This window comes from Mastigoproctus giganteus, chromosome 5 (genome assembly GCF_048544385.1).
Source record: "Mastigoproctus giganteus isolate SK-2022 chromosome 5, ASM4854438v1, whole genome shotgun sequence".
Lineage (NCBI taxonomy): Eukaryota > Metazoa > Arthropoda > Arachnida > Uropygi > Thelyphonidae > Mastigoproctus > Mastigoproctus giganteus.
This window is the reverse complement of record NC_143579.1, coordinates 15715960-16004317: the sequence shown is the minus strand read 5'-3', so window position 1 is coordinate 16004317 and position 288358 is coordinate 15715960. Positions and strand designations below refer to the sequence as shown.

At 37.8% G+C, this 288358-nt stretch overlaps 1 protein-coding gene across 2 annotated transcripts; it reads right to left on the bottom strand.

Moving 5' to 3' along the window:
• Positions 1 to 53889: 53889 nt before the first annotated feature.
• Drep2 (DNA fragmentation factor-related protein 2) lies at positions 53890 to 282019 on the bottom strand. Of its 2 annotated transcripts, XM_090373086.1 has the most exons (4): positions 281874 to 282019; positions 218235 to 218328; positions 183580 to 183753; positions 53890 to 55036 (listed from the first exon to the last, which is right to left on the bottom strand). In XM_090373086.1, the coding sequence occupies exons 1-4, from the start codon at positions 281883 to 281885 to the stop codon at positions 54105 to 54107; spliced, it is 1212 nt and encodes a 403-aa protein (XP_090229212.1). In that variant the 5' UTR covers positions 281886 to 282019; the 3' UTR covers positions 53890 to 54104. The 2 variants fall into 2 exon arrangements, with proteins under 2 accessions (XP_090229212.1, XP_090229213.1); XM_090373087.1 differs by lacking the exons at positions 218235 to 218328; positions 281874 to 282019 and having other exon boundaries at positions 53890 to 55167; positions 183580 to 183713.
• Positions 282020 to 288358: the final 6339 nt, after the last annotated feature.

The window sequence follows — 288358 nt, the reverse complement described above, 5'->3', positions numbered from 1 at the left end:
TGTACATTTCCTTCTTACGTGCATATTTTAATGGGCTTAAATTAATTTCATGTTTAATTTTTAAATTTAAATTTAACCATGACTTCAGTAATGATTTAGTACAAGTAAGTCTCTCACTATTATTAACTATGTGTCTTCTATAACTCATCACATCCAAGCGGATATTCATCAAGAGGTGAGTGCTGGAAATTAAGCGGTGCTACTTTAATATACTTAGTAGTAATAACTTAATATTTTTAACTTTATTTTTATAATAGTAGTAACTTAGATGCTACTAATAACCGAACAAACTGTGGTCACAAAGGAAGTAAATGTCAAAAATAATTTTGATATCATATACTTGGATTTCAGGAAAGCTTTTGATACTGTTGCCAATGGAAGATTACTGTACAAATTGGAGAGGTATGGCATTAAGGGTAATTTGCTACAATGTATAAAGGGATGGTTGATTGGGAGATGACAGAGAGTGGTAATCAATGGACAAATGTTATTAGTGGAGTTCCCCAGGGTTCGGTGCTGGGCCCATTGTTGTTTTGTGTATTCATCAATGATATTGATGAAGGTATATCAGGATTAATGTCCAAGTTTGCAGATGATACAAAGGTTGGCAGGGTTGTGAACAATAGTAAACACAGTATGCTACTCCAACTGGATCTAGACAAATTGGGAAAATGGGCTGAGAAGAGGCAACTGAAGTTTAACATTGACAAATGCAAAGTACTGCATATGGGTAGCAATAACCCAAGAGAAATGTACAAACTGTGTTGTACTACACTCAAGGAAGTGAAAAGTGAAAAAGACCTGGGGGTAATTGTGCAGTCCAATATGAAGTTTTCTGAGCAGTGCAGATGGGTTGCCAGGGAAAGTCATGGAGCGTTGTCAATGATATATAGGAATTTTGCTAGCAGGGACAGGGAGGTGATTATCCCATTGTGCAAGGCAATGGTCAGTCCACACCTGGAGTACTGTGTACAGGTCTGGAGGCCTCATTTTAGGAAGGATGTAGAGTTGCTAGAACAAGTACAAAGAAGGGCAACAAGATTGGTGAGGGGAACAAAGGGGTGCTCTTACCAAGAAAGGTTTAAGTTCTGCAAACTGCAGCACCTGTAGGCTTGAATGGGTTGAGCAAGTTGAATGCTGATGGGATTCTTCCTCTTGCTCAAATTAAGAACCTGAGAGGGCATAGATTCAAATTGAGAAAAGACAGTTGTAGAATAGATGTGCGGAAATTTGCCTTTAGCCAGCATGGTTGATTGGTGGAACAGACTTCTGTCTTTTGTCGTGGAAGTTGATAGCCTAAATAAATTTAAGGATGAGCTGGACAGGCATTTGGAACGAATGGAGGGGTGAAATGGGAGAGGTTTTTTTTTTTTTTTTTCTTTTGGCTGATGCTACATAAGCTTGCTTTCTTGCATCATATATCTCTACTAATGCTAATGCTACCTTACAAACTGTGATACTTATATGTGATAATGTACGTTCATTTAATTTCCTTCCTCTTCACTGCTAAGAACAATGTTCTGCAGCATCTAGATTTCGTGTACCTTCTGCACTCTTTAAAAGTCACAAACTGCACTCTTCAAAGTCACAATTATTTTTTATGGTCTTAAACAAGCACAAGTTCAATAGCACAGAACCTAACCCAGGGATCTCAGAACAAAATACAGTGGACCAGTGCTCTAATTGATACGTGAAAATCTGAAGAATATTTTCCAGTTAGGAAAAGAAAAATAAATTTATGCTTACATAAACAGCTTAATTAATATGTACTGTAATATGTACATACTAATTGATATTTCTGTTCACTGACTTTTTTTTTTGGTTGTAAAATTTAAAACAGTAAAAACGATAAGCAATTAATAACAAAGAACATGGTGCGCACAAGTTACAACAAACACGATAGAGTAATGAGTTTCTGAAAATTTATTAGTTTTTTAGATGCAAAATATTTCATGGAAGGGGAAACACATTTCACCATACTAACATGAAAACCCACAGAATTCCAGCTATTGGTACTATAGCAAATGCAATAAGATCAGTTTTACTACCCATTTACAAATGATTACACTAATTGGACCAATAAACCAGAAAGTGCAAATTGTTTTTATTGTTTTAAGGTAGTGACCTCCAGAAATGCTCTTTAGAGATTTCCAGCAATTCTCAAATTTGGTGTTAGAGCGAAACCTTGTTGTAGAAGTACTGTGTTGTGCGAGGATTGCCACAATTTATCAATCATGTTAGAGCAAAACTGTGTTGTAGAAGTCCTGTGTTATACGGGGGTTGTCTGTATATAAAATTACTGAATAGAACAGGTGGGCTGCTAGGACAGCTCACAGGCTTTTGTGAATGATATTCAGTAATTTTACCAGTAGGGATGAGGTGGTAATCATTCCATAGTATAATGCAACTCTAAGGCCACATCTTGAGTATTACATACAAGTCTGGAAGTCTCTCATTTTAAGAGGGATGTAGATCTGTTGGAATGGGTTCAGGGAAGGGCAATGAGATTAGAGAGTGGAACAAAAGGATACCTTAACAACAAACGTTCCAGTTTTGCAAATTGTAGTATATAGAAACTAGGCACTTGCGAGATGATCTGATAGAGGTGTTTAATGCTCTGAATAGATTGAGTACACTAAATAATGTTGATGGAATCCTTATTCTAGATCAGTTAACACACATAACTGGGCAGAAACTGCTTTAACCCAGAAGGTAGTTGATCCATCTGATGTTGTGGAAGTGGACAGCTTGAATAAATTTAAGGAAATATTAGGCAAATTATTAGAGGGGGATGGATAGCTAATGTGGGAAGTTGTTTTTTGGCTAATGCTATATAAGCTTGCTTTCTTGAATAATCTGCCAATACTAATATCAACTGGAGGGAACTACGCCCAAGGTGTTGAACAAAAAAGACCCATAGGTAACTGAACAGTCTGAGATGAAGTTTTCTGAGCAATATGTACAGGCTGCTAGACATATGACAATTCTACCAGAAAAGTCAAGGAGGTGATAATTCCATTGTATAAGGCAATGGTTAGACTACATTTTTAACATTGTACACAGAAAGGCAAAATCTGAAGCCTTGTATTAGGAAGAATTCAGATCTGTTAGAAAAGGTATAGAGAAGAACAACAAGACTGGTGAAGGCAACCTTTACTCTTTCTCGAACAACTATACACATGAGGGGGCATAAACTTAAACTGGAAAAGGATGGCTGCACGATAGATGTGCAGAAACTTACTTCCAGGTAGAGAATAACTGATTGCTGGAACAAGCTTAATAATCTGGTGTTGTGGAAGTGGACTGGATATATTTATCAAAGCATTAAACAAATTATAAGGTGTGATAACAAATAAAGTGGGTAATTTTTTTTTTTTTTTTGGCTGATGTTTGCTTTTTTGCATCCTTTTCACTACTAATACTAATTACAAATCATAAATATAAAAATTTGAAATAAACCTCTATAAGGAAAACATAATGCAGCTGTTCAAAGTGACTTCCATTTTTGTTCAATTCAACATGTCAGATCCAAAATTTGGCATTTCTTATCATTTCAGGATTACTTTCAATTAAAAAATGTAATTTTCAACTTCACCTTGCACAGTGATACATGTAAACCAAACAATGGATTTCATGAGAACCCATACAAAGTAATCTAAGGGCAGGAGGTCAAGTAACTGTTGTGACATTTGTACATGTCCATTCAGACCAATCTAATGGTTATTGTACTCTGCATTTAAAAAGGCAAAAACACCATTGGGAAAAGTGGACTAGAGCACACTCATGTAACATTATCTACTGATTTTCAAGGGATATGTCTTTCAATAGTTTTCACAAACTGTTCCACATAAAATATAGGTATGCCATTCCTGTAAATCTTGCTGGCAAAAAATAAGGTCCATTAAGAATGTCCTCTACACACCACACAAAAACAATACAGAAAATAGTGTGTAATAATGTGTATACTGACAATTGTATGTGGGTTTTCTCTTCTGTCTAGGTAAGTGTGTTTTTGAGTGTTGAGAATTCCATTTCCTGTAAAACATGATTTATAATATACTTTTGATACTGTTGTGCATGGAAGACTACTGTACAAATTGGAGCAGTATAGTATTAAGGGCAAGTTGCTACAATGGATGTAGCACCTAAAAGGGTGGTTGAGTGGGAGAAGACAGAGTGGTAATCAATGGACAAATGCTGCTCTTTGCAGACTACTGTTATTAGTGGAGCCCTCAGGGTTCAGTGTTGGGCCCACTGTTGTTTTGTATTGATGATATACCTTCATCAATATCATTGATGAAGGTATACCAGGCAAAATGTCCAAGTTTGCAGATGATACAAAGGTTGGCAAGAAAAGTCTAGAAAAGTTGGGCAGATGTTCTGAGAAGTGGCAACCCGAGTTTAACATCGACAAATGCAAAGTACTGTATATGGGTAGAAGTAACCCCAGAGAAATGTACCAACTGTGTGGTACTACATTTAGGGTGGTAGAAAATGAAAAAGACCTGGGATTAATTGTGTAGTCAGTTATGAAGTTTTCTGAGCAGTGCAGACAGGTGTCAGAGCAGGTCATGGAGTCTTGTTAATGATATATAGGAATTTTTCTAGCAGAGATAAGGAGGTTATTTCTCTCTTTGTATAAGGCAATGGTCAGGCCACACCTTGAGTACTGCGTACAGGTCTGGAGGCCTCATTTTAAGAAGGACGTAGAGTTGGTTGAGCGAGTACGGAGAAGGGCAACAAGAGTGAGGGGAATGAAGTGATCCTCTTACCAGGAAAGGCTTAAGTTTTGCAAATTGCAGTGTCTCGAGACTAGTTACCTGCGAGGTGATCTGACTGAGGTGTATAGGGCCTTGAATGGGTTGAGCAGGTTCAATTCTGATGGAATTCTTCCTCTTGCTCAGATTACGAACCTGAGAGTACATAAATTCAAACTGAGGAAAGACAGTTGTAGAACAGATGTGTGGCAATTTGCCTTTAGCCAGCAGGTAGTTGATTGCTGGAACAAACTCCCATCTGTGGTTGTGCAAGTTGATAGTTTAAATAAATTCAAGGAGGAACTGGGCAAACATTTAGAAGGAATGGATATGTGAAATGTTTTTTTTTTTCATTGATGCAACATAAGCTTGCTTTCTTGCATCACATACCTCTACTACTACTACTACTATCTCTAACCAGAACACAGCTGAGAAATTGAGGACCATGTGTGATTACAAAATTAGCCACTGACGAAAGCTTTGTATGCCAACAATTCTTGTAGAGGTGTACCATGAAATGGATACAAATGCAATTCATGTTATGTTGTCCTTATGCTTGCAGATAAAACATTTCCATGAGCTGACAATCTTTTGATACTTGTGGCAGGATATATTTATAGAGTAAGAAGTATTTTCTTTTCAACATTTGCAGTTTGCCAGTATCTCCCACTATTAGTGTTTACACGTAATGATTTCAGTATACCTGTTTTACAGAGTTGTCTCTCTGCAGCTGCAAACAGTTTTTCTGATTTGGTATTTATTGAGTTGGAAATTTTTCTGCTTATCTATGAACAGCATCTATAGAATTCTTATAAAATCCACCATAAATTAAAATAAGATCACTCAGCAAAAATAAACAGATTTGTAGTGTCTTCCAAAATATCAGTTTAACAAATGACATTCTACAAACAATGGTTGTCATCATGAAATCTGAAACTCAAGTAACAGACACACTGACATTGCTAGTATGCACTGTGCCACACTGTTTACTCTAAACTGAGCAATTAGCATGATTCATAAAACAATACTATTCATGTCAGTGTTGGTATGTATGTTTTGCACTGTTAAAATCTCATTTTTACAGTTCATATTTTTACAGCATAAATTTGAATATAAAATTGTTTTTACATGTTTTGTAATAATGATTAATGTTTAATATCTTAGAAATAGAGACATTAGCATTGGCATATGATGCAAGAAAGCAAGCTTATACAGCATCAGCCAAAAAAAATCCACTACGCTTTCACCTCTCCATCCACTCCAAAAGTTTGTCCAGTTCTTCCTTGAATTTATTTAAGCTATCTACTTCCACAATGACAAATGGAAGTTTGTTTCGGCAATCAACCACTCACTGTCTAAAGGCAAATTTCAGCACATCATCTATTCTGCACCTGTCTTTCCTTAATTTGAATTTATGTCCCCTCAATTTCGTAATCTGAGACTTTTGAGGTGTATGTTTATAGGAACTTTTTTTTTGTATTTTTTGTACATAGAATACTCCTACTTTCATTCCATGCAATTCTAAAACACCATGCGCACACACACACACATGCACTGCAGATGTATTTATTTATATTATTTTTTGGAGGGAGGAAACACCTGTGGAGGTGTTGTTCAACAACCAAACAGAAAATACCTGTGAAACCATAAAATTTCACTTCAAAAACTGGTCAAGTAAAGGTGTCTATATTTCAGAAGGTAGCAAAAGTTTCAATAATTAACCTTAAACCTAAAATTTTTTTGTTACATTTGTCAGACGTTGCATGACTGCCGTCAGGTTGAAAAAATAAATATCTTTCATATGCAAGTATAAATAACTGGGATGACAACCTCAAGAAGAAGGGGTTAAATTTGATTCTGAAGATGATCCAGTCAGAAAGGTAAATTTTGGTCACTAGTCCAAAAGAAAATTGACCAATTTCACAGAAATCAACCAAAAAGACAGGAGACTTTGTTAATATCTGAGAACACATTCTGAAAAGAATTCATGAATACCTAGGTATGAAAAAATTGTCAGCAAAATGAGTTCCTAAATCCTACCATTTAATCATATTTTTATCCAAATTACTATCCCTAATGTCACATTTCTCCAATTAATATAACAATTTTTCCCATAGAATGGTGTCAAAAGCTTTGCTGAAATCAAAGTATATGACATTCAAAATAATTCTTCACATGTTGTGACTTTGTGATGATCCACAGTAGCAATTCAACAAGTACAGGTCACTGTTGAACAAAAGCCGAGAATTAGGGTTGAATTTGAAAGTGTCTGCAATTCTGCCCAGACACGATAGGAGGGAGTATATGATGAGAGCCTTGTCGATCAATTCGGCCCTGGAAAGATTGTGCAAGGCTCAAGGGGTAGAATTTTTTTCAGCCCGGACTGTACTTGTTAACAGGAGAGATTGCTTCTACAGGGATGGGATACACTTAAATAGAAAGGGTGCAAGAATATTTGCTGATGCTATCGAGGCAGTGTTAGGTGGGTCGGAAAACTGCTAGCTTGGGGGGAGACAAAGACCAATAGATTGACAGTAGGCACTGGCAGAGGTGAAAGAGATTCTTGCACTGCTTCTATTAGAATGAGCAGAAGCCTGAAAAACAAGATGCTTGATATTTCAGAGACTGCTGGGAGTCATTGGAGAGGGCGCTGAATCTCTTTAAAAGTTACAGCTATCAGTTACAGGCTCCGCAAAAACGATAAGTGTTTGCCTTTTATTTACATGATTGTTATTTTATATTGTACTTAATACGTAGTCATATAGTTATAGTTACGCTGGTTATTTTTTATTTTTAATTTAGATAAAGAGTTTTTGTGGATTTTACTTACGATAGGTAAAACCGTTATTTCGTTCCATTTTTCTAGCCATTGTTTTTGGATATAGTGGTAGGGAATTCAAATTTTTTAATTGAGGTAGCTAGGTAGCTCTAACGCATAATTATATAGTAATACGCTTCACTGTTTCTATTTAATAGTTTCTATTCAAATACTACTGATATTTAATTTATTGATTTTATTAATTTAAACTACCATGCCCCAGACTAGAGCAGGAAAGCAACGGGCACAAAGTGGCAGGAGTGCTGTGAATCGGGGGAGAACTGAGGGGGGCAATTCTCCAGCGCATCACAGCCTAAAAAAATGTGCAACTTGTGAAATGTTTGCCGAACTCTCTGGAACGGAACATGATATTGCCATGGGGGGTGTCTTTGTGTGTGCGCGATGTAAGGAGTGTAAGGAAATCAGGCGACAACTCAGCGTTGTTATGGGCCTATATGAGAGTTTGAAGGACAGGGTGGATGCCCTCGAAAGATCTAAATTGAGGGGCCCATCAGGCTCTCAGCTGCCCACATCAACGCCAGAGCTTGCACCTGGTCATCACGCAACACAGCGGCAACCCCTAAGGCAGAATGCGCTGGTACCACAGGAAATAGTAGTTGTTGGTGACTCTATTGTTAGGGAAACGGGGAACATCCTTTGTAAAAAGGATAGGCGGAACAGGACCAGGGTATGTCTGCCAGGGGCAAAGATTGATGACGTTGTAGAGCGGATATCATCTTTCAAGGGCACAAAAGGTGATATAGTTGTACACGTTGGCACTAATGATATTAAGAGTAGGAGACCGGCGGAATTACTCAACAAGTACAGGTCACTGTTGAAAAAAAGCCGTGAAATAGGGTTGAATTTGAAAGTGTCTGCAATTCTGCCCAGACACGATAGGAGGGAGTACATGATGAGAGCCTTGTCGATCAATTCGGCCCTGGAAAGATTGTGCAAGGCTCAAGGGGTAGAATTTTTTTCAGCCTGGACTGTACTTGTTAACAGGAGAGATTGCTTCTACAGGGATGGGATACACTTAAATAGAAATGGTGCAAGAATATTTGCTGATGCTATCGAGGCAGTGTTAGGTGGGTCGGAAAACTGCTAGTTTGGGGGGATACAAAGACTAATAGTTTAACAGTAACCGCAGGCAGAGGTGAAGGTGATTCTTGCACAACTTCTATTAGAATAAGAAGCGACCTGGAGCGAGGGGTGTTGGGGGTTTCAGGGACGGATGGCAGTCATCATAGAATAGTTGGGTATATGGGATGTGTTAGGGTAACAAGGAATAGGCATAGGAGCATGTATGCTTGCATGTATACCAATGCTAGAAGTATAGTAAATAAATTTGATGAATTTGAAGTGTTGGTCAAGACATCAAAGGCGGATATTGCTGGGATAGCAGAGACGTGGTGTCACAAAGATATAAGGAATGCAGAACTGGAATTTGGGGAGTACAATGTGTACAGAAAGGATAGACAGGACAGAAAGGGAGGGGGTGTTATGCTGTTAATTAAAAAAAAACATAAAATCAAAGGAAGTGCACCCAGTTAATATAGATGAACAGTGCTCTGTTGAGTCAGTTTGGTGTGAGATAAGCACTGCGAAAGGAAAAATAAGAGTAGGAGTGTGTTATAGGCCTAATGACTTGAATGAGTACAATGAACAATTGTACAGAGAAATAGAGTGGGCCAGTAAATCAGAATGTCTTATAATGGGGGATTTTAACTTCCCAGATATTGACTGGAACTTGTGGGTTGGTCACTCACACACTAGTCAGAATTTTGTGGATTTATTGGATGATTGTTTTCTGCAGCAGCATGTTCGAGAGGCAACCAGAGAAAGTAAACTCTTGATCTGGTTATCAGCAGTGATCATTCGTGTATTAAGAATTTGCAGATAAAGGAACCACTAGGTGGCAGTGATCACAGTGTGCTGAAGTGGGATTTACTCAAAGAGATAACTACCGTCAGAGGTAAAGGAAAGGGTTTTTGCTTCCGTAAAGGGGAGTACAGTGGTCTCAGGCAGTTTTTCAATTCTGTACAGTGGGATCAACTGACGATGTTACAAATAGTAAATTCTAAGTGGGAAGCATTCAAAGAATTAATCGTGGAAGCTACTAGACTTTATATACCGATTAAGAAATATCGTTCAAGGTTTAGGCCTAAATGGTTATCAAATGAACTAATGAGACTTGTGACAGAGAAGAAAAATGCATGGGATGCATATAAATTATCAGGTGACGCAGAAGCCTGTGGCAGATATAAGCTAGTCTGTAATCAGGTCACAAAGGAGGTTCGGCAGGCGAAGGGGGATTACGAGAAATCTTTGGCAAAAGATGCTAAGAAAAACAGCAAGGATTTCTTTACTTATATAAACTCTAAAAGGAAGGGGATGAATATGATTGGTCCACTTGACATCGATGGTTCGACTGTTGATGATCCTGCTCAGATAGCAAACAAACTGAATGAGTATTTTGCATCTACATTCACACGTGAGGAATTATTACAATTTGAAAATGAAAGAAGGTTATCAAATTGTAGCAGTGTGCTTAATGATTTTGTAATAACTGAGAGCAAAGTGGAGGAGAAATTGTTGAAGTTAAACATAAGAAAGGCACCTGGGGTGGATGGGATCTATCCAGTTATTTTAAAGGAGGCGGCAAAGCAACTAAGCAAACCCTTAGCCATAATTATGAGAGCATCCGTGGATTCAGGGGAGGTTCCCACGGACTGGAGATGTGCAAATGTGTCCCCAATTCACAAAGGTGGATCGAAGGGTGACACGAGTAATTACAGACCAGTTAGTTTAACTTCTGTTCCGGGTAAAATAATGGAGTCGCTGGTTAAAGATGCATTGCAGGATCATCTAGACAAGACTGCAACAATAATTCAAACACAGCATGGGTTTGTTAAGGGAAAGTCTTGTCTGACAAATTTGATTGGTTATTATGATGTGGTCACAAAGGAACTGGATGCAAAAAATAATTTTGATATCATATACTTGGATTTCAGGAAAGCTTTTGACACTGTTGCGCATGGAAGACTACTGTACAAATTGGAGCAGAATGGTATTAAGGGTAAGTTGCTACAATGGATAAAAGGATGGTTAAGTGGGAGAAGACAGAGGGTGGTAATCAATGGGTGCTGCTCTTCGTGGAATAATGTTATTAGTGGAGTCCCACAGGGTTCGGTGTTGGGTCCACTGTTGTTTTGTGTATTTATCAATGATATTGATGAAGGTATATCAGGCTTAATGTCGAAGTTTGCAGATGACACAAAGGTTGGCAGGGTTGTTAATGACAGTAATCGCAGTGTGCTACTGCAACAGGATCTAGATAATTTGGGCAGATGGGCTAAGAAGTGGCAACTGAAGTTCAACCTTGACAAATGCAAAGTACTGCATATGGGTAGAAGTAACCCCAGAGAAACGTACCAACTGTGTGGTACTACACTTAAGGTGGTAGAAAATGAAAAAGACCTGGGAGTAATTGTGCAGTCAGATATGAAGTTTTCTGAGCAGTGCAGACAGGCTGCTAGGGCGGGTCATGGGGTTTTGTCAATGATATATAGGAATTTTGCTAGCAGGGAAAAGGAGGTGATTGTCCCTCTGTATAAGGCAATGGTCAGGCCACGCCTTGAGTACTGCGTACAGGTCTGGAGGCCTCATTTTAGGAAGGATGTAGATTTGCTTGAGCGTGTACAGAGAAGAGCAACACGATTGGTGAGGGGAATGAAGGGATTCTCTTACCAAGAGAGGCTTAAGTTCTGCAAATTGCAGTGGCTGGAGACTAGGCACCTGCGCGGTGATCTGATTGAGGTCTATAAGGCCTTGAATGGGTTGAGCACGCTGAATTCTGATGGGATCCTTCCACTTGTTCAGATTACCAACCTACGGGGACATAAGTTCAAATTAAGAAAGGACAGATGTAGAATAGATGTGCGGAAATTTGCCTTTAGCCAGCGGGTGGTTAATTGCTGGAACAAACTTCGATCTGTCGTTGTGGAAGTTGATAGGTTAAATAAATTTAAGGAGGAACTGGACAGGCATTTGGAGGGAATGGTGTGATTTTTTTTTTTTTTTTTTTTTGGCTGATGCTGCATAAGCTCCTACACTTGCTTTCTTGCATCATGTGCCACTACTACTACTACTACTATTGCGGTACAAGTAAACACATGGGTTGTGTTAGGGTAGCTAAGAATAGAAACAGGTGCAGGTATACTTGCGTGTACACCAATGCTAGGAGTTTAGTAAACAAATTTGATGAATTTGAGGTATTACTCAAAACATCAAAGGCAGATATTGTTGGGATGTCAGAGACGTGGTGTCACACAGATAGAAGAGATGCAGAACTGGAATTTGGGGAGTACAACGTCTACAGAAAGGATAGACAGGATAGGAAGGGGGGAGGGGTTATGCTATTAGTTAAACACATAAAAACCAAGGAAGTGAAGCCAGTCGACATCACTGTACAGTGCAGTGTTGAGTCAGTGTGGTGCGAAATAAGCATTGGGAGATCAAAATTGAGAGTAGGAGTGTGCTATAGGCCTAATGACTCTGATGAGTATAATAAGAAACTGTACAGGGAAATAGAGTGGGATAGTAAATCAGAGAGTCTTATAATGGGAGATTTTAATTTCCCAGATATTGACTGGAATTTGGGGGCTGGTCACTCACACACTAGCAGGGCTTTTGTGGATTTATTGGATGATTGTTTCCTGCATCAGCATGTTCGGGAGGCAATTAGAGGGAGTAATACTCTTGATTTGATTATCAGCAGTGATTCTTCATGCATTAAGAATCTGCAGATAAATGAACCACTAGGTGGCAGTGATCACAGTGTGCTGAAGTGGGATTTACTCAAAGAGGTAACTACCATTAGGGGTAAAGGGAAGGGTTATTGCTTCCGTAAAGGCGACTACGATGGACTGAGACAGTATTTAAATTCTATACAGTGGGACCAACTGATGATGTTACCAACAGCAAATTCAAAATGGGAAGCATTCAAAGAACTTATCTTGGAAGCTACTAGGCTTTACATACCAACTAAGAAATATTGTTCAAGGTTTAGGCCAAAATGGATGTCAGATGAACTAATGAGACATATGGCAGAGAAGAAAAATGCATGGGATACTTACAAATTAACACACGACACAGAAGCCTATGATAGATACAAGTTGATATGCAACCAAGTTACAAAGGAGGTTAGGCAGGCAAAGGCAGATTACAAGAAATCCTTGGCAAGGGATGCAAAGAAAAACAGCAAAGAGTTCTTTACTTATGTAAACTCTAGAAGGAAGGGGATGAATCAGATTGGTCCACTTGATATTGATGGGTCAACTGTTGATGATCCTGCTCAGGTAGCTAACAAACTAAATGAATATTTTGCATCGACATTCACACATGAGGAGTTATTCAGTGAGGGGAATGCCAGAGGTGTATTCAACTCTAGTAGTAAGCTACAGAATCTTGAAATAACTGGGAGTAAAGTGGAGGAGAAATTGTTGAAGATAAACACAAGAAAGGCACCCGGGGTGGATGGGATCTATCCAGTTATATTAAAGAAGGCAGCATAGGAAGTAAGCAAACCCTTAGCCATAATTATGAGAGCTTCCTTGGACTCAGGGGAGGTACCCACAGACTGGAAATGTGCAAATGTGACCCCAATTCACAAAGGAGGATCAAAGGCTGACACAAGTAATTATAGACCTGTGAGCTTAACTTCTGTTCCAGGAAAATTAATGGAGGCACTGGTTAAAGAAGCACTGCAGGATCATTTAGCCAAGATTTCAGATATAGCTCGGACACAGCATGGTTTTGTTAAGGGGAAGTCTTGCCTGACCAATTTGATTGGATACTATGATGCAGTCACAAAAGAACTGGATGCAGGGAATAGCTTTGATATTATATACTTGGATCTTAGAAAGGCTTTTGATACTGTTGCACATGGAAGACTGCTACACAAATTTGAGCAGTGTGACATTGGAGGCAAATTGCTGCTATGGATAAAGGGGTGGTTGAGGGGGAGAAGACAGAGAGTGGTAATCAATGGACACTGCTGATCGTGGACTAATGTTATTAGTGGAGTCCCTCAGGGCTCAGTGTTGGGTCTATTATTGTTTTCTGTATTTATAAATGATATTGTTGATGGTATATCAAGCTTAATGTCCAAGTTTGCAGACGATACAAAGGTTGGCAGGGTTGTCAAGGACACTACTGACACTATGCTGCTGCAACAGGATCTGGAAAGGTTGAGCAGATGGGCTTCGAGGTGGCAAATGAAGTTTAACATTAACAAATGTAAAGTACTACACATGGGAAACAGCAACCCCAGAGCAACGTATCAACTCTGTGGTACTACACTGACACTGGTAGAGAATGAAAGGGACTTGGGGGTGGTTATGCAGGCGGATATGAAGTTCTCTGAGCAGTGCAGACGGGAGGCCTCATTTCAAGAAGGATGTAGAGCTGCTGGAACGAGTACAGAGGAGGGCAACAAGATTAGTGAATGGAACAAAGGGGTGCTCTTACGAAGAAAGGCTTAAGTTTTGCAAATTACAGTGTCTGGAGACTAGGCACCAGCGAGGTGATCTGATAGAGGTGTATAAAGCCTTGAATGGTTTGAGCATGCTCAATGCTGATGGGATTCTTCCTCTAGCTCAGAATAATCACCTAAGAGGGCATAAATTCAAATTGAGGAAAGACAGATGTAGGATAGACGTGCGGAAATTTGCCTTTAGCCAGCGGGTGGTTGGTTGGTGGAACAGACTTCCGTTCCTTGTCGTGGAGGTTGATAGCCTAAATAAGTTTAAGGCTCAGCTGGACAGGTATTTTGAACGACCAGAGGGGTGAAGTGGAAGTGGTTTTTTTTTTTTTTTTTTTGGCTGATGCTGCATAAGCTTGCTTTCTTGCATCAAATGCCTGTACTAATGCTAGTCAGACATCATCTTCCCCCACCCATTAACAAATCCATGCTGTGATTGCATTATAGTTCCATTCTTACTGATATTATCTTGTATTACCTCTTAACTATTAACTCCATTTTCCAGACACAGAAGTCAAACTTATAGGTATGAACACTCTCTCTCTGAACTGGTTTTGTGAATGGAGGCGATTATATGATAGGCTAAAATCTTTTAAACTCGACTCTCTCTCTCCATAGTAATGATCCTTGTATGACAGTTACAAGGATATGATGATAAGGGCGAATCCACTTGGCAAGGGCTATCAAAGTCAAACAAAACTCACTCTTTTTTACTTTTTAAGAAAATGACAAATTATATATAAGAAACAAAATTGGTTGGTATCTGGTCAACTTCTCATTATTGATAATGATAATAAAAAAAGAAAAAGAAAAAAAGTGCACAAATGGTAAAGTTAGTATCAACTCTGTATGGATGGCATAAAATGCACTAGTTAGAAATAGCTGAATTAGTAATTCTTGATAAAATGTTGTTGTTAGTAGTAAACTGGCTGCATGACCTGATGGTGCTTCCGATACACAAAGAAAAACATTTCTTATAGGATTTTCATTGAAGCCAATAACACACTTAAAGAAAAAAAAATCGGCATTTGTAAAACTGCTGTGTCAGAATTTAAAAAAAACAAAAGCATAACATTCACCTTCTTGAAAAGTGTTATCAATCTGTTTATGTATAGGCCTTGATATTTTTAAAGCCTAAATATAACAACAACTTTTTTTTTTTTTATGAGAACCCCAAACACGAGAGGTATTAGAACCTATAGTACTTAGTACCGTGCTTGGGTTGGAGGTTGAGAAGACAAAAGAAGATGTTTGTTGATATTGGACTTGAACTTCTGTAGATTGTAATTTTCAGGAAATACGTATGAAGGAAGGTTGTGCCAGAAAATGGCAGTTGAATGAATAAATGAGGAAGATGAAAAGTTGGTTCTGTGGGTTTGAAGTTGGACAGTAAATGGATGTTGGCTGGTGGCGGCACGTGTTCGGACTGTTTTGAAAGAGAGAGCGGGAATTATAGAAGCCAATTCAGAAGAACAGTGCCCATGGAAGTATCTGTAGAAGAGGCATGCAGCAGAAACAGTGCGTCTATGAGAAAGCGAGTGAAGAGACTCTGTTAGAGATGAATCATTAATTAACCTAACTGCCCTCTTCTGAATGGAATCAAGAAGCCTGAGAGAGGTTTTGGGGGCAGCACCCCAGATGTGGGAACAATATTCCATGGCAGGGCGGATTTGTGATTTATACAAAGTGAGCAGCTGTTTGGAAGAAAAGTAACGCCGAGAACGAAAGAGAAAACCAAGTTTTTTAGATGCAGAGGAAGCAATCTTTGTAATGTGCTTGTGCCAAGAGACATTAGAAGTCAGGGTAATCCCCAAAAGATATATATCATTTTGCCTAGAAATCAGGGTATCACTAAAGATAAGCATATGAGCAGAAGAATCCTTTTTGCGAGATATAAAACAAGACTGAGTTTTAGAAGGGGTAAAATCAACTAAGTTGTCTTTGCCCCACTGGAGAATTACCTGAAGATCGGTATTTAAGGAATTGGTAACAGATTTTCGAGAAGCTGATTGAGCAGGACAAGGTTTCTCAAAATGGAAAGTGGAATGCAATGTGCTATCATCGGCAAAACTATGGATAGGATTTCAAGTCAATGGAAGAAGGTCATTAATATAGAAGAGGAAAAGAGTGGGGGAAAGAACTGAAACTTGGGGGACACCGGCATTAGTGGAGAAGTTAGAAGACAGAGAGCCATCTACCATCACCCTCAGTGAGCGATCAGAGAGAAAACTGGATAACCAATTACTAAAAACAGTTGCCAAACCATAAGATGGAAGCTTGTTTAGAAGACCTTTATGCCAAACACGATCAAAAGCCTTTGAGATGTGAAGAGCAACTACTTGTGTTTCACCGAACCTTTCCATTGAATTAGTCCATAAATGGGTAACATAAGCCAGAATATCACCAGTGGATCGACACTGACGGAATCCATACTGGCGATTGTTGATCAGACGGAAGGTTTCTAGGTAGTTTAAGAGTTGGCGGTTAATTGATTTCTCCATTACTTTAGAAAGAGTAGAAGTAATTGCAATGGGTCGATAATTGGATGGGAGGGATTTGTCACCCTTTTTAGGAACTGGCTGGATATGAGCAAATTTCCAAGCAGAAAGAAAAACACCTTTGGAATAAGAAAGTGAAAAAAGGCGGCAAAGAATAGGAGTAAGTTCAGGAGCACAGGTTTTGAGAACAAGTGGAGAAATACCATCAGGACCTGAAGCTTTCTTAGCATCAAGATTCATCAAAATCCTTTTGATATCCTTTTGACGGAAGACCACAGGAGGCATTGAATGGAGCGTGTTAGGAATGGTGGGAGGTGTTTTACCAAGATCATTAATACATGAGCTCGAAGAAAAATGGGATGCTAGCAGGTCAGCTTTATCCTTGGCTGAAGTGACAACAGAACCATCTGGTTTGGACAGAGGTGGGAGCAGAGATGGGCAAAAGTTGCGGCCAATAGCTTTGGCAAGAGACCAGAATGCTCGGCTACCATTAGGGCAAGAAGCAAGTTTTCTACTCTTAGCCTGTTCAAACTACTTGGGGATATTATTTCCAACAAGGTTTTTTTTTATTTGTATTTAATTTTTTTGAACCTATTTTAACAAAAAAAAGGTTAAAAAAACTTGAGCTATGAGCAGGGGTCTAGTCTTTGAAGTGCCGATCTTCCTAGGTAAAAATGTTTGTTCACAAATACATATAAGTGCAAGCAGTGTGGTCATTTTAATTGTATGTTCTTTCATCTGACGTAAATCATTAGGAGGAAGAGCATAAAAATCCAACAGCTTACCTTCATAGTCCTGTACTTGTCTATGAGATGCACTTTGATTTGGAGTTTGGTCACTTCAAGTTTCAAGGCAAGATCAGATTTTTCTCGAAGAGCCACAAATGGATTCGCAAAAGTCTAATGTCCTCTTCATGAGATCTTATATCAACAAATTGATGTAAATTCATGCAAAGTAATTCAATAAGAGAACGACAATGATTTTTTGGAAGTGGTCTTTTTTTGTAACTGAGTATACTATTCAAAATGAATCAGAATACTTTTTTCAAATCTGATTCTTACTCAAAATATTCTGATTTTTTAGATGAAATGTTCTGATATTTCTCAAAATGCACTAAGAAATAGCAGGAGCCATACAAAATATGTATCGAAGTTAACATCAGCATGCAAACAAGTGTCTATGCTAACTTTCTGAAGTAAACTATAAAATTTAAATTGTAAAAAAAAAAAAAAAAAATTAAAACTGTAAAAATATTTCTATGCACCAAAAATCATATATAACTTAAAAAAACTCATCTTTTCTGTAGAAAGTCTTCTTTTGCCAGTGATACTAATTTGCTATTCAAATTCATAATAATAATAATAATAAAAAGAGATGAATTTATGAATAGTTCTTGTGAAACTTAGGTGAGAAGAAATTTCAATTCTTTTTTGCCATGCCATTGCAAAGGGCAGTGAAATAAAGTGTAAATATTAAATTTATTAAGGATTAAAGACTAATTTCCAACTTCTATCTCCACCTGCTCTGTAAAGCACTCTAACAATGATATTAATTCATAAGAAATGATTTTACGTTTGACAAGGTAAGAATTTTGCATGCTATTCACCTTTGAGAAGTGAATATATTTTTAAAGGTAATTTCAAGTACATCTCAAATGATGTGTTCATTTACTTAAGAACTGCCTTGAAATTTTTCCAGTATGTTCTGAATATCTTATTTGTGTTTCCAACTAATGGTAGACACAGTTTTAATAGATAGTGGCATGAAAATCAGAAGAGGAGGAGGAGGCCAATCACACCTGTCAGCCATTCTTGTCCAGTTTTAGCTTACAGAAGCTGAAATTTAAATCCAGAAGTTGATGAAATCGAATTGATGCATAAATAGATGTGGAAGATATTACTACTTCAAAAGAAAGTAATGACAAGTTTTTCACAATAAAAAAAAAAAAATACTAACTTTTTCAGGGTTTTTTTTTTTTTTTTTTTTTTTTTTTTTAATTCTGGTTTCATTTTTGGCAGTAATTTTACTTTAATGATAACAAGTCAACATATGTTAATATAAGAAAGTAATATTTAAAAACATTTATACATGTTTTCATTTTTAGGAAACTTCAAAATTTAATAAACTGAAGCCACAAGCCCATTCCTATTAATTAAAAACTCTTTGTAGGAAGCCCACACATGTGGGGAAATGGATGTAGGTTTTTTTTTTAATTCTCTCATTTGTGAAAGGGTTAAAAAAGATAGAAAGACTATTAGAGTTTCATGACTTGCACACCATTTGAGTAAATAAATAAATCAAAATTAAATCATAAAAATCATTTTTTTCTTTATTTATAGAGATCCAAATGTAAACCAGTTTATTAATATTTATAGAGATCCAAAGTAAACCAGTAGAAAGTAGCAATAGTTGGTGACTCAACTGTCAGGGAAATGGGAAATATATCTGCAAAATTACCAGGTGGAATAAGACCAGGATGTCTGCCAGGAGCTAAAATAGATTACTTTGTAAAGCAGCCATCATTATCATCTTTTAAGGGCACAGAGATGGCACTGTTGTACACAATGGCACTAATGATATTAAGAGTAGATCTGAGGATTTAACTAACAAGTACAGAGAAATGTTGAGAAAAAGTCATCAGTTTGGATTAAAATTGAAAGTATCTGCAAGTCCTGCCGAAAATGATAGGAAACAGTACACGATGACAGCCTTATCAATCAATTCAAGCCCTGGAGATATGGTACAAGGCTCACAGGGTAGAATTTTTCTCAGTATGGACCGCTTGTTAATAGGGAGCCTGTTCCGACAGTAATGGGATACACTTAAATAGAAGGGGTGCAAGAATAATTGCTGATGTTATTGAGGCAGTGTTAAGGTGGTTTCGGCAGGATGGTGGGGATGTACAGATTAACAGATTAACAGCAGCCACAGCGAAGGGTGAGAGTGATCCTTCCACTTCCATCAGAACATGCAGCAGCCTGGAAAGCAAGGATTCAGTGATTTCAAGACCTGCTCTGGATCTCATGAAACAAACAAATGCATAAGCTCTGTAAGGTTACTAAGAGTCAGAACAATGGTAGGTATACTTGTATGCTAATGCTAGAAGCACAGTAAATAAATTTGATGAATTTGAAGTACTGATCATCATCAAATGCACACACTGTGGAAAAATCAGAGATAGGGTGTCATTCATATATTGGTTAAGAAGCACATAAAATCTAATGCAGTGCATCCAGTGGACATGGGATGGCCAGTGCGATGTTGAGTATGTTTGATGTGACATAAAAAAAAAAGAGGGTAGGAATGTCTTATATGCCTAACAATTGTGTTAAGTATAACAAACAACTGTATAGACATACAGTGGGCCAGTAAATCAAATGTCTTATAATGGAGGATAATAATTTTCCAGATATTGATGGATCTTGTAGGTTTCTCACTCACACAGTAGAAAGATTTTTATGGATTAATTGAATGATTGTTTTGTACACTAGCCCATTTAGAGAAGCAACAAGAGAAAGCAATACTCCTGATCTGATTATCAGCAGCACATTAAGAATTTGTATATAAAAGACCCACTGGTGGCAGTGATCACAATGTATTGATGTGTGATTTATAATTAAAGATGTAACTACTGTCAAAGGAAAGGGAAAGAACTTTTTGCTTTTATAAAGGAGACTACAATGGTCTTAGACAGTTTTTAAATTCCATGCAGTGATACCAACTGATAAAGTTACTAACAGCAAATTCTAAATGGGAAGTATTTGGGATGTTACTGCAGCAGCTATTAAGCTTTTCATATCAACTGAGAGATACAGTTAAAGGCATAGGCCTAAATAGATATCAGATAAACTGACAAGACTCGTGGAAATGAAGAAAAATGCATAAAAATTATGAGGCAATACAGAAGCCTACAGTAGATATAAACTAGTCTACGGTCAAGTCAGAAAGGAGGTTGGGCAAGCTAACGCAAATTACAAGTCTCTGGCAAAGAAAAGCAGCAAGGACTTCTTTACTTACATAAACAATAGAAGGAAGAGTTTGCATCACATTGGTCCAGATATGGATGGATTAACTGTTGATCCTGCTCATGTTGCAGACAAACTGAATGGTTATTCTGCATCTACATTCACACAAGAGGAACTTTTTGGGGATGGGAATGCCAGAAGTGAGTCAAATTCTGGCAGGGAGCCGAATGATTTTGTGATAACTGAGAGGAAAGTGGATGACAAACTGTTGAAGCTGAAAGTAAAAAATACACCTGGGTTAGAGGGGATCTATCCAGTTATATTGGGCGCCTCCGTAGCCAGGTGGGAATGAGCAACAGTGCGTAGCACAAGCTTCTTGATTAGACCAGGGTTTGAGCCCATCACCACCAAATACGGAGGATGCGAAAAGGTCAGGGAATGACCACCGCATATCCCGGAGCAATATGGCCTTAGTTGCTAATGCTCCTAAAAAAAGCCAAATAACAATAAATAATAATAACCAGTTATATTAAAGGAGGCAGCACAATTGATTAGCAAATATTTAGCCATGATTATGAGATCATCCCTGGATTCAGAGAGTGGGGATATGGACTAGAGATATATATATGCAAATGTATCTCCAATTTACAAAAAGGATCAATGGGAGATATGAGTAATTACAGACCTGTTAGCTTGACTTCTGTTCCAATAAAAATAATGGAGTCACTGGTTAGAGAAGTAATGCAGGATCTAGACATGAAAACAATTATGTTGCAGTCAGGGCATGGATTTGTTAAGAAGCAGTCTTGTCTCACCAATCTGATTGGATGTTTAAAGAAGCAAAGGAACTGGATGAGAAAAAATAATTTTGACATCATATATTTAGATTTCAGAAAATATTTTGATACTATTGCACATAAAAGACTGCTAAACAAATTGGTGCGGTGTGGATTTAAGGGCAAGCCACTGCTCTGGATTAAGGTATTTGGGTGTGAGAAGACAGAGTAGTTATTAATAAGCACTGCCCCTTATGGACTAATGTTATTAGTGGAATATCCAGGGTTCAGCATTGGGTCCATTGTGTTTTCTATATTTATTAATGATACTGATGAAGGTATATCAGGCTAAATATCTAAGTTTGCAGATGATAGGAAAGTTGGTGGGTAGTTAATCATAGTAATCAGTAGTCTTGTTGCTAATGCAACACAATCTAGACATATTAAGTAGATGGGCTGAGAAGTGACAAATGAAGTTTAATATTTACTAATGCAAGGTACTACATAGAGGGTGGGGGGGACAGTAATCCCGATTAATGTACCAACTGAGCGGTACCACACTCAGGTCTTCTTCTTCGTTCTCCACTGCTCAGTCATACAGGCTGCCAAGACAGTTCACAAGGTTTTGTGAATGATATAAGAGAATTTTGCCAGCAGGGATGGGGGTTATCTCATTGTATAAGGGAATGATAAGGCCACATCTTGAGAACTGCATACAGATCTGGAAGCCTCGTTGCAAAGCCACTGATCTGTTGGAAATGGTACAAGAAGAGCAACAAAGTGGTGAGGGTCAGCAAATATTGCTCTTACCAGGAAAGGGCTTCAGTTTTGTACACTTCAGCATCTGGAGGCTAGGCACCTGTGAGAAGATCTGATTGGGGTGTTTAAGGCCTTGAATGGATTGAGTAAGCTCAATGCTGATGTCAGACTACATGGGGGGGGGCATAAATTCATACTGAGGAAGGATGGTTGCATAGGAATTTTCCTTCAGCCAGAGGATGGTTAATTGTTTGAACAACCTCTCATTTGCTGTTGTAGAAGAGGGTAGTTTGAATAAATTGAAGAAAGACTAGATAAATTGTCAGAGGGGATGGACAGGTGAAAAGGGAACTTTTTTTTGTATAAGCTAACTTTCTTGCATCATTTGCCTATTCTAAATATTCTAAACACTGTTCTAAACTATTCTAAACACTGGCAGTGTAATGGCAGTGTGCTACTGCAACAGGATCTAGAAAATTTGGGAAGATGGGCTGAGAAGTGGCAACTGAAGTTTAACATTGACAAATGCAAAGTACTGCATATGGGTAGAAGTAATCCCAGAGGAACGTACCAACTGTGTGGTACTACACTTAGGGTGGTAGAAAATGAAAAAGACCTCGGAGTAATTGTGCAGTCAGATATGAAGTTTTCTAAACAATGCAGACAGGCTGCAAGAGCAGGTCATGGGGTTTTGTCAATGATATAAAGGAATTTTGCTAGCAGGAAAAAGGAGGTGATTTTCCCTCTGTATAAGGCAATGGTCAGGCCATGACTTGAGTACTACATACAGGTCTGGAGGTCTGATTTTAGGAAGGATGTAGATTTGCTTGAGCATGTACAGAGAAGGGCAACAAGATTGGTGAGGGGAATGAAGGGATCCCGTTACCAAGAGACTTATGTTCTGCAAATTGCAGTGGCTGGAGACTAGGCACCTGCAAGGTGATCTGATTTAGGTGTATAAGGCCTTAAATAGGTTGAGCACGCTGAATTCTGATGGGGCATAAATTCAAATTGAGGGCAGACAGTTGTAGAATAGAAGTGCGGAAATTTGCCTTTAGCCAATGGTGCTTAACTGCTGGAACAAACTTCCATCTGTCGTGGAAGCTGATAGGTTAAATAAATTTAATTAGGAACTGGACAAAAATTTAGAGGGAATGGTTTTGTAGATTTTTATTATTTTTTTTTTTTTTTGGCTGATGCTACATAAGCTCATAACGCTTGCTTTCTTGCATCACATGCTACTATTACTATTACTGGATAAACAAAATAAACAATATTTAGACTGCCACCACTACTTTCATTGATTTAAAGTTGTACACTTAGAAACTGTAGACACTCTGATATAACTTATGGCAGTGATTCTCAATCTATGATCTTCAAACCCCTTGGAATTCATTGGGTATTACTTTAAAGGTGAGGGAGGGATATCTGTGATGTTACCTGGGAATTATGGAGCAGGATCAACAAATACAGTTGGTTGCTGAAAGACAAAAGACTAAGTCACAGAAAAAAAAGAAAAGAAAAGAAATAAATGTTATTTGCCTTGATTAACATTTATTATCTTTCTTCAAACGTCCTGGTCATCTATCTATTGTTTACAGATTTAAAATTCTTTTCGCACTTTATGTAGTGTCTAAGATTAAAATAATTCAGCATATATTCATTTTGATGTGCCCATAATTTTTCTCTGCATTCAAGTGACCTATTAAATAGCATCAATTAGCCAAACGGATTATTTTGAGTTTTTAATTTTTAACTTTTAGAAGTTTTTTTTTTTTTTTTTTTTTTTTTGTTTAAATATGAATAACAAAAATGTATACAGCAGTACCTCAAAATTCTAAAACTTTTCAAGTTATTACTTTGGCAGTACTCAACCATACAAAGGCAGTGGGAAAATAGGCTGGCTGGATTTTAAAAAAGCATTCAAGTGCCAAATTTATACATTATGTTCCATTAATAATTTCCAAACAACAATATCTTTCAGTTTTACATATTTTCTAGACTGTAAGTCATTTTTACTATGTATTTGCAACAAATAAAATCATTCATTTTGCAAGACATTTAATACCAGTCACAGTAGGGTACTTAATAGTACAGTAGTATATATTTAGCTTTTAGGCGATTCAATTACTGAAATCATACTGCATTTTATTTATACCTCATATTAAAAAATCGTGGACAATTGCGACACCCAATACTGGAGGCAGTATGGGTGTCACAATTTATTTCTTAGGAAAGCACATTACCCAAGGGACTAACCCAGCAGTATGGGCTAACATTTCTGCTTAATGCTGGTGATTTTCACTCAATAGATTATGGGGATCAGAGCTATTGTATTATCTAATAAAAATAATGAATTACCCTTGAATACTTAGATTATATGCATAATCTTCAAAAAACTTGAAATGTCAAAAATCCAGATTGCACTATGTCCCTCAAGATGTTGTATATGAGTGTACACAGAGTGATACATAAAGTTGTAGTATGAGTCAACCTTGAGGGACATAGTACACTATGTCCCTCAAGATTTTTATGAAACTAATGTAATATTTAAATTTCTGTATTTATATTACTATCTGTTGAACTAAGCTATGTTAAGGGTTCTTTAAACTTCTGTAAATGTTAAAGAGACTTGTGAGCCAAAAATGTTGAGAAGTGCTGACTTCAAGAATGAAATACATATGAGGATCAACACTGAAAGTTAATATAATTTCATGCCTGGTACATGTATTTCATTAGTACTTGGAAATTACCTATGATAAAATGGCTCATAACAATATTCTGCTTTGATGACAGACAATGATTAAATTATTCATGAAAGTGAACAGTTCAGTGGTAGACATCCACAAGGGACTTCATTCTGGACAAACAGAAATTGTTGCACTGGTGTCAGACATTACTAGGCAGCTAAAACACTTTAAAGATAGAAACACAGTTAACTCTGATTGGCCAAGAATTGTCAATTAAATGTAACATTTATATGATCATCAAAGGAAGACCAGAAGGTGACTGGGAAATTGCAGTGCAGCCTGGTCCAGGCCAGGATATGACAACGATATCAGAGAGTTTGCTACAGAGTTCCTCACTTGCATATTAGTATTTGTAGTAGCAAATGAGCAAGCTTATATAGCATCAGGCCATAAAAAAAAAAAAAAACACTACCCACCTTACGTATCCATCCTCCTTTAATAAATTGTGTAATGATTCCTTAAATTTATTCAAACTACCTCCATTCACCACACAACAGGGTAGATTGTTCCAACAATTGATCATTCTCTGTCTGAGTGAATTTTGGACATCTTTCTTACAACCATCCTTTTTCAATTCAATTCAAGCTGCAGCATCTTTAGGATGCTGCAACTTGGACAACAAACATGCACATTGGGATGCCATTTACATTTAATTTACTAAATCCATTTAAGGCCGTAAACACTTTAATCAGGTGTTTCTCCTGGTGCTTAATTTCAAAATGCTAAAATTAACAGAACTGAAGACTTTTATGATAAGAGTACCCTTTTTGCAACCTTGACTAATCTTGTTGCTTTTTCTGCACTTGTTCCAACAGATCCATGTCCCTCCTAAAATGAGGACTCCAGACCTGTATGCAGTACTCTAGATGTGGCCTAACCATTGCTTTATACAGTAAGATAATCATCTCCTTATCTCTGCTGGAAAAATTCTTGTATACCATTGACAAAGTACTATCAGCTGTCCTGGCAGCTTTTCTGCACTACTCAGAGAACTTCATATCTGACTGCACAATTACCCCCAGGTCTTTTTTTCATTTTCCACTGTCCTGAGTGTGGTACTACACAGGTGGTATATTCATCTGGGATTACTGCTCCCCACTGAAGTACAGTCAATCCTCGAATAACATGGTAGTTTTGTTCAAAGAAACCCTTGTGCAATGCAAAATCATGCAATATAAATAACAGATCTTATGGGAAAAACTGCATTAGGTGCTGACCACCCAAGGTTGAACACACATTTATAACCAAAACATTATCAAATGCAATAAATAAACGTAATAAAATACATAAATATTTTATTACAATTTTTACATAATAAAATATTGCTAATGCTTTTGCTTTTATCATAAACAAATTTGTTCCTGATCTCTTCTTTGTTTGATTTTCTATCCAAAGAGATAATAGATGTTTCACCTCTCCCAATTCTTTGTGTCTTGATCTAATGTCTTTGGTTTAGGGTTGAATTTGAAAGTGTTTGCAATTGTTATTTGGTTTTTAGGAGCATTAGCAACTAAGGCTATATTGCTCCAGGGATATGCGGTGGTCATTCCCTGACCTTTCTGCATCCTCCATATTTGGTGGGCACGGCTCAAATCAGGGTCTAATCAAGAAGCATGTGGTGTCTGCAATTCTGCCCAGACACGATTGGAGGGAGTATATGATGACAGCCTTGTCGATCAATTCGGCCCTGGAGAGATTGTGCAAGGTTCAAGGTGTAGAAGTCTGTGCTTGTTAACAGGAGAGACTGCTTCTACAGAGATGGGATACACTTAAATAGAAAGGGTGAGAGAATATTTTCTGATGCTATCGAGGCAGTGTTAGATGGGTCGGAAAATTGCTAGCTTGGGAGGATACATGGACTAAGAGATTAACAGTAGCCACTGGCAGAGGTGAAAGTGATTCTTGCACTGCTTCTATTGGAATGAGCAGCAGCCTGGAAAACAAGATGCAGGGGATTTCAGAGACTGCTGGGAATCATTGCGGTACAAGTAAACACATTGTTGTATTAGGGTAGCTAAGAATATGTTGTTGTTATTTGGTTTTTAGGAGCATTAGCAACTAAGGCCATATTGCTCCGGGATATGCGGTGGTCATTCCCTGAATGACCTTTCCGCATCCTCCGTATTTGGTGGTGACGGGCTCGAACCCCGGTCTAATCAAGAAGCGTGTGCTACGCACTGCTGCTCCTTCCCACCTGGCTACGGAGGCGCCAGCTAAGAATAGGAACAGGTGCATGTATATTTGCATGTACACCAATGCTAGGAGTTTGGTAAATAAATTTGATGAATTTGAGGTACTGCTCAAAACAGCAAAGGCAGATATTGTTGGGATATCAGAGATGTGGAGTCACATAGATATAAGGAATGCAGAACTGGAATTTGGGGGGTACAATGTGTACAGAAAGGATAGGAAGGGAGGAGGGGGTTATGATATTAGTTAAGAAACATATAAAATTCAAGGAAGTGCAGCCATTCGACACCGCTGGACAGTGCAGTGTTGAGTCAGTTTGGTGTGACATAAGCACTGAGAGATCAAAATTGAGAGTAGGAGTGTGTTATAGGCCTAATGACTCTGATGAGTATAATAAGAAACTGTACAGGGAAATAAGAATGGGCCAGTAAATCAGAGTGTTATAATGGGGAATTTTAATTTCCCGGATATTGACTCGAATTTGTGGGTTGATCATTCACACACAAGCAAGGCTTTTGTGGATTTATTGGATGATTGCTTTCTATGTCAGCATGGTCGGGAGTCAACTAGAGGGAATAATACTCTTGATCTGATTATCAGTAGTGATTCTTCATGCATTAAGAATCTGCAGATAAAGGAACCACTAGGTGGCAATGCCACAGTGTGCTCAAGTGGGGTTTACTCAAAGAAGTAACTACCATCGGGGTAAAGGGAAGGGTTTTGCTTTCGTAAAGGAGACTACGGAGGTCTGAGACAGTATTTAAATTCTGTACAGTGAGACCAATCAATGATGTTACCAACAGCAAATTCAAAATGGAAAGCATTCAAAGAATTTATCTTGGAAGCTACTAGGCTTTACATACAAACTAAGACATATTGTTCAAGGTTTAGGCCTAAATGGATGTCAGATGAACTAATGAGACATGTGGCATAGAAGAAAAATGTATGGAATACATATAAATTAATGGGTGACATGGAAGCCTATAATAGATATAAGATGCTCTGTAACCAAGTCACAAAGGAGGTTAGGCAGGCAAAGGCAGATTATGAGAAATCTTTGGTAAAGGATGCAAAGAAAAACAGCAAAAGGTTCTTTACCTATGTAAACTCTAGAAGGAAAGGGATGAATCAGATTGTCCCACTGGATATCGATGGTTCAACTGTTGATGATCCTCCTCAGGTGGCTAACAAACTAAATGAGTATTTTGCATCTACATTCACACATGAGGAGTTATTCAGGGAGGGGGAATGGCAGAGGTTAATTAAACTCTGGCAGTAAGCTAGATGATTTTGTAATAACTTAGAGGAAAGTGGAGGAGAAATTGTTGAAGATAAACATGAGAAAGGCACCCGGGGTGTATGGGATCTATCCAGTTATATTAAAGGAGGCAGCAAAGGAAGTAAGCAAACCTTTAGCCATAATTATGAGAGATTCCTTGGACTCATGGGAGGTACCCATGTACTGGAGATGTGCAAATGTGACCCCAATCCACAAAGGAGGATCAAAGGGCAACACAAGTATTTATAGACCTGTTAGTTTAACTTCTGTTCCAGGGAAATTAATGGAGGCACTGGTTGAAGCATTGCAGGATCATCTAGACAAGACTTCAGTCATAGCTCGGATACAGCATGGTTTGGTTAAGGGGAAGTCTAGTCTGACCAATCTGATTCGATACTATGATGTGGTCACAAAGGAACTGGATGCAGGTAATAACTTTGATATCATATATTTGGATCTTAGAAAGGCTTTTGATACTGTTGCTCATGGAAGACTACTACATTAATTGAAGCAGTGTGGCATTGGAAGCAAATTGCTGCTATGGATAAAGGGATGGTTGAGTAGGAGAAGATAGAGAGTGGTAATCAATGGAAACTGCTCTTCGTGTACTGATTTTATTAGTGGAGACCCTCAGTGTTCAGTGTTGTTTTCTGTATTTATAAATGATACTGATGATGGTATATCAGGCTTAATGTCCAAATCTGCAGATGATATGAAGGTTGTCAGGTTTGATAATGATAGTACGCTGCTGTAACAGAATCTAGAAAAGTTGAGCGGATGGCCTGAGAGGTGGCAAAAAGTTTAACATTGACAAATGTAAAGTACTACATATGGGAAGTAGCAACCCCATATGTAGTATGGGGTACAGAGTAATGTATCAATGTATCAATACAGAGTAATGTATCAACTATGTGGTACTACACTGACAGTGATAGAGAATGAAAAGGACCTAGGGATAACTGTGCAGGCAGATATGAAGTTTTCTGAGCAGTGCAGACGGTCTACAAGAGTATCTCATGGTGTCTTGTCAATGATACACAGGAATTTTTCTAGTAAGGATAAGGAGGTGATTATCCCATTGTGCAAGAAAATGGTCAGTCCACACCTAGAATACTGTGTACAGGTCTGGAGGCCTCATTTTAGGAAGGATGTAGAGTTGCTAAAACAAGTACAAAGAAGGGCAACAAGATTGGTGAGGGAACAAAGGGGTGCTCTTACCAAGAAAGACTTAATTTTGCAAATTACAGTGTCTGGAGACTTGGAACCTGTTAGGTGATCTGATTGAGGTGTATAAAGCTTAAATGGTTTGAACATGCTGAATGCTGATGGGATTCTTCCTCTTGCTCAGAATAATCACTTGAGAGGGCATAAATTCAAATTGAGGAAAGACAGATGTAGGATAGAAGTTTTCCTTTATCCAGTGTAGATGATTGGTGGAACAAACTTCCATCTTTTGTTGTGGAAGTTGATAGCCTAAATAAATTTAAGGATGAGCTGGACAGATATTTGGAACGAACAGAGGGGTGAAATGGGAGCTTTTTTTTTTTTTTTTTCTGGCTGATGCTGCGTAAGCTTGCTTTCTTTCATCGTATGCCTCTACTAATGCTAATGCTAATGTTACACTTTGAGGTGTTTCTGCTATAAAAGTTGCTTTTATTTTCTCTGCACTCTTCCTAATTGATCTCAGCAGTTAGGTTGTGTTATTTCCTAACCTAACCTTAAGCGTTAACTTAGGAAATAAGGTTTCTTAACTTCATCTGTCATGCCGACATGTGAATCAATATATTGTTCTCGAGTTCTACTGCCACTACCGATAATATGCACCGTCTGTTTGCCAAGAAAGCAGGGAGAAACTGCAGTAGCAGCAAACTAGTTTGTCCAGGAATTGTTCCATAGTTTGTTGCAGTTCTCGCATTTGCTTTGTTTACCTTAGCTGCTTTTTTCTCCCTAAACCTGCAGTATCTTCACCATCATACTTAATTTTCACACCATTTTCAAGTATTTTACTCGTTTTTAGGGAATAAAGCACAATTACAGTATGAAAAGAACAAAAATGAGGAGTCACGTTTGATACACACAAACAAAGCAGCAAGTATTGTGTTCGGCTGTTGTAATTCTGCTCCGTTCAACTACCATTTCTTGTAAATGCAAAGCCAAATCGTGCATAAGCAAATTTGGTTCATGTTATATGTGACATCGTTCCCCTATTTATAAGTCATACATGATCGAATTCGTGTAGCATAAATGCATGTTATAAGAGGACTGCCTATACCTTGCTTTTTCAATATTAAACCTCAGTTGTCACTTCTCAACCCATCTGCCCAATTTATCAAGGTCTTATTGAGGTGATATTCCATGATTACTGTGATTAACTACCATGTCAATCTTTGTATCATCTGCAAACTTGAACATTAAGCCTGATATGCCTTGATCAATATTATTAATAAATATTGACAACAATGGTCTCAGCACTGAACCTTGGGGAACTTCACTAATAATATTGTTCTAAGGAGAGCAGTGTACATTAATAACCACTCTCTGCCTTCTTCCACTGAACCATCCCTTCATCCATATCTCACAGTTATTTGGTTTTTAGGAGCATTAGCATTAGTAGAGGCATATGATGCAAGAAAGCAAGCTTATTCAGCATCAGCCAAAAAAAAAAAAAAAAACAACCACTACTCCCATTTCACCCCTCCGTTCGTTCGAAATACCTGTCCAGCTGAGCCTTAAATTTGTTTAGGCTATCAACTTCAACAACAAGCGATGGGAGTCTATTCCACAAACCAACTGCCCGCTGGCTAAAGGCAAATTTCCGCACATCTATCCGACATCCGTCCTTCCTCAATTTGAATTTATGCCCTCTCAGGTGATTATTCTGAGCAAGAGGAAGAATCCCATCAGCATTGAGCATGCTCAAGCCATTCAAAGCCTTATACACCTCTATCAGATCACCTCGCCGATGCCTAGTCTCCAGGCTCTGTAATTTGCAAAACTTAAGCCTTTCTTCGTAAGAGCAACCCTTTGTTCCATTCACTAATCTTGTTGCCCTTCTCTGTACTTGTTCCAGCAGCTCTACATCCTTCTTGAAATGAGGCCTCCAGACCTGTATACAGTACTCAAGGCGTGGCCTGACCAATGCCTTATACAAGGGAATAATCACATCCCTGTCCCTGCTAGAAAAATTCCTGTATATCATTGACAAGACACCATGAGCTACTCTTGCAGCTCGTCTGCATTGCTCAGAGAGCAGAGCAACTAAGGCCATATTGCTCCGGGGATATGCAGTGGTCATTCCTTGACCTTTCCTCATCCTCTGTATTTGGTGGTCACGTGCTCGAACCCTGGTCTAATCAAGAAGCATGTGCTATGCACTGCTGCTCCTGCCCACCTGGCTACGGAGGCACCATCCATATCAGTAAAAAAAAAATCCATATCAGTAACTTGCCTTTAATGCCACTCTGCTCCAATTTGTATAGTAGTCTTTCAAGTAGAACATCATCAAAAACTTTGCCAAAATCTAAATTTATGATGTAAAAATTATTTTGTGTATCCAGTTTCTTTGTTACTATGTCATGGTATTTAATCATGTTGGTCACAGAAGATCTTCCATTAACAAATTTGTGCTGTGACAGCCATATAATGGCATTCCAGTTGTGAAGTCCTGCATTACTTTTTCAACCAGTTACTCCATTATTTTCCCTAGAACAGAAGTCAAGCTAACAGTTCTGTAATTATTCGCTTTACCCTTTGATTCCCATTAGTACAGTGGGGAGATATTTGCACTTTCAATCCATAGGGGCTTTCCCCAGAAATAAGGATGCTTTCATAATTATGGTTAAAGGTTCACTTCCTCTCTTTTGCTGCTACTTCTTTTAATTTAATTGGATAGATTCCATATGGGTCAGTGTTCAGATGCTTAAGAATCTGCAGCGTGTATACTTAGTGAAAAATTTATGAATAAAAAATAGATAATTTTTCAACAAAACAACACATGGCCTCCCACTGTGCATCTGACATCAGAGACAATCTAAGTACAGCTTTGCCTACACCCTCTTAAAACTAGAGCTCCCTTTCCCCAGCATCATCTTTTCACACTCTTGAAATAATACACAACAGCTACCACTATATGAATAATGAGGCAATCCAAGAAATCATGTGAGTGGTTGCAAGAGGCTAGAGGAGACTTAGATTTTTCACTCGTGCAGTTCTGGAAGAAATTTTTGGATCATTTTGGGAAATTTGCAGAAAAGTGAAGGGACATGTCAAGTTACTCTTGACTGTTTTCATATACATCTCTTTTTTTTTTTTTTTTTTTTTTAACTATACAATAAATATGGTTTTTTAATATAATCCACATGCTTTTTCCCAGCTACCACTGTCTTTATCCATATAAAACTACTTAAATAGTTTTATACTGATGAAGACAGTAGTATAGATTTTATATTTTATTCTTTAAAATAACACTGGTCTGCATACAAGAAAAGAAAATTTCACTGATGTTTTACTGCTGACAAGAAATTTGAAGCAGATTTTTAATGAAAATTTAGAAAGTTACTTGAAAGTTGCTCTTCACATCTGAATTTTTCACAAATAAAAAAAATTAAAATATTGGTGGAGGCGTTTCTGGTTTATTTTTTAATTTTACAGATTTTATAAATAGGTTATTTTTATATAAAAATACTGGTAAAAATATGTAAAGACAAAAATATCAAAGGCTACATCCTCCTGTCACATATAGATGGCTGCAACCTGGATTTCTTATACACTAGAATGGATTAAACTTGCAAGAAGCTAGAAGTGACTTCTAGATTTTTAGCTAGCAGTACTTGCCCATTACACTGACTTTATTTTTAATATCCTGATAGAATCTCTCCCTCTGTCTTCACTTAAACTATCTAAAATTTCGGGGAAATAATTGAGTGATGAGTGCAAGAAGTATACCTTAAAACTAATAATGCAGCCTAGTTTTTTGAACTCCAGCATGTCAATCACAATCATCTCATAATATGGGTGTTTATTGTTTCCCAAAAATTTACTCATTACATTTTAGCCAGTGCATCTCTTTCAGTTTTTGGTACATGGATTTTTCAAATACAGAATCTATTGGCAGCTTGCTGATTTGAAGTCCAACAAAAAAGTCCCACTGATTTTTTCATTTGTAGGAAAGAAATGGGAATTTAGTGCAATATACCTGAAGCAATTTCCTTCTTTTAATGTGGCTCACTATGTTTAATGAAACAAACTGTTTCATTAAACATGGTGAGATGAGATATGAGCAATGCAGACAGGCTTCCAGGACAGCTCATTGTGTTTTGTCATTGATATACAAGAACTTTGATAGCAGGAACAAAAAAGTGATTATCCTATTGTATAAGGCAATGATTAGGACACATCTTGAGTACTGCATACAGATCTGGAGGCCTCATTTTAGGAAGGATGTAGAGCTGCTGGAACAGTTGCAGAGAAAGGCAATGAGATTGGTGAAGGGAATGAACGGGTGGTCTTACCAGGTTGAGAAATGATGTTGTTATTTGGTTTTTAGGAGCATTAGCAACTAAGGCCATATTTCTCCAGGGAAATGCGGTGGTCATTCCCTGACCTTTCCACATCCTCCGTATTTGGTAGTCACGGGCTCAAACCCCGGTCTAATCAAGAAGCGTGTGCTACGCACTGCTGCTCATGCCCACCCGGCTATGGGGGCACCTTGAGAAATGATGGTTGCAGGATAGATGTGAGACAGTTTGCCTTCAACCAGTGGGTGATTGACTGTTAGAACAAACTTCCATCTGGTGTTGTGGAAGTGGGCAGGTTGAATAAAATCAAGGACAAACTAGACAAATTATTGGAGAGGGTGGACAACAGAAGTGAGAGTTTTTTGGTTTTATTTTGGCCGATTGTTTATAATCTCCCTTCCTTGCATCATATGCCACTAATAATAACAATAATAATATATGAAAAATCGTGCATATATATTTTGAAATGTTTTGTCCTATTTCTTTGTGGTCTTACTTAAGGACATAATTAATTAGCTTTTCTGCACTGCATGCATAATATATATATATATATATATATATATAAAATACAATAAATGCTACATGTGTTTACACAAGAATTTTTAAAAAATTCTGAATATAACAGTGAAGCTACAGCTTTAATATTTGTGAAAAAAATGGAGATAAATATTGTTTCGTTGGTGTGACAGAGAAAGGGTCAAAACAAGAGAAAAAGGTGAAGTTTCCACCATAAATCTGGAGAGCTGGCAGGTGGGTAGTGATGATCTTGTAAATAACCCTAATGATTTCATGTGCTCACTTGCTACTTTGTTCAGCTTAACTGGTTATATGTTACCAGCCCTTAACCTGCTTGCAGTTTTAGTAACTTCTCTCACAGTCCTTCTCAATGAACACAGATCAAATATTTCACAACAGTCTATATCACTGCCACTAGTTCCTACTCTCCTAAATACTTCTTATTGTAAGGAACAATGTGAGTTACCTGTTCAGCTAATCTGCCACATCAACTATGCTATCTGTTGTTCTTATGTTTTCATTTTTTGCAAAATGTAAAATGTCTTCTTGTAAAAGTGAAGAACAAAGTGGATTTAGGTTAGGTCGCTCTTGTGTGGACAATCTGTTTGCTGTACAACAGCTGGTGGAGAAAAGAAAAGCAAAGAATAAAGATACCTTCTTTGCCTTCATCGATTTAGAAAAGGCTTATGAATCCATTCCAAGAAAAGAATTATGGAAAGTCCTTCAAAATATGTCAGTTGATTCAGAGCTTGTGGGACTGATTAGGGAATTGTACGATAACAATGTGGCATATATTAAAGTTGGAAATACTTTATCTAACCCAATCTATCCAACAAAGGGCTGAGACAAGGATGTAGCCTATCCAACAAAGGGGCTGAGACAAGGATGTAGCCTATCACCTTTATTGTTTAATGTTTTCTTGGAATGTGCTTTACAAGAATGGAAAAGAAGCTGTTATGGAACGGGAGTACCAATTAATGACAGATATCTTTGAAGTATAGAATTTGCCAATAATCAGGTTATCATTGCACAAGAAGCTTATGATTTAGAATACATGTTGAGAAAATTGCACCTTACATATGACAATGGGGCCTTGATATCAATTTTCAAAGACAGAATATCTAAGCACAGCAGAACATCCTGATGAATTGAAAGTTACACAGTCTATACATATAAAACCTGTTGACGTTTTCAAATATCTTGGATGTAGATTAACTAAAGAAGGATTGGGGAAAGAGAAAGTTTACACAAGAATTCATCAAAGTAGGAAGATTCTTAGTGCCCTAAACTCTACATAGTAGGACAACAATATCTCTTGTAGAACTAAAAAACATATCGGACTGTCATTAGTGGAATCGGTACTTTGCTATGGATGTGAGGTGTTGATACTGAAAAAGGGTGACAAAAAGAAGTTTAGAGCTCTAGAGATGGACTACCTATGTCGGAGTGCTAGGGTTTCTAGGCTAGAGAGGATAATGAATAAGGAAATAAGAAGACGTATGCACACAGATGAAGATATTATAGAATGAATAGAAAATAGGAGGTTGAGATGGTTTGGGCATCTGCTGCGCATGAACAAAGTGAGATGGGCTAAAATTATATATGAGTGGATACCACAAGGGAAGAGAAGGCAAGGATGCCCTAGAAAAACATGGAAGGAAGGTGTACTATCAGCCATGAGAAAGAGAAATTTGAAATCTGAAGATGCCCACTTCCAGCAACTTTGGAAAATGGGAATGACAAGGCAACGATCTGACGTATTAAGTCGAACACAGATAGATAGATAGATAGAAAATATCTTCTTTGTATTTATGTATTGCACAGAACTTCTTATCTCCTTTCTTAGCTCTCTTCATTAAGGACTTATCTTTCAGCTGTCTAATCCTGTCCCTTCCCCATAATTTTGTTACTGATTGACTTGTAAATGTTATATGAATTGGTGTTTTCCAACAATCTGCAGTTGCTCCAAGCTTCCTTCCTTCCTTCTTCTGGTCCATCAAATTCATTAGTTTTATCCTCATTCATTTTGCCATCTTCAGTATTTCTGTGCAGTATTTCTCTAACGAAATAAATGTTTGTCATTTGTAACTTCCAGGATCAATCTGGGAAAATTTCCCACATTTCATTTGTCAATTATAAATACAGTCAGTCCTCGTATAACACGTGTTTACATTACACGAATTCGATCATACACGATTTATAAATAGGGGAACGATATCTTATATAACACGAACCGAATTCGCTTATGCACGATTCGCCTTTGTGTTTACAAGAAATGTCAGTTGAACGCAACACGATAGGAATGAAGAGAAGATTTTGAAAATATATTTATGTTTTTTATATCAGTGAAGGTGAAACACATTTCACCATATGCAATTAGATCGAGTTTACTACCAGTTTATAACAGATTCCACTAGCAGGAACGCAACTGGAAATTGTTTTTATTGTTTTATGGTAGTAACCCCTAGAAATGTGCTTTAGTAAAATGTGAGGTGTTAATAGCGTATATCTGCCTTTTTTTTTTTTTTTTTTTCAGTTGCTACACACGCGCAGCTTTGTTTATGTGTATCAAGCGTGCCTCCTCGTTTTGTAATTGTGCTTTATTCCCTAAAAATGAGTAAAATACTTAAAAGGTGTGAAAAGGAAGCGTCCTTGTGAAGACACTGCAGATTCAGAGAGAAAAAGAAAAGCAATATCGATAAACAGAGGCGGACTGGATCAAAAATTCTTACCCGGGAAAATCTGTAGTGGCCTCATGCTATGGCTTATGGCCAAAATCACACCAGCCTCCGGCCCGCCGGGGTTTTCCCGGTAAGGCTTATGGCCAGTCCGCCTCTGTCGATAGAAAAAATATGAAATTGTGAAACGCTTTGAGTGAAATGAAAGACCACGTGATATTGCACGTGCTACAGACCTAAATGAGGCAACGCCGAGAATTACAAAGAATACAGAGAAAATAAAAACAACTTTCATAGCGGGAACAACTCAAAGTGTAATTAAAATCCATTAGATTAAGACACAAAGAATTGGAAGAGATGCAACGGCTGTCAACTGTTTGGATAGAAAATCAAACAAAAAACAAGTTTGCCTACGATATAAGTAAAAGCATTAGCAATATTTTATTACGTAATAGTTGTAATTAATACGTAAGTATTTTATTACGATTATTTATTGTGTTTGGTAATGTTTTGGTTACAAATTTGTGTTCAATCTTGGGTGGTCGGCACCTAACCTCATTTTTCCCATAGGGCCTGTTGTTTATATTGCACTATTTTGCATTGCATGAGGGTTTCTAGGAACACAACTATCGTGCTATACGAGGACTGACTGTATGTATTTCTCCAATGGATAGGACTCAAAAAGGGACTTCAGTTTGCTGAAATCTCCCCCAAAGAAGTTGAATCTGTAGTCTTTTACCTCAACTCTCAAGATCTCCTTGGACAGAACACATTTCATGATACTATGGTCACTTCCTGCTAATTGATCCTGCACTGTCATATTATTAGTGCCATTTGATCCTTGGTGAGAACCTAGTCAAGGATATTTGGTACCCTTATTGATACACTAAAATAAATAAGTCATCTTATCAGTGCTCAGGATGAGTAGTCTCTGGGTGGGTGAGTGGAAGACCCGCAAATTCCAATCCATTAGTGGACAGTTAAAGTCTCTCACAAAACACTCAAGTCGTTTATAAAGAGAATATTACATTTCCTGCAGTCATTTTTCCTGTCATACTACCACCCTCATGTTTTCTATACTATTAACTATCTTACATCACACACACACTCAATGCTCCTTGTTCAATATCTGAGAATGATCTTAACACACTGAAGTTACTTTGATAAAAAGTGTGACCTCCCCCCATAATCTTTCAATGCCAGAAAATCTTACATGCCAGAATGAAATTCAGCATCCTCTATTATGAGGGTGGCATGTCTTCTTAATTTCCATTATTGTTATTATTATTGCTGCTCTTATATTATTTCTTCCTGATTGGGGGTTCCGCCTCGTGACAGGTACTGCTACCAAGTACACAGGGTGGTTGTTGTTACGTCTGATGTTATTGTTGGTCGAGGAAATCTCTGACAATCCTACAAGTGTTCAGGATTGTGACTTTCTGGAGTTCCTTGTAAGTGTTCACTGGGAGACCTATTGCTGCTAGGCTGTTATGTAGGGTCTTTGGCACCATACCTGTGGTTGGCACGATGATCAGGATGGTCGTTACGTGTTGCATATGCCACATCTCTTTGATTTCCTGTCTTAGGTTTGTGTACTTCCTGATTTTTTCCCCATGGGTTTTCTGCAGATTACCAGTGTTGGGTACCTACCACTATGTCAATCAGATAGGTAGTCTTTTCCTTCTTGTCGACAAGGGTTATGTCCGGTCTGTTGTGTGGGATTGTCCTATCCGTTATTATGGCATGGTCCCAGTACAGCTTGTGGGTTGGGGTCTCTAGTACTGCCTGGGGTTCGTACATGTGGTACAGCACACTTTCTTCGTTCAACTGGTATTTCCTTTTTAGCTTCTGATGTATTATCCTGGCTACCTGATCGCATCTATGAGTGTACTCAGTCTGGGTGATCACCTTGCATCAAGCGGTGATGTGTTGGATCGTTTCTGAGGCCAGGTGGCATCGTCGGCATGTGTCATCTAACACTCCGGGCTCCTTGGCAATGTATTTTCTATAGTTCCTGGTGTTGATTACCTGGTCTTGGATGGCGAGCATGAATCCTTCAGTCTTGGGGAAGAGCATCCCGCTCTAGAGCCATGCATTGGAAGCAATATTATCTATGTGACCCTGATGGAGATCACTGTAGTGTCTGCCATGGAGCATCTTCTCTGCCCATCTTTCTAGCTTCGTTTGTACCTCCTGGTTGGGGGGGGGAACTCCTCGCTTAATTTCAGTGGGGTATACCACTTGTCTATCTTCCTTATGGCCTGGTGGAGTGCTGCTATGTGTTTCTGGAAGTAATCCTTCAGGTTAACTATCGCTGTCTTCTGTTGCTCAATGAGGTCTATCAGGCCCCTTCCTCCTTCTTCCTGGGCAATTGCCAGTCTCTCCATGGCAGCTCTTGGTCATCATTGTCTTTGTCTTTCTCATGATATCCTCCAGCTCGGTGTTAGTCCAATCTATGACCCCGAAGGGGTATGTTAGCACTGGGACTGCACAGGTGTTAATGGCTTTAACTGTGTTCCCTCCATTCAGCTTTGCTTTCAACAGGCTTCTGAGTCTCTGATGGTATTTTTCGGTCAGGCAGGCCATAATTTCCTTGTGCTGTAATTGCTGAGCCTGCATCATCCCCAAGTATTTGTAGGCTTCTCCCACTGCCATGGCTTCGATCTCTTTACCACTCTGCAGCTGGTAGTTTTGGTTGACTAATTTTCCGTGATGAAATCCGTGGGTTTGCATTTGTCTAGCCAAATTCCATCCTAATATCCTTGCTGAATTCTTTGGTGATCTGGAGTAGTTGCTGAAGGTGCTTCTCAGTTCCTGCATAGAGCTTGATGTCATCCATATACATCAGGTGGGTGAGGGTGTACAGGTTCTTCCTTCCTCCTTTGAGGTTATATCTGTACTTGCTACTGTTGAGCATGGTAGATAGTGGGTTAAGTGCTAGACAGAACCACAATGGGCTCAGGGCATCTCCCTGAAAGATTCCTCTCCTGATGGGGATTGGCCTGGTTGTGATGTTTTCGACCTTAATGGTAGTACTCCATTTCGCCATTGTTGTCCTAGGAAGTTTATCACTATCGGATTGACTTTGTAGATGTTTAGCACCTCTATTAGCCAGCTGTGAGGCACGGAGTCCAAGGCCTTGCGGTAATTGATGTAGGCTGTATACATGTTGCGGCACTTCTTATATGCTTGCTCCATAACCGCAGCATCTATGGTTAATTGCTCCTTACATCCTTTGCTCAGCCGCTTGCATCCTTTCTGCTGTTCGGCCATTATGATCTGGCTCTCCAAGTGGTCTGTTATCTTCCTGGTTATGCAGCTGGTCAGGATCTTGTACGTTGTTGGGAGGCTGGTGATTGGCCTATAATTCGCCTGGTTTCTTGTATCTTCATCTTTAGGCTTCAGATAAGTGATTCCTTGAGTGAGAAACTTCGGGATTGTCTCTGGATGTCTTATCATTTGGGTGAACTGCTCTGCCAGGTGCTTGTGTGTGCAAGTGAGCTTCTTGTACCAGTAGTTGTGGACGTTATCTATTCCTGGAGTTCGCCAGTTCTGAGAGTTCTTGACTGTCTGTTTTACTTCTTCTTCCCAAATCTCCCATCCTCTCATTTCTTGTACGTCCACAATCAACCACCAGTCTGCCAGTTAAAGGCAAACTTCTGCACATCTATCTATCCTGAACCACACTTCCTCAATTTTAATTAAAGCCCCCCATGTGTGTTTATATGTTTGTGTTATGTTTGTGTGCATGTGTAGTCTGAGAAAGAGGAAGAATGCCAACAGCATTGAGCTTGCTCAATCCATTCAAAGCCTTAAGCACATCAATCATATCACCTTACAGGTGCCTAGTACCAGATGCTGCAATTTGAGGCACTGAAGTTTATCTTCGTACAATGACTCTTTTGTCCCTCTCATCAAACTCACTAACCTCCTCTACACCTAAATCCATCAGATTTAAAATGAGGCCTCCAGACTTGTATGTAATACACAACGTGCAGCCTAACCATTACCTTGTAAATGGATAAATCATCTTATTACCTTATGCTAGCAAAGTTCCTGTATATCACTCACAAAAACTCATAAGCTGTCCTGGCAGCTTGTCTTCACTGCTCAGAAACCTTCATGTCTGACTGCACAATTACCCTCAGTTCTTTTTCATTTTCCACTATTCTCAGCATAGTACCACAAAGTTGGTATATATTAATCTGAGATTACTGCCACAAATATTAATATTAGTAGTGGCAAATGATGCAAGAAAGCAAGCTTATAAAGTATCACCCAAAAAAAAAAAAAAAAACCTACACAACCATACTCTAAGAATTTGTCTAGTTCTTGCTTGAATTTATTCAAATCACCCACTTCCAAAACAGCAGTTTGAAGTTTGTTCAAACAATCAACTACTGCTGACTGAAGGCAAACTTCCACATATCTATCCTGTAACCATCTTTTCTCAACTTACAGACAATATGCAGTATCTTGCATTTGTCACTGTTAAACTTCAACTGCCATTTCCCAATCCATCTGCCTAATTTTACTATGTCATTAACCACCCATTGTATCAGCTGAAAACTTAGACAATGGGCCTAGCACTGAAACCTGGGGATTCCACTAATGAAATTAGTCCAGGAATGGCAGCATCATTAATAACCACTCTCTGTCTTCACACACTCAACCATTTTATCCATAGCAGTATGGATAAAATGGGACACTGCTCCAATTTGTGCCTTAATGCCACACTTCTCCAATTTGTGCAGCAAACTTTTATGTGCAGCAGTATCAAAAGCTTTTCTGAAATCCAAGTATATGACATCAGAATTATTTTTTGCATCCAGTTCCTTTGTTACTGTATCATAGTATCCAATCAGACTGGTCAGACATGATCATTCCTTAACAAATCCAATCCATGCAGTGACTGTACTGCATTCCTGTATAGATGAGATGGTCCTACATTATTTCTTTAACCAGTGACTCCATTATTTTCCTTGCATCAGAAGTTAAGAGAACAGATCAGTGAGTCCTCATGTCACCTTTTGACTCCCTTTTCTGAACTGTAGATACATTTGCAAATCCATATGTCCATATGGCCCTTCCCTAAATCCAAAGATGCTGGCAAAATTATGGTCAAGGGTTTCCTTACCTCCTTTGCTGCAATCCTTAATATAATTGAATAGATCCCATCCATCCTGGGTGCCTTTTTTATGTTTATCTTCAACAATCTCTCTTCTACTTTTCTCTCACTTATCACAAAATCATTTAGCTCTCCATGTTAGATTTTGATGAACTTCTGGCATTCCCCTCGCTAAACGACTTCTGATGCATAAATGTAGATGCAAAATACCTATTCATTTTGCCAGCGACCTGAGTATGATTATCAACAGTTAAACCATCAACATCAAGTGGAGCAATGCGATTCAACCCCTTCTTTCTACTGTTAATATAAGTAAAGCCGTCTGTTCGTTTTCTTTGCTAGAAACTTGTTATAATCTGCCACAGCTTGCCTAACCTCCTTTGTGACTTGATTGCAGACTAGTTTATATTTACTATAGGCTTCTGTTTTACTTGATAATTTAAATGCATCCCTTTCATTTCTTCCTTGCCATAAGTTTCATTAGTTCATCTGATATCCATCTGATATCCACATATCCCTCCTGTTGTTTGGCATTACAAGAATGCAAAATGGGATGACCTGCGAGACTTCTTTTCTTCTTTTCCTTGGTCAGATTACTGTTTCAAAATTTCTGATGTCAACATTTGCTCAGATCTTGTCAGTGAAATTATTCTTGCAGGAATGGAATCCTTTATCCCACACTCCACTTTAAAACCTTGTCCTTTATCTAAACCTTGGTTTTCCAATAAATGTGCTAAGGCTGTTCAAGAGAACAATGTTGCATATCGTAATTGGCTTGTTTCTAATTCTTCAGTTTCACTTTCTGCCTATACCAAAGCTCGCAACAATTGTAAAGCAGTTATTAATCAGTCCAAACTAGAGTTTGAACAGGCTAAGAGTAGAAAACTTGCCTCTTGCCCAAATGGTAGCCGAGCATTCTGGTCTCTTGCCAAAGCTATTGGCCGCAACTTTTGCCCATCTCTGCTCCCACCTCTGTCCAAACCAGACGGTTCTGTTGTCACTTCAGTCATGGATAAAGCTGACCTGCTAGCATCCCATTTTTCTTCCAGCTCATGTATTAATGATCTTGGCAAAACACCTCCCACCATTCCCAACACGCTCCATTCAATGCCTCCTGTGGTCTTCCGTCAAAAGGATATCAGAAGGATTTTGATGAATCTTGATGCTAAGAAAGCTTCAGGTCCTGATGGTATTTCTCCACTTGTTCTCAAAACCTGTGCTCCCGAACTTACTCCTATCCTTTGCCGCCTTTTTTCACTTTCTTATTCCAAAGGTGTTTTTCCTGCTGCTTGGAAATTTGCTCATATCCAGCCAGTTCCTAAAAATGGTGACAAATCCCTCCCATGCAATTATCATCACATTGCAATTACTTCTACTCTTTCTAAAGTAATGGAGAAATCAATTAACCACCAACTCTTAAACTACCTAGAAACCTTCCGTCTGATCAACGATCGCCACTATGGATTCCGTCAGTGTCGATCTACTGGTGATATTCTGGCTTCTGTTACCCATTTATGGACTAATTCAATGGAAAGGTTCGGTGAAACACAAGTAGTTGCTCTTGACATCTCAAAGGCTTTTGATCGTGTTGGCATAAAGGTCTTCTAAACAAGCTTCCATCTTATGGTTTGCCAACTGTTTTTAGTAATTGGTTATCCAGTTTTCTCTCTGATCGCCCACTGAGAGTGATGACAGATGGCTGTCTGTCTTCTAACTTCTCCACTAATGCCGGTGTCCCCCCCAAGTTTCAGTTCTTTCCCCCACTCTTTTCCTCTTCTATATTAATGACCTTCTTCCATTGACTTGAAATCCTATCCATAGTTTTGCCGATGATAGCACATTGCATTCCACTTTCCATTTTGAGAAACCTTGTCCTGCTCAATCAGCTTCTCGAAAATCTGTTACCAATTCCTTAAATACCGATCTTCAGGTAATTCTCCAGTGGGGCAAAGACAACTTAGTTGATTTTAACCCTTCTAAAACTCAGTCTTGTCTTATATCTCGCAAAAAGGATTCTTCTGCTCATATGCTTATCTTTAGTGATACTCTGATTTCTAGGCAAAATGATATATCTCTTTTGGGGATTACCCTGACTTCTAATGTCTCTTGGCACAAGCACATTACAAAGATTGCTTCCTCTGCATCTAAAAAACTTGGTTTTCTCTTTCACTCTCGGCGTTACTTTACTTCCAAACAGCTGCTCACTCTGTATAAATCGCAAATCCGCCCTGCCATGGAATATTGTTCCCACATCTGGGGTGCTGCCCCCAAAACCTCTCTCAGGCTTCTTGATTCCATTCAGAAGAGGGCAGTTAGGTTAATTAATGATTCATCTCTAACAGAGTCTCTCCACTTGCTTTCTCATAGACGTACTGTTTCTGCTGCATGCCTCTTCTACAGATACTTCCATGGGCACTGTTCTTCTGAATTGGCTTCTATAATTCCCGCTCTCTCTTTCAAAACAGTCCGAACACATGCCGCCACCAGTCAACATCCATTTACTGTCCAACTTCAAACAGAACCAACTTTTCATCTTCCTCGTTTATTCATTCAACTGCCGTTTTCTGGAACAACATCCTTCATATGTATTTCCTGAAAATTACAGGCTACAGAAGTTTAAGTCCAATGTCAACAAATATCTTCTTTCGTCTTCTCAACCTCCAACCCAAGCACAGTACTAAGTACTATAGGTTCTAATACCTCTCGTGTTTGGGGTTCACATAAAAAAAAATAATTTACATCCAGAGGACTGGGTCAAGAATTTTTACCATGGGAAACTTGTAGCAGCCTCATACTAGTGTTTATGGCCAAAATCACACTGGCCTCTAGCCTCCAGTCCACTGGGGTTTCCCTGGTAAGTCTCATGGCCAATCCACCTGTGTTTACATATAAGTCTTGAACAATATTTCTTAGTCAGTATGAAAAGCTTATAGCTTCTATGATTACTTCCCTGAATGCTTCCTATTTAGAATTTGCTGTTGGTAACTTCAATTTGCTCCACCACACAGAATTTAAAAACTGTCTAAGAGCACTGTGGTCAACCCTTACAAAAGCAAAAGTCCTTCCCTTTACCCTTGAAGATAACTGTCTTTAATAAATCTCACATGAGTGAATATGAAGAATCACTGCTAATAATCAGATCAAGAGTATTGCTTCCACTTATTGACTCTACAACATACTGCTGTAGAAAACAGTCATCCAGCAAATCCACAAGTCTTGCTAGTGTGTGAGTTATATACATTCTGATTTACTGGCCCACTCTATTTCTCTGTATTTATCATTAGCATTAGTAGAGGCATATGATGCATGAAAGCAAGCTTATGCAGCATTATCCAAAAAAAAAAAAACCACTCCCATTTCACCCCTACATTCGTTCAAAATACCTGTCCAACTGAGCCTTAAATTTATTTAGGCTATTAACTTCCACAACAGGGGATGGAAGTCTGTTCCACCAACCAACTACCAGGCTAAAGGCAAATTTCTGCACATCTATCCTACAACTGTCTTTCCTCAATTTGAATTTATGCCCTCTCAGGTGATTATTCTGAGCAAGAGGAAGAATCCCATCAGTTTTGAGCATGCTCAAACCATTCAAGGCTTTATACACCTCTATCAGATCACCTCGCCGGTGTCTAGTCTCCAGACACTGTAATTTGCAAAACTTAATGCTTTTCTTCGTAAGAGCAACCCTTTGTTCCATTCACTAATCTTGTTGCCCTTCTCTGTACTCATTCTAGCAGCTCTACATCCTTCTTGAAATGAGGCCTCCAGACCTGTATACAGTACTCAAGGTGTGGCCTGACCATTGCCTTATACAAGGGAATAATCACCTCCTTATCCCTGCTAGAAAAATTCCTGTATATTATTGACAAGACACCATGAGCTACTCTTACAGCCTATCTGCACTGCTCAGAAAACTTCATATCTGCCTGTACAATTAGCCCCAGGTCCTTTTCATTCTCTACCACTGTCAGTGTAGTACCACAGAGTTGATGCATTGCTCTGGGGTTACTGCTTCCCATATGTAGTACTTTACATTTGGCAATGTTAAACTTCATTTGCCACCTCTCAGCCCATCTGCTCAAACTTTCCAGATCCTGTTACAGCAGCATACTGTCAGTAGTGTCCTTAACAACCCTGCCAACCTTTGTATCGTCTGTAAACTTGGACATTAAGCTTGATATACCATCATCAATATCATTTATAAATACAGAAAACAACAATGGACCCAACACTGAACCCTGAGGGACTCCACTAATAACATTAGTTCACAATGAGCAGTGTCCACTGATTACCACTCTGTCTTCTCCCCCCTCAACCATCCTTTTATCCATAGCAGCAATTTGCCTCCAATGTCATACTGCTCCAATTTGTGCAGCAGTCTTCCATGTGCAACAGTATCAAAAGCCTTTCTAAGATCCAAATATATAATATCAAAGTTATTCCCTGCATCCAGTTCTTTTGTGACTGCATCATAGTATCCAATTAAGTTGGTCAGGCAAGACTTTCCCTTAACAAAACCATACTATATCAAGCTATAACTGAAGTCTTGTCTAGATGATGCTGCAGTGCTTCTTTAACCAGTGCCCCCGTTAATTTTCCTGGAACAGAAGTTAAACTCACAGGTCTATAATTACTTGTGTCAACCTTTGATCCTCCTTTGTGAATTGGGGTCACATTTGCACATCTCCAGTCTATGGGTACCTCCCCCTAAGTCCAAAGAAGCTCTCATAATTATGGCTAAGGGTTTGTATAAGTGGATAGATCCCATCCAGCCCAGGTGCCTTTTTTATGTTTATCCTCAACAATTTCTCCTCCACTTTCCTCTCAGTTATTATAAAATCATCTAGCTCACTGCCAGAGTTTACTTCAACTCTGGCATTCCCCTTCCTGAATAACTCCTCATGTGTGAAGTTGTATAGATGTTATTCTCCAACCATTTCATCAGAATGTAACACACTCCTACTCCAATTTTCGTTTTCTCTAAGCTTATATCACACCAAACTGATTTAACATTGCAATAGTCATCAATGTTGACTGACTTGATGACCTGCCTCAGATTTAATGCTTCTTAACCAAAAACACAACCTCTCTTCTCTTCTCTTCCTGTCTGTCCTTTCTGTACACATTGTACTACCCATATTCAAATTCTGCAACCTTTATGTCTGAGTGATACCACCTCTCCGATATCCCCTACAATGTCTGCATTTGATGATTTAATCAGTACTTCAAATAATTTTCCTTACATGTAACTGTATATTGTTGTCTCCCTCTACACAGTTCTCCCAAGTTTCCTCACACAATGAATTTCTAGATTATTCACAAGAACCCTTGAGGAGCATTCAACCTTTATCTTTTGCACTGACTATTTATGATCTTTTTATCCCCCACCCCATACAGCAGTTTTCTCAAGCCCTGAACTCACTTTAATGGACTCACTCAGGAAACATCCTCACATCTCCTTTGTTCAAGTGAATTCCATTCCATTCTTACTAAATAAATATCAACTAAACTAATGCAGGCCAGCATGCTAATAAAAAAATCCCATGATTTTTATCATAAGGCTCTCATCATATACTTCCCAATAGCCTAAGTTACAACATTTTTTCAAGTCAATCAAGAAATATATATTTCTTAATTGACTTCAGTGTTTCTGTGTTCAGTATTGTTAGTATCCTCCCCTTTCCCACCATAAATAACCACACATCTTTTGATCTCCCTAAGAATTGACAACTGGTTGTTAATGTCATCCATTTTAACACCAGGCAGACATTTATTGGTAAAGCAGCAAACAGAAGTTTTTTGCTTATGTGAAAAAATGAATCTTTTCATAGGGCATACCAAACAAAAGTGTCTTATAGTGTGAGAAAAGAGTTGCAGTCACAAAAAGTTTACTTGGTACTTATTGACACTTAATGAGTGTAGTATTGACAATTGAGGGATAATTTTACTCACAGTTAAGTGATACGACAGTGTAAATAGCAAACTGACTATAATGAGCTAATAAAAGCTTTGTTTGTCTATTATGAACGTAATAAAAAAATTAACAGGCCATCATCCTTTTTCATCAAACTGTAAGGCAACAAATGTCAGAAAAAATTAAAATCAGTTCTTGTTACATTGATCTCTCAAACTGTGAAGGAATTTCCATATGTAACAAGGTAACTTTTGACAGCCACTCACAATAAAAGAGATCAACGATGTATGAAAAAAACTTAAATTTTCTCACAAATAGAAGTCAGTGAGAAAAAGGTGTGCAAGTTCTGGGACTTTATGGCAGAATTCGAAACAAGCATGCAAAGGGCTTTTATTAGCTCACTGTACTAATGCACCTGGTCTCCACTAACAAGGTACAAATGAGTATTGAAACAGACAACTGAGGTGAGGGGACCACATAAGCATTATACTTTTACTTTTAAGGAAGTGCTACTTATTTTCAGTATGCTACTGAGATCACTAGCAGTGACAGCCCAATTCTTTTCTCACACTAGCAAACTTTTCTGTTTGTTGCTTTACCAATAAAAAGAAAAGGACATTTCTTTTTTTATTGGCAGGCAACAGCACTTTTATTAGCTCACTGTAATAAACAGAGTTTGAATGCTCATTTCAATATTAATGCTTCCTTAACAAAGTCATGCAATCACCATGTGATTGTCTATGTGCTGAGTTAATTTGGTCTTAAAAATGGTATTGAGATTCAGCCTTATGAGCCCACTGAATGATATCTTCTTATAGTCTCAATTTTCTCAAACCAAAAAAGCATAGCTACAGAATGTTGCAAATCTCTCCTTTCATTATTGCTTATGACAAATTTAGCATACCAAAGTCTTTTTAATCTGAGCTTAAATTATTATGCTTGACATGTCACTAAGAAAAATAGTATATATATTCATAAGATTACCTAACAAACTTGGCCTTTTATTTCTAAATTTCCAGCTATATTTCATGGAATTTATATATGCAGTTAAGTTTCATTAGTCTATTTGCTTGAGACAAAAGAATGGGAGATACATATGTGAATTTATAGAGATGTATATTTAAATAATATATGTTCCTAACCCTCTAAAATACTTTTGTGTTGTCTAAAAAATTAACAGTACTGTACATTATATATACATAGTAATGAGCACATATATTAGTAACCATTACCTTTTGCACCATTCATCATTTTAATTTTGTGGTGGACACCTCCAAGTTTTTTTACCACTTCTTTTTGCCTCCATTATTAAACTACCTGATGCAAACAATGAATGCTTTGTTAATTCTTCATATATGCTTCATTCCAATTTCTTTTCCAAATGCTTTACATTCTCTTAACAAAGGCTTTTTTAATACATTTCACTTGATGGTATGCCAAATACAGCTTGGACATATCAGAAAATGTTAAACCCCTGGTTATTTTATTTTATTTTATTTTTTAATACTTTTTTGTCCTTTCCTCTTTTGATATTCCACTTCTGATGATAAGGAATTCCGCAAAAACTGTGTATGAAATTAATAAAAAAACATAATTTTTAAAATGATATTACAAAAATATACTTTCAACACAGTGGTGAACTTAAGAAAAAAAATTCAGTAAATATCGTAAACACAACTAAAAAGAAATGTGACTGTATACTTTGATATTCAAATTCACATATATATGAAATAATGAAAGCATAAATCCTGACATGAGAAACAATATTCTTTAATGCATCACTTTTTTTTTTTTTTTTCTAAGGCTGTTAAAAGAATGAACATGCAATCAGGCTCACTATTCCATTGTGAGCTTTGGTCTTTAGACTTTATTAGTAATTCAAAACATGGTTTGCCTCAAAGCCACTCTCTGGCAGTATAATTCCAACAAGTTAGCAGGAAAATATTTCACATTACTTAGGGCTTCATAGGGAAAGCCACCAACAAACATTACCACACTAAGGGTGTGTACAATATAGTCCTTTCCTCAATATTCCATAGCTATGGTGTTGAGAGGGCTGAGAACAAGCACCAACATTGGCACATAAATGTACTGACATGGGTTTACAGAACAAAAGCCCTTTAGCAGTGTCAGTGAAAGGATCCCTTGGTATAAACTTTTCACAATTAAAGATAAGCAAACTACCTTTAACTACCCTTTGCTGAAATTACACCAAAGGTTTCACACGAATGATCTACATGTGAAATATTCTCATACTTGAATTTACCAATCTTCTCCTACAGCAGAAGATTGAAAACCTACTATAAAATGTTACATTAGAATGACAGCTGCATGGCTAGTGATAAGCTGTTTAGTACAGGTAAGATAAATGGCAGCTTGCATGGTTTCTGACAAGTGCAAAATGAATCAACAGCAAGTAGTTAAATTACATGATGATTTTAACCTACAAATACAGTATACAGGTTAATGTATACATTTATTTAGATGTCTACTCTATTATCTCAACACTATAATACATTATTCATCATCTGGGTTGTTGAAATGAAAAAGAAAAGTAACATTTTACTTAGATTTTATATATTCACACTAACAGTTTTATTAAAACATTTATAAATTAAGTAACAGTTGAAATTTAATGAAAAATAAATATCAAATATATAAACACTTTAAGGATCAAAAACAACTGCAATAAAATTAAAGTGGAACAAACATATGGATATATAACAAAATGCAGTTAACTTTGCACACACACACATACATACACAAATCATACACATGCATAGATATGCATGTATAACAAATATATATATATATATTCTTTCTCTCTCTCTATCTATCTCTCACTCACTCCATCTCTTTCACACATATTATGCACACATATAGGCAGGCACACAAATTATAGTCTGGAGAAGGCTACTTATATTCGAGTGTAGGCCCATGATATCTAAATGTTATAAACATCCTCCCAAGAAGGCTTTTATAGTCTATTATGAAACTTATTTAAAACAAAAACACCTGTAATTGCTTTTAGTAAGTTGCAAACTTTAGACTACAAAAGGAGTATAACATTTATACCATGACATAGTTACACTCTTCCCAACATTATCACACATACAAATTAGTTTTTTTTTTCTTTTTTTTTTCACCTCCATGGCAAATCCCTTGCAGGCAGAAATATTACATCAGATATATTTATTTATATATGCAACACTGCATGTAGAGAACAGTGACCAACATTCTTTAGTATAAAGGTATGAAAAGGCTGCAAAGGACATTCCTATACATTTGTATATACGTGTGTATAATATACATATATATACATATATATATATATATATTATATTTATATATTAAAAAAGAATACAGGTAATTTTAAGTTGTTTTTTTTTTCTTCTGTATTTTTCAAACTATCAAGTTCCTAAGACTACAGCCAATTAAAGACAAATTTCATCAAGTAATTTTTTTAAATCATACAATTTCTGGAGCACTTTGCAGAACTACTATTTCACTGACTTCAGGTACCATGTTAAGAGTATATTTGAGCACCCTCTGTGACAAGAAGCTGCAAGTTAAAAGTTATCTCTCTCTCATTGAACCTGTCACAGGGAGCGATATGATAACCAGGTGAGCAAATTCAGTTGTATCCTTTAAGAGGAAAAAGAGTATTTTATATGCTTCTTTGGATGTTATATCACACTATGTCATTGGAATTTTTTTTTTCTATGTAAAGAGGACTGGCAGGTAAAGCCACACTAGCACCAAGTTTTTTGTTTGTTTGTTTTTTCCCCTTTTTCTTTCCAGGAGCATTTCTAATTTTGGAAGGACTGAGTACAAGGTATAAGCAACACAAAGCTGTCAGTATAAAATATATGCATCTATGCACAAATTTAATATAATAAAAGAATTATATTTCCATGCAGACAATTGAAATCATTTTAAAACCTGAATGGTATTTTTTTTCCCTATGTAAACAATTCACAATTTCTATATTCTATTTAAAATACATACACATACAAGAATAACTGGAAAAAGCTACAGTAATGCTGGGTGTATATATATATATATATATATATATATATAAACAACATGACAAATTTTGATCATTATCAATCTTAACATCATATTAACCAAAAATATTTTCTTAAAAAGTGAAAAAAAAAAAATAAAATAAAAAATTGTCAGAAAGGTAATAATTTATAAAGATTGAATAATAAATTGTTATTTAACATTTTTATACAACTGTTAAAATACATTGCCTGTTCTCAATGGAAACAAGTAACATAAATATTAGTGTTAAAATACATTTCCTGTGGTTTGAGACAGAGTGAATAATGTACAATAATTTATTTAATGAATTAACAATTAAATTTTCCCAATTTCAGTGGGAGCCGTAAGAGCCAGCAACAAGTTCAATGATCAGAATTGAGTTACCAATACTCCTCTTTGTCATTAAGAGACTGCGCACGCACACACACACGCACACACATATAAAGAAAAAATGCTTTACTACATGAAAAAATATATGAAAGCAAATGCCCCAGTGTAAAATCAGGGACTGCAACAATTATCTAAATGGATTAACTAACACAGAACAAGTTACTTGCAATCTGTAAACAATTACTACTATGGTAAAGACAGTTTCAAAGATACATGCTTCAGTTCAAAAACTAATTCTGAATGAACAGTATAAATACAACAGTTTTAGCCACATACAACCAATAGCAGAAGTCTAAAATTTTCAAAGTCTGACCGTATGACTCATCACAAAAATGGAGACTTAAGCTACCTGAGTTACTAATGTTCAAATAGCAACAAATACAGATACACTTATAAAACACCAAATAATAACTCTGGTCATTAAGACCATAATACATACAAATGTCACAATCAAAAGGGCTGTGGCATATTAATAATGAAGGCAAAACTCACAAGTTCAACCAAGAAATTTGATGCAATACACAGCAGCATTCTCGGCAGGTAACACAACACCTGAACCACAGCCCTGCATAGACTAAAAGCATACTGATTTGTAAGTTACAGTCATGTGCAATAAACAGGCTTTCTCTTCCCACCCACAGTTGACCAAGGCTGCAACAGATGTGGATGGAATCTTCCCACCCTGAGTGAAGGAGACTGTGCCCACCTATACTGTGTGTACAAGGCATGGGAAGACTCCACTATGGAAAGGATAAGCCTTTTAGCTGCAACAGCAGCAACAGTTACTTCAACAAGGCTCCTGAGGGTGCCTTAGCCTGTTGCAAAACAACACTAAAATCTATCTACAATGCATGATGTTAATTACTATGTACAAGTATGTACAGTCATAGAGAACATGGCAAAATTCCCTGTTCATCAAAACACAAACGTAACAATATTTCAAACTTGTGCTCTTTCACAAGGGAACAAGGCTACTAAAGTTGTTTGACTATTCATTTATTTCATCTTTCATAGTTCATCCAGCTTAAGAGCAAATACCCTCAACTCAGAACAGGGAGTAAGGGCAACTGCACCAGAAGACCAATGTCATGGCAGTGTTAAAAGTGATGATAGAGTCTGGGCCTTAAGGGCTGTCCCTGACCTCTATCCTTGTGCTATACATAACAAGGCTGACCATTCAGATAGTACCAAAATCTTGCAAAAACTTAAAGATGGTACATTGCCATAAAACCTACCTTAGGAACATTCCATCTAAAAAACCAGACAAGTAAAAACCTTAAACTTTCACTAGGATGCTACTATAATATATTGACATGGCATCCTTAACACAAACTTACAGTGGTGCCCATTAAATGTAGTTATCTATTCAAAAACCATGAATTATTTACCCTTGCTTCAACAAACTGGCAGTAACCTGTTGAGCCATTTATTATAATTAAGGTGTCTCTAACATGGGCTGTTAGCATCCTACTGCACCATCTATATAGCCTTTTTTGTATGTCAATGCTGAATATCCTGATGCAGGTCAGGGACTTGGCAAAGAATAATTTTATAAGCTATCTTTAAGGGCCACACATCAAAAATACCCTGGATGTTCCATAATACCATAATATTGTCCATTATAGATGACTCCTATTTCCCGCAACACCTCCCCCCGAATAGTGGCTTTGATTGTCCAATTGTGTACATCAGTGCTTTCTCTCTCACGCTCTAACCGATCAACATCAACAATTTTGGAACTCAAGCGTTCCAAGATAATCCCAATATCCTTGACACTAAGGTGTCGATTCTGTTCCAGAGACAACTGATCTACCAATAGCAGGTACCGCTCAGACAGCTGCTCCTCTTCATTAGCTGTGTTCTCGGTGTCCGACTCGGATTCATCTTGTGCAGGAATCTTGGCTTCATGGGTGACATCCATGAAGCGTACGTGGCCTTTGGCAGCTCCCTTCTTCTGTGTGGCAATTCCACTGGGACCAGCAACAACTGAAGTGGTGGTGGTGGCAGCAGCAGCAACAACAACGGCAGCTCCCCCTTCTGGCACTTCCTGAATGGGCGAGGTAGCAACGGACTTATTTACCTGGATTTGAGCACCTTTCTCATGTAGAGTGGAACAATGGAAGTCACAAAGGGAATGATCATGGTCAGGACTTACTTCTTTATCCTCCTGATTTTCTCCTGCAGTTTGTTGCAACATACGAGAGGGAGGCCTTGGGCCCAAGCCTTCAAGGGTTAGTTTGGCACGAGGTGCTCGGGAAACGGAGGCATCCGTTGCAGTGGCAGTGTCAGCAGTCTGGACTTCTTGGGATACTACTTCTACCCTCCATATGGCTTCTGGTCTTGAGGGGCGTCCTCTACCATCAGGTGGCCGGCGTATATCCCTCTGATCCCAGTGTAGGACTACTGTAACCCGACCTTTGTTGTCCATTATTTTCCACGAAGGCTGCTTGTCAATCAACTCCATACTGTTGATAGCATCACAAACAATGCGAGGAATGGCTGTGATGGCTGCACACAGGAAAGGAGAAGGACAAACTGCACTATGTATTATGTTGATTATCACCCCAATAAATCTTTTGTGCATCAGCATATGTTTATAGTACTGCTGACTCAGGAACCAGAACCAAAAGAAGCAGGACCTCAAATAAAGAAAAGGTGGTTTAAAAAAAATTAACAGATAATTCATGCTTGAAAGAAAATCAAATGGGTTCAAAAAAGCAGACTGCAAAAAATAAAAAAATAAAAATAAATAAAATAAAAATAAAATAAACAAAATTTAATTAAAAAATAAAATGGCATAGATTAGCAAGCTTGTGTATAATAAAACAATATATTGAATATGAGCAATATAATTTAAGCCATGCACTTTGATGCATTAGCTGGTTAAAAAAAAGTTTTTAAATTTAAAGGAAACCATAAATATATTCAACCTAGGGTGGGGGAGGGGAAGCCAAATTCATGCATTTCATCACAAATAATGATGCCATAAAATATTTCAATAATAATTGTAAAAATTTAGTTCTTGTCATATATAAATATTTTTTTAAGCCAGGGATGCAAAGATAATCAAATAATACACAATTTGGTTCATAAAAGGTTTTTTTCACAGTGCCACCAGTTATTTTTATAAAGGAATTTAGCATAATAATAGAAAATTATATCTGATTCACATTACATATCAAGTATGATAAGAGAAATGCAAACAGGCAACAAATTTTCTATATATTGAGAGTTCTAATCTAGAAAACAGCTTAAATTAACATATAAGAAATAATTTATATCATAAATGTAAAAAAAAAAAAAAAAAAACCATAAAAAAAAATCTGTGTCATTACTGCTGACTTTTGGAAAGCCAAAGATTTTCATCTTTATCTTTAAATATAATTTTTAGCAGAAAAAAATGGAAGAGGAAAACCAGGAGAGGCTAAAATAGAGAAAGCCAACACAAGAACCACAGCAAACTTCAGAAACTAACTGGGGGAAACTGGTTTGCAGCTACCAAAATTTCTTCCTGCATTCTCGGTAAACAGATGATGCGTAGTATTGGTAGCAGCAGTAGAAGTCGAGAATGATATACTGATTGACATGTAGACATGACAGATGATGTAATTAGTTTTTTCTCATTATTAAAAATAGATTGGAGTTCATAAGTATTTTCTGTATTAAAAAAAATCAATACTACTGATTTCTTTGTACTTTTTTAAGGTTAGGGTAGGTTATGAAATAATAGAAAAAGAAAGAAAGATTCTTTATATATATACGTATCATAATGTCAATGAATCACTTAATGCCATGATGTTATCGTCTGTCATGCCTATGTATCAATCAACTTATTGTTCTCAGCTTCTACTGCTGATACTGATAACACGCACCATCTGTTTACCCGAGAATGCAGGGAGATACTGCGGTAGCTGGAAACTAGTAGTTTGTCCAGCAAGTTTCCTAGTAGTTTGCTGTGGTTCTCATGTTGGCTTTCTTTACCTTCACCCCAGGAATTCTTTTTAAATGCAAGCTTTGGACTTAAAATTAAATTTTATTGATGTGCAATTTTTAGGCATCTCGCATATATGTTTGTAAAGTGCCTACTTTCTTTACCATATCTGTCTAAATTAAATAACTCTATACCCAGTAGATGAATTTTCATTAAATTTCACATTTGGCTCTTTTAGAAAGATTTGTCAAGTCATCCCAAATTTCATTAAAATCGGACCAACAGAAAACTGGCACTTATTGCTATTTTTTTTTACATACCATATTATGGCTAAGTAGGCTAATGGGGAAAACCTCGGGTCTGCCGATCAACAAATGAATACCAATTTGTGATAGCCAATCAACAAATGAATACCAATATGTGATAGCCAATCAACAAATGAATACCATATATTATACCACATATTGTAATTGAAGCACTGGATATTATGTCTGTTACCATATGCTGATTGGAGGAATTAATGGACAATACAGCAGAGAGCAGAAACAAAATGTTCAGGGTTCACACATAAAAGTTGTTCTTTTTGCTCCTTTTTTTTTTTTTTTTTTTTTTTTGATACAGGGCCCAGATGACTGGACCCTGTTATCTTCACTTTGTAATGATATATCTATCTTTGCATTTATTTGTATATCCTGCACATTGTTCTTATGTTTCTTTGTTCATAAAGATCTGATCATATTGTGCTTCCCGACACGAGAAACTGAAATGAAAACGTATTACCTTTCCCAAATTTACAATACACAGAAAATCGTGTGTGTTCTTAAAGGTTACAGACTTCTTTGGCATCTCACTTAAGGACAATGATAAATCAAGCAGCTTTTATATCACACATACATGGGGGGGGGAGTACAAAATTACAACGTACCTAACACAAATTAAGCACACTGTGATACATAATGTATCATTAGCAGAGGCACATGATGCAAGAAAACAAGCTTATACAGCATCAGCAAAAAAAAAAAAAAAACCCTTCCCATTTCACTGATCCATTCATTCCAAATGGTTGTCTAGTTCTGCCTTGAATTTATTTAACTTATCAACTTCCACAACAACATATGGAACTTTGTTCCAACAATCAACTACCCGCTAGCTAAAGGCAAACTTCCGCATATCTATTCTACAACTGTCTTTCTTCAGTTTGAATCTATGCCCCCCTCAGGTTTGTAATCTGGCACCTCCATAACCAGGTCGGCAGGAGCAGCAGTGCATAGCACACGCTTCTTGATTAGACCGGGGTTCGAGCCCGTGACCACCAAATACGGAGAATGCGGAAAGGTCAGGGAATGACCACTGCATATCCCTGGAGCAACGTGTCCTTAGTTGATAATGCTCCTAAAAACCAGATAACAAACAATCTGAGCAAGAGGAAGAATCCCCTCAGCATTAAGCCTGCTCAATCCATTCAAGGCCTTATACACCTCAATCAAATCGCCTCGCAATTGCCTAGTCTCCAGAAGCTGCAATTTGCAGAACTTAAGCTTTTCTTCATAAGAGCACCCCTTTGTTCCCTTTACCAGTCTCGTTGCCCTTCTCTGTACTCATACTGCATACAGGTCTGGATGCTTCATTTTAGGAAGGATGTAGAGTTGCTAGAACGAGTACAGAGAAGGGCGTGGGATCTTGTCAATGATATACAAGAATTTTGCCAGCAGGGATAAGGAGGTGATTATCCCCTGACCATTGCTTTATACAAGGGAATAATCACCTCCTTATCCCTGCTAGCAAAATTCCTGTATATCATTGACAAGGTCCCATGACCTACTCTGTCAGCACTGATCAGAAAACTTCATATCTGACTGCACAATTACCCCAAGGTCTCTTTCATTCTCTACTACCTTGAGTGTAACACCACATACTTGGTACATTTCTCTGAGGTTACTGCTACCCATATTCAATACTTTGCATTTGTTAATGTTAAACTTCAGTTGCCACTTCTCAGCCCATCTACCCATCATTTTGCATGTTCAATGTATTTTATACAATACAGACAAGATGGCCAATTCATTAACTAGTGCAAGAACAAAAATAAGCAGAAATTTACAGAATTTTTTCAACTTCTGATTTTAACAGCAAAGCTAACCATAGTTCTCAATTTTTTTTTTTTTTTTTTTGCAAAAAATAAAAAATAATAAAAACTATGTTAGGATAGTGAGATGGGGAAGGAGGAGGAAAAACAATGGAGCAGAATCACCATCAGAAGGTTCCTTGGCAGTTACAGTTATACTACAGTGACAAGCTTTGTTTTTTGAAAAGCAGGACATTTTGAAATTTTTACCAGGAAAAAAAAAAAAATAATAACCTGGAGGAAAAGCAGTTTTTTTTTTTTTTTTTTTTTTTTTTTAATACAGATTTCAGATTAGAAATTAAATTTCACTGAAAACACATATTTTATATTAGGACTCAAAGGATTGTTTAACAATATGGTATAGTCCACCTATGATTTTTCTGTCTGTGGATTTGCTAGACACCACCACCAACTGATGACTGCTTCAAGGAAGATATGTTGCAGACTATGTCCTCTTGAAAAATGTTGAGTCAAAGTTTTGTTTATAACAGCTGTCTAGATGTGGGTGTAAAAAGAATTCCCAAAGTTTCATTGGAAAGTGACCATCTCAAATGAATTTTTGTTTTGTTTTTTTAACCTGGCTGAATATCTTTTCACACAGTATTTCTCTGAGGAACTGTTAAAATGCCAAGCACGACTATAGATAATTTGTTATATTTTAAGTTTCCTTCTACACTTGTCAGTTCCAAAAGGATCATTGTACATAGATTCTTACTTCTTCCAAAATAGGCTCTCATACTGAAAATGACTGAATTGGTATTGCTTCAATTGCTTTTTTAATCATCAGTCACACTGAAAAGTACTAAATACTTGTTCACAAATTTCAAATTTGAGAATAACACACTTCCAACTGAAGACATCTGTGCTACCTTGTCAACTCAAAAAATTACACTCCTGAATAAAATCCTCTTCCCTTGTTTTAATAATATTAGTAGTAGCAAATGATGCAAGAAAGCAAGCTTATCATAAAAAAAAATTCACACATTACCCATGCACTTCCTCTAATAATCTGTTTAGCTCTTTAAATTTATGCAAATTATCTACTTCCACAACACCAAATGGAAGTTTCTTCCAACAATCAGCAACCCACTGCCTGAAAGCAAATTTTTACAAATCTATTCTGTAATCATCCTTTATCAATTTAAACTTATATTTAAACCCCACATGAGGTTCCTAGTTTCCAGAAACTGCAATTTACAGAAATTAAGCTTTCTTTGGTAAGAGCACCCCTTTTGTTGCCCTTATTAATTCCCATTGCCCTACCTTGCACCCATTCCAACAGCTCCACACACTTCCTAAAATGAAGTTTTCACACCCATATGCAATACTCAAGATGTGGCCTAACAATAGCCTTATAAAATGGGATAATTACCTCTTCCAGCTGCCAAAATTCCTGGATATCAATAACAAAAACTTAGGAACAAATCTAGTTCATTTTGTTCTCCACCACAATATAGATAGTGGAGAACTAAATGAACAAAATGAACCTGATGGGAACAGAGTTGGGATGTTATTCTGCAATTACTGCTACCCATAAACAGCACCTTGCACTTTAGTATTAAACTCAAATTTCCACTTCTCACATTCCCCTCTGCCTAATTTTTCTAGATCTAGTTACAGTAAGTATAGTCTGATCAAAAATAACAATGGGCTGAGCACTGAATCCGGTGGGCCGACACTGCTATCAACATTAGTAGAATAAGAGCAGTGCCCATTGATAACCACTCAAACATTTATCCATAGTAATAACTTTTCCTAATGCCACACTGCTGTAATTTGTAAAGCAATCTTTTATGTGCAACATTATCAAAAGTTTTCCTGAAATCTAAGTATATATATATATATATATAGTCAAATTTATTTGTTAATGCATCATAGTATCCAATCAGATTAATAAGACAATATCACCCCTAAAAAATCTATGCTGTAATTGTCATATAACCGCATTCCTGTGTAGATGGTCCTGTTACTTTTTTTAATCAGTGACTATTATTTTTCTTAAGCAGAAGTCAAGCTTACAGGTCTGTAATTACTAACTTCACACTTCAATCCTCTTTTGTGAACTGGGGCTACATTCACACATCTACAGTCCATAGGGAACTTCTCTGAACCCAAAGATGCTCTCATAATTATGGCTAAAGGATTGCTGACCTGCTCTGCTGCCTCTCTTACCACCACCTCAGGTGCCTTATCATTTATCTTTAACAATTTCTCTTCTACTTTCCTTTCAATTATCACTAAATCATTTAGCTCCCTCTAATATAATATACTTCTGGCATCACCATCCCTAAAAAATTCGTCATGTGTAAATGTAAATGCAAAATATCTCAGGTGGTCAGCAATAACCTGAGCAGATCATCAACAGTTACATACCATTCATATCTAGTGAAACGATGTGATTCATCCCTTTCCTTCTAATATTTGCATAAGTACAGAAGTCTCTGCTATTTTTTCTTTACATTCTTTACCAGAAACTTCTTATAATCTGCCTAAGCCTGCCCAACCCACTTTCTGACTTGACTAAAGACTAGTTTATACCAACTGCAGGTTTCTGTATTCTAATGAAAATTTACAAGCATTCCATGCATATTTTTTCTCTGCCACTAGTTCCATCAGTTCATCTGATATCCATTTTGGTCTAAAGCTTTAATCTTACCTCTTAGTTGTTACAAAAAGCTAGTAGCATCTATATCCTGTCTAGATTAGCATTGGCACACATACAAGAAAGAAAGCTTATACAGCATCAGCCAAAAAAAAAACAAAAAAAAAAAAAAACCACCCCTTTCCATTTCACTTATCCATTCATTCCAAATGTTTGTCTAGTTCTGCCTTAAATTTATTTAACCTATAAACTTCCACAACAACACATGGAAGTTTGTTCCAGCAATCTACTATCCACTGGCTAAAGGCAAACTTCTGCACATCTATTCTACAACTGTCTTTCCTCAGTTTGAATCTATGCCCCTTCAGGTTTGTAATCTGAGCAAGAGGAAGAATCCCATCAGCATTGAGCCTGCTCAATCCATTTAAGGCCTTATACACCTCAATCAGATCGCCTCTCAGGTGCCTAGTCTCCAGAAGCAATTTGCAGAACTTAAGCCTTTCTTCATAAGAGCACCCCCCCCCTTTGTTCCCTTCACAAGTCTTGTTGCCCTTCTCTGTACTTGTTCTAGCAACCCTACATCCTTCTTAAAATCAGGCTTCCAGACCTGTATGCAGTACTCGAGGAATGGCCTGACCTTTGCTTATACAAGGGGATAATCACCTCCTTATCCCTGCTCATAAAATTAATCTATATCACTGACAAGACCACACCCCATGACCTACTCTGCAAGCCTGTCTGTACTGCTCAGAAAACTTTATTTCTCAGTGCACATTACTCCCAGGTCTCTTTCATTCTCCACTACCCTGAGTGTAAGTGGAGAATGAAACCACCACATAGTGGGTACATTTCTCTCGGGTTACTACTACCCATATGCAGTACTTTGCATTTGTCGATGTTAAACTTCAGTTGCCACTTATCAGCCCATCTACCCAAATTTTCCAGAACCTTTTATAGCAGCATACTGTCATTACTGTTATTAACTACCCTGCCAACCTTTGTACCATCTGCAAACTTTGACATTAAACTTGATATACCTTCATCAATATCATTGATAAATATACAAACAACAATGGACCCAACACCGAACCCTGAGGGACATCACTAATAACATTAGTCCACATAGAGCAGTACGCACTGATTACCAGCCTCTGTCTTCTCCCACTCAACCATCCTTTTATCCATTGTAGCAACTTGCCCTTAAGGTCATACTACACCAATTTGTACAGTAGTCTTCCATGTGTAACAGTATCAAAAGCTTTCCTAAAATCCAAGTATATGATATTAAAATTATTTCTTGCATCCAGTTCTTTGTGACCACATCATAGTATCCAATCAAATTGGTCAGACAAGGCTTCCCCCTTGACAAACCCATGCTGTGTTTGAATTATTGCTGCAGTCTTGTCTAAATGATCCTGCAACGCTTCTTTAACCAGTAACTCCATCATTTTCCCGAGAACAGAAGTCAAACTAACAGGTCTGTAATTACATGTGTCACACTTTGTGAATTGGAGATACATTTGTGCCTCTCCAGTCAACAGAGACTTCCCAGGAATCCAAAGACGCTCTCATAGTTATGGCTAAAGGTTTGTTTACTTTGTTTGCTGCCTCCTTTAATATAACTGGATAGATCCCATTCACCCGAAGTGCCTTTCTTAGGTTTAACTTCAGCAATTTCTTTTCCACTTTGCTCTCGGTTATTACAAAATCATTTTACTCCCTGTTAGAGTTTGATAAACCTCTGGCCTACCCCTCCCTGAATAACTCCTCATGTGTGAATGTAGATGCAATAATACTCATTTAGTTCGGAAAGTATCTGAGAATGATCATCTACAGTCAAACCATTGATATCAAGTGGACCAATCTGATTCATCACTTCCTTTTAGAATTAATATAAGTAAAGAAGTCTTTGTATCCTTTGCCAAAGATTTTTCATAATCTGCCTTTGCTTGTCTAACTTCTTTTGTGACTTGATTACAGACTAGCTTCTATCCACCATAAGCTTCTGTGTTGCCTGACAATTTATGTACAACCCATGCATTATTCTTCACTGCCATGAGTCTCATTAGTTTATCTGACATCTATTTGTGCCTAAACCTAGAGAAGTATTACTTGGAACAAAAAGCCTAGTAGCTTCCAAAATTACTTCCTTGAATGCTTCCCATTTAGAATTTGCTGTTGGTAACTAACATCATCAGTTGGTCGCACTGTAAAAAACTCTCTGACATCTCTGTAGTCATCTTTACAAAAGCAAAAACCCTTCCCTTTACCCCTGATGGTAGTTGCATCTTTAAGTAAATTCCACTTCAGCACACTGTGATCACTGCCACCTAGTGGTTCCTTTATCTGTAAATTCTTCCTGCATGAATAATGGCTGCTGATAATCATATCAAGAGTGTTACTCCCTCTTGTTGCCTCTCTAACATGCTGCTATAGAAAACAATCATCCAATAAATCCACAAAAGCCTTGCTAGTGTGTGAGTGACCAACCCACAAGTTCCAGTCTATATCTGGGAAGTTAAAATCCCCCATTATATGACACTCTGATTTGCTGGCCCACTCTATTTCCCTGTACAGTTTCTTATTATACTCATCAGTCATTAGGCGTATACCACACTCCTACTCTCAATTTTGATCTCCCAATGCTTATGTCACACCAAACCGACTCAACATTGCACTGTCTATCTATGTCAACTGGATGCACTTCCTTAGATTTTATGTCTTTCTTAACTAACAGCATAACCCCTCCTCCCTTCCTATCCTTTATGTACACATTGTATTCCCCAAATTCCAATTCTGCATCCCTTATATCTGAGTGGCACCATGTCTCTGATATCGCAACAATATCTGCCTTGGATGTCTTAACCAGCACTTCAAATTCATCAAGTTTATTTACTATACTCCTAGCATTGGTGTACATGCAAATATACATGCACCTGTTCTTACTCTTAGTTACTCTAATACAGCCCATGTATTTACTTGTTTCATGACCCCCAGCCGTTCCTGAAATCCCCAGCAGCTGGCTTTCCACAACTGCTGCTCATTCCAATAGAAGCAGTGCAAGAATCATTTCCACCTCTGCCTGTGGCTACTGTTAATCTATTAGTCTGTGAATCCCCCCGCCCCAAAGCTAGCAGTTTTCTGACCCATCTAACATTGCCTCGATAGCATCAGCAAATATTCTTGCACCACCCCTTATATTTAAGTGTATCCCATCCCTGTAGAAGCAATCTCTCCTGTTAACAAGCACAGACTACAGATGGAATGCTTCCTATTTAGAATTTACTGTCATTAAAATCATCAGATGATTCCACTGATGGTCCCACCCCACATATAATTTAATTGTCCATGATCACTGTAGTCACCTTTATGAAAGCAAAAACCCTTCCCTTTGCCCTTGACAGAAGTTATCTTTAAGTAAAGTCTACTTTAATACATTATGATCACTGCCACCTAGTAGTTCCTTTATCTGCAATTTTTAATGCATGAAGGATCACTGCTGATAATCAAAAGAAATCAAGAGTACTGCTTTTTCTGATTGGCTCTCTAACATGTTAAGGTAGAAAGGAGTTATCTAATAAATCCAATAAAAGTTTTGCTACTGTGTGAGTGACCAACCCATAAGTTCCTCTCAATATTCAGAAAGTTATAATTCCCCATTATAAGAATATTTGTATGTATAGCTTATCAATATAAAGACCAAGGAAGTGAAGCCAGTCGACATCGATGGACAGGGCAGTGTCGAGTCAGTTTGGTGTGACATAAGCATAGGGAAATCAAAATTGAGAGTAGGAGTGTACTATAGGCCTAATGACTCTGATGAGTATAATAAGATATTGTACAGGGAAATAGGGTGGGTCAGTAAATCAGAGAGTCTTATAATGGGGGATTTTAATTTCCCAGATATTGACTGGAATTTGTGGATTGGTCACTCGCACTCTAGCAAGGCTTTTGTGGATTTATTGGATGATTGTTTTCTACATCAGCATGTTCGTGACGCAACAAGAGGGAGCAATACTCTTGATCTGATTATCAGTAGTGATTCTTCATGCATTAAGAATCTGCAGACAAATGAACCACTAGGTGGCAGTGATCACAGTGTGCTGAAGTGGGATTTACTCAAAGAGGTAACTACCATCAGAGGTAAAGGGAAGGGTTTTTGTTTTCGTAAAGGCGACTATAATGGTCTGAGACAGTATTTAAATTCTATACAGTGGGACCAACTGATGATGTTACCAACAGCAAATTCAAAATGGGAAGCATTCAAGGAACTAATCTTGGAGGCTACCAGGCTTTACATACCAACTAAGAAATATTGTTCAACGTTTAGGCCTAAAAGGACCTGGGGGGTAATTGTGCAGGCAGATATGAAGTTCTCTGAGCAGTGCAGACGAGCTGCAAGAGTAGCTCATGGTGTCTTGTCAATGATATACAGGAATTTTTCTAGCAGGGATAAGGAGGTGATTATTCCCTTGTATAAGGCAATGGTCAGGCCACACCTAGAGTACTGTATACAGGTCTGGAGGCCTCATTTCAAGAAGGATGTAGAGCTGCTAGAACGGGTACAGAGAAGGGCAACAAGATTAGTGAATGGAACAAAGGGTTGCACTTACGAAGAAAGGCTTAAGTTTTGCAAATTACAGAGTCTGGAGGCTAGGCACCGGCAAGGTGATCTGATAGAGGTGTATAAGGCTTTGAATGGTTTGAGCATGCTCAATGCCAATGGGATTCTTCATCTTGCTCAGAATAATCAGCTCAGAGGGCATAAATTCAAATTGAGGAAGGACGGATGTCGGGTAGATGTGCGGAAATTTGCCTTTGCCCAGCGGGTGGTTGGTTGGTGGAACCGACTTCCATCACTTGTTGTTGAAGTTGATAGCCTAAACAAATTTAAGGCTCAACTGGACAGGTATTTCGAGCGAACGGAGGGGTGAAATGGGAGTGGTGTGTTTTTTTTTTGGCTGATGCTGAATAAGCTTGCTTTCTTGCATCATATGCCTCTACTAATGCTAATGCTAATATTAGGTCTACAGCGTAATTCTACTCTGATTTTTGTTTTCCCATTGCTTATGTTGCCCCAAAATACCTCAACACTGTATTGGCTTGGTGTAATGCCTTAGATTTTAAGTGTTTCTTAACTAAGAGCATAACTTCTCCCCCCACCTTTCTTTCTCATCTATCCTTTCCTTATCCTGTACTCCTCATATTCAAGTTTTATATATCTTATGTCTGAGTGGCACCATGTCTCTGATATTCCTACAATGTCCATTTGATGATTTAATCAGTTTTTCAAATTTGTTAGGGTTTTTTTTTTTTTTTTTTTTTTTTTAACGAATTTTCTAGCATCAGTGTACATGCAAGTATACAGGCACTTGTTTTTGCTCTTAAAAACCTGACAAAGCCCATGTATTAGCTCTTTTCCCATGGATCCCAGAAGACCTTGTGATTTCTTACACCTTGCTTTTCAGTCTGCTGCATTCCCCAATGGAAGCACTGAAAGAATCACTTACAGCTCTGCCTGGGGTTGCTATTAATTTATTTTTCTGCATATGTCCCCAAGCTATCAATTTTTCAACTACCTAACACTGTTGTGATATCATCAGCAAATATTCTTGCAGTCCCCCTGTTTAAGTAAATCAAATCCCTGTAAAGAGTTTCTAATATTAACATGCACAGACCACACAGGGAAAAATACACCCCATTTGCATGGTTTATCTATGGCTAAAGTGATTGCTATGATTCTTATCATGTACTCCTCCTATCATTTCTGATAGGAGTTATAGGAGGAGTATCCTCTCTTTCCAGCCGAAGTACTAGGTTTTATCCATATTCTGAAGCATAACCCTGGAAAACATAAATATGAAACTCAGATCCAGATAATACACAAATTAATGTCCCTGGGTATATGGGACAGACAGCTGGATAGGTTTTACTAGTACCACAAGTTGCAGGATGGTAAACCATTTGACCAGTCAATAACTGCCTTTGATGGAACAGTCAATAACTGCCTTAATTGCCTGAAGGCCAGAGGTGCGAACAATGCATTCCCAGTTGTCTCACGTAATCCATTCGTTATATGGAAATTTTCTTCGATCTATGGAAACTATTTTAAATGTAATTACCAAGGGGAAATTCAAAAATATTGCTAAATAGAAAATTTCACTATAAAGAAATTTGTTAAACAGGTTCGACTTATATGTCAAAAAGTTTTTTGGCACACTCCTGAACTGCCACCCATAAGAGATGCTTACCTTGCCTACCCACTTGTGGCGGCCCTGCCTGTGCCGTGTGATGCATTAGTGTAGTTCCCAGCATTGTGCTTGCTTGATGGGTCCCTCTCTTTTATTTTTTCAAGGGCCCTTTTCTTTATGCCCTCATATAAGTCCATCAAAATTCTGAACTGGCACTTAATTTTCTCACATTCCCTATAACAAAAGCACATAAAGACATCATCTTTGACTGTATAATGTCTTCCTAATGATAACTCTGAAAAAAGATGGCAAGAAAGGTACTGTACATAGCTTTGATTTGCAAGAAAACTGTTATCAACTCGAGCCTAAGTATTCTTGCTGCTTTGAACTTTTTGCTTTGCTGCTCTTATTTGAGGCATGATTTTAGTCTTAATTTTACAAGTTGGACTCTCCATGGGTTGGCAGTAAAACTACCCTTGAATGTCATAAAACTGTTATTCTAACAAATTTACACATTGCATTCTTCAACATAACAAAGAGTAATTATTTCAGGAAATGGATGTGAGATACATTTCATTAAAGAACACTACATTGATTTTCAAATGTCAGCATAACATTTAAAAGGAACAGACATCCCATATCTGGGAGGATAACCTGCCTCTACACAGTCCATCTACATGAATAGGATTGCATGTAGATGGACTTCTGCTACATGCAATCCCACAGGATTGTAGCAGAAGTTCTTTTCCTTGAAGAATTCATTAATTTGTTCTTGAAGAATTCATTAAAAAAAACAAACTGACTCATATTTGAAACCATGAACTGGATTCAAATATGAGTCAGTGCCATTCACTAGTGATTGCTTGTACTTTCAATTTAACCTAGAATAATGCTCATATGGTTTTTTTCACCACTTTCAGCCTCTTCTTTAAACAGACTTGTCATAGATTGCCACTGTTCCTTCAGTCTAGTCAAACATTAACCCAAAGACATCCAACATGCTAGATACATGCTTCAAAATCCTTACTTTAGTGGGCATGTATTAATTTACACCTCCAGCAAATGGTGCACAGGCAGGAAGGCATTTTCAAAGATCTAGGTCTAGCTTCTAGCTCAGTGGCCTCCAACTGAGGTAAATGCCAAAAGGGGGACATATCGCTTCCTGAGAAATGGAGGGCTCTTGTCAGTACCTCTGAGAATGCAGTCCCCTGGGTGCTGTTATCAATAAGCTGCCAAAAGGTGATGTAGTTTACGCCAATGATAGATACTATGACAGGACTGCCAATATACATGGGATGGAATAGTCAATAACATCCTTGACTCTGTTCCCAGATAATGACCAAGCACTCGTGAAGAAACCAACATCTGCAATGAGAATGAGACCTATGTATCTCTGGATACAGACCCCCCCCCACTTCACAATAGTAGAACTGACAAATGCTTTTAATAGAACCAAGGAAAATAAATGTCCTGGCCAAGATTTAGTCTCAACATCTACTCCAACTATTTAATAACTGACTAAGGCAAAGGTACATTTCCCTACACATGAAAACTGGAAAACCTGAGATCAATCTTAAAGAATCCAGAAAAACCTCCAAATGATGCTAAATCATACAGGCAATAGCCTTGTTACCAGTTCTAGGCAAAGTATTGGAAAGGCTAAGCACAATATCTGAATGCAAACCTTTAGTCAGACAGACAGTTTGGCTTCAAACCTGGATGTTAGACTGAGGATGCAATGAACAACTAATGACTGCAGTTCAAGCCACCCATGAAACCTACATGCTGGCTATTTCGATTGATTTTACTGATGCCTTTGATACCTTATGGTGGCCCAGGATCCTCAGGAGAATACGACATGCAGGTATTCCACAGAACCTGTATAACTGTATCAATGATTATCTAATTAACAGAAAAATAGCAGTGCAAACTAGATTTCAATGTATACAGCAAAATGTTACCTGTGGATGCCCTCATGGTTCAGTGCTGGGTACCTGTTTTTGGAACCTGGTGCTGGACGAGTTGCTGGAGGCTGACACAGGCCATGTGGACAAAGTTGCCTTTGCAGATGATCCTGTTCTCCTTGTGAAGGGTAACACCAGAGGGGCTCTGGAAGATCAGGCAAATCATGTCCTGAACCTTCTACAGAACTGAGCACAAACCCATAAGATAGTAATTTCTACTACAACAACTAAATTCATCCTACTATGGGGCAAATTAAGAAGATCACCTCTGATAAAGATTTCAGGAAAAACAATAGCCTCACAACAAAACTAAAATACCTTGGAGTCATCTTTGACTCCAAACAAGGTCCATAAGGTTGTCACAGACATTCTCTCAGATATGCCAGACAAGCTATACTTGCTACCTGGGAGTCTAAAACACTGATGGAACTGATATTTGGGTGACACTCAAGTCAAGTGGATCCAATTTCGGCGAAGTCTGGATGGTCTCTGACAGCCAAATCCTCTGCTTGCACCTTCACGATGGTTGGACTGTTAGTAATCCTGGGTATAACCTCCATGCACAAGTGCATGGTGGGTGACCACCCAGGTGTGAACCAACGTAAGCAGGGGTCGAGGTGTGGCACCCACACCACAGGGAGGAATGCTGCCCCTTCTATGTTACAAGGCAGTACTAGGTGGTAGATGACTCTCATCAACCGGTGAAATACCACCACTTTGCTTATTGGAGGTTTGAAGTGGTGGAACCCATGTTTAGTCTCTAGAGCTAAGTTCCGGTCAACCCTTCCCTATCTCTTCCATCATGCAGTATGACTGATGACTTTTGAGGTTATGATGAACATTATGGCGAGATCCAATATTCCTTACATTTCGAGGGTACAGCTCTAAAACGGTGTTTGCAGGCCGGCCGCTAGTTAGTACACCGGACCGAACCTATTGGTAACTCTCCAGGAGGGTTCCGGATCAGCTAGTGTATAATCTTCCTACCTCTACTCTGCCAGATAGTGTCTGGAGAGAGTCCGAGTAGTGTGTATACAGGGAGCATCGTCGAGGTCACGTTATGTCAAGGATCTGGGTATATTCTTACCATGCGTACGTCATATCCAAAAATTTTATTACTTCATACAGCATGTCCCACACACTTTTTCTTACTATTGAATACACCATGAATTGTCAAACTAATAAAGCAAGCTTATCTGCAAAAAGATATAAACATCCCAAGCACATCCTAATTCATTTCACAAATATAGGTGGTCTCAATTCTAATCTCAACGATGTCCATTTCCACTTGCAGTCTGCCAAACCCCATGTACTTTTTCTGACAGAATCTCAGTTATCGGTTGATTCAACTACTGCCCATCTCAGATGCCCAAATTATTCGCTGTATGATTCCTTTTGCCTCAAAGGTGGTACTTGTGCATATGTCCATTCTGATATTCCCTGTCAGAGACGTGGCAATTTGGAATCTCCTCTCTTTGGTCTTCTCTAGCTTAAAATCTCTCTACCTCATTGTGTCAAATTCATCTGTTGTCTCTACCGTTCTCCAACTCCACTAATCACTTGGAGCGCTTTGACTTCCTCTCTTTGCAACTTGACTTTCTCCAGTTGAACTTTCTTAACAGTGAGGTAATTTTCCTTGGTGATTTTAATGTTCACAACTCCGGCTGGCTTCCGTTTTCTAGTCACACCGACCCAGCTGGTCGAGATGCTGTGGCTTTTGCAATTACTAATGACGTTGCACAGATTGTTCATTTACCTATAAGAATACTGGACAATACACTTGATCTTTTTCTCACAAACAACCCTTCTAAGTACACGGTCAAAGTGACAGGTCCTTTAAGCACTTCAGATCACAACTTGGTGATTGTCTCTTCTCCAACGGAACCTTTATCTCATGGCTATTCCCAACCTCGTGTTGTTTGGCATTACAAGAATGCAAAATGGGATGGCCTGCGAGACTTCTTTTCTTTGGTCGGATTACGGTTTCAAAACTTCTGATGTCAACGTTTGCTCAGATCTTGTCAGAGAAATTATTCTTGCAGGAATAGAATCCTTTATCCCACACTTCACTTTAAAATCTCACCCTTTAAATAAACCTTGGTTTTCCAATAAATGTGCTAAGGCTGTTTGAGAGAAGAATGTTTCATGTCGTAATTGCCGTGTTTCTAATTCTCCAGTTTCATTTTCTGCATACACAAAAGCTCGCATTAAGCTATTAATCAGTCCAAACTAGAGTTTGAACAGGCTAAGAGTAGAAAACTTGCCTCTTGCCCTAATGGTAGCCGAGCATTCTGGTCTCTTGCAAAAGCTATTGGCCGCAACTTTTGCCCTTATCTGCTCCCACCTCTGTCCAAACCAGATGGTTCTGTTGTCACTTCAGCCAAGGATAAAGCTGACCTGCTAGCAGCCCATTTTTCTTCCAACTCAAGCCGAGAATTAGGGTTGAATTTGAAAGTGTCTGCAATTCTGCCCAGACACGATAGGAGGGAGTATATGATGAGAGCCTTGTCGATCAATTCGGCCCTGGAAAGATTGTGCAAGGCTCAAGGGGTAGAATTTTTTTCAGCCTGGACTGTACTTGTTAACAGGAGAGATTGCTTCTACAGGGATGGGATACACTTAAATAGAAAGGGTGCAAGAATATTTGCTGATGCTATCGAGGCAGTGTTAGGTGGGTCGGAAAACTGCTAGCTTGGGGGGAGACAAAGACCAATAGATTGACAGTAGCCACTGGCAGAGGTGAAAGAGATTCTTGCACTGCTTCTATTAGAATGAGCAGAAGCCTGAAAAACAAGATGCATGGTATTTCAGAGACTGCTGGGAGCCATTGCGGTACAAGTAAACACATGGGTTGTGTTAGGGTAGCTAAGAATACAAACAGGTGCAGGTATACTTGCGTGTACACCAATGCTAGGAGTTTAGTAAATAAATTTGATGAATTTGAGGTATTGCTCAAAACATCAAAGGCAGATATTGTTGGGATATCAGAGACGTGGTGTCACACAGATATAAGGGATGCAGAACTGCAATTTGGGGACAACGTCTACAGAAAGGATAGACAGGATAGGAAGGGAGGAGGGGTTATGTTATTAGTTAAGAAACACATAAAAACCAAGAAAGTGAAGCCAGTCGACATCGCTGGACAGTGCAGTGTGGAGTCAGTTTGGTGTGACATAAACATTGGGAGATCAAAATTGAGAGTAGGAGTGTGCTATAGGCCTAATGACTCTGATGAGTATAATAAGAAACTGTACAGGGAAATAGAGTGGGCCAGTAAATCAGAGTGTCTTATAATGGGAGATTTTAATTTCCCAGATATTGACTGGAATTTGGTTGCTGGTTACTCACACATTAGCAGGACTTTTGTGGATTTATTGGATGATTGTTTTCTACATCAGCATGTTCGTGAGGCAACAAGAGGGAGCAATACTCTTGATCTGATAATCAGCAGTGATTCTTCATGCATTAAGAATCTGCAGATAAATGAACCACTAGGTGGCAGTGATCATAGTGTGCTGAAGTGGGATTTACTCAAAGAGGTTACTACCATTAGGGGTAAAGGGAAGGGTTATTGCTTCCGTAAAGGCGACTACGATGGACTGAGACAGCATTTAAATTCTATACAGTGGGACCAACTGATGATGTTACCAACAGCAAATTCAAAATGGGAAGCATTCAAAGAACTTATCTTGGAAGCTACTAGGCTTTACATACCAACTAAGAAATATTGTTCAAGGTTTAGGCCAAAATGGATGTCAGATGAACTAATGAGGCATATGGCAGAGAAGAAAAATGCATGGGATACATACAAATTAACACATGACACAGAAGCCTATGATAGATACAAGTTGATATGCAACCAAGTTACAAAGGAGGTTAGGCAGGCGAAGGCAGATTACGAGAAATCCTTGGCAAGGGATGAAAAGAAAAACAGCAAAGAGTTCTTTACTTATGTAAACTCTAGAAGGAAGGGGATGAATCAGATTGGTCCACTTGATGTTGATGGGTCAAGTGTTGATGATCCTGCTCAGATAGCTAACAAACTAAATGAATATTTTGCATCGACATTCACACATGAGGAGTTATTCAGCAAGGGGAATGCCAGAGGTGTATTCAACTCTAGCAGTAAGCTACAGAATCTTGAAATAACTGGGAGTAAAGTGGAGGAGAAACTGTTGAAGATAAACACAAGAAAGGCAACCGGGGTGGATGGGATCCCATCCACCCCGGTAGCCTATACACACATGACATATGGCCTTCTCTGAATTTGCTCAAAAAGCTTTCCAGACTGTGAGAAGCAAACATGCAGTGACAACCTAAACTGTGACACCTGCCTCTACCTTGAAAAGTTCCTCTCCCTCTGTGACAACTACTGATAATGACTAGCCTGCTAGAATATGTTTTGTGTGTGTGTGTGTGTGTGTGTGTGTGTGTGTGTGTGTGTGTGCGCGCGCGCGCGCGCGCTATGTCTGTTCAGGGTACTGTTATAAAAGGGATCAGTGTGTGTGAATGACGAGTGAATGAGAATATCCAATAGATGTTAATTGTCATACCCTGATTGTATGTATATGTAAATTTAAAAAAAATCACGATGTAATTTATGCTCATGCCCACTACTTACTCTACTGAATCAATGTTAGTTATAAATAGGATACACACACCCGCTGCTTACTGTACCAAATCAACATTTGGAAAAGGTTAGGCCAATAGCCTAATTACCCATTTGATTGTAGCCAATTATTGAACAGTATGACTGCAACAATACAAGTATTGATATTGTTACAATCATACTATCATGTTACCCTGAAATGCTTTGTCACAAATTACACATGCAGCACTAACGAGATCTGCAAGAAACGACAGTATCCACGCATAATATGCTATCGAAACTATGACTTGGCTCAGGATCTCAACGAGCACAAGAATAGGATGGTAACGCTGCACATTTCATTTCAAAACGAGGAAAGGAAACAGATATTGTGAGAGAGATGACATATGTCCAGATCAACAACGACGATCAAAAGCACATACAAAAACACCGCAAATTGTATGAATCGGACTTGGACATTCGCAAAACAATTGAAATATGTAGGACAATGTGTAAAAACAACGACGACAGTGATCCTGATGAAGGACTAACAGATTATATGACTATTAGTCCTTCCTCTGCCAGTGGCTACCAATAGTAGCCACTGGCAGAGGTGAAAGTGATTCTTGCGCTACTTCTATTGAAATGAACAGCAGCCTGGAAAACAAGATGCAGGGTATTTCAGAGACTGCTGGGAGACATTGCAGCACAAGTAGACACATAGATTGTGTTAGGATAGCTAAGAATAAGAAGAGTTGCATGTATACTTGCGAATACACCAATGCTAGGAGTTTGGTAAATAAATTTGAAGTATTGCTCAAAAAATCAAAGGCAGATATTGTTGGGATACCAGAGACATGATGTCACAAAGATATAAGGAATGCAGAACTGGAATTTGGAGAGTACAATGGGTAGAGAAAGGATAGACAGGACAGGAAGGGAGGAGGGGTTATGCTATTAGTTAAGAAACACATAAAATCCAAGGAAGCAAAGCCAGTCGATATCGCTAGACAGTGCAGTGTCGAGTCAGTCTGGTTTGACATAAGCATTGGGAGATCAAAATTGAGAGTAGGAGTGTGTTATAGGCCTAATGACTCTGATGAGTATAATAAGAAACTGTACAGGGAAATAGAGTGGGCCAGTAATTCAGAGAGTCTTATAATGGAAGATTTTAATTTCCCAGATATTGACTGGAATTTGTGGGTTGGTCACTCACACTCTAGCAAGGCTTTTGTGGATTTATTGGATAATTGTTTTCTACATCAGCATGTTTGGGAGGCAACCAGAGTGAGTAATACTCTTGATCTGATTATCAGTAGTGATTCTTCATGCATTAAGAATCTACAGATAAAGGAACCACTAGGTGGCAGTGATCACAGTGTGCTGAAGTGGGATTTACTCAAAGAGGTAACTCCCATCAAGGGTAAAGGGAAGGGTTTTTGCTTTAATAAAGGCAACTATGATGGTCTGAGACGGTATTTAAATTCTATACGGTGGGATCAACTGATGATATTACCAACAGCAAATTCAAAATGGAAAGCATTCAAAGAATTTATCTTGGAATACTACTAGACTTTACACACCAACTAAGAAATATTGTTCAAGGTTTAGGCATAAATGGATGTCAGATGAACTAATCAGACATATGGCAGAGAAGAAAAATGCATGGGATACATAAAAATTAACACGTGACACAGAAGCCTATGATAGATATAAGTTGGTCTGTAACCAAGTCACAAAGGAGATTAGGCAGGCAAAGGCAGACTATGAGAAATCCTTGTCAAAGGATGCAAAAAAACACAGAAAAGAATTCTTTACCTGTGTAAACTCTAGAAGGAAGGGGATGAATCAGATTGGTCCACTTGATATCGATGGTTCAACTGTTGATGATCCTGCTCAGGTGGCTAACAGACAATGAATATTTTTCATCTACATTCACACAAGAGGAGTTATTCAGGGAGGGGAATGCCAGAGGTGAATTAAACTCTGGCAGTGAGCTAGATGATTTTCTAATAACTGAGAGGAAAGTGGAGGAGAAACTCTTGAAGATAAACATAAAAAAGGCAACCAGGTTGGATGGGGTCTATCCAGTTATATTAAAAGAGGCAGCAAAGGAAGTAAGCAAACCTTTAGCCATAATTATGAGAGCTTCCTTGGACTCATGGGAGGTACCCATGTACTGGAGATGTGCAAATGTGATCCCAATTCACAAAGGAGGAGGAGGATCAAAGGGTGACAAGTAATTATCGACCTGTTGCACATAGAAGACTGCTGCACAAATTGGAGCAGTGTGGCACTGGAGGCAAATTGCTGCTATGGATAAAGGGATGGTTGAGTGGGAGAAGACAGAGAGTGGTAATCAATGGACACTGCTCTTTGTGGAGTAATGTTATTAGTGGAAACCCTCGGGGTTCAGTGTTGGGTCCATTGTTGTTTTCTGTATTTATAAATGATACTTATAATGGTATATCAAGCTTAATTGTCCAAGTCTGCAGATGATATGAAGGTTGGCAGGGTTGTTACGGAGACTAATGACAGTCTGCAACAGGATCTAGAAAATTTGAGCAGATGGGCTGAGAGGTGTTATTTTATTTGTTATTTATTTGTTTTTTAGGAGCATTAGCAACTACGGCCATATTGATCCGGGAGATGCAGTGGTCATTTCCTGACCTTTCCGCATCCTCCGTATTTGGTGGTGACGGGCTCAAACCCCGGTTTAATCAAGAAGCGTGTGCTACGCACTGCTGCTCCTTCCCACCTGGCTACGGAGGCGCCTGCTGAGAGGTGGCAAATGAAGTTTCACAAATGTAAAGTACTACATTGGGATGTAGTAAACCCAGAGTAAAGTATCAACTCTGTTGTACTACACTGACAGTGTTAGAGAATGAAAAGGACCTGGGGGATAATTGTGCAGGCAGACATGAAGTTTTCTGAGCAGTGCAGACAGTCTACAAGAGTGGCAGTGCAGACGGTATGCAAGAGTAGTTCATGGTGTCTTGTCAATGATATACAGGAATTTTTATAGCAGGGATAAGGAGGTGATTATCCCCTTGTATAAGGCAATAGTCAGGCCACACCTTGAGTACTGTATAGAGGTCTGGAGGCCTCATTTTAAGAAATGATGTAGAGCTGTTGGACCAAGTACAGAGAAGGGCAAGAAGATTAGTGAAAGGAACAAAGGGTTGTTCTTACGAATAAAGGCTTAAGTTTTGCAAATTACAGTGTCTGGAGACTAGGCACCTACGAGGTAATTTGATTGAGGTGTATAAAACCTTGAATGTTTTGAGCATGCTCAATGCTGATGGGATTCTTCTTCTTGCTCAGAACAATCACCTGAGAGGGTATAAATTCAAATTGAGGAAAGACAGATGTAGGATAGATGTGCGGAAGTTTTCCTTTAGCCAGCGGGTAGGTGGTTGGTGGAACAGACTTTCATCCTTTGTTGTGGAAGTTGATAGCCCAAATAAATTTAAGGCTGACCTGGACAGGTATTTGGATCGAACGGAGGGGAGAAATTGGAGCGTTATTTATATATTTTTTTTGGCTGATGCTGCATAAGCTTGCTTTCTTGCATCATATGCCTCTACTAATGCTAATGCATGTGGTGATGATCTGCATAGCCTTGTAATGCGACTGCAAGAAGAAGACCCCTTTCGAAACTTTTACAATCATTCAAACAGTGAGATGAATTTAAAGAAAAACAGAAAAGAGTTCTCTACCTATTTAAACACAAGAAGGAAGGGGATGAATCGGATTGGTCCACTGGATGTTGATGGTTCAACAGTTGAGGATCCTGCTCAGGTGGCTAACAATCTAAACGACTATTTTGCATCTACATTCACACATGAGGAGTTATTCAGGAAGGGGAATGTCGTAGGTGAAGTAAACATTGGCAGTGAGCTAGATGATTTTCTAATAACTGAGAGGAAAGTGGAGGAGAAATTGTTGAGGATAAACATAAAAAAGGCACCCGGGGTGATGGGATCTATCCAGTTATATTAAAGGAGGCAGCAAAGGAAGTAAGCAAACCCCTAGCCATAATTATGAGAGCTTCTTTGGACTCAGGGGAGGTACCCATAGACTAGAGATGTGCAAATGTAACCCCAATTCACAAAGGAAGATCAAAAAGATTGACACAAGTAATAATAGACCTGTTAGTTTAACTTCGGTTCCAGGAAAATTAATGGAGGCACTGGTTAAAGAAGCACTGCAGGATCATCTAGACAAGAATTCAGTTATAGCTCAGACACAGCATGGTTTTGTTAAGGGCAGGTCTTGTCTGACCAATTTGATTGGATACTATGATGTAGTCACAAAAGAACTGGATGCAGATATCCAGTTTTGATATATTTTTATATATTTGGATCTTAGAAAGGCTTTTGATATTGTTGCGCATGGAAGACTGCTGCACAAATTGGAGCAGTGTGGCATTGGAGGCAAATTGCTGCTATGGATAAAGGGATGGTTGAGTGGCAGAAGACAGAGAGTGGTAATCAATGGACACTGCTCAACGTGGACTAATGTTATTAGTGGAGTTCCTCAGGGTTCAGTGTTGGGTCCATCGTTGTTTTCTGTATTTATAAATGATATTGATGATGGTATATCAAGCTTAATGTCCAAGTTTGCAGACGATACAAAGGTTGGCAGGGTTGTTAAGGACACTACTGATGCTATGCTGCTGCAACAGGATCTGGAAAGGTTGAGCAGATGGGCTGAGAGGTGGCAAATGAAGTTTAACATTGAAAAATGTAAAGTACTACATATGGGAAACAGTAACCCCAGATCAACGTATCAACTCTGTGGTATTACGCTGGCAGTGTTAGAGAATGAAAAGGACCTGTGGGTAATTGTGCAGGCAGATATGAAGTTCTCTGAGCAGTGCAGACAAGCGGCAAGAGTAGCTCGTAGTGTCTTGTCAATGATATACAGGAATTTTTCTAGCAGGGATAGGGATGTGATTATTCCCTTGTATATGGCATTGGTCAGGCCACACTTTGAGTACTGTATACAGGCCTCATTTCAAGAAGGATGTAGAGCTGCTGGAACGTGTACAGAGAAGGGCAACAAGATTAGTGAATGGAACAAAGGGTTGCTCTTACGAAGAAAGGCTTAAATTTTGCAAATTACAGAGTTTGGAGACTAGGCATCGGCAAGGTGATCTGATAGAGGTGTATAAGGCTTTGAATGGCTTGAGCATGCTTAATGCCGATGGGATTCTTCCTCTTGCTCAGAATAATCACCTGAGAGGGCATAAATTCAAATTGAGGAAGGACGGATGTCGGATAGATGTGCGGAAATTTGCCTTTAGCCAGCGGGCAGTTGGTTTGTGGAATAGACTTCCATCACTTGTTGTTGAAGTTGATAGCCTAAACAAATTTAAGGCTCAGTTGGACAGGTATTTCGAATGAACGGAGGGGTGAAATGGGAGTAGTGGTTGTGTTTTTTTTTTTTTTTTTTTTTGGCTGATGCTGAATAAGCTTGCTTTCTTGCATCATATGCCTCTACTAATGCTAATGCTAATGAATGAGGATCTAAAAATCGCCACACTCAACCAACTCGGCACAATTGCAAAGAAACGTGAAAACTTGATGACCAACAAGAACCTCTGCAACTTAATGAGAATGGCCAATGACAAGCAAAAGATGCTACTCGTGCATGTAATTTGGAGTCTGTTATCTCACAATCGCGAACTGATTCAAATATTCTTGACTGGCCCAGCTGGTTGCAGAAAAATGTTTATGATTCACCTCTTGATGAAAATATACCACCACTTCAGTAATACAGATGGGTACTGTAATGCCTACATTACATGTGCTTCAACTGGTAAGGCTGACACACATCCAAGATTATTGTCATCAAGATATCCATTTCTCTGGTTACTAAAAGGTTTCTGCCACTGGTGGCAATGGTTAGCCCAAAGCTACCTAAGTGATAGGCCCCGAATCCTAAATGTTTTTCTGCAACCTGCTGGTTTATGCCAGCTCTGAGCACGTCCAAGATCATCTCCCATGATCCTTTGCCCGATCTTCTCTGCTGACTCCGTTTTTCTTCGTTACGAAATGATGTCAAATTACATCATTTCCACGTCACAAGCAGGAGCAGCAGTGCGTCACACACGCTTCTTGATTAGACCGGGGCTCAAGCCTGTGACCACCAAATATGGAGAATGCAGAAAGGTCAGGGAATGACCACCACATATCGTCGGAGCAATATGGCCTTAGTTGCTAATGCTCCTCAAAAAAAAATAAAAAATAAAAAATAACAAAATAACATCACAAAATCATGACAAAGTGATTTTACTACCATCTGAAATTTAGTAGGTGCCACCAAGATGTTTACACATCAAAAAAAAAAAAGTATCTTTTCAGGTTAAGATGTATTGGCGGCTAAGGCGCCAATAAGTGTTATCTGGTGCCACTCCCAAGAACTAATGCTACCACTGGAGTAAGCCAAAAGAGTAAGCCAAAACGAAACAGGTCCACCTGCATAGATGGATGATGTCGCAAGAGAAATGATATTTATACTGAATCGAGTGTGGCATAGGATAAAGTCACCCGCTCTCAGATCTTAGGCAGAAGGGTCGGTTCGAAAAGTCAGAGATAGTCTCCTGAGGAAGACAGTGGAGCAAGTGGCACTGTCCCCCGTATGGCTTCCACAAGAGAAGGGCAAGACCATCCAGCCCCACCAACAGGAAGTTATTTTATGTTATTTTTGTTTTTAGGAGCATTAGCAACTAAGGCCATATTGCTCCGGGAATATGTGGTGATCATTCCCTGACCTTTCCGCATCCTCCATATTTGGTGGTGACGGGCTCGAACCCCAGTCTAATCAAGAAGCGTGTGCTACGCACTGCTGCTCCTTCCCACCTGGCTACGGAGGCACCCCAACCAGAAGTGCTTCCTGCACAATTGCACTATCGATCACCCAGGTGGAAGGAAGGAAATGCCAACGCATGAAGTGGATCATCAAAATGAATACATACATCATGCGAGAATACTACGAAATAACAAAGCAAGAGACTGATGTGACAATGTACAGGTCGAGACTATATACCAAGTGGTTGGAACAATTCCCAGATATTCAAGTCACCAAAAAGAGAATTGCAGACCAGAGAAGGACAATCATCACAAAGAACCTGATGGCACCTGCAATCTTGGAAAAAATCAAACACGATATGTGCGATCAACTACAAAGAACAAAGAATATGGACAACACGGAACCAGAGGAGGAGGAGGAAGAGCAAGGAGAAATACAACCCAGAGCAGCTCAAGTGGAAAGTGGCAAGGTCATGATATCTAGAATAGAAGACAAGTGGAAGAAGGCCCTAACAGAATTTGAAAGAATGGATCCCACGAAGATCCATGTGATACCGAAGCAGCAGAAACCCAACAGAATCTTGTGGAGAGTCACAGACCACCTCAATCGGCAAATAATACCACATTACCACAACAACAATGATGCAACACTGGAGGCATTCACACAGCAGTATACTGTGCTGCCAGAGCAGCCACTAGGATTAATGGAAGAGAAATGAGAGACCAACAGCAGAAGAACCAAAAAAAGAAGAAACCACCAGCATGGGAAAGAAGACTTCAGCAGAAGACAGAAGAATTAAGAGTCAAAATAGGCTAATTGACCCAGTACCAACGGGGTAACAGGAGTAAGAAATTTATTAGCATTAGCATTAGTAGAGGCATATGATGCAAGAAAGCAAGCTTATTCAGCATCAGCCAAAAAAAAAAAAAAAAACACACCACTCCCATTTCACCCCTCCGTTCGCTCGAAATACCTGTCCAGTTGAGCCTTAAATTTGTTTAGGCTATCAATTTCAACAACAAGTGATGGAAGTCGGTTCCACCAACCAACCACCCGCTGGGCAAAGGCAAATTTCCGCACATATATCCGACATCCGTCCTTCCTCAATTTGAATTTATGCCCTCTGAGCTGATTATTCTGAGCAAGATGAAGAATCCCATTGAGCATGCTCAACCATTCAAAGCCTTATACACCTCTATCAGATCACCTTGCCGGTGCCTAGTCTCCAGACTCTGTAATTTGCAAAACTTAAGCCTTTCTTCGTGAGAGCAACCCTTTGTTCCATTCACTAATCTTGTTGCCCTTCTCTGTACCCGTTCCAGCAGCTCTACATCCTTCTTGAAATGAGGCCTGTATACAGTACTCAAAGTGTGGCCTGACCAATGCCTTATACAAGGGAATAATCACATCCCTATCCCTGCTAGAAAAATTCCTGTATATCATTGACAAGACACCACGAGCTACTCTTGCCGCTTGTCTGCACTGCTCAGAGAACTTCATATCTGCCTGCACAATTACACCCAGGTCCTTTTCATTCTCTAACACTGTCAGCGTAGTACCACAGAGTTGATACGCTGATCTGGGGTTACTGTTTCCCATATGTAGTACTTTACATTTGTCAATGTTAAACTTCATTTGCCACCTCTCAGCCCATCTGTTCAACCTTTCCAGATCCTGTTGCAGCAGCATAGCGTCAGTGGTGTCCTTAACAACCCTGCCAACCTTTTGGAAAAGTGAAGAGTATCCTCAAGATAAACAGCATTCACAGCAAACAGAAGACCAAAAATCAGAGAGTACGAGGATACCTGAACACACTGAAGCGGAATCTCCTCACACTCAGCAAGAGACTACGCTGATACAAAGAGAGTGCCCAGAGGAAAATAAACAACTGAATCTTCGATGAGAACCAAAGAGCCTTCTACAGGAGTCTCAGAGAAGACAGTAAAGATGGAAACGGGAAAACCACCCGAGCAGAAGATGATCGAGGAATTCTGGGGCAATATATGGAGCAATGAAGTAAGTTGTAACAGCCAAGCACCCTGGATAGAACTAGAACAGAAGAAAGACAAGGACATACAACTTATGAGAGAGTGGGAGATTCAGGGGGAAGTAAAACAGCCAGTCAGGAAATCCCACAACTGCCGAACTCCAGGAATAGATACGTCTGCAACTACTGGAATAGATACCTCTGCAACAATTGCACACACACAAGCACCTAGCAGAGCAGTTCATCCAAATGATAAGACACCCAGAGACAATCCCGAAGTTTCTCACTAAAGGAATCACATATCTGAAGCCTAAAGATGAAGATACCAGAAACTAGGCAAAATACAGGTCAATCACCTGCCTCCCAATGCTGTACAAGATCCTGACCAGCTGTATAAATAAGAAGATATCAGATTTGGAAAGCCAGAACATAATGGCCGAACAGCAGAAAGGATGCAAGTGGATGAGCAAAGCATGCAAGGAGCAATTAACCATAGATGCCAAAGTTACAGAGCAAGCCTACAAGAAGCGCTGCAACCTGTACATGGCTACATTGATTATTGCAAGGTCTTCGACTCCATGCCTGTAGCTGGCTTTGTAGATCTTCAGAGATGCTGAAGATCCACAAAGTCAATTCGACAGTGACAAACTTCCTAGAAGCAACAATGGAAAAATGGAGTACCACTATTAAGGCCAAGAACGTCACATCCAGAATGATCACCATCAGCAGAGGAATCTTTCAAGGAGATGCCCTGAGCCCACTGTGGTTCTGTCTAGCACTCAACCCATTGTTCACCATGCTCAAAAACATGGTGGACAATGGGTATGGACATAACTTCAAAGAAAGAAGGAAGGAAAAACCTGTACACCCTCACCCATCTGATATACATGGATGACATCAAGCTTTATGCGGAAACCGAGAAGAAACTCCAGCAACTACTCCGGATCACTGAAGAATTCAGCAATGATATCTGGATGGAATTTGGTCTAGACAAATGCAAGACCCATGGATTGTCGAATTGACTTTGTAGATCTTCAGCATCTCTGAAGATCTACAAAGCCAGCCACAGGCAAGACCCATGGATTGCATTAGGAGAAATTAGTTGGACAAAACTACCAGAAACAGACTGGTAAAGACACCAAAGCCATGACAGAGGGAGGACCTATAAATACCAGCGATGATGCAGGCTCAGCAGTTATAGTACAAGTAAATCAAGGCCTGCCTGGCCAAAAAATACCACCAGAGACTCAGAAGCCTGCTGGAAGCAAAGCTGAACAGAGGGAACACAATTAAAGACATAAACACCTATGCGGTCCCAGTGCTAACATACTCCTTCGGGGTCATAGATTAGGCCTATCAGAGAACACTTACACAGAACCCCAGAAAGCCACAATCTTGAACACCTGTAAGATATAAGACAGTTCCTAGGCGAACAGGTGCTGCCATTGCCAGGTGGGCAGGAGCAGCAGTGTGTAGCACACGCTTCTTGATTAGATCTGGGTTCGAGCCCATGACCACCAAATACAGAGGATGCGGAAAGGTCAGGGGATGACCACCGCATATCCCCGGAGCAATATGGCTTTAGTTGCTAATGCTCCTAAAAAAAAAAAAAAAAAACCTTGTATAACCTAGACCAACAATAATAACAGTAATAATAATAATAATAACCAGACAACCATCCCACTCCAAGCACTTGGTATCAGTATCTGTCATGGGGCAGAAAAAACTCATAAAGGAGTAAAACGTTTATAATAATAATATGGCTAAAAGCAAGGCTGAATGGAGGGAACACAGTTCAAATAATATCTGTGTAGTCTCAGTGTTAACATACTCCACCAGGATCATAGATTGAACAGTGAGCTGGAAGATATCATGAGATGGAGAAGGACAATGATGACCAAGAGCAAAGAACACCACCCACAGTGAGCTGCACCATAATAATTGCACAGACCAGTGGTGTCCAACCTACGGCCGGTGGGCCGGATCTGGCCCACAAATAATTTTTATAAGGCCTGCATGGAAAGCGAACTAAAACAGCATCGATTGCCACTGCGTGTACAAGCAAGCAAGCGTCCAGCTCGACTGTATAAAACATGTACATGTGGTTCAGTACAGTCATATGTACGCTAAATACAGTTATGTATTTTGAAATAGCTTGTTCATTGCATTGAATTAAAAAAAATTGGCTAAGGTAAAGAAAGCCTGCATGAGAAGCATGCAAAAGTTTGATAAAATTTACTGGTAAAAGTACTTTGCCATAACGGCATTTGTATTGTTGCTCGCTTGGGAAACAGACGGTGGGTGTTATTGGTCTGGAGTAGAAGTTAAATCCCATGGGAGCTTGAAACCATCCCAAAGTGGGGGGGGGGTAACCTGACCTTTTTTCTTTACAATCACTAATTGAATCACGAACAGTCATATTGGAAGATCTGACGCCGTAAAAAATGTTCGTAACGTAGTTTCACTGGTAAATGTTTTCGAAGTTTGCCGTGCTTCTCGCATGGGCTTCCTTTGCCTTTTTTTTTTTCTTAATAAACAATTTATCCACTAGTCCACCAGTGATTCTAAAGAAAAAAGGTCAGGTTACCCCCTCCACTTCGGAAGGGTTTAAATCTCCTATGGGATTCAATTTCTACTCCTGACTGATAACACCCACTGTATGTTTACTGAGCGAGCAACAATACAAATGCTGTTATGGCAAAGTACTTTTACCGGTAAATTTCATCAAACTTTTGCGTGCTTCTTGTGCAGGCTTTCTTTACCTTTGCTAAAAAATCATTCTTAAAAATGTTCCAAAAGGGAAAAATTGATTTGGAGTGTCGTGTTTTTGATCCAACGTGGACTGAAGACTATTTCTTCATTGATTACTATGAAAAAACAGTGTGTTTGATGTGTCAGGAGACTGTGTGAGTTTTTAAAAAAATATAATTTAAAACAACACTGATTCCGAGCATAAATTTTATGATCAACATTAGCATTAGCATTAGCATTAGTAGAGGCATTTGATGCAAGAAAGCAAGCTTATGCAGCATCAGCCAAAAAAAAAAAAAAAAAAAAGTAACATAAATAAATAAAAATAACCACTTCCACTTCACCCCTCTGTTCGTTCGAAATACCTGTCCAGCTGAGCCTTAAACTTATTTAGGCTATCAACTTCCACGACAAGGGATGGAAGTCTGTTCCACCCACCAACCACCCGCTGGCTAAAGGCAAATTTCCGCACATCTATCCTACATCTGTCTTTCCTCAATTTGAATTTATGCCCTCTCAGGTGATTTTTCTGAGCTAGAGGAAGAATCCCATCAGCATTGAGCATGCTCAAACCATTCAAGGCTTTGTACACCTCTATCAGATCACCCCGCTGGTGCCTAGTTTCCAGACACTGTAATTTGCAAAACTTAAGCCTTTCTTCGTAAGAGAACCCCTTTGTCCCATTCACCAATCTAGTTGCCCTTCTCTGTACTCGTTCCAGCAGCTCTACATCCTTCCTGAAATGAGGCCTCCAGGCCTGTATACAGTACTCTAGGTGTGGCCTGACCATTGCCTTATACAAGGGAATAATCACCTCCTTATCCCTGCTAGAAAAATTTCTATATATCATTGACAATACACCATGAGCTACTCTTGCAGCTCGTCTGCACTGCTCAGAGAACTTCATATCTGCCTGCACCACCACCCCCAGGTCCCTTTCATTCTCTACCACTGTCAGTGTAGTACCACAGAGTTGATACGTTGCTCTGGGGTTGCTGTTTCCCATATGTAGTACTTTACATTTGTCAATGTTAAACTTCATTTGCCACCTCGAAGCCCATCTGCTCAACCTTTCCAAATCCTGTTGCAGCAGCATAGTGTCAGTAGTGTCCTTGACAACCCTGCCAACCTTTGTATCGTCTGCAAACTTGGACATTAAGCCTGATATACCATCATCAATATCATTTATAAATACAGAAAACAATAAAGGCCCCAATACTGAACCCTGAGGGACTCCACTAATAACATTAGTCCACGATGAGCAGTGTCCATTGATTACCACTCTCTGTCTTCTCCCCCTCAACCACCCCTTTATCCATAGCAGCAACTTGCCTCCAATGCCACACTGCTCCAATTTGTGCAGCAGTCTTCCATGTGCAACAGTATCAAAAGCCTTTCTAAGATCCAAGTATATAATATCAAAGTTATTCCCTGCATCCAGTTCTTTTGTGACTGCATCATAGTATCCAATCAAATTGGTCAGGCAAGACTTCCCTTTAACAAAACCATGCTGTGTCCTAGCTATAACTGAAGTCTTGTCTAGATGATCCTGCAGTGCTTCTTTCACCAGTGCCTCCATTAATTTTCCGGGAACAGAAGTTAAACTCACAGGTCTATAATTACTTGTGTCAGCCTTTGATCCCCCTTTGTGAATTGGGGTCACATTTGCACATCTCCAGTCAATGGGTACCTCCCCTGAGTCCAAGGAAGCTCTCATAATTATGGCTAAGGGTTTGCTTACCTCCTTTGCTGCCTCCTTTAATATAACTGGATAGATCCCATCCACCCCAGGTGCCTTTCTTGTGTTTATCTTCAACAATTTCTCCTCCACTTTGCTCTCAGTTATTACAAGATTCTCTAGCTTACTGCTAGAGTTGAATACACCTCTGGCATTCCCCTCGCTGAATAACTCCTCATGTGTGAATGTCGATGCAAAATATTCATTTAGTTTGTTAGCTACCCGAGCAGGGTCATCAACAGTTGACCCATCGATCTCAAGTGGACCAATCTGATTCATCCCCTTCCTTCTAGAGTTTACATAAGTAAAGAACTCTTTGCTGTTTTTCTTCGCATCCCTTGCCAAGGATCTCTCGTAATCTGCCTTCGCCTGCCTAACCTCCTTTGTAACTTGGTTACAGATCAACTTGTATCTATCATAGGCAACCGTGTCACGTGTTAATTTGTATGTATCCCATGCATTTTTCTTCTCTGCCATATGCCTCATTAGTTCATCTGACAACCATTTAGGCCTAAACCTTGAACAATATTTCTTAGTTGGTATGTAAAGCCTAGTAGCTTCCACGATAAGTTCTTTGAATGCTTCCCATTTTGAATTTGCTGTTGGCAATATCATCAGTTGATCCCACTGTATAGAATTTAAATACTGTCTCAGTCCATTGTAGTCGCCTTTACGAAAGCAATACCCCTTCCCTTTACCCCTAATGGTAGTTACCTCTTTGAGTAACTCCCACTTCAGCACACTGTGATCACTGCCACCAAGTGGTTCATTTATCTGCAGATTCTGAATGCATGAAGAATCACTACTGATAATCAAATCAAGAGTATTACTCCCTCTAGTTGCCTCCCGAACATGCTGATGTAGAAAACAATCATCCAATAAATCCACAAAAGCCTTGCTACTGTGTGAGTGACCAGCCCCCAAATTCCAGTCAATATCTGGGAAATTAAAATCCCCCATTATAAGACTCTCTGATTTACTGGCCCACTCTATTTCTCCGAACAGTTTCTTATTATACTCATCAGAGTCATTAGGCCTATAGCACACTCCTACTCTCAATTTTGATCTCCCAATGCTTATGTCACACCAAACTGACTCGACACTGCACTGTCCAGCGATGTCGACTGGCTTCACTTCCTTGGATTGTATGTGTTTCTTAATTAATAGCATAACCCCTCCTCCCTTCCTATCCTGTCTATCCTTTCTGTACACATTGTACTCCCCAAATTCCAGTTCTGCATTTCTTATATCTGTGTGACACCACGTCTCTGAAATCCCCACAATATCTGCCTTTGATGTTTTGAGCAATACCTCAAATTCATCAAATTTATTTACTAAACTCCTAGCATTGGTGTACACACAAGTATACATGCACCTGTTCTTTTTCTTAGCTACCCTAACACAACCCATGTGTTTACTTGTACCCCAATGATTCCCAGCAGTCTCTGAAATATCCTGCATCTTATTTTCCAGGCTGCGGCTCATTCCAATAGAAGCAGTGCAAGAATCACTTTCACCTCTGCCAGTGGCTACTGTTAATCTATTAGTCCTTGTATCCCCCCAATCTAGCAGTTTTCCGACCCACCTAACATTGCCTCGATAGCATCAGCAAACATTCTTGCACCCTTTCTATTTAAGTGTATCCCATCCCTGTAGAAGCAGTCTCTCCTGTTAACAAGTACAGACCAGGCTGAAAAAAATTCTACCCCTTGAGCCCTGCACAATCTTTCCAGGGCCGAATTGATTGACAGGGCTCTCATCATATACTCCCTCCTATCGTGTCTGGGCAGAATTGCAGACACTTTCAATTTCAACCCTAATTCACTGCTTTTTTTCATCAGTGACCTGTACTTGTCAAGTAATTCCGCCGGTCTCCTACTCTTAATGTCATTAGTGCCAACGTGTACAACTATATCACCTTTTGTGCCCTTAAAAGATGATATCCGCTCTACAACGTCATCAACTTTTGCCCCTGGCAGACATACCCTGGTCCTATTCCACCTATCCTTTTTACAAAGCATGTTCCCCGTTTCCCTGACAATAGAGTCACCAACAACTACTAGTTCCTTTGGGACCAGCGCATTCTGCCTTGGGGGTTGCCGCTGTGTTCCGCGATGACCAAGTGCAAGCTCTGGCATTGGTGTGGGCAGCTGAGAGCTTGATGGGCCCCTCACTTGTAATCCTTCGAGGGCATCCACCCTATCCTTCAAGCTCTCATATAGGCCCATAACAACGCTGAGTTGTCGCCTTATCTCCTTACACTCCTTGCATCGCACACACACAAAGACATCCCCCATGGCAGTATCATGTCCCATACTTGACTGCTCCGCAAACATCAAGCAAATAGTGCATCTTACAAGGCTGTGATTCAGAGGACAACTGCCCCCCTCAGTTCTCCCCTGGGCCACAGCATTCCCATTAGCTTGAGCCCTTTGCTTTGCTGCTCTGGTTTGAGTCATGATTTAGATTTACTTTCAATAAAATTTCAATTTCTGTACAAAATTAAATCCTAAACTTGTATCCAAACACAGTTATAACGCTATATTTATGTTTCAGTAACGAGTGTTATCTACGGAATATTTACGTTTCAGTAACGAGTGTTATCTACGAAATATTTACGTTTCAGTAACGAGTGTTATCTGCGAAATCCCTTTATATAACTTTCGTATCAAGTTATGTATTAATTATTTGTTTTTACTAATTATTTATGTTACGTAACCTAAGTGGTTATATGTATAATTAATTATGTTAAATAAAATTAATTATATTACGTTTGTAATCTAAGTCGTTATATGTATTTATTTAAACGTACAATTTAACTGCTAACGAAGTTCAACTAACGCTATCTAGTACGGTATATCGTATCACAAAGGCGGGAAAATTACGAACGGTTAGCGGAGTTGAAACACGTGGAAACCTTTACCGATACTTTTATGCAATTACAAGGCCCAGTAAAGAATAAATACACCAAATTAATCAGAAAATCACAAAATAATGTTATACTACTAAATTTAAATCAAAAGTTTTAGAAAAACAATAATTTCAAATCAATAATTAACAAAAATCCACTTAGCGGCTTTGAAAACGACCGTCGCTAGTAGCCTCGTCAGCAGACTCGTCGACATAAAGGATTGTTGCAAAAAGAAGTGTTCAAAGTTACAAAACGAATTAAGAAAACAACAAAATACACTGAAAACGTATCGGTCAAGAAATTTATCTGCTGTAAGTGCCAGTTATCAAGTTGCACATTTGATCGATTTTGAAAGTGAATTGTTCATTGATGGTGAATTTGTTAAATGGTGTCAGTTAAAAATTGTGAAAGAAATGGTCCAGAAAGAGGAACAATGATACAAGACATTAGTTTGTTTCGACAAGCAATTATTCGAAGAGTAAAAGATATTGGAAAGAATTTGTTCCAGCAACTTTTGCAAAACATAAAAACAAATTAAATATTTTAGTGTGGCACTGGATGACAGTACTAATGTAAATGGGATATAAGACATGACTGAGTTTTAGAAGGATTGAAATCAACTAAGTTGTCTTTGCCCCACTGGAGAATTACCTGGAGATCGGCATTTAGGGAATTGGTAGCAGGTAGTTGAAGAAAGTTGAAGCTGATTGAGCAGGGCGAAGTTTCTCAAACTGGAAAGTGGAAAGCAATGTGCTGTCATCAGCAAAACTATGGATAGGATTTCTGGTCAATGGAAGAAGGTCATTAATATACAAAAGGAAAAGAATGGAGGGGCAGAACTGAACCTCAAGGGACACCAGCATTAGTAGAGAAGTTAGAAGACAGAGAGCCATCTACCATCACCCTCAGAGAGCGGTCTGAGAGAAAACTGGATAACCAATTACAAAAAACAGTTGGCAAACCATAAGGTTTTTGCAAACCATAAGGTTGGAAAACCATATCGTGTTTGCCAAAAAACAGTTGGCAAACCAAAGCTTCCATGGCAAACCATGGAAGCTTGTTTAGAAGATCTTTATGCCAAACATGATCAAAAGCCATTGAAAAGAGCAACTGCTTGTGTTTCAACAAACCTTTCCATTGAATTTGTTCATAAATTGGTAACATAAGCCAGAATATCACCTGTGAATCGACACTGATGGAATACATACTGGCAATTGTTGATCAGACGGAAGGTTTCTACATAGTTTAAGAGTTAACGGTTAATTGATTTCTCCATTACTTTAGAAAGGGTAGAAGTAATTGTAGTGGGACAATAACTGGATGGGAGGGATTTGTCGCCCTTTTTTAGGAACTGGCTGAATATGAGCAAATTTCCAAGCAGAAAGAAAAACAGGCGGAAAAGAACAGGAGTAAGTTCAGGAGCGCAGATTTTGAGAACAAGTGGAGAAATGCCATCAGGACCTGGGACTCCATCGAGAAATACCATCAGGACAATCTTCATTATGTATTAAAGAATGGCGTCACAAATTTTCAACTAAATTTTGAACGATTATCTAAAAATATACAGCCTCAATTAGGTCATTAAATGTTAAGTTTTGTTCAGTAACTGTTATTGTGTATTGTACTTAATAAAATTTTCGAATATTTCAATTTTAGGTTTATCATTATATTTATTTATTCACCTTAATATTGAAAACCAATGTTCCTTTTCGATTTTCTAAAGTGAGCATTTAAAAGCAAAAGTGAAGTAATTTTTTTAAACAAAAGTGAAGTATTTAAAACAAAAATAAAAGTAAAGTATTTAAAAAAAGTAAGTCATATTTTTATAATTTTAATAAAATCTAAAAAATAAATTACCGACATAGATTTGTTGTACATAAAAGTGCTGGGAATTTGCATTATTTTATATATAGCTTGAAAAGAAAAAATTGTAACACGAAAATAAAAACTTTCTTTTACGTGTAACAAGATATGGAAAATGTGACAATTTTTTCTCGAATCACTGTACAGCCCGCAAAACAGATCTAACTCTGGATACAGCCCCCGTAAGGGAAAAGGTTCGACACCACTGACATAGACATTAGCTTGGATAGAGGGAGGCAGTGGCCTGATAGAACTCATCAAGCAACAGAAAACAGTGACAGCTAACCTGAAAGATTACTTCCATAAAAACACAGCAGCACTCCACCAGACCATAAGTAAGACAGATAAGCGACACTCTAGGGCAGACAGTACAATGACCTCCATCAAGATTACATAGATAAAATGGCTTCCAATGCATGGCTCAGGGAGAAGGAAGGATTCATGCTTGCTGTCCAAGATCAGGTAATTAATACCAGAAACTATAGAAAATACAATGCCAAGGTCCCTGGTGTGTCAGATGACACATGTCGATGATGCCACCTGGCCTCAGAAACGATCCAACATATCACCATGGGATGCAAGGTGATCACCCGGACTGAGTACACTCGTAGACACGACCAGGTAGTCAGCATACATCAGAAGCTAGAAAGGAAATACCAGTTGATCAAAGAAAGTGTACTGTATTACAAGTACGAACTCCTAGCAATACTAGAGACCCCAACCCACAAGCGGTACTGGGACCGCACCATAATAACAGACAAGACAGTGGAAGTGGGTTTTTTTTTTTTTTTTTGGCCGATGCTGCATAAGCTTGCTTTCTTGCATCAAATGCCTCTACTAATGCTAATGCTAAAGACAATCCCACACAACAGACCCGACATAACCCTTGTCGACAAGAAGGTAAAGGCTACCTGTCTGATTTACATAGCGGTGCCCAACACTGGCAACCTCCAGAAAATGCACAAAGAAAAAAATCAGGACGTGCATGAACCTAAGACTGGAGATAAAAGAGATATGGCATACGCAATAAGTAACAACCATCCCAATCATCATGTCAACCACATGTCAAGGTATGGTGCCAAAGACCCTACATAACAGCCTAGCAGCATTAGGCCTCCCAGAGAACACCTACAAGGAACTCCAGAAAGTCGCAATCCTGAACACCTATAGGATAGTCAGAGAGTTCCTTGACCAACCATAACACCAGACATGACAACCACCCTGTGTAGTTGGTAGCAATACTCATCACAGGGTGGAAACCCCAATCAGGAAGAAATAGTATATAAGAGCAAGAATAATAATAAAAGGGTATGTGATTATGTATGTATCTGTAGGAGTGGCAGATGTGTGTAAGGTTTGAACATATAAAGTGTATGTGTAGTGTTTTGGCAGCCTCCCCCCCTACTTGGACTGCAGCACCCCTGCCTTACTGATGCCATGTATTATCCTCTCTTTCAAGGCATGGTGTAGGAACTGCTGACACAGGCTATTGCTAGTCTGGCTGGTGTGGAATTTCATGAAGAGTTGCACTATATCCACAGAGTGGACCCCCCCCACACACACACACAGAGCACTCTGACCCTATGAATTTCTTCCCCTACGTTCTCATCTCCCCTTTCATCCCAACTTTTTGCCTGGTGGATCCTACCACCACAAACCTTTTACATTTCCTTAGCAGCCCCCATGTGGGTATGGGTTCCTCCCACAGGGGCACCCCTCGATCCTTTTAACTTCTATTTCCAGGTAGACAGCATTCCACTTTAATCTTCTTCATCTGTCCCCTTCCTCTTCACTATCATCCCTTTCATGTTTTCCTCTTCTAGTGTTTTTTTTCCCCCTAGGGCCCTCCCTGGCAAGTTCAGATGCAGTCCTGGGCTTGCCCTTGTCAGAGAATTTTCTACCTGTACTACACCTGGCTGCCTCCCTGGCATGGCATCTTAATCAGAAACTGTTTTTTCTTTTTTTTTTTTTTTTCCTGTCTTTTCTTTGAATTCCAGAATCGACAATGACAGTTCTCCTCCTGTAATTCTAAATATGTACTACTCAATAAAAGAGTTACTGTTTTTTAATAAAAAGAACTCATAACAGTCCTGAAAAATCTTGATGGCAACAAATCCCCATATCTCAATGGCATTTTTCCAGTCATTCTAAGTCATTATTATATAAAACTGTTAATAAAGGACAATTTTAAAAATAAAATTACACAAACGAGTATGTTAATGTACTTTGCATACCCAACCATTATAAATCTGATTTTTTGTGCATCCAAATTTCTCAATAATTCTACAATAATTAATGATGCATATCAATAATCAAAACTATACTGAAGGAGTGCTTAAATTATTATTATTATTAGCTATATGGTGCAAGGAAGCCAGAGACTTATGCTGCACCAGCCAAAAAAAAAATTCCCAACTTACCCTGAGAGAGAGAGAGAGAGAGAGAGAGAGAGAGAGAGAGAGAGAGAGAGAGAGAGAGAAGGGAATCACCAAGAAAGAGAAGAATGATGATATCTAGCTGAGGACCCTGGGTGTGCCAAGCCCATACTCACCAGATGTGAGCCCCTGGGGTAAATCCATATGTTATCAACCTAATAGATATTTAATTATTTTTCTTTTTGGTGTGCAAATACAACCAAAGTGCCTGCCTAAAGATTAAAACCCTTGCTCCATGGTTACCTCCTACCTTTCTGCTAACTTTCTGGTTTTTTAACTAATTCCTAAGAAGAGTGTAAAATTATAATCCCACTGACCCATTAATAAAACTACAAATTCTCCCCATACTATATAACAATAGTAGATCTAGCAGTAGTTTCACTATTATATTACCGCAACCTCAATCTTTCCCAATGTAATCCTTAAATCCATTAACTACCAGCTCTTACATTATGGTTGCCAACTTTCTGACTTTCAAAAATCTGGAGATTGAGTAACTGAACAGAAGGAAAACAATACGAGATTTTTTGCAAAAAAAAAAAAAAAAGAAGGGAAGTAGGAGATTTTTTAGAAAAGCAGGAAGTTTTTAAAAGTCTAACTGCAACAGAAGTGTTTTCAACTATTTTTCAGCAGTGGAACCTTTTTGCAAACTCAAATTTTTTTTACAGACCTTAATATATTAAAAAAAAAAAAAAAAGGTCCTATTTTAGAAATTAAGTAAAGAATCAATAACAAGACTTTTGCAGAATCCTTGAGAGAACTCTGGGGAACCCAAGAGTTCCATGGAACACATGTTGAAATTTGAAAACCACTGCACTAGAAATTAAATTTCAACATACACATTTCGTATTACTAGTAAATAATTTAGGATTATTTACTATTATAGTATATTTTTAAACATCAGCTTATCTAGAATTTATCTATCTGTGGACTTCTGTTTGGATTGTCTGTTAAGCATTAAATAATTAGGATTGCTTCAGGAAAAATACTACTGCAGAGTGTACCCTCTTCAGAAACACTGAGTCAAAGTTTTGTATATAAAACAATAGCCCTGTTGTTTAAACTTGATTGTCAAGGTAATTTCCAAAGCTTTACCAAAAAGAGAAGATCTAAACTTGAGTTGTTTTTTTTCACCCTCTTCCTTACTTGGCAATGCTGTGAGGAATTGTTAAAATGCCAAGGATAATCTGTTATATTTCAAACTTCCTTGTGCACTTTGTTAGTTACCAATTACCAAAATAAGGATCACTGTACATCAATTCTTTCTTCCTTCACAACAGCACCTGGCAAGTTCTCACACTGAAATTGAGCCAGAACTGATGCTGCATAATATCTATATCTTTATTTTTTTATTTATTATTTTTTTTTGTGAAATCAATTCGATTTGGTTCAAAGAATTTGTTAATGAATAGTGCTATTGGATAATGAACTGGTTCCCTAAATAAAACTATATTTAAGTTAAAGTTAAACAATATTTAACTTAATGCTCTGAAAACTTGGTTGGAAATTTGCTGTTTGTGAATTCTGTTTGGAGCTAGCAGGATTTCAAGTACCATAAAGAACTCAAAAGTCCGCTGGCTTTAGGTTTACGGTTTTATTGGCACATTAGCAACAAAGACTATTATGCACCAAGACAAAGTTATAAAATGTCAAAAATAAGCTGGCTTCAGAAAGATGCATTGGTCTTAGGAAGTCATGAGAAAAAGGCAGTTGTCAGTTGGATGCCAAACTAAGTTTACAATTTACCAATTTACTCAGCTTCCACTAGGTGTATTAAATATTTGAAGTTGAAATACATCAATGGATTGCATCAGTAAACAAATTACCTTAACAGCACAATTTTGGTAGAATTAACACTTTTTGTGCTATATGTAACACTTATGGTAATACTCTTAATTATTGTGATCGAAAAGGAAGGTGGCCTTTACTAATTTACTGACAGGGATGACAGTGTTTTTGGCTCATATTTCTAGACTATATAGACAATGTGAGTTACAAGAGCTGCCATCCTGTACATTTATTTTCTTTGAAAATAAATCTTTAATGATATAATGAAATCACCCTTAACACCTCTCAAAAAGTAACACCTTTTGTTGTAGACATTCTGGCATGGGTTCAGCTAGAGGTATTAGGAATTACAAGTTAGATCTTTCCAGAATGGACACTCTAATTCAGACATTTGCAAAGCTTTAATAAGTGTCTTTTGGTAAATTCAACCTCCCAAGATGAGGCATTTGGATTACTCACAGAGCAGATGGCATAATATCTCATTAATAAGCTCACTACTGCTGGCAGAGAATGTTTACAAACTTATTTGGGCTGTCGGACACAGTTCAATGTTATACATCATTTAGCAAGGCAATAAAACTGTCAAACTCAGAAATGCTGTTCCAAGAATTAAAAAAGAAAAAGTGGAAAAACAAAACAATGTGACATACACATTAAATAAAAAAAAAAAAAAAAAAAACACTACTCTACCAATGGATGGAATAGATGATTTTCACTAGCAGCCAATGAGGGTTTACTGCATCTACAGAGTAATCACAAATATCATTTACAAAACTAAAACATTATTGTATGAATAGGGTACATGATAACAATCTTAAACTGCTTCCAGGTGTTGGCGCCTCCACAGCCAGGAGCAGCAGTGCGTAGCACGCACTTCTTGATTAGACCGGGGTTCGAGCCTGTGACCATCAAATACGGAGGATGCGGAAAGGTCAGGGAATGACCACCGCATATCCCCGGAGCAATATGGCCTTAGTTGCTAATGCTCCTAAAAAAAAAACCCAAAACACTTCCAGGTGATAGAGGATATCTTCAAGTTTTTATCCATAAAGTGAAGAACTGCACTTTGCAATAGATGGCGGCATAATATGGAATTTACCAAGTATGAGAAGACGCAATGTGTACTTTGGTTCAATAAGCTGCAGCTTATCAATGCTGTTATACATAACTTTTGCATATGGTGTAAAATGAAGCCAATGAGTACATCCATAGTCCTACAGTGGTACAAAAATTCATAAATGATTAGTGTTTGTTCAATCATCATGGCAGGGTTCGTTCAAGACGTTTTACACAAAGCCCAGTGAAATCCATAGATGCCAGTTATGAGCTTAACATAAAACATGTCAGAAACTAGATGAATAAAAACTTGAAGACATCCTCTGCCACATGAAAGTAGTTTCAGATTTGTATCATGTACCCTATTCACACAATAAAGTTTATTTTTGTAAGAGAGGTTTGTGGACACCTTGTACATTCAATAAAAACGCTACTTAATTCTGAAGATTGCATAACTGCTTTCGAACAATGGTGTCCAGCTTTCTGAATGAAGGATGATCAGTGTTCTCCCCAGAAAATTTTGCCAGCTGGGTGGGGAAGTGTAATACGTTGCAATATTATAAAATTTTCTGTTATTTATAAATGTCACTTAAGTGAGGCAGAACAAAAATTAATTGCATAATTTAACATTATACGCTAGGTCGCATTGACCTCGATCGCATAGTATGTTCGAATTAATATTGATCCAGATCAGTGAACAGTACTGTATGCTCCTATACGGTACTGGGAGAATCGCTTAAATTTTAGCTGGGTGATCAGTTAAATTCACCGGGCGGTGCGCCCATTCGATAGGTCCTGGGAAGAACACTGATGAAAATTTTCCTATGCCATCGCTTACCACTTTCACTTGACAGTCAGAAATGATAGTCATTTAAGTAGATACATATGAAGTTTGTTTGTGTATGCAGATTTTCCCTTGGAATAACGTCCAAAATTTTTCAAAGGCATAATACTGATCAAATGCTATTTTTTAAGAAATGGAATTTCCTACTGTTTAGCATTAGCAAAGCCACATGATGCAAAAAAGCAAGCTTATATAGCATCAGCCAAAAAAAAAAAAAAAAACACCCTTATTCCACCCATCCACTCGCTCCAAATGTTTGTCAAGTTCTGCCTTGAATCTATTTAAGCTATCAACTTCTACAACGACAGATGGAAATTTGTTCCACCAGTCAACCCGCTGGTAAACTAAAGGCAAACTTCCACACATCTATCCTACAGCCGTCTTTCCTCAATTTGAATTTATACCCTCTCAGGCGATTATTCTGAGCAAGAGGAAGAATACCATCCGCATTAAGCATGCTCAAACCATTCAAGGCTTTATACACCTCAATCAGATAACCTCGCATGTGCCTAGTCTCCAGACACTGTAATTTGCAAAATTTAAGCCTTTCTTCATAAGAGCAACCCTCTGTTCCATTCACTAATCTTGCTGCACTTCTCTGAACTCATTCCAACAGCTCTACATCCTTTGTAAAATGAGGCCTCCAGACCTGTACTCAAGGTGTGGCCTGACCATTGCCTTATACAAGGGGATAATCACCTCGTTGTCCCTGCTAGAAAAATTCCTGTATATCATTGACAAGGCACCATGAGCTACTCTTGCAGACCATCTGCACTGCTCAGAAAACTTCATATATGCCTGCACAATTACCCCCAGGTCCTTTTCATAATCTACCACTGTCAGTGTAGTACCACAGAGTTGATATGTTACTCGGGAATTACTGTTTCCCATATGTAGAACTTTACATTTGTCAAACTTCATTTTCCACCTCTCAGCCTATCTGCTCAACTTTTCTAGATCCTGTTCCAGCAATGTACTTTCATTAGTGTCATTAACAACCCTGCCAACCTTCGTATCATCTGCAAACTTGGATATGAAGCCTGATTTACCATCATCAATATCATTTATAAATACACAAAACAACAATGAACCCTGAGGGACTCCACTAAGATCATTAGTCCACAAAGAGCAGTGTCCATTATTTACCACTCTGTCTTCTCCCACTCAACCATCCCTTTATCCATAGCATCAATTTGCCTCCAATGCCAGACTGCTCCAATTTATGCAGCAGTCTTCCATGTGCAACAGTATCAAAGGCTTTTCTAAGTTCCAAATATATGATATCAAAGTTATTCTTTGCATCCAGTTCCTTTTTTGCATCCAGTGAGTACATCATAGTATCCAATCAAATTAGTCAAGCAAGACTTCCCCTTAACAAAACCATGCTGTGTCCGACCTATAACTGAAGTCTTGTCTAGATGATCCTGCAATGCTTCTTTAACCAGTGCCTCCATTAATTTTCCTGGAACAGAAGTTAAACTAACAGTCTATAATTACTTGTGTCTCCCTTTGATCTTCCTTTGTGGATTGGGGTCAGATTTGAACATTTCCAGTGCATGGGTACCTAAGTCCAAAGAAGCTCTCATAATTATGGCTAAGGTTTTGCTTACTTCCTTTGCCACCTCCTCTAATATAACTGGATAGATTCCATCCACCCCAGGTGCTTTTCTTGTGTTTATCTTCAACAATTTCTCTTCCACTTTACTCTCAGTTATTACAAAATTATCTAGCTTACTGCCAGAGTTAAATACACCTGTGGCATTCAACTCCCTGAATAACTCCTCATGTGTGAATGTCGATGCAAAATATACATTTAGTTTGTTAGCTACCTGAGCAGGATCATCAACAGTTGAACCATCGATATCAAGTGGACCAATCTGATTCATCCCTTTCTTCTAGAGTTTACATAAGTAAAGAACTCTTTGCTGTTTTTCTTTGCATCCTTTGCCAAAGATTTCTCGTAATCTGCCTTTGCCTGCCTAACCTCCTTTGTAACTTGGTTACAGACCAGCTTATATCTATAATAGGCTTCTGTATCACATGTTAATTTATATGTATCCCATGCATTTTTCTCCCATGTCACATGTCTAATTAGTTCATCTGACATCCAATTAGGCCTAAATCTTGAACAATATTTTTTTGTTGAATATTAAAAGCCTATTAGCTTCCAAGATTAATTCTTTGAATGCTTCCCATTTTGAATTTGCTGTTGGTAACATCATCGGTTGGTTCCACCGTATAGAATTTAAATACTGTCTCAGACCACCGTAGTCACCTTTACGAAAGCAAAAACCCTTCCCTTTACCCTTGATGGTAGCTACCTCTTTGCGTAAATCTCACTTCAGCACAGTGTGATCACTGCCGACCAGGCTAGCCGGGTGGGTAAAGTGCCTGCCTAGCAACCCAAAGGTCACAGGTTCGAATCCCACCTCAGGTTTGGATCAAAATACTGCAAAAAAAAAAAAAAAAAACCTTGGGAGGTGCATTATAGCCACAAAAGCTGATGCGCCAACAACTACCAAATTAAAAAAAAAAAAAAAAAAAAAAACTGTGATCACTGCCACCTAGTGGTTCCTTTATCTGCAGATACTGCTAATCAGATCAAGAGTATTACTCAGTATAGTTGCCTCCCGAACATGCTGCTGTAGAAAACAATCATCCAATAAATCCACAAAAGCCTTGCTAGGGTGTGAGTGACCGACCCACAAATTCCAGTCAATATCCGGGAAATTAAAATCCCACATTAAAAGCCATTCTAATTTACTGGCCCACTATTTCTCTGCACAATTGCTCATTATACTCATCAGATTCATTAGGCCTATAACACACACCTACTCTCATTTTTCCATTCCTAGTGCTTATGTCACGCCAAACAGACTTAACATTACATTGTCCACCCACATCAATTGGATGCACTTCCTTAGATTCTATGTGTTTCTTAACAGCATAACCCCTCTCCCTTCCTGTCCTGTCTATCCTTTCTGTACACACTGTACTCCCCAAATTCCAGTTCTGCACTGCTTGTGTCTGTGTGACACCATGTCTCTGATATTCCAACAATATCTGCCTTTGACGTCTTGACTAGCACTTCAAGCTCATCGAATTTATTAACTATACTCCTAACACTGGTGTACATGCAAGTATGCATGCACCTGTTTCTACTCCCAGCTACCCTAACACAGCCCATGTACTTATTTGTTCCACACTGACTCCCAGCAGTCCTGGAAATTCCCATTGCCTTGCTTTCCAGGCTGCTCGTCAATTGCATTTCAATAAGAAGTAGTGCAAGAATTACTTTTTCCTCTGCCAGTGGCTACTGTTAATCTATTAGTCCATGTATCCCCCAAGCTAGCAGTTTTCCAACCCACCTAACTCTGCCTCGATAGCATCAGCAAATATTCTTGCACCCTTTCTATTTAAGTGTATCCCATCCCTGCAGAAGCAGCTCTCCTGTTAACAAGCACAGACCAGTCTGAGAAAAATTCTACTTGAGCCTTGCACAATCTCTCTCCAGGGCAGAATTGATTGACAAGGCCCTCATCATACATTCCCTCCTATCGTGTCTGGGCAGAATTGCAGACACTTTCAAAGTTTCACGTTTGTGGCAGGGCTGCATACAGAAGTTTAACCAAGGAGGGTTTTAACCATTCAAGGAAAGGGGGATAACTTATTACATTAAAAAATTCTATATGAGCAAAAACAATGAATGTGGACTAAAAGTAGTAAGTGATCTAATTATTTGTAGAGCAAATGAAAAACTCTACACAAAGCGACATATTCATTTTTCCAAAAAGTTAATTATTTGAAACACATATCTACAATGATAATCAATAAACTATGAGTAAGAACCATTTACAATGAATTTCACTTTACCAAATTATTGAAACTAGCTGCACTAACCTCTGCAAAGCAGATAACTCCCTATAGTGGGCACTGCTGACCCAATTCTTTATTTCTTTCTTAACTGAGAGAGGGAATTGTCATTAGACATATTGTATGCATTGTATTGGAAATGAAAATCCGGCAGAATAAAGTTTACTTTTCTTTATGGATAACTGAACAAATATGCCAAACTATTCACGGATGTTTATTGCAGACATTTTTGTTAATAAAAATAAGAAAAAATTTGCAGAATAAGATGTCATTGCATAAAGACAGGGAAAAAAAGACCATGTTAAAATGGTGAGACAGAGAGTGATCAAATTGAGTGGATTTGATGATCTTCTGTCATAAACCCTGAGCTGTTATAGGATATTAAATAACGACTCTGCATTGTTATGGGCCTTTATAAGAGCTTGAAGAACAGGGTGGATGCCCTTGAAGGATTTAAATTGGGAGCCCATGATCAGGCAACACAGTTGCAACCTCCCAATGCAGAATTTGCTGGTTCCACAGGAGCTAGTTGTCAGTGACTCTATTTTCAGAAAAATGGGAAATACAGTGTACAAAAAGGATAGGTGGAATAGGACCAGGGTATGCCTCCCAGGAGTAAAAGTTGATGATGTTCTAGAGCAGATATCATCGTTTAAGGGCACAAAAATTGAACACATTGGAACTAATGACTTCAAGAGTAGGAGATCTGTGATCTTTTTTAACAAGTACAGGTCAATGTTGAAAAAACATTGTGAGACAGGATTAAATTTGAAAGTGTCTGCACTCTGCCCAGACGAGATAAGAGGAAGCATACAGTGAGAGCATTGCCAATCAATTGGCCCCGGGAGAGACTGTGCATGGCCCATGGGGTAGAATTTTTTCTCAGCGTAGTCTGTGCTTGTTAACAGTAGAGACTGCTTCTACAGGGATGGGATACACGTAAATAGAACGGGTGCAAGAATATTTGCTGATGCTATCAAAGCAGTGTTAGGTGGGTCGGAAAAATGCTAGCTTGGGGGGGGAGGATTCCCAGACTAATAGATTAACAGTAGCTGCAGGCACAGGTGAAAGTGATTCTTGCACTGCTTTTATTGCATTGAACACCAGCCTGGAAAGCAAGGTGCTAGGGATTTCAAGGACTGCTGGGAGTCATCATAGAACAAGTAAGTCACCCCAGGGGCTCACATCTGGTGAGTATGGGCTTGGCACACCCAGGGTCCTGAGCTGGATATCATCATTCTTCTTTTTCTTGGTGATTCCCTTCTGTTTCTCTCTCTCTCTCTCTCTCTCTCTCTCTCTCTCTCTCAGGGTAACTCGGAAATTTTTTTTAGCTGGTGCAGCATAAGCTTGAGGCTTCCTTGCACTATATGGCTAGTATTAATAATAAATAATAATAATAATAAATACATGGGCTGTGTTAGGGTAACTAAGAGTAAAACAGGTGTATGTATACTTGCATGTACACCAATGTTAGGAGCATAGTAAATAAATTTGATGAATGTTGAATGCTGGCCAAGACATCAAAGGCAGATATTGTTGGGATATCAAAGACGTGGTGTCACACAGATATAAGGAATACAGAACTGGAATATAAGTAGTACAATGCATCAATGCATACAGAAAGGACAGACAGGATAGGAAGGAATAGGGATTATGCCATTAGTTAGTTAACACACAAAATCTAAGGCAGTGCATCCAGTTGACATGGATGGCCAGTAATACTGAGTCACTTAGATGTGACATAAGCAATAGGAAAGTAAAAATGAGAGTAGAAGTGCATTATTTCGGCAGGAGCTCACATCTGGTGAGTATGGGCTTGGCAGACCCAGGGTCTTGAGCTGGATATCATCATTCTTCTCTTTCTTGGTGATTCTCTTCTACTTTTGACACACACACACTCTCTCTAGGTAACTGAGGAATTTTTTTTTGGCTGGTGCAGCATAAGCCTCAGGCTTCCTTGCCCCATGTAGCTAATAATAATAATAAAATAGGCCTAATGGCTCTGGTCATTCATTAGGAATCCAGATAAAGGAACCATTAGGTGTCAGTGCAATATACTGATGTGGATTTACTTAAAGATGTAACTGCCATCAGGGGAAAAGGGAAGGGTTTGTGCTTTCATAAAGTTGACTACAGTGGTCTTAGCCAGTTTTTAAATTGTATACAGTCTGTACAGTGGGACCAACTGATGACGTTACCAACAGCAAATTCTAAATGGGAAGCATTCAAGTAATTAATCATGGAAGCTGCCAGGCTTTTCATACTGGTCAATGAAGAAATACTGTTCAAGGCTTAAACCTAAATGGATGTTAAAAGAACTACTGAGACAAGTGGCAGAGAAGAAAAATGCATGGGATGCATATAAATTATCAGGCGACACAAAAGCCTATGGTAGATATAAACTAGTCTGAAATCACGTCACAAAAGAAGTTAGGTAAGCAAAGGCAAATTAAGAAAATTCTTTGGCAAAGAATGCAAAGAACAGCAGGAAAGAATTCTATGCTTATATTAACAGTAAAATGGGTTGAATAGCATTGGGCCACTTGATGTCAATGGTTTAACTGCTGATGAGCCTTTTCAGGTTGCTGACAAACTGAATAGGTATTTTGGATCTACATTTATACATGAGAAATTCTCTAGGGAAGTGGAGGCCAGAAGTTAATCAAACTCTAACAGGGAGCTAAATGATTTTGTAATAACTGAGAGTAAACTGGAAGAGAAATTGTTGAAGCTAAACATAAGAAAGCATCTGGGGTGTATGGGATCTATCTAGTAATATTAAGGGAGGCGGCAGAGGAAGTTAGCAAACTCTTAGCCATAATTATAAGAGAATCCTTGGATTCAGGGAAGTCCGTACGGTCTGGAGATGTGCAAATGTTTCCCCAATTCACAAATGAGATCGAAGGGTGACACGACTAATTACAGACTTGTTAGTTTAACTTCTGTTCCAGGCAAAATAAGGGAGTCACTGGTTAAAGAAGTAATGCGGGATCATCTAGCCTAGCCTGCAGCTATATTTCAAGCACAACCTGGGTTTCTTAATGGAAAATCTCTGACCAATTTAATTGAATAGTATGATATGGTCACAAAGGAACTGTATGCAAAAAATAATTCTGATATCCTACATTGTTGTTGTTGTTCTGTTTAACGACACATAGGCTGCTATGGCCATATTGTGTCTTTCTAATGGTGGATATGAAATACTAACTTTATTTTAATAACTACTAGGGGGTTCTGCCCCCTACTTGCTAACCCCCCATTCATGCTTTTCTACATAATATGTGGAGCTGTGACGACGGAGTAAGTCATATCTTTTCTACATAAAAAAACACACCTGTCGAAACGCACTGATCAATATCTAATCTAATATACAGGCATACCTCGAATAACGAATAGGATGCGTTCCACGAAATTACTTCGTTAAGCGAAACTTCGTTTTCAGAGGTAAAAATACTCATATTTTAAAAAGTGAAATCACATTTTAAAATATGAGTCTAAAGTTGATTGCTTATGCTTTTTTTCTCTTTCATTTAACAATTGCCTATACGGAGTTATTGCATTTAACACTGATCGCTTAACAATAAAACTTCTTCCTAAATCAGGATCATTTTCACTAAAAAAATTTAAAACGTTTTCAATGCATTTAAGCACCTTTTTAAATCTTTGGTTGTTAACACTTTTTCAGCAGGAACTTCTTTAACTTTGTCTTCATTATCTTTGTCTTCGTTGCTAACAAGGTTTTCTAAATCTTCCACTGAAAAACCATCATCTTCTGCATTCAATAAATTTCTAACATCCTCTTCATCGACATTTTCGAAACCTATTGACTGAGCCATCTGGATAACTTCATTTCTAATTTCTTGGATGTTATTTTCTTCTTCTAGTACAACTTCTGGCCATATTTTGCGCCAAACTCTATGTAAGCATTTCTTAGTGACTTCTTTCCAAGAACTATCAATGTTTTCAATTGCATTTTTAATGGTGTAGTTTTTCCAAAAAGTTTTAACTGTCATTTCCTCTTTATCCTCTAGTTCAGTTAAACTGCTTAATGTTCGACGCAGATAATAAGCTTTAAATGATGCTATTACTCCCTGATCCAATGGTTGAATCAGGGAAGTTGTGTTTGCTGGAAGTAACACAACTTTGACAGGAATGCATGTGTCCAACGTGTTAAGATCAGTAGGATGTCCCGGAGCATTGTCTAACAACAAAAGAGCTTTTTCTTCAAAGTTGTTTTTTTGACAATACCGTTTTACTTCAGGACAAAAGTGGTTAACAAACCAATCAGTAAATAACTCCTTGGTAACCCACGCTTTTCTATTTGCTTTCCATATTACAGGTAAATTCATTTTTATGTTACCTTTTAAAGCCCTCGGATTTTCTGAATGGTAAACTAATAACAATTTTAATTTATAATCGCCAGAGGCATTTGATCCAAAGAGTAACGTTAAACGGTCTTTGGCTGCTTTGAACCCAACAGCTGATTTTTCTTCAATAGAAATGAAGCTTTTTGTTGGTAGCCGTTTCCAGAACAAACCGCTTTCGTCAACATTGAACACCAAATTTGGTGGAAATTTTTCCCGTTCAATTATTTCCTTTAGTTTTTCTGGAAACTTCTCCTGTTAATTTTATACTATGAATCCTGGCCCGTTTTTTAAATTTCTCGAACCAACCACAAGAAGCCCCAAAGGTTTCCGTAATTTCTTCAGTTTGTTTAGATTTCAGGTGATTAAACTGGAATATTTTTTATGTTAAATGGGGCTTGAAATTGCGGACTTCGTTATATCGAAGCTTCATTATCAGAGGTAACGTTAACCGAGGTATGCCTGTATAAAAGAAAATAGAAAGTGTAAGAAAAATCTATAAAAAGTAAAATTGTGTGAACGTTGAGTGAATGAAAGTTATTATTAATTGCACGTGCTATCTTAGCCTCTTCACTGGACAGACTGATGACTATGCAGGCCCTCATGGTTATCCAAGCTGACACCGTGCTACAGCTTTTCCTAGCTGGCATGGTGTGAGATGCTGAAACTGGCCATTAGGGTAACCCCCAGGCCAGTGTGGGACAGAGCTACAAAAAAGCACACTCCACCATAGAATCTCTTCGCTTTTTTCTTTTATTCCTACCACTCGGAGAGGTTGAGTGTCCTTACCCCAACCCCTTCCCCCACCCAGGGTAGCCTCTGCCCCCTTTTGCGTGGGGGCTCACCCCTCCAACCACTTTCAACTCCCACCCTCTGGAGCACGATGGGTATCCTGTACCGGGCGGGGGGGATCCCCTCACTGTCTCCCCTTTCAAATCAGGCAAGTGCCTCAACTACTGCCCTCACCCTTCTTTAATCCTTTTATCCCACCCTCTTCCTATCTCCCCATTATCTCCATTCCAATATTTTTTTTTTTTTGGGCTCTCCTTGGATGCCTAGGCTACACCAGGGTTCACCCTGCCAGAGTTTTCTTCTCTCCTAATGGGTTCTGGCCTGCCTACCCGGGGCGGTGATGGAAACTGCAGGTGTTAGTGGCTCTCCACAGACCCCAAAGCTAAGTAGCCAGAGGAACACACAGCCCACACTAATACTTCACAAAACACACACTAACACACACACCCTGGCCTTATACAGAGTATTGTATTCTACATGGAGTAAAAACGCTTGCCAACCGGGCTAGCCGGGTGGGTAAAGTGCCTGCCCGGCAACCCAAAGGTCATGGGTTCGAATCCCGCCTCGGGCTTGGATCACAGTAAATGCAAAAACTTAAGGAGGTGCATTATGGCCACAGAAGCCGATGCGCCAACAACTAACAAAAAAAAAAAAAAAAAAAAAAACGCAGAGTTGGGCGAGACCTCCCAGTGATGCCAGACAAAAAATCCTATGTCACTATGATCAATATCTAATCAAGAAATAATCTGTGTAATTATTTACCTGTGCATTTGTAGTGCGTGGCATTTGATCACTATGTAATTATTTACCTGCATTTACATAGGTCACTTAGGAAGAGGCCTTTTGCTTCGGGTTTCATAATGCATAAGGAATATTGTTGCATCCCAAAGAGCAGGATTAAAATATTTAACTGAAATATTTACAAACTATACAAATATTTAAAATATTTACAAAATACTAAACTACTGTATTTACAAATATACAATATTCATTAATATATAAAATCGTTACAATGGAACATCGCCGACTGGGCTAGCCAGGTGAGTAAAGTGCCTGCTTGGAAACTCAAAAGTCGCAGGTTCGAATACCACCTCAGGCTTGGATATTACGATGGTGCCGTACTCTCCAGTTGGACCTCATGGCCATGATACACGAAGGAAGCAGGAAACAATTGGTTCCTTTGTGTATTGCTCCCATCATTCGATAAATTAAAAAAATGGAACATCAAATGTTAGACAGTGAAACATGAGGTTAGTGAACATAATGAAGGCAGTTGTCAATAATTAATTGCATGAGCTAGGATTGCAGGAACTAATTGTTGTCGGTGACTCTATTATCAGGGAAACGGGGAACATATTGTGCAAAAAGGATAGGTGGAACAGGACCAGGGTATATCTGCCAGTGGTAAAGGTTGATGATGTTGTAGAGCAGATATCATCTTTTAAGGACACAAAGGGTGATATTGTTGTACACATTGGCACTAATGATATTAAGAGTAGGAGACCAGCAGAATTACTTAACAAGTACAGGTCAATGTTGAAAAAAAACCCAGTTAGGGTTGAATTTGAAAGTGTCTTCAATTCTGCTCAGACACAACAGGAGGGAGTATATGATGAGAACCTTGTCAATCAATTCGGCCATGGAGCGATTGTGCAAGGCTCAAGGGGTAGAATTTTTCTCAGCCTGGTCTGTGCTTGTTAACAGGAGAGACTGCTTCGACAGGGATGGGATACACTTAAATAGAAAGGGTGCAAGAATATTTGCTGATGCTATCGAGGCAGAGTTAGGTGGGTCGGAAAACTGCAAGCTTTGGGGGATACACAGACTAATAAATTAACAGTAGGCGTTGGCAGAAGTGAAAGTGATTCTTGCACTGCTTCCATTGAAATGCAATTGAGCAGCAACCTGGAAAGCAAGGCAATGGGGATTTCCAGGACTCTGCTGGGAGTCATAGTGGAACAAGTAAATACATGGGCAGCGTTAGAGTAACTAAGAGTAAAAACAGGTTGTTGTTTTTTGGTGCAAGAGCAACTTTGGCCATATTGCACTAATCAACGTTACACATGCATAGTGACCGTTATGACATCAGTCAAAAACAGTGATATGATTTTATCAGTTTAATAAAGTGGAAAAATTCCAGCAGATTAGCATCATTGCCTATGATGTGGTAGGGTGTCAGGGGTTCTTTAAGATTGGGAAGATAGCTAAATGAGACTTGGCGGGCAGTGGTGTATAAAGCACACTCAACAAGAATAGGTTTCATCGTAAAAGGAGAGTTGCACTGTGTGTATTGTGGAGGATCATTAGCTGTGAAGAGATAAAGGTGGGTAAGTTGACTGTGGCCAATTCGCGCTCTGGTTAAGATAACTTCTTCCCTTCTGTTTATGTGGAAGCTGGAGGACCATAGCTGTTGTTCAGGTTTTATTTGGAGGAGTTTATTATGCGTTTGTGCTTGCCATTGAATTGTCCATTGCTCCCTACATATCCTTCGTATATTGCTTTTGTAGTCAAGATATGGAACATAATACTGTGATGATTCTCTGTTGGATAGATGCTTAGCGGCATAGTCTGTACATTCGTTTCCTGGTATCCCAGCATGGCCTGGGATCCAGCAGAAAATGACCACTCGCTGAATTTCTTGGATATGCATCAGTTTGGATTTTATGAATTTTATTAAAGGATTTGTTTGAGAAGAAATGTACTGTAAAGCTATAAGTGCTCTTTGAGAGTCCGTATATATCATGCTTTTATGGATGGACAGATGGAGAATATTTTTTATTGCAAGTTTGATGGCATATAATTCAGCTGCATAGCTGCTGCATTCATTGGGACGAAGGCTACGGCACGTACTCTATTGTGGAGCTGTTGTGCTGGGAAAGCACTCTCTTGACATTTACAAGAGAGTGCTTTCCCCAGTTTAGGAAATAGCTGTCATAGGATGGTTTAATATAATACCATGGGGGATCTAGACAGTTTGGATCTTGTAGAACTTTCTCAAAATCTATATTCCAAGTTTGTAATAATGCCCAAAATCTGAGAGCAGTAGGATGAACTGCTCTGGGTTTATTTCTATAGTACATTGTGAACTGGCAGTTAGAAACAGGTGCATGTATACTTGCATGTACATCAATGCTAGGAGTATAGTTAATAAATTTGATGAGCTTGAAGTGCTAGTCAAGACATCAAAGGCAGATATTGTTGGAACATCAGAGACATGGTGTCACACAGACATAAGCAGTGCAGAATTGGAATTTGGGGAGTACAATGTGTATAGAAAGGATAGACAGAACAGGAATGGAGGAGGGGGTTATGCTGTTAGTTAAGAAACACATGAAATCTAGGGAAGTGCATTGATGTTGGTGGACAATGCCATGTTGAGTCTGTTTGGTGTGACATAAGCAGTTGTTTTGTTTGTTATTTGGTTTTTAGGAGCATTAGCAACTAAGGCCATATTGCTATGCAGTGGTCATTCTCTGACCTTTCCGCATCCTCCATATTTGGTGGTCACGGGCTTGAACACCAGACTAATCAAGAAGCGTGTGCTACACACTGCTACTCCTGCCCACATGGCTATGGAGGCACCACAACATAAGCACTGGGAAAGGAAAAATGAGAGTAGTTGTGTGTTAGATGCCTAATGAATCTGATGAGTATAATGAGCAATTGTGCAGAGAAATAGAGTGGGCCAGTAAATCAGAGTATCTTATAATGGGTGATTTTCACTTCCCAGAGATTGACTGGAATTTGTGGGTTGGTCATTCGCACAGTGGCAAGGCTTTTGTGGATTTATTGGATGATTGTTTTCTATAGCAGCATGTTAGAGAGACAACAAGAGTTTGTAACACTCTTGATCTGATTATCAGCAGCAATTAATCATTCATTAAGAATTTACAGATAAAGGAACCACTAGATGGCAGTGATCACAGTGTGCTGAAGTGGGATTTACTCAAAGAGGTAACTACCATCAGGGATAAAGGGAAGGGTTTCTGCTTTCGTAAAGGTGACTACGGCGGTCTGAGACAGTATTTAAATTCTATACGGTGGGACTAACCGATGATGTTACCAACAGCAAATTCAAAATGGGAAGCATTCAAAGAAATAATCTTAAAAGCTACTAGGCTTTTCATACCAACTAAGAAATATTTATGCACCAACATCAAGCCATGATGATGAAGACGTTGAAGAAATGTACACCGAAATAGAGAGTTTTCTAGATGAGCAGAAAACCCACTACACTATTATTATGGGGGATTTCAATGCTAAGGTTGGAAAAAGACAAAACAGTGCAGAAAGGGGAACTATAGGAAATTTTGGAACTGGTGAAAGACTTGTGGAATTTGCAGAATCTCAAGGATTGTCAGTAGTGAACACTTTTTTCAAGAAAAGGGTGAACAGAAAGTGGACATGGAAGAGTCCAAATGGATTAACTACTAATGAAATCGACTTCATCCTCACTAACAGAAAATATATCGTGAATGACATTACCGTCCTGAATAAGGTAAATGTTGGAAGTGATCACAGAATGGTAAAGATGTACACTTGATATAGAGGTAGGAAAAGAAAAAAACTGATTCGAGTAAATAATACAAAGGTCTTTGAGATAACAGAAGAGGAGAAAAGGCAGTATATACTGGAACTTAAGAACACGTTTGAGCTTCTGCAGACCGCTCAGGACCAAGATATCGACAAGGAATATTACAACTTTCTGAAAGTGATAAAGCCCAAGAAATCTATAGGGAAAAAGAAATCCAAAAAATAAAAAAATAATCAAGAAACACTTGTTATGATGAACCGAAGGCAACAAATGAAGAGCAACATAAACACTGACAAGGAAAAAATTGAGTATATTGAGTTATGCAAAGCCATTAGAAAGAGACTCAGAGAGGACATAAGAAGATTTAACACAAGAAAAGTAGAACAAGCATTAAGGGAAAACAAAGGACTTAAATCAGCAGCCATGAGCAGTAATACAGAAAGACAAATGATACTGAAACTGAAAAATAGCGATGCTGTACATATAAATAGCAGAAGACTACTCTAGAGAATTATACAAGGAGCGAGGGAATGATGCCAGCAGTGGGGAAGATGGATCGCAAATTAGCAACACATACAATGTACCCGATATTCTTCCTGATGAGGTAGAACATGCATTGAAGAAAATGAAGCAGCAGAAAGCCCCGGGGGAAGATGAAGTTACTGTAGCACTGTTAAAATTGGGAGGAAGAGACATAACACAAAAACTAACAAGGCTCTTCACAAAGTGCATTAGAAAAGGTGTAATGCCTAAGCAATGGAATAATGCAATCATAGTTTTGCTGCATAAGAAAGGAGATAAATCACTAATTTTCCTTTCACTAATCTTGTTGCCCTTCTCTGTACTTGTTCCAACAGCTCTACATCCTTCTTAAAATGAGGCCTCCAGATGTGCGGAAGTTTGCCTTTAGCCAGCATTTGGTTGATTGCTGGACATTTGGAGTAAGTGGATGGGTGAAATGAGAAGGGGGTGTGTGGTTTTTTTTTTTTTTTTGGCTGATGTTATATAAACTTGCTTTCTTGCATCATGTGCCCTTGGTAATGCATTTGTAGTGACATAATTGCCTTGCTCTCTTCTCCCATTGGCTTGAATAAATATCACCAGGAGGAAAACTTTTTTAATGTATAGAGAGATATTTTATGGCATATTCGTATATGATTTAGGAAGGTAAACAGTTCTTTCTTATTTTAATCATCTCCTAATATTAGGAGATGATCCTAATAAGATGATCCTCATCATCATATATATATGATATAAAGGCGTTTGATCCGATATGTTGAAAGTGGGGATATTGCACTAATAAATGACAGTCAGTTGTACATGACATGATGTGCATTGGGAGCACTGTCATTCATTAATAGATACATCTGAGTGATGTGAGTATGCCCAATTCTTAGTCTTCATAAAATGTTTTCTTCTCGTCTACATTCCTGGAAGCTGGAGAGCCACAGCTTTGGTTCTGGTTTCATTTGTTATAGTTTATTTCCTTGATAACCTCTCCAGATTAGTAATCAGTATTTGAGATTAGTAATCCAGATTAGTAATCAGTATTGAGTATATTGAGTTATGCAAAGCCATTAGAAAGATATTGTAAAGTTTATAAAGAATGCAACTTTATAAAGATGATTTCTATTGTAACATGCTTCACGGATAACGTTTATAATCGGTATGTAGAATTTGAAAAGTCTGCAAAACAGTAGTATCTGGTTGTTTAGCTGCAAGGTCTGCTCTTTCATTTTCTGCTATCCCAGAATGTCCTGGAATATGTTTCGTTGTAAAAGGAGAGTTGCACTGTGTGCATTGCGGAGGATCATTACCTGTGAGGAGATAAAGGTGGGTAAGTTGACTGTAGCCAATTCGTGCACTGGTTAAGATTACTTCCTCCCTTCTGTTTATGTGGAAGCTGGAGGACCATAGCTGTGGTTCAGGTTTAATTTGGAGGAGTTTATTATGCATTTGTGCTTGCCACTGAATTGTCCATTGCTCCCTACATATAATTCGTATACTGCTTTTGTAGTCAAGATATGGAACATAATACTATGATGATTCTCTGTTGGATGAATGCTGTGTTAGTTGATTCTCTGTTGGTTGATTTACCTTCCAGCAGAATGTTACAGTTTGATTCAACTCATTACAATCACATAATTTAGAATGGATTTGTTTTATTACAGGGTGAAAGGAGTTGGTATTACTACTTGTAGCAGAGACAGCACTGAGTGAGTCTGCATATTAAAGCAGATGAAATTAAAAGTTCATTAATGTGATACAGAACTAAGTTTACAGCATAAAGTTCAGCAGTGAAGATACTGAATTCTACAGGTAATGAGACAGAAGTGGTGAATGACAGCAAGATAGCTGATATCTGATGGATCAAAAACTGAGACCCTACTTGGGTCTCAGTTTTTGATCCATCAGATCTTACAAGCTTGTGAGTTAGAAGCAGAGTGAGTTTCATGTAACGGTGCAATATTGGAGGGAGGCAACGTGTTCTTTCCTCACTGCTGGAAATAGTCATCACAAATTGCAGGGATATTTGTACAAGGTGGATCACGCAGTGTCACGTCCCGATATATATTGATGATTTCTATATTCCATGTTTGAGTCAGTTCTTTAAGTCTAAGTGCAGCAGGTTGGTTTTCATTTGGTTTACTATTGTAAAATGACTCCCATTCGGTATTGTACAGACATTTCCAACTAGGGTGAGAGGGAAGACTGAGGATTTTTGCGGCATACATCAAAAGTAATGTTTTCCTAAGGAGATGTAAGGGAGGTTTGTGGGCTTCAATGTTAAGACTGAACTGGGGAGGTTCTGAAAACCTCTAGAGGAAACTCTCAATTGGATAATAAAAGGTGTCAAGAAAAAGTACTTAACAGCGATTGAACACAATCAATTGTGTTCAATTGCTCTAAAGTACTTTTTCTTGCAGAGTCATACACTGGAGAGCCATAGTCCAAGCGAGACCTGATGAGAGCTTTATAAAGATGGGTCAAGGTATGTCGATCAGCACTTCTTGACATGGATGACACACACCGGAGGATATTCAATTTCTTCAAACAGATAGTTTGAAAATAGGCCACACGTGCTTCAAAGTTCAGTTTTTTATCCAGAACCAGGCCAAGAACACAGACAGTGTGAACAAGAGGAACTGAAATGTTATTGATCATTAGCTCAGGATCAGGATGCAGTGACCATAATTTGCAGACGTTACCAAGAAAGGCTTGGTAACGTCTGCAAATTATGGTCACTTGTTCAATTCTGCAAATTGCAGCTTCTGGAGACCAGGCACCTGCGAGGTGATCTAAATGACACGTATAAGGCCTTGAATGGATTAAGCAAGCTCAATGCTAATGGGATTCATCCTCTTGCTCAGATTACTAACCTGAAGGGGCATAAATTCAAATTGAGGAAAGACATTTGTAGGATAGATGTGCAGAAATTCACCTTTAGCCAGCGGGTAGTTGATAGTTGGAACAACTTCCATCTGTTGTAGTGGAGGTCAGCAACTTAAATAAGTTCAAGGCAGACTAGACAAACATTTGGAATGAATGGATGGGTGAAATGTGAAGGGTTTTTTTTTTTTGGCTGATGCTATTAAGCTTGCTTTCTTGTATCATATGCCTCTACTAATGCTAAAATGATAGTGGTGGATTTTTGCTCAGTAAGACAGTATCAATTACGTAAGGTCCATGATTCTATTCTGGCAAGAGCAATTTGTAACTGTCTTTCAACAATATTCATACTTTGTGACTGGCAGGATATGGTGAGGTCACTGCAGACATGTACACTGAGTGATCACTGAATTACGACCACCCCTATGAAAACTGAATGCAACCCATTGACCACATGAGGTACGACAGTGCGGAGTTAGTCGACCTACATAGCATAGATAAAGTGCCAGTGGTTCAGTAGGTAGCAAAATTCTGAGTGTGATGGGTAAAAGGAAGGATTTATCGGACTTTGATAAAGGACAGATTGTGGGAGCTCGATGAGCTGGTGCTTTGATTTCCCAAATGAATGAACTGGTGGAGTGTTCGAGAGCCGCCATAGTTAAAGTGTTCCAGGACTGCCGTCAAAAGGGTCCAACAACAACCCGACGGCAAAACTGCAAAGGTCAGTGAAAGGTTGATGTTAGAAGTGAGCACCGGGTGCGACGACTCGTACAGGTGAACAGGTGCAGCACTGTTGAAGAGTTGACAACCCAATACAACATGGGCCAACCCGGAACAATATTTGGTATGACCATGCATCGCACGTATGGGCTATACAGACGACCCCTATGGCATCCTCTCCTAACGAAGGTTCATCGCCGTAAAAGACTCGCCTGGTGCAAAGAGCATGCAGGTTGGACAATAGAGGACTGGAAAAAGGTGTGCTCGTCAGATGAATCACGTTATTTACTCCGCACCGTAGATGGTTGTGTACTGATTTGGTGTCAACAACGTGAGGCTCTTCATCCATCATGCACGGTATCAAAAGTGCAGGCATGTTTCACTGGCAGGAACATTGTTCCACATGCACCAGGGATTCCTGGTGCATGTGGAACAACGTATCAGTGGTCTCCACTATCATCAACAGCTTGCTGACTACGTACACCCCACTATGTTACACTTTTTCCCGAATGGCGACAGTGTCTTCCAAGATGACAATGCACTGAGCCATCCGGGCCCTTGTTGTGCAGGAATGGTTTGAGGAACACAGTTCTGACTTCCAGCATATCAACTGGCCTCCAAACTCCCCCAATATCAATCCCATTATATGCCTTTCCATAGTGGGACACTATGGAAATAATTCCTGATATGCCTTTCCATAGTGGGACACTATGGAAAGGCATATCAGGCCTCTGGATACACCAATCACCTCCATACCTGAATTGCTGACCGCATTACACACACACACATAGCTTGGTTGGCCATACCTCCCGAACGCTTCCGACATCTTGTTGAATCAATGCTACACCAGCTAATTGATGTGCTGAGTGCTAAAGAAGGACCTACAAAGTATTAGGTAGGTGGTCATAATTCAGTGATCACTCAGTGTATATTTGGATGGTTTTTGGAAGTTCTTCCAATATGTCGTTGACCCGAATCGCAAATAGGGTAGCACTCTGTATGAAACCCTATGGGACACCCCCTCTTCTTGAATGTGAGATGCTGACAGCACGTTTTGATATCAGACTTGAAAGGTGCATAACCTTGAAAAGTTCTGGATGATTTGAGGAAGGTAACCTCTCAGCCTCAACTGATGTTTGTTTGTTTGTTATTTGGTTTTTAGGAGCATTAGCAACTAAGGCCATATTGCTCCGGGATATGCTGTGGTCATTCTCTGACCTTTCCGCATCCTCCGTATTCGGTGGTGACGGGATCGAACCCTGGTCAAATCAAGAAGCGCGTGCTATGCACTGCTGCTCCTTCCCACCTGGCTACGGAGGCACCCTCAACTGATGTATATTTTTAATAATACCATGATGCCAAGTGGTATCAAATGATTTGTGAATATCTAGGTTCACCATCACTAGATATTACCTCATGACAAAAGCATTATATAATGTTGGATTCAAATTTGGCTAGTAAATCTAGGGTAGATCTGTTTTTACAGAAGCCATATTGGTGATCAGAAAGAAGGTTTCTGGAGTCTAGAACCCAGGTGAGCCTCTTATGCACTATCCTTTCAAAGATTTTGCCCAAACAGCTTGTCAATGATATTGGTCTGTAATTCTGAACTAGAGAGGGTTCTATACTGGTTTTGGAATAGCACAAACATAGTAATGACGCCATGAGAGCGGATATGTATTTTTGGAGAAGATCCCGTTATAAAAGAGTAATAATACGTAGAGATCGGCTTCACATAGATGCTTCAGCATACTGTAGTGAATGCTGTCTGGTCTTGTTGCCCTATTTGGAGATTGGCTCATTCTTTGAGCTCAGTTATAGTAAAGGGCTAGTTATACGGAATGAGAGTCTAGTTGAAAATTTCAATTTATGACATTCTTCGTCAGTTTAAATATGTTGAAAGGAGGTTACATAAGAAGAGGAGGCAGATAGGTTATAAAAAGATTCTGCTAAATCTTTTTACATTATAACCCCACAATATCAGTTGTGGAGGATAGGTCCTGCCCATCATTTCATTGAATTATCGGAGATTGCAGTGGTAGAAATTTCCCATTGAGAGCTTGTATTTTTTTCCATATAATTTGAGTGTCAATATTTTTGTTAATAGTTGATGCGAAGTTAATCCAGGAGTCATTTTTTATTATTATTAGCTACATGGTGCAAGGAAGCCTGAGGCTTATGCTGCACCAGGCAAAAAAAAAAAAAAAACCATGAGTTACCCTGAGAGAGAGAGTCAAAAGCAGAAGAAAATCTCCAAGAAAGAGAAGAATGATGATATCCAGCTCAGGACCCTGGGTGTGCCAAGCCTGGGTGGTCATTGAAATCATACTCACCAAATGTGAGCCCCTTTTCCAAACATGGTTTTCTCCTACTTTTTCTTTGGACCAATCTGCATTCCACCACTGATTTTTGTGTACAAGCTTGCACTGGTCCGATTTTGGGATGGAAATTTCTGCTGCAGATACTACATGGCTGGTAATATGATTAGTTATGTCATCAATATGTTGTTTTTGAACATACTGAGTGCTGAGTAGGCCACAAGTGGAGTATTTTTCCCAATCTACTTTATGAAAGTTCCAAGAAGTATGGCCCTTAGGACATGATACGACCGGTGTTTGAATTGAACTGATAATAGGAAAATGGTCACTGTGGAATGGATCATTTATTATTATTATTATTATTATTATTAGCCATATGGTGCAAGGAAGCCTGAGGCTTATGCTGCACCAGCCAAAAAAAAAATTTCTGAGTTACCCTGTGTGTGTGTGTGTGTGTGTGTGTGTGTGTGTGTGTGTGTGTGTGTGTGTGTGTGTGTGTGTGTGTGAGAGAGAGAGAGAGAGAGAGAGAGAGAGAGAGAGAGAGAGAGAGAGAGAGAGAGAGGGAGAGGGAGAGAAGAGAAGAGAAGAGAAGAGAAGTAGAAGGAAATCACCAAGAAAGAGAAGAATGATGATATCCAGCTGAGGACCCTGGGTGTGCCAAGCCCATACTCACCAGATGTGAGCCCCCCCATTCCATGCTTGGAAAAAGAGATGCTGAACAGATGGATAAGTTTATGGCTCAGGTAGTACCTGTAGGTAGTTGGCCATGAGTTGGAGAGCCAGAATTTAGCAGAGTCAGGTTATGGTTATCCAGGAATGTTTCGATTAATTGGCCTTTCCTATCCGGGGTGGAAGATCCCCACAGTGGATGTTGGCCATTGAAATCATTGAATAAACAGATAGGAGGCAGCAGTTGTGCAATTAGATTGTCAAGGATAATTCGGTGAGATATACATGGATGCAACGGTTAATGATATTCCCATTGCCATCTGAACTGCTACAACTTTTAAGGTGGTTTGTAGTTGGAGATATTTTGACAATATAGTAGATTTTACAAGAACAGATACCCCTCCACGAGCAGGACTGTCAGAATCTCTGTCTCGCCTAAACATGGTGTAATTTTTGAATTTGAGGAAGACTTTTGGTGATAAAAATATTTCCTGTAAATACGCACCTACTGCATTTGTTTGAATAAGTACATCACTCAGGTCATCAAAATTACTGCATAATCCTCTACAGTTCCATTGTAGGAATTTATTCATTGTTTGGGTTTGATTGAGGAAGAATGATCTGACTGTTTTTTCTGAGAAGGCTTCAGTCTGCTTTGTTTTAATTTTTCATTCCTGGAAAAGGTTGGGCATCCTGTTTCTATGGTATCATTAGCATGTAATTCTAATGCTGAGTCGTCATCCTCTGGTTGAACATCAATTTCCATTTTGCTATTGCATGGTTTCACTTTTTTCTGGTCTTCAACAATTGCTGATTTTGCTGTTTTGGGCAATGTTCAGATAGCATCAGTTGGGATACTGATCAGCGTATTGCTGGTCTCAATGACTGTAAGTTTCTTTTTGGATGTTGGCACAGTTTTGGCCCAGGTGGAAAAGGAACTGCTCGTTTCTATGGAGACATCTGTTTGTCATGCAACTGAACAAAACAAACAAATGTCTCCATAGAACCGAGCTACTTCTGGTGACCAATGCATATGATCATCTAGGCATGGTTAATAGCACTTGCTTTCTTGCTTCAGGATATGTGACTTTATGCTCCACTTTATATTTCTGCATTTTTTTTTCCTGTTTTCCAAAGGTCACACGCTTTAGAAAATGCAGGATGGCTTTCTTTACAGTTTCCTCTCCTACACAAATAGGACACACTGCATTGCCTCGGTATGCAGTCTGTGTATGGCAGTACTTCTGGCACTTAAAGCAGCGAATGGGATTCAGGATGTAAGGTCGAATCTTGCAGTTTAAGTAACCTGCTTTAACAGAAGATCGAATATTTGGAGTGCTGAAAGTCAAAATAATGGACTAGTTGGTAGAAGGTTCCCTTCTTTTTTGGTCATTATTCTCCAAGCATATGTACAAAAGCTTAGTGAACAAAAGGTCACTTTTGTTCACTAAGCTCTTGTACTATTTCTTTTTCAGAGATAGTAAGTCCCATTCACTTATTAGTATTAGTAATGGCCGCATGGTGCAAGAAAGCCTATGGCTTATGCTGCACCAGCCAAAAAAAAAAAAAAAAAAATCCGAACAAAACAATGATAAAAACAATAAATAAATAAATAAATAAATAAATAAAATAAATAATAATAATTAATAAATAAAAAAATATAATAAAAAATAAATAAAAAGGAAATTAAACCTATCATCCTATGCATTTCCCTTACCCGAAAGTACTATCCAGATGACCTTTGAATTTCCCCAAACTGTCGGCCTCTACCACCCATGAAGGCAACTCATTCCAGTAATTTATAACTCGCTGGCTAAAATAAAACTTCCTGCAGTCCAATCTAATGCCTTTAGATGTGTTCAGAGTGTTATGAGGTGTAGCTGACACTGAAATATTGTTATATGTTGTTAATTTTAACAATTTTTCTGAATGACTTGGCTTGGAAGCTTCACTTAGAAAGTCTCCAGATTGGAGATGCTTCACCATTTTAGGGGATCCAACACTGATTCTAAACATTTCTGTATCAGAAAGGCAATAGCTTGCTGACAGGTTGTGTGGACAGTGAGTGCATTATAAGAAATGCTGGCATATCTGAAATCTGTTTTTCTGTCCAAAGTCTCTTTGGACAATTCGACTCATGTTCTGAGACAGAGTTAACAACTTTGCCACCTGGGGGCTCTAGTGATGTATATTCATTGGAACCCATTGTTGCTCCTTTTAGCCCTGCAAGAGGGAATTCTTTGTCCCAGGTTACTGGCCTCACACATGGAAGCAGGAGCAGTGCCAACCGGTGACCAAGCAATTAGCAGAAGAGGAGAGCAGTACGCTGCTACCGATAGCAGTAACATTGCTAGAAGTGAAGCAGTGACATTGCTCAGTGAGGGAAGCGGTAACTTTGTGAGTGGTGAAGGGTTTATTAAAGCACTAGTACTTGCCCTAGGAAAATGCGAGAAAATCACACTAGAAAGATCACTTGGGAACTATCGCTTGGCACTTGGGGCCTCTGATATCCTATACTTGGATTTCAGAAAAGCTGTTAATACTGTTGCCCGTAAAAGACTGCTGTACAAATTAAAGCAGTGTGGCATTAAGGACACGTTGCTGCTATGGATAAAGAGATGGTTGAGTGGGAGAAGACAGAAAGTGGTAATCAATGGACGCTGCTCTTTGTAGAGTCCCCAGGGTTCGGTGTTGGGTCCATTGTTATTTTCTATATTTATCAATGACATTGATGAAGATAAATCAGGCTTAATGCCCAGGTTTTCAGATGATACAAAGGTTGGAAGGGTTGTTACAACAATTCCCACAATATTTATTTATTTCATCAACGTGTGTTAATTTTATCTCAAATATTGTGCACTTGTTTCAGAAAAGCAATAATGACTCGTTATCTACAAAAAACAACTCGCTTTAATTTCTGATTGTTGAAATAAATAATAAACTGTTAATGTGAAAAGGGAAGTGAGTACACAATTATGCAGAAAGTTGGATGGGAGAAAACACAGACATATGTGAAATATGCAATTTTAAAAAGCTAAAGGCGTGTATCACTACGGTAATTCCGTGGAGCCATTACTTGGAATGAGTGCATCGATTCCAGTCGAGCCCATTACTCTGAACTTGTGCCGTGATTCCCAAGCACCTCCATAGCCAGGTGGGCAGGAGCAGCAGTGCATAGCACACGCTTTCTTGATTGGACCGGGGTTCGAGCCCGTGACCACCAAAATACGGAGGTTGCGGAAAGGTCAGGGAATGACCACCGCATATCCCTGGAGCAATATGGCCTCAGTTGCTAATGCTCCTAAAAACCAAATAACAAACTAACAACAACAACAAGCCATGATTCCCAGTTGGTCTGCTCCCTGGAACTTGTGAAATCAGTAATTTGACATTCAAATCTCATTGCAAGAGAATCATTTTAGTATCTAATGAAGAAATATAGTAAATCTACTGATGCAAGACAAGGAACAGGATCTAGAAAAGTTAGGCAGATGTTCTGAGAAGTGGTTTCACAGTGACAAATTCAAAGAATTGCACGTGGGTAGCAGTAAACCCTAGAGTAATGTATCAACTGTGTGGTTGTACACTCAGGATAGTGAAGAATTAAAATGACCTGGGGATAATTCTGCAGTCACATATGAAGTTCTCTGTGCAGTGAAGTTGGGCTGGCTGCCAGGACAGCTCATGGGGTTTTGTCAATTATATACATGAATTTTGCTAGTAGGGATAAGGGGGTGATTATTCCTTTGTAAAAGGCAAAGGTCAGGCCACACCTTGATTACTGTGTATACAGGTCTGAAAGCCTCATTTTAGGAAGGATGTAGAGTTGCTTGAGCAAGTACAGAGGACAATGAGATTGGTGAGGGGAACAAAAGGTGCTCTTCGCAAGAAATGCTTAAGTTCTGCAAACTGCAGCATCTGGAGACTCCCAATCAGAATCATCTCGCAGATGATTCTGATTGAGCAGTTTAAGGCTTTGAATGGTTTGAGGAAGCTCAATGCTGATGGGATTCTTCCTCTTGCTCAGATTATGCACTTGAGTGGGCAAAAATTGAGGAAAGGCAGTTGCAGAATAGATGTGTGGAAATTTGCCTTTAGCTAGCAAGTGGTTGATTGTTGGAATAAACTTCTATCTGTTGTTGTGGAAGTTGATAGCTTAAATAAATTCAAAGAACTAGTCAAACGTTTGGAGAGAATGGATAAGTGAAATGTAAAGTGTGTGTGTTTTTGGCTGATGCTATATAAGATGCTTTTTTGCATCATATGGCACTACTATTGTTAGTGCTAATGCAAAGATGATAGATGCACAGGTGGCTGTGCATCCCTCATCTTTGAACAAGTTGCATTTAAAAGATGGGAGAAACCCAAGCTGTTGTGCCAGTTATAAGAAATATATTCATGTTCAGCATAACATCCCTCCAAGCCAATTCCTTTCTTATGGTTTGTCATCCAATTTTTGCAATTAAGCAGCCAGTTTCCTGTCTGACAATAGTTCTACTGTGGCTTCTGCCATTTCAAAGAATAGTAGTACCTTCAGTTTGGAGTGCCTCACAGTTCAGCTCTTTTGCCTATATATATTTTTTTTTTCTTTCCCTCTTGTATATCAATGACCTTGCATCAAGTGAAAAACACACTTGAGTTTTGCTGATGGCAGTACATTACATTTCACTTTCCAGTTTGAAAAAATTTGCTGTACAAACAACTGCAACTACTCAAATACCCGCCACCAGTTTCTTAAATACTGATCTCCATGTTTAAATTGCATACGGTTTTTTTCAATTTTTAGAGAACAGTCTACTTGTTACCACATATCTGTTCTCTAACAGGTCACTTTTATTTTTATTTAATTTTTTCACTTGTTTCTTAAGTAGGGCAAAAAAAGTTAGTTGTATTTTTCAGGATTCTCTATTATTATTCTTTGTTCTCTTATTCCATCTATGTACGTTAGTGTGATAGTAATGCTGGACTCAATTTATTTCATGAGGATTTTCAGTGCAATGTGAGTCCCAAATATAAATAAGCTAAGCAATAAAATCTTTGATTCTGTTTAGTTTTAAATTATATACAGGAATTTCTGATGTTCAAGGAATTAGATACTGTAGTTCTAGAAAGGGACATAACATACTAACATATACATAATTTACTCTGTGCCATTAGTTTTTCTTTATCCCATGATAATTTTATAAATAAAAATATAATTTTATAAATAAAATTATCATGAAACTAAAACTATAGCTATTGATTACTGTTGAAAAAAAATTTGAAACTAAGATTGTGTTTCAAACTATTCTGAAGCTTATTTAATTGATTTTGCCTTGATTATTTTTTACAATTACCTTAAATTAAAAAAATATAACATAACCTAGTGAAAAAAAAAAAAATTAAGCTGATTAGTGAGTAAAAGTTAATGTCCATCTGGGTGGCAAAAAAAAAAAAAAAAAAAAAAAAAATTAAGGCCTAGAAAGTTTGTGTTCAAAATTTCAATGCACCCCTGCTTTAAACAATGTATATTTTGTCTTCATCATTTAATGAAAACAGTACTGACACACATAAATATTGGGTATATGCTCCTCCAGAAACCTGTCTGCTATGCTCCTGAGAACTGGTAGAAATGTCTAAAATAACAAAAAATGCAGAAAATTAATTTTTTTTTCTAATGACAGGAAAAAAAAAAAAATTTTTTGATCTCTTTACTAAAAGCATTATTAAAGAATTTTTTTGTAAAACCTTACTAGACAGGTAAAGATGCTAAGCCTCTGTACTTAATTCAAAAAATGCAAGACTATTTTGACACATTTAATGGGAAACTCCCAAATATCCTTCCCATGAATATCCTGAAGAATTTGAAACTGAATATCTTCAAGAACACTGCCAAAGTTTCTTGAGGAGGATTTACCTTTAGAGATATTTCAAAAATAAAATAAATAAATAAATGCACTCTACAACAAAGTTTTCATTTTATTAAATAGAGATATAAACAATATATGGCATTTATTACTGCAAAATTCAAATTTTTCTTAAAACTGATAAATATTTATAAGGTATATGTAACAGTATAACACTGTATATTTTCTGAAAAAATAAAAAAAGTGCAGATAAATTTTTTGGTTTAAAATATCATGAATCATTTAACAGACTACATTCAGTGAATGTATCCACATATTCTTTTTATTGTTAGGAATGTACCTTTCGATTGCTTTAAATGTATAAATTTTATGAAATCATTTTAACCATTAATGTGTTAGTGAATTTAAAATTACATATTCTGATGAAGTTATCAATGCCTTCTAATAACAAAGTGCAAACTGAAAAGGCAGTCATGCTTTTCACTGAGTTTGACTGAGACTGCCAACATAAAAATTGATTAACACATTCTGATATCCTTAGCATAGCTAAATGAAGAAACAGATGCTAACAATGAAAAGTGGAAAAACAATTAAACAGTGCTATGGGGGAGCTGGAAAATAGAAAGCACATACACAGAAGGAAAGAGAAAACTAACAGATGCTATGAAGAAATAGTATAAGCTGTTGAGACATATGACCTATCTGACAAATGCAATTATCCAAATTATTTTTGTCAGGATAGTAATTTTATTAATGTAATTTCTAAATTTGCACCATTCAAAATTATTCCCTGTACATCTAATAAGTAATTTCTTTGACTTTTTCTCTCTCTACCAATTTTCATTATACTGCAATTATTTCAAGGTTGCAGGCATTAATACCATATCTGGTTCTGATGCTAATGGTTTTCTTTATTTCCCCTCCATATGGTAAAAACAACACACTATCAACTAGCATACTTAATATTTTCCTAACTGTCTAGTATTTTTCCTCTTTATGGGAAATATAGTTTTCATTTAATTAGCATTTTTGTTGTTTGTTTGTTATTTGGTTTTTAGGAGCATTAGCAACTAAGGCCATATTGCTCCGGGGATATGCGGTGGTCATTCCCTGACTTTTTCCATATCCTCTGTATTTGGTGGTCACGGGCTCAAACCCCGGTCTAATTAAGAAGCATGTGCTATGCACTGCTGCTCTTGCCCACCTGGCTACAGAAGCACCAATTAGCATTTTTAAAAACTTGGCTGTGTAATTAATAATTGAATGTCTATTTTTTTCATTCATATTTTTCTTCAAGACTCTGACAGTACCAAGTATAACACTATTTTAGATACCAACTGTTCTCTGTGCAATAAAGTGTGGCAATAGGGGTTCGGGGTTCACATAAAAAAAAAAAATATATAGAAAATTAACATTTTACATAAATTTCTTCAATGAAATTCTTTTATATACCTCTTTTTTTTTTTTTTTTTTCTTTTTTTTTTTTTCTTCTTTTTTTTTATGAAATCCCAAACAAGAGGGGATTAAAACCTCTAGTACTTAGTACAGTGCATGGGCTGAAGGTTGAGAAGATGAAAGAAGATATTTGTTCACATTAGACTTGAATTTCTGTAGACAGTAATTTCTGTAGAAGGAAGGTTGTTCCAGAAAATAGAAATTGAATGAATATATGAAGAAGAAGAAAAATGTTGGTTCTGTGAGTTTCAAGTTGGACAGTAAAAGGATGCTGACTAGTTGCAGCACATGTTCAGGCTGCTTTGGAAGAGAGAGTGGGAATTATAGACACCAATTCGGAAAAACAGTGCCCATGGAAGTATCTACAGAAAAGGCATGCAGCAGAAACAGAATGTCAATGAAGAGTAGTGAGTTAGAGATGAGTCATTAATTAAGCTAACCTCCCTCTTCAGATGGAATCTAGAAACCCGAGAGAGGTTTTCAATAAACAGAGTTTTTATATACCATACACTCCTAGTTTACTATAAAAACTACTTTGGTATTCGTTTAATTGTGTACACTAAATTAATTTTTTTTTTCATTTTCACTACTGAACTTGATTCAGACTTCTTTCCACCTTGTATTCTTAACATATTTAAGATTAACAAACCATAAAGGCTTAAGGTAATCAAGGCTATTCAGAAACTATTTTGGTGTCAAAAAAATACATTTAATACAATGCTTTGGAACAAACAACTGTATTAAATGTGAAAAAATGGAAACAAACAAACTGGGAAACAAGGTGCAGGGGATTCCAGAGTCATTGCGGAACAAGTAAATACATGTGGTATATTAGGGTAGCTAAGAATAGGAATAGGTGCATGTATACCAATGCTAGGAGTTTGTAAATAAATTTGATGAAAACTTCAAAGGTAGATATTGTTGGGATATCAGAGATGTTGTGTCACACAGATATAAGAAATGCAGAACTGGAATTTGGGGAGTACAATGTGTACAGGAAGGACAGACAGGATAGGAAGGGAGGAGGGATTATGCTATTAGTTAAGAAACACAAAATCCAAGAAAGTACAGCCAGTCGACATGGCTGGAGAGTGCAGTGTCGAGTCAGTTTGGTGTGACATAAACAGTGGGAAAGCAAAATTGAGAGTAGGAGTGTGTTATAGGCCTCATGACTCTGATCAGTATAATAAACAATTGTACAGAGAAATACAGTGGACCAGTAAATCAGAGTGTCTTATAATGAAGTATTTTAATTTCCCAGATATTGACTGGAATTTGGCTTTTTGTGGATTTACTGGATGATTGTTTTCTACAGCAGCAGCATGCTTGGGAGGCAACAAGGGAGAGTAATATTCTTGATCTGATTATCAGTAGTGATTCTTCAGGAATAAAGAATCTGCAGATAAAGGAACCATTAGGTGGCAGTGATCACAGTGTGCTGAAGTGCGATTTACTCAAAGGGGTAAAGAGAAGGGTTTTTGCTTTTGTAAAGGTGACTACAGTGATCTGTGACAGTATTTAAATTCTATACCATTGGACCAACGCATGATGGTACCATCGGCAAATACAAAATGGGACACATTCGAAGAATTAATCTTGGAAGCTACTAGGCTTTTCATACCAACTAACAAATATTGTTCAAGGTTTAGGCCTAAATAGAGGTCAGATGAACTAATGACACATGTGGCAGAGAAGAAAAATGCAAGGGATACATATAAATTAACATATGACATGGAAGACTATGATAGATATAAACTGGTCTGTAACCAAGTCACAAAGGAGGTTAGGCAGGCAAAGGCAGATTACGAGAAATTTTTGGCAAATGATGCAAAGAAAATCAGCAAAGTGTTCTTTACTTATGTAAACTCTAGAAGGAAGGGAATGAATCAGATTGGTCCACTGAATACCAATTCTTCAACTGTTGATGATCCTGCTCAGGTAGCTAACAAACTAAATGCGCGTTTTTCATATACATTCACACACGAGGAGTTATTCAGGGAGGGGAATACCAGAGGTGAATTAAAAAACTCTGGCAGTGAGCTAGATGATTTTATAATAACTGAGAGCAAAGTGGAGGAGAAATTGTTGAACTTAAACATAAGAAAGCACCTGGGGTCGATGGGATCTATCCGGTTATATTAAAGGAGGAAGTAAACAACCCCTTAGCCATAATTCTGAAAGCTTCTTTGGATTCAGGGGAGGTACCCATGGACTGGAGACGTGCAAATGTGACCCCAATTCACAAAGGAACAAAGGGTGACACACTTAATTACAGACCTGTTAGTTTAACTTCTGTTCCATGGAAATTAATGGAGGCACTGCAGGATCATCTAGACAAAGACTTCAGTTATAGCTCGCAAAGAGCATGGGTTTGTTAAGGGGAAGCCTTGTCTGACCAATTTGATTGGATACTATGATATGGTCACAAAGGAACTGGATGCAAAGAATAATTTTGATATCATATATTTGGATCTTAGAAAGGCTGTTCATACTGTTGCACACGGAAGACTGCTGCACAGATTGGAGCAGTGTGGCATTGGCGGCAAATTGCTGCTATGGATAAAGGGATGGTTGAGTGTGAGAAGACAGAGAGTAGTAATCAATGGACACTCCTCATGGACTAATGTTATTAATGGAGTTCCGCGGAGTTCAGTATTGGGTCCATTGTTGTTTTCTGTATTTATTAATGATTCTGATGATGGTATATCAGGCTTAATGTCCAAGTTTGCAGACAGTACGTAGGTCAGCAGCGTTGTTGATGACAGTACGCTGCTGCAACAGGATCTAGAAACGTTGAGCAGATGAGCCGAGAGGTGGCAACTGAAGTTTAACATTGACAAATGTAAAGTTTTGCATATGTGAAGCAGTAACCTGAGAATAACATATCAATTGTGTTGTACTACACTGAGAGTGGTAGAGAATGAAAAGGACCTGGGGGTAACTGTGCAGGAAGATATGAAGTTTTCTGAGCAGTGCAGACAGTCTGCAAGAGTATCTCATGGTGTCTTGTCAATGATATACAGGAATTTTTCTAGCAGGGATAAGGAGGTAATTATTCCCTTGTATAAGGCAATGGTCAGGCCACACCTTGAGTACTGTATACAGGTCTGGAGGCCTCATTTTAAGAAGTATGTAGAGTTGCTGGAACGAGAACAGAGAAAGGCAATAAAATTGGTGAGACGAACAAACGAGTTCACTTACGAAGAAAGGCTTAAGTTCTGCAAGTTGCAGCACTTGGAGACTAGCACTTGTGAGGTGATCTGATTGAAGTGTATAAAGCCTTGAATGGTTTGAGCATGCTCAATGCTAATGGGATTCTTTCTCTTGCTCAGAATAATCGCCTGACAGAGCATAAATTCAAATTGAGGAAAGATAGTTGTAGGATAGATGTGCAGAAGTTTGCCTTTAGCCAGTGGGTGATTGATTGCTGGAACAAACTTCCATCTGTTGTAGCAGAAGTTGATAGCTTAAAATAGATTCAAGGCAAAACTAGACAAACATTTGGATTGAGTGGAATGGGTGAAATGAGCAGGATTTTTTTTTTTTTTTTTTTTTGGCTGATGCTATATAAGCTTGCTTTCTTGCATTCTGTGCCTTTACTAATGCTAAAAAAAAAAGCAATAATTTTATTTATTGAACTAATGATAACGTGACTAGCCAAAGTCAGGACATTAGCTTGATGAAGAAATGCAACATGCAATGCTAAATTCCCAATGCCAGATTTAGGTAGTCTAGGTTGAAGGAAGGACCCACAACCTTGGGGTCCTATCCATTGCATCTTGGTAAAATCTGGCTGTGCTGTTGCCATTTAAATACCATGATACCACTCAAGGAATACCTTGACTTTGTGCAAATCACCTTTCGACAAAATCAACACCTTTTCCTATTGAGAAAAAAAAGGTGATGCTGAGTTTTCTTAGAAAGTCCTATTTGAAGTAATGTTTTGAATAAATTTAGGTATATTCTTATGAATGCCTATTTAATATAAGTAATATAAGCAATTTACTAACACATGTATATCACATTTCAATGTCCAATGCCTATTTAATATAAGTAATATAAGCAATTTACTAACACATGTATATCACATTTCAATGTCCAATGCCTATTTAATATAAGTAATATAAGCAATTTACTAACACATGTATATCACATTTCAATGTCCAATGCCTATTTAATATAAGTATAAGTAATTTACTAACACATGTATATCACATTTCAATGTCTCATTCACAAACTTTGTAAATATCGAGAATAAAAAAACTGGCAAGCATCTAAATGCTCTTCCTTGATGAAAGCCAAACACGTTCATTTATAAGTAACTGTTCATGATTTATCTGTTTCTTCTCTGATCCTCCAGATATAAAGATATACAATTATCTTTCTTTTAAATAATAATAAACAATTTCTACAAACAGCTAATGGAGGTCACAATACTGGATCTTTGAGTTTTTGGAATCTTTTCACTATTTAGATTAGAATAATATTCAATTTATGTCTCAAGGTGATGGAAAACTACATGCCCTAAAATTTGTGTTAATCCAGCAGTGATTAAACTCCAGTGTTACAAAATTGCTTGTGCAGTACCTGACAGGTGCCCAACTGTTTTTTATTTCTGGAAAAGGTTTTTGGATTTTCTCTGTAAGGGACGAATTTTAGCGCATTTTAAATTCATTGTTTTGTCGTACTTTTATCTCATTTTAATAGTATTTCTTTCGTATTTCAAATTCATGTTTATGACAAAATGTCTTCCCTCTCTAAATGTTGCATGGGAGTTTTGATATTAATGGGGTCGGGTTGGGATGCACCACTGTGATCCTGGAGTATTGGAATTCTTGTGTGTCAATAGTGAGGAACACGAGTTTTAAATTATTTTAAATTATGTAATCTGGTTTTAACGTATCATTTCGTAATTTATTCGCATAAGGAGAATTGGTAAAGAAGTCTTGCTAGCAAATTCCAATAACATCTGGAAAGTTAAAATCCTCCATTATAAGACATTCTGATTTACTGTCCCACTCTATTTCTCTGTATATCTGTTTGGTATACCACACAGATATACAGATATCATTAAGGCCTATTACTCCTACTCTCAATTTTGTTTTCCCAATGCTTATTTATTAGCATTAACAGTGGCAAATGATGCAAGAAAGCAAGCTTATAAAGCATTAGCCAAAAAAAAAAAAAAAAAAAAAAAACACTTCCCATTTCACCTATTCATGCCCTCCAATAGTTTGTCTAGTTCTTCCTTGAATTTATTTAAACTATGAACTTCCACAACAGATGGAAGCTTGCTCAGCAATCAACTACCCAGTGGCTAAAGGCAAACTTCTGTATTCTGCAACCGTCCTTCCTCAATTTGAATTTATGCACCCTCATGTGTGTTGTCCGAGAAAGAGGAAGAATCCCATCAATCCAATCAAAGTGTTAAACAATCAATCAAGTGTCGAGTCTCTAGATGCTGCATTTTGCAGAACTGAAGCCTTTCTTTGGTGAGGCATCCCTCTGTTCCACTCAGCAACCTCATTATCCTTCCCTGTACTCGTTCCAGCAGCTTCACATCCTTCCTAAAATGAGGCCTCCAGACCATTGCCTTATGCAATGGGATAATTACCCCTTTATCTCTGCTAGCAAAATTCCTGTATACCATTGACAAACCCCCATGAGCTGTCCTGGCAGCATGTCTGCATTGCTCAGAGAACTTCATATCTGACTGCACAATCACACCAAACTGACTCAATATTGCACTGGTCAGCCATGTCAACTGGATAAATTTCAGAATAAAAAAACTTAGTAATTTCATATTAAAAAATTGATGTGCACAAGAACTACCTTCAATAATCCACATGTTCTTCTCCAATTTTATCACTATAGCACCTCTCTAGTTTGTTTTTTGTTATTTTTGCAAATATTTTATAGTCACTATTAAGGAGACTAATTTTCACAGTCTTTGCAATTGTCTTTTTTATATATTGGAATGACCCTGGCTTTTTGCCAAAATTCTGGTGGGGCTTCACCATGCCATATTTGGTTCAGGCAGTTCATTTCACATTTTAAAATATCATCAGCATATCTGAACAACTCTGTGTTGATACCAGCTTCATCTGTTGATTTTTTGTTCTTAAAACTGTTAAACTTCATTTAATTCTTGTGTAGAAATTTCTTCAATTTTTTTTTTTTTTTTTTTTTTTGATTTTGGCATTTCTAATTTTTTCAAACTATGTGTCCAAAGGTTCTGGAAGTATTGCAGTCGTGTAGACTTATTTATCACATTAATTCTTATATTTTCTCTTGTTTCTTGATTTAAGACTTTATAAGTAATTAAATAACTTATTTTATACTTTATTTAAGATTTTATAAGTTATAATTAATTATATTTTATACTTTATAAGATTTTATAAGATTTTATAATTTTATAAAAACTGGGTTTAGTTTTGTTAGGTCTTTTTCTAAGTTTGAGGCAAAGTTATTCCAGCTTATTCTATTCCTTTTACTATGGCTTTTTTCCTGTTATATTCACTTTTACCATCAGCTGATTCTGTTGATAAGTATTTCTTAAAAGTGTTTTGTTTATCTTCTATATTTCTAATTTTTATCTTCTAATTTTTGATTTAGAATAATCATCGATAACCCAGCAAAAGTAGCTGATGAATTCAATGGGTACTTTACAAAGGTGATTTTGATGAAAGCCCTTTATGAGAAGGTGGGGAGGGGTAGAGATTACTAAAAAAATTCTAAGCTGAAGGTAAGTGAGAGGTCCTGAGCCAAACTGCATTACCCAGTTATTTTGAAGGAAATAGTAGGGTAGTCCATTAAATCATTCTGGTTAATTGTCAGGTTTTGGTTAGACTCAGGCGCGATTCCCTTGCATTTAAGAAAAGGTATTACCAATCCATAAAGATAGTTCAAGAACAAAGTGGGTAAACTACAGATTAGGTAATCTGACGTAAGTGGCAGGAAAAATCAAAGAGGTGACAACTGGTTGTGAAATACATGGTCATCTAGATGCATAAAAGTTTTCTCAAGAAAACACAGCATTTGACTCAGTCACAAGAGACTGCTATATAAGCTAAAAATATAGAAATCAGAGAATTTTTGAGGTTACAATCCAGATAGACAGAAATTTTCCAAGCAGTTTAGAAGTGGCAAGGTGGGTCCATGGTGATGTATTGAGGATTTATCAAACAGTTATTTTTTTTTACAGAGAAAGGGAAGTTATAATTCCTCGATTGTGAGACTGCATCTGAAATGCTGCATCTGGGTATGGAGGCAACACCTAAAAACAGAAACATTAAGCTTCTTGAAAAGGTCCAAAAGATGGGCACCCTAGGAGATTGGCAAATGGTCACCAATATAATATACAAAAGGATCTGAATATGCAGGCTATATGGCTTGGTAACTAGGTATATTAGAGCTGAATCTAATTTTGGTTCCTTTATTTTTTTTTTTTTTTTATAATGAAAACTCCAAACACAAGAGGTATCAGGATGGGTTGTAGGTTGAGAAGACTAAAGAAGATATTTGTTGACATTAGACTTGAACTTCTATAGACTAATTTTCAGGAAATACGTATGAAGGAAGGTTGTTCCAGAAAATGGCAGTAGAATGAATAAAAAGAGAAGATGAAAAGATGGTTCTGTGAGTTTGAAGATGGATAGTAAATGGATGTTTGCTGGTGGCAGCATGTGTTCGGACTGTTTTGAAGGAGTGAGCAGGAATTATAGAAGCCAATTCAGAAGAACAGTGGCCCATGGAAGTATCTGTAGAAAAAGCATAGAGCACAAACAGTATATTTATGAGACAGAGAATGGAGAGACTCTGTTAGAGATGAATCATTAATTAACCTAACTGCCTCTTCTGAATGAAATCTAGAAGTCTGAGAGAGGTTTTGGAAGCACTGCCCCTGATGTGGAAACAATATTCCATGGTAGGGCAAATTTGTGATTTTTACAGAGTGAACAACTGTTTGGAAGAAAAGTAATGCCAAGAGCGAAAGAGAAAACCAAGTTTGTTAGATGCAGGGGAAGCAATATTTTTAATGTGCTTGTGCCAAGAGAGATTAGAAGTCAGGGTAATCCCCAAAAGATATATATCATCTTGCCTAGAAATGAGAGTCACCAAAGATGAGCATAGGAGCAGAAGAATCCTTTTTGTAAGATATAAGACAGGACTGAGTTTTAGAAGGATTGACATCAACTAAGTTGTCTTTGCCCCACTGGAGAATTACCTGGAGATCGGCATTTAAGGAATTGGTGGTAGATATTCAAGAATTTGGAGCTGATTGAGCAGGGCAAAGTTCTCAAACTGAAAAGTGGAATGAAATGTGCTATCATCAACAAAACTATGGATAGGATTTGCAGTCGATGGAAGAAGGTCATTAATATACAAGAGGAAAAGAGTGGGGGAAAGAACTGAACCTTGGGGAACACCAGCATTAGTGGAGAAGTTAGAAGACAGAGCCATCTACCATCGCCCTCAGTGAGCGGTCAGAGAGAAAAGTGGATAACGAATTACAAAAAAATAATTGGCAAACCATAAGATGGAAGCTTATTTAGAAGACCTTTATGCCAAACATGATCGAAAGCCTTTATAATGTCAATAGCAACTGCTTGTGTTTCACCAAACTTTTCCATTGAATTAGTCCATAAATGGGTAACGTAAGCCGGAATATCACCAGTAGATCGACACTGATGGAATCCATACTGGCGATCGTTGATCAGATGGAAGGTTTCTAGGTACTTTAAGAGTTGGCAGTTAATTGATTTCTCCATTACTTTAGAAAGAGTAGAAGTAATTGCAATGGAGCGATAATTGGATGGGAGGGATTCGTCACCCTTTTTAGGAACTGGCTGGATTTCAGCAAATTTCCAAGAACGAAATTTGGATTTTCCTTCTTGGAAATTTTTTTTTACTTTCTAAACCTTTGGAATTTAAAAAAAAAAAAAAAAAGCAGCAAAGAACAGTCAATTCAGGAGTGCAGGTTTTGAGAACGAGTAGAGAAATACCATCAGGACCTGGAGCTTTCTTAGCATCAAGATTCGTCAAAATCCTTCTGATATCCTTTTAATGGAAGACCACAGGAGGCATTGAATGGAGCGTGTTGGCAATGGTGGGAGCTTTATCTTTGGCTGAAATGACAATAGAACCATCTGGTTTTGACAGAGGTGGGAGCAGAGATAGGCAAAAGTTGCAGCCAATAGCTTTGGAAAAAGACCAGAATGCTCAGCTAACCATTAGGGCAAGAAGCAAGTTTTCTACTTTTATCCTGTTCAAAATCTAGTTTGGACTAATTAATAACTGCTTTACAATTGTTACGAGTTTTGGTGTAAGCAGAAAATGAAATCGAAGTATTGGAAACAAGCCAATTATGATATGCAACATTCTTCTCTTGAACAGCCTTAGCACATTTATTGGAAAACCAAAGTTTACATAAAGGATAAGATTTTAAGGTGGAATGTGGAATACAGCATTCCATTCCTACAAGAATAATCTCACTGACACGATCTATGCAAATGTTGACATCAGAAGTTTTGAAACAGTAATTCGACCAAGGAAAAGAAGAAAAGAAATCTTCAGATTATCTCATGTTCATTCTTCTAATGCCAAACAACATGAAGTTGGAAATGATCAAGAAAGAAAAGCTCCGTTGAAGAAGAGACCATCATCAAGTTTTCTGAGATGCCATGAGGATTCACCTTGAATATGTACTTAGGTTTGTTTGTGAGAAAAAGATCAAGTGTGTTGGCTGTACGGTTAGGATTGTCCGGTATTCTGGTATGTAAATGAACAATCTGTGCAAGGTTATTAGTATTTACAAAAGCCTTAGCATCTCGACTAGCTGGGTCTGTGTGCCTAGAAAATTTAAGCCAGCTGGAGTTGTGAACATTAAAATCACAAAGGAAAATTACCTCACTGTAGGAAAGTTGGACTGGAGAAAGTCAAGTTGCAAAGAGAGGAAGTCAAAGAGTTCCAAGTGATTAGTGAAGTTGGGAGAACGGTAGAGACAACAGATGAATTTGACAGAATGAGATAGAGATTTTGAGCCAGAGAAGATTGAAAAGAGAAGATTCCAAATTACCAAGTCTCTGACAGGAATTATCGGAACGGACATATGGACAAGTACCACCTTTGAAGCAAAAGGAATCATATAGCAAATAATTCAGGCAACTGAGATAAGCAGTAGTTGAATAAACCGATAACTGAGATTCTGTCAGAAAATGTACATGGGGTTTGGCAGACTTTTAGTAGAAATGGACATCATTGAGATTAGAACTGAGACCATGCATATTTGTTAGATGAAGTAGGAAGTGTTTGGGAGGTTTATTTCTTTTCACAGATAAGTTTGCTCTATTAGGTTGACGATTCATGGTGTTCCATAGTAAGAAAAAGTGGGGGTGGAACATGCTGTACGAAGGTAATGAAATTTTTGGATATGGCATACCCATGGTAAGAATATACCCAAGATCCTTGACATAACGTAGCCTCGACAATGCCCCCCGCATACACACTACTCGAACTCCCTCCAGTCACTATCTGGCAGAATAGATGTAGCAAGATTATACACTAGCTGATCCGGAAGCTTCCTAGAGAGTTACAAATAGGTTTGGTCCAGTGTTTTTTTTTTTTTTTTTTTTTTTTTTTTTATGTGAACCCCAAACACGAGAGGTATTAGAACCTGTAGTACTTAGTACCGTGCTTGGGTTTGAGGTTAAGAAGACGACAGAAGATATTTGTTGACATTGGACTTGAACTTCTGTAGGCTGTAATTTTCAGGAAATAAATATGAAGGATGTTGTTCCAGAAAAAGGCAGTTGAATGAATAAATGAGGAAGATGAAAAGTTGGTTCTGTGGGTTTGAAGTTGGACAGTAAATGGATGTTGGCTAGTGGCGGCACACGTTCGGACTGTTTTGAAAGAGAGAGCAGGAATTATAGAAGCCAATTCAGAAGAACAGTGCCCATGGAAGTATCTGTAGAAGAGGCATGCAGCAGAAACAGTACGTCTATGAGAAAGTGAGTGAAGAGACTCTGTTAGAGATGAATCATTAATTAACTTAACTGCCCTCTTCTGAATGGAATCAAGAAGCCTGAGAGAGAGGTTTTGGGGGCACTACCCCAGATGTGGGAACAATATTCCATGGCAGGGTGGATTTGCGATTTATACAGAGTGAGCAGCTGTTTGGAAGTAAAGTAACGCCGAGAGCAAAAGAGAAAACCAAGTTTTTTAGATGCAGAGGAAGCAATATTTGTAATGTGCTTGTGCCAAGAGAGATTAGAAGCCAGGGTAATCCCCAAAAGAGATATATCATTTTGCCTAGAAATCGGAGTGTCACTAAAGATAAGCATAGGAGCAGAAGAATCCTTTTTGCGAGATATAAGACAAGACTGAGTTTTAGAAGGGTTGAAATCAACTAAGTTGTCTTTGCCCCACTGGAGAATTACCTGAAGATCGGCATTTAAGGAATTGGTAGCAGATTTTCGAGAAGTTGAAGCTGATTGAGCAGGACAAGGTTTCTCAAAATGGAAAGTTGAATGCAATGTGCTATCATCGGCAAAACTGTGGATAGGATTTCAAGTCAATGGAAGAAGGTCATTGATATACAAGAGGAAAAGAGTGGGGGAAAGAACTGAACCTTGGGGGACACCGGCATTAGTGGAGAAGTTAGAAGACAGAGAGCCATCTACCATCACCTTCAGTGAGCGATCAGAGAGAAAACTGGATAACCAATTACTAAAAACAGTTGGCAAACCATAAGATGGAAGCTTGTTTAGAAGACCTTTATGCCAAACACAATCAAAAGCCTTTGAGATGTCAAGAGCAACTACTTGTGTTTCACCGAACCTTTCCATTGAATTAGTCCATAAATGGGTAACATAAGCCAGAATGTCTCCAGTGGATCGACACTGACGGAATCCATACTGGTGATCGTTGATCAGACGGAAGGTTTCTAGGTAGTTTAAGTTGTTGTTGTTGTGGTGTTTTCTGGCGCAAGAGCTACTTAGGCCATATTGCGCCTCCTAAATTAATTGAGTTACTTATGATAACTGCACGGTGGGCAGTTAGAAACGGTCATACATTTTTATTTGTTTTATATACAAAAAGAATTCAGAGAGATTTGCTTCTTTACCTATTATGCTATTCAGAGAAAGAGAGATTGCTGTAGATCTGAAATGAAACTAAAAGACATTCGTCGGGCATTGCTGAACAAGTTACATTCAAGGAGTATATGTTTTACTGTAAGTGGTTGCGAGCAGTGTGCACACTGTGGAGGATCATTTCCTGTAAGCAGATAGAGATGTGTTGTGAGGTGAGTGTGATCTATACGAGTTCTGGCTAAGATTACTTCTTCTTTTCTATTTTTCCGAAGGCTAGAAGTCCATAATTGTGGTTCAGGTTTCATTTGAAATAGCTTGTTATTGGTTTGCATTTTCCACAGAAGTGTCCATTGTTCCATAGATGTTCTCCGTATGTTATGTCTATAATCAGGATATGGGACTAGGTTATTTGTTGAGGATATGATGGAAGGATACTTAGCAGCACTGTCTGCACATTCATTTCCTGGAATACCACTGTGGCCAGGGATCCATGAAAAGATAACAGTTTACTGATGCTCATGAAGATGCATCAGCTTATGTTTTATGAACTTTAATAAAGGATTTTTAGGTGGGAAAGTCCTTTTCAAAGCTAGAATAGCACTCCGTGAATCAGTATATATTATACTTTTATTTATTGACATTAGCGAGATGTTTTCCAGAGCAAGCTTAATGGCATGGAGTTCAGCAGTGTAGCTGCTGCATTCGGTTGGAAGTGAAATTGAGACAGTTGTATTAGGGAAGACGGCAGCTGCACCCACTCGACTGTCAGACTTCGAACCATCAGTATAGATCTTGGTAAAGTGTGGGTACTTTTGTGAGTGAGCAACATGCAGTTGTTGGATGTTAATATCTGATATAGAGCTTTTACCCCATTGCTCAAAGTATTCATCAGAAGAAAGGGTGAAGTTAGTCCACGGGGGATCCGGATCTTTTTTTTCTCTGATGATATTATCAAGCTGAATATTCCAGCTTTCTGTTAGATTCTGCAGTCTGATACCAGAAGGTCGAATTGTTCTAGGTTTATTTGTATAATGGGTTTTCAATTGAGGATTATGCAACAGTGGCCAAACCGGATGAGTAGGCAGACTTTTAATTTTAGCTGAGTAGTTTAGTAGCAACATCTTTCTTCTTATGCTAAGTGGAGGTTCGTGAGCCTCAACATAAAGACTTTGAACTGGTGATGTTCTGTATGCACCTAGGGCTATCCTAAGAGAAGAATGTTGGATGGGTGCAAGACGGGCCAAGGTGCTCTCTCTAGCTGAGTCATAAACAGGTGCTCCGTAGTCTAACCAAGATCTAATTAGAGATTTATATAAGTGGAGCAAGGTATAACGATCAGCGCCCCAAGATGTACTGGAGATGACCCGGAGTATATTCATTTTCTTTATGCAAGTGGTTCTTAGATACTTGATGTGTTCCTGGAAGTTTAACTTCTTATCAAAAATTAGCCCTACGAGGCGAATACTGTTCACAATTGGTAGTGGATGATCGGCCAAGTGCAACTCGGGTTCAGGATGCATTGCTCGCTTCATGCAGAAATGTATAGCTGTAGATTTGTGGCTTGACAGTTTGTATCCATTTTGCGCAATCCATAATTCAATGTTATTAATGGATATTTGTAGATGCCTCTCAATATAGTTCATATGCTGGGAATGACAGGATATGGTAAGATCATCTGCATAGAGATACGAGTCAACGGTATTTGGAATGCTGTTTGTGATGTTGTTTATTCGTATTGTAAACAGAGTGGTGCTAAGAACAGAGCCTTGTGGGACTCCTTCTTCTTGAATGTACGTTTGAGATAAAACTTGCCGGTACCTCACTTGGAAAGATCTGTGCTGAAGGAAGCTTTGAATAAAATATGGTAAATGGCCTCTCATATGAATAGAATGGAGATCTCTTAGGATACCGTAGCGCCACGTGGTATCAAAGGCCTTCTCTATATCAAGGCATATCATGACGAGATGTTGATTTCTGATGAATGCATTTCTTATGTTGGATTCAGCTTTGGTCATGAGGTCTAGGGAAGATCTATTCTTCCGAAAGCCAAACTGATTATTACTGATTATGTTTTCGGATTCAAGGTACCAGGTGAGTCGATGGTGAACCATTTTTTCCAAAGTCTTACTCAGGCAGCTGGTTAGAGAAATTGGTCTATAGTTGTTAGGAATCGAATGGTCTTTTCCAGGTTTAGGTATGGCTATTACATAAGAATGTCTCCAGGAAGTAGGGAATATATGTTCTGAGAATATTCTATTGTAAAAGTTTAGCAATGAAATTAGTGATTTCTGATTGAGGTGTTGAATCATTATATTGTAGATTCCATCAGGGCCAGGAGAGCTGTTTCTTGAGGTATATATAGCTTCTTTCAGTTCAGATATTGTAAGTGGTTGGTTATAAGTAAAAGGACATGCAGTTTTGAAGTCTAGTTTCCTTTTCTCAGCTTCAGCTTTGATTTTTTGAAAAGAGGGTTGATATGCAGTTGAGGCGGACAACTCACAGAACACCGTTCCTAGGGCATTGGCAATTTCATCAACAGATGAGATCTCCTTTCCATTCCAATTAATAATAGGAGAAGGCAACTTATGATATTTACCATTTAGTTTCTTTATTTTTTCCCAGATTATTCGGGTATCAGTATCTTTGTTGATTGAGGAGGCAAATTTTATCCACGAGTCTTTTTTCGCTTTCCGCCGGATATAACGAGCTTTGGCTCTCAGTCTCTTGAAGTTAATAAAGTTGGCAGTGGTGGGATGTTTGCGGAAGGTGTTCCATGCTTTGTTTTTTTCTCTCTTTGCTTTATTACAATCGCTATTCCACCAGTGATTGGTATGCCGATGGTTTCTTATTTGAGACTGTGGGATGGCGGCTTTTGCTGCTGTTAGTATCTGCATTGTGATATGATCGGTGACAATGTCAATAGCAGAAGACTATTGTGTCATCATCAAAAGATACATGACTGGTAAATTTCGTCCAGTTTGCTTTGAAAAATTTCCATTTTGTTTTTGTTTCAGTTTGTTTGGAATGGGTGGTTTGAATACTACAGATCAGCGGATAGTGGTCACTATTTAGAGGATTGTCGTGTACTGCCCACTCTATAGTTGGGAAGAGGATCGGAGAGCAAATTGATAGATCTATTGCACTGGTTGACCCAGTAGGAAAATGGATATATGTCGGTAAGCCGTTATTCAAGAGTGTCAAATTTTCTCTGTCAAGTAATCGGTCAAGTAAAATTTCAGTGAGTTCGCCACGTCCGTCTGAGACCAGAGATCCCCATAATGGATGATGCCCATTAAAATCTCCTAGTAAACAAACAGGAGGTGGTAATTGGGAAATTAGATTTAACAGTTGCTGAATTGTACATGTTTGATTCGGCGGAAGATAAATTGAGGCTAGTGTCAGTGTGATACCGATTACTATACGGGTAGCAACAGCTTCTAATGGTGTTTGTAATGGAATGTGCCTAGAGGGGACTCCTGATTCCACTAGTATAGCTACTCCTCCATGGGGGCTGTTAGTTTCAGATCGATCTTTTCTGAAGATAGTATAGTTTTTGACTGAAACAGATATTTTTGTTGTTAGATTTGTCTCTTGCAAGCATATGGCAGCAGGATTGTAACGGTTAATTAGTTCATAGATATCATCAATATTGCTGCGAAAACCTCTGCAATTCCATTGTAAGATTTGTTCCATTATTTGGTTTTGTGAGCAGAAGAGGAGTCTGTTTGCTTTTTGTGAGAGGCTTGTTTATATCTCTCGTGTTTTGATTTTTCTTTTCTAGAAAAATTTGGGCGTCTTGGGTCATTGCCTTCTTCCATATCATCATCTGCATGTATTTCAAGCAGATCTTCTGAGTTGGTGGTATCATCGGTGTCCATGCTTGAGGGGTGAGATTGCTTCACCTCCACTGGATCTAATTTTTCCGCTGCTTGGCAATGTGGAAGTCTCTAGGAGGGAACAGTCAGTGGCGTATTACTGCATTGATCGACTGCCTTTGATGTATTTTGGACCGAGAGGACTGATCGAGCCCAGTCTGAGATCGATGTATCTGTAGGGATGGACACTTCTGTCTGACATGCTATTGACTGGTGACTATAAGTAGCAGAGGCATAAGTGCATTTTGGATTATTTAATCTTATTTGTTTTCTTGCCTCTTGGTAGGAAACTTTATTTTCAACTTTATACTTTTGTATCTTTTTCCCCAACTTCCAGAGGTCGCAGTCTTTGGAGTATGCCGGATGACTGCCCTTGCAATTTAGACACTGTGGGGTTGGTGCTTTACATTCTGTTTGTGTGTGAGTTTTACACCCACAGTTTGCACATGTTGCATCTCCACGGCATGCTGTCTGGGAATGGCCAAATTTATGGCATTTAAAACATCTTAGGGGGTTCGGAATATATGGCCGAACGTGACAGTTTAAATATCCTGCTGCTTGACTGAAGCTGGTAGGTTTGGAGAACTGAAAGTTAATATTATACTCCGGGTAGGAACTAAATTGCCATCTTTTCGGATCATGATCCTCTTTGCCTGAATGACTTTTTGTTCTTACTAAGTTCCTGGGCTATCTCATCTTCAGGAACGTTTAATAGATCCCATTCAGTGATCACTCCCTTTGAAGAATTGAGGGTGTTATGTGGTGTAATTTAAACTGAGATTCCACTCAAAGATGTCAAACTTAATAATAGTTCAGAGTGTCGAGGATTGGTGGTCTCTACTAATAAATCTCCTGATTGGAGACGTTTCACCATTTTTGGTGAACCTGCGGCATGTTCGAGGCATCTCTGAATGATAAAGGGGGAGAGCTTGCCCACAGGTTGTGTTGACAGAGAATGTATTATCAGGAATACTGGTAATTCCTGTCTGCCAATGTCTTTCTTCATTCTCTTCGATAGAGAGAAGTCATGGTCAGTGTCATGAATGTCATTTGCTTGAGAGCTCTTTGGCTCTAAGCATGGAAAGTCACTTGTTTCCATTTCTGCTCCTTTTAGCCCTGGGGGTTGTCTTATCCCCCAGATTACCGACCCCGCCACGTGGAGGCAGGAGCGGTGCCACCAGTGACCAGGCGGTTGTTGAAGTAAATAAAGGGTTAGTAATGAATATATAGAATTAAAAAGAAAGGTAGATTTCCTCTCTCGGTTCTTACTTTTGTCCTTTAAAGTACAGAACCTCTTCAAGTAAACAAAAGAACAGGTGACGCTAGAAAAGAATCGAAACTATAACACTTTGGGAGATCACTATATATTCGCAGGAAGAAAATCGCTTGTCACTATCGCTTGGCACTCGGGGCCGAGGTAGTTTAAGAGTTGGCGGTTAATTGATTTCTCCATTACTTTAGAAAGAGTAGAAGTAATTGCAATGGGATGATAATTGCATGGAAGGGATTTGTCACCCTTTTTAGGAACTGGCTGGATATGAGCAAATTTCCAAGCAGAAGGAAAAACACCTTTGGAATAAGAAAGTGAAAAAAGGCAGCAAAGAATAGGAGTAAGTTCAGGAGCACAGGTTTTGAGAACAAGTGGAGAAATACCATCAGGACCTGGAGCTTTCTTAGCATCAAGATTCATCAAAATGCTTCTGATATCCTTTTGACGGAAGACCACAGGAGGCATTGAATGCAGCGTGTTGGGAATGGTGGGAGGTGTTTTACCAAGATCATTAATACATGAGTTGGAAGAAAAATGGGATGCTAGCAGGTCAGCTTTATCCTTGGCTGAAGTGGCAACAGAACCATCTGGTTTGGACAAAGGTGGGAGCAAAGATGGGCAAAAGTTGCAGCCAATAGTTTTGGCAAGAGACCAGAATGCTCGGCTACCATTAGGGCAAGAAGCAAGTTTTCTACTCTTAGCCTGTTCAAACTCTAGTTTGACTGATTAATAACTGCTTTACAACTGTTGCGAGCTTTGGTGTAGGCAGAAAATGAAACTAAAGAATTAGAAACAAGCCAATTACGATATACAACATTCTTCTCTTGGACAACTTTAGCACATTTATTGGAAAACCGAGGTTTAGATAAAGGACGAGATTTTAAAGTGGAGTGTGGGATAAGGGATTCCATTCCTGCAAGAATAATTTCACTGACACGATCTGAGCAAACGTTGACATCAGAAGTTTTGAAACAGTAATCCGACCAAGGAAAAGAAGACTCGCAGGTCATCCCATTTTGCATTCTTGTAATGCCAAACAACACGTGGTTGGGAATAGCCATGAGATAAAGGTTCCATTGGAGAAGAGACAATCACCAAATTGTGATCTGAAGTGCCTAAAGGACCTCTCACTTCGACCGTGTACTTAGAAGGGTTGTTTGTGAGAAAAAGATCAAGCGTATTGGCTGTATGATTAGGATTGTACGGTATTCTTGTAGGTAAATGAACAATCTGTGCTAGGTCATTAGTAATTGCAAAAGCCTCAGCATCTCGACCTGCTGGGTCAGTGTTACTAGAAAACGGAAGCCAGCTGGAGTTGGAAACATTAAAATCACCAAGGAAAATTACTTCACTGTTAGGAACGTTCGACTGGAGAAAGTCAAGTTGCAAAGAGAGGAAGTCAAAGAGCTCCAAGTGATTAGTGGAGTTGGTAGAACGGTAGAGACAACAGATGAATTTGACACAATGAGGTAGAGAGATTTTAAGCCAGAGAAGATCAAAGAGAGGAGATTCCAAATTGCCAAGTCTCTGACAGGGAATATCAGAGCGGACATATGCACAAGTACCACCTTTGAGGCGAAAGGAATCATACAGCATATAATTTGGGCATCTGAGATGAGTAGTAGATGAATCAACCGATAACTGAGATTCTGTCAGAAAAAGTACATGGGGTTTGGCAGACTGCAAGTGGAAATGGACATCGTTGAGATTAGAATTGAGACCACCTATATTTGTGAAATGAATTAGGAAGTCCTTGGGAGGTTTAGATCTTTTCGCAGATAAGCTTGCTCTATTAGTTTGACAATTCATGGTGTATTCAATAGTAAGAAAAAGTAGATGGGACATACTGTATGCAGTAATGAAATTTTTGGATATGGCGTACATGTGGTAAGAATATACCCAGATCCTTGACATAACGTGGCCTTGACAATGCTCCCCGCATACACACTACTCGGACTCCCTCCAGTCACTATCTGGCAGAGTAGAGGTAGCAAGATTATACACTAGCTGATCTGGAAGCTTCCTAGAGAGTTACCAATAGGTTCGGTCCGGTGTACTAACTAGCGGCCAGCCTGCGAACACCGTTTTAGAGCTGTACCCTCGAAATGTAAGGAATATTGGATCTCGCCACGACGTTCCTCATAACCTCAAAAGTCATCAATCATACTGCATGATGGAAGAGATAGGGAAGGATTGACCGGAACTTAGCTCTAGAGATTAAACATGTTTTCCACCACTTCAAGCCTCCAAGAGGCAAAGTGGTGTTATTTCACCGGTTGATGAGAGTCATTTACCACCTAGTACTGCCTGGTAACATAGAGGGGCGGCGTTCCTCCATGTGGTGTGGGCGCCACACCTCGACCCCTGCTTACGTTGGTTCACACCTGGGTGGTCACCCACTATGTACCTGTGCATGGAGGTTATACCCAGGATTACTAACAGCCCCACTATCATGAAGGAGCAAGCAGAGGATTTGGCACAGACCGTCCGGACTTCGCCGAAATTGGGTCCACTTGACTTGAGTGTTACCCGAATATCAGTTCCATCAGCGTTTTAGACTTCCAGGTAGCAAGTACAGCTTGTCTGGCATATCTGAGAGAATATCTGTGACAACCTCAAGGACCAAGTGTACTAACTAATGGCCAGTCTGTGAACACTGTACCCTCAAAATATAAGGAAGTTTAGATCTTTCCATGGTGTTCATCATAACCTCAAAAGACATTAATCATACTGCATGATGGAAGAGATGGGGGTTTGACTAGAACTTAGCTCAGGAGACGAAACATGGGTTCCACTATTTCAAGCTTCCAATAAGCAAAGTGGTGGTATTGCACCGGTCGATGAGCGTCATCTACTACCTAGTACTGCCTGGTAACTCGGAGGGGCGGCATTCTTCTGTGTGGTGTGGATGCCACATCTCGACCCCTGCTTATGTTGGTTCACACCTGGGTGGTCACCCACAGTGTGCTTGCACATGGAGGTTATACCCAGGATTATTAACAGTCCCACCATCGTGAAGGTGCAAGCAGAGGATCTGGCTGTCACAGACCATCCGGACTTTGCCGAAATTGGGTCACTTGACTTGAGTGTCAACTGAATATCAGTTCCATCAGTATTTTAGCTCCCAGGTAGCAAGCACAGTTTGTCTGGTATCTCTGAGAGAATGTCTGTGACAGCCTCAAGGACCAACTTATGAGGGGCTCTAGGGGAATGAATAAAGTAAAATTTTCATGGCATTAAATGACACTATGACACTAAAACTATAAATTTAGCTAAGAAGAAAAAGTTGTAGATTGAACAGTAGGAAGTTATGAATCACTGGAATAGGTTGCCTTCATTAGCATTAGAATTAGTAGAGGCATATGATGCAAGAAAGCAAGCTTATGCAGCATCAGCCAAAAAAAAAAAAAACACCACTTCCATTTCACCCCTCCGTTCATTCGAAATACCTGTCCAGCTGAGCCTTAAATTTATTTAGGCTATCAACTTCCACAATAACGGATGGAAGCCTGTTCCACCAACCAACTACCTGCTGGCTAAAGGCACATTTTTGCACAACTATCCTACATCCGTCTTTGCTCAATCTGAATTTATGCCCTCTCAGGTGATTATTGAGCAAGAGAAAGAATCCCATCGGCATTGAGCATGCTCAAATCATTCAAGGCTTTATAGACCTCTATCATCGGATCACCTCGCCGGTGCCTAGTCTCTAGACACTAATTTGCAAAACTTAAGCCTTTCTTCGTAAGAGCAATCCTTTGTTCAATTCACTAATCTTGTTGCCCTTCTCTGTACTCGTTCCAGCAGCTCTACATCCTTCTTGAAATGAGGCCTCCCGACCTGTATACAGTACTCAAGGTGTGGCCTGACCATTGCCTTATACAAGGGAATAATCACCTCCTTATCCCTGCTAGAAAAATTCCTGTATATCATTGACAAGACACCATGAGCTACTCTTGCAGCCCATCTGCACTGCTCAGAGAATTAGTATCTGAATATACTAAGAGAAAAATTAGTATCTGAAGATGATGTTGGAAAATTCAGTCAGGCTAGATTAGTAATGCAGAAGCCTGGCTTCCTTGTATCATGTGACTAACATTAATATCAAATTATGTATTTTCTTCTCTCAGATTTTAATAAAAATTAAAAATGTTGAATATATTTTGAAAGTCTTAAATGATTAATAAAAAAAAAAAAAAAAATAGCAATTTCATTATTTAAATATTTAAATTAACAAAAAGAAAAAACTCAATGTACTTTTCAAAAGAAGTCACTTTTCTATTAGATGCACAGTGTTTGAACCAAGAATTTTTCATTTCTATGCATCCACAACATTTCCAAAATTTGTTAGTTATCCGTGCAAACAGGAAAAATGCAGATAAAGTTAAGCCTATTCTCAATAATTATGTGCATCTGCTGAAAAACACAAATTTAAAATTAGGCATCTCTCATATCCAATTATACTCTTTATATTATGTTTGTTTTCTACATCAGCATGTTCGGGAGGCAACTAGAGGGAGGAATACTCTTGATTTGATTATCAGCAGTGATTCTTCATGCATTAAGAATCTGCAGATAAATGAACCACTAGGTGGTAGTGATCACAGTGTGCTGAAGTGGGATTTACTCATAGAGTTAACTACCATTAGGGGTAAAGGGAAGGGTTATTGCTTTCGTAAAGGCGACTACGATGGACTGAGACAGTATTTAAATTCTATACAGTGGGACCAACTGATGATGTTACCAACAGCAAATTCAAAATGGGAAGCATTCAAAGAACTTATCTTGGAAGCTACTAGGCTTTACATACCAACTAAGAAATATTGTTCAAGGTTTAGGCCTAAGTGGATGTCAGATGAACTAATGAGACATATGGCAGAGAAGAAAAATGCATGGGATACATACAAATTAACACATGACACAGAAGCCTATGATAGATATAAGTTGATCTGTAACCAAGTTACAAAGGAGGTTAGGCATTACGAGAAATCTTTGGCAAGGGATGCAAAGAAAAACAGAAAAAAAGAGTTCTTTACTTATGTATACTCTAGAAGGAAGGGGATGAATCAGATTGGTCCACTTGATATCGATGGGTCAACTTTTGATGATCCTGCTCAGGTAGCTAACAAACTAAATGAATATTTTGCATCGACATTCACACATGAGAAATTATTTAGTGAGGGGAAAGCCAGAGGTGTATTCAACTCTAGCAGTAAGCTAGAGAATCTTGTAATAACTGAGAGTAAAGTGGAGGCGAAATTGTTGAAGATAAACACAAGAAAGGCACCCGGGGTGGATGGAATCTATCCAGTTATATTAAAGGAGGCAGCAGAGGAAGTAAGCAAACCCTTAGCCATAATTATGAGAGCTTCCTTGGACTCAGGGGGAGGTACCCACGGACTGGAGATGTGCAAATGTGACCCCAATTCACAAAGGAGGATCAAAGGCTGACACAAGTAATTATAGACCTTGAGTTTAACTTCTGTTCCAGGAAAATTAATGGAGGCACTAGTTAAAGAAGCACTGCAGGATCATTTAGACAAGACTTCAGTTATAGCTCGGATACAGCATGGTTTTGTTAAGGGTAAGTCTTGCCTGACCAATTTGATTGGATATTATGATGCAGTCACAAAGGAACTTGATGAAGGGAATAACTTTGATATTATATACTTGGATCTTAGAAAGGCTTTTGATACTGTTGCACATGGAAGACTGCTGCACAAATTGGAGCAGTGTGACATTTGAGGCAAATTGCTGCTGTGGATAAAGGGGTGGCTGAGGGGGAGAAGACAGAGAGTGGTAATCAATGGACACTGCTCGTCGTGGACTAATGTTATTAGTGGAGTCCCTCAGGGCTCAGTGTTGGGTCCATTATTGTTTTCTGTATTCATAAATGATATTGATGATGGTATATCAAGCTTAATGTCCAAGTTTGCAGACGATACAAAGGTAGGCAGGGTTGTCAAGGACACTACTGACACTATGCTGCTGCAACAGGATCTGGAAAGTTGAGCAGATGGGCTGAGAGGTGGCAAATGAAGTTTAACATTGACAAATGTAAAGTACTACACATGGGAAACAGCAACCCCAGAGCAATGTATCAACTCTGTGGTACTACACTGACAGTGGTAGAGAATGAAAGGGACCTGGGGGTGGTTGTGCAGGCAGATATGAAGTTCTCTGAGCAGTGCAGACGGGATGCAAGAGTAGCTCATGGTGTGTTGTCAATGATATATAGGAATTTTTCTAGCAGGGATAAGGAGGTGATTATTCCCTTGTATAAGGCAATGGTCAGGCCACACCTAGAGTACTGTATACAGGTCTGGAGGCCTCATTTCAAGAAGGATGTAGAGCTGCTGGAACGAGTACAGAGAAGGACAACAAGATTAGTGAATGGAACAAAGGGGTGCTCTTATGAAGAAAGGCTTAAGTTTTGCAAATTACAGTGTCTGGAGACTAGGTACTAGCGAGGTGATCGGGGACTGCCTCGATTTTCAAACTATGGAGGGTTCTTGCACTATAACTTATCTAATTATGGCATATCTAACGTCCGATGTAATGTTCTATCTCACGATAGCATTAATCGATTCGTTCTATATTTAACATGTAATATTTTAACATTTTAAAACGCTGTAATATTACGAATCTATATATATATATATGTGTGTGTGTATACAGAGAGACAATCGGATCTAGGGGTGCCACAAAATAAAATAAATTACTTAGGGTTGCCATTATTAAAAAAAAATTTGAAAACCACTGGGCTAAGCAATGAATTCATGACTGATGTAGGAGTTAATGAAGGCTATTTCCATAATGAATCCATTTTTTCCCCATTTAATGCCATGGATGAAGTATTCAAAATGGGTTTTGTAGCAATGATTATTTACCTGTAACTGGTTGCACCAGTGTTTCTTGAGGATAACACATGCACTTGGAAAAAGTTATCCCATTTATAACCCTAAAAATTGGCAATAAATAATTCAAAATTGTTCACCTTTATTTTCAATCTGTTTTGGACACCACTGTGAAAAATCCATTTTTTATATTAAGAACATAAATTTTTAATTATTTTTTAAAAATAAAAGATCCTCTGCAGCACTTAAGACATAGGCTTTAGATTTTTTTTTTTCATCACCTCTCTTATTTGGGAGTTTTGAACATTATCTCCTTTTGTTACCTTGACTGACAGCAAAAAAAAATGTGAGCCGAAACCCTACTTGCTTCAAGAATTGTACACCAGCTACTCTTCCATGAAGCAAAACTAGAGAATGTAACAATCACATGGGATGCCATAAAATTAGCATTAGCATTAGTAGAGGCATTTGATGCAAGAAAGCAAGCTTATGCAGCATCAGCCAAAAAAAGAAAAAAAAAAAAACCACTTCCACTTCACCCCTCTGTTCATTCAAAATACCTGTCCAGCTGAGCCTTAAACTTATTTAGGCTATCAACTTCCACGACAAGGGATGGAAGTCTGTTCCACCAACCAACCACCCACTGGCTAAAGGCAAATTTCCGCACGTCTATCCTACATCTATCTTTCCTCGATTTGAATTTATGCCCTCTGAGGTGATTATTCTGAGCGAGAGGAAGAATCCCATCAGCATTGAGCATGCTCAAACCATTCAAGGCTTTATACACCTTTATACACGCTAAATTATACTATGTAATTTAGCACTAATATGAATTAGGAATTAGCCATTCCGTTTTGTACTTTCTCATTTTATTGATATCTTTCACCTGCTCTTACTACCATACCAGGATCCCTACCTTTTAGGGTCGGGAAGTTACGCCCCCGGTAATATCCAAAGTATGATTGATTATTTACTTTTCTTTCGCTTTTTACTTTTATCTATCCTCTTGCCTTTTTTCATACCTCACGAACTATTAGAGTAATTCGAGGGGGAGTGAGGTACTATATCTTTACCTATACCGCTTTCCGTTCTCCTTAAGTTAGCTAATTTAGCTTTATTCTGCAATCAATTGGTTCTCAGTTGTGCTTATGTTTTCACAGCTATCGGTCGGGCTAAATGTCATCCAGCCTGTATACTAATAAATTACCGTTTAGACAATACCCCCTTAATTGTTGGCTTGCCTAGTACTTATTTGGCTTGCTTTGTTCTTATTTGGCTTACTTAGTTCTCCTTTTAATGTTATTATCCATCATTATGGACTTTTTTGGTCTTAGTTATACAGGCAGATGACAACAGAAACTGATAGCTCAGCCTAACTAGGGTTGGATATTTTGTAGGGGTTTAGCCCTCGAAAAAGTCCCTTGCAAAATACCTTTTCCCACGTAAGGCTTATTAATATTAATTAACCTATTATATATGTTTTTTCATTTTTACCAGGAGTACGGTTGGCCGGGGACTGCCTCGATTTTCAAACTATGTAGGGTTCTTATGGTATATATATATATATATATATATATAGTAACGAATAATGGTATTAAGAAGCTAATTAATATAGGGGGGAAAGAGCCTGTACAAAAAAGATAATAATAATAGTAATATAGCTTATGGATCAGGGATACTGCATAAGCAAAACGTACCCTACAGCCATAATGTGTATATATATATATATAATATTGTATGTAGAACGCGTAAGTTAGATTTAATTGATTTAAGTCTAATGAAAGTGTGGTATACATTTGGAGCGATATATGGAATGAAAAAGAGTAAGAAATGGACTGGAGATTAAAATAAGAAGTGAAAAAACAACCAAAATGAAATAACATTGCGGTGTCTTTCACAATTTCAGTGTCATCATCAGAAGTCATCCACCGAAATTATGAAAAAAACAGCAATGTTCTTGCTTCTGTTTCCGACATGCTATGTATGCTAAGGTGCACATGTAGTTGTCACGTGCTGCGAAGGCAAATTTAGATTTGAATTTTGCAATAATAAGTATATAAAGGATGTTATTCACACAATGATGGAAACAAGACTCTGCCATTTTATTATATATTAGCAAGAAATCTTGCATATTTCTTACTGCTCCATCTTCACTCATAATTTGCTACTGCCAAAACAGCAATTAATAAGTCTTTATCTCTTCATTTGTAAGTTCTCTCTGATTTAAGTTATTCACACAATGATGGAAACAAGACTCTGCCATTTTATTATATATTAGCAAGAAATCTTTCATATTTCTTACTGTATCAATATGTATCAATAAAAGTGGTTAAAATACGTAGTGCATACAGATCATGGATGACCTTACAGAAGCAAGTGAAAACAATTTAAAAAACTGGATAAACTATAATAAGGAATATCAGTATAAGCTGGAAGAAAGGGACTTACCGTTACTTTGTAAGACTGAGCAAAAGAAAAATATGGCGGGGTGCCGGTATATTTATGTGGGGGAACGCTAGTGGCTCCTAGCATTAGGTGTGGGGGAAAAAAAAAAATTATGGTGTTTGTATAGATAGGAATGATATGAAATGAGGTAAAATTAAATATGTTTACAATATATACATGTTTAATACACTGTGTTAGGCCAATTGGTTGGTACAAGTTTTCTAGACTGTAAGACACCACAGAGGCCTAGTGTATTGTACATACACTATATACATACTTGGTGTGTATGGGTTTAGTTTAATTAAAGATTATGCTGTTTATTTTAATGTCCCATAGTTTTTTATGCTTTAAGATTTAAGATCTTTAAAGGGCTAAGGGCTTTACCTTGTCCAGGATTCTTTCTTGGCTTGCCTTTGTATGAAATGTGCTTTTGCCCTTATTATTATTAGCCATATGGTGCAAGGAAGCCTGACACTTATGCTGCACCAGCCAAAAAAAATTTCTGAGTTACCCTGAGAGAGAGAGAGGGGGGGAGGGAAACAAGAGTCGAAAGTAGAAGGGAATCACCAAGAAAGAGAAGAATGATGATGTCCAGCTCAGGACTTAACTTCTTATAATTAATGAGGTTTGCTGTGGTTGGATGTTGTCGAAATAAATTCCAGGCTATATTTTTTTCTTTCTTTGCTTTTGTGCATTGCACCAGTTATTATAATGCTTTTTTGCCTGGAGGATTTGATAATGGTATTGTGTTTTTGGCCACTTTTAAGAGATGCGATGTGATGTGATGTAAGCTGTCACATTATCAATATGCTGGAGGTGGATTTTTTGCTCATCAAAAGAGATCGAGGACTGAAATTTTGCCCAGTTTGCTTGGACAAATTTCCATTTTCTGTAGGATTTATTTGAAGGGGTCTGGGCTAATAGAAAATTGCATATGATTGGAAAATGGTCACTGCCCATGGGATCGATTATAATGCACCATTCTATGGTTGGGACCAGCCCTGGAGAACAAATTGAGAGATATATTGCTGAGGTGTGTCCATATGGAAGCTGTACGCGAGTGTGTGCACCAGTATTGAGCATTGTGAGATTTTGTGCCTCTAGAAAGCATTCAATGAGTCAACCACGTCTATCTAGTTTAGGATTGCCCCATATTGGGTGGTGTCCATTAAAATCTCCTAGTACACAGACATGTGGAGGTATCTGCTTGAAGAGATCTTCAAGATCTTTTAAAGAATAATTATGCTTTTGTGGTAAGTAGATTGACACAAGTGTTATTGACATATGAAGAGCAATGCATACAGCAACAGCTTCTAATTCAGTCTGAAACGGGATATGTTTAAGTTGGGATCTTTGAATTTATCAGTATTGCTACACCACCATGGGCAGCATCTGCTGTATTACAATCTCTTCGATAAAGGCAATAATTCTTTATCGAAGGAAAAATTTGCGAGGTTAGGTAAGTTTTCTGAAGACAAATGGCAACTGGCGAATATTGGTTAATTAGGTCTTTAATATTGTCTGTGTTGCAACGAAGGTCTCTGCAGTTCCATTGTAAAATGCTATGCATCATTTTGGTTTAGCTGAGGATGATTTATCTGACTGTTTTTTATTTGAGGAGCATTTTTTCCAGTCTTTTTTTGGAAAGGTAGGGCGTCCAATATCCATGGTGTCATTTGCGTGACATTCTAGTATGAATTCCTCATAATCTGAGTGTACATCTATTTCCATACTATTGGTGGATGATTCAGTTTTCTTGCTGTCTTTAGTTTTCAGTTTTTCTTTGTCATATGGGACTGTCGGAATGTCAGTTGGGGTGCTGATTAGAGCGTTGGTTGCTTTGCTGGTTTTAGTTTGAGGTTTGTCTTTTCCAGAGTTTGATAGTGTACTTTTAACACAGTTTGCTAGAGATATGCTGGGTGGTATTGGGCTGTTTGAGCTGCTGTTGAATGAGAGCTTTGAGTGTGAGATGCATAAGAACGACTGGGCATGGTCAACATAACTTGCCTGCATGCCTCATGATATGCGACTTTATGTTCTATTTTATATTTCTGTATTTTCTTCCCTGTTTTCCACATTTCACATGATTTAGAGAAGGCTGGATGAGTTTCTTTACAGTTAGGGCAGATGGGAGTTAAAGCTGAACAATCTTCTTGTGTATGCTCCTTGGAACCACAAATAGGACATATGGCATCACCTCTACATGCCTGCCAGGAGTGTCCATATTTCTGGCATTTAAAACAACAAATGGGATTCGGAATATAAAGCCAAATTCTGCATTTTAAATAGCCGGCTTTTACTGAGGATAGCAATTCTGTGGTGCTAAAAGTTAAGATTATGGATCGTGTCGGAACGAGATTTCCATCTTTTTTCAGTCATTATATGTTTGGTGCTGATTACTTTTTGATTGCTCAGTTCTTGAAATAATTCCTCTTCAGACAGGGTAATTAGATCCCACTCTGTGATGGAACAAGCATGGATTTGACAAATTCAATGTATTGTGGGGAGTGACAGATACTGGCAGCCCACCAAAAGTTGTTGTTTTGAGCAGCCACTCAGAATGTTTTCAGGTGGTTGTTTCAATCAGGAGGTCTCCAGATTGTAGCTGTTTAACCAGTTCTGGTGTTCAGAAATGGATTCCAAATATCTTTGAATAACAAAAGGTGATAACTTGCCTATAGACTGGTTGGAGGAAGAGCGTATCACCAAAAAGTTTGGCATCTCTTTACACTGTGCTTCTTTTCGAAGTCTTTTGGGTTGATTAGTGTCATTGACATCAGATATTTCCGATCTTGAGCTTGAAGGCTCTAATGGCAGAAAATTATTCAAATCCATGCTTGCTCCTTTTAGCCATGAGAGAGGGAGATTCTTCTCCCAGGTTATCAGCCCCCACCACGTGGCGGCAGGAGCAGTTCCAAACAGTGACCAAGCGATCAGAAGAATAGGAGAGCAGTACGATGCTAGCAATAGCAGTAATGCTGCAAGCAGGGTTAGCAGTAACGTTGCTAGCAGTGAAGCAGTGATGTTGCTCAGCTAGGGAAGCAGTAATGTTGTGAGCGGTCAGCAGTAACAATGCGAGCGGTGGAGGGCTTATTAAAGCACTAGTACTCGCCCTAGGAAAAACACTATATAATTGCACTAGAAAGATCGCTTGGCACTCAGGGGCCTAAGGCTAAAGTATTTATTCTCCTATGTTCATAGTATAGTGGAAATTAAGTTACATACATCTGTTTTTGGGCATCATCTAGGAGGCATGAATTAGTGATTTTCTTTTGCTAACCTTGGGAAAGCAGAACTTACTTTCTTAGATGAGAGACACCAAAACCACAGATGTATCTAATTTCATTTCTATGAGGTTATATGTTTCTGGTATTCTTTGAAAAAGTAGATTCTATGTTTTTAATTTTGCTGTAATATAGAAGAAGAAAGGCATTATGTTTTGAAATGCTTACCTTATCTGTTTTAATTTAGCAGTTTCAGAACAAATTCTGTCAAATGTGGAACTAGTGTATGTGTGAGTTCTTCAAAAAACACTTCATCTAAAGTTATGATGTTCTACTTTAAATTATTCATTTTTAACATCAGGATACTTTTGGTAGTCAAATGAAAATATGAAAATTTTTAAGGAATTGAAACAATTATAGAGTAATAAAAATGAATCTCTAAGATGAAGGCAAGAGAATTTTTTCAGAAAGGTTTATCAGCAAAATGGAAATAAAGCAGGCAGAGGGCCAGCAACTTGAGTTAATCAAAGAAATTACATTCTTGTTATGTTCTCAGCACACTGTATGCTGAGAACACAATGAAGGCAGGTAATTTAGTATGTTTTTTTTTGGAGTAAACAGAAAAGGCTGAACATAATAACTGAAAAGGCTGAACATAAATACTGTATTTTTTTGTAAAATCCCATAAAAAACCCAAGTACAACTTAAAATCAGAAAAACAAGTCATTTGAAGCAGAGTAAGCTAATTATTAATTTGCAGGCCAAATTAATACTTAACATACTCTGATTATTACCATTGCAGACAAAAAAAAATAAAATTTACATGATCAGCTTAACTAACAAGCTGTCTTTAATAAATAATGTATATCTTCATCATCCTTCTGATTTTGTAAACATATAGCTTATGCTTAAAATTAAACATAAGTAACACATGTTGATTAATACTTTAAGATATAAGTTATGACTATAATTTTTATGATTTTTAGAGGTTCAAACAAGAGAAATACTGGTAGAGACAAGGTAATTATACTAAAAACAACACTGAAATTTTGCAGTATTAGATGCCTCAGAATGTATACACCTCCATAAAGAAATACATATAGAATATACATTTCATTCACATCCCAAAGTGTAAAAAAAAACTTATTCTTAAAATATTTTTTAAAATTTTTATGAAATTAAATATTATAAAAATCATTTCTAAAAATGTATTTTATGCAGAATTTAGCACAAATAGCGATGAAAACAATACCAATAAATTATTTGTTAGTTATATATTTTGAAACTTATCAAAATAAAGCAGAAAATAAATCATAAAATTTGTAATGTGCAAATTTAAAGGAAACAATTTTCCTTTTATTTATAGTTTCACTACATAACACATCTTTCTAGCCTTTTAAAAATTTCTAAGCTACTTAAAAATCATAAAATAGATATATTTATTATACATACAAAATTTTTTCATCTAAGAAAAATTTATATTCTGGAACAAAACATGTAAGCTGTAAAATACAATAAAATTTAGTATATATACTTTACTAAGTCAATTTTTTTTAATGAAGAGCTTATGAAAAATTAAACAGAAATTTCAAAATATTCTTTGTCAAAAATATTCATGATTTAAAAAAATATAAAAAACATTTCAAAAACTGATGAAAAAAGTAACTTTATAAAAATATATATATAAAAAGATGCATTTTCCTCTGTGACTTCCATTGAACACAAAAAATAGAGAAAAAAATACATATACATATGTATGTCTATATATATATAAATATATAATAAATTCCAGTGAACCATATTATATCTAGAATATTATATTAGCCAAAGTACTTTCGCTATTAACAAAAAATTTACTTCTAAATTATTATACACTTATAACAGAACTAATTTCAGTAAGAACATACAAAAAGACAGTATCAAAAAATTCAGCAATGTCTATAGAATTAATCCATATTTGGAAATAATATAATGGCATATCCACAAAAGCAAAAGATGAATAATCTACTCTCATTGTTCAAAAGTTCACATAATATATATGCTTTGATAAAATTAATAATTTTTTTTTAAAATACCTTAAAGTTGTTATTACTAGTTAAAGTGAAATACTTATAGTAAGAAAGAAAAGGACAATGCAATTATTTTTTACTCTAACAAAATTTATTCCTATAATTCTGATAACAAATGATACATTAGAGTAAAAAATTACAGCATTCGTGCTTAGTCTGTTGGACTGGACTAAGCACAAATGCAATGATTTTTTTTACTGTAACAAAATTTATTCTGATAACAAATGATACATTAGAGTAAAAAAATTATAACATTTGTGCTTAGTTCACTGAAATGGTTACTAGTTTTTAGTAGATCAACTATCTCCAAGATATTTACCATGGAACCCTAATGTAGAGTGCCATATTAATTAGATGGTATGTGGAGCCAGCAGAAACTGAATTTTTGCCATAAGCCTCTACTTCCTTTTTGAACATATTCCACTTATCTTACTTTAAATAGTGTTAAAGATGATGCTTTAGTTCTCAAGCAATCATACACCTTCAGAGGATGCTTATGATGTATGCGCTTCATATGTTAAACTAGTGAACACCAATCACATGCAAAAAGCTCTGAGGGGCATCTGATAGTGAATACAAAAGGTGTGAACTTGAGAATTGATGGATAGATAAGAAAAATTATTTATAAAAAGAATACCTCAAGCAAGTTCTGATGGCAGATTACTGAATAAGAAGTTCGTCAAAATGCTGTTTTAAGTAGCAGGTACTTCAAACACTGGGGATCCATGATATAAAAAAAAAAAAAAAAAATGCACTTTTTAGAATTCTAGAAATAATAAAGTCGTAATCCATGAAACCTCTATGGTATACACTGTTAAAGTTCCATTCTTTCATATGATGCATATTATGCACCACATGAAGGGAGATAGAAACTAGAAATACATATAAATAGAAAGGTGGGAAAACTGATCTAATTTACACACTATAGAATGCACCATGGAACTATAGTTAACACACTTCGGTTGTTCCATGCAACCAAAAGTTAAGTAATGCCCAAAGGATTACATATATTGTATGATGCAATCAAATGAAAATAAATTGTAGTTACTGCCAAATGCATTCATCTAATATAATTTGAAATATGAAAACATGCCCAACTAATTATCTTGCACAACAAAAGTATCGCTAGCAGTTTACAGATTAAAGTAAGCAACATTATTTATTTTATTTATTTTTTTTTTAATGGACCACTAAATAGAAGCCTTAACTGAGTGGTTCTGATTCTTAATACCAATTCCAGATAATGAAGTTAAATGATACATCAAAATATACCTACACAAAAGAAATATTAAGAATGAAATGTGATCCAAAAGTTAGGGTATTAAGAACCTTCTATTCCCCACCCCATCCATTTTTCTTTTTTTGAATCTTGTGCAATACTTTCCAACTAAGTGAACAAAAAAAAAAATACAGCATACATAATTAAATACAAAATAAACATATAACATAGTAAATAAAACATCACAAAATGAAAAGCGGAAAAAAATTCATTAAACACTACTACAGTGGAATAATATATTAACCAAAGATCTAAAGCGTAATTTGAACTATGGACTTTTTATTTAAACTTTGGACTGTCAGGCTATTCAACAATTTGAACTCTTTAACTTATTATAAAATAACTATAAAATTTAACACAACCTTTAAAAAATTGCACAAAATGATTAGCTGGAAAAGGCCAGGTCTTATACTAATATGAAATAAGGCACAGTGGTAATTTCTGTTATGAAGTAAAATATAACACACAAGTATGTTAGCATTTATGTATCACACAGTAAACTTGGTTCATATTCAGATATCAAATAAAAATGAGAGTATATCTAATAATAATGCTAAAACTTCAGGTATATAATATAATTAGCTGCCTATGAAGTCACTCTGGTTAAGTGTTAATTTCTCAGTCATTTCTAAACTTTAATCAACACACTGACAGATTGCTGCAGTTCAGATATGTGTTGAAAGATTGCTGAAAAAAATCATTTAAAGAAAGTATTCAAAATTATATGAAAAGAATGCACAGTATATTGACAGTAACAACTCTAAGCATTAAACACAAGGACTACATCAACAGTTACAGAAAAAGAAATCAAATAAGTCAGAAATATCAATCTACAAATTGAAAAATTCACAAATCATGTAAGCAAGAGTAAACCTTTATAGGTGAATTGGGTTGTTTAAAGCAATTAAAACAAATACATGTGACTTTAAACTGCATGTACTATAGGCTGGTTTGTATAAGAGGAAAATCTTCACCAGAAATCAGGAGAAGACTTTCCCCCATCCGGGGTGGAAAATTGCCTGTGTAGAGTATTAATTAAACTCAAGAAGGACATTAAGTGGAGCACTACTATGCAAGGTTACTACTAATATTGTTACTAAGTAAGATTTAAAATAAGACACTTTTCTATGTGAAGTATTTTAATTAGTTTATTATTATACAAAGGACAATTGATAGCTGGGTCCCAAATAATCCCAGCAACTAAATAAAATTGGCTTTGGATATGTTTCGGATTTTAATATTGAAATCCATCCTCGGATTTTGGTTTTTTGGTTTGGAAGGAGTACTAAAACTTGACCATGGGAGACCAAACTGTATCACACTGAGGAACATTACCTATATACAGTTGTATCACAGAGTTAACACAGATATGATAAAGTTATATCACAGACCTCAGCTGTATTACACTGAGGAATACCACCTATTTAGTCTCCCATGGTCAAGTCCTTAATTCCACCCAAACCCCAACATTAAGACCTGAAAATAGATTTCAATACTGAAATCCAAAAAATAGCTAATTTTATTTAGTTGTTGGAATTGTCTGGGTCTTGTCCTTTACTATCAATAAACTAATTAAAATGCTTTTCATGTAAAAAATGTCTTATTTTAAATCTTATCTGTATAGAAAATTTCTCCAGTCCAGAATGAGAAGTGAGCCCTAACAATTTCCAAATAGGTAATGCGGGGTAAAGTCATTGTAGCAAAGTTACAGTGATTCTCCAGAAGAGGTCAGGCCTCACACTAATATGAAATAAGGTATGGCAGTAATTTCTGTGACAAAATAAAATATCACACGAAAATAACTGTGTGTGTGTGTGTGTGTGTGTGTGTGTGTGTGTGTGTGTGTGTGTGTGTGTGTGTGTGTGTGTGTGTGTGTGTTGTGCAGTAACTTGGCTGATATTCAGATAAAAATGACATTATATCTAATAATAACTATTACAGGTCTCCTACAGTGGCTCAAAGTGTACAGAGAGAGAAACAACATATAAAGCATCTACCAACAAATGAGATCATTAGTACAGTATGTGTATCTAAATCAGTGGTTTTCAACTGGGGTGCCGCAACAACATTCTTGGGGTGCCGTGTAATTTGGGTTTAAGTTACTTAAAGTTATTATTATTATTATTTTTTTTTAATTTGTATATTTATTTCATTATAAAAAGGTGTACGGCATCCATTGTACCATATCTTTTTAATTTTGTGGTGATCTACTGATCTCTATTTAGTGCCTCTATATAAAGAATAAAATTATGATATAGGTATATATTAAAAGGTCGAAAACCACTGTGTTAGGTTTTTCTTTTGGCCTAGGGGTACCATGAAAAAATTACTGGGACACGAAGGGCGCCATGAGCCGAGAAAGTTTGGGAACCTCAGATCTAAATATCTGACACCATACTTCAGAATCTTTTTTATAGCCAAAAAGTCACTGAAACAGTAGCCATGGTGACAAATACCAGCTGCTAAATCATGCCATCTGCTCAACAGCAGAACTTCACAAGAGAAATATGCCACTGGGCACAATGCTTCATTCATTTACTCTCTTAAAGATTTTATTTATAAAAACAATTAAAAGCTTCTAATCATGACTTTAAATGAGTCATTACCTTCATGGGTAATGATGACTCATTTAAAGTCATGATTAGATGAGCCATTACCTTCATGGGTTATTTCCATTAAGAGATAACTATAATTTAAGCCACTTTATAAAGAGGATCACATTCAAAGCCCATATCAGCCATTTGATCATAAGAGGAACTCCTATTGGTGGCCAGGATGTCCAGGAAAGGAAGATTGGTTTGGTTTGGATTTTATTGGCGCATTAGCAACTAAGGGTATAATGCGCCAAAGACCAGGAAAGGAAGAAAAGGAGAAGATATCATAAAAGAGAAGTCAATTTTTCCCCCATTCATTTTGCTTTTTCTCCCCTCCCCCTTTGTTACTTGGTGTTTAAAATCAATGTACAGCACTTAAATGGAAGAGAATTGATCTTCAGAGGGTAGAATATATTACTGCATCTCTCTCTCTGACCACAATTAGGGACCAATTGCTATCTTACAGTCATTTCCCCTCTCTTAATTGCCCAGACATCCTGACCACTGAGGAGTTGTGCACGTAATCAAGGGGGAAGCATAGGCTCCAGAACATGATGCTCTTCATAAAGGCAATTATCACAGAATAACAGTGGCTTAAACTGTAGTTCTCTTAAATTAAAAGCTCATTAAAATTACATGACTCTACCTTCACCCTCATGTACCTATCCTAATCTCTTTTTTTTCAAAGAAATGTCTATTTTTAGATAACTAACATACACTACTAAGTGTAGTCCTTAGTGTTTCATGTAGAAATGACACAAAAAAAATTACCAGGCTAGTAAATCCATCAAACAACATGACTACTGAGTAGGTAATAGCTGAAATCAGTCACTACTCTTTTGAGTGTAGCCAAATAAGGAAAACAATATCAATTCTGAAGCAGTCATTACGGAACAAGGTGAATAAAAGAGTAGTTGTTGTTTGTTATTTGGTTTTTTAGGAGCTTTAGCAACTAAGGCCATATTGCTCCGGGAGATATGTGGTGGTCATTCCTTGACCTTTCCGCATCCTCCATATTTGGTGGACATGGGCTCAAACCCCAGTCTAATCAAGAAGCGTATGCTATGCACTGCTGCTCCTGCCCATCTGGCTACGCAGGTACCAAAAAAAAAGAGTAGTATACCAGCTGAAAAGTTGTTTCACCACATTAAACAGCACAGACATTACTTGACATTTTTAGTAGGAATACTAATACCCATCTTGAACGGGAATTGCATTAGCATCTAGGTCAATGGTTTGTGAACTTTTACAGCTGACTGCACCCAAAAATTTGCATTGTGATTTATGGTTTGTTTATTTGTTGGTTTGGGGATTTATTAGGCGCATCTGTGGCCATAGTGCACCAGTGATTTATGGCACCCTTTTAAACAGGGTCAAAATTTGGGCAGAGTAGAATAGGCCCCCAAATGTACAAATGCAAATTTGGTACAATACAACCGTCTTTCAATTCAATCCTACTATAAAAGAAATTTTATTGAAATTCTTTTACATTAAAAGAAAGCATTAATTAATTAATAATTAATAACTAAATGCAAATTAAATTATAATTAAATAAGTTAAATTAAATAAGAAATTAATTTGTGTATTTATCAATGATGCCGATGAAGGTATATCAAGCTTAATGTCCAAGTTTGCAGGTGATACAAAGGTTGGCAGGATTGTCAATGACTGTTAAGACAGTACACTACTGCAACAGGATCTAGAAAAATTAGGCAGATGAGCTGAGAAGTGGCAACTGAAGTTTAACATTGATAAACGCAAAGTACTGCATACAGGTAGCAGTAAACGAAGAGAAATATACCAACTGTGTGGTACTACACTCAGGGAAGTGGAGAATGAAAAAGACCTGGGGGTAATTGTGCAGTCAGATATGAAGTTTTCTGAGCAGTGCAGACGGTCTGCAACAGTTTTCTGAGTAGTACAGACGGTCATGGTGTCTTGTCAATGATATACAGGAATTTTTCTAGCAGGAATAAGGAGGTGATTATCCCCTTGTATAAGGCAATGGTCAGGTCACACCCTGAGTACTGCATACAGGTCTGGAGACCTCATTTAAGGAAGGATGTAGAGTTGCTTGAGCAAGTACAGAGAAGGGCAACAAGATTGGTGAGGGGAATGAAGGGGTCCTCTTACCAAGAAAGGCTTAAGTTCTGCAAATTGCAGTGTCTGGAGACTAGGCACCTGCGAGGTGATCTAATTGTGGTGTATAAGGCCTTGAATGGGTAGAGCAAGCTCAATGCTGATGGGATTCTTCCTCTTGCTCAGATTACGAACCTGAGGAAATTCAAATAAATTCAAACTGAGGAAAGACAGTTGTAGAATAGATGTGCGGAAATTTGCCTTTAGCCAGCAGACAGTTGATTGCTAGATCAAACTTACATCTGTCGTTTTGCAAGTTGATACCTTAAATAAATTCAAGGAGAAACTGGACAAACTTTTAGAGAGAATGGATGTGTGAAATTGTTTTTTTTTTTTGTGGTTTTTTTTTTTTGTTTGTTTGTTTTTTTTTTTTTTGGCTAATGATGTATAAGCTTGCTTTCTTGCATCATATGCCTCAACTAATCTAACTAAAATACTGGTTAACTGAATAACCAATTATCTGAAATGAAGGATGAAACAGGTGAATTCCAAGTTTGTCTCTCAACTCATGACACAAGTAATTATAGACCTGTGAGTTTAACTTCTGTTCCAGGAAAATTAATGGAGGCACTAGTTAAAGAAGCACTGCAGGATCATTTAGACAAGACTTCAGTTATAGCTCGGACACAGCATGGTTTTGTTAACGGGAAGTCTTGCCTGACCAATTTGATTGGATACTATGATGCAGTCACAAAGGAACTGGATGCAGGGAATAACTTTGATATTATATACTTGGATCTTAGAAGGGCTTTTGATACTGTTACACATGGAATATTGCTGCACAAATTGGAGCAGTGTGACATTGGAGGCAAATTGCTGCTGGGGATAAAGGGGTGGCTGAGGGGGAGAAGACAGAGAGTGGTAATCAATGGACACTGCTCATCGTGGACTAAGGTTATTAGTGGAGTCCTTCAGGGCTCAGTGTTGGGTCCATTATTGTTTTCTGTATTCATAAATGATATTGATGATGGTATATCAAGCTTAATGTCGAAGTTTGCAGACGATAGAAAGGTAGGCAGGGTTGTCAAGGACACTACTGACACTATGCTGCTGCAACAGGATCTGGAAAGGTTGAGCAGATGGGCTGAGAAGTGGCAAATGAAGTTTAACATTGACAAATGTGTAAAGTACTACACATGGGAAACAGCAACCCCAGAGCAACGTATCAACTCTGTGGTACTACACTGACAGTGGTGGAGAATGAAAGGGACCTGGGGGTGGTTGTGCAGGCAGATATGAAGTTCTCTGAGCAGTGCAGACGGGCTTCAAGAGTAGCTCATGGTGTGTTGTCAATGATATATAGGAATTTTTCTAGCAGGGATAAGGAGGTGATTATTCCCTTGTATAAGGCAATGGTCAGGCCACACCTAGAGTACTGTATACAGGCCTGGAGGCCTCATTTCAAGAAGGATGTAGAGCTGCTGGAACGAGTAGAGAGAAGGACAACAAGATTAGTGAATGGAACAAAGGGGGTGCTCTTACGAAGAAAGGCTTAAGTTTTGCAAATTACAGTATCTGGAGACTAGGTACCAGCGAGGTGATCTGATAGAGGTGTATAAAGCCTTGAATGGTTTGAGCATGCTCAATGCTGTTGGGATTCTTCCTCTCGCTCAGAATAATCACCTGAGAGGGCATAAATTCAAATTGAGGAAAGATAGATGTAGGATAGACGTGCGGAAATTTGCCTTTAGCCAGCGGGTGATTGGTTGGTGGAACAGACTTCCATCCCTTGTCGTGGAAGTTGATAGCCTAAATAAGTTTAAGGCTCAGCTGGACAGGTATTTTGAACGAACAGAGGGGTGAAGTGGAAGAGGTTTTTGTTTTTTTGGCTGATGCTGCATAAGCTTGCTTTCTTGCATCAAATGCCTCTACTAATGCTAATGCTAACTCAGGTTTCCAAGTTTGTCTCTCAACTCAGGCTTCCAAGTTTGTCTCTTAATTGTTTTTCAGAATGGAAATTCCATTACACAGCTCTCTCTACCGATTGTTAAAATACCATAACTGCAGAGCAACTATTCACACACTACTGTAACATGTAGAAACAACCATCTTAATCCTTTCACAAATATTTATTTTTTTATGTGTATGCACATGCACAGTATATATACATATAAACAATATATTATATAAAAGGAATAGGAAAGTGAAAATGAAAAAGGAAGGGAGTTTTATGGGCAAGAGAATGAGCAATGAGTAACAGAGTGAAGAAATATCAAAAATAAGAGTAAAGAGTAAAGTTTGCATTAGAAACAGACTGTACTATCCATCTTTTCTTGCAGTTCTCGTGGCTGACTCTTGAAAACGACGCCAAGGTTGTGCATTATACAGCAATATATTTATCTATTTTAATATGTATATTTATGTATATTTTGTTTTCTTATAATTATGTTTATATATATATATAAGGTTGTTTCAATGCAGTATCACCAAATTACATCACTATATGTACAGATTGTTTTCTGGTTTGAAACCCTATGGAACATATGATCAATTGTGTTTACAAGTAATAACAGCTTTTTATATTTGGAATAGTTTCAAAAATGAAGGAGGACACAAGATTTGAAAATGTGGACTTAACCAAGCCAAAATTGAAGAAATTTTGGCATATTCTATAGAATTTGGATCAAGAAATTGAAACTGAATCAAATAATACATGTATCAATGTAGAGATTACTGCAACAAACAAAAAAGTAATGGTGAGTTTTTGTTGTTTTTTTTTTTGCAGTTTAAAACTATAAAAATTTCTTTAATTTTTTTTACAAATTTTTGATTCTGATTTTATTTTTGACAATAATCATGCTTTAATGTTCAGTTATAAAGTGAAATTAGCAAAAAATTGATACTTAAAAGTATTTACGTGCATAGTGTTCAATTTTTATAAACTTCCAAATTTCTCATATAAAGCTCACTCCAAGTGGCACTACTATCCAGAAACACACTAAAGAAAGGGCTAAACTGGGCAACCTTTCACAATTCAAATATTAAATACCTAGAAGGGAGGAAAGAAGAAGAAAAATATTCACTCAATAGTATATTCATAACTGGAATATACTATTGTACTAATGGCATCTTCCTTTGAGGACTATCAAATTTAGCACTGAAATTACAGGATGTAACGAAATATCAAAGGTAATGATAATTACTACTACCTACTGTCACTTCCATACATACACCAATGATGAAAGCTAAAAAAGCAAAAGAATAATGATTTACATTTCGAAATATGGACTAGTAATCTAGAAATATATTTCTGGAATACATTAAATAAATATAATAGAAATAGAAATATAAGAATTTTCAAGAACTATAATAATCTTAAATCAAAAGTGGGTGGGGGAAAAAAATAAAATAAAACTACCATTTTAACCCAGCAGTGGTGCCACAGTAACTGACAGGTGTCTTTCAAAAATAATGTTCCCACATTACCCTTTAATTAATAATTAAAAATCTGAAATTATTTCTAGTTTCTTAAATATAGTCATACTTTTAGTGCATTAGTTCCTATTTTTTTTCTTACAGTTTCTGTGGAATAATTAAAGAAAGATTTTATTGATTTCACCCAGAAAAGATGCAGAAATGCAACACGATTTCATTCAAGATGGACACTGCTCTATGAGAAGCAAGGTAATATGCATCACATATGTGTGCTGTGAAGCATGCTAAATATGAAATAAAATTTTGAAAAAATATGAAAATTGAAGTGTAGAATTGTATGCAATATGTGCATATAATTTTTAATTTTTCAGAAGTATTTGTACATATAATAAAGCATAAAGCATAAATATATGCATACATTTCAAATTTTGTGAGCTTAACAGTCTTTTCAATTGAAAAATAGATCAAATAATAGATATGAGTCTATATTTTTTACACTGATAGTTTTTTAATTTTCCAAAGAATTAATTTTTTTTCCGATTTTTTTGTTAAAATAAATGACAAAAAAAAAAAAAAGACTTGAAAAAATTTAACCCAAAATTTTTTTTATAGAAATTTTAAAAATTAATAATAAAAAATTGCCACCATTTGTGTTATAAAATTTGCACAGCACTGCTGGGTTAACATGGCATTCTACTTGAACCAAGAATAAATCAGAGTGAGCAATTCACATACAGAATCCATTATTAGCCTGATGATAAATGTATACACAGTACATACCTGAACAAGTCCTAAAATTTAATGATGCTTTTAACATATTTGCTGCTGGAAAGCAAACTCACATCAAAATGAACCACAATTTTTGTGCCTTAATGCAAATATGCATCCAATCAATTGCAATCAATAAATGAACACATGAAATGAAAAACCATTTGATAACGGTACACTAATTGAACCATGGGCTATTTGCATTACAGCTCAGATTTTGCTTAGCATCAATCGCACTGACTAGAGAGCACTATAAAAGCTGTATACTTGGTTAATGGTTTCAAAGATTCTTTGCTTATGTTGAAGTTATTTTTATCTAATTTAGTATTTTCCACAAGAAGAAAAGGTAAAAATTTTTTGAGGATCATGTTTGCTCAATTTTAATTCTTTATGCTGTGAAAAACAAAAAAAATCATCCTTAGTGTGTATAGTGATAAAATTTTGTGTAAAAAGTGTTTTCCTACAAAACTTTACCCTAGAAGGTTGTTAGAATGCATCCACAGCCTGGGACATCAGAAATGAAAAAGGAACAGAGATGGCCAGTATGTTGAAGCTGATGACATTGAATCAGCTGTTTATAATATGTTATCAGATACTGAAATACAATTCTATTCAGGTGAAGGGAATTCTGAATCTCATTCAAGTGCATCAGTTGATGTTAGAACACTACAAAAAACGGATGGCAGTGTTACTTGGAGTGATGATTCTTCACAGATGAAATACCTTCCATTACTAAAAAGGAGTGACTACTTGTTCCAATGTCCCAGAGAAGGGACCCTAGGCAGACATAAAGGACCCTTGCAATATAAGTGGCAGCAAATGTATTAAATAAACATACTAAACTAGGAAGAGCTAAATTTATCACATATACAACTACTTTTAATTAATTATTAGCATTAATCATCATCCTGTTAACCTTCTGGCCAAGTGGCTTGCCATGATTCATCATACAGAATTTCATTTTGTCTTCCTAATTATTAACATCCCTGACTGTTACTGGAGGATCTACCTTGGTAGTTTAGTTCTTATTCGTTCATCATTTCTGTTTTGTATTCACTCACAAAATTCAATTTCAGGTTTCCCCCTTTGCACCCCCCCAGCCATACTGTTTTTTTTCTGAGAAGCTCATTTCCGAGATTATTTTTTACTTATCTTGTTTTCTGATCCTTTACATATCATGCCACATAACAGAGTTGAACTGAAAAGAGTTCTGTACAACTTAAATCTAATACTGACATGCAACTATTAACAGTTAAAATAAAGCTGCTCTGTGTTAAACTTTAACACAGAGCAGATATGCATTTTTTTATTTACTATATATTCTGGCATATAAGTCTGTTGAATTCCCTGAAAGCAGAGAAAAAAAAAATCATCCAAAATTTTAAGGTCATCTTTATTTGCTCAGTATAAAATCCTAAGCAGAACTAAAGGCACACACACTTTGAGTTAGAAACAGATGAATTAATATTTGTAAAAAAATATTTTCTTGAAAACAATTGTAAAAAAACATATTTACAATTTATTAGATATATATTTTTACACAAAAATATACATTGTTGCTCATCTTTTAAAAATTCAAGAATGAAATGGAATTCATTACCAGTTATGATTTCTGTTTTACTTTTGAATTCTTGAAAAGTAAAGTTTCAAGACTACCAATTTCTTATAGCAAATACATGTCCACATTGAGGCACTGTTTAAAAAATCAATTTGCAGAGCCGTACTAAACATGCAATGAGAAATTGCCTAATTACATAATCAAAGCTTCCCAATATACATATAGCATTACAAATGCTATATGTGTACATGGTACTATATGTCATATTGTCACCTATGCACATAAATTTTCATCTCTCATATAAGGGAGTACTGTTTATGCTCACTGCTTTTTTAAGTTTACTATGAGGTGTGATAAAATGTTCACGATATACAATTTTAAAAGAGAGACAACATATAATTGAATTAAAAAGTAGACTGGTTCTAAATGCAGATTTTACTGAAATACCCACTATGCAAGATGCAAAAGACTGTTAAAAAATGAAATGAATTATATATAAAATATATGATTAATCACGAACTTTCACAGCAAAAAACAGAATTCAACTTACACGCCAGAGTATATGGTAAGTTTTATATATATATATCCTGCATGTTGCTATTCAAAGAGCACACTGAGATCAAAAAACTGACCTTCTAATAAGTGAAATGCTTGACAATAAAGTTCATAAGTTCATAAATAGGCACAGCTAATTATTCAGTTAAGCAATTTTTAATAAGTGTAATACAACATAAAACAACATGCATACAATTGTCGGTTCGTGCTTTAAACTCAGAGAAGCCAATGTATTTACTATAGTTTTGTAAACAGTAAGCATTTCATCCATGTGGCATAATGAATAAATATTAAATATGAATTAGTGTTATGATGAACAAGTTTCATATACTAAAGAACTTCTGTATTCTTTAAAATGGAACATTTTTGTCTATAAGACCAACATCCTGTTCTGCATTAAGTAATTTTTTAGTATTGCTTCCATAATGAATTTGTTGACAGAGCAAACAGTAAATCAATACTAAGATTGATTTAGGAATCATTTAAGTGGTTCTTAGATGAATTTTTAAAAAACAACTCCAATATTGATTTGTCATCATTCAGTTATTATTACTAAAAATAAAATATCTATTAGAAAGCTGCAGCTAGATTATATGAACCTCCCAACAACTATAACTTATCCCAAAAAAAAAAAAAAAAAAGAGAAAAAAATAAAATAAAGTTAGATATACAAATTCAAGTATGTTTAATCATCAAGTGACATATTTCAAGGAATAAATCTTTACACTATAATTAAGTATTCACCAAAAACTTCATGTGATGTTCAAGAGATGCATATCTTTTTTTTTTTTTTTTTTTTGATTTGGTAGTTGTTGGCGCATCGGCTTCTGTGGCCATATTGCACCTTCCAAGGTTTTTGCAGTACTTTGATCCAAGCCCGAGGCGGGAATCGAACCCGCGACCTTTGGGTTGCCGGGCAGATACGTTACCCACTCGGCTAGCCCGGTCGGCGATGCATATCTATGAGGTAGCATTTGTTTAAGAGTAATTCTTATGAGGAGATGTGGGTGTAGGAATTGTTTTGTTATTTGGAGCATTAGCAACTAAGGTTATATTGCTCCAGGGATATGCGGTGGTCATTCCCTGATCTTTCCGCATCCTCCGTATGCATGAAAAGTAACACGCTGCATATGTTAATAACTTGTTTCCTCTCCTGTTTTCACCATTCTTGAACAAGATTTTTCTTATCAGTACAGAATGGAGCAAATTAATATTCACTAAGTTATTATTAATAATTATGTTAATAATATAATTAAGTTATTAATAATTATGAGTTGAGGAATTAAAAAAACCCCACAATTTCAAATATCAATACAACCATTTATTATTAACCAATGTACTGTAATTCTGATATATCACCTCACCATAAATTGAGGGGGAGGGAGAGACTATTATACATATATTAAGGTACATAAATATTAATTTTTTTTAATATACAAATATCAAAATGCTACATAAAAATTGATATGTAATAATGTTAAATTAATGAAATTAACAAATAAATTTTCAATAAAAGATGTGTACAACTTAAAAAAAAAACAATAATGATTATTTTTTTTAACCTCAGACGTTCATTGTTCTATAAAGGTAAAAAATGTTTTATTTTTTAAATCATAAGGTTCTTTCCTACATAAATTAAATTTATTAAATCATTTTATTTAATAAAAAAAATTTACTTGTCAGAGGCTCATCTTATTTCATATTTTTGAAAATACTGTTTTGGTTGTCTACAGTGATTCAAACACTGACGAGTTCAATTTTCATTTTTATTGTTGGAATATCACTGATCACATTAAAAAATAGCATGTTAATTAACATACACGGTGAGTTACCTTTAACGTGTTAGATTTTTATTTATTAAATTAACCAATTTTTTTTTTATTTTCTGTGATTAAAAGAAGTAAAAATTAAATAACTAATTATCTTGTTACCAATTAATTACTAATTATCTAATATATAAAACCAATTGTTTTTCCTTCACTGTATATACCTCCCAATGTAATAATACTTTGTAATTCTCTAATGGAGAGCATGTGAAATGCAACATTTCAGGTTATGTGATTTAATAATTTAAATAATCGTAGTATGCTGTCAACAAGTAATATATTTACTTACTGCTTGGATTTTAATACAGCACATATTTAACATTTCTGCAGTAGTTATTACAGTATAATAAGCATGTGGTAATAATTCATGATTTATGTATTTAGTAAACTGGCAACAAAAAAAATGAGTGAAAAGAAAACTTTTATTAGCAAAAATATTTCATTTTTGCTAATCTGCTACATTGCCCATTCATTCGTCCAATTAGCACATGGCAACAAATATATAATAAATAGATAACTACCTGTATGATAAATATATAAAAAAAAATAAAAATAATAATAAATAACTAGGGGGCTTTGCTCACCCACCCCCAAGCACACTTTTCTAAGTAAAATGTAGAAGTATATGGAGTAAGTCAAATCTTTTCTATGTAGAAGACACCTGTCGAAATGCACTGGTCGATATCTAATCTGGAAATGACCTATGTAATTATTTACCTGTGCATTTGTTGTGTGTGGCATTCTCAATGTTGAATAAATATCACAGTAAAACTTCAGAACGGTGTGCACCCTCCAACATGGTGTCAAGCAAAACAGTGGGAAAGCAGTGATTGACAAGTTGTGACAGTGGGTGTAGGAAAACAGGAGTTAAGCTATCAACATGAAATTTGGTAGAAAGATACATAAGAATATATTTCATTTAACTTAGTATGGTTATATAACTCACACCTGTATGGCCATAATAGTCAAATATAATACAGACCAATACCTAATAATCAATATAACATGGAAATTTACATATCTGATTACCACAAATTATATGCATTATGGCCACTGTTGCTATGGCACCAAAAACTTTCTGTAATAATCAATATAAGAATAATTTAAATAAGTCTTGAAATTTTGAAGAGGATCTGGGCGGTTGTTCCACATTTATAGCAATATCTGTGTGTGTGTGTGTGTGTGTGTGTGTGTGTGTGTGTGTGTGTGTGTGTGTGTGTGTGTGTGTGTGTGTGTGTGTGTGTGTGTGTGTGTGCGCACACGCGCAGGCTGAAGATATGTAATTGGAACTGGTTCTAAAACTTCCATATGAATGAACAAAATATATGCTGATAATTTAATACATATCCAACCAAAAATCCTTTTTTTATATATATATATATATATAAATAACCACAGATTTATATGTTGGGGAGTTGAATATTTGGCTGATTTTAATGAAATTTGGGATAGCTCAGCAAACCTTTCTAAAGGATCTGAATTAAAAGTTTCATGAAAATCCATCCATGAGGAGTCAAGCTGTTACATGTAGATGGATGTAGTGAAGACTACAGGAAACTTGATGTATTTGCAAACTTGCCTAAAAATTATCAAATTTTAAAAACTGATTCCCCAGTACAGTTTCTATATATTATCCCTATTACTATTTTAAACAGCTTTCTGTGTAACTGATCTAATCCTCAAGGTTTTTATTTTTATATTAATGGTATCAATCTATTTAAAAATTATATTCATAAAAGAAATATTTTTATCAAAAAAGATTTCTGTGAAAAATAATTATTTGAGCCCTGAAAAAATAAATGGTTCTGCAAAGGTAAAGAAAGCCTGCACAAGAAGCATGCAAAAGTTTGATGAAATTTACCGGTAAAAGTACTTTGCCGTAACGGCATTTGTATTGTGGCTTGCTCGGTAAACAGACGGTGGGTGTTATTGGTCAGGAGTAGAAATTGAATCCCATGGGAGATTGAAACCCTCCAGAAATGGAGGGGGTAACCCGACCTTTTTTCTTTAGAATCACTGGTGGACTAGTGGATAAATTGTTTATTAAGAAAAAAATAAAGGCAAAGGAAGCCCACATGAGAAGTACAGCAAACTTCTGCCATTCGTTACGAACATTTTTTACAATGCCAGAACTTCCAATATGACTCTGTTCGTGATTCAATTAGTTAATTCAATTAGTGATTCTAAAGAAAAAATGTCAGGTTATCCTCTCTCCACTTTGGGAGGGTTTCAAGCTCTCCATGGGATTCAACTTCTACTCCAGACCGATAACACCCACCATCTGTTTACTGAGCGAGCAACAATATAAATGCCATTACGGCAAAGTACTTTTACCAGTAAATTTCATCAAACTTTTGCATGCTTCTCATGCAGGCTTTCTTTACCTTAGCCCAACAATTTTAGTCACCTATGAAGATAGGTCACTATGTCAAAAGGTAAACATGAAATATAATGACTGAAATCTACAAAAGAGGTATAAAAGGTAAAGTATATATAAAAATGAATGAGATCTGTAAAAGTATTCGAAATAAATCAAAACAACTTTATGGATTTTAAAAAACTGAAAACATCAAGGCAGCATTAAGTAGGTTGGAAACTGCTTGGAAATTGGGTGGAGGAGGGTGAACAGAAACTAACAAATTATTAGCAGCCACAGGCAAACGTGTAAATGATTCCTGCACTGCTTCTGTTGGAACATGCAGAAAGGCCTGGAAAGCAAGATGTTGGGGATTACAAGGCTGCTGGGAAACGTCATGGAACAAACAAATACATGGGCTGTATTAGGGTTACTAAGTGTACAAAATGAGCATATTTGCACATACACATATGCTAGGGGCATGTTAAATAAATTCAGTAAATTTTAAGTACTGGTAAATGCATCAAATGCAGAGATAAAGGAGTCATGGTGTCACTCAGACAAAAGGGATGCAGAAATGGAATAAGAGCAGTACATGTACAGAAAGACTCTGTGTGAGTGTAAGATGATCCTGCACAAGACCATAGTCAACCCTGGTGTGTGTGTGTGTGTGTGTGAGAGAGAGAGAGAGAGAGAGAGAGAGAGAGAGAGAGAGAGAGAGAGAGAGAGAGAGAGAGAGAGAAGATACCATACCCTGCAAAGATGATAAATGTAGTGGTGAATATGTTTGTGTAGTACAGTACTGGGTTGTGTTGTTTATGTTGAGTAATTGGTATCTTAGCCTAGCAGGTAGTGGAGTATAGGGGAGGAGAAAGTTATATTCTTGGTTAAGAAGCACAAAATCTAAGGCAGTGCATCCAGTTGATATTATTATTATTATTGTTGCTCTTATATTATTTCTCAGATATATTTGGATCTTAGAAAGGCTTTTGATACTGTTGCACATGGAAGACTGCTGCACAAATCGGAGCAGTGTGGCACTGGAGGCAAATTGCTGCTATGGATAAAGGGATGGACGAGTGGGAGAAGACAGAGAGTGGTAATCAATGGACACTGCTCTTTGTGGACTAATGTTAGTAATGGAGTCCCCCAGGGGACTCCATTACTAACATTGTGTTGGGTCCATTGTTATTTTCTGTATTTATTAATGATATTGAAGTAAATGAAATATCTACTGGGATACTGTTTTCTATATTGTGCACTATGCTGCTGCAACAGGATCTAGAAAATTTGAGCAGATGGGCTGAGAGGTGGCAACTGAAGTTTAACATTGACAAATGTAAAGTACTACATATGGGAAGCAGTAATCCCAGAATAATGTATCAACTGTGTGGTACTACACTAACAGTGGTAGAGAATGAAAAGGACCTGGGGGTTAACTGTGCAGGCAGATATGAAGTTTTCTGAGCAGTGCAGACAGTCTGCAAGAGTAGCTCATGGTGACTTGTCAATAATATTCTGGAATTTTTCTAGCAGGGATAAGGAGGTGATTATCCCCCTTGTATAAGGCAATGGTCAGGCCACACCTTGAGTACTGTATACAGGTATGGAGGCCTCATTTTAGAAAGGATGTGGAACTGCTGGAACGAATACAGAGAAGGGCAACAAGATTAGTGAATGGAACAAAGGATTGCTGTTACACATAAAGGCTTAAGTTTTGCAAATTACATGTGTCTGGAGACTAGGCACCTGCGAGGTGATCTGATTGAGATGTATAAAGCATTGAATGGTTTTAGCATGCTCAAGCTGATGGGATTCTTCTTCCTCTTGCTCAGAATAAGAGATTATAAATTCAAATTGAGGAAAGACAGTTGTAAGATAGATGGGCAGAAGTTTGCCTTTAGCCAGTAGGTGGTTGATTGCCGGAACAAAATTCCATCTGTCGTTGTAGAAGTTGATAGGTTAAACAGATTCAAGACAGAGCCAGACAAACATTTAGAGCGAGTGGATGGGTGAAATGAGAAGGGAGTTTTTTTTTTTTTTTTTGGCCGATGCTATATAAGCTTGCTTTCTTGAATCATGTGCCTTTACCAATGCTAATGTTTTCTGTTATAAAATTTCTCACAATTGCATGGAATAATATCACTTTTTTATGATTATTAATAATGAAACATCTATGAACATATATGTTCATAAGTTCATAAACATATATGTTTACTTTAACATATATGTAAACATAAACATATATGTTTATAAAGTTCATGTTTATTTTCAAAATAAACATGAACTTTATGTAAAGATGTTGGTACCCATATTAGTAATCTTAAATACAGGATGTAAAAGTGTAACTGTAAATGTATATTTTCTATATTTTGAACTTTTTAAAACATACTATGAACTGAAAAAAGTGTAGGCAACTATAACATTTTAATGTGACTATCACCAGTCACATGTTCCCGCAAAACAAGTCCTGCTACATTTGCTATAATAATATCAGATGTTACATGATTAGTAGCAAATTTAACCCTTCAATTCATGTAAATCTGCTGATAATTCTGATCTTTAATGAGTCCTAAAGGGAAAAAAAATTCAGTGGTGTAATGTCTGGAGGATTACAGTCAATCATGGAATGCAGACCACCTCATCTTCTGCACAATTTGGAAATTTCACATAAATTCACAGATATGAAGAAATAAATGAGAGTGTACCACCCTGTTGGTATACTGACATGAACCAACTTTCTTCTAACACAGATCATCGAAGATAATCTGTGGTAGAAGAAAGTTCTCTAACATGTCAAGATATACGATACTAGCGATGGCATTTATATAAATCAAAATGGACCATAAACCTCTATGTAACCAGAAACACAAAACATGTATATCTGAACAATCCAAGGGATTGTCACACAAAAGCTCCACATAAGCATGCAATCTCTCCATTTTCCCAGATTTTAATATAAACAGTAAATAAATTCTTTGTATTCACTAGTTCATTCAGATGAAAAATGCAATTATCACTGAAGCAGATAATAAAACCTTATTTGTTGTGAAAAAATTTTTTGATAGAAATAGCAATGTTTCCTCTTGTAGTCATCTGTAATATATAATTTGCATTTTGTACAGTTTCAGGCTCAAATGTTACTCCAAAACCCATCACATGGTAGGATTGTGTATTGCAAGTTGCCAACTAAACTTGATATGTTTCTATGACTTCAAACAGAAGCTGTACACACATTTTTTTTTTTTTTTTTTGCCACAGTTTATGAGGAGAGTAACTTTATGTTGAGCGACACTATAGCAATGCAGTTTCTATAAGCATCTAAAAGCTTTATGTTAGCTAATCCTAGCTAATAACTCTTTCATTCATCACATACAAAGTCATCCAAATATTTTTGTATGTGGCAAAGAACCTGTAAGAACACAATTCCTGTGTTAGTAGTAAATGAAATATCTACTGGGAGACTGTTTTCTGTATTGTGCAAAAACTATTTTCTATTGCAGATTTTGATTGCTTAAGGAGAAAAATTCATTTCTTTGTCAACTACCATCAAAACTCAACTATAACTACTAGTCACCAATAAAAATTTCAAGATCACAGCTTTCATTCAGTGTTGGAATGTTTTACTAAGGTCAAAATTATAGCCTTAAAAAGTTAAAGCATCATTTGAGTTGCCTTGTATATGTATGAGAAAGTTAGCATTAGTAGAGGCAGAGGCATATGATGCAAGAAAGCAAGCTTATGCGGCATCAGCCAAAAAAAAAAAAAAAAAACCACCACTCCCATTTCACACCTCCGTTCGTTCGAAATACCTGTCCAGCTGAGACTTATATTTATTTACGCTATCAACTTCCACAACAAGGGATGGAAGTCTGTTCCACCAACCAACTACCCGCTGGCTAAAGGCAAATTTCTGCACATCTATCCTACATCTGTCTTTCCTCAATTTGAATTTATGCCCTCTCAGGTGATTATTCTGAGCAAGAGGAAGAATCCCATCAGCATTGAGCATGCTCAAACCATTCAAGGCTTTATACACCTCTATCAGATCACCTCGCTGGTGCCTAGTCTCCAGACACTGTAATTTGCAAAACTTAAGCCTTTCTTCGTAAGAGCACCCCTTTGTTCCATTCACTAATCTTGTTGTCCTTCTCTGTACTCGTTCCAGCAGCTCTACATCCTTCTTGAAATGAGCCTCCAGGCCTGTATACAGTACTCTAGGTGTGGCCTGACCATTGCCTTATACAAGGGAATAATCACCTCCCTATCCCTGCTAGAAAAATTCCTGTATATCATTGACAATACTCCATGAGCTACTCTTGCAGCCCATCTTCACTGCTCAGAGAACTTCATATCTGCCTGCACAAATACCCCCAGGTCCTTTTCATTCTCTACCACTGTCAGCGTAGTACCACAGAGTTGATACGTTGCTCTGGGGTTGCTGTTTCCCATATGCACTTCTTTACATTTATCAATGTTAAACTTCATTTGCCACCTTTCAGCCCATCTGCTCAACCTTTCCAGATCCTGTTGCTGCTGCAGCAGCAGCGTCAGTAGCGTCCTTAACAACCCTGCCAACCTTTGTATTGTCTGCAAACTTGGACATTAACCTTGATATACCATCATCAATATTATTTATAAATATAGAAAACAACAATGGACCAACTGAACCCTGAGGGACTCCACTAATAACATTAGTCCACGATGAGCAGTGTCCATTAATTATCACTCTCTGTCTTCTGCCACTCAACCATCCCTTTATCCATAGCAACAATTTGCTACCAATGCCACACTGCTCCAATTTGTGCAGCAGTCTTCCATGTGCAACAGTATCAAAAGCCTTTCTAAGATCCAAATATATAATATCAAAGTTATTCCCTGCATCCAATTCTTTTGTGACTACATCATAGTATCCAATCAAATTAGTCAGGCAAAGTTGCTGTCAATCACCTATCATTAAAATGGGTAGTCTTTACCAGAAGTATGCTTTGATATATTTTGGTATATATTTTAAAGGACTTTACATCTATTTGTAGGATTTAATTACAAGTATTTACAATACTTGTAATTAAATCCTACAAATGAATGTTAAATCCACTAAAATATATGAATTTACAATCCCATTACAGTCAATGTAATTACAATAAAAAAAAAGTGAAGATATGCTATTTCGTTATTCGGTTTTTTTTTTTAGGAGCATTAGCAAATAAGGCCATATTGCTCCAGGATATGCGGTGGTCATTCCATTCCCCGACCTTTCCGCATCCTCCGTATTTGGTGGTGACGGGCTCGAACCCCGGTCTAATCAAAAAGCGTGTGCTACATACTGCTGCTCCTTCCCACCTGGCTATGGAGGCGCCTGTGAAAATATGCAATCAGCTATGAAAGAAGATTATTTGCATTTAGAGAATATCAAAAAAAAACTCAAGCCAAAGAACTCAATAATGTAGTTGCTTTTTCATTACAGATAATAAATATGGTAAAAAAGCACTGTGATCACATATCATTTCGTTGTGAAATTAATTCCACTTTCTCTTTATTTTAACAAACAAAACATTAGTGCAAAATACATATAAAAATTGGTGCATACCATGTTTTTATTCAGTTTTGGTGGAAGAGTATATACATTTCAACCTAGAAGTTTAACTATAATATCTAATGCAATATCTAAATATAGTAACCAGTACAACTAAAAAATTAAAAAATATAAAGCAAAAAAACCGAACGAGTAATTGTAAGCATCAGTTAAGCTAACTAGAGAAACAATTAAAGAGGTTATTGTTGTTGTTGTTTGGTTTTTAGGAGCATTAGCAACTAAGGCCATATTGCTCCGGGATATGCGGTGATCATTCCCTGACCTTTCCACATCCTCCGTATTTGGTGGTGACAGGCTCGAACCCCGGTCTAATCAAGAAGCGTGTGCTACGGCATTGCTGCTCCTTCCCACCTGGCTACAGAGGCGCCATTAAAAAGGCAACGTTATGTTTACAAAACTATTATGGACCTTGCATGCGTAAGTAGCCTTTCAGCTATCTACGACTTGCAATAGAACTAACTGTGTAACTGTGAATGGTCATAAGAAACGAGAGAAAAAAATAATAATAAAAATCAGTTGCTAAACAAACTTTATATGTATTCATCATAATTTACTTTTCATGGATAACTTGATATACATTATTTCTGAAGTATAGAATTTTTCAAACAATTCTAGAAATGGAAGACTGCTTTTCTGTTGTAATATCATATACAGTGGATTCCGGTTATTTGGGCCACCGGTTAATCGGGGCAGCCGTTTATTTGGGGCAAATCTTAAAAACCAGAACCCAATTGAGAAAATAGCCAGGGTTTACTTCGCTTAATTGGGACAACATGCCGTTTAATCGGGGCAGGAGATCGCAGCACTGGAGATTATCTTACGATTGTCTCCGACCGTACCACCACATGGTTCGGTCGGATTTCTGGAGGTCACAACCATAAAACAATTAGCAGTCACCTGTTTATTGGGCTTTTCTGTTAGCGCAATCGATCATAAACGGACAGTAAATTCGATCTTATTGAATTTGCGATAATACCAACAGCTGGAATTCTGTGGGTTATTACGGTGAAATGTGTTTACACTTCCATGGAATCTCCAATCATATAAAAAAATTAATTTTCAGAATCTTCTCTTCATTCCTATTTTTAAAGCTTCGTAACTTGTTAGTCCGTTCTCACTTGCGCATATCGTGTTACTTGCAATTTGCGTGTGCCGTGTTCTTTGTTATTGATTGCTTATCTTTTTATTGTTTTAAATTTTAACCCCCACCCATGAATGTCAACTAGTTAGTACGTACATATTACAGTACATATTAATTATTCTGATTCAATATCACGTATATTCTTCCAATTTTCACTTATCATTTAATTTTTTAATTGGTAAGGTAATAAAAGGCAAATTTGTACTTAATATATCTTTACTTTTATAGCCTGCGGATAATATTCCTCCTATTTTCGCTAATTAGAATCGCTGTTTAATAGAATTAAAATTCGATTCACAAACGTGATCACAATGACCGGCACTTACTACACATCGTATAGTGAACGGTACTTTACTAGAGTGAGTCCATCGTAACATGATTTGACTGTACAGTGAACCAATTGTAAAGAGGGGGTTCACTGTATTTTTAACTATTTATTTGAAACTTCGAATAACTGGGGTAGCCACTTAATTGGGTCAAAATGCACTGGTCCCGAGGTGTCCCAAATAACCGAAATCGACTGTATTAGATTTTTTAAAGCATCCTTTGTATTTTATAATTCTATATGCATATTGCACCACAATATGCATACAGAATTTTGCACATGCCCATAGGATTAACATCAGAGAACAATGGGAGGTGCAATTAAAAATAAATATCCTTAATAGAATTTGTGTTTGCTAATTGTGCACTTCATCTTCACTTACACTTATATACAGATAGACAACTAATGATAAAGTATGTGTTTCCAACTATATATTTCACTGGCCATTACATATAACAATAGTACAAATACAATCAAGGAAACTGAACAAAATCTCACCAATCTATTGAATCAAAATGTAAGCTTTTTTTTTTTACTATACTATATTTGTATTATGTATTTGCCACACTATATATATATATATATATATATAGGCAGGACTGAAATGTCTGTGAACAAAACAATTTTATAAGAAACTTATCATCATATTGGTTGTCATGAACAATAAATGTGGTTTTCCAGAATGGCTAGAAATCCCACACTTTATTTTAGAGAAGAAACAGAACGCTGATCAAATGTGCACCTTTCATGGCTGATAATTGCAAGTTCTTTGTTTATATGAAGTCTCAAGTTCATACCTCAAAACTACACACAGTGGTTAGGAAGCTTGTCAAAATGGTCAAGGATAGATTTTTAGATAAATTAGATTTTTAGTAATTACATTTAGCAGTACAGTTTTTCATAAATGACCAGCTGACAATGTTTTTTTTTTTTTTTTTGCTAGTATTCCTTTGTACTTACAAAAAAACATACAAATATGTGCTATCTTTGCAATTTGAATAGTGTAACTACTGCAAAGACCTGGCCTTTCAGGTAGTATGCGATTATGACCATTCCAGCTTCATTATGATAGTAACTATAATAAAAATATCAAAGTATACAGCATACTATTTTTGAAATTCAAGCATGAGGCCTTCCCACTTTTGATTTTTCCTCATATGATGTAATTGATTATACTTTCAAATATTAAATTCTCATTATTTTTTAATTCTGATTAATCCTTGCATTTAGTTACCATTACAATCTATTTTATTGCCAAATTTAATCCTTGGATTTAGTTACCATTACAATCTATTTTATTGCCAAATTTTTATTAATATTGTCAGTAATAAATACATCTTGTTTATCTTATATTTCACTCCCATCTAGTCATTTTTTTAAATGATATTTAATCTCTGAATAATTTCATTAAACTCAGTATGGCAGGGGCCATCAACCTACAGCATAAGATCACAAAAACTGAATTCATTCAATTATTTCAATAAGTTATTGTTATGAAAGCCATAATAAAGAAGTTTTCTGTTTTAATTTAAAGCCAGGCTCTTAAATGCATTTTAAAAATTATAAAAACAACAACAGTAGATTTTTTTATATACAGTTTTTTTAAATTAATGAAGTAAATAAACAGGATACTATTTCAATGCAGGAACTGAAATAGTTTATGATGGGATATCAAGTTTAATGTCTACGTTTGCAGATGATACAAAGGTAAGAGAGGGGAAAAAAAAAACATGGTGTAAGCATTATTTCTTAAACCTAGACCTTTTGAACTTTAAAATTAATTACTGGGATGCAAAACTCTCCATTAGAGTGAATTTGGCACACCACTTTTAAGAAGTGTCAAACCCTGTAGTAGGGTTTATTAAAATAGAGAAAATAAGGATAACTCTTCTTATATGAATCAAAGTAGCTTACTTATTAAGTGGAAAATTACTTATTAATTGCTAAAAAATATTTTAGCATGTTAATTTAATTGAGAATTTAAAATATATCAATTAATATAATTTAAATTCAAAAATTAACATGCTAAAAGATTTTTTAAAATATTATACTTAATGCCTAATAATCCTATACTTTACAATACGATGTGTTCTGACACAAATTATGTGAAAAGACAATCCACATCAAAAAAGGTGTTTTACTTATTATCCTACCTGCTCTGAGTGCCTCTACCCCAGGAGGAAGCCATATATCAGTAGGACGGAGGAGGAGGAAGATGGTATCCTTGTCTACTGTTTGAAAATAGATATCATCTTCCACCTCAGTACCATCACTCTCTAACAAAATCCTCAGGTCCGAGGAACTAGTATATCCTAGCCTCTCTGAACCTGAAAAGTAAACAAAAATATACATTTCAGAAGAAAATAAACTGAACCTGGGCAATAGCATATTTCTGAAAATTTTCTTGTAGTTAAATCTATAGAATATGAAATACAACTTTCATGAATCCTGTGGCCATAAAAGTTTTGCTATGCATGTAACTGCTGTCTAACTTAGTCATAAAGATCTGATATATTCAAAACACAATATTTATTAACAAGCATGAAAAAAAAGGATGAAACATTTTTCAATTTCCACTTCTGTGATGTTTCATTTTAAGAATACATACATTTTGTTCCAAGAAATGTCTAACTGTGATGGTGGCAGTCCAGAAAACAAATACATTGCCTTCTCAACACTTAATTAGGACCATGAACCAATATCATGTTGGAATGCATTAACTCAAATCACTGCTCCAACGTGATGTTGCATAGAGTCAACAAAGTGTTGAAAAGTGGCATAAGGAATATATATATTAGCGTAATGAAGTAGTTAAAAAATAAATAAAAAATAGTACAAAATATAAAAAGAAAATTAAGAAAATAAATATAAAGCTATCATTAGAGGCAGCAAAATGCACATTCCTCCACATGATGCCCAATGTATAACTGATATTAAATCAAAATTAATGCCAGTAGCATGGCAAAACTGTTGAGCGAAAAATAATAAATTAAACATAATAATCAACAGGGAAGGAAAATAAAAGGTAAGCCTAAAAATTGTAGCAGAAAATCTCCAAATAAATTTAGAAAATCCAATTCAAAATAATAAATCAATTTTAAAATTTAGAGCCAATTACATAAGAATTTGCGGCACCCTCCCCCCCCCCTCATAAGCTGCCAGTTTCGAATTACGTGAAATATCACAAATAGAGACTAAACTAACGACAAAATAAGATAAAACCAAAATAACAAAAATAGACTGACAATTATGCCCCATATCAACAGAGGACCACAAGGCCAATAATGGTCAGGGAATCGCTGCATTTCAATTGCTAGACAAATCGTCGCAAAGGCAAACCGACCGAAGAACCAAACGCCACCCTACACCCAATCGAACCGCCAATGCAGAGGATTTGAATAACGGTGGTCCTTATGCAGAAAAAAATAAAAATATAAAACAGACAGACTAGCACTCCAACACAAAGCCACACCACTGACAATGTAAGCTTAACCAGCTTATATAGACAAATAAATAAAATACTATAGATGGCAGTACAGGCACAGCATTAGCACATCAAACCCACTACTACCATTTTATTTACATATATTAGCATAATGAAGTAGTATTTTTTAACTACTTCATTATGCTAATATATGTAAATAAAATGGTAGTAGTGGGTTTGATGTGCTAATGTTGCGCCTGTACCACCATTGCAATAAGCAGGGTCTCTGTTTCTGTTATGATGTATACGTTTCGTACGTATACATCATAAGAGAAACAGAGACCCTGCTTACTGCAGTGACTCCTACAGTTTTGGCTGCCGACCCTTTGAAGAAGTTGATTGATTGATTGATTTTGATTTTTTGTGGCGCAAAAACAGCAAGGTTATAGTGCGCTATGGAAATTTTGAAGAAGTAGTTAAAGTCCTAGGACCCACTGCATTAGGTACTATTTTTGTTGTTTAGGCGCCTCCGTAGCCAGGTGGGCAGAAGCAGCAGTGCATAGCACACACTTCTTGATCAGACCGGGGTTCGAGACCGTGACTACCAAATACTGAGGATGCGGAAAGGTCAGGGAATGACCACTACATATCCCCGGAGCAATATGGTCTTAGTTGCTAATGCTCCTAAAAACCAAATAACAAACAAACAAACAAACCATTTTTGTTATCATGTTAATCTTAATTTCATTAATTTCAGGTAATCTGCTTTTACCTTGCAGGCATACTCAATTTTTTCCATTATAATTACACTTGACAGGTCAGCACCCCTACCCAATACATTGATAAAATACATTTGTCTATATATATAAATATTATAGAGCATATATATATATATGATGTATAATATATATATATATATATATATATATATATATATAATGGTGATTTATATTTATATAATAATATAAATATATATAAATTTTCCATTATATATATACAACTTATATATATAATGGAAAAAAGTAAGTTGTATAATATATTGAATTAAGTATGCATAAATGGATATGAAAGTTATACAAAGTGCCAGTAACTAGAAGAGTGAGGAAAGTAGAAAAAGAAGTGAAGTAGATTTGTGAAAGGTGAAAGAATATTAATATCCTAGAGGTTACGATGAATTAAGAAAATTATGGGCTGAATTGCCAAGCCAATATAAAGTGGGGGAACTGTAAAGTAAAATTAGTATATCAAAATACTAATAAAATGCAAATAAAATTAAAATGGTATAGCTGTCATCAGATATGGGGAGAAACATTTTTAGTAAATGGTCTAATATCGGTAATGCAAAAATGCTTGATCTGATGTCAGCTGAAATAAATATTGATACATGATCAGGTATTTCATCAGGGGACTACACCTTACTACACCTTACCATGTATCAGGAATTGTATTTCTATACTTGTCCATTGTAGTACAAGAAAAGTGAAAGGCCAAAAAAGGAAAGAAAATGAAATTAGCACTTTCTAATACAGTATGGACAAGGTAGTCCCTAAACTTGATCCTATACTCCCCAAATTGTACTCCCCAAATTCCAGTTCTGCATTCCTTATATCTGTGACACCACATCTCTGATATCCCAACAATATCTGCCTTTGATGTTTTGACCAGCACCTCAAATTCATCAAATTTATTTACCAAACTCCTAGCATTGGTGTATATGCAACTACACATGCACCTGTTCCTATTCTTAGCTACCCTAACACAACCCATGTGTTTACTTGTACCACAGTGACTCCCAGCAGTCTCTGAAATACCCTCCATCTTGTTTTCCAGACTGCTGCTCATTCCAATAGAAGCAGTGCAAGAATCACTTTCATCTCTGCCAGTGGCTACTGTTAATCTATTAGTCCGTGTATTCCACCAAGCTAGCAGTTTTCCGACCCATCCAACACTGCCTTGATAGCCTCAACAAATATTCTTGCACCCTTTCTATTTAAGTGTATCCCATTCCTGTAGAAGCAGTCTCTCCTGTTAACCTTTAAGGGGTTACACTGAATACCCATTTATATATATATATATATATATATATAGCATATATAAAAGATAAGAAATGCAAGAAAGAGAAAAGGAAACAAGGAAAACAGAAAGAGAGGGGGGGAAGGAAACAAGGAAAACGGAAAGAGAGAGGAGAAAAGAAAAGAAGAAAACAAGAAGATAAGAAAGTGCAATACAAGGGCGATTCGGACATTCATTCTTTTCTTATTCTCGCTATCTTCGCCTCTCTTTTTTTACTACATTTTCCCTCCCCTATCCTGTATTACTTCCCATTTCTATGCTGCTGCCTGTTACACATTTTTTTTTTTTTTTTTTTCACCTTAACTTAATTCAACAGTTTTACTGAAATATACACACTGCATTGGGGCTACCTTACTCGTGTTTCTGGAGGTTTTATTTTTAATATTAATATCCTGGGTTTTTTTTTTCCCCCACAATATTATTATTCTTTAATGCTACCTCCATCAACATGGGTTTGTATAGAAACAGTGTTTTGGTACATGATCAGGTGTAGTCAAAATTAAGATAAAATAAAATTAAATTAAAATTAAAATAGCAAGCAACACATTTTTTCCATTTCTTTGTGCACACAATTATTTACAAATTTTATACAAAACTTACAAAGAAGATATACATATACAATTTTATATACATTAACATTCTCATTAAATATATATAAGATACAATGTAATAAGATACAAAGATACAATCACACACATCAAAAATTCTGTTAAAAATCATAAAAATACGAATAAAAGGTAAAATCGAACAGTATTTAGAGGACACACAATTCGCATTTATAAAGAACATATCTACAAGAAAAGCAATAGGAACTTTCATATTTGAAAGAATGATAAACAATGTATGTGTGCTTTATTGACTATGAAAAAGCATTTGACATAGTAATTTGGAATGAGCTTTTTCCTCTACTAGAAACAGGGGATGTTCAGAAAAATTAATTGACTAATATCTGGCTCATTAGCATTAGTAGAGGCATATGATGCAAGAAAGCAAGGTAATGCAGCATCAGCCCAAAAAAAAAAAAAAAAAACACTCCCATTTTACATCTCCGTTCGTTCGAAATACCTGTCCAGCTGAGCCTTAAATTTATTTAGGCTATCAACTTCCACAACAAGGGATGGAAGTCTGTTCCACCAACCAACTACCCGCTGGCTAAAGGCAAATTTCCGCACATCTATCCTACATCTGTCTTTCCTCAATTTGAATTTATGCCTTCTCAGGTGATTATTCTGAGCAAAAGGAAGAATCCCATCAGCATTGAGCATGCTCAAACCATTCAAGGCTTTATACACCTCTATCAGATCACTTCGCTGTTGTCTAGTCTCCAGACGCTGTAATTTGCAAAACTTATGCCTTTCTTCGTAACAGCAACCTTTTGTTCCATTCACTAATCTTGTTGCCCTTCTCTGTATTCGTTCCAGCAGCTCTACATCTTTCTTCAAATGAGACCACCAGACCTGTATACAGTACTCGAGGTGTGGCCTGACCATTGCTTTATAACAAGGAAATAATCACCTCCTTATCCCTGCTAGAAAAATTCCTGTATATCATTGACAAGACACCATGAGCTACTCTTGAAGCATGTCTGCACTGCTCAGAAAACTTCATGTGTGCTTGCACAATTACCCCAGGTCCTTTTCATTCTCTAACACTGTCAGTGTAGTACCACAGAGTTGATATGTTGCTCTGGGGTTACTTTTTCCCATATGTAGTACTTTACATTTGTCAATGTTAAACTTCATTTGCCACCTCTCAACCAATCTGTTCAACCTTTCCAGATCCTGTTGCAGCAGCATACTATCAGTATTGTCCTTAACAACCGTGCCAACCTTTGTATCGTCTGCAAACATGGACATTAAGCTTGATATACCATCATCAATATCATTTATAAATACAGAAAACAATAATGGACCCGATACTGAACCCTGAGGGACTCCACTAATAACATTAGTCCACGATAAGCAGTGTCCATTGATTACCACTCTCTGTCTTCTCCCCCTCAACCATCCCTTTATCCATAGCAGATTTTTGCCTCCAGTGCCACACTGCTCCAATTTGTGCAGCAGTCTTCCATGTGCAACAGTATCAAAATCATTTCAAAGATCCAAATATATATTATAAAAGTTATTCCCTGCATCCAGTTCTTTTGTGACTGCATCATAGTATCCAATCAAGTTGGTCAGGCAAAACTTTCCCTTAACAAAACCATGCTGTGTCCGAGCTATAACTGAAGTCTTGTCTAGATGATCCTGCGGTGCTTCTTTAACCAGTGCATTTCCATTAATTTTCCTGGAACAGTAGTTAAACTCACAGGTCTATAATTACTTGTGTCAGCCTTTGATCCTCCTTTGTGAATTGGGATCACATTTGCACATCTCCAATCTATGGATACCTCCCCTGAGTAAAAAAAATAGATAATTGTGGCTAAGGGTTTGCTTACTTCCTTTGCTGCCTCCTTTAATATAACTGGATAGATCCCATCCACCTCGGGTGCCTTTTTTATGTTTATCCTCAACAATTTTCCTCCACTTTCCTCTCAGTTATTACAAAATCATCTAGTTCACTGCCAGAGTTTACTTCACCTCTGGTCTTCTCCTTCCTGGATAACTTCTCATGTGTGAATGTAGATGCAAAATACTCATTTAGTTTGTTAGCTACCTGAGCAGGATCATCAACAGTTGACCCATCAATATCAAGTGGACCAATCTGATTCATCCCCTTCCTTCTAGAGTTTACATAAGTAAAGAACTCTTTGCTGTTTTTCTTTGCATCCCTTGCCAAGGATTTCTCGTAATCTGCCTTTGCCTGCCTAACCTCCTTTGTAACTTGGTTGCATATCAACTTGTATCTATCATAAGCTTCTGTGTCATGTGTTAATTTGTAAGTATCCCATGCATTTTTCTTCTCTGCCATATGCCTCATTAGTTCATCTGACATCCATTTTGGTCTAAACCTTGAACAATATTTCTTAGTTGGTATGTAAAGCCTAGTAGCTTCCAAGATAAGTTCTTTGAATGCTTCCCATTTTGAATTTGCTGTTGGTAACATCATCAGTTTGTCCCACTGTATAGAATTTAAATACTGTCTCAGTCCATCGTAGTCGCCTTTACGAAAGCAATAACCCTTCCCTTTACCCCTAATGGTAGTTACCTCTTTGAGTAAATCCCACTTCAGCACACTGTGATCACTGCCACCTAGTGGTTCCTTTATCTGCAGATTTTTAATGCATGAAGAATCACTACTGATAATCAGATCAAGAGTATTACTCCCTCTAGTTGCCTCCCAAACATGCTGACGTAGAAAGCAATCATCCAATAAATCCACAAAAGCCTTGCTAGTGTGTGTGTGAGTGACCTACCCACAAATTCCAGTCAATATCCGGGAAATTAAAATCCCCCATTATAAGACACTCTGATTTACTGGCCCACTCTATTTCCCTGTACAGTTTCTTATTATACTCATCAGAGTCATTAGCCCTATAACACACTCCTACTCTTAATTTTGATCTCCCAATGCTTATGTCACACAGAACTGATTTGACACTGCACTGTCCAGCGATGTCAACTGGCTTCACTACCTCGGATTTTATGTTTCTTAACTAATAGCATAACCCCTCCTCCTTTCCTATCCTGTCTATCGCCTCTGTACACAATGTACTCCCCAAATTCCAGTTCTGCATTCCTTATATCTGTGTGACACCACATCTCTTATATCCCAACAATATCTGCCTTTGATGTTTTGAGCAATACCTCAAATCCATCAAATATATTTACCAAACTCGTAGCATTGGTGATGGCCTTTTGTCTTATATAAAAGACAAAAGGCCATCATCAGGTTCAACAGAGAATTGACAGCAACAACAAAAATAAGAAGAGGAGAGAGGCAAGGATGTTTGCTTTCCCCAGGTTTATTTAATACATTTGCCGAGTTAATAGCTAAAGAAGCATTTGATGGTAAAAAATTAGGTATAAAGATAGGAGGAAGAATGCTTAGCACAATTAAGTTTGCAGATGATCAGGTAATCCTTACAGGTAGCCCAAGAATGTTATCCAATATACTAAAACAGTTGACTATGAAAGTGAAGATATATGGGATGAAGATTAGACTAATAAAATAAAGATTATGATGATAAGTAAAAATCCAAAACGTTTTCAAACTGAAATTAATGGTGAAAAAAAGAACAAGTTACAAAATTGAAATATCTGAGACAGATTATAATGGCACCTCCGTAGCCATGTGGGCAGGAGGAGCCGTGCGTAGCACACGCTTGTTGATTAGACAGGGGTTCAAGCCCGTGACCACCAAATACGGAGGATGCGGAAAGGTCAGGGAATGACCACCAGATATCCCCGGAGCAATATAGCCTTAGTTGCTAATGCTCCTAAAAACCAAATAACATAACATAACATATTGTTGCTGTTATTTGGTTTTTAGGGGCATTAGCAACTAAGGCCACATTGCTCCGGGGATATGCGGTAGTCATTCCCTGACCTTTCCGCATCCTCCGTATTTGGTGGTCACGGACTCGAACCCTAGTCTAATCAAGAAGCGTGTGCCACGCACTGCTGCTCCTGCCCACCTGGCTATGGAGGCACCACAGCAACAATAACAACAGATTATAACACAAGATGCATCTTGCTACAGTGAAATAGATTCAAGTATTGCAATGCCAAAACAAGTATTTAGAGGTAAAATCTCTTTTCTAAGCCAAAGAAATGTCACTAGATCTAAGAAAAAGAATTATGAAAACATAAATTTGCATTGCATTATATTCAGCAGAGACATGGACTTTAAACAAAACCAATTTGAAAAAAACTAGAGAGGCGTTTGAAATGTGGTACAAGTGGAGAATGGAAAAGTTTAGCTGGACAGAAAAAATGATTACAATGTGTAGGAGAAGAAAGAGAATTGCTAAGAATCAGAAGACAATGGCTACAATAGTTCGGACACACCGAGGCAGAGACAGAGAGAGAGATGTTACTGGATGTGCTGGAAGGCAAAATACCAGGAAAAAGAAAACAAGGAAGACAAAAAAACATCATCATAAATACAATTCTAAAGGAAACCGGGCTTCACAGCTATGCAGAAGAGAAACACCTAGCACAAGACAGTTACAAACGGAGACAACTCGTCAAAAGGTGTAAACCAGGCGAAAGATCATACACTGAAGAAGAAAGTGTATACAAAAATTAATACTATATAGCAGCCTTTCCCAAACTGTGTTCCGTGAAAAATCGTAATTAATAATTAAAAAAATAATAATAAAATAAATAAATTTTTGCATATTTGTAGTTTACACCACTTTTGCATCATTATAATTTTTAACATTTTTTTTTTTTTTTTTTTTTTTGGTTATTAATATATTGGCATAGCCTAATAATCAAATAGACCGCGGAACACTTTATTCTGGCAGGCTTTAGCATAGAGAAGTATGCCTAGAGGTAATGACATCTATGAAAAAAATAGCAATGTACTGATCTAATATGCCATTCGAATGTGATTTAGCCTGGAGTACATGGGCTGAGGGAGAGGGGGAAACAAATCGATATCATAACTAAACTCACTTTCTTATATAATTTTTTTTTGATAATTATCAGTATTTCGAAATATTAGTATTAAAATAAGTGAATATGGATTTGTAGTTGAAAAAAGAAACTTTAAAACGAGAAGCAACTACTTCTAGTACTGAAAATGCAGTAAATGAAAACGAACACAATATTGTCACACCACTTCAAAAGGAGGATGAACAATCGCAGCCTTTTGTTCCCAAAAATTCAAAGTGAAAAAAGAGGAAGCAACTAATAGTAGTAGTAGTAGTGGCATGTGATGCAAGAAAGAAAGCTTATGCAGCATCAGCCAAAAAAAAAAAAAAAAAATCACACCATTCCCTCCAAATTCCCTCCAGTTCCTCCTTAAATTTATTTGACCTATCAACTTCCATGACAGATGTAAATTTATTCCAGCAATTAACCTCCCGCTGGCTAAAGGTAAATTTTCGCACATCTATTGTATATCTGTCTTTTCTTAATCTGAATTTATGTCCCCTTAAGATTGTAATCTGAACAAGTGGAAGGATCCCATCAGAATTCAGCATGCTCAACCCATTCAAGGCTTTATATACCTCAATCAGATCACCATGCAGGTGCCTAGACTCCAGCCACTGCAATTTGCAGAACTTCAGCCTCTCTTAAGAGGATTCCTTTATTCCCCTCACCAATCTTGTTGCCCTTCTCTGTACACGTTAAAGCAAATCTACATCCTTTCTAAAATGAGGCCTCCAGACCTGTACGCAGTACTCAAGGCATGGCTTGACTATTGCCTTATACAGAGGGATAATCACCTCCTTTTCCATGCTAGAAAAATTCCTATATATCATTGACAAAACCACATGACCTGCCCTGGCAGGCTGTCTGCATTGCTCAGAAAACTTCATATCTGACTGCACAATTACACCCAGGTATTTTTCAGTTTCTACCACTTTAAGTGTAGTACCACACAGTTGGTACATTTCTCTGGAGTTACTTCTACCCATATGCAGTACTTTGCATTTGTCAAGGTTAAACTTCAGTTGCCACTTCTTAGCCCATCTGCCCAAATTTTCTAGATCTTGCAGTAGCCATTACTTTCATTAACACTGCCATTACTGTCATTAACAACCCTGCCAACCTTTGTATCATCTGCAAACTTCGACACTAAGCCTGACATAACTTCATCAATATCATTGATAAATATACAAAACAACAAGGTGCCTCTGTAGCCAGGTGGGAAGGAGCAGCAGTGCGTAGCACACGCTTCTTGATTAGACCGGGTTTCGAGCCCGTCACCACCAAATACGGAGGATGTGGAAAGGTCAGGGAATGACCACCGCATATCCCGGAGCAATATGGGCTTAGTTGCTAATGCTCCTAAAACCCAAAATAACTAACTAACTAACAAAACAACAGTGGACCCAACACCGAACCACGGGGGACTCCACTAATAACATTAGTCCACGAAGAGCAACAACAATTGATTACCACCCTCTGTCTTCTCCCACTCAACCATACTTTTATCCATTGTAGCAACTTACCCTTAATACCATTCTGCTCCAATTTGTACAATAGTCTTCCATGCACAACAGTGTCAAAAGCTTTCCTGAAATCCAAATATATGATATCAAAATTATTTTTTGCATCCAAGTTCCTTTGTGACCACATTGTAGTATCCAATCAAATTTGTCAGACAAGACTTTCCCTTAACAAACCCATGCTGTGTCTGAATTATTGCTGCAGTCTTGTCTACATGATCCTGCAATGCATCTTTAACCAGTGACTCCATTATTTTACCCGGAAAATAACTTAAACTAACTGGTCTGTAATTACTCGTGTCATCTTTCGATCCCCCTTTATGAACTGGGGATACATTTGCACATCTCCAGTCCGTGGGGACCTCCCCTGAGTCCAAGGATGCTCTCATTATTATGGCTAAGGGTTTGCTTAGTTGCTTTGCCGCCTCCTTTAATATAACTGGATAGATCCCATCCACCCAGGGCCTTCCTTATGTTTAACTTCAACAATTTCTCCTCCAGTTTGCTCTCAGTTATTACAAAATCATTAAGCACCCTGCTACAATTTGATTACCTTCTGCCATTTTCGAACCTTAATAACTCCTCATGCGTGAATGTAGATGCAAAATACTCATTCAGTTTGTTTGCTATCTGAGCAGGATCATCAACAATCGAACCATCGATATCAAGTGGACCAATCAGATTCATCCCCTTCTTTTAGAGTTTATATAAGTAAAGAAATCCTTGCTGTTTTTCTTAGCATCCTTTGCCAAAGATTTCTCGTAATCTGCCTTCGCCTACCTAACCTCCTTTGTGACCTGATTACAGACTAGCTTATATCTGCCATAAGCTTCTGAGTCGCTTGATAATTTATATGCATCCCATGCATTTTTCTTCTCTGTCACGAGTCTCATTAGTTCATTTGATAACCATTTAGGCCTAAACCCTGAACAATATTTCTTAATAGGTATAAAACTTTTAGTAGCCTCCACGATTAATTCCTTGAATGCTTCCCACTTAGAATTTATTTTTGGTAACATCGTCAGTTGATCACACTGTACAGAATTTAAAAATTGTCTGAGACCACTGTACTCACCTTTACGAAAGAAAAACCCTTTCCTTTACCCCTGATGGTAATTATATCTTTAAGTAAATCCCACATCAGTACACTGTGATCACTGCCACCTAGTGGTTCTTTTATCTGCAAATTCCTAATACATGAATGATCACTGCTGATAATTAGATCAAGAGTATTACCCTCTCTGGTTGCCTCTCAAACATGCTGCTGCAGAAAACTATCATCCAATAAATCCACAAAAGTCTTATTAGTGTGTGAGTGACCAATCCACAAGTTCCAGTCAATATCTGGGAAGTTAAAATCCTCCGTTATAAGACATTCTGATTTACTAGCCCACTCTATTTCTCTGTACAATTGTTAATTGTACTCAAGTCATTAGGCCAGTGGTTTTCAACCCGGTGTGCCACAACAACATTCCAGGGGTGCCACGTAATTTCAGTTTAAGTTTCTTAAACTTGTTATTATTTTTTAATTGATATGTTTATTTCATTATAAAAAGGTGTACAGTATCTTTTTAATTTTGTGGTGATCTATAATTAATGTTTACTTAATACCTCTATATAAAGAATAAAATTATATTCTGTATATATATAATTTGTATTATGAAATGTAATTTTTATAATTATATTATTGTAATAAATATCATATAACATTTATATTTTTAATATTAATATATATTGAGAAAATTGAGTAGGGGTGCTGCAAAATAAAATAAATTACTTAGGGGTTCCGTTGTTAAAAAAAGGTTGAAAACCACCACTGCATTATGTCTATAACACACTCCTACTCTTATTTTTGCTTTCGCAGTGCTTATGTCACACCAAACTGACTCAACAGTGCACTGTTCATCTATATCATCTGGATGCACTTCTTTTGATTTTATGTTTTTCTTAATTAACAGTATGACACCTCCTCCCTTCCTATCCTGTCTATCCTTTCTGTACACATTGTACTCCCCAAATTCCAATTCTGCATTCCTAATATCAGTGTGACACCACATATCTGATATCCCAACAATATCTGCCTTTGATGTCTTGACCAACACTTCAAATTCATCAAATTTATTTACTATACTTCTAGCATTGGTATACATGCACCTATTCCAATTCCTAGTTACCCTGACACATCCCATATACTCACCTGTTTCACGATGACTGCCATCAGTCCCTGATACTCCCACCATCCCTCGCTCCAGATCGCTACTTATTCTAACAGAAGTTGTGCAAGAATCACCTTCACCTCTGCCTGAGACTACTTTTAACCTTTTAGTCTGTGAATCCCCCCAAGCTAGCAGTTTTCCAACTCACCTAACACTGCCTCGATAGCATCAGCAAATATAATAAAAGACCAAAATAAAATGAAAGTATGATGACAGTTATTTGAATTTCGACTTTACATGTGCTGGAAATAAAGATGCTCCTGATGCACAGTATGTCATATGTAATAAAATATTAGCAAACAGGTCTTTCGATGCCACTGAACTTGTGTTTAAGTGTTCCATAAACATATATAAGTGTTCTATAAATATATTGTGAGATGAAAAGTGTTCCATGTCTAAAAAAGTTGGGAAACGCTGCTATATAGTAAAAGGATGAGAGGAAAAAAAAACACATATTGATGTATGCATTATTTCTAATCTCCTATTCCTTTCTCATTATACAGCATTATTTTAACTATTCTTTATACTGTCTATTGTGTTTATTTTAAGTTTGATATACTTTCCCATATAAAAGCATCAAAGAATTATCTCTTATTGTATTTTGTGCTGCACTATTTATTGGAACCTACTTTGTTGCCATCCAGGAGCAGCAGCTGCTCGACGATAAACAATTATCTTCATGTAGATATGTTTTCTACTATACATATCCAAGATTTTAATTGTATGCAGATTGACCTTCAGTCCCTTCATTCAATACAAAAACTGACCAAGTTCTTCTTTGTCCTATCTACTTCTTGCAAGCATCATTTCACATACCACATCCTCAAAAAGGCCTCTGACGTTGGGAGAATAGTTCATATTACAAATTTAAATAAATACACCAACCGTTTTGATTAAAATAGTTTAATACTGTAAAAATATAAAATATAAATATAATAAAATGTACCAAGCGATACAGTGGATACTGTAAAATAATATTTACAAAACTGATTTACTATAAAATAAAATAAAATTTATTACGAAAATGTTAAAATACAATAAAATACGAAAATTAAAAGCGATAAAACAATGATTGTATTCGGGGGCATCCGCCTCCTTTCTCAACAACAATGCCTTGGGCATCACATCCTTTAGTATCAGGTTCATGGCACCCATGGTTGACCAGGCGCATGTTCAGTATTACTTTCACGTGCACCAGATTATTTTATTTTATTTTATAGTAAATCAGTTTTGTAAATATTATTTTACAACATCCACTGTATAGCTTGGTACATTTTATTATATTTATATTTTATATTTTTACAGTATTAAACTATTTTAATCAAAACGGGTGGTGTATTTATTTAAATTTGTGAAATGAACTATTCTCCCAACCTCAGAGGTCTTTTTGAGGATACAGTCAGTGTTTATGGCCATTTAGTACTGCAACACATCTGGCAGTTTCAAAAGTACAGCATAGGAGAGACTAAACAACAGCAGCACTTAACATTTGCATATCGATGCGGGGAACATGGACTTATTCTGCATGGATTCAGGATTAAAGCACCTTTTAAGGATGGGCGGATCACGAGGATCATTATGTGGTATCAGAAAAAAAGGTTTTAAACGCTTGGATACAGAAATTACATGAGGACTTGAGACTCAATAGGAGATTGATTGGTGTATCTTTAGGTATTATTAGTAGCACATCTCCTTTACATTTAGCATGTGTTAGGAGGTTAGTTCAAGATAAGATTAGTAGGATTGGGCATTTATATAAGCAGAGACATATTAGTAAGTTTAATGTGCTACTAGAGGAATGGGTATTTATGCATAGGGATAATAATTCTAATTTTATTCAGAATTTAAGTGATAAACTACTAACTAAAGAACAAGAAGAGGTATCGGCTTTAGGACCCAAGTTTGCCCTGTTACCCTCTAAACTTCCGATTACTGAGACAACTATGGGTATTGAGAGGGCAATTAACAAATTACCGGAGCCTATTGCTAACTGAATCCGGGTTAAAGCCTCTGCCATTTTGTGTCAGGCAAAGAAGGTCAACTCTAATCTCACCTGTAACCAGAAGAGAGCATTAAAGGAACTCAAGCAGGACGATAGTATCATTGTTTTACCAGCAGATAAGGGTAGATCGACAGTGGTATTAAGTAGGGATGATTATCAACAAAAAAGTTTTAGATCTGTTACAGGATAGTGGTACATATAAGATCACCTGAAGAAATCCATTAGCCGGGTTAGAACAACGTGTTAACAGGATTTTACAACTCTGGCTAAAAATGGGAAAGATTTCTAAAGAGAGATATTGGTCTATCTCCCCCAATGGTATTCTCCACCTTGTCGCGGTGGGGTAGCTTGCATGTCCCGATGATCCGGAGAGCTAAGTTGGCGGTAGCTTAGTTACTGGTAGGGCCTCCCAAGTCGGACAGGTCAAAGGGTAGGGGCCAGACTAAGAGAGATACCCCGGCCCTCCAGGTTGGGGGTTGCTGCAACGGGCTAGCTCCTCGTTCAGTGTAAAAAAATACACAAATGCTAAACGACCTACAAGTGAAAATGAAAATGGACTGCACTCTCGGAAACGACTCGGCAAACGAAAAAGGACTATGATTTTGGGATGCTGGAATATTCAAGGCCTTTCAACTAAAAGAAACTTTCTTTCGGATGAACTGCAAAAATTCAAGTTAGACATCGTCGTGTTATCAGAGACAAAGAAAAAGGGATGTGGAGAGGAAATAATGGGAGAATACTACCATTTTTGGAGTGGAGTTGATAAGGGTGAAAGAGCAAGAGCAGGAGTTTCTATTGCTGTTAAAAAGAAATTGAGACACAACATCAAAAACTGGCAATTTATTAATGAAAGAATGATCTCATTGGAACTGAAAATGTACGGGAAAGAAATATGTATTTTGGGAATATATGCCCCGACTAATGACACCGTCGATACCTTGAAGGATGAATTTTGGGAGGATCTGAGAAAACTAATAGAAAAAATTCCTAAGAACAAAGACATATTTCTAATGGGAGATTTCAATACAAGAGTAGGAACTGAACAAAATAGCAAAGTTATTGGAAGATTTGGAGAGAGAAAGAGAGGAATGACAATGGAGATAGACAATGCAATCTTTGTGAACAGTTCGACTTGAGAATAAACAACGCATTTTTCCAACACAAGGATATCCATTAATATACTTGGTCACAGGAGACAAGACAAATTAGATCAGTTATAGATTACATTATTTCAAAACATTCAGGGACATATGTATTGAAAGATGTCAGAGTTTATAGAGGAGCTGAATCTGGATCTGACCATTTTCTTGTTAAAACAACACTGAGGTGGAACTGGATTAATTAGCATTAGCATTAGTAGAGGCATTTGATGCAAGAAAGCAAGCTTATGCAGCAACAGCCAAAAAAAAAAAAAAAAAAAAACCCACTTCCACTTCACCCCTCTGTTCGTTCAAAATACCTGTCCAGCTGAGCCTTAAACTTATTTAGGCTATCAACCTCCATGACAAAGGAAGGAAGTCTGTTCCACCAACCAACCACCCGCTGGCTAAAGGCAAATTTCCGCACGTCTATCCTACATCTGTCTTTCCTCAATTTGAATTTATGCCCTCTCAGGTGATTATTCTGAGCTAGAGGAAGAATCCCATCAGCATTGAGCATGCTCAAACCATTCAAGGCTTTATACACCTCTATCAGATCACCTCGCTGGTGCCTATTCTCCAGACACTGTAATTTGCAAAACTTAAGCCTTTCTTCATAAGAGCACCCCTTTGTTCCATTCACTAATCTTGTTGCCCTTCTCTGTACTCGTTCCAGCAGCTCTACATCCTTCTTGAAATGAGGCCTCCAGACCTGTATACAGTACTTTAGGTGTGGCCTGACCATTGCCTTATACAAGGGAATAATCACCTCCTTATCCCTGATGGAAAAAATTCCTGTATATCATTGACAATACTCCATGAGCTTCTCTTGCAGCCCGTCTGCACTGCTCAGAGAACTTCATATCTGCCCGCACAACCACCCCCAAGTCCCTTTCATTCTATACCACTGTCAGTGTCAATGTAAAGTGAAACTAAATTGAGGGGCCCATCAAGCTCTCAGCTGCCCACATCAACGCCAGAGCTTGCACTTGGGCATCGCGTGACACAGAGACAACCCTCAAGGCAGAATGCGCTGGTCCCGAAGGAACTAGTAGTTGTTGGTGACTCTATTGTCAGGGAAACGGGGAACATGCTTTGTAAAAAAGATAGGTGGAACAGGACCAGGGTATGTCTGCCAGGGGCAAAGGTTGATGACATTGTAGAGCGAATATCATCTTTTAAGGGCACAAAAGGTGATATAGTTGTACACGTTGGCACTAACGATATTAAGAGTAGGAGACCGGCAGAATTACTTAACAAGTACAGGTCACTGTTGAACAAAAGCCGAGAATTAGGGTTGAATTTGAAAGTGTCTGCAATTCTGCCCAGACACGATAGGAGGGAGTATATGATGAGAGCCTTGTCGATCAATTTGGCCCTGGAAAGATTGTGCAAGGCTCAAGGGGTAGAATTTTTTTCAGCCTGGACTGTACTTGTTAACAGGAGAGATTGCTTCTACAGGGATAGGATACACTTAAATAGAAAGGGTGCAAGAATATTTGCTGATGCTATCGAGGCAGTGTTAGGTGGGTCGGAAAACTGCTAGCTTGGGGGGAGACAAAGACCAATAGATTGACAGTAGCCACTGGCAGAGGTGAAAGAGATTCTTGCACTGCTTCTATTAGAATGAGCAGAAGCCTGAAAAACAAGATGCATGGTATTTCAGAGACTGCTGGGAACCATTGCGGTACAAGTAAACACATGGGTTGTGTTAGGGTAGCTAAGAATAGAAACAGGTGCAGGTATACTTGCGTGTACACCAATGCTAGGAGTTTAGTAAATAAATTTGATGAATTTGAGGTATTGCTCAAAACATCAAAGGCAGATATTGTTGGGATATCAGAGACGTGGTGTCACACAGATATAAGGGATGCAGAAATGCAATTTGGGGAGTACAACGTCTACAGAAAGGATAGACAGGATAGGAAGGGGGGAGGGGTTATGCTATTAGTTAAGAAACACATAAAAACCAAGGAAGTGAAGCCAGTCGACATCGCTGGACAGTGCAGTGTTGAGTCAGTTTGGTGTGACATAAGCATTGGGAGATCAAAATTGAGAGTAGGAGTGTGCTATAGGCCTAATGACTCTGATGAGTATAATAAGGAACTGTACAGGGAAATAGAGTGGGCCAGTAAATCAGAGAGTCTTATAATGGGAGATTTTAATTTCCCAGATATTGACTGGAATTTGGGGGCTGGTTACTCACACACTAGCAGGGCTTTTGTGGATTTATTGGATGATTGTTTTCTACATCAGCATGTTCGGGAGGCAACTAGAGGGAGTAATACTCTTGATTTGATTATCAGCAGTGATTCTTCATGCATTAAGAATCTGCAGATAAATGAACCACTAGGTGGCAGTGATCACAGTGTGCTGAAGTGGGATTTACTCAAAGAGGTAACTACCATTAGGGATAAAGGGAAGGGTTATTGCTTCCGTAAAGGCGACTACGATGGACTGAGACAGTATTTAAATTCTATACAGTGGGACCAACTGATGATGTTACCAACAGCAAATTCAAAATGGGAAGCATTCAAAGAACTTATCTTGAAAGCTACTAGGCTTTACATACCAACTAAGAAATATTGTTCAAGGTTTAGGCCAAAATGGATGTCAGATGAACTAATGAGGCGTATGGCAGAGAAGAAAAATGCATGGGATACTTACAAATTAACACATGACACAGAAGCCTATGATAGATACAAGTTGATATGCAACCAAGTTACAAAGGAGGCTAGGCAGGCGAAGGCAGATTACGAGAAATCCTTGGCAAGGGATGCAAAGAAAAACAGCAAAGAGTTCTTTACTTATGTAAACTCTAGAAGGAAGGGGATGAATCAGATTGGTCCACTTGATATTGATGGGTCAACTGTTGATGATCCTGCTCAGGTAGCTAACAAACTAAATGAATATTTTGCATCGACATTCACACATGAGGAGTTATTCAGCAAGGGGAATGCCAGAGGTGTATTCAACTCTAGCAGTAAGCTACAGAATCTTGAAATAACTGGGAGTAAAGTGGAGGAGAAACTGTTGAAGATAAACACAAGAAAGGCACCCGGGGTGGATGGGATCTATCCAGTTATATTAAAGGAGGCAGCAAAGGAAGTAAGCAAACCCTTAGCCATAATTATGAGAGCTTCCTTGGACTCAGGGGAGGTACCCATAGACTGGAAATGTGCAAATGTGACCCCAATTCACAAAGGAGGATCAAAGGCTGACACAAGTAATTATAGACCTGTGAGCTTAACTTCTGTTCCAGGAAAATTAATGGAGGCACTGGTTAAAGAAGCACTGCAGGATCATTTAGACAAGACTTCAGTTATAGCTCAGACACAGCATGGTTTTGTTAAGGGGAAGTCTTGCCTGACCAACTTGATTGGATACTATGATGCAGTCACAAAAGAACTGGATGCAGGGAATAACTTTGATATTATATACTTGGATCTTAGAAAGGCTTTTGATACTGTTGCACATGGAAGACTGCTACACAAATTGGAGCAGTATGACATTGGAGGCAAATTGCTGCTATGGATAAAGGGGTGGTTGAGGGGGAGACGACAGAGAGTGGTAATCAATGGACACTGCTCATCGTGCACTAATGTTATTAGTGGAGTCCCTCAGGGCTCAGTGTTGGGTCCATTATTGTTTTCTGTATTTATAAATGATATTGATGATGGTATATCAAGCTGAATGTCCAAGTTTGCAGATGATACAAAGGTTGGCAGGGTTGTCAAGGACACTACTGACACTATGCTGCTGCAACAGGATCTGGAAAGGTTGAGCAGATGGGCTGAGAGGTGGCAAATGAAGTTTAACATTGACAAATGTAAAGTACTACACATGGGAAAAAGCAACCCCAGAGCAACGTATCAACTCTGTGGTACTAAACTGACAGTGGTAGAGAATGAAAGGGACTTGGGGGTGATTGTGCAGGCAGATATGAAGTTCTCTGAGCAGTGCAGACGGGCTGCAAGAGTATCTCATAGAGTATTGTCAATGATATACAGGAATTTTTCCAGCAGGGATAAGGAGGTGATTATTCCATTGTATAACGCAATGGTCAGGCCACACCTAGAGTACTGTATACAGGTCTGGAGGCCTCATTTCAAGAAGGATGTAGAGCTGCTGGAACGAGTACAGAGAAGGGCAACAAGATTAGTGAATGGAACAAAGGGGTGCTCTTACGAAGAAAGGCTTAAGTTTTGCAAATTACAGTGTCTGGAGACTAGGCACCAGCGAGGTGATCTGATAGAGGTGTATAAAGCCTTGAATGGTTTAAGCATGCTCAATGCTGATGGGATTCTTCCTCTAGCTCAGAAAAATCACCTGAGAGGGCATAAATTTAAATTGAGGAAAGACAGGTGTAGGATAGACGTGCGGAAATTTGCCTTTAGCCAGCGGGTGGTTGGTTGGTGGAACAGACTGCCATCCCTTGTGGTGGAGGTTGATAGCCTAAATAAGTTTAAGGCTCAGCTGGACAGGTATTTTGAACGAACAGAGGGGTGAAGTGGAAGTGGGTTTTTTTTTTTTTTGGCTGATGCTGCATAAGCTTGCTTTCTTGCATCAAATGCCTCTGCTAATGCTAATGCCACAGAGTTGATACGTTGCTCTGGGGTTGCTGTTTCCCATGTGTAGTACTTTACATTTGTCAACGTTAAACTTCATTTGCCACCTCTCAGCCCATCTGCTTAACCTTTCCAGATCCTGTTGCATAGTGTCAGTAGTGTCCTTGACAACCCTGCCATCCTTTGTATCGTCTGCAAACTTGGACATTAAGCTTGATATACCATCATCAATATCATTTATAAATACAGAAAACAATAATGGACCTGATACTGAACCCTGAGGGACTCCACTAATAACATTAGTCCAGATGCGCAGTGTCCATTGATTACCACTCTCTGTCTTCTCCCCCTCAACCACCCCTTTTTCCATAGCAGCAATTTGCCTCCAATGTCACACTGCTCCAATTTGTGTAGCAGTCTTCCATGTGCAACAGTATCAAAAGCCTTTCTAAGATCCAAGTATATAATATCAAAGCTATTCCCTGCATCCAATTCTTTTGTGACTGCATCATAGTATCCAATCAAATTGGTCAGGCAAGACTTCCCCTTAACAAAACCATGCTGTGTCCGAGCTATAACTAAAGTCTTGTCTAAATGATCCTGCAGTGCTTCTTTAACCAGTGCCTCCATTAATTTTCCTGGAACAGCAGTTAAGCTCACAGGTCTATAATTACTTGTGTCAGCCTTTGATCCTCCTTTGTGAATTGGGGTCACATTTGCACATTTCCAGTCTATGGGTACCTCCCCTGAGTCCAAGGAAGCTCTCTTAATTATGGCTAAGGGTTTGCTTACTTCCTTTGCTGCCTCCTTTAATATAACTGGATAGATCCCATCCACCCCGGGTGCCTTTCTTGTGTTTATCTTCAACAATTTCTCCTCCACTTTACTCCCAGTTTTTTCAAGATTCTGTAGTTTACTGCTAGAGTTGAATACACCTCTAGCATTCCCCTCACTGAATAACTCCTCATGTGTGAATGTCGATGCAAAATATTCATTTAGTTTGTTAGCTACCTGAGCAGGATCATCAACAGTTGACCCATCAATATCAAGTGGACCAATCTGATTCATCCCCTTCCTTCTAGAGTTTACATAAGTAAAGAACTCTTTGCTGTTTTTCTTTGCATCCCTTGCCAAGGATTTCTCGTAATCTGCCTTTGCCTGCCTAACCTCCTTTGTAACTTGGTTGCATATCAACTTGTATCTATCATAAGCTTCTGTGTCATGTGTTAATTTGTAAGTATCCCATGCATTTTTCTTCTCTGCCATATGCCTCATTAGTTCATCTGACATCCATTTTGGTCTAAACCTTGAACAATATTTCTTAGTTGGTATGTAAAGCCTAGTAGCTTCCAAGATAAGTTCTTTGAATGCTTCCCATTTTGAATTTGCTGTTGGTAACATCATCAGTTTGTCCCACTGTATAGAATTTAAATACTGTCTCAGTCCATCGTAGTCGCCTTTATGGAAGCAATAACCCTTCCCTTTACCCCTAATGGTAGTTACCTCTTTGAGTAAATCCCACTTCAGCACACTGTGATCACTGCCACCTAGTGGTTCCTTCTTAATGCATGAAGAATCACTGCTGATAATCAAATCAAGAGTATTGCTCCCTCTAGTTGCCTCCCGAACATGCTGAGGTAGAAAACAATCATACAATAAATCCACAAAAGCCCTGCTAGTGTGTGAGTGACTAGCCCCCAAATTCCAGTCAATATCTGGGAAATTAAAATCTCCCATTTTAAGACTCTCTGATTTACTGGCCCACTCTATTTCCCTGTACAGTTTCTTATTATACTCATCAGAGTCATTAGGCCTATAGCACACTCCTACTCTCAATTTTGATCTCCCAATGCTTATGTCACACCAAACTGACTCAACACTGCACTGTTCAGCGATGTCGACTGGCTTCACTTCCTTGGTTTTTATGTGTTTAACTAATAGCATAACCCCTCCCCCCTTCCTATCCTGTCTATCCTTTCTGTAGACGTTGTACTCCCCAAATTCCAGTTCTGCATCTCTTATATCTGTGTGACACCACATCTCTGATATCCCAACAATATCTGCCTTTGATGTTTTGAGCAAATTCATCAAATTTGTTTACTAAACTCCTAGCATTGGTGTACACGCAAGTATACCTGCACCTGTTTCTATTCTTAGCTACCCTAACACAACCCATGTGTTTACTTGTACTGCAATGGCTCCCAGCAGTCTCTGAAATATCATGCATCTTGTTTTTCAGGCTTCTGCTCATTCTAATAGAAGCTTATTCTAATAATAAAATATATGTGAACAACCAACAATGCAGGGAAGGAGAAATGCTACAAGTGGATCAATTTAACATTGACCTACTCCAGGACGACAGCATTAGAAACAACTTCACCCAGAGACTGGATGCTGCAATTAACATAGAGATAAAAGGTAATACTGAAGAAATTTAGGAATATTTAAAAAATACTGTTAAAAAAATAGCTCATAAAATCCTAGGCAAAAAGATGAGCCAAGGACCAAAAAAGACCTGGATTACAGAGAAAGTAAGAGCTGCTGTAGAGGAAAAGAAACTTGCATATCAGAAAGGCTGGGTGATAGGAATGATGCATATAGGAACATTTATGTTGAAAAAAAGAAAATAGCCAATCGGTTGGTAGTAGAAGCGAAAAATGAAGAATGGGAAAGGAAATGCGCAACTATTAATAGCAAATTGGGCTTCAAGCAATCAGCGGAATCATGGAAGGTCCTTAAAGACTTGAGAAAACAGAATAAACACAATGCTGGTTTGCAATTAATACTTTTGAAAGGCTGGACGGAGTACTACGAAGGACTTTTAAAAGAAGACCGGGAAGAATTCAAGACAATGGAGGATTTTGGTGTAGAAGACTCAGGCTTAAAAGTTTCTGTTAGGGAAATGGAACTCCTGCTAAAGGAAGGAAGGAAGGAATGGCAAATCATCTGGACCTGGAGGAGTTTACATGGAACTTCTGAAATATGGAGGAAGAGTGGCTGTTCTGATACAAAAACTGTTAAATCGTATACTGAGAGGAGAAGAAATACCGAAAGAAATGATAACAGGATATATTACATCAATTTATAAGAAGGGCGATTGGAAAAGCTGTTCAAATTACAGAGGAATATGTGTCCTGAACCCACTGTTAAAGATCCTTGGAAAATGGATCAGGAACCGTTTAGAAGCCAAAATCGAGGTATCAGAAGAACAAAGTGGTTTTTCAGCTGGGAGGTCATGTATAGATCATATCTCAACAGTATGATAAATCCTTGAAAAATGCCAATCAAAAGGAAAAAAAATCTTTATGATTTTCATTGACCTTGAAAAGGCATATGACAGTGTTCCAAGAAAACTCTTATGGCAAGCACTGAAAGAGGCAAATATTGATGGACAACTGATTAACATTATTAAGGCAATTTACAGGAATAATAGATGCAGAATTAAAGTGGGATCAGCTTTGTCACCTGAATTCCACACTTCAAAAGGCTTATTACAAGGCTGTTGCATGTCCCAACACTTTTCAAAATTTATATCGACATCTGCCTAAGATCCTGGTAAAAAAAAATGTAATAAAATGGGATTGCCGATTAATAAGAACACCTATATTCACAATTTACTTTTTGCAGACGATCAGGTGGTGATAGCACAAGACTTAGAAGGTGCAAAGTATGCATGTCATCAATTGTTTGAGGAATATAAACAATGGGGTCAAAAAATCAATTTTAGCAAGACTGAAATGTTGTCTTCAGGGCCAGGACACATTCTAAATATTGCAGGTTTTAAAATCAAACAAGTCGATAAATTCAAATATTTGGGATCAATCTTACAAAGTGATGGATCATCCCAAGCAGAGATCAATAAGAGAATTACAGACGGCAGAAAGGCTATCGGCATGTTAAACTCTGTTCTGTAGAGCAAAAATATCCTACATAAAACAAAGAAACTTATATTTCAAACGATTGTACAAAGTCTTGGAAACCTGGACACTGAATAAGCGAGTGGAAAACAAATTGCTCTCCACAGAAATGGATTTTTGGAGACGCTCAGCAGGAACTTCTAGAAGAGACAGAAAACGGAATGAAGACATAAGGGAAAAAATGGAAGTGAAAAAGACTATTATTGACACCATCAGAGAAAAGCGTCTAACATGGTATGGACATGTAAAATGGATGCAAGAAAACAGATATCCAAAAGCTATCCTGGAATGGATACCTCCTGGAAGAAGGAGAAGAGAAAGACCTAGGAGGACATGGATGGATGGAGTACGGCAGTGCATGATAGCCCGAGGCTTAACCGACCAAGATACCTTGAACCGCACTTTATGGCGGGAAAAAATTCCTAACAAGAAATAACTTGTAGGCAGAGGAAACCCATTGTAAATAGAAACACTCCTCTTGAAGAAGAAGAAGAAATTGGTCTATGCATGCATCGGGGCGTCAGCTGCCCAGATTTTATGGGCTACCAAAAACGCATAAAGTGGGGGTCCTGCTACAACCTGTTGTTTCTTTTATTGGCAGCCCTACTTATGCTTTGTCAAAATTTCTGGCGCAGCTGATTTTCCCTATAGTGGGACGATCTGTGTTTGTTATCAAAGGTAGTGTGGAATTTGTGAGCTTTGTAAAGAACCAAAATGTAGAAGAGAATGAGGTAATGATGTCGTTAGATGTAATATCATTATTTACTTGTATTCCCATAGTACATGGGGTGGAATGTGTAAAGTTAGCCCTGCAGAAAGATGATACCTTAAGTTCCAGATCTCATTTAAGTTTGGAGGATATATGTTGTGGCATAGAGTTATGCCTCTCTAGAACCACCTTAGTATTTCAAGGAGTAATGTACAAGCAGGTTCACAGCACAGCTATGGGTTCTTCGATTAGCACGATTGTCGCAAACCTAGCAATGGAAGAATTAAAGAATAGGATTTTTGAAAACTCAGAGTTCCCTATGCGTAAGTGGAAAAGATACGTGGATGACACGTTTACTATGGTACAGAAGGGGAGAGAGGAGGATGTTGTTCGTTTTCTCAATGGTTTCTCTCCTTTCATACAGTTTACCTCAGAGGTAAAAGTGAATGGTACCCTCCCATTCCTGGATGTAATGGTGTACATTCCATTCCCGTTTTCAAACGACCATTCCCTGGACCGAAGTCCATCCATGGTTAATATCTTGAAAATGGTAATTTTTCTAGTCTTATTAAAATATTTTGTTAAAATAATATAACACAACTCAACACAATTTTAAAATTACTTTAAATCGGCCACTTGGCCTCCCATAAGAAAGATTAAACTTGATTAATCCATTTATCTTAATTATGGTAGTTCCCGTCCCTGCCACAAGGAGGCAGGCCTCTACTATCTTCCCGTATCCTTTTCCTTCAATTAAATACCGTATCTACAAATTTATTAAAATACGAGAAGAGACACTTATTCATAAACATGATCCAACAGACCACCTCTCTCCAGACTTCCAAGAGACATCTCTAATTCATGCCTCAAATCAGCATATATTATGCATTCAAACATAATATGCAATGATGTCTCTGGACTACCACAATGACAGAGTCCACTGTCCACCAGCCCCAACTGGTTTAGCCTCAAGGCAAGTCCATGTCCAGTCAATAGAAACGTTGAGTTCAATCCAAACTGTAGATATGGTTTCTTCTTCATATCCACAATTTCTACACTCGGAAAGAACTCATAGGTCTGTCGTCCTTTATCAGACATATTCCAATTCTCCTGCCATTTAATTAAAATTTCTTTCATAATCCTTTTCTTTTCTAATTTTACATCTAATTTTGAATAAGTCCTTGTATTATCAGGACAAGATGTTATACCTAAATATGTTCTATTTATATTTCTTTTTGTTAGGAACAGCAGACCTGCCAGCAAAACCATTGACTGAACAGGGACCCTGTCCGAGACCACCTGCAAGGCCTCTGAGGAGATAGTTCGAAAAGGTCGAGTTATTCCTAATAACGGGGGATAATGAGTTTCAGTACGGCTTGTATAATGTATTTAGGAAGGATAGGTTAGATAGAAGGGGTGGTCGGGTAATGCTTCTTATCAGAAGCAGCCTGAGTGCGACGATAGCTTTCCCGGATTCAGACATTTCACATGCTAATATAGAGTCTGTATGGTGTGAGATAGTTGGATGCAAAGGTATAATGCGAGTAGGAGTAATCTACAGACCAGGTGATTGTGAAGATTACGACAAAAGCCTCTACATGCAAATGGAATGAGCAAGTAAGCGTCAATGCCTTATTATGGGTGATTTCAATTTGCCTCTAATTGATTGGAGTAAATGGGAAGGAAACTCGACATGGGGAACAAAATTTTTAAATCAACTAGATGACTGTTATTTGTATCAACATGTCAGGGAAAGTACTAGAGAAAAGAATATCCTAGACCTCATCATCACACATGAATCAGATGACATAACAGGGCTGACAGCAGAGGAACCAGTAGCAGGAAGTGATCACGGAGTTCTACGGTGGATGATGACGAGAGAGGTAGCAAAAGTAAAAGACAAAGGAATGGGTTTTAATTTCAGAAAAGGAAATTACGATGCCTTAAGGTACTACATGGCCTCTATTAACTGGGTAGATATCGCGCAGAGAATGAATATTGAACTGTGGTACGCTTTTAAAACATTAATCACAGATGCCTTGAATGCGTATATACCATTAAAAAAAATACTCCTCAGGATTCCAAGTTGGATGAATAGTGAAGTTGCCGCATTACTTGAGCAGAAAAAGGTGGCATGGAAAGGTTACAGAGCAATAAAAAGTACTGAAGCCTATAACAGCTACAAGGTGATGTGTAATAGAGCCACAGAAAAGGTTCGACAGGCAAAGGCAGTTTATGAGAAATCACTAGCAAACAGAGCAAAGAGGGGGGATAAAGAATTCTTCACATATATAAATGCCAAGAAGAGCAGGACAAACCAGATCGGACCTTTACATAAGGGAAAATGGATAGTAATAAATACACGAGCTGCCGTTGCAGATGAACTCAACAGTTATTTTGCATCGATATTTACAAATGAAAAGCCTTTTGTGGCAATGGGAAATTGTGGGAACGAAGTTAAAAAATATGTAATTAATGATATTGAAATTTCGCAAGATTATTTAATGAAAAAACTTGAGCCTACAGACCAGTAAGGCTCCTGGAGTTGATGGAATATACCCTATAATCTTAAGAGAGGCGGCAAGCGAGTGCATTGAACCATTGAGGCTAATTATGCGAGCATCACTAGACTCTGGGGAGATTCCCTTGGATTGGAAAAGTGCAAATGTATCTCCCATACATAAGGGTGGCTCTAAAAGTGAAGTTGGAAATTATCGACCTGTCAGTCTGACTTCAGTAGTAGGGAAAATCATGGAGGCAATGATCAAGGGTGGAATTCAGGATCATTTGGATCGAATTGAAATTCTCAAGGATACTCAGCATGGTTTTGTAAAGGGAAAATCATGTTTAACAAATCTGGTTCGCTATTTCGAAAGGGTCACTCAGAAAAATGGTCAGAAAAATGGTAGCTATGCTTTAATCCAACAAAGTGTAAGGTATTACACCTGGGAAACAGTAATCCCAAAAAAACTTATTCACTTGGTGGAGTTCAACTAAACCCAGTACTGGAGGAAAGGGACTTGGGTGTTACGATACGGTCAGACATGAAATTCTCTGAGCATTGTAAACAGGTTGCAAGGAAGGCCCATGGTGTCCTATCGATGATCTATCAAACTTTTGCAAGTAGAGATAGGGACGTGATAATCCCATTATATAAGGCTTATGTTAGACCACACTTGGAATACTGTGTTCAAGTATGGAGACCGCACCTAAAGAAAGACATTGAGCTTCTTGAAAGGGTGAAAGAAGGGTAATTCGCCTGGTGAGATGGGCAAAATGGCGTCCTTATGAAGAAAGACTTCGAATATGTGGGTTGCAGAGTTTGGAAACTAGACACCTTAGAGGAGATTTGATTGAGGTGTTTAAGGCTCTGAGAGGCATCAGTAAAATGAATGAGGACGAAATTTTCAAGATTATAAATGATGCTAGAACTAGGGGACATAAATTCAAGTTACGGGGGGGGAAATCTTTAGATTGGACTGCAGGAAGTTTTATTTTAGCCAGCGAGTTATAAATTACTGGAATAAGTTGCCTTCATGGGTGGTAGAGGCCGACAGTTTGGGGAAATTCAAAGGTCATCTAGATAGTACTTTCGGGTAAGGGAAGCGCATAGGATGATAGGTTTAATTTCCTTTTTTTTTTTTTTTTTATTAATTATTATTATTTAGTTTTTTTTTTTTTTTTTTGTTTTTATCATTGTTTTGTTCGGATTTATTTTATTTTTTGGCTGGTGCAACATAAGCCATAGGCTTTCTTGCACCATGCGGCCGTTACTAATACTAATACTAATGCAAATCTTTGCACTTGGATCAAATGCTTTTGAATTATTACGATTGGTATCCTGTGCACCAAAGTACCAGAGGCGTACGTTATGATTGGAAGGACCAAACACTCATATAATAGATTTATGGCTCTGCCCTTTATCCCCCATTCAGTACGCACCAACCTCCAGAGCTTAGTATACAGTGTCCGAATTTTTTCTTTTAAATACTTAACGTGTTCGGTAAAATACAACCGTTCTTCTATTTTGAGTCCAAGATGTTTATTTACTCTCACGTAAAGAACTGCATCGCCCAGAAGCCTCACAGTAGGAGCCCGATTCATACTCAGTTTGCCTTTTAATAACATTTGGACAGTCTTTTCAATAGATATTAACAACTTATGTTTTTTGGACCAGTCTGCTAACTTACTTAAAGCCTCATCAGCCTTACTTTCAACTTGTGATCTGGCATTACCAGAGACAATCATAACCAAATCATCTGCATAGGCGATACTTTCAACATCTGGTATTTCCTCATTCAAAAAATTCATCGAATACCATATTCCAAGCAAAATGGCCTATCACCGAGCCCTGAGGACAACCTCGATATATTTTCCTGCTCACCACACTAAACCTTGTTTTAACAACAACTTGTCGTTCACTAAAATAATTCTTAAATACAGAATATATTTTATTAGAACAATCTGTCCTACTAATCCTATTAAGGACGCTCCCCGACCATAATCTGTCGAAGGCACCTTTAAAATCGACAAAAATGCCCAGCACATATCTCATCCCACAGCTCTCCACAGTGTGTACCAATTTATAGGCCGCATCTTCAGTCGAAAGACCTTTCTTGAAACCATATTGTTTACTTGATGCTAGGCCTTTATTATTATAACTAATCATCAATCGGTTTACACATAACCGTTCATAAATTTTTGCCATGACCGGAAGGAGAGCAATGGGACGATATGAACTAGTCTCATTTAGCAATTTATGAATATTTTTGATTAATAATTTAACTTGTGCCCTTCTCCAGCACGACGGGAAAGCTCCCTCTTCTAAACATTTATTATACATTATTGTATATACTTCAGGAAATTTTTCATAAGTTCTTTTTATTACAACAACTTCAATTTTATCTAGGCCCGGCGATTTGCCTACCCAAGGGATGCAGCATTCCCCACCTCCTCATTTGTAAAAGGTTCTTCTAATGTAAGGGAATTATACCTGCTATTTGCTTCAGTAATCTGCCTATGCAAAACATTTTCTTCTTCTAGGTCATCCGGAAAGAGGTCATCCAGGATCCGGTCTACAGACCTTTCCCATGTCAATGTCTCATCTTCCACAACTCCTATAGAACATGAAACATCTAAAATTTGCCATTTGTTATTAATTAATTTAAAAATAGAATTCCACGGATCCTTAGATCCTTGCTCACATACATATTTTCTCCATTTCTCAATCTTAGTTTTGTTGATGGCATGAACGTAGTCACGTCTAAGAACTCTATACTGTTCTTTTACGATTTCACACATTTCACTATCACCAGATCTCCTAAGTCTTTGAAATTGGCACCTTTTCTTAAACACTATTTTTCTTTTCTGAGTCAACTCCATTGTCCACCAGAACACAGGCCTATTCACACCCTTCCTTTTCTTCATACACCTATTACAACACTTTTGTATCATTTCAGTTAAACTTTTAACCATTTCTTCCGATGACAACTGAGTCCAGTCTACCTGTATAACATTCTGTTCAAATTCAGTGTCAAACCTGGCCCATGCCGCACTATTTATCTTAAATCTATCTATATCACATAATATGTTCTTACATTATCAATACTTTCAATATTAAAGGAAATGCCACTGTGGTCACTAGTAGTTAAGTTCTCGATCACCTTCCAATCTCTAATTTTATGCACGACCGAATAAGTTGCCATCGTCAAATCAATAAATGACTGTCCATGCGTTGACGAGTAGGTAGGTCCATGCCCTGAAACATTAACCACCTCTAACCCAGAGGCAGCAATTAATTCCTCTAGTATCTGACCCCTATCATCAGAGACATTACTACCCCATAGGGGAGAGTTAGCATTGGAGTCGATGGACACCACCACGCCACAAGAACCCAACACTCTGTATAACTTTTCTAAATAACTTATATATGGCTCTATTTCTTCAGATGGTGGGCAGTACACTGTTACAAAATAAAACCTACCAATATTACATATCACTTCACAGCATATATATTTCTCACTACACATAGAATTTATTCTAGTTATCACATACTCTTTATTTCTAAATATAATGCTGTTGTAGGTCTATTACCTTCATAAACAATTCTATATCCAACAGGATATCCCCTCACTTGACCATCCACAGAGTAAGGCTCCTGCAGCAAGGCGATGTCCACGTCCTCTGTTTCCATTGCTTTATGCAACTGGGCGGCGACTGCCTTAGAACGTTGTGCATTAAGTTGCAAAATTTTGATATTTCTATCCATAATTGATCTTCTTTTTAAAATTTTCAGTCGCCTTAATATATTCTGGACATTCCCTACTCACTGCAACATGTACAGCCTTCACTCCCTTCTTAAAACAATTTCCACAAGTAGGCTCATTACTTCGGTCTGCACAATCTCTAAATGTGTGACCTGACTTTGCACAGTGTCCACAAAGCATTTCCCTCTTACAATACTTTGCGACATGGCCAAACATCAGACACTTAAAACATTGAACAACTGCAAAAACTTCTTTAAATTTACAGGAGGACAACCGTATAAATAGACGTGTTCTATCACTTAATCTATCCCACAATTCATTATTCACCTGGAGTATCCAATTGTTCAACTGTGTCTTTTTATTTTTATTAACCGTTAATATCTCCACACACTCTTTAAATTTCTTTTCAGTTAAACTTTCTTTAAAATTTCCTTGCCAAATTTGACTCAGAAGTTCTTCTCTTTCAATATCCGATTCAACGTCAAATATGACAATCCTCGGATAAATCGGCTTCGGCACAGTAGACTTTAATCCGAGTTGTTGCAATTTGGAACAAGTCTTGATTTTCATTAGGTCATCTGTTGTATCTGCTTCTATAAGCAGCCCACAATCTCTAATAGGTCTTATACTTCTGACCTTAACTGTCGCTAACATAGGTCTTACCTCTTTTAATATATCAACTTTTACCTCATCACTAGTTTTATGTCTATTCGAGGTGGCTTTTATAATTATAACTTTTGGAACACTAACTCTTTCTTTCACTTTCTTTGACACTACAGATGAATAACTTTCATGTCAATCCACTTTCTTCTTCAACTTTTCCTTTAATAAAACATTTTCAACATGTACTTGATGTGCCTTCTTTTCAACAATATCCCAAATGTTCAATATTGTTTTTATCGCTTTCATTGGTACATTACTATCTGTGTCCCAAAGAAACTCTTTAAGCTCTTCTCTAGCCTTGAAAACATAATCAAAATTTTCATTAACATTAACTTTATTTATATTCTTCTTCTTTTTCTTAGACTTTTCCCTATCGATTAAGCCACCACAATCTGAGGTCATTTCCCCTTGCTTCCTTTTCTTTTTCTTAGATTCCTTATGAGTATGTGAAGTACTTGGAAGAGACAAAGACCTAGTCTTAATTGATGTCCGCTGCAAAGTTTTGCCCAAAAAAATATTTTCTTCTATTGGTCCTTGTACCTGTGCTACCAACTCTGCCGTCACTAACCCATCAGGTTCATCATAAGTGACCCCGTCCATAACCATCAACGATTCCTTATCTGTTCTATCCTCTTCATCACTAGATGAAGACATTGTATACATAAAAACAATTATTTGCAATTAAAAGGTGCACCTCAAAATTGAGGAACAGTTAAATATTTACAATATTTACACAATATTATAAATGAGCAAGGAGCTTCAGATCCAGACCGAACTTAATGGAAATTAAAACACGCGAAAATCTATCCACGTGATAAAAACTCCACCACCCAAGTTAAACAGGTGGGGTCCCAGGAGTAACTATAGTTAGCTTTAACAAGGCAACTCAATCAACTCAACTGGTTATCTTAAAAATCCGAACCTCAGAGTACTCAACTCAACTCGGTTTTAATTTAACAATTCCAAGAGCACAAAAATGCTCAACATTAACTATAAGCAATCCGAAAGGGCACGGAAATGCTCAACTTTAACTCAATTAACAAGCAAAACCAAAGGCATGGAAATGCTCCAAGGGACCTCAAGAGGAGAAAAATTTGAAACTCCCCTCTTGAGTCAAGATAAACAAGAAAGCCTCGTCCCCTAGTCCGGCTCAACTTAGCCAGGCAGGGGATTCAGCCCTACCTGCCCGCCACGGACCACGAGGAGGTGTGAGCCTAGATACTGGCAATCAGCTTTGGGCAACGGAAGCAAGAACTCCTGCGTATCACACAGAATATTTAGCACTTACTAATCAGCAAGCAAAATATATAGCTTTCCGAACTTTGGCCCCAGCATCACCCCCAGGGCTGTAATGGTGTACAGAGAACACTCCAGGCTTAGAACTACAATCTTTAGGAAACCAATGTGTAGGAGCCAGTACACCCATTACAGGTCTGCACAGCATAAAAATAGTGTTGCCAGGGCACTTTTGGGTAGGGTTAGGACACATTGTAGTACCTCTGAGGAGAGAGAGAGAGAGAGAAAGAAACTGAGCAAGTCAGGACGGACCTTATAAAATGCGGTTACCCCCAGAGAGTCATTGATAAATACAGTAGAGACGTGCAATCTAATCATGAAACAACGCGTCCGTTCCAGTCACCACAGTTTATGTTATGTTATTGTTTGTTATTTGGTTTTTAGGAGCATTAGCAACTAAGGCCATATTGCTCCGGGAATATGCGGTGATCATTCCCTGATCTTTCCGCATCCCCGTATTTGGTGGTGACGGGATCGAACCCCGGTCTAATCAAGAAGCGTGCGTTACACACTGCTGCTTCTTCCCACCTGGCTACGGAGGCGCCACCACAGTTTATATTCCCTACTATCCGGGCTTATCAGATCGTATCGCAAGGATGCTTCGTGACTTTCAGGCAGGCTGTGTGCAACTTCCGGGCTGGAGATTGCACATAGTAGTGTCACAGGTCAAAGACCCCATTGCTAGGGACTCTAGTAGTGGGGTTATATATGAGATCAGATGCCCGGATAGTGGGGAGTGTTATGTGGGGGAGACAGGACAGCGACTAAAAGACCGTCTGGGGGAACACGAGAGCCATACAGACCGCAGAGTTCAATAAGTCCGTGATTGCTAAGCATTATTGGGAAAAACAGAACCAAGTCTCCCCCGAGAATGCTGTCATCCTTGACCGGGCACAGAGGTTCTGGGACCATAAGTGGTTGGAGAGTTTGTGGATTGGCTCGTCCGAAAACAGTAGCATGAATAGGGATGGGGTGTTCGGCTCCACCCCATCTTGGAAGCTGTAGTCCTTGCAAGAGATAAGCACCTCACGTTTCCACATTCTCGAGCCACTTCCGGTTCTGGTGCATGTGAAAGTAATACTGAACATGCGCCTGGTCGGCCATGGGTGCCGTGAACCTGATACTAAAGGATGTGTTGCCCAAGTAGCACTGTTGTTGAGAAAGGAGGCAGATGCCCTCGAAAGCTACAATCATTGTTTTATCGCTTTTAATTTTCGTATTTTATTGTATTTTAACATTTTCGTAATAAATTTTATTTTATTGTAAATCAGTTTTGTAAATATTATTTTACAGTATCCACTGTATCGCTTGGTACATTTTATTATATTTATATTTTTACAGTATTAAACTATTTTAATCAAAACGGTTGGTGTATTTATTTAAATTTATGATATTTCACATACTACAGATTAGATAAATTTACAAAAATTAAAAAGTTAGATAAAAAATTTCATTACTAAATCACCTACCTCGTTCCCTCAGCTCTCGTAAGTTTGATGCCATGACAGATTTTCTTTTCTTCCTGTCACAGCTCCATACTTTATATGGACGCTGCTTTGAATCCTGAAATTGTAAATGGAAGTTTTATATTGAAATATGTATATAAATACTACATACATAATGCAAAAAAGTATATTCCAACATCATGTTACAGAAAAATAAACAAATAAAATAAAGAGGACGGGGGCTAGCTACATTACATGATGTCAAGAAAGAATTAAATTTTGCAATATAAAGAACCACACTTTATTGAAAATTTATTACCAGAGAAAGAAAGAAAGAAAAATATTTTAATAATCAATGAACAAACTACCATATATTCTGGCATATAAATATTTGACTCAGTATACAAGTCAAGCATTAGCTTTTGCCTGGAAAATTCAACCTTAGTCATATATTTCTGAATAAAATGGCTTCTTTTTTTTAAAGTCATCCTTCAATGCAAAAGAACCATACAGAGAATCACTGTCTACTTTTTAGCATTAGCAGAGGTGTATAATTCAAGAAAGAAAGCTTATATAGCATCAGCCAGAAAAAAAAAATCCACCCATTTCACTCCTCCATTCATTCCAAATGCCTGTCCAGCTCAGTCTTAAATTAAGTTGGGCTTTCAAGTTCCACAAGAAGAGATGGAAGTCTGTTCCACCAATCAACTACCCGCTGGCTAAAGGCAAATTTCGGCACATCTAATCTACAACTGTCTTTCCTCAATTTGACTCTATGTCCCCTCAGGTTCTTAATCTGAGAAAAAGGAAGAATCCCATCAGCATTCACCTTTCTCAACCCATTCAAGGCCTTATACACCTCAATCAGATCGCTTCACATGTGTCTATTCTTCAGGCAGCGCAATTTGCAGAACTTAAGCTTTTCTTGGTAAGAGCACCCGATTGTTCCCCTCACCAATCTCGTTGCCCTTCCTTGTACTTGTTCTAGCAACTCTACATCCTTCCTAAAATGAGGAATCCAGACCTGTACAAAGTACTCAAGGTGTGGCCTGACCATTGCTTTGTACAACAGGAAAATCACTTCCCTGTCCCTGCTAGCAAAATTCCTGTATATATCATTGATAAGACTCCATGACCTGCTCCAGCAGCCCATATCTGACTGCACCATATGAGAACTTCATATCTGACTGCACAATTACCCCCATGTCTTTATCATTTTGAACTTCCCTGAGTGTAGTACAACACAGTTGGTACGTTTCTCTTAGGTTATTGCTACTCATATGAAGTACTTTGCATTTGTCAATTTTTAACTTCATTTGCCACTTCTCAGCCCATTTCCCCAACTTCTCTAGATCCAGTTTCAGTAGCATACTGTCTTTACTGTCGTTAACAACCCTGCCAACCAATGTATCATCTGAAAACTTGGACATTAATCCTGATATACCTTCATCAATATAATTGATGAATACACAAATCAACAATGTCCCTAGAACCGAACACTGGGGAACTCCACTAATAACATTTGTCCATGAAGAGCAGTGTCCATTGAATACCACTTTCTGTTGTCTCTCACTAAACCATCCCTTTTTCCATTGTAGTAACTTACCCTTAATGCCATACATCTCCAATTTGTCTAGCAGTCTTCCATGTGCAACAGTATCAAAAGCTTTCCTGAAATCCAAGTATATGATATCAAAATTATTTTTGGCATTCAGTTCCTTTGTGACCACATCATAGTATCCAATCAAATTGGTCAGACAAGACCTCCCTTTAACAAACCCATGCTGTGTCTTAACTATTACTGCAATCTTGTCTAGATGATCCTGCAATGCTTCTTTAAACAGTGATTTTTCTCCGGAACACAAATTAAACTAACAGGTCTGTAGTTACTTGTTAGCATTAGTAGAGGAATATGATGCAAGAAAGCAAGCTTATGCAGCATCAGCCAAAAAAAAAACCCACCCCCATTTCACCCTTCCGTTCATTCGAAATACCAGTCCAGCTGAGCCTTAAATTTATTTACTCTATCAACTTCCACAACAAGGGATGGAAGCCTGTTCCACCAACCAACTACCTGCTGGCTAAAGGTAAATTTCCGCACGTCTATCCTACATCTGTCTTTCCTCAATTTGAATTTATGCCCTCTCAGGTGATTATTCTGAACAAGAGGAAGAATTCCATCAGCACTGAGCATGCTCAAACCATTCAAGGCTTTATACACCTCTATCAGATCACCTCGCTGGTGCCTAGTCTCCAGACACTGTAATTTGCAAAACTTAAGCCTTTCTTCGTAAGAGCACCCCTTTGTTCCATTCACTAATCTTGTTGTCCTTCTCTGTACTCGTTCCAGCAGCTCTACATCCTTCTTGAAATGAGGCCTCCAGACCTGTATACAGTACTCAAGGTGTGGCCTGACCATTACCTAATACAAGGGAATAATCACCTGCTTATCACTGCTAGAAAACGTTCTGTATATCATTGACAAGGCACCATGAGCTACTCTTGCAGCCCATCTGCACTGCTCAGAATCTTCATATCTGCCTGCACAATTACCCCCAGGTCCTTTTCATTCTCTACCACTGTCAGTGTAGTACCACAGAGTTGATACGTTGCTCTGAGGTTACTGTTTCCTATATGTAGTACTTTTCATTTGTCAATGTTAAATTTCATTTGCCACCTCTCAGCCTATCTGCTCAATCTTTCCAGATCCTGCTGCACCAGCATACTGTCAGTAGTGTCCTTAACAACCCTGCCAACCTTTGCATGTATCGTAAGCAAAACTTGGACATTAAGCTTGCTATATCATCATCAATATCATTTATAAATACAGAAAACAACAATGGACCCAACACTGAGCCCTGAGGGACTCCACTAATAACATTAGTCCATGATGAGCAGTGTCCATTGATTACCACTCTGTCTTCTCCCCCTCAACCATCCCTTTATCCATAGCAGCAATTTGCCTCCAATACCACACTGCTCCAATTTGTGCAACAGTCTTCCATGTGCAACAGTATCAAAAGCCTTTCTAAGATCCAAATATATAATATCAAAGGTACTCACCTTGAATAAATCTGCAGTGGTATATTGAGAAGGGGTGGTTAGTGCTTAGGTTGAATTGTTAGCTAAGAAACTAAGGGGGGAAATGAAGAGAAAAAAAAACAGAATTTAAAATACGCGCAAGGAGGTAGAAGTGTACACATCCGATCCTTGGTTGTCATTAAAGAGCATTAGCATTTAGCATTAGCATTAGTAGAGGCATATGATGCAAGAAAGCAAGCTTATTCAGCATCAGCCAAAAAAAAAAAAAAAAACCCTCTCCCATTTCACCCCTCCGTTCGTTCGAAATACCTGTCCAGTTGAGCTTTAAATTTGTTTAGGCTATCAACTTCAACAACAAGTGATGGAAGTCGGTTCCACCAACCAACCACCCGCTGGCCAAAGGCAAATTTCCGCACATCTATCCGACATCCGTCCTTCCTCAATTTGAATTTATGCCCTCTGAGGTGATTATTCTGAGAAAGATGAAGAATCCCATTGGCATTGAGCATGCTCAAACCATTCAAAGCCTTATACACCTCTATCAGATCACCTCGCCGGTGCCTAGTCTCCAGACTCTGTAATTTGCAAAACTTAAGCCTTTCTTCGTAAGAGCAACCCTTTGTTCCATTTACTAATCTTGTTGCCCTTCTCTGTACCCGTTCCAGCAGCTCTACATCCTTCTTGAAATGAGGCCTCCAGACCTCTATACAGTACTCAAGATGTGGCCTAACCATTGCCTTATACAAGGGAATAATCACCTCCTTATCCCTGCTAGAAAAATTCCTGTATATCATTGACAAGACACCATGAGCTACTCTTGCAGCTCGTCTGCACTGCTCAGAGAACTTCATATCTGCCTGCACAATTACCCCCAGGTCCTTTTCATTCTCCACCACTGTCAGTGTAGTACCGCAGAGTTGATACATTGCTCTGGGGTTACTGTTACCCATATGTAGTACTTTACATTTGTCAATGTTAAACTTCATTTGCCACCTCTCAGCCCATCTGTTCAACCTTTCCAGATCCTGTTGCAGCAGCATAGCGTCAGTAGTGTCCTTAACGGCCCTGCCAACCTTTGTATCATCTGCAAACTTAGACATTAAACTTGATATCCCATCATCAAAAAAGAGGGAAGAAGTAATTTGAATGCTTGAATAAAATAATACGATGAGGCCAATAGTCATTACGAAGGACGTTCATTAAATAATAATGTCTTCAGTTGGCAACTGAATGGGCAGAGAATGCGTGTTGTTTTAAAGGTTTATGTTTATACTCTCGTGATGCACTTTTTTGCAAGTGGGAAATTTAACCGCGAAAGGTTCCAAGCTGGTGAAAGGTTGAATGGGAGTGTGCCATTAATAATTTTAAGATTAGAATGAACAACCAGATCAATTTTCTCAAACTCACCCTCTATATAACAGGTACAAAACTATGCACAAAGATCTTCAGAAAAAAGCATGCACACTGGCAAGTACTTACATTTCTCTTCACACCACCCCCCTCAGCACTAAAAATGCCGTCTTACACAACCAAATTCACGCCTTAAAATTTAGCTCCTCACAAGATGACCTACATAATGAACTTCAATACCTTACTGAAAACTTTCTAGCCAGAGGTTGCCCCCCTCAACTCATCCTAAATACAATTTCCACCGCCAAAAATAAAATTATTAATCCAACCCCATTTCATCCTTCCGTCGTACTTTTAATAACAATTCCGCCGTATTTTTAATAACACAGACATTTCTCTCGTCTTTTCCATTTACAATAAACTAGGATCTTTTTTAAATTCCTATAAAGATACACACACTTATTCCATCAGCAATCTTAATAATATAATATACCTCATAAAATGTCAGCCAAACTGTGATGCCTGTTACATTAGCAGCACTACCACCAAATTCGGTTCTTCCAAATCCTCCAACACCCGTGCATATTACCATTTCAACAGTTTTAGAACAAATCCAGCCAGTACAGAACTCACAATTCATGCACAAACCCACAATCACACCCCTCTCGTCGACTCTGCCATTACCATTATTAAACTCAAATTGAATTATAGAATTACAGAATTCTTCAATATGTCGACATCATTCTAATCTTAAAATTATAAACGCCAAACTCCCCTTCAACCTTTCACCAGCTTGGAACCTTTCGCAGTTAAATTTCCCACTTGTCAAAAAGTGCATCACGATAGTATAAACTTAAACCTTTAAAACACACGCGTTCTCTGCCCATTCAATTGCCAACTGAAGACGTTATTATTTAATGAAAGTCCTTCGTAATGACTATTGGCCTCATCATATTATTTTATTCAAGCTTTCAAATTGCTTCGTCCCTCTTTAATGACAACCAAGGATCAGATGTGTAACACTTCTACCTCCTTGTGCTTATTCTAAGCTAACAATTCAACCTAAACACTAACCACCTCTTCTTAATATACCACTGCAGATTTATTCAAGGTGAGTACCGTTTTCTTAAGCAATTGCTTTTCTATTATTAGTCCACCAATGCAGTATTATAAGATTTCTAAACTTTTATATATCAAAGTTATTCCCTGCATCCAGTTCTTTTGTGACTACATCATAGTATCCAATCAAATTGGTCAGGCAAGACTTTCCCTCAACAAAACCATGCTGTGTCCAAGCTATAACTGAAGTCTTGTCTAGATGATCCTGCAGTGCTTCTTTAACCAGTGCCTCCATTAATTTTACCGGAACAGAGGTTAAACTCACAGGTCGATAATTACTTGTTTCAGCCTTTGATCCTCCTTTGTGAATTGGGATCACATTTGCACATCTCCTGTCTATGGGTACCTCCCCTGAGTCTAAAGAAGCTCTCATAATTATGGCTACGAGTTTGCTTACTTCCTTTGCTGCCTCCTTTACTATAACTGGATAGATCCAATCCACCACGGGTGCCTTTTTTATGTTTATCCTCAACAATTTCTCCTCCACTATTCTCTCAGTTATTACAAAATCATCTAGCTCGCTGCCAGAGTTTACTTCACCTCTGGCATTCCCCTTCCTGAATAACTCCTCATGTGTGAATGTAGATGCAAAATACTCGTTTAGTTTGTTAGCCACCTGAGCAGGATCCTCAACTGTTGAACCATCAATATCCGGTGGACCAATCTGATTCATCCCTTTCCTTCTAGAGTTTACATAGGTAAAGAACACTTTTCTGTTTTTCTTTGCATCCTTTGCCAAGGATTTTTCATGATCTGCCTCTGCCTGCCTAATCTCCTTTGTGACTTGGTTACAGACCAGCTTATATTTATCATAGGCTTCCATGTCACCCATTAATTTATATGTATCACATGCATTTTTCTTCTCTGCCATATGTCTCATTAGTCATCTGACATCCATTTAGGCCTAAACCTTGAATAATATTTCTTAGTTGGTATGTAAAGCCTAGTAGCTTCCAACATAAGTTCTTTGAATGCTTCCCATTTGCTGACTGCTGAATCTGCTGACGAGGCTAGTGGGAGCCAGACGTGTTCAAAAGCCGCTAAGTAGATTTTCTTATTTATTGATTTGAAATTATTGTTTTTCTAAAACTTTTGATTTAAATTTACTAGTATAGCATTATTTTGTGTTTTTCTGATTAATCTGGTGTATTTATTCTTTATTTGGTCTTGTAATTGCATAAAAGTATTGGTAAGGGTATCATATCCACGTGTTACGAGTTGCACTCCGCTGAACGAGAAGTTTTTTAGCCATATTTAGCCGCTTTATTGACCAACTGATACATCAAATTATTTTCTATAAGTAGCTTATAGACATAGTCAGGATCGTTAGTTTATTCTGAATTGAGACAGCGAGATTTGGAAGTTAAGTGTCCGTAGATTTACCATTCATAACTTGCGCCACTGTTATACGATACAACATATATATCCCGAACTGGATAGCGTTAGTATAGTATATAATATAATTTTGTCAATTAATCAGCAAAATCTACTAATTTTGTTAAACTTCGTTGTCAATTAAATTGTACTTTTAACTAAACACATATCACAACTTAGATTACAAACGAAACATAATTAATACATAACTTGATATGGAAGTTATATAAACAGAACTCGTAGATAATATTTGATACTGAAAAATATATATAGCATTATAACTGTGTTGGGATACAAGTTTAGGGTTATAATTTTGTACTGAAATTTAAATTTTATTGAAATTAAATCGAAATCATGACTCAGACCAGAGTAGCAAAGCAAAAGGCTCAAGCTAATGGGAGTGCTGTGGCTCAGAGGAGAACTGAACTGAGGGGGGCAGTTGCCCTCTGAATCACAGCCTTTTAAAATGCACTGCTTGCATGATGTTTGTGGAGCAATCGGGTGCGGGACATGATATTGCCATGGGAGATGTCTTTGTGTGTGTGTGCGATGCAAGGAGTGTAACGAAATCAGGCGACAACTCAGTGTTGTTATGGGCCTTTATGAGAGCTTGAAGGATTTAAAGTGAGGGGCCCATCAAGCTCTCAGCTGCCCACATCAACGCCAGAGCTTGCACTTGGTCATCACTCAACACAGCGGCAACCCCCAAGGCAGAATGCGCTGGTCCCACAGGAATTAGTAGTTGTTGGTGACTCGCAACTTTCTAGTTTCATTAACAATGAAACTAGAAACAAAAAGAGCATCAAAAGCAAGAGTTTTATAATGGCAGTTTACGGTACTTGAAATACCTACATCAATATCATTCATAAAATGTTTGATATAGTAACAAGACTAGCACAAAGATCCAAACCAACAAAGTTCTATAAAATTAGTCAAAGAAGTTCAGTGCACATTTGTAATTATTCTCAGTTTAACTACTTGACTATCCCTTTATCCATAATAAAAAGTTACCCCTATTGCCACATTACTCTTATTTATATAATAATTGTTCATTTGGATCAGTATCAAAGGACTCTGTAAAGTTTCCGGCATCCCCCTCCTCCCATATTTCTCCTTCAACCCATGCATGGTACTAAGTACTATAGGTTTTGATACCTTTCGTGTTTGGGGTTTTCAAATAAAAAATAAAAAAAAAACCTTGAAATCATGGTAATTAACTCAACTATACAGTAAATCTCGCAGTTCTTACGGCAGCGAGAGGATCAGAGTGGAAGCAGAGGGTGCTAAGAATCTCTGGGTACGACCAGGCTGCCAAGCACGGAAATTGAACTTGGCCTGTTATAACGTACGATCACTCATCGGTGAAGACAGGATATTAGAGCTGGAAAAGGAATTATAAAATGTGAATTGGAATATCATCGGTTTGGCTGAAACAAGAAGAAGAAATTAATCACTTATAAGTTTATCAAGTGGAAATCTGCTGTACACTAATGGAAACAGTGAAAGGAGTGAAGGTGGAGTTGGGTTTCTGGTCCATAAAGATTTTAAAAACAACATTTTGGAATTCAAAAGTACATCACCAAGGGTGTCAAGACTAATACTCAAGATTTCTAAGAGGTACAAGCTAAAGATTATAATGATTTATGCACCAACATCGAGCCATGATGATGAAGAGGTTGAAGAAATGTACACTGAAATTGAGAGTCTTCTAGATGAGCAGAAAACCCACTACACTATTATTATGGGGGACTTCAATGCTAAGGTTGGAAAAAGGCAAAACAGCGCAGAAAGAGGAACTATAGGAAATTTTGGAATTGGTGAAAGAAATAAAAGAGGTGAAAGACTTGTGGAATTTGCAGAATCTCAAGGAATGTCAGTAATGAACACTTTTTTCAAGAAAAGGGTGAACAGAAAGTGGACATGGAAGAGTCCAAATGGATTAACAACTAATGAAATCGACTTCATCCTCACTAACAGAAGATATATTGTGAATGATGTTACCGTCCTGAATAAAGTAAATGTTGGAAGTGATCACAGAATGGTAAGATGTACACTTGATATAGATGTAGGAAACAAAAGGAAAAAACTGACTCGAGTAAATAATACAAAGGCCTTTGAAATAACAGAGGAGGAGAAAAAGCAGTATGTACTAGAACTTAAGAACAAGTTTGAGCTTCTGCAGACTGCTCAGGACCAAGATATCGACGAGGAATATTACAACTTTCTGAAAGTGATAAAGCCCAAGAAACCTATAGGGAAACAGAAATCCAAAGAAGAAAAAATTAGTCAAGAAACACTTGTCATGATGAACCAAAGACGACAAATGAAGAGCAAGAAAAACACTGACAGGGAGAAAATTGAGTATACTGAGTTATGCAAAGCCATTAGAAAGAGACTCAGAGAGGACATAAGAAGATTTAACACAAGAAAAGTAGAACAAGCATTAAGGGAAAACAAAGGATTTAAATCAGCAGCCATGAGCAGTAATACAGAAAGACAAATGATACTGAAACTGAAGAATAGCGATGGTGTACTTATAAACAGCAGAGAAGGCATAATTCAAATAACAGAAGACTACTATAGAGAATTATACAAGGAGCGAGGGAATGATACCAGCAGTGGGGAAGATTGCAAAGTAGCAACACATACGACATACCCGATATTCTTCCTGATGAGGTAGAACATGCATTGAAGAAAATGAAGAATCGGAAAGCCCCGGGGGAAGATGAAGTTACTGTAGAGTTGTTAAAATTGGGAGGAAGAGACATAACACAAAAACTGGCAAGGCTCTTCACAAAGTGCATTAGAAAAGGTGTGATGCCTAAGCAGTGGAATAATGCAATCCTAGTTTTGCTGCATAAGAAAGGAGATAAATCAGAAATTGGAAATTATAGACCAATTTGCTTGTTATCCCATATCTACAAGTTGTTCACAAGGGTCATTACTAACAGATTAGAAAGAATACTTGATGAGAATCAACCGAAAGAGCAAGCTGGCTTTAGGACAGGATTCTCAACTATGGATCACCTTCACGTAATATCACAGCTAATGGAGAAAGCAAATGAATATAAAACACCATTATGCCTGGCGTTTGTGGATTATGAAAAGGCGTTTGACTCCATACAGCATAAGGCAATGTTTCGGGCACTGGAAAGACAAGGCATAGATACTCCATATATTATGATTTTGAAGAAAATATATGAGAGTGCTACATCCTTTATTAGACTAGACAAAGACAGTAGCAAATTTAAAATCGAGAAAGGAGTTCGACAAGGAGACACAATATCTCCGAAGCTGTTTACTGCTGCCCTTGAGGAAGCTTTCAGAAGATTAGACTGGTCGCAGAAAGGAGTCAATGTGAACGGAGAGTACCTAAACCATTTACGATTTGCAGATGACATTGTGGTCATAAGCCACAATCCCAAAGAATTAGAGGAAAATCTTAATCAGTTATGCACAGTTAGTAAGGATTTTGGACTAAAGATGAATATGGCTAAAACAAAAGTAATGATGAAAAAGTATGCCACGGAAAGGGAAATAATGATTGAAGGAGCAGTAATTGAAAAGGTGGAGTCATATACTTATCTGGGACAAGTTATTAGCTGTAATAATGATAAATGGCTGGAAGTCAAGAGAAGAATAAATTTTGGATGGATAGCATTCAGGAAATATAGTCACATACTGAAGAGCAATATCCCAGTTTGTCTGAAACGTAAAATAATGAATCAATGTATACTCCCCACCATGACTTATGGAAGTGAAACTTGGGCACTCACCAAAAGAATGGAAGAGAAGCTAAGAACTACACAGCGAAGAATGGAACGAATTATATTGGGAATCAGACTGTCAGATAAGAAGAGAAACACATGGATTAGGCAGCAAACTCAAGTAAAGGACATTCTTATCAAAACTAAAGAACTAAAATGGCCTTGGGCAGGACACATAGCTCGAAGACATGATGACAGATGGGCTAAGAAAATAACAGAATGGTACCCAAGAAGAGCTAGAAGAAAACCTGGAAGACAAAGGCGGAGATGGATAGATGAAATTCATGAGTTTTTGAGTAGTAAATGGATGGCCAGTGCTCAAAACAGAAGGAACTGGAAAGTTGCTGGAGAGGCCTTCATCCTGCAGTGGATTGAGAATGGCTGATGATGATACAGTAAAATCAATTAATCTTAAAAAAATGGGGGGATGCAAGAATATTTACAGATGCTATCGAGGCAGTATTAGGTTGGGTTGGAAAACTGCTGGCTTCGGGGGATTCACAGACTAAAAGATTAACAATAGCCGCAGGCAGAGGCAAAAGTGATTCTGGCACTGCTTCTATTGTAATGAGCAGCAGCCCAAAGAGCAAGTTGCTGGGGATTTCAAGAGCTGCTGGGAGTCATCATGGAACAAGTAAATACATGGGATGTGTTAGGGTAACTAAGAGTAAGAACAAGTGCATGTACACCAATACTAGAAGTATAGTAAATACATTCGATGAATTTGAAGTGCTGATCAAGGCATCAAATGCAGATATTGTTGGAATATCAGAGGCATGGTGTCACACAGATATTAACAGTGCAAAATTGGAATTTGGGGAGTAGAATGTGTACAGAAAGAATAGACAGGGTAGGAAGGGAGAAGAGGTTATGCTGATAGTTAAGAAACACATAAAATCTAAGGAAGTGCATCCAGTTGACATGGGTGGACAGTGCAATGTTTGTCTGTTTGGTGTGACAAACACTGGGAAATGGAAAATAGATTAGGAGTGTGTTATAGGCCTAAAGGCTCTGATGAGTACAATGAACAGTTGTGTAGAGAAACAGAGTGTGCCAGTAAATCAGAATGTCTTGTAATAGGGAATTTTAACTTTCTGGATATTGCCTGGAACTTGTGGGTTGGTCACTCGCATGCTAGCAAGATCTTTGCAGATTTACTGAAGGATTGTTTTCTACAGCAACATGTTCCAGGGCTAACCAGAGGTAGTAATACCATTGATCTGATTATCAGCAGTGATGACGCATTACAAATTTGCAGATAAAGGAAACACTAGGTGACAGTGATCACAGTGTACTGATGTGGGATTTACTTAAAGACGTAACTAACATCAATGGTAAAGGGAAGGGTTTTTGCTTTCATAAAGGTGACTACAGTGGTGTCAGACAGTATTTAAATTCTATACAGTGGGTTCAACTGATGATGTTACCAAAGGCGAATTCTAAATAGCGAGTCTTCGGGACTTAATCTTGGAAGCTACTAGGCTTTCTATACCAACTAAGAAATACTATTCAAGGTTCGGACCTAAATGGATGTTAGATGAATTAATCAGGCTCATAGCAGAGAAGAAAATGCATGGGATGCATATAAATTATCAGGCGACACAGAAGCCTACATCAAATATAAGCTAGTCTGTAATGAAGTCACAAAGGAGGTTAGGCAGGCAAAGTCAGATTAGGAGAAAACTTCGGCAAAGGATATAAAGAAAAACAGCAAAGAGTTCTTTACTTTTGTAAACTCTAAAAGGAAGGGATGAATCAGATTGGTCCACTTGATATTAATGGTTTGACTGCTGATGATCATTCTCAGATAGCTGCCAAACTAAATAAGTATTTTGCATCTACATTCACACATCGGGAGTTATTCAAGGAGGGGAATGCCACAAGTTTATCAAACTCTAACAGAGAACTAAGAGATTTTGTAATAACTGAGCAAAGTGGAGGAAAAATTGTTGAAGTTAAACATCAAAAAGCACCTGGGGAAGATGGAATCTATTCAGTTATATTGATGGAGGCAGCAAGAGAAGTAAGCAAACCCGTAGCCACAATTATAAGAGCTTTCTTAGATTCAGGGGAGGTTCCAATGGACTAGTGATGTGCAAATGTATCTCAAATTCATAAATGGGATGCAAAGGATGACATAAATAATTATAGACCTGCTAGTTTAACTTCTGTTTCAGGGAAAATAATGGAGTCACTGGTTAAAGATGTGATACGGGATAGACAAACTACAGCAATTCAGACAGCACGGATATGTTAAGGGGAAGTCTTGTCTGACCAATTTGATTGGATACTATGATGTGGTCACAAAGGAACTGGATGCAAAAAATAATTTTGATATCATATACTTGGATTTCAGGTAAGCTTTTAATACTGTTGCACATGGAAGACTGCTCTACAAATTGGAGCAGTATGGCATTAAGAGCAAGTTGCTGCAATGGGTAAAGGGATGGTTGAGTGGAAGAGAGCAGAGAGTAGTAATAAATGGACACTACTCTACGTTGAACTAATGTTATTAGTGGAGCCCCCCAGGGTTCGGTGGTGGGCCCATTGTTCTTTTGTGTATTTATTAATGATATCGATGAAGGTACATCAGGCTTAATGTCCAAGTTTGCAGATGTTGGCAGGGTTGTTAATGACAATAAAAACAGTATGCTAATGCAACAGGATGTAGAAAAGTAAGGCAGATGGGCTGAGAAATGGCAAGAGAAGTTTAACATTGACAAATGCAAAGTACTGCTTTTGGGTAGAATAAACCCAAGAGAAACGTACCAACTTTGTGGTACAACACTCAGGGAGGTGGATAATAAAAAAGACCTGGGATAATTGTGCAGTCAGATATGAAGTTCTCTGAGCAGTGCAGATGGGCTGCCAGAGCAGGTCATGAAGTTTTGTCAATGATATATAGGAATTTTGCTAGCAGAAACAAGGAGGTGATTATCACTTTGTATAAGGCAATGGTCAGGCCACACCTTGAGTACTGCGTACAGGTCTGGAGGCCTAATTTTAGGAAGGATGTAGAGTTGCTAGAACGAGTACAGAGAAGGGCAACAAGATTGGTGAGAGAAACGGGTGTGCTTACGAAGAAAGGCTCAAATTCTACAAGTTGCAGCATCTGGAGACTAGAGACTAGGCACCTGCGAAGTGATCTGATCGAGGTATATAAGGCTTTGAATGGTTTGGGCACGCTCAGTGCTGATGGGATATTTCCACTTGCTAAGATTAAGACCCTGAGGGGGCATAGATTTGAACTGAGGAAAGACAGTTGTAGAATAGATGTGAGCAAGTTTGCCTTTAGCCAGCACGTAGTTGATTGCTGGAACAGACTTGTATCTGTTTTTGTGGAAGGTGATAGCTTATTTAAATTTAAGACTGAACTAAACAAATATTTGGAGTGACCAGATGGGTGAAGCGGGAAGAGTTGTTTTTTTTTTTTTTTTTTTAGCTGATGCTGTATAACTTGCTTTCTTGCATATGCCTCCACTAATACTAATGCTAATTTGGGGAGTACAATGTGTACAGAAAGGACAAACAGGATAGAAAGGGAGGAGTGGTGATGCTGTTAGTTAAGAAACACAAAATCTAAGGAAGTGCATCCAGTTTACATAGATGGACAGTGCCGTGTTGAGTCAGTTTGGTGTGACATAAGCACTGGGAAAGCAAATATCAGAGGATGAGTGTGCTATAAGCCTAATGACTCTGATGAGTACAACAAACTATACAGAGAAATACAGTGGGCCAGTAAATCAGCATGTCATATAATTGGGGATTTTGACTTTCCAGATATTAGTATTAGTAATGGCCGCATGGTGCAAGAAAGCCTAAGGCTTATGCTGCACCAGCCAAAAAAAAAAAATCCGAACAAAACAATGATAAAAACAAAAATAAAAATAAAAATAAATAAATAAATAATAATAATTAATAAAAAAAAAGAAATTAAACCTATCATCCCATACGCTTTCCTTACCCGAAAGTACTATCCAGATGACCTTTGAATTCACCCAAAATATTGCCCGGAGCTTTTGGATTGGTCACTTGCACACTAGTGAGAGGCTTTTGTCTCTCACTAGTGTTACTGATTAAAGTCTTAAATGCACAAAATTTGTGGATTTATTGGATGACTGTTTTCTTCAGCAGCAGGTTCGAGAGGCAACCAGACGGAGTAATAGCCTTGATCTGATTATCAGCAGTGATTATTCATGCATTAAGAATCTGCAGATAAAGGAATACTATGTTGCAGTAATCAGTATATTAATGTAAGATTTACTTAAAGATGTTATTACCATCAGGGGTAAAGGGAAGGGTTTTTGCTTTCATAAAGGTTTTTAAATTCTATACAGTGGTAGTTGTTGGCACATAGGCTTCTGTGGTCATAATGCACCTCCCAAGGTTTTTGCAGTACTTTGATCCAAGCCCGAGGCGGGAATCGAACCAGCGACCTTTGGGTTGCCAGGCAGGCACTTTACCCACCCGGCTAGCCCGGTCGGCTCTATACAGTGGGACCAACTGACAATGTTACCAACAGAAAATGGTAAATGGGAAGCATTCAAGGAATTAATCTAGAGGGAAGGGAATGAATCAGATTAGTTCACTTGATATAGATGGTTCGACTGATAATGATCCTGCTCAGATTGCTGACAAACTGAATGAGTATTCTGCATCTAAATTTGCACATAAGGAATTCTATAGGAAAGTAGAGGCAGAAGTTTATCAAACTCAAACAGGGAACTAAACAATTTTGTAATAACTGAAAGGAAAGTAGAAGAGAAAATGTTGAAGTTAAAATAAGAAAGGCACCTGGGTTTGTGGAATCAATCCAGTTATATTTAGAGAGGCAGCAAAGGAAATAAGCAAACCCTTAGCCATCAATATGAGAGCATCCTTATTGATGCTCTCATAAGGGAAGGTCCTTATGCATTCAGGGAAGGTCCGTACAGACTAGAGATGTGCAAATGTATCCCCAAATCACAAAGGGGATTAAAGGGTGACAGGAGCTCACATCTGGTGAATATGGGCTTGGCACATCTAGGGTCCTGAGCTGGATATCATCATTCTTCTCTTTCTTAGTGATTCACTTCTAAATCTTGCTTTCTCTCTCTCTCTCTCTCTCTCTCTGGGTAGCTCAGGATATTTTTTTTTTTTTTGGCTGGTGCAGCAAAAGCCTTAGGCTTCCTTGCACCATATAGCTAATGATGATAATAATGATGAGTAATTGCAGACCTGCAATTTACAAAACAAGCCTTTCTTGTAAGAGCAACCCTTTGTTCCACTCACCAATCTCATTGCCCTTCTCTTACTCATCTACACATCTCCCTAAAATGAGGCCTCCAGACCTGAATGCAATACTCAAGATATGGCCTGACCATGCCTTATATAATGAGATAATCACCTCTCTTATCTCTGTAGCAAAGTTCCTTATATTTCATTAACAAAACCCCATATGCTGTCCAAGCAGCCTGCCTGCATTGCTCAGAGAATTTCATATCCAACTGAACAATTACCCCCAGGTTTCCCCTACCCTGAGTGTAGTATCACACAGCTGATACATTATTCTGAGGTTACTGCTAACCTATATGCAGTACTTCTCATTTATGAATGTTAAACTTCGATTGCCATTTCTCAGTCCATCTGCCTAACTGTTCTAGATCTTGTTGCAGTTGCATACTGTCATTCTGTCATTACTGTTGTAACCACCCTGCTATCCTTTGCACCATCTGCAAACCTGGACATTAATCCTGATATGCATTCATCAATATGTATAAGGCAATGGTCAGGCCACACCTTGAGTACTGTATGCAGGTCTGGAGGCCTCATTTTAAGGATGTAGAGCTGTTGGAATGAGTACAGAGAAGGGCAACAAGATTAGTGAATGGAACAAAGGGTTGCTCTTACGAAGAAAGAGCTTAAGTTTTGCAGATTACATTGTTTGGTGACTAGGCACCTTCAATGTGATCTGATTGAGGTGTATAAAGCCTTGAATGGTTTGAGCATGCTCAATGCTGATGGAATTCTTCCTCTTACTCAGAATAATCACCTGAGAGGGCATAAATTCAAATTGAAGAAAGACAGTTGTAGGATAGATGTGTAGAAGTTTGTCTTTAGTTTTTTTGCAGCACTTTGATCCAAGCCCGAGGCGGGAATCGAACCCGCAACCTTTGGGTTGCCAGGCAGGCATTTTACCCACCCAGCTAGCCTGGTCAGCTCTATACAGTGGGAACAACTGACAATGTTACCAACAGAAAATGCTAAATGGGAAGCATTCAAGGAATTAGTCTAGAGGGTAGCCAGCAGGTAGTTGATTGGTAGAACAGACTTCTATCTTCTGTTGTGGAAGTTGATAGATTAAATAAATTTAAGGCTGAGCTGGACAGGTATTTGGAACGAACAGAGAGGTGAAATCGGAGCGTTGTTGTTTGTTTTTTTTTTTGGCTGATGCTGCTTAAGCTTGCAATCTTGCATCATATACCTCTACTAATGCAAATATCATTGAGAAATATAAAAAACACAATGGGCCCAATATAAACCACTGGGGACTCCACTAATAACATTAGTCCACAAAGAGCAATGTCCACTGATCCACTCTCTGTCTTCTTGCGCTCAACCGTACACTCAACACATCAAATGCTGACATTGTTGGGATATCATAGACATACCATAGCAGCAATTTCTCTTAATGCCAAACTGCCAGAGGAAGGTTTACCATGAAGCTAATGAAGCTTAAGCTTCAGAACACCTTCAAAGTCCCTGGGATGGGCCCTAGCAATGTGTTCACACAGTCATGTTTTTGTAAAATTTCCAAAAGTAAGATATTTAATCACAATTGGTTAAGACTGCTGTCTCAAAACACCTAGTCAAAACTGAAGTTCTTCCTGTTAGGAATATACTCTAGGATGCAGCATAAATTATAAACGTACCATAGGTTTTTTTTTTCTTTTTGATGGGAATGCTGCGAAATGTAATTTATCAGAATTCCTGTGTTTGTAGAGTACAAACCTGTAGCAGTACTACAAACCACGAGTACGTCTGTGTGTGAATTCGAATGTTTTATGCATCCCAGCATATCAGATCGTGTATCTGATGAATCCTGTCCTGACGAAGTCTAGTGGTTCCCGATGAAATTGCACGCAAAATTGCCACTAGCTCATAGAAATGGCATGAAGAAACAAGTTTAAGCAACAAAACTCCTACACATATTCATCAAAATTTAAATCTTTTAAATTTCTTGCTGATTTGACACAAACTGAAACTCCTAAAAAGATATATGCTACCAACAGTGAGGAAGCAACTCTTCCCAAATACATCATGGTTATGATGTATTTGGGAAGAATTATCAGAAGATCCATATCGACCAACCTTCTCGCAACAAACCAAATAATTCTGAAAGCTCCTGATTCAAAAAATCAAATTGACATAATTTACACAGACATCAATATTAGCATTAGCATTAGCATTAGCAGAGGCATTTGATGCAAGAAAGCAAGCTTATGCAGCAACAGCCAAAAAAAAAAAAAACCCACTTCCACTTCACCCCTCTGTTCGTTCGAAATACCTGTCCAGCTGAGCCTTAAACTTATTTAGGCTATCAACCTCCACAAGGGATGGCAGTCTGTTCCACCAACCAACCACCCGCTGGCTAAAGGCAAATTTCCGCACGTCTATCCTACATCTGTCTTTCCTCAATTTGAATTTATGCCCTCTCAGGTGATTTTTCTGAGCTAGAGGAAGAATCCCATCAGCATTGAGCATGCTTAAACCATTCAAGGCTTTATACACCTCTATCAGATCACCTCGCTGGTGCCTAGTCTCCAGACACTGTAATTTGCAAAACTTAAGCCTTTCTTCGTAAGAGCACCCCTTTGTTCCATTCACTAATCTTGTTGCCCTTCTCTGTACTCGTTCCAGCAGCTCTACATCCTTCTTGAAATGAGGCCTCCAGACCTGTATACAGTACTCTAGGTGTGGCCTGACCATTGCCTTATACAATGGAATAATCACCTCCTTATCCCTGCTGGAAAAATTCCTGTATATCATTGACAATACTCCATGAGCTACTCTTGCAGCCCGTCTGCACTGCTCAGAGAACTTCATATCTGCCTGCACAATCACCCCCAAGTCCCTTTCATTCTCTACCACTGTCAGTGTAGTACCACAGAGTTGATACGTTGCTCTGGGGTTGCTGTTTCCCATGTGTAGTACTTTACATTTGTCAATGTTAAACTTCATTTGCCACCTCTCAGCCCATCTGCTCAACCTTTCCAGATCCTGTTGCAGCAGCATAGTGTCAGTAGTGTCCTTGACAACCCTGCCAACCTTTGTATCATCTGAAAACTTGGACATTACGCTTGATATACCATCATCAATATCATTTATAAATACAGAAAACAATAATGGACCCAGCCCTGAGGGACTCCACTAATAACATTAGTCCATGATGAGCAGTGTCCATTGATTACCACTCTCTGTCTTCTCCCCCTCAACCACCCCTTTATCCATAGCAGCAATTTGCCTCCAATGTCACACTGCTCCAATTTGTGTAGCAGTCTTCCATGTGCAACAGTATCAAAAGCCTTTCTAAGATCCAAGTATATAATATCAAAGTTATTCCCTGCATCCAGTTCTTTTGTGACTGCATCATAGTATCCAATCAAATTGGTCAGGCAAGACTTCCCCTTAACAAAACCATGCTGTGTCCGAGCTATAACTGAAGTCTTGTCTAAATGATCCTGCAGTGCCTCTTTAACCAGTGCCTCCATTAATTTTCCTGGAACAGAAGTTAAGCTCACAGGTCTATAATTACTTGTGTCAGCCTTTGATCCTCCTTTGTGAATTGGGGTCACATTTGCACATCTCCAGTCTATGGGTACCTCCCCTGAGTCCAAGGAAGCTCTCATAATTATGGCTAAGGGTTTGCTTACTTCCTTTGCTGCCTCCTTTAATATAACTGGATAGATCCCATCCACCCCGGGTGCCTTTCTTGTGTTTATCTTCAACAGTTTCTCCTCCACTTTACTCCCAGTTATTTCAAGATTCTGTAGCTTACTGCTAGAGTTGAATACACCTCTGGCATTCCCCTCGCTGAATAACTCCTCATGTGTGAATGTCGATGCAAAATATTCATTTAGTTTGTTAGCTACCTGAGCAGGATCATCAACACTTGACCCATCAATATCAAGTGGACCAATCTGATTCATCCCCTTCCTTCTAGAGTTTACATAAGTAAAGAACTCTTTGCTGTTTTTCTTTGCATCCCTTGCCAGGGATTTCTCGTAATCTGCCTTCGCCTGCCTAACCTCCTTTGTAACTTGGTTGCATATCAATTTGTATCTATCATAGGCTTCTGTGTCATGTGTTAATTTGTATGTATCCCATGCATTTTTCTTCTCTGCCATATGCCTCATTAGTTCATCTGACATCCATTTTGGCCTAAACCTTGAACAATATTTCTTAGTTGGTATGTAAAGCCTAGTAGCTTCCAAGATAAGTTCTTTGAATGCTTCCCATTTTGAATTTGCTGTTGGTAACATCATCAGTTGGTCCCACTGTATAGAATTTAAATACTGTCTCAGTCCATCGTAGTCGTCTTTACGGAAGCAATAACCCTTCCCTTTACCCCTAATGGTAGTTACCTCTTTGAGTAAATCCCACTTCAGCACACTGTGATCACTGCCACCTAGTGGTTCATTTATCTGCAGATTCTTAATGCATGAAGAATCACTGCTGATAATCAAATCAAAAGTATTACTCCCTCTAGTTGCCTCCCGAACATGCTGATGTAGAAAACAATCATCCAATAAATCCACAAAAGCCCTGCTAGTGTGTGAGTAACCAGCCCCCAAATTCCAGTCAATATCTGGGAAATTAAAATCTCCCATTATAAGACTCTCTGATTTACTGGCCCACTCTATTTCCCTGTACAGTTCCTTATTATACTCATCAGAGTCATTAGGCCTATAGCACACTCCTACTCTCAATATGTATAACAGAGCTGATGTGTTCGATGTGTTTGTAACAACAGTAACAAACACACTGAACACATCAGCTCTGTGTTCGATGCAGTCTCCACACACACTCTCTCCTGAATCTCCTCGAACAGTTTTACCTCTTCGATGGTAATCTATTAAATCTCTTTGCCAACCTCTTCAAAGAAAGGGTCCTAACAACAAACTTCAAATGGGCAAATCCTATCATGCCATTTGCTCATCTGGAATCCCCCAGGGGGGGACACTAATGTTCTCTGAAATCCTCCAACCGTTCCTACTAGCCCATGTCTTATGAAGACGATGTTGAAATCATTGCCACCTCAGACTCAAATCAATCAGTTAACTGCACTGAAGAGATGATCTGTAACACCCTCCAAGAGTTCGCTTTGTACTTCAAATCCTTCAATCTCGCACTCAATCCCTCGAAATCCAGTTACCTCCAAATCTCCCTTAAAAGAGCATCTTTCCGATAACTGCCTCGCTGAATGCACAAATAATTCCTATCGTAACCGACCAAAAGGATCTGGGAATTTTCTACGATTCAAAATTCAACTTCGCTACTCATTTAAACTACCTGTTCAAAAAACTCGCAAGAGCCATTTGGCTGGCAAAACAAAACCCAACATATACACTCTGCCCATATTATAAGAAATTTCTCCTCCAAAATCATCAAACCAAAAATTCTCTATGCTTCCCCTGTCGTAACTCAATTAGGCGATGAAAATTCCTGTGCTCCTTTGCTCGGATGGCTGTTAACTGACTGTGACTTTGTTATTGGTGATTGACTGTGACTTTGCTACTAATAACTGCAGGACTTACTGGATTTAACCTCAACTGTTTTTAAGGTTTGTGCCTCAACTGTTTTTAAGGTTTGTTTAAGACTTCTGGGCTTGTGCAAAGTTTTGTCGGTTGAATGGTACTGTTATCCTTAATTATTTTCTTTGAACTTGTTTTTTTTTTTTTTTTTTTTTTTTATGTTAATATGCATAAGATTACTTTCATTGTTTACTTTGAAATTATCTGTGTTTACCTCAATCTGTTGAGGTTTTCTTTTGTACAGTATTTAATCTTTGTATATTTGTATAAGTTAACGAGGCGGAGATGAACTAACGTTCCAGGTGCCGCCCAAGACAAATAAATACAAAAAAAAAAAAAAAAAAATGCTTCCCCTGTCTAGGCCGGTGTGGCCAACATAAACTTCAAAAAGATCTCTTCCCTTGAATACTGTTTCTTAAATGGACTTTCTTTAAGTCTAGCTATGAACCTGTCTCAAGCTTTCATGGTTGACTGCCTAAACTACTCTGACTTCTCCCTTTCAATCTGGTACAACGACCTTTCTTTCTTTACAAAACCGTACAATGCAGACATTGATTGCACAGAAATTAGGGAAGTCATTGCTTGGAGAATCCCCAGAAAAGCTGCAAGATCCAAACTAACACTAGCCCCTTTACTAACTCGACTCTGTTAAATCGAAAGGCACTTCCCATTCAACACTCTGTTCTTTGTCAACGGTTTGAATATAGACCCGGTCTTAATAGCCCATAAAAAAGCTCTCCTGTTACAAGAGGCTAAACTCATCCTAACGAATCTCCACCAAACTAAATATAACCACAACATTACATCCTTCCTCTCCTTTCACCCTGACTTTACAGTATAGATGTCTAGGGGAGCACATATCTCATTAGGTAACTCCAATCTTTATGTATTGAACTACAGTTTCTCATGCATCATCTTGAGAATTTAGTGATAGCCAAGACAGGTGTCAATAATTTTGTCTTTCCTATTAAGTGTATTGTACTCTATTCTAAACATGTGTCTTTATGCTTTACTGTAAGCCCCTATAGCTGTTGCATCAGTTGTCCAGGGGAAAGCTCAGCATTTTTAGCATGTTTTCTGTAGATGGTACCTCTATATGGCCACGATGGTCCAGCACTTTATCCAGAATGCCTTTTGGACAAACCTGCAACCACTGACTTGTCTGGAGCTGTTGCCTCTCTGCATTGTAGGAACTCATGACAGAGGGCTAATAAACGGAATTTAATTTAAAAAATATTGACATTGATGAAGATAACATAAAACTCACAATACGCTACTACAACAAGGATATTTATGACAAACTGGTTAATTAATGAGTGTAATGAATTCAAAGCATATTTAAGATTAGTCACTGCATCCTCTATTAAGTTTCTTTCATATCTGAGAGAAACTTGATAGAGGTTTTCCCAAATTTGACAACAATCCTAAAAATTTACATGAAATTACCAATGAGATGTAAAGCTGAAAGAAACTGTTCAAAACTATCAATAATAAAAAACAAATTTCGATCAACAATGCTAGAGGAATGACTGAATTATCTTTCTATTCTCTCTAAAGAAAATGATATTACAAAATCACTGTCGTATGAAGAGACGATCAAAGAGCATGCAGCCAAAAAAATGTAGGAAAAAAGTATTATAGAGGTGTGTCAGGCAGTTAATAAATAAAAATATTATGTTATTTTTCTGGATTTGTGATGTTTGAGGTATTGTTCGGATTTTTTAAATTTGTAATGATTTCTTTTCTCATTCTAAATAAATATTCACTTTCCTACCTAATTTTGTATTCGTAATTCTGTATTCTTTTTCTTAAATAGAGCCTCAAAAATTGTATAAGCTTCCAGCCCCACAAAACCTGGATCAGCCCCTGTGCACTGCTCTAATTTGTACGGCAATTTATTATATTCAACAGTAACAAACACTTTCGTGAAATCCAAGTATATGATATCAAAATTATTTTTTTTGCATCCAGTTCCTTTATGACAACATCATAGTACACAATCAAATTGGTCAGTAAGATCTCCCCTTAACAAACCCATGCTGTGTCTGAAGTATGACTGCAGCCTTGTCTAGATGATCCTGCATTACTTCTTTTATTAGTGACTCTATTGTTTTCCCTGGAACAGCAATTAAACTAACTAACAGGTCTGTAATTACTCATGTCACCGTTTGTGAATTGGGGATACATACGCACATCTCCAGTTCACAGGGACCCCACGGAATCCAAAGATACTCTCATAATTATGGCTGAGGGTTTTCTTACTTCCTTTGCTGCCTCCCTTAATATAATTGGATAGATCCATCCACTTCAGGTGCCTCTCTTATGTTTAACTTCAGCAATTTCTCTTGCACCTTCCTCTCAGTTATTACAAAGTCATTTATCTTCCTGTTAGAGTTTGATAAATTTCTGGCATCCCCTTCCCTAAAAAATTCCTCATGTATGAATGTAGATGCAAAATACTCATTCAGTTTGTCAGCAACCCGAGCAGGATCATCAACAGTCAAACCATCAATATCGAGTGGACTAATATGATTCATCCCTTCCTTTTACTGCAACCATCACAAGATTTCTCGGAATCTGCTTTTGTTTGTCTAATGTTTTTGTTTGTCTTCCTTTATGACCTGATTACAGACTAGTTTATATCTACCATAGGCTTCTTTGTCACCCAATAATTTACATGCATCCCCAGCATTTTTCTTCTCTGCCATGAGTTTCATCAGTTTATCTGACCTTCATTTAGGCCCATACCTCGAAGAGCTTCAGTTCTGCAAATTACAGAGACTCTAGAACATGCAAGGTGATCTGATTGAGGTGTTTATGGCTTTACATGTATTGAGCAAGCTCAATGCTGATGGGATTCTTCCTCTTGCTCTGACTACACGGGAGAGGGATTTCCTTCAATCAACCACCCACTTTAGTCAGTGGGTGATTAAAAATTGCTGGAAAAAGCTTTAATCAAGAATCTGGTTGAGATTTTATAAGTCTCCGAGAGAGATTAGTAAAATGAATGAAGGTGGAATTTTCACTGTTTAAATAATTTCAGAACTAGGGGCCATAAATTCAAATTACAGGAGGAGGAGGAGGTTTAGGCTAGATTGTAATTGATCTATGAATTTCTTCAACCTGTTAAGGCTGACAGTTTGAAGAAATCCATAGATCAACTGGATAGTTACCTACATGAGGAAGAAGCACATAATCTACATCTTCTTGTCTACTTTTTCATTTTCTTTCTTTGGCCAGTGCAGCAAAAGCCTGTGGCTTCCTTGTACTCTGTGGCTAATACAGATAGCCCCTTCACCTCTTAAATAGGAAAGATGCATCTTCAATCTATAGGAACTTTCTCTGAATCCAATAATTGCCTCTTTGCTTCTTCTTTTAATATAATTGGATATATTCCATCATTCCCAAGCAGCTTACTCACTCTTTTTCATATATCCCTTCTACTCTGTTCTTTGGAACAATTATAGGTATTCATTGTATTTTTTGAAAAATTATATAAGGTGGTGGAATATTGAAAATTACATGGATTGTATACAGGGTGATTCACTACCAGTGCAACAAACTTGCAGGAGGCGTAGGGGGCACAAAGACGAATCGGAATCACATAGCATTGCAGGGTCCGAAATGCCTTCGTCATACAGTAGAGGACGTTGAACAGCGATCACGCTGGAAGTCAGCATTTGCAAACTGGTTCCCGAGGCAGTAGGATGGACGAGTATTCAAACGTTGAACTGGCCGACACATGCATCTCGCATATGGAGCTGCGGACTGCAACAGGCGCGGCACTCTGCGCTTGTACCAGGAATGTTTCCTGCACAGGCGTGCTCCATATCATACGATTTTCGCACGTGTGCACAGAAGGTTACTTGAGACTGGTTGTTTCACGAGAGGTACCATGAATCAAGAGCGAATGACAAGGGCACCAGACAATGAGGAGAATGTCCTACGTCTTGCAGAAGGCAATCCGAATATGAGTACTCGAGCGATAGGCCAACGATTGAGTATTTTCCAATCCACTGTATGGATACTGTCAACAAACCAAATGAGTTCATACCATCTGCAACGCGTCCAATCATTGGAGCCTGCGGATTATCCACTCCGGAGGACTTTTGCTACTTGGTTTCTTCAACAAAAACGGTTCGCAAATGCTGACTTCCAGCGGGATCACTGTTCACGCAACCTCCCGTTCAACGTCCTCTACCGCATGACGAAGGCATTTCGGACCCTGCAATGCTATGTGATTCCGATTCATCTTTGTGCCCCCTACACCTCCTGCAAGTTTGTCGCACTGGTAGTGAATCACCCTGTATATACTAATTAGAGTTAGCATTACCCTTAGTCTTGGAATTAGCCTCCTTTTTCAAAATAGCATGCTTAAAAAAATCTATACAATGTTTATAAGTTCAATAACATTTCAAAGATTTGCAGCAGGCCATCTTCTGAGGGCATTTTTAGTAAATCAGCCAATCCATTTTTCACATCTATACTACTTGTAAACTTTCACACCTGTAAATGTTTTTTCAAGTTTGGAAAGGCTTAAAAATTAGAGATAACAAGCTCTGCACAATAGGATGGGCATTCTAAAGGTGTTCTGCAATGCTTAATGCTCATCTTCTGCTGATTAAGTAATATGAGGGCTTTTGGAATATCCCTAAAAATGCTCACAACATATTAGTATAATAAGAATCATTTACAGTTCGGTTTTTTTTGTAATAAAGTGCTTGAATATAATCAACATAATTTTTTGGCAGATTGAGCAGACTGAATTTTTTTGGAGGTGGAAAGTCTTTATGCTCATATCTAAAGACCAGCCATGACAGCCTATATCAGGCTGTCATAGCAGTTTCATCTTTTAAACAAATGGATGATTAACCTAATGGCAAGGCCATCTGTTTCAAGTAGTCTGTTTAAACTAGTCGCAAAGAAAAGTTTGTTCTCCAGTGAGAATTAATACCATTGCATTATCAATGCAGTTAAAACCTGCTGGCCAAAACAGTTTAAAGGACAAGAGAGTCCTGCAACCATCTTATAAAGATTTGTCACCCCGGCTAAGGTAAAGAAAGCCAACACGAGAACCACTGCAAACTTTGGGAAACTTACAGAACAAACTGGTTTGCTGCTACCACAGTTTCTCCCTGCATTCTCGGTAAACAGACAGTGCATGTTATCGGTAGTGGAGTAGAAGTCGAGAACGGTATATTGATTGACATGTAGGCATGACAGACAAGGTAATGATTAGTTTTTTTCTCATTATTAAAAGCAGATTATTGGAGTTCATGAGTGTTTTCGCTATTAAAAAAAACCCTATTCTGATTTCTTTGTATATATTTACGGCTAGGGTTCCTAAAGGATAGGTTAGGAAAGAAGGAAAAGGTTTCTTTATTTTTCATTATATTTCATAGCCTGACCTTAAATGTTAGGTTAGGAAATAACAGGAAAAGGTTTCCTTACATTTCCTAACATAACCTTTAAGATTAGGTTAGGTTATGTTTAACCTTTATGTTAGGAAATAATAGGTAAAGAAAGAAAGATTCTTTAATATATATACGTATTATAACATCAATGAATCACTTAACACTATGGTGTTATCATCTGTCACATCTACGTGTCAATCAATATATCGTTCTCGACTTCTACTGCCAATACCGATAACGTGCACCATCTGTTTACCAAGAATGCAGGGAGAAATTGCAGTAGCAGCAAACCAATTTGTCCAGTAAGTTTCCCCATGGTTCTCGTACCGGCTTTCTTTTACCTTTGTCATCACCCCTCTTTTGCATGGATTCTTCAAGACAAATGCAATCATTGATACGAATGTCAGATTGTGTTCTCAATATTTACAGATTGCAAATGGTTGATATTTTTTTGTAAAATATGCCAGATTTTAAAGAAGTCTAGATTGTAAAGTGCAGATTTAACAGCGTTTACTATATCACTAAATAAAGCAACTAAAAAAAATTCCATAATATCTTTTATAATTAATAAATATAATTCACAATATCAGTAATGATACAATCCTCAAAGAATATAATATAATATAATGAGAATAAAAGAAAATAGGCAATTTACTATAATCAGAGTAAGATACACTAAGGATGAAAAATCAGTTTGAATAAAGAAATTCAACACCAATCGGGAGCTAAGATAAATATATGCATCAAAACATGAATTACTATAATCTAGGAATAAAAAAGATAGCTTATATACAGATGATCATCAATGATGTATTCTAGCAGGAATTCATTTTTTAGGAAAAGAAATACAAAAATATGCCATTTAATACTTGGTACACTATAATTTTTAACATGAAGAAATGTTAAACAACAGGGGGAAAATAGGGAACATTAATTTTCAAATTCACATGCATGCTTATTGTAAAGTAGTACACTTTACAATAAGCTTATATAAAATAAAAATTATATATGTCTTTAATATGATAGTACTATTACTGATATAAAAGTGTCACTTCTTTTTTATTACCAATAAAAAAGAAGTATTACATTAGTGAGAGTTTCAGATTACAATGCAAGAATACTTACCATATTCCCCTTCACATAAATGTTAGTGGATAAAATGAGCCCATTTGAGTAACATTAAGAAACAACAGGTACCTCCTGGTCTCTGTGAGCAGCATTAAGAATATCTAGAAATTTTATAAGGAACAAGATGCAGTGACAAGTGGAAGCATGTATACTCAATGTACTGTGTAGATATGTATGGTTCTCTCCAATTTCATTGTTTATTTTAACTCACATTTCATAATAATACTTTTATGAGATTTTTCAATGTAATGATTAACTGCCTTCAACAATATTACAGGTAAACAATCTCCTTACAACATCTATTCATTTATCTGTATAAAGAAATTATAGGGTTGCAAAATAATATGTTACCTAATTCATAAAATCAAGCTTATTTAAACTATACTTTAACCATTACCATTCATTTTTTAATGACTATTAGAGATAATGGAGTTAACTGTGCATATCTTATATCCTCCTTAACATTATAGTGGTTTTGCCACTTGCTCAATAGGAGAGGATTGGCTATGAATCCTGTCAGACATTGGATAAATTCATAAAGGCTCTCACAGCTGTAGTTAGCCAATTATTTCATTTGTTTGATTTGATTTAGGTTTTTATGATGCAAAGGTGACTTAGACCATGATGTGCCAAGTCCACCAATTATTTCAGACTGGTGGGAAGAGTTCCCATGTAAGTTATTCTGGTTTTTAGTCGATTTTGAACAATATGCAAATCAAACTGTGAACTCACTTGTATAGCCATAATATCTAAAACATCATGAATTAGAATACCTAAATAAGGTTTAAGTGATATATACAAAGTGTGACAAAAAGTTTGCAGACTGGTGCAATAAAAAGAAAACAAAGCGAAGGAGCTCAAAAATGGTTTTATTTTTATTCAAAATAATCACCACCTGGCTGAATGAAGTTATTACACTGTTCTAAAAGTTTCTGAAAAGAGTCAGTATGGTGGATAGATAACTGATCTGTACAATGAAAACATTTCACCAGAAATGTCTTCACAACATGTGCAGAATGGGCAAGGGCATTGTTGGGCAATAAGAACCAGTTGCCTTTCTCTCAAAGCTTCAGTACCTCCCAGAGATGCTTCATCTCTGGGAGGTACTGAAACACCCAACACTCAACTCCAGTGATAATACAGTCAAGGAAATTAGGATTGTCTTAACAAGTTTGGATGAAATCTTTGCACAATGACATTCTTCATTGCTTCTGTTCATCTCTGAGGCACAAATTTTGCACAGACCTTCCTTTTCTCTAAAAGTAATTGCAGAATTTGCTGAATCACCTTATTCACATCCAACTCATCAGCCATCATTCTGAGGGTCAAATGACAATCTCTTGCCACTCATCAGCCATCATTCTGAGGGTCAAATGACAATCTCTTGCCACTCATCAGCCATCATTCTGAGGGTCAAATAACAATCTCTTGCCACAATTTTCCAAACATTTGCAAATCTGTCCTCATTTCGAAAGGTTGACAGATGCCCACTTCTTGGTTCATCACAAATATCCTCATGTCCATCTTTGAACCACTCATACCATTCAAACACACTGGTATGACTTAACATTTCATCATAAACAGTTTTTAACATTTCATGTTTCTGCTGCAGATTTTCCAAGTTTAAAGCAAAATTTGATATTCGTTCATTGCCCCACTGCAAAATTGTGACACGGAACATTACTACTAATAACACTAGCTGTTATTTGCAACCTGTCAGCCTACTGGACAATCTCTGTACCATAATCTGTTGGAAGAAATTTGAACTACAACGTACTACTTCCATTTATTTTCAAACTCATTGACCATTACGTCAATCCATCAGCATTATGCAGATCGTAATGCTGATGATAAAGCTATTCATCATCGGCATCTTGATGATGGACAGCACCATCATAATACTGATGGTGGCATTGAGGCATCATCAGCAAATATTCTTGCACTCCTATTTAAAAAAATAAAAAAGGTAAACTGCAGCTATTTTCAATCCACTGCAAGATGGGAGCGTCCTCAACGATTCAGGTTGAGGGAAATATACCATAAGTCCAATGCAGGTTGGCAGATGGACGGTATTTAGCAATTAAGTCTACCCCAACCCCAGGAGATCTCATGTACAGTATCACCTTTAGTGCCCTTAAAAATGATAGCTGCTCTACAATGTCTTCAAGATCTGATTCCACCTACCCTTTTTGGAAATATATTTTCCTGACAACAGAGTCACTAACAGCTATCTCCTGTGGAACAAGCACTATCTGACATGGAGAATCTTGTTTTGTCTTGTGCTGCATGAAAATGGTTTCCAGCACTGTGCTGGGTGGCCAAGTGCTTGAGGATCATTCTTTCTTTCTTTCTTCAAGGGCAGAAACGCTGCTCCTGAAGCCCTCATATAAGCCCATCACTATGCTGACTTGGCACTTAAGCACTCCTCACACTCTCTGCAATAAAAGCATAAAAAGACATATATACATACGCCTTGGCCACATCATGACCCACTACAGATAACTGTACAAATGGCCACAATTAGCACAACAAATGTAGCAGTGATGAGAACTGCCACCAACGGTTCTCTTCTGAGTCAAGCATTCCCATTACTTTGAGCTTTTTGCTCTTGTTTGGGGCAGCATAAATCCAGACTACAATTAATTTAAAATTGCTGCACAAACTAAGAGGCAAAAGTAACAATTCAAGCTATAACCAGATTTTGTTATGTAATGCATGTAGTGATGGGCACAATCAAGAGTCATAATTGAAATAATTGATTATGGCCACTAATCAAATATGGCAATTTAAAAACTGATTACATGTATAAGATGGAACCAATGCCTGAGTGGCAGCAGTACCTTATCCAATAATCAAATGATCTGCATAATCAATAATTGATTACTCAATTATGCCCATCACTTAGTACACACTATACTATTTACTAAAGTTCCTTGAGGCTGTCACAGACATTCTCTAGGGTATGTCAATCTGGGCTTGCTACCTGGGAGTTTAAAACGCTGATGGAACTGATTTCGGATGTACTCAAGTCAAGTGGACCTAATTTCAGCAAAGTCCGGTTGGTCTGCGACAGCCAAATCCTCTGCTTGCACCTTCATGATAGTGGCGCTGTTAGTAACCCTGGGTATAATTCCCATGTGCAAGTCCTGAAATACAGCCCCTAGTATACTGGAGATGACCACCCAGGTGCTAACTAATGTAAGCAGGAGTCAAGGTGAGGCACCCACACCACATGGAGGAATGCCACCCTCTGTATTACCAGGCTCTGAGCAACTGGTGCAATATCACTACTTTACATACTGGATGCTTGAAGTGGTGAAACTTGTGTTTGGTCTCCAGAGCAAAGCTCCAGCAAGACCCCCCTCATCTCTTCTATTATGCCATATGATTGATGTCTTCTGAATTATGATGAACATCATAGCAAGATCCAATCTTCCTTACAGTTTGAGGGTACAGCTCGAAAACAGTGTTTCCAGGCCGGCCACTAAGCAGTCCACCAGACCAAACCTACTGGTAACTCTCTAGGAGGCCTCCAAATCAGCTAGTGTATAATCTCGCTGCCTCTACTCTGCCAAACAGTGACTGGAGGAAATCCGAGTAGTGTATATGCAGGAGGCATTGTTGAAACCACATTATGTCAAGGTGCTGGGTATATTCTTGCCATGTGTATGACATATCCAAAAATTTCATTACTGCATACAGCATGTCCTCCTCACATTTCCTTACTACATCATGAATTGTCAAACTAATAGAGGAAACTTATCTGTGAAAAGATCAAACCTCCCAAACACTTCCTTGTTCATTTCAAAAATATATGTGGTCCAATTTCAATAATGTCCACTTCCATTTACAGTCAGAGGCAGACTGGGTCAAAAATTCTTACTGAGGAAAACTTGTAGCGGCCTCATACTAGTATTTATGGCCAAAATCACACCGGCATCCATTGGCCTCCAGCCAAAGGGGGTTCCCTGGTAAGTCTTATGGCCAGTCTACCTCTGCTTACAGTCTGTCAGAACACAAATACTTTTTCTAACAGAATCTCAATTATTGGTTGATTCACACTGTTCATCTCAGTTGTCCAAATTATTTGCTGTATGATTCCTTTCACTTCAAAGGTGGTACTTGTGCATACGTCTGCTCTGATATTCCCTGTTAGAAACTTAATAATTTGGAATCTACTCTTTTTGATCTTCTCTGGCTTAAAACTCTCTACCAAATTCTGTCAAATTCATCTAGTATTTCCATCGTTCTCCCAACTCCACTAATCACATGGAACTCTTTTAACTTACTCTCTTTGAAACTTAACTTTCAACAGTCCAACTTTCCTAACAGTGGGGTAATTTTTCTTGGTAATTTTAATGTTTGCAACTCCAGAAATCACAACAGTGGCTATAAAAATTCTAACAATGTTTGGGTCTGGTCAACCTAGATTTGTGAAAGTGCTTTTAGCTTATTAACATTCATCAAGTCAAGATACAGGAGCTCGCTTATGAAAATACAGAACACCTGTGAATTGCATGCACAAACTATGACCCTAACTACAAGAATATGATGAGACACTGGAAGTGTCACTTTTCCCACTGACTGACGATTGGCCTGCCAGAGATTCAACAGTCAAGGTTAGTGGCCCTTTACTGAATTTAATTGAGAAGCCTGGCTATAGAAGCTTGTTTTCTTGCATCATTTGCCACTACTCCTGTCTGGCTAATTAAAAATTTTGCCGTATCAATTCTGCAACCAGCATGATTGTAAGGATGCCATCAGGGCCACTGCATGAGGGTATGCTGGTTGTGCATGGCACAAAGGTGCCATGCACAACCATGAAAGTTAGGGCTGCTAAAGCATGAAAACTAGGGCCTGAGAGTCTAAAATGTAGATGAAGCTGATATTCGGGCCACTAGTGAGTTAAGCAGGCCTAATTTGGCAAAGCTTAATCATTCTACAACAAACAAATCCTCTGTTTGCATCGTCATGACAGTGGGACCATTAGTAACCCTGAGGTCAGAAACTGTACTTTGTGCATGTTTCTGGCTTCCATATGAGGGCCTACTATATGAGAATGATTATTCTAATTCTTGTTTGTACTTTACTATAAACATTACTAAAAAGTTACCAATGTTTAAAACCATAAATTAGAGGAAATAGAATGACAACCATTATGATAAAAGACATTTTTTCTATAAATTGTTAGAACACAGATGTAGTTTTTATTTTAATTCCAAAATACTCTTTGTTACATGTTCATTGATCTTTTCAAAATATATTAAAATAACTGTTTATAATCATTTTTTTTCTTTTTTTGGGCGGGGAGTGATAAGACTATGCACAAAGGCACCTGCGAGGCACAAGCAGTGTTCCTGGTTCCCACTAGCATTTAGTTCACTAAATCCTTTTAAGCCTTATACATTTCAATTAGGTCACAACAAGGAAGCCTAGTTTCCAAAGTTTGCAATTTACAGAACACAACTAACCTTGCAACTCTTCTCTAACTCTTTCCAACAGATCAGTGGCCTTCCTAAAATGAGATTTCCAAATCTGTGTGCAGTATTCCAGATATGGCCTAATCAAGGCCTTATACAAAGGGATAACCATCTCTTTGTCCCTGATGGCAAAGTTCTTATATATCATTGACAAAACCCCATTAACTATTTCAGCAGTTTATGGGGTTGTACTGCACAGAAAACTTCTTATTGCTATTAGCAGAGTAACAGCCCTATAACAATTCGGCCCTGGAAAGATTGTGCAAGGCTCAAGGGGTAGAATTTTTTTCAGCCTGGTCTGTACTTGTTAACAGGAGAGACTGCTTCTACAGCGATGGGATACACTTAAATAGAAAGGGTGCAAGAATGTTTGCTGATGCTATCGAGGCAGTGTTAGGTGGGTCGGAAAACTGCTATATTGGGGGGATACAAGGATTAATAGATTAACAGTAGCCACTGGCAGAGGTGAAAGCGATTCTTGCACTGCTTCTATTGGAATGAGCAGCAGCCTGGAAAATAAGATGCAGGATATTTCAGAGACTGCTGGGAATCATTGGGGTACAAGTAAACACATGGGTTGTGTTAGGGTAGCTAAGAAAAAGAACAGGTGCATGTATACTTGCGTGTACACCAATGCTAGGAGTTTAGTAAATAAATTTGATGAATTCGAGGTATTGCTCAAAACATCAAAGGTAGATATTGTTGGGATATCAGAGACGTGGTGTCACACAGATATAAGGAATGCAGAACTGGAATTTGGGGAGTACAATGTCTACAGAAAGGATAGACAGATAGGAAGGGAGGAGGGGTTATGCTATTAGTTAAGAAATACATAAAAATCAAAGGAAGTGAAGCCAGTCGAAATCACTGGACAGTGCAGTGTCGAGTCAGTTTGGTGTGACATGAGCATTGGGAGATCAAAATTGAGAGTAGGAGTGTGCTATACGCCTAATGACTCTGATGAGTATAATAAGAAACTGTACAGGGAAATAGAGTGGGCCAGTAAATCAGAGAGTCTTATAATGGGAGATTTTAATTTCCCAGATATTGACTAGAATTTGGGGGCTGGTCACTCACACACTAGCAAGGCTTTTGTGGATTTATTGGATGATTGTTTTCTACATTAGCATGTTCGGGAGGCAACTAGAGGGAGTAATACTCTTGATTTGATTATCAGTAGTGATTCTTCATGCATTAAGAATCTGCAGATAAATGAACCACTAGATGGTAGTGATCACAATGTGCTGAACTGGGATTTACTCAAAGAGGTAACTACCATTAGGAGTAAAGGGATGGGTTATTGCTTTCATAAAGGCGACTACGATGGACTGAGACAGTATTTAAATTCTATACAGCGGGAGCAACTGATGATGTTACCAATAGCAAATTCAAAATGGGAAGCATTCAAAGAACTTATCTTGGAAGCTACTAGGCTTTACATACCAACTAAGAAATATTGTTCAAAGTTTAGGCCTAAATGGATGTCAGATGAACTAATGAGACATATGGTAGAGAAGAAAAATGCATGGGATACATACAGATTAACAAGTGACACAGAAGGAGGTTAAGCAAAGGAGTTACAAAGGAGGTTAGGCAGGCAAAGGCAGATTACGAGAAATCCTTGGCAAGGGATGCAAAGAAAAACAGCAAAGAGTTCTTTTCTTATGTAAACTCTAGAAGGAAGGGGATGAATCAGATTGGTCCACTTGATATCGATGGGTCAACTGTTGATGATCCTGCTCAGGTAGCTAACAAACTAAGTGAATATTTTGCATCGACATTCACACATGAGGAGTTATTCAGCGAGGGGGAATGCCAGAGGTGTATTCAACTCTGGCAGTAAGCTAGAGAATCTTGTAATAACTGAGAGTAAAGTGGAGGAGAAATTGTTGAAGATAAACACAAGAAAGGCACCTGGGGTGGCTGGGATCTATCCAGTTATTTTAAAGGAAGCAGCAAAGGAAGTAAGCAAACCCTTAGCCATAATTAAGAGAACTTCCTTGGACTCAGGGGAGGTACCCACGGACTGGAGATGTGCAAATGTGACCCCAATTCACAAAGGAGGATCAAAGGGTGACACAAGTAATTATAGACCTGTGAGTTTAACTTCTATTCCCAGAAAATTAATGGAGGCACTGGTTAAAGAAGCACTGCAGGATCATCTAGACAAGACTTCAGTTATAGCTCGGACACAGCGTGGTTTTGTTAAGGGGAAGTCTTGCCTGACCAATTTGATTGGATACTATGATGCAGTAACAAAAGAACTGGATGCAGGGAATAACTTTGATATTATATACTTGGATTTTAGAAAGGCTTTTGATACTGTTGCACATGGAAGATTGCTGCACAAATTGGAGCAGTGTGGCATTGGAGGCAAATTGCTGCTAGGATAAAGGGGTGGTTGAGGGGGAGAAGACGGAGAGTGGTAATCAATGGACACTGCTCATCGTGGACTAATGTTATTAGTGGAGTCCCTCAGGGTTCAATATGGGGTCCATTATTGTTTTCTGTATTTATAAATGATATTGATGATGGTATATCAAGCTTAATGTCCAAGTTTTCAGATGATACGAAGATTGGCAGGGTTGTCAAGGACACTACTGACACTATGCTGCTGCAACAGAATCTGGAAAGGTTGAGCAGATGGGCTGAGAGGTGGCAAATGAAGTTTAACATTGACAAATGTAAAGTACTACATATGGGAAACAGCAACCCCAGAGCAATGTATCAACTCTGTGGTACTACACTGACAGTGCTAGAGAATGAAAGGGACCTGGGGGTGGTTGTGCAGGCAGATATGAAGTTCTCTGAGCAGTGCAGACGGGCTGCTAGAGTAGCTCATGGTGTATTGTCAATGATATATAGGAATTTTTCTACAGGGATAAGGAAGTTGTTGTTGTTGTTTAGGGTTTAATGGCGCAAGAGCAACTTCGGCTATATTGCGCCTGTTCAAGTTTTGTTTTTTTCTGTTTTACTGTTACTGATTTGACATATTAGATATGATTGGTTAAGTTTATTAAACTGAGGTATGAAAAGAGTTCCCTGACGTTTGATTTTTCTCCCATAATGAGTTCAAGGCTTAATGGCTCATTTGAATGCCATTTGAAAGCTGATTGGTGGGCAATTTGTTATCGTGGACATTCTATGATGATGTGCTTCACTGTTAGTGTGGTCAGACACTGAGGGCATTGTGGAGGATCATCTTTCATTAGGAGGTAAGAGTGTGTTAAATGTGTGTGTCCGATTCGAAGCCGGGCGAGGATAACCTCTTCGTGTCTGTTTGACCGAAAACTTGATTTCCAGGATTTCTGCTGTTGTTTGATTTGATATAATTTATTGTTTGTTTGAGATTTCCAGGTCTGCGTCCATATGTTTTCAGAGGCTTTTCGATTGATGTTTTTGAAGTCATTGAGCGGTATTTTATGCAAGTGAAAATTTTCGTTAGACGGATGTTTTGCAGCATCATCCACACATTCATTGCCGAGTATTCCAGAATGTCCAGGAATCCAAGTGAATCTGACTCTTTGTTTTTTTTTCCTAAGGTGTGATAAGGAGGAAAGAATTTTTCTTACATACGGATGAGATGGATGATCTTCTGTCTGTAAAGCATATATTGCACTTAATGAGTCTGTGAAAATGATACTTTTTACGAGGGAAGTTTTGGCAATGTGATCTAGGGTGAGACTTATTGCAAACAATTCAGCACTAAAGATACTGCACTCTATTGGAAGAGACTGTGAAATTATGCTGTTTGGCAATACAACTGCAGCACCAACGTGTGTATCCGTCTTGGATCCATCAGTGTACAGATGAGAACAGTCAGAGAATTGCATTACATATGAGGAATGTAGCTGTTTTATATGTTGACTTGGGATATTGTTCTGTTTCCATTTTATGAGGACCATGTCACAGTCAACTGAACTGATTTCCCACGGTGGAAGGGCTGTGGGGGTATCTTGGTAGATTTTATCCATACTTAAGTTCAATTGTGAGAGTATTTCTTTTAGTCAGATGCCTGCAGGTTTGCATATATTAGGTTTGTTCATATATAAAGTTTCCCATTTCGGTTTATACATATATTGCCATGTTGGATGTCCAGGAAGGCTCTGAACTTTTGCGGCATAGTTCATAAGAAGAATTTGTCTACGAAGACTGAGTGGGAGTTCATGGATCTCTGTATAAAGACTATACACAGGTGAGGTACAAAAGGCTCTGGAAACAATACATAATGCACTGTGATGAATTGGATAAGGAGGTGATTATTCCCTTGTATAAGGCAATGGTCAGGCCACACCTAGAGTACTGTATACAGGCCTGGAGGCTCATTTCAAGAAGGATGTAGAGCTGCTGGAACGAGTACAGAGAACGACAACAAGATTAGTGAATGGAACAAAGGGGTGCTCTTACGAAGAAAGGCTTAAGTTTTGCAAATTACAGTGTCTGGAGACTCTATCAGATCACCAGCGAGGTGATCTGATAGAGGTATATAAAGCCTTGAATGGTTTGAGCATGCTCAATGCTGATGGGATTCTTCCTCTTGCTCAGAATAATCACCTGAGAGGGCAGAAATTCAAATTGAGGAAAGACAGATGTAGGATAGACGTGCGGAAATTTGCCTTTAGCCAGCGGTTGGTTGGTTGGTGGAACAGACTTCCATCCCTTGTCGTGGAAGTTGATAGCCTAAATAAGTTTAAGGCTCAGCTGGACACGTATTTCGAACGAACAGAGGGGTGAAGTGGAAGTGGTTATTTTTTATTTATTTTTTTTTTTTTGGCTGATGCTGCATAAGCTTGCTTTCTTGCATCAAATACCTCTACTAATGCTAATGCTAACACAAACCTGGCAGACAAACACTCATTCCCAATATCCTGCAGTTAATCATAGGCAAGAAAACTTTCCAACAACTCAGTATTCTTAGAAAAGTTTTAAATCTCAGGTCCACCCCACCCGAAGCAGGTTTTTCTCTGCTTGACTTCCTTGCCCACATACAAGGAATTCAGAACCCATAACCAGAGAAACCATAAACAAAGAAGTAGTCCTGCAGAACCACAACTATCAGAAAATTCTTGAAAACAGAGAACTTTGCCTTGGTCTCTGAAGCTTTCACAGACATTTGTCCAGGTATGAAAGTTGGGGCTGCTAAGGCATGAAAGCTAAGACCTGAGAGTCTAAAATGTAGATGGAGCTGATATTCAGGCCACTAGTGAGTTATGCAGGCCTATTTGGGCAACATTTGATCGTTCTGAAACAAACAAATCCTCTGTTTGCATCGTCATGACAGTGAGACCGTTAGTAACCCTGAGCTCAGAAACTATACTTTGTGCAGTGTTTCTGGCTTGCATATGAGGGCCTACTATAGGATAGGAGTATACTGTAATGGAGGTGACCACCCAGATGTGAACAAACATAAGCAGGAGACAAGGTGTGGTATCCGTACCGCAGAGGAATTACAATCCTCTACATCACCAGGTAATACTAGGAGGTAGATGACTATCATCACCTGGTATGATAGCAACACTTTGCTTATTGGAGCATTACTTGAACTAGTGAAAATCAAGTTCAGTCGAGGTTTGAGTGATCTTTTATAAAACATTGAGAGAAGAAGAAAAATTCTTCAGAATTCTATCTTTGGCCTCTCAAAAGGAAACTGGATGCAAATAAATAATTCTGACATCATACACATGGACTTCGGAAAAGCTTTTGATACGACTGCACATAAAAGACTGCTGTATTAATTCTAGCTGTGTGGCATTAAGGGCATCTTATTGTTATCAATAAAGGGATGGTTGAGTGAGAGAAGACAGAGTGGTTATTAATGAACTCTGAACTTCGTGGACTAATGTTATTAGTGGAATACACCAGGATTCACTATTGAGCCCATTGTTGTTTTCTTTTATTAAAGATACTGATTAAAGGTATATCAGGCTATGTCTAGATCTACAGATGATACAAAGGTTTGCAGTGTGGTTAATGACAGTAAGCACTGTAAGCTAACACAAAGCGATCTAGAAAAATCAGGCAGATGGGCTGTAAAATGGCAGTTGAAATTTAACAGTGACAAATGCAAGGCTGAATATTTTTTTTATGAAAACTCCGAGAGCAAAAGGTATTAGAACCTATAGTACTAAGTACAGTGCATGAGTTGAAGACTATGAAGATGAAAGAAGATATCTATTAACATTAGACTTGAATTTCTATAGATATTAATTTTCAGAAAATACATATGAAAGGAGATTATTCCAGAAAACAGAAGTTGAAGGAATAAATGAGGAAGAAGAAAGGTTGGTTCTGACTTTGAAGTTTGACAGTAAAAGGGTGCTGACTGGTTGCAACATTCTGAGAGTCATTTAGATGAGAGAGAGAGCAGGAATTATAGAAGCCAATTAAGAAAAACAGTGAACATGGAATTATCTAAAGAAAAGGCACACAGCAGAAACAGAACGTCTATGTAAAAGAGAGTGAAGAGACTTAGAGATGTGTCATTAATTAACCTAACTGCCCTCTTCTGAATATAGTCTAGAAGCTTGTGAGAAGCTTTGGATCCACACCACAGATGTGAGAATAATATTCCATGGTGGGGGAGATCTGAGATTTGTAGAGCGAGCAGCTGTTTGGAAGAAAAGAGAAGAGATCTAATGCTGAGAGCAAAAGAGAAAAACGTTTTTTAGATGCAAAGGAAGCAATATTTGTGACATGCATATGCCAAGAGAAATTAGAAATCAGGGTAATCCCTAATAGAGATATGTTATCTTGCCTAGAAATCTGAGTGTCACAAAAGATAAGCAAAGGAGCAGAAGAATCCTTTTTGCGAGATATAAGACAGGACTGAGTTTTAAAAGGATTGAAATCAACTGAGATATTTTTGTCTCAAAGGAGAATTACCTGGAGATTAGCATTTAAGGAATTGGTAGTGGATATTTCAGAAGTTGAAGCTGTTTATGAATGGCAAGGTTTCTCAAACTAGAAGGTGAAATGCAATGTGCTATCAACAGCAAAACTATGGAGAGGATTTCCAATCAATGGATCATTAATATACAGGAGGAAAAGAGTGAGAGAAAGAACTAAAACTTGGTGAACACCAGCATTAGTTAAAAATTAAGAAGACAGAGCCATCTACCTGCAGTGAATGGTCAGAAAGAAAACTGGATACCCAATTACCAAAAGATGGAAACTTATTTAGAAGACCTTTACGGCAAACACAATCAATGCCTTTGAAATATTAAGTGCAACGGCTCGAGTTTCACCAAACTTTTCCATTGAATTTGTCTATTTATGTGTAACATAAGCTAGTATATCACCAGTGGACTGACACTGACAGAATTCATGCTTGCGATCACTGATCAGATGGAAGGTTTCTAGATAGTTTGAGTTGGTGGTAGATGGATTTCTCCATTACTTTAGAAAAAGTAAAAGTAAGTTCTGTAGGATGATAACTGAATGGGAGGGATTTTTCAGAAGATTTTTCCTTTTGACTGAATATGAGCAAATTTTCAAGCAGAAAGGAAAACATCAGTGGAATAAGTGTAAAAAGGTGACAGGAGCATGGGTTTTGAGAACAAGAGGAGAAATAATATCAGGACCTGACACTTTCTTAACATCAAATCTGTTCAAAATTCTTCTGACATCCTTTTTTTTGATGGAAGACAACAGGAGACAATGAATGGAGTATACTGGGAATGGTAGGAGGTGGCTTACCAAGATCATCAATACACGAGTTAGAAGAAAAGTAGGATGCAAGCAGTTCAGCTTTATCTTTAGCTGAGGTGGCAATAGAACTATCAAGTTTTAACAGAGGTGGGAGTGAAAATAAGAAAAGATTTCTGACAATAGCTGCGGGAAAAGGCCAGAATTCTTGACTTCTATTCGGACAAGAAGCAACTTTTCTACTCTTAGGCTGTTCAACATCTACTTTGAACTGATTAATAAGTGCTTTAAAATTGTTGTGAGCTTTGGTGTAGGCAGAAAATAAACCTGGAGATTTGGATGCAAACCAAATGAAATATGCAACATTCTTATCTTGAACACCCTTAGCACAGATGGATTGCTCCATTACTTTAGTAAGAGTAGAAGTAAGTGCAATTGGATGATAATCCCAAATTAATTGTATGGTAATACACTCAGAGTAGTGGAAAATAAAAAAAGACTCTGAGGTAACTGTGCATTCAGATATGAAGTTCCCTGAGCAGTGCAGACAGGCTAACACGACAGCTCGTGGTGCTTTGTCAATGATATACGGGAATTTTGCTAGAAGGGTTAAGGAGATGATTATCTCATTGTACAAGGCAATGGTTAGGCTGCATCTTGAGTACTGCATACAGGTCTGGAAGCCTCATTTTAGGAAGGATGTGAATCTGTTGGAATGTGTGGGTAGAGAAGAGTAACAAGATTGGTGAAATGAAAAAAAAGGGTGATCTTCTTACCAAGAAAGGCTTCAGTTCTGCAAATTGCAGGGTCTGGAGACTAGGCACACCTCTCAGGCGATTTGATTAAGGTGTTAAAGGCTTTGAATGGATTGAGCAAGCTCAATGTCGATGGCAATCTTCCTCTTATTGAGACTACATACATGAGGGCATAAATTCAAACTGAGAAAAGATGGTTGCAGGATAGATATGCTGAAGTTTGCATCAGCCAGTGGGGGATGGAGGTGATGTGGGATTTTTTTTTTTTTTTTTTTTGGCCGATACGTTTTAAGCTTGCTTACTTGCATCATTTACTACTACTACTATTAATAATACTAATAATAAATACTAATACAAACTGAGAGCAAAGTAGAAGAGAAATTTCTGAGATTAAAAGTAAATAAGGCACCTGGGGATGATGGAATGAATCCAATTATATTAAAATAAGCAGCAAAACAGTTATACAAACCTTAAGCTATAATCATGAGAACATCCTGGGATTCAAAGGAGGTACTTACGGACCGATGATGTAAAATTTTCACCACTATTCATAAAGGTCTATCAAAACAAGAAGTAAGTAATTAAACCATAAGCTTGACTTCTGTTCCAGCTAAAATAATTGAGTCAGTGATCAGAGAAGAAATGCAGAATCACTTTGACAGGAATGCAGTTATACTGTAATCATCACACATATTCATTAAGGAAAGATCTCGTTTGATCAATCTAACTGGGTACTAAGACATAGTACCAAAGGAACTGGATGCATAAGTATATGACGTGAAAATAATTTTGACATCACGAACCTCCTAGTCATTATGCTTAATGATACTGGTGATTCAAAATTCACACAACATGAAAGGGCTAATTTCTCTCATTTTGGTAACCATACACAATTCAATGGCAACAATGTATACCTATATGCAGAACCATGATTGTCAATTTACAGGTATACAAATTCATCCATACCAGTTCATTTGCAACAAAGCCATTGTGACACATTATCTGTCTGAACATGTATTTATAGTCAAACAATATGTTGTTTAAAATCTTATACAAATATCAAGGACAAATTTTGGGAAAAATATCCTGATTCACCAGTGCTAAATAATTTTTTTATAATTACATTAAGCACCGGTTATAGTGATCACTGGTTATTAGAACCAGCTGCTTCAGAGAATCAAATTTCAAAGAACCGATTCAAATCAATAAAATGTACTATACTACACTTTCATCGTTTATTAGAATCACATCTGTAATATTTTTCTAAAATATCACAGAGGATAATCTCAACCTGATTTTCAACCAATCAGGTTGACATATTTATTAAGATATTTGACTAATGTATAAATATGAGTTTGATCTTCCTTTAGCTATCGGTATGCATTAGCTTTTCAGACCTGTTTTCAGATTCCTGTAAATACCTGTTTCACATTTATTTTCAACTTTTCTTTACCTTAATTCAATTTTCAAGATATATAATTTATGTCAAGTAATTTATATTCAAAATGCAGAATTTATGTCAAGTAATTTATATTAAAAATTATTATTATTATTTATTATTATTATTAGCCATATGGTGCAAGGAAGCCTGAGGCTTATGCTGCACCAGGCAAAAAAAAAAAAATTTCCCTATTACCCTGAGAGAGAGAGAGAGAGAGAGAGAGAGAGAGAGAGAGAGAGAGAGAGAGAGAGAGAGAGAGAGAGAGAGAGAGAAAAGTAGAAAGGAATCACCAAGAAAGAGAAGAATGATGATATCCAGCTCAGGACCCTGGGTGTGCCAAGCCCATACTCACCAGATGTGAGCCCCTAGAATTTAAGTCAGGTAATTTACTTTGCTTTGAAACTTATTAAGCTTTTCATGCACCAATTTTTTTATTTAATTCACTGGAATATTTAAGTGATATTCAAACCCTTGCTTTCTCAATTTATGTCACATGTTTTTTCAAACTATTAACGTATTAACTTATGGGGGGGGGGGAATGGAAAAAAATGATTTGTATTCAGCCAGCAGTAGTTGTGATAAAAAGGTTTTTTTTTTTTTTTTTTGGTTTTTTTTTTTTGATACCTTGAAATCTCTATAGCAACCACATAAATCTTAGTTTCAATCTAACAATTAATTTTTTTTTCTTTGCAGCACTTAATGAAATGAAGTGTCACAACGGATAAAGTGGAATACAAATCAATATCGGTTCCTCTTTCTGCAAGTGAAAACACCCAAAACAATCCATGAAGAAATGATCGCTGTTTGTGGAGAAGACTGCCCAGGTTACCGTGTTGTTGCATATTGGTATACACATTCAAATGTGGAAGAATCTCAATGAATGAAGAAGAAATCTCAAGATCTCAGAAACTGCTGGGCATCCTGGAATTTCTTCATAAGAAAGTTTTCCTAAAATTGAAAAATTAATCCTGAAAGAATGCCATATTTGTGTCAAAGAAGTAGCTGCAGAGCTCCAAATTAGTAGGGTCTGTGGAGAACATCATCCATCAACAGTTGTGTTTGAGTAAAATGTCTGCTAGTTGGGTTCAAAGACTTCTGACTCCTTACTAGAAAAAGGAAAGGGCACAATATGCACATGACATATTTTCGATGTGCCAGAAAAAACAAGGAGTTTTTTCTGGCATGAAAAAAAAAACTCCTTCCTAAGGAGTTTTTTTTTCACAGTTAATCATATGGATGAAACTTGGATCCATCACTATGATCCCGAAACTAAACAAATATAAAAATAATGGAAGCATGCAGATCAACCCCCCCCCAACCCCCAAAAAAAGGCAAAGGTGCAACCAAGTGCTGCCAAAGTGATGTTGTCAGTTTTTTGGGATCAGCATAATGTTAATACTAACAGCTTACTTTCAAAAGGGCTGAACTTGATGGCAAAGTATTATTCCAACCTCCTCATAAAGATATTATTATTATTGTTGCTCTTATTATTTCTCCCTGATGGTAGATTCCACTCCATGATGGGTACTGCTACCAAGTACACAGGGTGGTTGTAATGTCTGGTGTTACTGTTAGTTGGGGAACTCTCTAACTATCCTACAGGTGTTCAGGATTGCAACTTTCTGGATTTCCTTGTAGGTGTTCTCTGGAAAAACCTATTGCTGCTAGGCTGCTATGTAGGGTCTTTGGCACCATACCGGTGGTTGACACAATGAGCAGGATGGGCGTTACTTCTTGCATATGCCACATCTCCTTGACCTCATGTCTCAGGTTCATGTACTTATTTTTTTTCCTCATGGGTTTTCTGGACATTGCAAATGTTGGGCACTGCTATGTCAATCAGGTAGGTAGCCTTTTCCATTTGTCCACAAGGGTTATGTCCAGTCTGTTGTGCGGAATGGTCATATCCATTATTATGGCATGGTCCCAGTACAGCTTGTGGGTTGGGGGTCTCTAGTACAGCCTGGGGTTCGTACTTGTAGTATGGTACACTTTCTTTGGTCAACTGGTATTTCTTCGCTAGCTTCTGATGTATTATCCTAGCTACCTGGCCTTGTCTACGAGTGTACTCAGTCTGGGTGATCACCTTGCACCCCACTGTGATGTATTGGATCATTTCTGAGGCCAGATGGCATCGTCGACATGTGTCATCTGACATTCCGGGCTCCTTTGCAATGTATTTTCTATAGTTTCTGGTGTTGATTAACTGGTCTTGGATGACCACAATGAATCCTTCAGTCTCTGGGAATAGTGTCCCGCTTGTGAGCCATGCATTGGAAGCAATGTAAGGAAGGCAAATAAGAAAGGCACCTGGGGTGGATGAGATCTATCCAGTTATATTAAAGGAGGCGGCAAAGCAACTAAGCAAACCCTTAGCCATAATTATGAGAACATCCTTGGACTCAGGGGAGGTCCCCATGGACTGGAGATGTGCAAATGTAGGATCGAAGGGTGACACAAGTAATTTAACTTCTGTTCCGGGTAAAATAATGGAGTCACTCGTTAAAGATGCATTGCAGGATCATCTAGACAAGACTGAAGCAATAATTCAGACACAGCATGGCTTTGTTAAGGGAAAGTCTAGTCTGACAAAATTGATTGGATAATATGATGTGGTTAGAAAGGAACTGGATGAAAAAAATAATTTTGATATCATATACTTGGATTTCAGGAAAGCTTTTGACACTGTTGCGCATGGAAAACTACTGTACAAATTGGAGCAGAATGGTATTAAGGGTAAGTTGCTACAATGGATAAAAGGATGGTTAAGTGGGAGAAGACAGAGGGTGGTAATCAATGGGCGCTACTCTTCATGGACTAATGTTATTAGTGGAGTCCCACAGAGTTAAGTGTTGAGTCCACTGTTGTTTTGTATATTTATCAATGATATTGATGTAGGTATATCAGGGTTAGTGTTGAATTTTGCGGATGATACAAAGGTTGGCAGGGTTGTTAATGACAGTAATGGCAGTGTGCTACTGCAAGAGGATCTAGAAAATTTGGGAAGATGGGCTGAGAAGTGGCAACTGAAGTTTAACATTGACAAATGTAAAGCACTGTATATGGGTAGAAGTAACCCCAGAGGAATGTACCAACTGTGTAGTACTACACTTAAGGTAGTGGAAAATGAAAACACCTGGGAGTAATTGTGCAGTCAGATATGAAGTTTTCTGAGCAATGCAAACAGGCTGCCAGGGCAGGTCATGGAATTTTGTCAATAATATTCAGGAATTTTGCTAGCAGGGAAAAGAAGGTGATTGTCCCTCTGTATAAGGTAATGGTCAGGCCACGCTTTGAGTACTGCGTACAAGTCTGGAGGCCTCATTTTAGGAAGGATGTAGATTTGCTTGAGCGTGTACAGTTATTTTGTTATTTTTGGTTTTTAGGAGCATTAGCAACTAAGGCCATATTGCTCTGGGAATATGCGGTGGTCATTCCCTGACCTTTCCGCATCCTCCGTATTTGATGGTGATGGGCTCGAACCCCGTTCTAATCAAGAAGCATGTGCTAAGCACTGCTGCTCCTTCCCACCTGGCTACGGAGGCGCCAGTGTGTACAGAGAAGAGCAACAACATTGGTGAGTGGAATGAAGGGTCCTCTTACCAAGAGAGGCTTAAGTTCTGCAAATTGCAGCGGTTGGAGACTAGGCACCTGCGAGGTGATCTGATTGAGGTGTATAAGGCCTTGAATGGGTTTGAGCATGCTGAATTCTGTTGGGATTCTTCCACTTGTTCTGATTACGAACCTATGGGGGCATAAATTCAAATTGAGGAAAGACAGATGTAGAATAGATGTGCGGAAATTTGCCTTTAGCCAGCGGGTGGTTAATTGCTGGAACAAACTTCCATCTGTCATTGTGGAAGTTGATAGGTTAAATAAATTTAAGGAGGAACTGAACAAACATTTAGAGGGAATGGTTGTGTAAAAAAAATTTTTTTTTTTTCCCCTTTGGCTGATGCTGCATAAGCTCATACGCTTGCTTTCTTGCATCACATGACACTATTACTACTAATGTTATCGATATGATCTTGACGGAGATCATTGTAGTGTCTGTCATGAAGTGTCTTCTTTGCCCATTTTTCTAGCTTCGTTTCTTGTGCTGTCTGGGTTGGAGGGTGCTCCTCACTTAGGTTGAGTGGGGTATACCACTTATCTATCTTCCTTATGGCCTGGTGGAATGGTGCTGTGTTGTTCTCGAAGTAATCCTTCAGGTTAACTATAGCTCTTTTCGGTTGCTCTATCAGGCCCCTTCCTCCCTCTTTCCGAGCTACTGTTAGTCTCTCCACTGCTGACTTCAGGTGGTGTTGGTCATAATAATGACCTCTCTTGGTCATTATTATTATTAGCTCAGGCGCAAGGAAGCCTAAGGCTTATGCTGCACCAGCCAAAAAAAATTTCTGAGTTACCCTGAGAGAGAGAAAGAACAAGAGTCAGTAGTAGAAGGGAATCACCAAGAAAGAGAAGAATGATGACATCCAGCTCTGGACCTTGGGTGTGCCAAACCCATACTCACCAGATGTGTGACCCTGGGGTTTTGCGCTGGTGTTAAAGAAAATAAAAATGCAGGGAAGACTTAAAAAGTGTACACCCGCTCCACAATAATGTCCCTGCATGTTCCTCGCATACTGCAGGATGTGGCAATATTTCAAACCCACAAATGTGGGTTTGAAATATTGCCACATCCTGCTTATTTCCCCGACCTTGCACACTTGGATTTCTTCTTCTTTTCTGCCTTGAAGTCCTTTCTTTGTGGAAAACACTTTGCTCTTGATGATGAGATTATTCCTGCTGCTAAATCATAGTTTGAAGGACAGTTAGAGGACTTCTCCAAAACTGGCCTGTCATTTTGTCTGGTGACGACGTTGAAAAAGTGAAATACATGGTGTTTGCTTGAACCTTCTATCACAACTACTTCTGGGTGAATACTTTTTTTTTTTTATAACCTCCCCTTTATCTATGTCTCATTATTACAGTTTTCTTGAAAATGGTATCTAAAGTGGTTCTGAAATATCCACTATTTGTATTCAGGTTCAACTGATTTAATTTAAGGCCCTAGATGTAATTTATTTCCACCTTAGGGTTCAATAAACATAATCACAATTATGTTTATTGAACTAAAACAATTACTAATGATAGAGTTCCTTAAGGCTCTCTCCTTAAAATCCATGCTCCCTAGTTAACTTCTATTATGCATTACCTTTTCATACTCTCTTATTCCACTGGTATTTTTTCCTTTGGCATGGAAATTGACTCATATCCAGCCTTTTTCTCTGAAGTATGAAAATCTCTTCTTTACAGTTATTATCCTATTGCTCTAACGTCTACTCTTTCCAAAGACAATGGAGGGAAATCCATCAAATATCAATGAAATCTTCCATCTAATTAACAATCAGCAATATGGATTCCTTCAGTATGAATACATTGCTGATGCCCTATTCATCTCTGGACAAATTCTAGGGAAAAGTTGAGAGAAATGCAATTCACTGCTCTTAACATTTCTAAAGATTTTGACAGTATTTGGCATAAGCTCTTCTAAGCAAGCATTCATATTATGGTCTACCTACCATATTTGCAACTGGGCTACCAGTTTCCCCATCAGACTGATTGCTGGGCATGATAGTAGATGGCTCTCTTCTAACCTCTCTACTAATGTACAGTCTGAAAGTTCTGTTCCTTCACCTATTCTTTTCTGTATATTAACGACCTTCTTTCATTGGCTGAAAATGTTATCCAATATTTTGATTATGTGCGCCACAGTACTCAAGATATGGTCTGACCATGGACTTATACATGCTAACAAAGTTTCTGTATATCATTAACAAAACCCCCATGAGCTGTCCAGGCAGCATGTCTGTACTTTCAGAGAATTTCATGTCTAACTGAACAATTACCCCCCCAGTTTTTTTTTCATTCTCCACTACCCTCAGTGTAATACCACACAGTTGATAAGTTTCTCTGGGGTTAATGCTACCCATGTGCAGTACCTTGCATTTGTCAATGTTAAACTTCAACTGCCATTTCATGGCCCATCAACCCAATTTTCCAAGATCTTGTTGCAGTAGCTCACCCTGATGACTGTCATTAACCACCCTGCCAATCTTTATATCATCTGCAAACTTAGACGTTAAGCCTGATATAACTTCTTTTTTTTTTTTTTTTTGCCCTCGCCTTTTCCCATTATTATATGGGGTCAGCGTTTTTATTGTTTTGGCATGCAATTTTTATGGCCAGATGCCCTTCCTGACGCAAACTCTCACCCTTTATCCAGGCTGGGAATATGCGGTGGTCATTCCCTGACCTACTGCATCCTCCGTATTTGGTGGGTACAGGCTCGAACACCAGTCTAATCAAGAAGCGTGTGCTATGCACTACTGCTCCTGCCCACCTGGCTAAGGAGGCACCTATTGATATAACTTCATCAATATCATTGATAAATATTGAAAACAACAATGGACCCAGCACTGAACCCTGGAGAACTCCACTAATAACATTATTCCACAAATATAAATCCCCACTGATAACCACTCTCTGTCTTCTACTACAACCATTCCTTCATCCGTAGCAGTAACTTGCCCTAAATGGCACATTGCTCCAGTTTGCACAGCAGTCTTTTATTATTATTATTGTTGTTCTTATATTATTTCTCCCTGATTTGGGGATTCCACTCCGTGACAGGTACTGCTACCAAGTACACAGGGTGGTTGTAATGTGTTGTGTTACTGTTAGTCGAGGAACTCTCTAACTATCCTACAGGTGGTCAGGACTGAGACTTTCTGGAGTTCCTTGGAGGTGTTCTCTGGCATACCTCTGCTAGGCTGCTATGTAGAGTCTTTCGCACCATACCGGTGGTCAACACGATGATTGAGATGGTCGTTACTTCTTGCATATGCCACATCTCCTTGACTTCATGTCTCAGGTTCGTGTACTTCCTAATTTTTTTCTCATGGGTTTTTTGGACATTGCTAGTGTTGTGCACTGCTATGTCAATCAGGTAGGTAGCCTTTTCCATCTTGTCCAAAAGGGTTATGTCCGGTCTGTTGTGTGGGATGGTCTTATCCGTTATTATGGCGCGGTCCCAGTACAGCTTGTGGGTTGGGGGGTCTCCAGTACTGCCTGGGGTTCGTACTTGTAGTATGGTACACTTTCTTTGGTCAACTGGTATTTCTTCGCTAGCTTCTGATGTATTATCCTGGCCACCTGGCCGTGTCTACGAGTGTACTCAGTCTGGGTGATCACCTTGCACCCCGCAGTGATGTGTTGGATTGTTTCTGAGGCCAGGTGGCATTGTCGACATGTGATGTATTTGCTTTGCGATGTATTTTCTATAGTTTCTCGTGTTGATTATCTGGTCTTGGATGGCCAGCATGAATCCTTCAGTCTCGGGAAAGAGTGTCCCGCTTGTAAGTCATGCATTGGAAGCAATGTTATCCATGTGATCTTGATGGAGGTCATTGTAGTGTCTGCCATGGAGTGTCTTCTTTGTCCATCTTTCTAGCTTCGTTTCTTGTGCCGTCTGGACTGGAGGGGCTCCTGCTTAGGTTGAGTGGGGTATACTACTTATCTATCTTCCTTATGGCCTGGTGCTGTGTTGTTCTCAAAATAATCTTTCAGGTTAACTATCGCTGTTTTCTGTTGCTCTATCAGGCCCATTCCTCCTTCTTTCTGAGCTATTATTAGTCTCTGCACTTCTGATGGTGTTGGCAGCTCTTGGTCATCATTGTCCTTGTCTTTTGCATGATATCCTCTAGCTCGGTGTTAGTCCAATCTATGACCCCAAAGGAGTATGTTAGTATGGGCTGTATAGGTGTTTTTATGGTTTTAACTGTATCCCATCCATTCAATTTTGCTTTCAGCAGGCTTCTGAGTCTCTGATTATACTTTTCGGTCAGGCACTTCTTGATTTCCTCATGCTCTAACTGCTGAGCCTGCATCATCCCTAGGTTTTCGTAGATCACTCCTTCTGTCATAGCTTCGATCTCTTTACCAGTCAGCAGCTGGTAGTTTCGGCTGACTAATTTTTTTCCTAGTGCAGTCTGTGGGTCTTGCATTTGTTTAGACCAAATTCCATCCTGATGTCCTTGATGAATTGAATTCGTCGGTGATCCGCAGTAGTTTCTGGAGTTGCTTCTCAGTTGCTGCGTAGAGCTTGATGTCATCCCTGTACATCAGGTTCTTTCTTCCTTCTTTGAGGTTATTAGCATTAGCATTAGTAGAGGCATATGATGCAAGAAAGCAAGCTTATTCAGCATCAGCCAAAAAAAAAAAAAAAAAACACAACCACTACTCCCATTTCACCCCTCCGTTCGTTCGAAATACCTGTCCAGCTGAGCCTTAAATTTGTTTAGGCTATCAACTTCAAAAACAAGTGATGGAAGTCTATTCCACAAACCAACTGTCCGCTGGCTAAAGGCAAATTTCCGCACATCTATCCGACATCCGTCCTTCCTCAATTTGAATTTATGTCCTCTCAGGTGATTATTCTGAGCAAGAGGAAGAATCCCATCGGCATTGAGCATGCTCAAGCCATTCAAAGCCTTATACACCTCTATCAGATCACCTCGCCGATGCCTAGTCTCCAGACTCTGTAATATCCATACTTGCTGCTGTTAAGCATGGGATAGCGAGTTGAGTGCTAGACAGAACCACAGTGGGCTCAGAGCATCTCCCTGAAAGATTCCTCTTCTGATGGGGATTGGTCTGGTTGTAATGTTCTCGACCTTAATGGTGGTACTCCATTTTGCCATTGTTGCTCCTAGGAAGTGTCACTATTGGATTGACCTTGTAGATCTTCAGGGTCTCTATTAGCCAGCTATGAGGTACAGAGTTGAAGGCTTTGCGGTAATCGATGTAGGCCGTGTATAGGGTGCGGTGCTTCTTGGAGGCTTGCTCCATAACTGCGGCATCTATGGTTAATTTCTCCTTGCATCCTTTGCTCCTCCACTTGCATCTTTTCTGCTGTTCGGCCATTATGTTCTGACTCTCTAAGTGGTCTTATATATTCTTGGTTATGAAGCTGGTCAGGATCTTGTACATCACTGGGGGGGGGGGGGGCAGGTGATTTGCCTGTATTTTGCCAGTTTCTTGTATCTTTATCTTTAGGCTTCAGATATGTGACGCCATCAATGAGAAACTTCGGGATTGTCTCCGGGTGCCTAATCATTCGAGTGAACTGCTCTGCTAGGTGCTTGTGTGTGCAAGTGAGCTTCTTGTACCAGTAGTTGTGGATTATTATTATTAGCCATATGATGCAAGGAAGCCTGAGGCTTATGCTGCACCAGCCAAAAAACATTCCCAAGTTACCTTGAGAGAGCTTGAGAGAGAGAGAGAGAGAGAGAGAGAGAGAGAGAGAGAGAGAGAGAGAGAGAGAGAGAGAGAGAGAGAGAGAGAGAGAGAGAAGTAGAAAGGAATCACCAAGAAAGAGAAGAATGATGATATCAGCTCATCAAAAGCCTTCCTGAAATCCAAGTATGTGAGGTCAAACTTATCTTTTTTGATCAGATCCTTATTCACTGCATCATAGTAATCTATCAGATCAGTTAAACAAGACAGTCCTTGACAAATCCATGCTGTGATTGCAGTATAATTACATGCCTGTCCAAATGGTCCTGCATTACTTCTTTAACCAGTTATTCCGTTATTTTCCCTGAAAGAGACATTAAGCTAACAGGTCTGTAATTACTCATGTCACCTTTTGATGAATTGGGAAGACCATATATCTCCAGTCTATAGGGACCTCCCCTGAAATAATTATGGCTAAGTGGTTTGCTTACCTCCTTTGCTGCTTCCCTTAATATAACTGGATAGATTTCATCCATCCCAGGTGCGTTTTTTATGTCCATCCTCAACAATTTCTCCTCCACTTTACTTTCAGTTATCACAAAGCCATTTAGCTGCTTATTAGAGTTTGATAAACTTCTGGCATCCCCTTCCCTAAAGAATTCCTCATGTGTTAATGTAGATTCAAAATAACTATTCAATTTGTCTGCAATCTGAGCAGGGTCATCAAAAGTTAACCCAAAGACATCAAGTGGCCTAATTTGATTCAACCCCTTCCTTCTACTGTTAATGTAAGCACAGAAGTCTTCGTTGTTTTTCTTTGCATTCTTTGCCAAAGACTTCTCATAATCTGCCTTAGCTTGCCCAACCTCCTTTGTGACTTGATTAAACTAACATATCTACCACAGGCTTCTGTATCACCTAATAATTTATATGCATCCATGTACTTTTCTTCTCTGCCACATGTCTCAGTATTTCATCTGACATCCATTTAGGTCTAAGCCTTGAATAGTATTTCTTTGTTGGTATGAAAAGCCTAGCAGCTTCTTTGACTACTTCCCTGAATACTTTCCATTTAGAATTTCCTGTTGGTAACATCATTAGTTGGTTCAACTGCACAGAATTTAAAAACAGTCTGAGACCACTGTAGTCACCCATATGAAAGCAAAGGCCCTTTACCCTTGACAGGAGTTATGTCTTTAATTAAATTCCACATTAGTACACTGTGATCACTGTCACCCAGTGGGGTTTTTATCTGCAGATTCTGAATGCATGAAGAATCACTGCTAATTACCATATCAAGAGTATTGCTTCCTCTTGTTGCCTCTCTAACATACTGCTATAGAAAACAGTCATCCAAGATATACGTAAAAGTCTTGCTAGTTTGTGAGTGACCAACCCACAAATTCTTGTCAACATCTGGAAAGTTAAAATCCTCCATTGTGAGACATTCTGATTTGCTAGCTCACTCTATTTCCCCGAATAGCTGTTTGGTATACTCACCACAGTCATTAGACCTATAACACACTTGCTACTCTCAATTTTGTTTTCCCAGTGCTTATATCACACCAAACTGACTCAAAGTTGCACTCGTCACCCGTCAACTGGATGCACTGCCTTAGTTTGGGTTATACCCAGACTTCCAGCTTTATTTGGCATAAGCATATAACAAATATTGCTTTTTATTTATAGAAAAAAATAAATAAATAAACAGATTTCTAGTTTTTCTCTCTGCATTACTTCATTTCAAAACAGTTCTTGACTCTGTACAAATCACAAACTTGCCCTACCATGGAATAATGTTCCACATCTGAGATGTCCTCTAAACCTCACTTAATCCCCTACTTTAATTAATTAATTTATTTATTTTATTTATTAATGATATTTTAATTTTTTAACTTTAATTAATGATAATTTACAAACTCACTCCCTATCACACAGATATTCAGTGTTTTTTGTCCAATGCCTTTTCTGCAGCTATTTCAACAAGCACTGTTCTGGATTAGCATCTATAATTGGACTCTGTCATACAAACTAGTCTAAACATGTCCCTTAACTAGTCAACATCCATCCATTCACAGTTCAAACTTATTAAACTAACTTTTCCTCTTCCTCATTTATTCTATCTGTTTCTATTCTTTGAACAGCCTTCATTGTTGTGCACTTTCTGAAAATTGTGATCTACACAAATTCAAGTCCAACATCAATGAGCATCTTCCCAACCTTCATTTACTAAAAAGACAGAATTACTAAAATCTTATAGATTCTAATACCTTTCACCTTTATGGTCACCATTTAAAAAAAAAAAATCTACATTATATTATCAATCTACAATAAAAGTAATTAAAATTAATAAAAGTAATTAATTATTGTATAAACAATTAAATAATAATATAATTTTTCCATGTGACCTGTTTAATTATTTAATTATATTATGTAATTAATAAAGACCCCCCATTCCCCCCATAAATGAATTCAGAAACCCCCATAGTTTATTTGTACTGTGCAGAATTAGGAAGTCTGTAAAAAAAAAATTTCAACTTGACCGTTTCAACTAGCTACAATTTTTCTTTAAATATATCATAATTAAATACTACATTTCACATAGAAATGTAGTATTTAATTATGATATATTTAAAGTAATACCTCATGTAACAATGCCAATCATTAACTGAACATAAAATACTCAACATAAAATAATCTTATGTATGGAAATGCTGCTCACAATGTGGCAGTAGACACTTTAAAAAAAAAATTAAAAATCTATGTTTTTTATCTATTATAATGTAAATAAAAAACGGAATAACAATATGCAATTCTAAACATTTTTTATTTGAAATATATTTAAATATTGCACAAAATTCAATTGTTCAACTAAAATTTTTGATGTGCCCATTAGGAGAGTTAAACAATATCACTGTACTTCAATGATCCCGTCAACAATTTCCACATCATCATCATCATCAGCCATTTTCAATCCACTGCAGGATGAAGGCCTCTCCAGCAACTTTCCAGTTCCTTCTGTTTAGAGCACTGGCCATCCATTTACTACTCAAAAACTCATGAATTTCATCTATACATCTCCACCTTTGTCTTCCAGGTTTTCTTCTAGCTCCTCTTGGGTACCATTCTGTTATTTTCTTAGTCCATCTGTCATCATGTCTTCGAGCTATGTGTCCTGCCCAAGACCATTTTAGTTCTTTAGTTTTGATAAGAATGTACTTTACTTGAGTTTGCTGCCTAATCCATGTGTTTCTCTTCTTATCTAACAGTCTGACACCCAATATAATTCGTTCCATTCTTCGCTGTGTAGTTCTTAGCTTCTCTTCCATTCTTTTGGTGAGTGCCCAAGTTTCACTTCCATAAGTCATGGTGGGGAGTATACATTGATTCATTATTTTACGTTTCAGACAAACTGGGATATTGCTCTTCAGTACGTGACTATATTTCCTGAATGCTATCCATCCAAAATTTATTCTTCTCTTGACTTCCAGCCATTTATCATTATTACAGCTAATAACTTGTCCCAGATAAGTATATGACTCCACCTTTTCAATTACTGCTCCTTCAATCATTATTTCCCTTTCCGTGGCATACTTGGACTAAAGATGAATATGTTTTAGCCATATTCATCTTTAGTCCAAAATCCTTACTAACTGTGCATAACTGATTAAGATTTTCCTCTAATTCTTTAGGATCGTGGCTTATGACCACAATGTCATCTGCAAATCGTAAATGGTTTGGGTACTCTCCGTTCACATTGACTCCTTTCTGCGACCAGTCTAATCTTCTGAAAGCTTCCTCAAGGGCAGCAGTAAACAGCTTCGGAGATATTGTGTCTCCTTGTCGAACTCCTTTCTCGATTTTAAATTTCCTACTGTCTTTGTCTAGTCTAATAAAGGATGTAGCACTCTCATATATTTTCTTCAAAATCATAATACATGGAGTATCTATGCCTTGTCTTTCCAGTGCCCGAAACATTGCCTTATGCTGTACGGAGTCAAATGCCTTTTCATAATCCACAAATGCCAGGCATAATGGTGTTTTATATTCATTTGCTTTCTCCATTAGCTGTGATATTACGCGAAGGTGATCCATAGTTGAGAATCCTGTCCTAAAGCCAGCTTGCTCTTTCGGTTGATTCTCATCAAGTATTCTTTCTAATCTTTTTTTTTTTTTTTTTTATGAAAACCCCAAACACGAAAGGTATCAAAACCTATAGTACTTAGTACCGTGCATGGGTTGAAGGAGAAGTATAGGGGAGGGGGTGCCGGAAACTTTGCTCTAGAGACTAAACATGGGTTTCACCACTTCAAGCCTCCAATAAGCAAAGTGGTGGTATTTCACCGGTTGATGAAAGTCATCTACCACCTTGTTAGTAATGACCCTTGTGAACAACTTGTAGATATGGGATAACAAGCAAATTGGTCTATAATTTCCAATTTCTGATTTATCTCCTTTCTTATGCAGCAAAACTATGATTGCATTATTCCAATGCTTAGGCATCACTCCTTTTCTAATGCACTTTGTGAAGAGCCTTGCCAGTTTTTGTGTTATGTCTCTTCCTCCCAATTTTAACAACTCTACAGTAACTTCATCTTCCCCCGGGGCTTTCCGATTCTTCATTTTCTTCAATGCATGTTCTACCTCATCAGGAAGAATATCGGGTATGTCGTATGTGTTGCTACTTTGCAATCCATCTTCCCCACTGCTGGTATCATTCCCTCGCTGCTTGTATAATTCCCTATAGTAGTCTTCTGCTATTTGAATTATGCCTTCTCTGCTGTTTATAATTACACCATCGCTATTCTTGAGTTTCAGTATCATTTGTCTTTCTCTATTACTGCTCATGGCTGCTGATTTAAATCCTTTGTTTTCCCTTAATGCTTGTTCTACTTTTCTTGTGTTAAATCTTCTTATGTCCTCTCTGAGTCTCTTTCTAATGGCTTTGCATAACTCGGTATACTCAATTTTCTCCCTGTCAGTGTTTTTCTTGCTCTTCATTTGTCGTCTTTGGTTCATCATGACAAGTGTTTCTTGACTAATTTTTTCTTCTTTGGATTTCTGTTTCCCTATAGGTTTCTTGGGCTTTATCACTTTCAGAAAGTTGTAATATTCCTCGTCGATATCTTGGTCCTGAGCAGTCTGCAGAAGCTCAAACTTGTTCTTAAGTTCTAGTACATACTGCTTTTTCTCCTCCTCTGTTATTTCAAAGACCTTTGTATTATTTACTCGAGTCAGTTTTTTTCCTTTCCTTTCCAACATCTATATCAAATGTACATCTTACCATTCTGTGATCACTTCCAACATTTACCTTATTCAGGACGGTAACATCATTCACAATATATCTTCTGTTAGTGAGGATGAAGTCGATTTCATTAGTTGTTAATCCATTTGGACTCTTCCATGTCCACTTTCTGTTCACCCTTTTCTTGAAAAAAGTGTTCATTACTGACATTCCTTGAGATTCTGCAAATTCCACAAGTCTTTCACCTCTTTTATTTCTTTCACCAATTCCAAAATTTCCTATAGTTCCTCTTTCTGCGCTGTTTTGCCTTTTTCCAACCTTAGCATTGAAGTCCCCCATAATAATAGTGTAGTGGGTTTTCTGCTCATCTAGAAGACTCTCAATTTCAGTGTACATTTCTTCAACCTCTTCATCATCATGGCTCGATGTTGGTGCATAAATCATTATAATCTTTAGCTTGTACCTCTTAGAAATCTTGAGTATTAGTCTTGACACCCTTGGTGATGTACTTTTGAATTCCAAAATGTTGTTTTTAAAATCTTTATGGACCAGAAACCCAACTCCACCTTCACTCCTTTCACTGTTTCCATTAGTGTACAGCAGATTTCCACTTGATAAACTTATAAGTGATTCATTTCTTCTTCTTGTTTCAGCCAAACCGATGATATTCCAATTCACATTTTCTAATTCCTTTTCCAGCTCTAATATCCTGTCTTCACCGATGAGTGATCGTACGTTATAACAGGCCAAGTTCAATTTCCGTGCATGGCAGCCTGGTCGTACCCAGAGATTCTTAGCACTCTCTGCTTCCACTCTGATCCTCTCGCTGCCGTAAGAGGGAGAGTGAAAGCTGCTGGGGACTGAGGGCCATTTGTATTGTTGTGCTCTCATTGCTGGAGGGTTTGGTCTTTTCCTCTTCACGCTGACCAGGCGTCTTGAAGAGAACCACTCTACACGTTCGTTGCCACCTAAGTGACGTAACAGGGCTTACCATCGAGAAGGTGTGCATGAGTGGATTTTAGGGAGGCAGGCCAACCGGACTTCTCCTAAATCTTCTGTAATAGAGAGATATTGGATCCATCAGTGTTTTAGGCTGAGTGTCTGATAACACACAGGATACCTGTTCCCCTCTAATTTCCACATATAGTGGTATTAATCAATCTGTCATTAATATAATCAGGAATTATCAGCATTTATAAAGTATAAAAATCAGTTTTCTAAAACTCATCTTGCATGGTCTCTTAGGTGTGTGGGGGGACAAATACATACCTAAAATTTATCCTGATCACACGATTCCACAAATTATAATTCTTTTTTACCATGTGAATACAACTCTTTCTTAATTTTTTTTCCTCACTAGATAAACATTTGGAGCAAGTAAATGGGTGAAATGAGAAGGGGTTTTTTTTTTTTTTTTTTGCTATATAAGCTTGCTTTCTTGCATCATGTGCCTTTACTAATGCTAAAATTCTTTTTTACCGTGTGAATACAATTCTTTCTTAATTTTTTTTCCTCACTACATTTCTTGCCATAAATTTACAATAATCACATTCTTCTGATTCTGTCATGTAAGAGGGATAACTAGAGGGAGTAATACTCTTGATCTGATTATCAGCAGTGATTCTTCATGCATTAAGAATCTGCAGATAAAGGAACCACTAGGTGGCAGTGATAACAGTGTGCTGAAGTGGGATTTACTCAAAGGGGTAACTACCATCAGGGGTAAAGGGAAGGGTTTTTGCTTTCGTAAAGGCGACTACGGAGGTCTGAGACATTATTTCAATTCTATACCGTGGGACCAACTAATGATGTTACCAACAGCAAATTCAAAATGAGAAGCATTCAAAGAATTAATCTTGGAAGCTACTTGGCTTTTCATACCAACTAAGAAATATTGTTCAAGGATTAGGCCTAAATGGATGTCAGATGAACTAATGAGACATGTGGCAGAGAAGAAAAATGAAAGGGATACACATAAATTAACAGGTGACACGGAAGCCTATGATAGATATCAGCTGGTCTGTAATCGAGTCACAAAGGAGATTAGAGAGGTGAAGCAGATTACGAGAAATCATTGGTGAATGATGCAAAGAAAAACAGCAAAGAGTTCTTTACTTATGTAAACTCTAGAAGGAAGGGAATGAATCTGATTGGTCCACTTGATATCGATGGTTCAACTGTTGATGATCCTGCTCAGGTAAATGAGCAGAAGTGTCCTATCTAACTAACTAAGTATTTTGCATCTCCATTCACAAATGAGAAGTTATTCAGGGAAGGGAATGACACAGGTGAATTAAACTCTGGTGGTGAGATAGATGATTTTGTAATAACTGAGAGCAAATTGGAGGAGAAATTGTTGAAGATAAACATAAGAAAGACATAAAAACATAAACATCCTGGGGTGGATGGGATCTATCCAGTTATATTAAAGAAGGCAGCAAAGGAAGTAAGCAAACCCTTAGCCATAATTATGAGAGCTTCCTTGGACTCAGGGGAGGTTCCCATGGACTGGAGATGTGCAAATGTGACCCCAATTCACAAAGGAGAATGAAAGGGAAACATCAGTAATTACAGAACTGTTAGTTTAACTTCTGTTCCAGGGAAATTAATGCAAGCACTGGTTAAAGAAACACTGCAGGATCATCTAGACAAGACTTCGGCTATAGTTCGAACACAGCATGGGTTTTTTAAGGGGAAGTCTTGTCGGAGCAATTTGATTGGATACTATGATGTCGTCACAAAGGAACTGGATGCAAAGAATAATTTTGATATCACATATTTAAATCTTAGAAAGGCGTTTGATACTGTTGAACATGGAAGACTGCTGCACAAATTGGAGCAGTGTGGCATTGGAGGAAAATTGCTGCTATGGATAAAGGGATGGTTGAGTAGGAGAAGGCAGAATTGTAATCAATGGACACTGCTCTTCGTGGACTAATGTTATTAGTGGAGTCCCCCAGGGTTCAGTGTTGGGTCCATTGTTGTTTTCTGTATATATTAATGATATTGATGATGGTATATCAGGCTTAATGTCAAAGTTTACAGACGATACGAAGGTTGGCAGGGTTGTTAATGACACTAATGACAGGACACTGCTGCAACAGGATCTAGAAAAGTTGAGCAGATAGGCTGAGCAGTGTCAACTGCAGTTCAACATTGACAAATGTAAAGTATGCAGTACTGCATGCGGGAAGCAGTAACCCAAGTGTAACATATCAACTGTGAGGGACTAAACTGACAGTGGTAGAGAATGAAAAGGACCTGGGGATAATTGTGCAGGCAGATATGAAATTTTCTGAGCAGTGCAGATGGTCTGCAAGAGTAGCTCACGGTATCTTGTCAATGATATACAGGAATTTTTCCTAGCAGGGATAAGGAGGTGATTATCCTCTTGTATAAAGCAATGGTCAGGCCACACCTTGAGTATTGTATACAGGTCTGGAAGCTTCAATATAAGAAGGGTATAGAACTGCTGGAACGAGTACAGAGAAGGGCAACACGATTAGTGAATGGGACAAAGGGTTGCTCTTATAAAGAAACGTTTAAGTTTTGCAAATTACAGTGTCTGGAGACTAGACACTTGCGAGGTGATCTGATTAAGGTGTATAAAGCCTTGAATGGTTATAGCATGCTCAATGCTGATGGGATTCTTCCTCTTGCTAAGAATAATCGCCTGAGAGGACATAAATTCAAATTGAGGAAAGATAGTTGTAGGATAGATGTGTGGAAGCTTGCCTTTAGCCAGCAGGTGGCTGATTGTTGGAACAAACTTCCATCTGATGTAGAAGTTGATAGCTTAAGTAGATTCATGGCAGAACTAGACAAACATTTGGAGCGAGCAGATGGATGAAATGAGAAGGGTTCATTTTTTTTTTTTTTTTTGGCTGATGCTATATAAGCTTGCTTTCTTGCATCATGTGCCTTTACTAATGCTAAAACTCTTTTTTTTACCATGTGAATACAACTCTTTCTTAATTTATTTTTTCTCACTACATTTCTTGCCATAAATTTACAATAATCCCATTCTTCTAATTCTGTCATGTGAGAGGGATGAAATAATAAAATAAAAAAAATTCCCATCTTCAAAGTCCCTGATTCTTCTTCATTCAAAATGGCAGCAAAAGTCACCCATTTCTAAAAACCAGAATTATACGGTGATTTTTTTCCAATTCCCAATTTTAAAATATCACTAATGTTAACACTGTGGATTCACATCAGCCATAGCAGTAAAAAAAACAAAATTAAACAAAATCGAAAATTAATTCTATATGTACAACTTACAATGAACTTGGAAGTTACTTGCACACTACAGGTTAAATTGGTTACTAAATTTCTTATTGATGATCATCTGTAGAGATATTATCCCTATAACTCTAATACATTCACTTCCTTTAAATAAAAAATTTAAGCATATTATTTTAGCATGATCAATAGTCTATTCTCAGTTCTCCATAATATACACATCATTTAAGGATATTACTTGAAGGATATTAATACAAGGATACATCTTCTAAGAGGGAATTATCAAAATTTTACAGATGTCTTATAGTCATATAAAGCAATTTAAAGTGTAAAAAAATGGATGCAAATAAATAAAGAGAAAGAGGAGGAATTATACTCTCTAAAAACAAATTTGAGTGCTTTAGTTAAAGCATAAATTATTTTTATGAATCCCACATATAAAAATAGCAACTTCAAGAAAATCAAAACATTAAGGGATGATGAAAGTTCATTGTGCTGAAGAAATTATGGTTTTTTTTTTTTTCACTGCAATTCAGGAAGTTGAATAAAATTTAAAGAGTAACACTAGTACAAAAGTCTTTATACTTTCACTGTGGTTAAAAAAAAAAAAAAAAAATTATATCCATATGAAAATTACCTCTGTTTTGTTTTTGTAATTTGAAGAGGGGGTTACACATCTAGCACTCTCCTACATTTTAGAAGAAAATTGATTATACTAATTCAGCTAAACTACTTCTATATAGATAGATATATATTTATTTTTTCCGTGAGGTCACTAATTGAAATTGGTTGGTGGTGTTTTGGAACATTAGATAAATAATAATCACTGGTTATTTTCAGAATTCTGTCTACTTACATATTCTATTATTTATTTTATATCATTTTATTTTTGGCGATATTTACTACATATTTAAGACGAGAAAGCTATGATAAAATATATTTAAAAGTTCATGAAAAAGGAAGAACGAGAGCATATTTTGGAAATCGGTAAGAAAATTGCTCATATAACGACACAGGTTTTCTCCAGTGATCATCTTAATCTTTTCATAATAAATCTCTCAATCCCTTTATCAAATAATTCACATTTATATTTTTTTTCCGCTTACCAAAAAATATTCACTTGTAATCCTACAGCTACCTTATACAGTACACCGAAACCATTAGTTTACTATCAATTTCTACCTGTAGAGTACCAATAATTTACAAAAAGTTATTTAGAAAACAACAAATGTCTAGAATAATAAAATAGGGATATGGTTTTAATAGCGATAATCATGAATTTAGTCAAATTCTATACTTTAAGCGTAAGATAGTAAAAAAACAACAGCCATATTTCGTTACGGTATAGTATACTACTCATCAGAGAGAGAGATAGATAAGCATGGTTCGTATAGTTCAAGCCATCGTGAGAGACATTATTTCCTGCAATAATATCAAGTCTCGGTATACTTATGTAGATCATTTTTGTGGATTATTCAATATTTTGATTCCCAACTCTCTTCTGCTGCATACCATTGGATACGAAAGAAGCACTTCATTTGATTTTAATTGATAAAGTTAAATGAAATGTGCTTAATCACTGTAACTTACCGCAGTCGTCATTATTTCATTGTTTACTTTTGAATGTTCCAGAATTCGAGGTTCTACTTCCTATTCCTATGGTCAAAATTTCTCTCACTCATTTGTCTACTTTTACCCGGACCCACCTGCCCTTCGCCCCCAACTTGATAACCTGCACTCTCGATCAAGGTCCATAACCACCGTCAGGGGCCAGCACTGTCCCGAATGCTGTTGTAAGTGGGAATACAGGAAGCGGTTTTCGAACATCACTGACGTCGAAAAAAAAAAAAAAAAAAAAACAAGACGAAGAGGATGGGGAAAGAGAGAGAGAGAGACTTAAATCACTTACTGATGGCAAAAAGTGTGCTGTTATTAAAATTAGCGTGTTTTTTTTTTTCAAATTTTATCTAATTTTTGTTTATCAAGGAAGTAAAATAGATGGTGTATAGTATTATGGTATAATTCTTATGGGTTTTGGTATTTAACTATATAATATTGGTGTAAATATACCATAGTTAACCCATAAATTTGAACTACATAAGTAGTATAGAAAACATCGTTTTAATTGTATCTCATATTGTGGTTGCCTTCACAACCTTAATTGCACTACTTCAAATAAATAACGCTTCTCTAGTAGAGAAGACTACTGCTATTTATTTTCAGAGGATACTACCACCCAGACGATCATTTCGAAGCTATTGTGAATTTAATGTGAAAAAAAAAACCATTGGACCAGATCTATTAAACCAAACAAATGAATTATAGAATCCAAACCTAAATCATGAAAAATCTTGATTCAGACGATCGTTTCAAAGCTATTTGTGAATTTAATGTGAAAAATAACCCATTGGACCAGATCTATTAAACCAAACAAATGAGTTATAAAATTTAAACCTATATCATGGAACTGTTTTGATGAGAGCCTAAGAGATCTAGATTTTTATCAAGGAAACTGAATTTTGTAATAAACGAAAAAAAACCCAGGTGCTTTTTTTTTTCCCCTCCAAATAACTAAAACCAGTACTTAAGATGAACCTCATCTCCAACCAAACTGCACAGAAGAGGTGGCTCTCCCCACATTTTCAGAAACTTATCAGACCCTAAACGCCATTTTTTCAACTGTAAAAACCTTTGCATGGAAGGAAGCAGACATTGTTTGTTTCAAGTCCCAAAGATAATATGAGAGATGCCAAAGGGTGTTGGTAAAAATGTAATTTGAAAATGAAATGCACAAGGCATAATTCTTATGGGTTTTTGGTATTTAACTATATAATATTGGTGTGAATACACCATAATTAAAACGATGCCTTCTATACTACTTATGTAGTTCAAATTTATGGGTTAACTATGGTATATTCACACCAATATTATATAGTTAAATACATGGAATAGTATTATACACCTTTCTTGGAGTATAGTATTATGCAAAATATTAGATTAACTGCAAGAATGATTTCCTTTTTTAATAAAATACGTAAACAGTCTGGTAAAAATAATAAAAAGATTGCCTCTCTAAAAGAGTACGATCTCCTTTCTGCAGTCGTGAAAAATTTTAGGGAAGTCCTAAGAAAAAAATTTAAAATAGAAATCACAGTTCACGCAACATTTCTTTAAAATGAACTACATAAATTCTTCCCTTTCATTTTCTACTCAATCTTACAAAAACAATGATACCAATAAACCGAGTTTCAAGATGACAAAATGGAAGTCCGAGACAATTAATTCGGTTGAACTGGCAGCTCAACTGATTGTACCCTATGGTCGCATATCAAAGCTGTACGGAAAGCATCATATCCATAGAAGGAGGAAAAATGCTATTCATCCCCCCCCCCTTAACATAAAATATATAGACTCAGCGAATGAGATTACATCGTCGGAAACAAAACAGCAGAACCTTGAATCAGCGAGTTGGAAACACAGATGACTGTGCTACAAATTATTCAGATGATATTTGTTTGAAAAACCACTAAGACGTGCTCGCTGAAACTGAGCAGAACTAATGTAAACGTCACTGCTGGTTCGATCTCAGGGACACTAATTGAGAATCATCAAAATACTGTAAAATTCTTGTATCTCTATTGTGTAAATTGCTATGACCCAACTCCATTACGACATCTCAGAGCATAAACATGAAATTTTAATTCGAACATTGCGTAAGTCAGCGATAGGGAACAAATGTTTATGCACAGAAAAATATGGACACGGGGCCACTTATAAATGGTTTATACTAAAATAAAAATTATTCTTTTATTTTAAGAAAAAAATTTTAATGCTATACCAGCCACGTCTAACAATGAAAATAAGCGTCATTGTGTGCAAAATTCTGCCAAAAGTGCAGAAATAATATTCTCAATAGAAACTTTGAAGTATTTTTATCTTTTTTAACAACAAACACTATTTGCTAATTGTAGTCAGTTTTTTTTTTCAGTGGTATATAGAAAAGTTTATATTTTTCATTTAAATTATTTTTGGCATATATGTACTAGGAAAGGTTCACCTTGTGGTCCGCGATTATGTTAATGCACACTTCTAGCCACGGAGTAGTACTCTGTGCTTCTAGCGAACTGCTACCATCTTATTACTTAAAGGCAGCAATGCACCAATACAGACAAAGAATGATAAAATTAATATATGGAACATAAAATTCATTTTAAAAATCAAACTATAACACTTAGGAATGGGCAGAAAAGCACCGGAACCATTTTAATTCGTTACATGCATCGGTAATGTTATGTATATACTTGATTACTAAAAATAAGATGTTTTATTAATGAGCATTCTGTTTCCTAAACATCTTTTCATTTCATCCCCCCCCCCAATGTTAACTCAGTTTCGATTCTACTCAACAACGTACACATCACCTACCGTATCTAGTCTGTTTTCCGAAACGCTCCGATGCTAAAGAACTATATAAAATATATACCTGGTTTTAAAAATCGAAAATACTTAAAAAAAATAAAGATAAAAGTTTCTGTTTATAATCGGGGACGACCACATAGAGTTAGAAGAGTTCACAAGATAGAGAGAATACCTTAACGCATTTAGTGCTCAGGCGACTGGAACAACAGTACACGAAGCGAGTGTATTTTTATGCGCTCGTGCTTGATACTCAGCTATAAAATAATTTTTAAGCACTTTTGAAAGGAAAAGACTTCTCCAATATACTATAGGATTTAAATGATTGTATACGCTGTTTGTAAACATATCTATGAAAGTTTCATATCGGAGATTGGTCAAAAACGTAATTCTTATTAATCATTGTTTCTATAAGGCAATCGATTTCAACTTGACATGGCTTTCTGTGGCCTGAATGGCTATTATGCCAAAAATAATTTCCAAGAACAAGAGAAAACAAAATTTACTCCACCTTTTCCAAAAACGTACCCTGCTGTATGTCCGAAGAACTATCTGTGTTTTTAATTTTAACAATGTATTTTTTGTGCTAGCTGCAATATAATTCATGATAATATTAAAATTATAATTTATATTTTAATTTGTAGTTTAAAATCATCTTACTTTGCACCAATCTTTGCTAAATTATTTATCTATAAAGTTAGGAGGGAGCATATGATGCCCAGACACGATAGGAGGGAGTATATTATGAGAGTCTTGTCAATCAATTCTGCCTTCAGAGATTCTGCAAGGCTCATGGGTAGAATCTTTCTCAGCATGGTATGTTCTTGTTAACAAGAGAGACTGGTTTTGTACAGGGATGGGATACAGTTAAATAGAAAGGGAGCAAGAATATTTGCTGATGCTGTCAGGGCAGTGTAGGGTGGTTCAGAAAGCTGCTGGCTTGTGGGGGATACACACACTAATAGATTAATGATAGCCGTAGGCTATCATTAATCTATTTGTGTATAATCTATTAGTGTATAATTAATCTATTAGTGTATAATTTTCTATTAGTGTATAATAAAGTGTATAATTATACACAAGAATATACGTGTATTATACACAAGAATATACGTGTGTATATTCTTGCACTACTGCTATCAAAATGAGCAGAATCCTTGAAAGCAAGGTGCTATTGATTTCAAGAACTGCTGGGGGTCATCATGAAACAAATAAATACGGGCTGCGTTAGAGTAGCTAAGAGTAACAGGTGCATGCACGTGTAATTACATGTAGACCAATGCTAGGAGATAGTGAATAAATTTGATAAATCTGAAGTACTGGTCAAGGCATCGAATGCAGACATTGTTGGTATTTCAGAGACGTGGTATCACTCAAATATAAGGGATGAAGAATGTGAATATGGGAAGTACGATGTATAGAGAAAAGACAGACAGGATAGGTGTGTGGGGGGGGGGGGTTATGCTCTTAGTTAAGAAGCACGTAAAATCTAAGGCAGTGCATACAGTTGACATGGATGGCTAGTGCAATGTTGAGTCAGTTTGGCGTGACATAATCACTGTGAAAGCAAATATGAGAGTAGGAGCGTGTTATAAACCTAATGACTCTGATGAGTACAACGAACAGTTGTACAGAGAAATAGAATGGGCCGGTAAATCAGAATGGCTTATAATAGGGAATTTGAACTTTCCAGATATTAACTGGAACTTGTGAGTTTTTTAGCATTAGTAGAGGCATATGATGCAAGAAAGCGAGCTTGTGCAGCATCAGCCAAAAAAAAAAAAAAAAAACACTCCCATTTCACCCCTTCGTTCGTTTCAAATACCTGTCCAGCTCAGCCTTAAATTTATATAGGCTATCAACTTCCACAGTAAGGGATGGAAGTCTGCTCCACCAACCAACTACCCGCTGGCTAAAGGCAAACTTCCGCACATCTATCCTACATCTGTCTTTCCTCAATTTGAATTTATGCCTTCTCAGGTGATTATTCTGAGCAAGATAAAGAATCCCATCGGTATTGAGCATGCTCAAACCATTCAAAGCTTTATACACCTCTATCAGATCACCTTGCCGGTGCCTAGTCTCCAGACACTGTAATTTGCAAAACTTAAGCCTTTCTTCGTAAGAGCAACTCTTCGTTCCATTCACTAATCTTGTTGCCCTTCTCTGTACTCGTTCAAAAATCTCTACATCATTCTTAAAATGAGGCCGCCAGACCTGTATACAGTACTCAAGGTGTGACCTGACCATTGCCTTATACAAGGGGATAATCACCTCCTTATCCCTGCTAGAAAAATTCCTGTATATCATTGACAAGACACCATGAGCTACTCTTGCAGACCGTCTGCACTGATCAGAAAACTTCATATCTGCCTGCACAATTACCCCCAGGTCTTTTTCGTTCTCTACCACTGTCAGTGTAGTACCACAGAGTTAGAGAAAAGATAGAGATAGAGAATAGACAGACAGGATAGGTGGGGGGTATGCTCTTAGTTTAGAAGCACCTAAAATCTAAGGCAGTGCATCCAGTTGACATGGATGGCTAGTGCAATGTTGAGTCAGTGTGGCGTGACATAAGCACTGGGAAAGCAAGTTGGTCACTCACAGACTAGCATGACTTTTGTGGATTCGTTGGATGACTGTTTCCTACATCAGCAGCATACCGAAAAGCTAGTCATTAGTAGTGTGGAGCTCTTCATGTTTAGGTAACTCAACCTTCCTTAATTTTTAATTACATTGGAAGGAGGCAAACAATTGCACTGATGGAAGGCAGCCGGAAAGTTTGTAGTCCACTACTCGAAAAGATGACCTGCACAATCGTATGTGAAATAAGTATTTGTTGAATACTTTTATCTTTAAAATAATCAAATAAATCTAAACATTGAAATTTTTAAAACAATTGAATAAAGAACAGTGTTATTGAACCTCCTATGATCTTTTCCAAGAAGCGCTAATCAAATCTTTCGCCGCTTTATGGCTACGTGACTGTCAGCTGTGAGGTGGGGTTTGTATAGCAATGCTGCCTAAGGGAAGACGGAAGTACTCAGGAAACGGGTTAACCAATTAACTTATCGATTCGACTTTTCTTTCATGAGAATGGCCAAAATTAGATTAATATATAGATTTCTGTGTTGAAAGGGAGACTATATATAAATTGATCTTAAATCTACCCATGGACGAAAAAAGTATAGACTGAAAATGCGGTGTCGATTCGATTTTTCCTTATTGAATAATTCCCAAAACATCCGAAACGTACTCTACTAGTATATAAAAGAATCATCGTTCAATAAAAATGTAGAAGGAATTTTTAATGTCATTTAGTATGCAGTGTCTCGCAGTTTAGCGTATCCACCAACAGTTTTACAAGTCATATATCACCGGATTCATGCAGCATGTCGGATATTTTTCATCATTCATCATATCTCTCAAAACTAATGGTCCAATAATTCTGTCAGAATCACTTTACACCACTTGGTATCTTTTGGACGACTGGCTCTTTTCAACTTTTACTCGGGATCGCATAGGCCTCAAAAATGGCAGTCGTATCTCTTTGACAAATTCTTCCATGTGAAAATCATAAGATGTTGATTAAAAAATCATCTGATATACTAGTACTCATTAAAAATGGACAGCGCATTTGTGTGGTTTGTGTCTGCATG

Coding starts and splice junctions, on each gene's coding strand:
- Drep2 (XM_090373086.1), bottom strand. Junction 183,754..218,234: donor ACGAGAGCTGAGGGAACGAG/GTAGGTGATTTA, acceptor TTTACTTTTCAG/GTTCAGAGAGGCTAGGATAT. Junction 55,037..183,579: donor GGTAGAGGCACTCAGAGCAG/GTAGGATAATAA, acceptor TCCTGTGTGCAG/CCATCACAGCCATTCCTCGC.